This window comes from Haliotis rubra, unplaced genomic scaffold, assembly GCF_003918875.1.
Source record: "Haliotis rubra isolate DU_JTF1 unplaced genomic scaffold, ASM391887v1 Scf303, whole genome shotgun sequence".
NCBI lineage: Eukaryota > Metazoa > Mollusca > Gastropoda > Lepetellida > Haliotidae > Haliotis > Haliotis rubra.
Genome location: NW_025766973.1, coordinates 268567 through 533513, shown reverse-complemented (window position 1 = coordinate 533513; position 264947 = coordinate 268567). Strand labels below are relative to the sequence as shown.

The following is a 264947-nucleotide window of genomic DNA, read 5'->3' as shown; positions in this document are numbered from 1 at the left end:
CCCGGATCACAATGACATTTGGCAACATTCAAACTGTTAGGTTAAGTCACCTGTTTTGACTGTAACTGTAAAATGTATTCTTTAATCATTACGATCTTGGATAATTCCCTCAGATGAATTCAGAATTGCGTTTGGAATCTCTGAGCTGTTAGATGTTATCCAGATTTCAACAAGGACTTCATCCAAAAGACAATACAGTTAAGTGATTACTAATCTATGATTAAACATTGAGAGAGTTGACCAAACAAAAATATTAATCATTGCAAAGATTGTGTAGTAAATGTAGGTACACTCCCAATACCACCAACCACACAGGTTTAAATGTTTGAGTCATCAGAATAAATTTCAGAACAAAGAATTACATACAGAGCATTTATTACATGTTAAATGAAGCGGAAATTCTTTAGCCAAAATACTCTGGGATAATAATAATTACAATTAAAATAATCTACAACAGAAGATTTTAAGGACCCTTCCGTTAATTCCAAAGATCAGAATAATGAGCAGTTATCTCAGATTTCCCAAGACAATGAATCCAGCAATGAGGTATTAGATTAAAATCAGAAGTGCAATCTGTAAGATGGAAACTGTAAGATGTCTCTGTCGTGGACTGGCAATTTTCAGTCCCGCTAGCAAAAACCCAACTTCTTTTCTCTTTCCAACCACCAATAACTGTCAACACAGTGCCATCATACAGGAAGTTGCCTTCTGGCACAAGGATACAGTCGGTTGAATTTTAGTATTACATTTCGCCTGTGCAAAATAATAATAATAATGTACAATGCATCTATATATCCTAAATGCAATATTTGTAGCTCTACAAAGTGGATTTAAGCCATAATGCTACAATAAATAGTTTACTGAAACATCTACTGAAGAATGAAATTAACTGAACATATTCACAGTTCATATATAGGTTTATAACACATAGTCCTTCAGCCACACAGGTACTCTTCTCATTCTTCCCCCTCTCCCTGTTGAATTGGATGCAGGCTGGCTGTCAGACCGGTCAATCCCCAACTCATCTTCAAGAAAGACAGTAAACCCATGATGATTTTCTTGGTTATTATCCACTAAAGCCTCATATGTAGTGCTGCTTGCAATCTGTTCTTCTTCAACGTTAGATGTACACTAGTGGGTTCAGCTGACATACTTGATGGAATGGTGGATGGAATGGCTTTGTGTTATAAACCTATATATGAACTGTGAATATGTTCAGTTAATTTCATTCTTCAGTAGATGTTTTTAAGAGACTGTTTCTTGATGTGATGTGAACATTGTGAACTATGCTACATATTATTCAATCACAAACATGTTCCTTATTACAGGTATATTATACAATTATAGACTGGTAAATTATTCCATTGACGTATAAGTCTTTTAGTAGGATCTTTGAAGTGCTTTGAAGATCTTGCAAAATTAAGAATTTGCAAAAATATATAATTCAAGTGAAAATTATTCTTTAATAGCAGCAGTATGTTTCCTCTTTGAAATCTTTTGGCTTGTGCTCTATTTTATTTTTCTTGAAGACAAATGGCCTCTACCCCTTGGGCAAACCAATGTTTTCTCTTTGCAGGAGGAATGAAGATGAAGAATATATATCTTTGGGACTGAACATCCCTTCATAAAACCTTTCTGCCTCCATTAAATGTTCCCAGTCTCTGCCTCCTATGTGCATAGGTGTTCATATTAATAATTAGTCTTTACTGGACCATTCCAGTCATTTTCTACCTCTTGAAGGTGAATGGCCTTTCCAGTCTAGGGCAAACCAAAGTTCCCTCTTTCCTAGAAGAGAACAAAAAAGAATACATATCTATAGGGATTAACGCTCCCTCATCAAGTCTCTTTGCATCTGCAAGACCTTCCAAAAGAATGTGCCTCAAATGTGGGGATTAATTCAAGTGTGAATTGATATGCCTAGTCTTTATATTTTTACAACCTTTGACCTAAAAAACAGATCTCTTGATTATCTGGAGTAACACCATTTTGTTGCATGTGTTGAGATCTGATCGATATCACTTTGAGTAGTTGTTTGTTTATTATTAACAGAATCTTTTTTAATTATTTTATTTAAAATAAAATATTAATTGGTAAAAAATAGTAATAATTCATTTTTACCACAGATTCTTCACTAAATATATGCAAAATGTTGATGTGAGTTCTTTTGGGGTTTCACCTTATCCTACATTTGGTATGGACCTGCATTCTGTCCATTAAGTTTTCCCAGTGTAGTCTTCATGATACCTGCAATGGGTTGGGGGTGGGAAACGTGGTTGTCAGGATGTTTGCTGTCCCATCCCAACCGTATATACATAAAACAGATTTAAAAGAAAATTCAAACAAACAATAAAAGTCAATGGAAATCATTACTTATTATTTTTTAAGTTACAATGGCAAATTATGGGTGAGCAAACTGCAAGACGTAAACTTTGCTAATTTAAAGGTTTGTCAGTTATGATAGTTTAGAAATCTATATTACTTCTATTATTTCTAGATTTTAATTAATCCAAAAGAATAATTACTGTGTGCAAAGGCAGAGTCAATAATGATGCACGATAATTATTATATAAAAACTCTAATAAACGTCTATGGAATCGTAAAATTTCCTAATATCTCTCGGCCAAAATCTACAACTTAAGTTCAGTCTGTTATGTCTTCAACTGATTTTGAATGAGATCATGATATGTGACGTCATTCTACGAGTATATGTATAGCAGAAGATTCTAAATATTAGAGCGAGAAGAATGTAATTAAACACCAAATAAGACATGACATTAAATTACACGGATGTAGACTACCAAATACCATGTCCAGGAACATGCCTGCATAAGTATTTTGGTATATTTAATGCATAAAACAATTTCAGAATTGACAGCACATTTCCTGATGACATAATTGCCTGTAGATTGAGGGACAATTCGAGCCGATCTCTGGAGCGAACTAAAACTGTTAAATCTTACGATAATAAATTAAATTGATCTTATAACTACAATATACATTGATTTTTACATACTATTACTAATGATGATAGTGAAAATATATATAGCACTAAATCCAACCACTAAGTGGGTGCTCAAAGTGCTGCAAAATATAAATGTTTGAGTAGAGTCAAAATAGACACCACTTTTTTACCCGGGGTGAGAAATCTATAACAGGGTTACCTATCACAAGTTTTAAGTTCTTGTCAGTTGACATCTGAAGCTGTTGCTTAGACCCTACCAACATAGCCTGAGGTTTTTCATCATTAAGTTTCAATTTGCTACATGTCATCCATGATACTAGATCTAGAAGTGTATGTAATAATAAATAATCATGTCTTGAATAGTTAAAAAAGACATGAAAATGATCTCGGGAACGTGCGCAAAAAACAAAGCTCTCGACCGTTTATGTCTGAGGCTGACTATTACAATACCCCTATTAAAAAATGAAGGGTAGACTGCACTTTACGGGTCCCTGGAAGTATATGCTACAGACATGCGCAGAAGCCATTTGTACATGGAAGCGAGCACTAACGCTCACATCATTTTTTGTATACTCTAGCGATTGACAAGATCGCTGTTTGGGCCTATTCAATAGGCCTTGGATACTAATCGATAATATTTTCTAGCCCTTTGTTCCCGTTCAACACTGTTTTAGGGTTAGTATTATTTTCTGCGTTTGTCAATTGCAATTTTGATTCATATTTTTGAGAAAGACGCTGACATAAAAATACCCCAGTAATGTATTGTTACATGTTAGCCCTTGAAATTCCATGATTTTTAATATTATATATTTTGACAATGATATATTTTATCCCTTAGATGCATCAATGTATCATTCTTTTTCCATTTTCATCTACAATAAACAAAAAGGCAAGTTTACGTCTCCAGCGTTAGGACAACAAATATCAAAATGCTTCACTTACCTCACAGGAACAAATCTGCGGATGCATTGAACTCATCGGTCGGTTGGATGTTTTCATTTTCATATTTAGTTTCTTTAGTTTCATTTTTATTATTTGTAGGAAAGGTTTTAAAATAATCATGCAGGTTTTTGGGGGTCAAAGACATGGTAGATAAAAGTAAGAAATGTAACAAAAGGATCATCAGAACAACGTAAATATTTCTTCCTCACAATGTACTCAACAAAATAACTGTCATACAATCCTTTTGTAGTTCCATACCTGGACAGGGACGCTTTCACCGCTCTCCACATACTCTCAATTTTATTAGTACACGCACCATTCTCTGCATTCACAAATTCCTTACTATGATTCACTGTCACATGCTCATATCCCATCTCATTCAGCCTAGCATACGCCTTCCAACAATCAGAATGAATTATTGATCCCGGTCGCACCCACTTTCTCAACACACTCAAAAGGGTATCTGCATCATGCTTCTCTTCAACTTCCAAAAACATCCTGTTACCTTCCTTCTCGATACCCCCAGACACCCACACACCATCCACTCGCCTTACTCGGTGAAACTTGCTCTTCCCAAACTTACTCTCATCAATCTCCACTTCAATCCCTGGCCCACCTATCATCTCATTCTCCTCTTCCACCAAAAACAAACACACATCTCTGCAATAATTAAACCAGTCAACTAAAGTATGACCCGACCCCAGACGCAACTGCACTGTCACAAAATTCTCTCTCACTTGATAAACCCAATAAAATGTCAATTTCATAATTTCACTAACGGACAAATGAGACTTAATGCTTAGATGCAACCAACAAAATAAACATAATTGAAACACAATTATCATTTATTCATGACATATAATATACATTGCTGATTATGAAAAAAACCCAAATAAACATAATTATAAGCGTACAATCACAAATCAAAAGTGCAATATTTTGTACTTGAGTTTACTACCCTCGAAATGAAGCACCCGGGATACCGAACCCAGTCTGAGCGGGTGGGTGTGCACTTAAGTGTAACAAAGGCTTTCATTGGCTGGTTCATTTGCAGATACTCTCAGGGCTCTTTGTGTGTGTATTAGGGCTGCAATGAATACACTCTGTGGCGAATATGATGCGTACCATGAATATTGGATAACGAATACGAATAATTATTCACGAATACAATATTGTAGTTAAGTGATTGATGTACAGTATGGAACGGACATGTTGACAGTGTTAATTTGTCACAGCAATAACCAGTGATCTGATGACACTCAAATTTGGTATGTAATAGTTATGTCGACAGTACCATGTGCAGTCTTGGCTAACTAAAATGACTTTCACTACTGCAATGCTAGTACATGTTCCATTCTTGCATATCTCACTTTGGAAAGGACAAAAGGGTTCAAGTAAAACATGCTCCCTTAAAAAAATCGAAAATATTCGTTAATATTCGGTTCTGGTGACCACGAATAACGAATTGAATTCATGAAGGGCTACGGTTCGATTCACCGAATAAGCGAGTGAATCGTTACAGCCTTAGTGTGTATAGGCATCCCGGTTCAAGCTGCTTGTGAATCTATTAAGCTGTGCATGTGCCTATGTGCTTTAATGACGAACGACTTTTCACCCCAGCTGGGTTCTTTGTTGAATCGTTTGAACACTAGATTTCGTGAGGGGGTTTTCATCGCATTATTTTTCAACTTAATAAGTTGAATTTGCATTTTTGATAATTTGTTATTGTAAGCCCGTATCGAAAGGTATCAGAATCAGCAAAGTTGTGTTTTGCATTGCATGTAAACTTTAAAAAACCAAGAATAACGAAAAACGCCACACATAACCCTCACTCCAATTCGAATCCTTTCGCTTTCCTATACTCCCACTGTCACACTTCCCACACTTCCCACACTTCCCACTGAAATCTCCAATCAAACCAAACGCTTCCAACCAATCCATCAACATTCTCTCATCTCTACACAACTCATACAAATCATCATACACCATTCTCCTTACAGCCATAGCTAAGCAAGTAAAATAAACAAGATTGAAATCAAGCGACAAGCAAAAATACAACTCACCGACCGTGGGCGTTAAAGTTGTGGCAGTTGTAGTAACCCACTACCTTATGTGGAACATTTGACACGTGCGTCCAGAATTGAGCCTGTCCTGATCGGTGAGGAAAAGTCCTATGAAGATGAGTCTCTGAGAAGGCTCCAAATGTGACTTCTCCCAATTTATCAGCCACCCAGTTGAAGGAACAACTGGAGAGTGTACTCCTGTCTGACAAGCCTTTGACGATCCCAGTGATTCATGAGACAGTCTATGTAAAGACTGAATTCTATCCCCTACAGATGAAGGAATTGAGTAATTGGAGCCGTGATGCGTGTGAACAGCCACAGGGCCGAAGAAATTCCAAGTGGGAGTACCAGCCATTGGAAATGCTGGCCGTTGAAGTAAAATCGGAGGTATTTCCTGTGTGGCTCGAAAATTGGTACGTGCAGGTACGCATCCTGTATATCTAGCCTGACAAGTCAATCTCCCGGTGAGATCTTGGAACGAAGCTGGTCCAATGAAATCATTCAAAAATGAGGAGGATCCAAAAGGTAAAGATCGTTGAACACGACCATATTGTTGATCATTCTTGGTGTTATTCTTGGGGATCAGGAAGATTGGTGAGTAAACCCTGGGTTGTTGTTGGGTTCCTGCACGTTCGATGGCGGTTGAGCAAAACCTGGATGCTTTCTATTTTGCTGAAGTTGGGCCATCGAGTACAAAGAAGCTTGACCCGAGGCAGGTTGGTCATAGGCAGCTGTATGCTTAAGCCCCTAGTTTCACCAGTATGTGACAGGGATCCTACAGGAATGAGGTAGAGTCCCCTAGTCTCCTTACAGGCTGGGGATGGATCTGAACTGGGGGCGGGAAGTCCAGTCCTATGTCTGACCTTGCCATATGTAGGAGTTAGCCTTGGGCACCTCTTGCCATTTCACCAGAGGTAGGTTTTGGCTTGCCTGGTCTCCAGCCCTATGGACGACCAATGTAGGAGTGCCATGGGCACCTGATTTGTTGTACAGATGGCTAGAAAAGTTCCTGGTTGTAGCGATCCCCCCTAATAGCATCGTTGGACAGGCATCTAGCAGAAAAGGGCTGACGAAGCAACTTTCTTGTAAACTCAGGTTCCCAAGCACATGCCGAGAGAAAGTCAGACCGTCTCACTGCGGTGGTATTAGCCAACGCCACTCGTACATGACCAACAATGTCATCCAGAGTGCGAGATTGCCATCTCATCATCGACGTGAGATGGTCGATCCTGGAAACATTATCCTCTTCCAAATCCTTAGAAATAGCCTCAGTAGCAGAGGCCAAGGCAGACAAGGGACGTAACATTCTTTTCAACTCAGTGTCAATAGCGGCCAACTTGTCGTCAGGAACCCGATATGGGGAGATAGGAGTAGAGGAGAGACGATCCAACTCCTCATCGTCAACCGTGGCCTGGTCTGAGAAGTCCCAAGTAGTGAATAGGATAATCACCTTTGTGCGCTTTAGCTTCCCTAAAGGTGTGATTCAGAGATAACTTGGCAAACTCCTCTTCAAGAGAATCAACCAAATCCCGGACAATAAGGTGAGGGGCGGAAGACGAAGATCTGGTGAGTCCCAAATAGTAAGCTCCTTTCCACTCCCGCGGCTGGAGAAGGGCAAGAAGTCTGAAGTCTATCTGTGATCCAAGCAAAAACAGCCTCCATGCCTAAGTGCGTCTCAGTTTGAGATTGGTCTGTTATCTCCAGATCGTCCATAGTTACCTCATAATCTGGCCGGAAATCTTTCTTGGAGCAAGGCGAGCCTAAAGGAGACCTACTTCTGTCAGCACACCTGGAACCCTTATTGTCCCCTTTTAGACGACCACGAAGACCGATCAGAGGTAGTTGAAGGAGGCGGAGGAAGAGGAGTAGACTGAACGACCACATCAGGCGTTAAGGGACGAGAAGGTTGAGGGGGATGATGGAGACAAAACATCTGCCCCAGGAGGGGCTGGAGGTCTCATCTGGGTGTGTTGATGCGACTGGTTAAACATCGAGTTCATAAAATGATATATGACACTCTGGTCAAAACCTTGAATTGGAGGCGCACCAGTTAATTTTGCGGTATACCAAAATTCTGGAACACAGGTGGGTAACTACCCACTTGTTGAGTCCCACCTGGCTGATAAAAACCCATCTGGTTCGGTAAGCCACTTTCCGGCTGAGTAGACAACTGCTGCGATATGCCAGTCCGAAGTTGTAAGCTGCCCTGTTGTTGTGCGCCAGCATGAAGAGGTCACTGCCGGTAGATACGCTGCGGGAATAGAGTGCGCTCTGTCCAACATTTCGCCCGTTGAGAGAGCCCGGGTCCAACAGCCTCTGGTCCATAATCCTGTAGGTAATGCTGTGAAACCGGTTGACATGAAGAGTTCGCGCACTAAAGTACTGTCTGAGGAAATGCTTTCGAAAAATGCTTTGACTTATATTTAAAATTCAGAGGAGTATTACAGTTACTTAAATAACAAATATCACTTCAGAAACATCTACCTAATGTAGGCCGTGGGAATAAATTTTTGAGAGGTGCTCTAAAAATCTGTTTTTACTGATGAAAATACCAAAAACTTAGAAAAATAAGGGGTAGTTGGGCGTTATTTGAAACAAACATTAACTTCGCCCTGTGTTCGTCATCAGCATGCAACGGTATCGACAGGTGAAATTGACACCTGAGCACAACGCATTCGGAGGGGTCATCTCAATAGATGTTTCTGCAAAATGTTGAATATGTGCGTGATAGCATAATGATCAGTTATGTAAGGGATAATTTATGTATGTGTGTTTGTTTTGAAATAAACATCACGAATTTCTGTACATTGAAAGAATCCTATCACTTGTGTTATCTTATCGATTGATTGTAGAAATGTGCAGCGTTTTAATAAATGTTTTGCATGTCAACAGTATATTTCATTGAAAAAATATGGATGTAATTAGGTCAGTTTAATCTAGTTGTGAACATTGGCCAAAGATTTACTTGAAGTCACTGGTGTAGCTTCTTTAGAATATATGTATTTTTCTTCTCATAAAGTTTGTAGACCGCCCGTCTTAGCACTCCCTTGTCAAAGTTGTCAAGGATGGTTTTACGTCCCGGTTTTGCATTTGAGCCGGTCCCTGTCTTGTCTGATTTGTTTACAATATTGTAAACTTGTTGGTAAGACATGCCAACAGCTCTACAAAGTCTGTAATAAACCCTTTCTAAACTAATGAAAGGTTTACCTCTGTCAGTTTTAATAGTTGGCCATAGTGGACGCTGTGATAAAGATGTGCATGCATGACGGGAAACTTATTTATCAAGACTTAACATTTATATTAATATTTCTTCAATAAAGAAAACGATAATTAAGTAAAGTAACACAAACATTCAACATTTATTTGTTTAGGAAAAACGTTAATTCATATTTTTACACCACCTGTATTATTAGCATAAATGTAAAGACTATTTCAGATTTCTGTTGTTGAACTCTGAAAAAATCTTAAGCTGCTGTTTTGGTACCAAATTCTCTCCTGTAAACTGCCCTTTAAATGCATGGGAATGTTAAATCGATTGAAATAAAAATTAGGTACACAATAGGCGAGTTGATATATTGACAACATAGTACATTTATCACCTTTATAAAGATATTAAGGCTAAAAAGCATTTTTCTAGCATTCCCGACAGTACTTTAGTACGTACGCCAGACAATCCCAGGGTAGACGAGGGAATAGGCTGCCCCTCCAAGTCCTCCACAGGTTGATGAGTAGACGACATTCTCTTGTGTAGTCTCTGTTGCATAAGTCTCTTCTTAGCGGCACATAGGTAAGCCTTGAAGAAGTCAATCTTAGAAGTCAGTCAATTGCCCTAATCCACTTGCACAAAGCCAACCTCAGTACGATTGTAGTACATGGATTTAAGATCGCGATCTTAACTAAGATCGAACTCTTCAACAGTGGAGGTACGATTTTCTTCAACTCGACTCCTGTCTACAGTTGTCTGCAAGTGCGCATAGCATGCTGCACAAATAAAAAGTGGAACTGGTTACTGCACACAACACATACCTCCCTCAATCTCACCTTGCGTTAAAAGATCCCCAAAATCTATAAAGGAAACGATTACTTGGAAGATGACATATATAATTTAATTATAACGTAAACTTTCCCTCTGGATTATGGTAGCCTTATTCCTGTGGATTCACAGAATACATACAGAAAATCAAAAGAAATTTAACCTTAAGTCATAGCTATTCCTAGTGGTATACCTAATCTACCCCTGAGTTATCTCCCTTGATCCTGACGTCACTGTATTGTTCTCCTAGAACCCTTCATAATTGTTCTGTATGGTCCACACGCATGACGTGCAGAGAATCGAGTGAAATGTTCATTTCAAATCAAGTCTCCTATTCTTCATATATAGGTTAGTTACAAATCGCATTCCCTTTAATATTCAATCGCATTGCTGTTTTGCATTTATATTATATATATTTCCAACGTATTTAGGATCTGAAGTTTCCCCGCCCTTTTTGATTGACAAGTATGGCGCAGAGCAAATGTTTACAATGGCCGAAATTCATGGCGGATGTTGATCCCCACTCTCTGTATGCTTCCTGTTATAAAGGCTTACCTTGCTCAATATCGGATCGATGCTTATTGTGTCAGGAAATATCGGAAGAAGATTGGTTGTTGATGGACAAATCTCGTTCCTTAGTTAGGAAGCGTAAACATTCATCGTCATCAGAATGCTCTAAGTCGAAGAAAGTTCAGGGATCTCCGCCTTTATCTATAAAATCTGAACCAAAGTCTCGTTCTAGATCTAAATAAAAAAAACTCTCCCCAGTTGGATATAGCTGCATTCTCTGAACTTTTGGCGGGATTTAAATCCGATATCCAGGCGGCCATGGATAAATCTGTACGGGATATGGAGATGAGGAATGACGAAAAATTTGATCGCCTGTCAAAACATTTGGAAGATCCTGTATTACCCGGCAAGACAGCAGACAGCCGTGGGGGCTTGGTGGTCAATGGCAAGAGCCGGGAGCCAAAGTCCCTTCCTACGGAAACCAGGGGTGCAATGACTGGGAAGCCGGTTATCACGCCCTGGCGTACGTAGGAGGCCGGTCCCCTCAGGGGGAGGAGCCTAGGGCTTCAAGCGACGGGGATGGAGTCGGCTCCGGATCCGGGGTGACCGTGTCTCAGGCCACACACCCCGCGTCCTTTGTCCCCGGAAGCCAGTCATCCGTGGCTGCTCCCTGTCGCATACAGCCTGCTACCTTCTCCCACGGGGAGACCAGGCGGCTAGAGTTTCACGGGTCTGACTCGGCTCAGACGGCACCTGATTCCCTCCCCGGCTCAAGCCAGGCCACTGGGTCGGCTGCTATGGATAACGGTGTATCAACCCAGCAGTCTGATTTGCACAGGCCTAGCGGTTCAGAGGACAAGGTTATTTTGACACGGACAATCCGCCGCTAATTCTGTTAGTGTCTGATGTGACGGATCAGGAAGATTCATCGGAGTATCCTTTTTGACAACCGGAGTTTTCCATGAAAGAAGGCTTGTTGACGGTACAACCTATGGACATGTCAGCACAGGATCTTAAGCCGGGCTGGTCATTTAAAGAAAAGCTGGAACTTTTGCATGGACTTTATCCTAACACTCTACCACCACCATCGGACGAACAGCAGATAGATATTCCCTTGGAACTCGGATTATCAGGTTGCCTTCCCCCGGAACGGATGCCCAGGCTGTCATTACCACATTCATCATCACTTAAGAAAGTGGTGGAGAATTACAACTTAGGCCTTTCTAAGGCTACGAACTTGAATTCTTTGCCTAGGGTTTCTCATAAACCCATTTATTCCATTCATGATCTTGTTATTCCAGGACAATTCAATGAGGAAGATTACAAATGTAAGGAGGCAGTTGGACTTACGCTGACATAAGATGTTTAGTAGCATGAGTCAGAAACTTGTACGATTTGACAGTGGCACTGGATGTCATATTTGTGAAAAACATGTTCATTAGGGCATTTCTACATAAGGGCAGAGCAGATTTGATAGTTGTCAGACGATGTCATTTATAAGTCCTCAGCAGTAAACCCTTCAAATTCCATGTGGCTGTCCACACCATCTAGTGTCTGTCATGCCAATTCATTGGTCTCATCATCATAGTTGTCCTGAAGATTCTCACAGGCAAGGACATCTTCTTCTTCATTTCTTGATTCATTTGTAATGAATTCCTCGTACAAAGCCTCATGCTGCGAGCCTTGCGTTAGAGATGCCACACTTGAGAAATGAGTTCACGACCATGATTCCTTGACCCATCTTGCCATTTAGATGAAGTGGAGCTCTCCTCATATTGTTTGATTTAGTGAAGGTGTGTTCACCATCCACCATCCATTCTGACCACTTTTTCCGTAAAAATAAAAATCACCAGTCAAAGTAATATTCCTTTTAAATACTAAAAGTATTTTATTTGGGCAATTTATGAAGTGTATATGTGGCAAAAGACAATCAAACAAAAGTTTTTTTGTAAGTTTACATATTTGGCCAATAAAAACTTGAGGATTTTACTTTTGAGTGGGGAAATGTTTTTCTTTTTTTTTTCTTATTCTTGAAAAAATACGACCGGCGGATCCGTAAAACAAGAAATAAAATTGGTCTGGCCTAATTAACAAATGTCAAGGGATTGTGATCAGTTTGTTGAAGGATGAAGGTAAAACTAATCTATATAATCAGATCTGATGGTTAAACAACAATATGCAGTGATGCTCAAAACAGTATCTGATCTTTTGTTAGGATCCTTTGATAGATTTCATACCAAAACAGATATCAAAACCCTGAATTACATGAAAACAAGGTTGACAATGTATTATTCTGGTATAAACCTGCAAAACTAATTACAGTATAATTATAATAATTATTTGTGCACTGTCATAAACCATTAAAATACATAAAGAAATACTTAGGAGATTTCATAATTTAAAATATTTTGCAATTAATATCCATGAATAATCCTGGAATCTTCATGATGGCCATCACATCAACTTTGCTTCAGTCATGTCCCTTATTTATTACAAAATAATGCCATCAGCACTACAGGTATTGACATCATCTTTTTTCAAATTTAGAACAGTTATAACAGACAAATTAAACTTTAAAGAGACGTCTTTTCATCATGACATAAACAGTAAGAGGTTTTGTCACCTTGCGTGTACTATTTTTCTGATGTTCTTTGCATAGCAATGATGCACCATGTTCTTTTAAGGGGTTCAAAGATTACACTGGCTATTGATTTTTACCACATTGGTGCATCGGCAGATGATCCTTTGAAGTGCATGTACCTCCTACACTAGGGGTGAATCGGTATACCGCGGTATTAGTAGAACCTCAGTATTTTGCCTTCGGTTCGGTATGCCGTAATGCAATCCAAAAATCGGTATTTTTGGTTTTTGTACCGTCATTTTATTAACCTTTTTAAAACTTTTCTAAAATGTCTAGAAATCGAATCATTTTGTCAAAATCTGGGCGTTTCTTTTCTTTTCTGCATTATGATCATATCTCATATACCGAACCGAAACGGACCGAACCGAAGACCTTGTACCGCAATACGTATCGTACCATGGTAGGAGCGTACCATTTCACCCCTATCCTACATAATGCATTTTTTCACATTAGGAACTTCCTCACGGATTATCTTCAAATACACCAAAGAGACCTTTCAATAACTATAACAACTTTGACAAAATCTTCAGGACATTGATAACATAGAGTCAATGTCCCAGAAGACCAGTTGTAAGACCTGACTGTATTGTCTCAGAGAACAATGCTATTTGTATATTGTTTTTCATTTGCATTAGGCCCACTAGTCTGTAGAGCTCTGTTGTTGTTTTTGTTTATTTAGAAACTGCACAAATTAGTTCTCATCCATTACTACACAGTGTGCTATGTAGGGTTTCTCTAATTTTATAAATGTCTTTATCATGAATTATGTGGATAGTGAATAACTGTTTCCATCCTCATGCTATGATTGCTACTGTTAAGAATTATGTTTGAATGATAGCAATGAGTTACAGCTAATGGCTTCACAGTGTTTAGATGTTGGATGGGACACCTTGTAAATACTTACTGTGTCTGTTTATCATATTATGTATTATCATGTTACGCATTTGCACATGCATTCATATCTCTGTGTTCTGATATTTATTTTCATTAATATGTGATAAATGAAAAAAAAAAATCAAATAAAAATTCTATGAATCCAACAATATTGTGTTGGGGTTTTTTTGTCATCAAAATGACTTCTGCTTTACATTCATGACAAAGGTTTGTGGGTCTTTGGGGGCAGTCCAGTATGATGAGTGCTGATAAGGGCTGGTTCTTGTCTTTCCATCACATTTGACATTCTGGACATGTATGAAGAAACAGCTGCTTCAACCTATGGTCTCCTTCTGAAAATGTGTTTGTGAAACTGACCTCATTTTCGGAGCATAGATGCTTCAACCTATGGTCTCCTGAAGTGAATGTGTTTGTGGAAATCCTGACCTCATTTTCGGATTAGCAGCCATATTTACATTTCAAGGAAAACTCTTGTGTCTGGTATATTTACTGAGACTATGCTAAATCTGTATGAGATAATCTGTGCTAAGTCACTTCCAAAAGGAATCAGTGGTTGTGATTATCATAACAGAATGTGCATATAACACACAAGATGCTGAGTACTTAGGGCAGATACCATAGTCTCTGCTAAGGGATACCAGTTGCTACAGAGATTCATTACTATCCGTATCAACATTTTTAACTAGCCTTGTCTCAATTATACTGATGGAGTCTAACTCGGCCATGTAACCAGATTCAAGACTCTGTCCAATGACATCCATATTTGCAGTTCTTAGGATGCAGCTCCAGTATGTAGACAGTTGTAATCACTTCCACTTCAAAGCACTGATTTGAAACAGAACACACAGGCCAAACACATTCAGTGCAGGGAAAACAAACGTGGTCCATAGAGAAGTATGGATTTTTTGGATGGTGTTAATTGGTAGTCATCAGCCCAGTGGGAGAGCATCCCGTACAGGAGAAGCTTCTACACAGCAAATACTGTCACATCAAGTCACCATGACATTACAGTGGGAAGTCTGGGTGAGAATAGACTCCCAGAATTAATGTTTATTGTACAGATGACTAAATGGATTGGGTGGTCAGGCTCTGACCTGACTGCATGTCATCCCACAGAAGGCATTGAACAGTGTTAATAAAGCCACTGGTTTGTCTAGTCAAACAGTAAACATGCAATCAGCAAAGTCTGCTAAAATCACAGATTGACAACCAGTTACCTGATATGTTCTCTGTTAAGACCAAGAAGGAGAGGTTTGGGACATATTCTAACTCAGGTCACAAACGTTTGGAAAATGACTCCAGAGTAAGTGCAGGATCAAAAGATGAGGATGGTACACTTAAATTATTAGATCAGTGTGCGTCCAAGCACAACCACAGAACACAAGCCTGCCTTTGTAGCCAGTTTTGTTTCAGCTGGTGCACACAGATTTAATAAACATTACAAATGTGATTTAATCATCTCTGGTCAATGACCAGATGAAGAATCACATGGCTTTTCTATTGTTGCTTGTAGATCTCTAAAGGAGAAGCTGACCCAAAGTAAACCAAGTTTATCTCATTAGCAACACTTCAGATAAATGCTTGACTGCTGCTGAGAATAGGACGACACATTTCATTTCTATCCTGTTTAATGAGTGTTCAAGAATACTGTAGTCATGATTCCCACTTTGCATCACTTGTCCTGGATTGGATTATCTTGAAGCTTCTCACGTAATGACACTATGAGGTCTAGATTTTGTATATCTTGAAAACGATTTTTCTTGCTGCTACCTAATATCAAAGAAACTGATCATTGCTGGTACACAAAACCCCATCCATTTCAATGGTAACTCTAAAGGCATCAAGTACTCAAGACCCATCGCGAATATGAAAGCATGTTTACCTTTTTTCGGACAGCACAAAAACTGTGTTCAGTACAGGCGAGTTTGTTCTGCCTTATAGTGGTCAAGAATATTTAGATGAAACACACTTATTATTACGAATTTTGGAATACTTTCCCCAGAGGTCGGAAGAAACGCAATGAACTCATCCACAAAACGAGTTTAGTGCAAGGACTTGTAGCGATGACTGTGTCACTATGCTGCTCCCTTTAAACGATTTTGAGTAAGTGAAGATCCGGGTTAGAATTGCTCTTCAGCAAAACATGCTTGTCGTGAGAGTCGACTAACCGGATCAGGTGGTCAGGCTTACTGGCTGGTTGAAGCATATCATCGTATCCCAATTGCGTAGATCGATGTTCATACTATTGATCACTGGATTGTCTGGTCTAGACTCAATTATTTACAGACCACCGCCATTTAGCTGGAATATTTCTGAGTGCGGCGTTAAACAACGAAAAACATTAAACGATTTTGATATTCGCTTCACGGAGCTTAGCTATAATTTGTTTCCAAACGAAATCCCTGTCCAAATCTGCGTCGCATTTTCTGTACTAAGTGCATGTGTTATTGATATAACATCACAATCAGCATGATTCACTTCTAAGACACTTCAAATAGAGTACATATATTTAAGATTGTGCAGCAATATATTTACTGATCAACATAGAAACTGTTTCAGGAATCGAAGCGTATTGTATTCGTGGGATTATGATTCATGTACAGTATGTTCGGAATCGGGAATCTGTTAAGATAATACCATGGAACAAGGAACTCTTTATAGCAACACGTCAAAAGGTTCATAGGGAGTAGAGATCCTGTAAGCTGGTTTGGCGCTATGCGAAGACCGATAGTCGACTGAAAGGTTGATCGAATAGTCTCAGTGCGCAACCTTGCTTATTATGTGACTGTCTACACCTACAGCCTTGATCCATGATCAAACTCTGATTCTCTGGTCCTGACTGAATCGATGGTTGCAATATTGCTGTTTTCGGTGTTCTAGGAGGAAATCTCTCTTGGGAATGGATAAAAATCGGCGTTTCAGCGCATTTAAGAAAGTGAGTGAGTTTTGTTTTACGCCGCTTTTTAGCAATATTCCAGCAATATCACGGCGGGGGACACCAGAAATGGGCTTCTCACATTGTACCCATGTGGGGAATCGAACCCGGGTCTTCGGCGTGACGAGCGAACGCTTTAACCACTAGGCTACCCCACCGCCCCTATTTAAGAAAGAATATTTAAACAATACGTTGGCAATTACACAATACCAGCTCGGCAGGACTAGCTCATCTAGGACGAGATGTTATTGTGCTGTTTTTCGGTCCACTTCTACTAACCAATATTTTGAACTGGGGCAAACGTTTAGAAATGGCTGCAAAATTGCTCTTACAGTTTCATCTACTTTTCACTTATTTGACTGATACAAAATGAAGAATCAACGTTATGGCAAGGTTAGTTTTCTAAAATTTGAACCAATATAACAGAAAGCCTCAATAGTTGTATACACGTTTCAACGTTATAACGTTTTGAAAACAAATTTTAAAAAACTTCGAGCCCATTGGTCTGTGGGAACCAACAAAGACTATCTCTTAACGTATTTTGGTGTGACACATCCGGGGACCGAACCACCGACCTTCCGCTCTTCTGACAGCCGCTCTAATAACTAGCCCACGAAGGCGGTGCTAAAGTATCGAAAGATCCTCAAATTTCAAGCAATTTACCCATACATCTGTACTTTATCATGTGGTACGTTAAAAAAAGTAAATAAATAGGAACATTCTTGTTTTCGGTACTATTTGTATGTCTCAAATCTTTGGGAACCTTTTCAGATTTGTTGTTCGAAACGGAAACACTTGACTATATCACGTTTCTGTGAGTACCTTTGAGCATTGAAGAACGTGAACCTTATTCTACATTAACGGCGTGCAACAAGGTTCTCCTGGGAATAGTTCACGAAGCTCTCAGACAACACTATATAGGGCTGTTTAGAGTGACCTTTCTTGATCTACTCAGGCCTCCAAGTATCAGTACCTGGCCCTTTCATCACTACCAACATATACTGAGTCAAAAAAAGAAACTTCACATTCTTTCTTCAGGGCACTATAAAAGAACAAGAGGTGGTAAGATGGTTAAATTGTTATTATTTCATTGCTGAGATCTGTGTGATGTACTCGATACACTGACAGTGCCATAATCAGTTCCATTAGGCTACACCGCCGTTCCAAAACATGGGTATACAGAATGTCAAGTCACAAGAATAAAAATGCGAAATTTCTCAGTTCAATATCGTGTATGGCCGCCCCGCGCATTCACCACTGCCAAACACCGTCTCCTCATCGACTGCCTGATGCTTGTGAACACGTGGTTGGGGATTCTGCGCCATTGCTCTTGCAAGGCAGCGCCAAGTTCCTGCAAATTCTGAGGTTGGTTCCTAAGACCACGAAGCCTTCTCCCAAGTGCATCCCAAACGTGCTCTATTGGATTAAGGTCAGGGGACCTCGATGGCCAGTCCATGACGTTGATTCCAGCGTTTTGAAGGAAATTTCGTGTCAACATCGCGGTATGCGGCCGAGCATTATCATGCTGGAACTGTAGACCTGGGCCATGAGCCGCCATGAAAGGAACGAGTTCAGGGGTGAGCACCTGGTCGCGGTAAGCAGCAGCTGTGAGGTTTCCACGGATGACCAGAAGTCGGGAACGGTTGTTCCCACAGAAAGCACCCCACACCATGCAACTTCCGCCCCCGAATCTGTCGACTTCCTGTACACAACATTGGGCATACCGTTCACGACGTCGTCTCCAGACTCTATGCCTGCCGTCCGCGAATCTGAGGGTAAACCTGATCATCGCTAAAGACGACTCGATTCCAGTCTCTCTGGGTCCATCGGAGGTGACGTTGGGCCCACAGCAGACGTTGACGTTGATGAAACAGCGTCAATATTGGCCCACGATATGGACGTCGAGAATGGAGATTGGCAGCCCGCAACCGATTTCGAATGGTCTGTGAGGACAGTCGACCTCTAAACATCTCAGCCCTGGTTCGTGTAGCCGGCAGAAATCTGTCACGTAGGTGACGTAGGACGATTTGACGGTCTTCTGCTCGTGACGTCACACGTGGACGACCCAACCTTGGGCGATCAGAAGTGGTGCCAGTTTGTTGTAGACGACCTCGCAAGTCATACACTGTACGACGGCTGCATCCCATTGCTCTTCCGACGTCAATAACAGATCTTCCCGCCTGCAACATGCCAACGGCACGTTCACGTTGCACATTTGACAATCGTGGCATTTCAAGTACCGTTAGAACTGTGGTTTAAAAGTGTTTTTTCAATTCTTGAGGCCAATGCAAACACGTGCATATGAAGAAAACTTCGATGCGAAGATCACGTGATCGACTGCACGTGCAAAACCTGATTTGGCACTAACGTCATTTGCACGACGAATAGATGGGTTTGAGTGGGTTTTGCTAACGTTTTTCTAGAGTCGAAAGATAGGGATCCCATTTCGGATACATAGATGTATCATCAGAGAACAATTATTCATTATTTTTCAAATTACATTTTGTGAAGTTTCTTTTTTTGACTCAGTATATATCTGATACATCATACGAGCAAATAAAACTGTTTTCAATGCACTTTTATTTTTCAAAGCCTTGTGAATATTAATAATTTTTCAAACTCCTGGGCAAAAGAAAGCATACGCTTGAAAACTGGATATAATCCTCCTGGTAGCTCCAGAGAGATATGACACATTTAGGACATCAGTGTTTGGTGCGAATTCAATGTAAATTCTGTTGCTTTTCGCAACAGTTAAAATTTCAAAATGATCGTATCAAGGAAATTGAACACTATCTAATCAGTGGGATTTTGCTTGAAGGAGTGATGAACATGCCATATTTACTGCCATGTAACGAAAAGCTTAGGTGTATATAATATTGTACTCTTGGCCAAGAGGCCCAAATTACGACATAAAACAAGAAACTTAACTCTAAGGAATTGAAAAACAAACACATTCAACTGTTAAATATAATGTAATGTCCTCGTTTGAGGTAGCAAATGCATCTGCCCGTATTACATCAAAACCAGCGCATTCCATCATGGATCAACATATCACCCTAGGGAATAAATTAACTTCAAATTATCCACGCGCATGACGGCGTCGTGAACACGATACATTCACTTCCAGCCTAAACAATCCACCAGTTTGTAGCTACTATAAACTATACTGTCAGATGTAATGACACAAAAATACATATGTGATGAGAACATGATAAAGCATGTAAAACAAACCACGCGTCTTCCTAGGAAAGTCAGAGAGAGGAGAGAGCAATTAGCCAAGCAGTTAGCGTAGAGACGGAAGGATTTATGATCCTGGGTGTAATCAATATCAGGCCACGTGCGAGTAACCCATTGCTGTCTATCAAGTGACCGACACAGCTGATGAGGGCACATATGTTTAACGGCTGACCGCTTCCGATATCTTTGCTACAAATAGACCAGGGAACATTGCATGTAAATGAGATAAGAGTTTTGTTTGTTGGGTGTATGTTACAAGTATCCATCATTCGGTTCTGTTGAGTTAAATAGGAACCGGTTTGATCAAATTGTAACCTATGTCGACAGTGATTTGTTCAAAGCTTACTCCAATTCCACCTTTCCTTGCTTCATGTTGGTTACCTCCAACGTGGTCAGAGGGAATGAGTGAGTGAGTATGGTTTCACGCCGCTTTTAACAATATTCCAGCAATATCGGATCAGGGACACCAGAAACGGGCTTCACACATTGTACCCATGTGGGGAATCGAACCCAGGTCTTCAGCGTGACGAGCGGACGCTTTAACCAGTACGCTACCCACCGCCAGTTCACTAATAACAAGTGTATACATACTCACAACAATTAACAATCGATACAGGCAGCTGTTCAATTTCAGGTAGAAGTTGTTGTCTCGTTTTGTTTTGTTTTTTGCCTCCATAGTGTTACCTTGCAGTAAGTAAACAGTAACATTTAGCAATAACTAAAGGTGGGATATTCATGGTCAGTTTTAATAGCGATGCTTTTATACTGACTGACTGACTGAGTTTGGTTTTACGCCGCTTTTAGCAATATTCCAGCAACATCACGGCGGGGGACACCAGAAATGGGCTTCACACATTGTGCCCATGTGGGGATTCGAACCCGGGTCTTCGGCGTGACGAGCCAACGCTTTAACCATTAGGCTACCCCACCGCCCCGATGCTTTTATATAGCCTTTTTGTTATATAACAAAACCAGTTACTTGTGTGCATAGTTTATACAAATTGTACTTATTAAGCTGACGTGTGAATGTCTATCTTTCCCCACATGGGCACAATGTTTGAAGCCCATTTCTGGTGTCCCCCGCCGTGATATTGCTGGAATATTGCTAAAAGCGGCGTAAAACTAAACTCAGTCAGTCAGTGAATGTCTATCTCATGTATAAAGATCAGGGTTACAACTGGTCTTAGACACTCCCTGCTTGTCGAATATAACCTCACTGACTTGGTTCATACATGTCATCCATGGCAAAGATAACAATCACAGGATTGTCCGGTCCAGACTCAGACTGCTGTCATAGTTATAGTGTATAGTTTAGTACGGCGTTAAACCAATAGATCTAAAAGAATAAACCATCTACGTATAGAGCTTGTGATCATGTATACGAATTGTTTATTTGAGTTGTGTTGGCAACTATTCATCTCTTATCTCTGAACACATGTTATATGACGTCCCAGATATCTTAACTACCTACTGCAGCATTAACCAGAAAACGAGATCTCAGGTTTGCTTGTTTACTTATAACGCCACACACAGCAATAAGGCGGCAGTCTGTAAATAATCTAGTCTGAGCCAGCCAAACCAGTGGTCAACAGCATGAGCATCGATCTACTCAACTGGGATACGATGACATGTGCCTGACCACCCGATCCGGTTAGTAGGCTCTTACGACAAGCATGGGTGTATTGAAGACCAATTCTAACCAGGATCTTCACGGGTAGATGACTATGTGAGTCACGGCGGGGCACACCAGAAATCTGTCTGTCATACAGACCCTGAAGCAAATATACCCATGAAAACCCACGCAAGTCTAGAAAATGTGGCAGGTCTATATTTCCACAGCTTCAGGATCTCTGAAAATGAAGAAAGTCTCTGTGCTCCTTTATGTTGCATTTATGATTTGAATTAAAAACTTTTATTTTGTGTAAAATATGTTCATTTCAGATACTAGCTCTTAGTCTAACCAAAAAATGGTCTTCATACATTGTACCCATGTGGGAAATCGAACCCGGGTCTTCTCCGTAATAAGCGAACGCTTTAACTACTCTACCCCACAGCCCGTGACTATGTAATTATATGGATACCAGATGAAAATTAATTACAACTAGTGTGTTTTGCACTGTTGTTTGTTTGTTTTTGTTACGCATTAAACTACGGTTATAACGAATTTATGCTGATCACCACTTTAATTCGTAACAACCGTAGTTCGTTATATACATATACTGGGCGGTGGGGTAGCCTAATGGTTAAACGTGGGCTCGTCACGCCGAAGACCCGGGTTCGAATCCCCACATGGGCACAATGTGTGAAGCCCATTTCTGGTGTCCCCCGCCGTGATGTGCTGGAATATTGCTAAAAGCGGCGTAAAACCAAACTCAGTCAGTCAGTCAGTTTATACATATACTAGTGTCCGGGACCGAAAAAAAACAGTTCGTCATATTCGCAAGTTCGTTATAAGCTTTAATTGTTATAAACGTGATATACTGTATATGGAAACATAGGGTGACACTTCTGGTCGAAAGACCAACTCGAGTCGTCCATTAAAAGTCCCAACCAAAACACTCTAACTTTATGCAGTTGCATTCATAAGCCACAACTTGCAGCAGGTGCAGCATTCAGTATATACTCATTCTACAATATCAACATAATTTAACATTCCATATGGCGCGTTGCCAATATTTGCACTATAACGGAGGGAACCCACGCAATCGATATTCCTCACTATACAGTAATATTGGTAGAGTCGGCTGCTGGTTTAGCACTCACAGCGAGGCTGGTAGCAGACACGAAAACTCATTGCTGCCATGTTATCGCACGGATATGCTGGAACCACAATTTGGTAAGTTTTCTTTAATTTGGAGTAATTGTGATAGCTGTAAAACGCTATGACAGACGAACGATGACTTTGGCACCATGGTCGCGGGTATATGCCATATCAGACGGAGGAGTTTTGCAGGATGATGTCCGTTCTTTCGTTTAGAAACTACAAGGATTCATGCTGATTTGTGGATTTTTACGCATAACATTACACATGGTTGTGGTTATTGATGTTCGGGGGCTGTAATTAACGCATAAACTGATCACCCTAAATCAAACCAGGGCTATGGCCCCAGCGTTTGGTTTAAACTGACATTTAGCCACGATCAATTACTGAGTTATTATGGTATCGTGTAGGACATGTTTATAAATAGCTGTGTCAGTGTGTTTTAAGCTGCAAACCCCCTGTTTGAATCGTTGCCCGTGTGTATGTAACACATCTGACCCAGAATGTGTGTTTGGACACAGGCAGATGTCTCGATCAATATTCGCTACAACACCGCTAGTTTTAGACTGTTACGTATGGGCAGTCTTAAGCACTGGAGAAGTGATCACTGCACTGTCAAAATACGTTATCTACGCTTGTCGTAATGTAATGGAATATGTAGTACACACTTGTTGCATTGGAAACGCAAAATGGATGTCTACTCGTATTTTATTGTTGACATGTACAAGTCTATAAGGTAATAATTAATAGTTTAAATAGAATAGAATAGAATAGAATAGAATAATACTTTAATGCCTTTTCAGGAATTTGTGTTACATCAGCAGAGCTACTGACACATTAGAGAGATACCAAACATATTTACATAAATTCTTTGATTTAGGTATCTTCACATTTGTTTAAGAGAGATATGGTACTTGGAATAAAGGATGTACAGGCTCTCTTAGTTTTCACAATTGGAACTTTGTAGCGGCGGCCTAAAGGGAGGAGGTTGTATTCCGAATTTAAGTAGTGAGTATGGTCAGATATAATTTTGACAGCTTGATTCACGATTTGCCGCTCATATATTGATGATAAACATTCAAATCTGACTCCAGCGATTTTACTTGCAGTGTTATGAATGATAATTTATAGAAACATATAAATACAAAGAACACATTGTCCCTCTAATATTAGTAATAGTTTTTGTTTGTTTGTTGTTTGGTGCCCTGCTCAGCAATATTCCAGCAATATGGTGGTGGTATGTAAATAATCGAGTCTGGACCAGACAATCCAGTGATCAACATCTTGAGCATTGACCTACACAACTGGGATATGATGATGCGGATAATGCTTCCTTACTGTCCACTTATTCTCGACTTATTTGCCTCTGTAAAGGATAAAATACTATACATCCATTGGCTTAGCATTCAGTACAGCCTAGGAGCAAGGCTAGTTTTTATGTTGCAAAGAGTGTAATTATATGTTTGTGTCATGTCAGAGGGATAAGCATAAATGCCTTAATATTATATTTCAGTTTGTGTTTAGATACATTAATACCATTTGATTAAAGAGGTAGTTATATTTTGTCATCAACAGGTTGAAGAATTCACATGATGGATCTTTGTGATTCCATCGCTGATACTTGTGTCTAAGGGTTTAGAATTTACATTTGTATTTTAAGTTTTACTGCAATAAGACAAAAATCTTCATTTAAGATGTAATTCTATATAATGGAAGATGAAATGTATGTTACAGATTTTTAGAAAAACAACAACAATGTACAAGGATTATGTAATTGCCTTGTAACTGTCGTATCAACCAAGTACCTTGTGTACCAGTTCTTCTCCAAGAAGGAATTTAACTAGTTGTGTTCAGATTAAATAACCACATCCACTTTGTCAATTTTCTAAGCACACATTGTGCTTATTACATTACAGAGAATATTATAGTACATTATTTTATCGTGTTAACAATCCAAAGACCTGTGAATATTTGGGTTAGAACTGGTCTTCTGTGCTTATATTTAGAGGATCTGGATCGATGTTCAGGATCACTTACTTTTGTATGTATGTCATCATACCCCAATTGCTTAGATAGATGCTCATAGTGTCAATCACTGGATTATGTGGTCTAGACTTGATTATTACAGTCTACCATCATAGCTGGAATATTGCTGAGAGTGGAGTTACACAACAGACAAACAAAATATTCCATATAATTTAAAGAATAAGTGTTGTTATTTGTTTGCGAGATGTCAGGAATTCATGTATACTTATTGGACAAGTAGTACAAGAAGATTTATGTAGGACACTGTTTCCATTCAATGCATAGTTTTCAAGAGTTGTAGTTTAAGCAGTGAGCATGGGTGTTTTTCCAAAGTGAAACTCGTGTTGTAGGCAATATCATAAATAGGAAATGATCAGCTGTTAAACTATTCAATACAGTTGTGTAAAGTTTATACAACTCACCGTTTTGAGTAGAGCATAATCATAAGACTTGAGTTTCAGATTTCTATGTACATTGCCATCGTTACATGCTGCTGCTTTCTATCATTGCTATGTAAAAGTGCTTGCTTTTGTCAGTATGATTCTTCACTGTGTCTTTCAAAACAACATTGATTTTGAAAATTACATTAACTCTCTTTGGGTAGAAAAACTTTCATATACATATACAACTTTTGGTACATCAAGTGAGTGAGTGAGTGAGTATGGTATGCCACGTTTAGCAATATTCCAGCTATATGACAACTGGGGACACCAGAAATGGGCTTCACACATTGTACCCATGTGGGGAATCGAACCCGGATCTTCGGCGTGTGATGAGCGAACACTTTAACCGCTAGTACTGAAAATGAAAAGAAAACATGCTACAGTTCAATCATGTCTCAGTGTTCACTGGTTACAAATTGAAAGATATGTATCAGTAATAGATCTGCATTGTAACAAATTGCTTTGCTGTTGAACATGTTCAAAGTGCACTTAGGTTTAAATAATAACTGATTCTTAAAAATAACTAAACACACACACACAAAATTGACTCTAAGTGAGCATCTGTTCAAGGGACTGAACTAAAGTTCTTATCTAATTCAGGTGATTCCAAATTTGCAAAAAATACATGATTGCATTGATATATAGCACAGATGTCATGATAAGGGCAGATGTATCTTTGGGGTTGAAAGCTTTTTCTCAATGGAAATCCTCCTCTTTAGCAAAGCCATGGAGAATAATAGAGAACAAACAAATATGTTAAAACAGGGTAGTATTTTTCAACACTGAAAGGATTTATCAGTAAGAAGGGATAAATATTCTGCATTGTGAAGGCTTTTGTTCCTATTTGTGGGTTATATGGAATTTATGCCTGACATATTATATTTCTGTGTGCCTTTGCTGCAAGGGCAAGCTCCAGATCCATCACTGCCCGAAAATTCCAAAATCCAGGTCAGTTAGTTAAAAAAAAGCATGAAAATAACAAACATCCTGTTTGAAACATATTTTTTATCATCTCAAAATGTTGAGTAGATCAGAGTGGGAAAAATTGGGATTCATAAACATTCATTATGTTTTGAAGGTTTATGATGCATTTTCAGTAGGTTTTTGTTCTAGTTTTTTCATATTGTATTTATCATGTTTGTATTGAGAGTGATAGTAAATAAGATTTATTAACACTTCTGTTGTTGGAATAAAAACACACCCAGCTTTTAATTTCAATGTCATTTTTGGGGTGTTGCCAGATTTTTAAGTCGAGTTTAAAAAAGGCCAGACAAAGTTGCAACCAGCGACCTATCATCTGGTGCAAGATTGACTCTATTTATGCAGGTTCTTGTCAAGTTGAATGATTCAAATGAAACATGACAAAAGAAATGTATATAGTAAATGTGACCAGCTGGTATATTATACACTCATTGACTTGACTGCCGACATTCACACAGAGTGACTCACTGTGCATGCTCTGTAGGGTTCTTCCCTTAATAAAGAATTAATCCATTATGAGGGCAATGAGAACTGTGTACATTACTAGGGTGGCTCTAATGGAAGCAGGTCCTGTAATGGTTATGGTTGGTACATCTGGTCTTATATTCAACGTGTGCTGTAAACCTCTGGCATTCTGTACATACTGGAGTGAGTGGGGCCCAAGGGTTTCATGTTTCATGTTTCCAGTCAAAGTGGGGACACCAGAAAAGGGATTTACACATTGTACCCTTCGGGAAATCAAACCTGAATCTTTGGCATGAGGAACGATTGTTTCAACCAACCAGGCTTATGAGCTTGAATGTGTACATGTTGGAGTGAGTGAGGTAGCAATGTTTTACCCCATGTTTAGCAATAGTCCATGATGGTGGGGACAGAAATGGGCTTCACATGTTGTACCCATTGGGAAATTAAACCCAGGTCCAGGGGTGGAAATAACTTTTAAAATGCTAGTGTACTCCGCTACAGTGGCACATGTAAAGTCACTTTCCCTGATAAGTTTTCCACTATACCGGCCATCTTCTGGTTGATTTTTTAAATAAACAACATAATTAACATTGGAAAGTCAAGTGGACACCGGTACAGTGTGATATACAAATTTGCTTGCCCGACAGAAAGAAACACTGGACTCGGACGTCGGGCAATGGGTTATTTCCACCCCTGAGGTCGTTGGCATGATTAGCGAACCACTAGGCTACCTCATGTGTACATGTTGGAGGTTTAAGTACTAACAGAATTTAAAACATAATATGCTTTCCTTGAAGAAGTATACTGAGGGAAACAAATAAGGGAACACCACTTCATGGCAGTGTTCCTTTATTCATTCTCAGATTTCCTCTCAGCCCTAGTCAAAGTGGGTGATGAAAACTGAAAAATATTAAAGGAACGCTTGAATTTTCCTGTGTTCCTTTATTTGTTTCTGTCAGTATAGATTGTATTTTCATAACTAAAATGTTCCAATATAAAGTCCTATCCAGTATTCATACAGTAGCTTGGTTTTGAACAATAGACAGTATCACTTAGTGGCAAAACATATCCTGTTCCTAAACTCATCTATTACAATTTATGGCATCACTTTTTGGATATAGATTATACTTGTTGTGACGGATGTGAGTAATCATTGGTAATGTCCATGATCACATAACCATTATAACACAGGATGTTGACAGCTGACTGGAGCATGATCTATTCTTGTGCTGAGTCAGTGGAGTGAGTGAGTGAGTATGGTTTTACGCTGCGTTTAGCGATATGCCAGCAATATCACAGCGGGGACACCTGTTAAGATATTTAAAATATCCAGTATAAGGAATAAACAAGATATTTAATGAGACTTTGTAAGATATGTAGATGGTGTTTATTAGTAATTGCTTAATTTATTCATGCAGGATGTTTACCTTGTTTACCATAAAAAAACATAAAAGTATGATCACTTCTTTATCATTTGATGCCAATCTTAATGTGTATCAGGGGCGGTGGGGTAGCCTAATGGTTAAAGCTTTGGCTCGTCACGCCAAAGACCCGGGTTCGAATCCCCACATGGGTACAATGTGTGAAGCCCATTTCTGGTGTCCCCCGCCGTGATGTTGCTGGAATATTGCTAAAAGCGGCATAAAACCAAACTCAGTCAGTCAGTAATGTGTATCATTTAAATGTTGCCATTACAAGAGTGAGTGATGAGGTTTTACACCGCTTTTAGCAACATTCCAGCAATATCACAGAAGGGGACACCAGAAATGGGCTTCACAGATTGTACCCATGTGGGGAATCGAACCCAGGTCTTCAACGCTTTAACCACTAGGCTACTCCACTGCCCCTTGTGGAGTAAATGAACATGTGCTAGAAAGAATGTGGAACACATGGTGTAGTCACAGTGCAGGAAACAGCATTCATCATACAACAACCTGTCGCAAATTAACTGTTTCATGTATGTAAAGCTTGACTCATTGATGTTGTAATATTGTGTGTGTTATAGTGGTGGACCGATTAATTGAAATAATCGAAGATTGGTCGCAGTGACTAAACGACCAAGCAATCGATCATGTTTTCTCATAATCGAACACAGACAATTCTGGAACACTTTTTGCATTAACAATATTTTTCACAAGGTTGGTTTTGTAAGTTACATTTCATAACCACTACAAGCTTGTTCCAAGTCATTATTGAATTTATCTTAAAGACTCAAGGAATTTTATGTTCCTAACATACTAGTTAAGTAGTAATCCTTTCAAGATGTGAAATTTGCCACCGAAAAAACCCCAAAGAACTACATGGTTTTTCATAATGTTTTTGTTTTCATTAAAAAAAAAAAAAAAAAAAACAAATAGGAAAATTTCATAATTGACGCTAACCAATTATTATCGATGATTGATCGGTTGTAATGAAGCAATCATCAATTATGAGGTTTTAACCAATTCCCAACACAAGTGTGTTAACTAATGATTTGAGAGAATTTAATGAATTTTGTTTTTATCTCACAGAATGTACTTGAATGGCCAATGTGACCTGTTTTCCTTGATGTGAGCTACACAGCTGTGTCATACCAAAGTTGTTGTAGTATGGTGTTTGTTGTTACTCTGCCTGGTGCTTACATTTAGGGGAATTAAACAAGGACTGGTCAGCTTGGAGTCAGTATACTGTGTCTCAGTGGGGTATCCATACCCCTCTCAGTAGGCTACAGCAACAAAACCTGCATTAGTTTGGACTAATGTGAGTAGCCATATGCACACACACATGCATCCGGGGCGGTGGGGTAGCCTAGTGGTTAAAGGGTTAGCTCGTCATGCCAAAACTCGGGTTCAATACCCCATATGGACACAATGTGTGAAGCCCGTTTCTGGTGTCCCCTGCCGTGATCTTGCTGGAATATTTCAAAAAATGGCGTAAAACCCAACTCAATCACTCACTCACTCACATGCATTCATGCATGCACATTGCTATAGAAGTTCATTTTATCTCAAGTCCTGTTTGTCAAGTTTGTAATATGCTACATTTTCCTTAAAAGAATCTTTGTAAAGAAATGAATTAAAGACTTCTCTAAACAATATTCTTGCAAGGTTCTCTTTGTCTCCAAAGAAGCTATGTTAAGAATTTAGGAGCCAAACAATTGTGCCTGGATTGTCAGGTCCTGGGTGCCTATCCTCATAGTTTGTACCGTTACGACATATCGTAGTTCAGTAGTTTATCATAGACTTACGAATGTCGTAGTTCAGTAGTTTATCATAGACTTACGAATGTCGTAGTTCAGTAGTTTATCATAGACTTACGAATGTCGTAGTTCAGTAGTTTATCATAGACTTACGACATGTCGTAGTTCAGTAGTTTATCATAGACTTACGAATGTTGTAGCTCTACAAACGCTTTGTGGATTGGGATCCAGATGCAATTGTTTAGAGAGTGCTGTTATATAGAACAAACAAACAAATGTGTTGACGCATGACATATGAATATCATGACTCCTGTGATCTGTCATAAAATCAATAGGGTCTTTATCACAATATAACATACTCATTAGATGCAGTCTCGTAGCAAGTACAGTCCATTTAAACCAGAGGGCGCTTGCACAAATTGATCTTAGTGCTACAACAGTCATAAGTCCCATTCTTTATCATAGACTTACGAGGGTTGCAGTACTATGGTCACTTTATGCATGTGGCCCCTGATCTGTTACTGCAGGTCAGTACTACTCTCTGGCATGAAAGAAGGGACTAATGAATAAGAGTAAAGGTTTTAATATGATTGGCTAATATACTCATGCCAATAATGGTTGTCACCCCCTTCAATTTTTTTTATTGGAGAGGGTGGGTGGGGTGTGGGGGTTGGGGTGGGGAGTGGGGTGACAACCATTATTGGCATGAGTATATGATTGTCAAAAACACAATAAAGAAAAATAATTTTTTAGAACAACTCTCTTTACATTATTAAAAATCATTGTTTGATTGGTAGCTGAAAATGTTGAGCAAGTTTGTTTTTGAGAATTATCTTTAAATGTTTGCAGTCATGATGATTTTTAATATGTGCTTTTGGTTCATTTCCCAGCTACATGGATATTATCTTGAAAAGTCCATGAAAAATTACTAGATTACTCAAATGCCAGATTCGCTCATGGCTGAACAATCAAAATTACAAAAAAGACCTTCTTATAAAGAAAGATCATGAGCAAGATGAATTATTAAGACTGTTTGCCAATTCCTACCACTGCTTGACAGCGACATAATAAGACATTAAAATTTCACGTTCAAATTTTTCCTCAGGCTCTCTGTGTTAGCAGTGAACACAGCGTGAAGGTAGGCCTAGCCTGTGATGTAAAGGTATTGATTTGATCTTGCAGGTGACAGTTTGCAGATGAAGTAAAGGCAACAGTAGCAGACAATTTCCTGGTCTTCCAACCTATTTTTTCAGCAAGATGAAGTCAGCTCTGATATTGCTTTTAAGTTTTCTCTTGGGTTCGGCATCAGCCGTGCGAACAATCACCATCGGCGCTGCGTTGAGTTCTGAAAGGAACCAGGAAGTGTTTAAAAATGCAGTGGACCATTTAAATGATTTGCGGCTTGGAGGTGATGTCTATTTCAATTCCACGTCTATAGCAATGGATGTTAATCCTATTCGGTCAGCTCTGGATGTGTGTGACCGTTTGTTACCTCAGACAGTATACACTGTGATTGCCAGTCATCCAAACGCCAGTGACCAGTCACCAATATCGGTGTCCTACACCTGTGGCTTCTACAACATACCTGTGATTGGAATTGCAGCAAGGGACAGCGCTTTCTCAGACACGGTCAGACTTGTATAACTTTCCAAATCCTGAGTGTTAAAGTTTATACACATTTAGAAATATGATAATTTCATTGGGTACTTGATACTTTCATGTCTTAATAATTTCTAGTCTTTTCCTGGAAAGTCTGATGAATCTCTTTTAGTTTAAGTCTTGCATCTGTTATTTAAAAAGAAGCAAGAAGCTCCTGTAGGACATTTTGTAAATACTATGTTCATATGTTTCCTCCTGTACACAGACAATCGTGTTTTTACATATAGTCTGTTTGCAGTGAAAACGTACCGGTGAATTGCACTTTAAACAAAAATGTAAATCGAATAAAGTGAAATTAAGATTGCGAATCCTCATAAGTCTACCTTGCCAATTGAACATTTAAATCTTACATTTTTATTGAACTTATGAAAAAAGTTGTTTAACAAACGATCATAGTTTCAAATTGCTTATATTGGTTTGCATTAAATAAACAACTTAAACAACTTTCACCCCAAGTTGAATAAAATTCTGAGATTTAAATTTTCAAATGGCAAGGTAAAATTATGAGGATTCGCAATCTTAATTTCACTTTATTTGATTTTTTTGTTTAAAGTGAAATTCATCGGTACGTTTTCACCGCAAACAGACTATAATTGTATTCAATTTCTAAATGCCACATATTTGTTACTTTTCAATTACATGTTTTCCTAAGTTCTGGAATTTGTTGACAAGATTTGTAATGAACCCGTTGTTGAGATATCTTCCTACCTGTACAGAATGTCCACGGGACATTCCTGCGCACCGTGCCCCCCTACTCTGCCCAGGCTGATGTGTGGATTGCCTTGCTGCAGTACTTTGAGTGGTCACAGGTCATCTTCATCCACAGCTCAGACGAAGAAGGGCGGGCCATTCTCAGCCAGTTCCAGACACTAGCCGAACCTCTTAAAATCAAGGTAGGAGGTGCTACCATGAAGTGTATTCAAAGATACAATGTAATATTTTTAGAAGGCAGAGAAGAATGATTGACTAGAATTATTGTGCATTCTGTCAACACATGGAAGTGTGTTCCATTTATCTTGTGCCAACAGTGAGCCTGTATAAACGTCTTAAGGCCAGACCAATTTTACTTCTTGTTTTACGGATCCGCCTGCCATATTATTTCAAGAATAAGAAAAAAAATATAAATCAATTTTCCCTGCTCAAAAAAATAAATCCTAATGACTTTATTGGCCAAAAATATAAATACATGTATACAAGACATTTTGTTTTTAGATTGTTTTTTTCCCCATATACACTTCATAAATTGCCAAAAGTAACATACTTTGAGTATTTAGAAGGAAGATTAATTTCATTGGTGATTTTATTTTTGTTTTTTTTCCCTCCTGCCTTTAGGTTTTCTAAGGACAAAAATCCGTAAAACAAGAAATAAAATTGGTCTGGCCTAAAATACCTCTTTGTCTACTCCTCAAGGAGCTATAGACTGAGTGCACACAATAGACAGAGGAATATTATTTAGCGGTTTTAGCATGCATCAGTGATGGAATGTTGCACGATACATATATCCATTTAATATGATTATACTGGATATTTGGGATATCTGTCTGTTCATCCATCTGTCCCTCTGTCTTTCAGTCTGGTCGTCTTCTCAGTGGGGACAATTTTTGATGATTATTAATATCCGTAGTAGTTGTAGTAGCAGAAGGAGTAGCATTCATAGTAGCAGTAGTAGTGGCAGTAGCAGTCATACTAGCAGCAGTAGTAGTAGTGGTAGTAGTAGCAGCAGCAGCAGCAGCAGTAGCAGTAGTAGTAACAGCAGCAGCAGTGGCAGTGGTAGTAGTAGTAGTAGCAGTAGCAGTAGCAGTAGCAGTAGTAGTAACAGCAGCAGCAGTGGCAGTGGTAGTAGTAGCAGTAGTATTATTAGAGCTGAGAATGATATGATAATTTTGTCAGTAGTGTGCTTGAATGAAAGTAACTGCTGTGTATGTCATTGTGTGTATTGTCTATGAAACTTCTTAAATTGTCTTCAGTTGAAATGATTTACTGTAACTCTATATCCAGCTTGAGATGACTGTCAAGTATATCCCCGGCCAGACTAATTACACCAACGACTTGTTTAGGACTGTGCAGGCCCAGTCCAGAGTGGTGCTTCTGTCTGCATCGTAAGTATTTCATTACATCGTGCGGAGCATGACCAGGTGTTGGCCAGTCTGGTCGCTCTGTAACACTCATCCACATAGGCACTTTGTAGGGTGTAGCCGTAGTTTCATCAATCTGTTGTTGACGCAATTCAGCATTGAGTTACAGATTGTGTGATCTTGGATCTCTTTTACAAAGTAATTTCTTGTTTGTTTTTGGCATTGCACTCAACAATCTTCCAGCTATATGGCAGTATGTAATCGAGTCTGGACCAGACTCAAGAAATACAGGTTGCTCTGCTCACATGTATAGTGTAATAAAGTACAGTTCTGCCCTGAACTATTATAGTTAAAGCATGAGGTGGTAAAAGTCTGAAATTTGCACTTAAAGCATGCCTCCCATATCAAACTGACATGCTGTAATATTAAACAGGGGTGGAAATAACTTGATAATTTTTCCACTATACCGGCCGTTTTCTTGTTGATTTTTTTAATAAACAACATAATTAATATTGGAAAGTCAACTGGACACCGGTACAGAGTGATATACAAATTTGCTTGCCCAACAGAAAAAAACACTGGACTCGGGCATCGGGCAATGGGTTATTTCCACCCCTTTTAGAGGTTGTTACATGATAGAATTCCTTTCGCCAGTCATATCAGCCCGAGACTACCATGTGAGCCTGGGGTCCTTTTGAACCTTTTTATCATATACCACATCAAGGGGCGTAACTCTGAAATATACTCGGCACCGTCTATTGAAGTTTCAAGCGTTTGTGTGTATTCATTCCGTACCAGTTTAGTAGCAGAGCAATATAGGTATATGATAACACTGGAATATTGTTCAAAGTGGCATTAAATCCATCCCACTTTGTCTGACAGGACTGATGATGCAGAGGTGATATTCCAAGATGCCGAGAACCTGGGACTGACTGGGGAGGACTATGCCTGGTTCGCCACAGAGCTAGCCTTCAAAGCCTACAATGCCCCTGTTGGTACGTACAACAAATGTTTTATACAGCAAAAAGGTTTCAATGTTTGTAACATGTTCTATTTGACATTCTAAGATGCTTCGGTGAAAGATCAAAGGCGCCGACAATACTTTATCAGACGATAATGTGCACTTTTTGCATTACGTCACAATGTATTGGCGTCACTGCGCCATTCTAGTCTGCCACCTCGTAATCGAACAATTTTGCATTACGTCACAATGTAAGCGACGACACGATGCATGTAAGTTGTCATCACCTCATACGGCCTCCTACAGTAAACTACTCTGTTGCATCCCATTTCTTGGTTTGCAGTTGCTTCACGCAGCTAACCCCACTGGTGGAAACATTATGTTTATGTTTTCCGACGGTTAAAATGTGTCAATTCGACTCACAAGTTTTCAGCGACACGGTAACGTTCGCAATGTTTACATTCCCACAATGCAATCGTGGAATGTCGCTTGACTACTCAGCTTCATCTGGATGTACTGATCTAAACTTAGGTTGGTAGTAGAAATGCGACGTTCATATTGTCCCATATGGTTTACGTTAATCACAGACTGAATTAAAATAATTTAGAGAAGATATTTAATCCGAACGTAAACCATCATCAAACTGTTTATCATTTGTATTTTCTGGTAACGTTCGTGTTAACGTAGGGGGCCAGACACATCAACAGAACTCTTAACTTAGGTCACCGACACCGTCGTTTGTTTTCTGCCTTAGATTAATCGTAATTATACTTAGAAAGTAGTAAATTTGGCATCTTAGAAAAGAAATACAGTTCGCTCTACCACCATTTATAGTGTAATAAAGCACACTTTCGCCCTGAACTATTATAGTTAAAGCATATCATCATTTATAAAGTAAGTGCTGCATGTATGTGAATTGGGATAAATTCATTGTTTTTCAAAATTTGGGATTTTAAGATAAAATGTTTTTTCTGAAATTTAGAATTATATTTTCATTAATAAAATTACGTTCTGTGTAATAATGTTAAGTAAAGTAGAAATATCCTTTACCTTTACTGGTCTTTATATCATTGAAGTACAAGTCAAAATGGAATATCATGAGTTCGCAAATTCCAGGTTGGAAATACTTACCTACATCTGTTGCCAAATTAGGGCCAAATATCACTTTATGAGCAAGTTTTTAAGCCCCTGGGGCCCAATCCACAAAATCTTCGTAGCCCTATGCCAATCGTAAGCCTATGATAAAGAAAACAGTTGTAATAGGCCGTAATGTTATGAACGCTTTGTGGATTGGTTCATTTTTTCTACTGGCTGTGACAAAGTATCATGTATTAAACAGATGGTTCCTAGTATAAGAGAGATCTCAGTGTTTTGTATACATCATGAAGTTTTCACACTGCTGAGAAAGACATCTGTATTAAAGATTTCATTCCATCAGGTGACATTGGTTCAGTTTTCCTTAAAATATTAGAACTAGTTACGAATATGTGGTTTTATGGATAAAAAAAGTATTAAAAAAATTCATTGTAACAAGAAAGTATCAGACTCTGCTGAAAAAAGTACCTTTAAAGATTAGTGTGATTTGCAATTACAATATTTACCATTCTTTTCTAGTTTCATGTGTAACATGTTTTGTATGCTATCAGATGATTGTTGAAAACATAATATAAACAATTTTGTCCCCCCCGATGATATGCCAGAAGAATATAGTCTAAAACTGTGCACAAATAGAAACCAGGGTGTCAACTGCTGCCTTTTTGCTGTTAGGGATTTGTAAAATTTGTATGTTTTCCTTTGACTTTGATATTGGTGTGTAATCGACATTCGATTCGATGAAGTACAAAGTTATTTTCTTTAAAAATCATATTTTAATAGCAATCATAACCGTCAATTCCATTTTAAGTTATTGTTTTGACAGCATCAATTACTACTATATTATCTTGTATACACAATTTAGACAGAAATTATCTCTATCAAGTTGGACTTTATCTTAGTTGGACTTTAAGTAACTGTCAGATGATTTGTTGTTTCAAATTTGTGGGGGCCCAGGGGATTTGTCATCTCCTGATGACTCTTGTTTGTGTGTTGGATGTAACTGAATACATGTGATTCCAGGCCTGCTTGGCGTGTATCTTAACAATGGAACCGATGAAGAGGCCCACATCAAGGATAGCGTCACTGTTGTTGGACTTGCATTCTCAGAAATACTCCGAACAGGAAATATCACAGCGCCACCTACTGCTTGCAAAGACATGAGGACTTGGGGGGATGGAACTACCATCATGAGGTATGTGGCAATAATGGTTGTCTTAGGGGGATATGGTGATAATAATAATTTAATGATAATAATTGATTTCTAAAGCGCCTAGTATTTATCGACAGGTGCTCACTGGCTCTAATAACGCTATGACAAAGTTAAAACCAAATCCATGCACATATTTACCCACATTCCTGAAAGAGTAGTGGAATGCTGGACGGAAGTGGTGGGTTTTAAGGAGAGACTTGAAAAGGTCTTTGGATTTGATGTTTCTTAGTTCAGATGGCAGAGAGTTCCATAACTGGGACTGCAAACTGTGAAGGCCTGGTCAGACATTGTAGAAGTAGACAGAGGCTAAGATTTGCATCTTTTCGATATTTTAATGAACTGCTATGTGAACCTTACATTTTACAGTAAAGGTAAATATGTCATTAAGATAATCTCCCGGAAAAATTCACAAGAAATGATTTGTTGTATTCTGGAAATTATTTAGGAAACTGCGAGACACAAAGCTGACCCACGGTCAGACAGGTTTGGTGACCTTTGATGAGCATGGTGACAGACAGAACCCTTCGTACGAGATACGTAACATCAACCAGGATGGCAAAGCATTTGCTGTGGGACTGTACGGAGATATTAAGGTGTGTAGGCATTTATAAATGTGTTGTATAGTCCGTTTGACTTGATTTTGGACTGATGAATTGCTCACTAACACAAAATCTAATAATTGCAACAAAACCAAATTTTGCACAGTCACATGAAATCGACAGACCAACTCTGATGATTTATCTCATAATTTTGGACACCCGAATAAAAAAGTTGTTTAACAAACGATCATTATTTTGTTGTTACTTTTCGCTATTTATTACGAGGGAGGACCAATTGCTGGTAGGACAGCCAGGTAATCAACAAGGGTGTGCAGTGCAATTTCAATTTCACACATACAACTCGCACACCTGGCTGTTCTACTAGCAAGTGGTTCTCCCTCTTTATTTTGTTTAACCTCAGTGATAGTGCTCATTGCCTTACTACATATGCAGTTACAATGTAGTAAATGATAAGAGCTGGATATATTTTGTGCTAGGGTGATTCTTGTGTTGAGAGAGGAATCTATTTTCAGCCAATCGAGGAGCCCCTGAGGATGATGCATGAGATCACATGGCCAGGAGCGGTCAAGGTCAGACCAAAGGGTCAGAAGATATCTCGTAATTTGACGGTTGGTACCAATATTCAAGCGTTGTTCAATATTAAATGTTCTCATGAAGTTAAATATGTATGCAGTTTTGATATTAAGCATGAATGTATTATGATTCTTACTATAACAAAGCTAAAACTTAACTCACTCACTCTCTCAATTAGCCATGGCCATTATGTTGCAACTGTTATGTTCTTGGCAAATATTATCACACACGGTCATAAGAGTGACTTCCCCTTGAAAACAACAGTACAACGCTTGGCAACAGTACATGAGTTTCCAAGCACCATTTTCTCACTTGTATTGATTTGTGTTTTGAATACTGCAAAGTTTTCTCTTCAAGTTACTACAGTACCCATGTGTGTTGACAGATTGTAACAATCCCCGAGATGCCGTTTGTTGAGGTGGAGGACCCCCTGCCAAATGGCGTCTGCCCATCGTATGATGACAAGCAAGTCTTCCCCTGCACACAACAGAATAAAACCACTGGTAACAATCTTTGATCTGTATGTCATTGGAATGGTCAATACAAGAGGGTTCATGTAAAAGGCATCAAATTTAAAAGATTGGCATGTCCATAATGACTTGACCCTCACATTAAACTTCATACAATATTTCTTCACCAAAACCTAATGCTGCATTGCATACCTAATGCTGAATTGTCTAACACAACTGAGTGAGTGAGTGAGTTTAGTTTTACGCCACACTCAGCAATATTCCAGCTATATGGCAGCGGTCTGTAAATAATCAAGTCTGGACCAGACAATCCGGTGATCAACAACATGAGCATCGATCTAACACAACTGAGACTTTCTCTGTTGTTTTAATAATTTTAGTATTTTTCTGGAATATGAGTATCAATCTACGTCTTAATGATGCACAAGGCAAACATGGCCATGGTAACTTGAGGGATACTATAATTCATAGATGTATTGAGAAGTGAAGAATATTGTCAAATGATACAACATCTGGTGCTACTGGTCACAGTTTTGGAATTCTGAATAAAATATTTTTGTTTCCATTGCATTCATTATTAATTTGGTGGACTCATTTTTGAATTTTCTAAAACCGGAGTTTCTTCATTTGATTTTGGTGGTGTACTGGTGCATATATTTTGGAATTCTGAATAAAATGTTTTTGTTTTCCATGATACAAGTTTGACTAAAACAGAAATCATTGGTTTGCATTTCATCAGAACTTTAAAACCGCTGCTTGTTTCTTCACCAAACTTCTAGGATCTTATCTGAAATATAGTAATATTTGCAATAAGATCTTTCCTTTTGAAATACAACACCAGATATTCAAGTGGCTTCAAGCATTATTAGTAGTGTTTATTCCGATAAAATAATGAAGTAATGGCGATATGTATCGTATCATCCCAATCACCTGTTGTGTATGTCAGGGGAGAACGAGCTCCAGTGCTGCACAGGCTACTGTATGGACATGCTGCAGGAGATTGCCAAGCAGGTCAACTTCACCTTTACCATACACCTCAGTCACGATGGACTCTACGGATCATTTGAAAGGGTGAGTCCGCTACCTTGGTAAGTGTGATCTGTATGTCCTGTGTTTTGTACCTCATTCAGATGCCGTAATCTGTGTATGTCCTTCGTTTGATGTTGTTCCTTGATCCTAGTTTAACAAGGTTGTGATCTCTGTGTTCTGTGTTTCATCATGTCTCAGTTTGACAAGGTCCTGGGTTCCTTTCTACAAAACAACCATAGAGCTACAACTGTCATAAGTCAGGAGTTACGATCAACTTAACACTAAGATCTGTTTGTGCACCCTGACCTGTATAACATGTTTTTCGATGAGGTTCATCATCCACTTAAGTCAGGAGTTACGATCAGCGTAAGATCTGTTTGTACAATGGCATCCTGACCTGTATAAATTGGGATTTTGATGAGGTTAATCGTACCTCTGATAGACAATGTCTTGATCTCTGTAGCTTGTGTTTCAGCACAATGGTTCGAAGGTGAAGCGATGGAACGGGATGGTGGGAGAGTTGTTGGACAACGAGGCAGACATGATTGTTGCTCCACTAACCATCAACCCAGAGAGGGCCAAGTTCATAGACTTCACAAAACCCTTCAAGTACCAGGGCCTAACTATACTGGTCAAAAAGGTCAGTTGAGAAATTAACTTGTCATGAATCAAAATCTCATCATTTATATAAAGGTGGTCCTACACAGGTCCTATACGGTCATTAGGTACATATTTGTTATTTTTCGCACACCTTACCAATATCCAGTTTCTTTAGCCCATCCACTTCAAACATGCATACAAGTTTATAACAAACATGCTTATAAACAGATATATTTTGTTTTCTTGTCCTGCTGTATATTTCAGTAGAAATACGAAAAACAGACTGTGGTTTTAAAAACTCAGTCCCTTGAGTTTATTATAACCCAGTGTACTGTATCAAGAAAGTCATTTATGGATGTTGTTCTCTCCTTGAGTCTACCCAAATGAATTCATGTTTTCATTTGTGTAAACTCATCCGTTCTCTACAGTCTTTCTTGCCCACAACCAAGAACTGGTCCAGGGAGTGGTGTGAGAATTTGATAGCCAGTAACTAGCTTTATTATATACCTTCAGTTGAAAGTGAACCTATGTCTCCTATGTTCTGTTCCAGACCCAGAAGGACTCGAGCCTGGCCTCCTTCCTCCAGCCCTTCCAAGACACTCTGTGGATCCTGGTCGGTCTGTCTGTCCATGTGGTGGCGCTGGTCTTGTATCTGCTGGACAGGTTCAGTCCGTTCGGCCGCTTCAAGCTGGCCAAGAGTGATGACACGGAGGAGGACGCCCTAAATCTGTCCAGCGCCATGTGGTTTGCCTGGGGAGTGCTGCTTAACTCTGGTATTGGGGAAGGCAAGTGGATTCAACTCCAGCATATAATGTAGTAGTCGTAGAGTCATCATATCATGTAGTGGTCGTAGAGTCATCGTATCTCCTATAGAGTGGATTCATCTACAGCATATCATGTAGTGGTTGTAGAGTCATCGTATCTCCTATAGAGTGGATTCATCTACAGCATATCATGTAGTGGTCGTAGAGTCATTGTAATGCCTACAGAGTGGATTCAATTTGGTTTGACATTTCATTCAAGATTATTGAATTTGCACATGTGTATGTGTGGCTGTCTGGATTTTTCTGATGTTATACTGATAATGTGCTCTCATTTTTTCAACCGATAATAAAAAAAACTTCATAAAGACCAATTGCAGTAAATATAAACATAATAATCCTACCGTTTACATGTATTGTTAGTAACCATATCGTATGTTTCACAGGTACACCCCGAAGTTTCAGTGCCCGTGTGCTGGGCATGGTGTGGGCAGGTTTTGCTATGATCATCGTGGCCTCATACACTGCCAACCTGGCTGCCTTCCTGGTGTTGGACAGACCAGAAGCCTCCATCTCCGGCATCGACGACCCCAGGGTACGTTACCTCGATACACCCATGATGACCAGATGTAGGCACAGAGTGTAGGCAGTGTGTACGCCATGCAAAATTTTGTGTCATCATCTTTGTGGAAAATTGGCTAAAAATTACGATAAGCTGTATTTGAGTGAGTCGTTTTGTTACTGTTTCCCTGGTCTTTGACCAATAACAAACCTACATGGTACTATTTTCTAATGGTCACAGCTCAGTGCACACATCGCAAAACAATTAAGCGTGGATAAAAATCATTTTTTAAATAGATTGTACTTTTGGCATTGTCCAGCTTTTCATTGTGTTTGAGGAAATGTATTTGCATCCTATGTGAGAACAATAATAGGATGAAATATTCCTGCTCATCAGAAAATACTGTACTGCTGAATCCGGTGATAATTGTCTTTATTTCATTTCAGTTGAGAAATCCCAATGAGAATTTCCGGTATGCGACCGTGAAGGGCAGTGCTGTGGAGATGTATTTCAAGCGTCAGGTAGAGCTGTCCACGATGTACCGCACCATGGAGAACATCAACTATGCCACTGCCAAAGAGGCCATTGATGATGTCAGAGATGGGTGAGGATAGTCACAGGGGATAATAGTATTTCGTGTGTGTGTCTAAGGTGTGTAAGAAATGTTTTTCTTATTTACATGTTTTTGTAAATCCAGAAATTGAAACCTGTTCCATATCATGTTAGTTTCTATTGTATTGCCTGTGTTTCCTGATGGTGATTGCCCATGTTGACTGAATGAATGTGCCTGTGTTTCCTGTTGTCCTGATGATGCCTGTGTTTCCTGATGGTGATTGCCCATGTTGACTGAATGAATGTGCCTGTGTTTGCCTGTTGACTGAATGAATGCCTGTGTTTCCTGATGCTGAATTGCCTGTGTTGATGGAAATGTTGACCTGAATGAATGTGCCTGTGTTTCCTGTTGTTGAATGCCTGTGTTTCCTGATTGTGTGATGAATGCCTGTGTTTCCTGAATGGTGATTGAATGCCCATGTTGACTGAATGAATGTGCCTGTGTTTCCTGTTGCTATAATGCCCCTGTGTTTCCTGATGGTGATTGCCCATGTTGACTGAATGAATGTGCCTGTGTTTCCTGATACTGTTGTATAATGCCTGTGTTTCCTGTTGCTGAATGCCTGTGTTTCCTGATGGTGATTGCCCATGTTGACTGAATGAATGTGCCTGTGTTTCCTGTTGTGAATGAATGCCTGTGTTTCCTGATGTTGCCCCTGTTGATGGAATGAATGTGCCTGATGTGTTTCCTGTTGTATGAATGTGCCTGTGTTTCCTGATGGTGATTGCCCATGTTGATGCTGAATGAATGTACCTGATGTGATTGCCCATGTTGACTGAATGTGCCTGTGTTTCCTGATGCTGAATGCCCTGTGTTTCCTGATGGTGATTGCCCATGTTGACTGAATGAATGTGCCTGTGTTTCCTGTTGTTGAATGCCTGTGTTTCCTGATGGTGATTGCCCATGTTGACTGAATGAATGTGCCTGTGTTTCCTGATGCTGAATGCCTGTGTTTCCTGATGGTGATTGCCCATGTTGACTGAATGAATGTGCCCTGTGTGTTTCCTGTTGTTGAATGCCTGTGTTTCCTGATGATGTGATTGCCCATGTTGACTGAATGAATGTGCCTGTGTTTCCTGTTGTTGAATGCCTGTGTTTCCTGATGGTGATTGCCCATTGTTGACTGAATGAATGTGCCTGTGTTTCCTGTTGTTGAATGCCATGCCTGTGTTTCCTGATGGTGATTGCCCATGTTGACTGAATGAGTGTGCTTGTGTTGACTCATTAAGTGTGCCTGTGTTGACAGAGACCTCCAGGCCTTCATCTGGGACTCACCACGCCTGGAGTATGAGGCAGCCCGAGACTGCGACCTCGTCACAGCAGGGGAACTGTTTGGACGTTCCGGTCTTGGCATTGGGCTCCGCAAAAATAGTCCATGGACACATGAAGTCTCACTTGCTATCCTTACTTTGCATGAACGTAAGTAACTAAATTAACAGGACAGCCTTCTGCCACTGGAACATGTTCATTTTCTGTTGACTCTAGCAATCAACAAGGTCTTATTCAGTTTAAGTGTTTGGTTAAACAGTTGAATGCTAACACTTTTCATCCAGTGGAGACAAGATAAATTGTTTCTTTTTAGCTTTGAATACATTCTTGCATGCATGCTTCTTTAGCATAAAGTAGCATATTGTCATCCATTATGTGAAATGCAAGTAGGCATGTTGCATGTGTCGCCTGTATCAATATGCATCTAGAGTTGAGAGGGGTCCTGTCTGTATACAGGTGGTTTTATGGAGGAGCTGGACAATGAGTGGATCCTGGCGGAGAGTACTTCAGCCTGTCCCCAGAGAGACTCTGCCCCAGCCACCCTCGGACTCACCAACATGGCCGGTAGGTGTCTGGGAGGAGACTGGGGGATAATGAGGATGGTATTGGGGATGATGAGTTAAGAATTAGGTATCAATGAAGATATGATGATGATATTGAGGGTGGCAATGATGATGAGGAGTATGAAGAGGAGGCGATGATGATGATGATGATGATGTTGATGATGATTGTGACATTGAGAGTGGTGATGAGGATGATGATGATGATGATGATGATGGTGATGATGATGATGATGATGATGATGATGACTATGAAGAGGAGGCGTGACATTGAGATGTGGTGATGAGGATGGTGGCGATGATGTTGATGATGATGATGATGATGATGATGATGATGATGATGATGATGATGATTGTGACATTGAGAGTGGTGATGAGGATGGTGGCGATGATGTTGATGATGATGATGATGATGATGATGATGATGATTGTGACATTGAGAGTGGTGATGAGGATGGTGGCGATGATGTTGATGATGATGGTGATGGTGACATTGAGGATGGTGATGATGAGGGTGGCAATGATGATGATTTTGAGGGTAGTGATGCTGCTGCTGATATGGAGGATGGTGGTGATGATGATGATGATGATGATGATGGTGATGATGATGATGATGATGCTGATACTGATGGTGGTGATGATAATATTGATGATCATCATTGTAGTCAAGAATGCACAGGACATGGTATGTTCAATTCCTCATTTAATTCCAGGTGTGTTCATGATGGTAGCTGGTGGCATTGTTGCGGGTGTGCTGTTAATATTTGTGGAGATTGCATACAAGCGACACCGTGGGTTGAAGGACAAGGAGCTGGAGCTGGCCCGTAATGCAGCCGACAGGTGGCGTGGCAACATAGAGGTGAGTAGGACCAGGCATTGTGCTGGTGTGCCTGTGGCAGGTGCTTGTGGTGTTGTGTAAGTGTTCAGTGTCTGCAGGCTCAAGCAGTAAACCAGTAGAGCAGATTGTCAGAACTCTCGTAAGGGAATATAAATGTGTGTGTAGAGAGTGTTTGGGATCATTTATGTTGTTTGGTATAAATCTTTAAAAATGTGTGAAAGGTATCAATGTATTGTGTGCATGATGTTGCAATATTGGAGACATATTTACCTATTTAAGAGTATATTATGCTTGTATTAGACTGGAAGTAGTCAATGTTTCCAATATGAATTAGAAAAATAATACACAGAGTCTGCTGGTGTGTGCTGTAGTTGTCCTTGTCGTGATTTCGAATACATTGAAAACCACGATTTTTACTTTATGAGTTTTTCAAACTCATCTTATTCTGTTGTCTTTCTGCTGGTTTACTGTTTGGGGTTATGTCTGAAATTCTCTTTAATTGTAATAAAATGGAAACTGTTCCTGTCTGAGGCCTTTGTGTGGTGGGCTAACTTGCTTCACTGTTAAGGATGGTAATTGTGACTACACATCAAAACAAAGAGACAAGGGTAATTATTGAAGTAAATGAAATTATTATAATGTATATTTGGTAATATAAAATAAGAATTACTTATTATCTTTTGGCTTATCAAGTATTTGACCTAGGTTCCTGGAAATAGTGCCAATGTCTATGAGTCTGCAGTGTGAATGTGTTTTGTTGTTTGTATGTCGTTCTGTTGAGTGTCATGTCAGTGTCAAGTCTTTCTACTTAAATGAACTGTCATGAATGTGCACTCTTTCGATTCTTTGTTATATTGTTTAATATCATAATATATGACCTATTGAGTGGCATATACACAACATATTCCTTGTGTTGTGGAAATTACTAAAGTTGGATTATTTATCTGATGCTGTTGAACATAATGTGTATTGACGTAACATTGAAATACATCATACTGTTTATACGAAGCTTCTGATTACTGCCACATACAGCATGCTCTACTTGCCTAACATGTTGCATGGGTTTGGGGAATGTTTCTTCATATGTTTGTGGATAGCAGACTATGGTCCATACATTATTTAGTGCATGAGGTGAAAAGTCCATGCTGAGGATTTCAGTGTAATTCATATTTTTTCAGACATGAGATCATTTTGACTTAACGTTTAAAAAGCATTGCTATTAAGAATTTAAGACAAAATTTGCTGATTTGACATCTTTTGTCTGTTGTAACAAGTACATAAACTGACGACATTCTCCATCAAGATGGGTGACAGTTTCATTGTCATTACCCGAGTAACCATGATTCATATCTTATGTAAGAACAACATGGTGTTAATACTCGTGCTGGTTTAAAGTTCATTGCTCTGGACATATATTTACAATTATTTGTATATCTACTAACACAGAGCATTGCTGGAGAAGCATGGAGACACTGATTATCACCATGGGGAGAAGTCCTTGTTTTATCACAATAGTTTATGTAAGATGTCATCAATGACACAGTTTGCATATTGATCATTTATAATGATCCCTCCCATTACAATATTTCAGATTATAATTATGTTTAGTCAGCCCTATTGGGGTGTCTCCAAAATGACATTTGTAAAATCTTTGGATAACTGCATCAAGCTTTGATGTTAATCTTCAGAGTTATCTTCCCTTCCCAAAGCAGTCATTTGATTAGATAGTTATTGTAAGATATGAAGCAAGATATGAAGCAAGGTTAGTCTGCAAATGACTATGAAACGTTCCAGTGATCATGACTATGTCACCCTGAATGATCGAGGTTGATGTTAGGACAATGTATTTGTAATACTCTGAAAATTCTGTATCTGAACATTTTTATAATAATGTAATATGATATAATTCATGAATGAACTACGACATAGTCTGTTATCAAATTAAATAGTTTTTAATTTGTTTGACACATTTGTTTCATTTATATACACTTACTGCCTGTTGATAGTGAATGCAAAACAGACTCATATCAAGTTGCCATTCATAAACATAGCGTCTGTAGCCAAGATCAGTGATGCCAATTTTGGAATTTAAAAATGTAACCAAATTTAACCTCTTTCAAATTGGTCATGTGATCTTAAGAACAAGTGTTTGTTCAGTCGATGCATGGAGAAAAAGAATAATTATTCGAGTCGTGCTGATCCTTTGATTCTGCTCAGCCATATTTCTTCTTATATTTTCAGCTACTAATACATATATCAGACCTGATCTATGGTTAAGCTTGACATAGCATATGTAGTTATAGGTTTGTTACAGTTACATACCAGTAGACCCAGTTTGAAACAGTTCATCTTTGATGAGAAGTTGGATATATACTCACAAAATATGTTAATTTCATTTGCTTGTCCATTTGTAGAACACTCATAGCAATATTTTTCATATTTCATATCCAAATCCATATTTTATATCCAAATCTGCATTTTATATCCAACTCCAAATCTGAGTTTCTTATCCAAATCCATCAACTGCATCTTTTATCCTGTTCCACAATATATATTCAAATTTATATTTCAGTTCCAAATCCATATTTTACATCCATCTCCCAGAGATCAGTTGTTTTGACAGCGGTAGCTTCCACCTCTGATACAGTTCCAAATGATTGATTTGACAGTACCTGTTTTCTGAAGGATTAAGTTATAGGCCTAATAGACAAATATTTTGTTGGTTAAACTTTTAATAGATCTAGTATCCCCAGATTGTGAAACCTTTCTACCAACAGGAACCCTCAACTGCCATTGAGGAAGGCGCCTGTCCACAGGCAAACTAGACTTATCTGTAGGATGTTCTGCCAAGGTTTCGGTAGGGATTCCATCTCCCAGCATGAGTTGGCTTGTCCTGAAAACAATAACTGCCCAAGGCTAGAGAAATAATCCTGCAACCTCATCTTTCCATGCTGCAAAGACTGATTACGTTCACAACTTGCCATTGTTGGTTTGCATTTAGGGGCTTTGGCATAATCAGGTTTGTCAACAAACGGACTCTGTTGTTATGTTTAGGACTATGCTTTCTTGAAACATTTGTTACATTTGAATACTTTTTAAAAGTTTCTACTGTATTCAAAACTGATTTTAGCCTTAATGGTGAAACTTGATTTTGACTGATAACTAATCATGAAACATAAACTCAGGGTATGAAACTCCCAAAACTTTCAGCCGGACCACAGGGCTGGTTAGATGTAAAACTTGCCAGCCCTGACCAAAACTTACTTGCCCACAAAATATCTTCATATACATGTGTAAATTTTTACCCAACCACCGGGCAGGTAAATTTGAGAATCTGGCAGTCGATGTTGAAAATAACCCGTCCTGGGCAGTCGGGCAGGCAGGTATTTCGAACGCTGATAAACTCAGATGATAATTCACATGTTTTCTGTAAGAATCATCTGGATAATAAGTCTCATACTGTGTTGTGGTTAATGTGGATTTTCTTCATGTCACTAATGTCAAACAAGGGCCATGCTGTAAGACTGATATAGACAAAGTGATAAACACAGTGTTAAATCTCAATGTATATGAAAATGATTTCATATTTGTTTGTTGTTTAACGCCACACTCAGCAATTTTCCAGCAGCAGTCTGTATATAATGGAGTCTGGACTAGACAATCCAGTAAATGACATTATGAGCCAGGATCGAATGGCCTTGACATCAGTGGGTGTATTTATCACTTATAACAGAATGAAAGCAAGTTTTGGTTGGACAGGGGAGCCAAGATGTTACACATTGAAAATGTTCAGAGCCCTTATATTCTCACCTAGAATGGCAGGCATTAAGTCGATTTTTGTTGGAAGTAACAGTTTTGGGAAGATGTGTGGATTTTTGGGAGTGGCTTATTCTAGGCTTAATCAAATTTTAAGGCTTTTAAAGGCAGATTTTTTGTTTGCAGCATGACATTTTCAGGATGAATTGAACCATGATGCTGTAGAGTATCAATTAACACAGGAAATGTAACAATAGTGTCTCTCACAATCCATGACAATGTTGTCCATGTTGTGAGACATACGTAAGATATGTATATGACCCTACTTGCCCTTCATTATCCAAACACATGGGTAGAGATCACAGGTCATATGAAACGAGTCCACTTCAGAAACAGGGGCTTGTAACACGAACAATTGGCTTCAAGGTATATCTTGCCACTGAGAGGGTCTTAGCACTATATAGATGAATTATAGACTCCATTAGAACATTTTCATAAATGGATGAAAAGTTTCTGGAAGAAATGTAAGCCTAGACATTTAATGAAGGAAATTGAGTAAAATCAACTAGTCCATTATTATATAACAGCATTCAAGAACCATTGTTAGTTTTGCAGATTTAAATTTACCAAAAAAATTTTAAAAAATTAAACTTCCTTTGATGATGTAATAGGTGTACATGAAATACTGAAATTCAGTATATCAATCTCAAACTACTTTCAACATACATGTGTCATGAATAACTGTAAGCTACAGTCAAAACTATTGGTTAATGAGGGCATTGAAAGGTCATTTTAGGTAAACACTGTCAGGAGATATCTATTTTAATAGAAAAGATTGGACAGTTGTCAGTTAGGAGGTCATTTTGATTGCTGCATGTCTACAAAGTCAGACAGGCTAGAGTTGCCTTGGTAAAGGATTCCTCTACTATTGAACAAGTTTACTGTTTTGCCTGTGGCCGTTTGCCTTCAATTCACCACTTACAGAATAGTCTGTATTCTCCCCACTTGTTCACTGAATAAAGATTGATATTGGTCACTGGAAAATGTCTAATATATGATTTCAATTTTTTTGTTGAAATATTGCAAAAAGATAGATTTTTAAATATTTTTCTTTTTTTAATGCAAATTTCAATGTGTTTGTAAACATATTGGTTTATTTTTCACTTCTTCTGTTTCTAACTGAATTATGAACAATATAGATACTAACATGAACAATTAACATTGCTCGAAACACTAGTAGAATTTGACCTGCTCACCTGAGTAGGTAGTTTTTCCATGGAATATATACTGCTCAAAAGAAGTTAAGGAACATCCATATTTTTCTTATGACTAAAGTTATTCTGTCATAGAAGTGTGTACCTTGTATACATGTTTGTGATCTATTTCATTAATTTCGTTCGGAATTTCATTCAGTTTGGTTAATATTAATTTTGGCAAAATAGTGTTAGAACTGACTGTCAACTCACTGTAAAAAATATTGACAATGAACGTTATTGATGCTTTGGGAAAAAAATGTGTTAACAGGGAATTGATGCACATATCATTAATGGCATACATCGGCTTGCTGAAAGCTGAATTTGTTGTAGTTTGACTGTCATATGTCAGAATATAGCTTTTGTGATCCTTATATTGTCAAAGGATTTCTTCACTCAATCACAGGTAAATTTTGGAGAAAATGCGTGAACTGCCGATTCTTTGTTGATGTAGTTTTATTTACTGTGCTTAATCCTTAAAACATCTGGATGGATGATGGACGGACAGACAGACACATAAATAATTAAAACACTTAACTATGGTCACATGAAAATCAGTTGTTCTTTAGTTTCTTTTGAATAGTATATGACTACTTTACTCAAACCTGATTGTCAGCGTACAAATTCCAGGTGACAGGTCTGTAGATATGTCTTGACAACCAATAATGCTACTCTTTATTTCAGTCCTCTCACCCTCTACCTTCCTCCTTTCTTCCTTCCTTCCCCGCCTCCCTCCACCTGGGCTGTATAGAGTTGATGCTCTTTAACACGGGACACGGACTGGGGCATGCTGCTTGGAGCAGGGCTAATTCACTGCATGGTCTCACTGGCTGGGGTTAACACTTGCACAAAGAGCACCTGTTGAATAAATTGATGACTAAGTGGTGGTCAGGAATCAGTATCAATAATAAGTTTTTCTATTGATATCCAAATATAATCAGAAAGTTATGTTGCATTTTATCATTCAATTAGTTTGAAGATGATTAAAAACAAATTTATTGAGAAATAGTTTATGTGTACATGTATTTAAATTTTCATTCTTTTTACGAAAATCATTCTAATTTATCTTATTGTTTTGAGAGATAAAATATAATCTTTTGGAGACATTGGCGAAATCAGGAAGAGATCAGTTCAAGATGCATCAATTTTTTCAAATGGGCTCTTTGTAAGTAGAAATAGTAGCTGTGTTGGCTTTTATACTAAATAGTTGGCCATTTTTATCCACTTGCAGAAAAAAAAGAAATTGCGGGAGACTTGGGCGTATCTTCATGAGCTGACGGAGCCTGGCAAAAATGACAACGGCGTTGTTTACTTGTGATCTTCACTGCTTGTACGGATATTGCAATATGAACACACTTAGCGGTATTAAATGCACTGGCTTGAACAGTAAATATTTACCTAGTAAATATTGAGGTAACTTTGTTTATTGTTGCAAGATATTGATGCATAATGTCACATGTCACAAGATGTTGCTGCACATTAGCTACGTGTTGAATTTGCTTTTTATGGAGTTGTTTTCATGCTAAATTTAATGAAAATTTTGTGATATTTGAATGTTGAAATGGACAATTATTCCTTGCAATTTTTTATATTGTGAGTACATATAGGTTATATTTTGTGTCTTGAAGGCTGGAATGGATATTGTGGTAATTATTGGTTCATTTTCACTTAATCTTATTTCAAGTCGATATCTTTCTTTCCTCATGAATACCTTAGTGTTTTATTTGCAGAAGCTATTTCTATTTTTGTGTAAGTGTTGTGAAGTGAAAATCAATGATTACTGTGTGGAATTTATGATACTCTTTGTAAGTCCCGCATATTCATTATATATTTTATATTTTCCTCCAGAAACGTAGAACTCTTCGTCAGACACTTCAGAAGCAACGTGAGGAGCAGATGCGTGCAAACTCGCTCATGAAACAGCAGACGTCTATGGATAGTAATAGTACTCCAGTCTTCCGCCGTCAGTCATTTGCCGAGGCCACTGGCAGTCGTGTGTATGCGGCCACCCCACCCCCGCCCAACTACACCCCCACCCACAGCTGTTCCAGCCAAGGTCGGAGTGTCACATGGGGACGACCTCCTCAGAACTCAGAATATAACATTATATAGGTCTTGGGTTTGATACTCATTTTTCATATTCTCTGTCTTTCGAGAATAAGTATCGTTTCAATGTTTCGGAATGAGACATTTTAGCAGAGAACATGACATCAAGTTGATGTTTGTTTTTCTTACAGAATTTGTCCTTGCTTGGAATTGTTTTTTAATTTCATGGATAAAATTTACCTCGATTCAGAGAAACGCATGCAAATTTGTGCACATGCTTGAAAGGGATCAAAGAAAGAAAATGTTGTATTTCATATCTTGGCTTATCTTGATAGACTGTTCCTTTCATAGCTTTCATGACCACTTTACTGTTCCTCCATGCTTTTAAGGCAGGAGATGTTGAAGATCTTGTTTATACAGATTGTATTTAATGTAAGTTGACTACTGTGTAATTGTTATCTTGGCAAAGTTTTCATTTACAAGTGTGTTGATTACATTGAAATTTTGTCTTTCATGGAAGCCAGTGACATCAAGTTCTAAGTTCTCTGTTGATGAAGAAGAACGGTTGTTGAAAGATATTCATTTTGATTCCCCTTTTGGAATCTGAAAATTGTAATGGAAATACTCATCTTGAAATATTTTGTTTTGTCTATTCAACATACTTCTTTGTTTGAAACACTACACAAAATGTCTTCAAATGTTTCATATATCCACTAGAAAGTAATTTTCAGATTTTCTGTATCAAACTGTCACAATTATCCAGATATACACTCTGTAATTATTATCTTCAGATTATGTTTTGGGATTCACACATTTTTGGAAGGCAGTGTTTGTTGTCCCTATACGAGATGGCTTGTGCCACACAGACATAGTAAATGGATTGTGTTTAACATAAAGTTGTCTTTAATAAGTTAGTATGTTTTACAATTATTCATGCAATGATAAAAAAAACCAAAGGTTAAACGTATGAAAACCCATAACAAGAAGATTCATTTGAGCTTTCATTATGGAGGTCAGGCTTAGTGAAGTCTTACCCTAAAATTTATACTGCGCAAGAAAGTGTTCCTGTTGAAGTAGTCATAATAGTCAGTTTTATTATATGTTGAGTGTTGTCTTCAACTGTGGAAGTGTGGGGAGTTACTTGTATATATTGTCGAGTGTCTGACGTGTTTATACCAATGAAGATCTGAATCTGCTTGTATAAAATAAATGTTATCGATCTTTTCATGAAATAATGACAAATCACACAGGATGAATCTTTGTACATGTTAATATAAATAGCCAGATATTAGTGTTTCTTGTAAGAAATTATCATCCACTAGAGACAATCATCCATTTTCATTGTTTATCATGGTGTTATGTAGTCCACTAACATGTGTCAACACGATCCAATTAATTAAGCCAAAATTAATGTAGCAATAACTTGTATAATTATGTGAACAATATATTTTAGGATAGATTTCATAAGTTTTTCTGCAAAATTCTGTCTTCAGTCCATGTTTGTCATTCCAAATCACCTTTGTACTGTTGTGAACGCCATACTATGACTGTAATGCTTCAACCCTGTCTGAGGAGCGGTGGGGTAGCATAGTGGTTAAAGTGTTCGCTTGTCACGCCGAAGACCCGGGTTCAATTCCCAACATGGGTACAATGTGTGAAGCCCATTTCTGGTGTGTGTCCCCCGGCGTGATATTGCTGGAATATTGCTAAAAGCACTCACTCAACCCTGTCTGAAGTAAGCCTTGATTTTCCACAGGTTCTCAATCTTCAATCTCAATGGGGCTCCCATTCAATTTAAACTGAGTTGTTTGTTTCTAAAAAAGTAATTACTGGTATGTTCTCACAGATTTGTCTATTGCTGGCATAAAATCAACTTTTCAACTTTACACATATGCATATACTGGATTCAAAGTCATTCGTCCTGGGCCCAGTTTTCCTGCAGGTCAGTAGTCACGGTATTGACATACAATATATTTGGCCAGGTGTAGATTTATTACAGGCATTGACTCAAGGGAACAGCAGGACTGCATTTTAAGGACAGGTCTTAAGCTCTTTCAAATTACCTTGATAACACCTGGAGACCTTAGTAAGCGACATCTGAACTTTGAGAGAGAGTTGCTCAAAATTGCCAGTACTTTAATATATGATTTAACAGATTATTCACAGTATTGTTTACACTTTGCAACAATTGAAATAATTATTGGCTATATTGTTTATAGTTCGTGACAAATATATTGATTGTTGGCTACATTGTTTATACTTTGAGACATTTTAACTGATTATTGGCTATATCGTTTATACTTTGTTATTCTGGACACAAATAACTGTCTAAACTTTCTTTTTTCTGTGAAGTCATGTGATATACATGTTTATTATATATTTGATACTTTTATTCAGTTGATATTCTGTTGATATTGAACTGCTCAAAGACTTAAACTCAGCATAATGTGCAATGTGTTTGAGCCTTCAGTTTATTTTATTCTATAGCACAACAGGGAAAGTTCTATGGATATATCAAGAAAGTGTGTTAGCATCTATACCGAAACGTCGTTTACATTAATAATAAAGAAGTTGTATATCCATAGAAAGTTCCCTTTTGTTCATCAAACAAACTTCTAAATGCAACTCAAAGAAGTCATTCTATAGCAGTATTCAGTTCAAATGTTTTCACTGAAGTTATTTCTTTTATTGTTATTTTGAGATTGTGCTACTCTCTTCTTTGAGGTTTCATTCATCTCATGAGAGACACATACTTCGCTAATGTAAACTGTATTGCGAGTTTACCCCAAGTGTGCAATAAAGTTCTTCCATTGTCAAGTCATTGTCGATGCAGGCATTATAACTTGTCTACTTCAGTTCAATAAAATGAAAGTCTGATGAATGTGTTTGTCCCATGTGATGATCCATACGGGGAACTTTAAGCTGTCAGGGAGTATATCTTCTTTATATCATGGAGGGGCATTAGGGTAGCATAATGGTTACAGCTTTTACATGTCTATGCGGAAGACCCGGGTTCGATTCGCCTCATTTGTACAATGTGTGAAGCTCATTTCTAGTGTCCCCCACTGTGATGTTGCTGGAATATTGCTAAAAGTGGCATGAAACTATGCTCACTCATTCACTCACTTTATACCATGGCCATCATTTGTTTTGTCTTAACAGTAAATGTATTATTAGTAGTTGATTTTTTGTTACCCGCTGGAAATGCCGAACTGTGGGAATTTGTTTGCTACTTCATGTTGGTAGTGTTCGAAGAGGGTTCAGGGAATATAAACAAACATAGAGGGTACATCAACCCATGTCCCCACGTGACCAGCGAACAACTTATAATATGCCACCATTAACCATAGCTCAGGAACTTATCCAAACCTTACTTACTTTCTGGATAAACCGACCCTCAAGGAATAATTAGATGGCAAATCTAGAAGCAGTAGCACACAAAATGTAGTTTATTCAGAGATGCAAATGTGACAAAACACTAGCTTATCTTGTAGTGCTGATAACTGTGGTCGTATGACTTTAACAAGTGTGGTCATATTAATATTCGGACATACAATCCTCAAGATATCACAAAAGTTTCAATAACCAAGCACAATGTCAATATCTGGTGTAACCTATGCCAACTGCAATAACACCCCTGACCCTCCCATAGTTACTTATCAACAACAAAATCAGTTGATTTATCAAGCTCTAAGAACATTTTACGGAATCTTGATACTTGCTTAACGACAGGTACACCTATTGCACATGATACTCATCTTTGATCGCGGTCACGTTCATATCTGATATCAGTGTATGGTGCACCCAAATGGTAAACATAATCATACAAACATACTTATGAATATGAATGGCAATATGGGGGTTAAATATCATAGGTATTACGATACTATGTTTCCCTGTGTACATATAGCACTGATCAAGATGAGACACATACAAATTTGTATGCATGGATAGGGTAGGTTGGGAGCAGTCATTACTTCAAGTATTGAACTGTTGTTAGTGAATGAGTGAGTGAGTTTAGTTTTACGCTGCATTCAGCAATATTCCAGCTATATGGCGACAGTCTGTAAATAATCGAGTCTGGACCAGACAATCCAGTGATCAACAGCATGAGCATCGATCTGTGCAATTGAGAACCGATGACGTTAACCAAGTCAGCTCTGACCACTTGATCCCGCAATATTCCAGCATGGGTTACTGAAGATCAATATTCTAACAGACCTTCAAATAATGTACTGTTATCAAGAGTTATTACCTTTATCATGGCAGACACAGGTGTTGTCTGGTCTGGAGAACCAAATTATGACCAGAAAACATTACTTTCAATATTTTATTCATTTTTAGATTATTGATTGTCTCTTCACAATCCCTGACAATAAAAGATCCAAGGATCTTGATGTTTCTTCAGTGATTCATGTTGTACATATTGTTATTGTTTATTATATTTTTACAAGTACTTTGAATATTGCAGCATGATAAATATAGATAATACCATTAATACAGAAGACTGAAGAATGCTGTTAACCTGTTTATTTAATCCCTATATTCCTGAGTTGTGAGAGGCAAATGGTAGGAATATACTCATACAATATTGTCAACTTTCTTATAGTCATTTGTATAATGAACACAAACATTCTAAAATCTAAATTGATGTGGTTTCTGATTTGAAGCAGAACAGATGTACTAGAATTCACACACTGACATTCCAATATTACAAATATTCTTGCAAGGAATTCACTCGTCATTCATACCACTGTCACAATGCAACTGAGCCAAACTAAGGCCTTTTTTTTTATTACTTGGTTTACAGATAAAACAAATTTGGTTGGTAAGGAGGAAAAAAGAAAAGAAGGGAATATGGAGATGTTATTAGCACACTTGAGTGTTATTAGCATATCCTATATGCCAGGTGCAGCATGCCAGCTGAGCAGCCTGTGGCATTACCTTTCTCTCTGTTCAACTCTGTTTCAAGGAATATTTGAAAGGTATAATTTGCTATTTTTTCTTCTTTTTTTTCACTTTCTTTATTTTTTATCAGGTTGGTGGCATATAATGGCAAAATTAAAATCTAAAAACAATATTTATTTTTTCCCCGCTTTCTTCACATTTCGGGTTGGCGGATCTGTAAACAGTGTAATAAAAAAGAAACGGCCTAATGGATGCAATACTCAATGTAATCATATATAGTCATGAGTACAGATAATACATAGAATTCTGGAATACAATGATGTATTAATTAATGTTGGAAGTAAATAATTACTAATAAGGCCATATGTACCAATTACGTTGGTAGAGATCCTGGCACTTTTAGCCATTTCTAGCTTCCCCCTCAAATATAAACATCTGTGTTCAGAAAACATTAATCTCAGTATGTACAGTTGGAGAATTCCAATAACATTTTGAATGTTCCCTCCAGTTCACGCCTGCAAAGGTTAGTTGGTTGGTTGTTGTTTAACGCCACACTCAGCAATATTCCAGCTATGACGGCAGTCTGTAAATAATCAAGTCTGGACCAGACAATCCAGTGATCAACAGCATGAACATCGATCTACGCATTTGGGATACGATGGCATGTGTCAACCAAGTCAGCGAGCATGACCACCCATCGCCTCTTACGACAAGCATGGGTTGCTGAAAATCAATTCTAACCCGGATCTTCACTGGTCTGCAAGGATTTCACCTGAAGATAATACCTTTTCAGGTATTTTGTTAACATAACAAAGTCTTGTTCTGTTCCCCTTGTTGTTAGGAACTCCATCAAGCTAAAAACTAAACTCATCTGGCCTTAGTTGATTTTCGCAAATCAAAAACACAACATTACACCAATCAAAAATAATTAAATGCATATAACAACTTTGATGTCTGTCATCAAAAAGTCAATATAAACCTGTAGAATTGAAAAAAGTTACATAAATACCATCCCCATTAGATAAACATTAAATACTAGAGAATAATCAATCTCGATTATCAGATAAAAAATAATCCATTGGGTATAAAAGTCAAAATATGGCAGGAAATTCTATAAATAGATCACTGAGTAATGATTCCTGGGATCCACAGAAAGGTAAAAAACATGTCCTGCCTGCCAGTAGTACCCATCACTCACACCGCTTGCATAAAAAAATAGGTGTTTCTTGCCTGATGCCAAACAGAAGTATTTATTGTAAAATGTATTTCATAAAAGGAGGGGTGGTGGGGTAGCCTAGTGCCTAAAGTGTTCGCTCATCACGCTGAAGATCAGGGTTTGATTCCCCACATGGGTACAATGTGTGAAGCCCATTTCTGGTGTGCCCTGCCCTGATATTGCTGGAATATTGCTAAAAGCGGTGTAAAACTAAACTCACTCACTCATAAAAGGTAATGTACTATTTCATGACAGCTGAATCACAACACCCTGAATAACGCTGATGACTACTTGTCAGTCCTACACCACCATGCATTGGGAAGCAGAAGCACACCTTTCGTCAGTGAGAGATGCCTACAGGGGTCCACAGACAGGAAAAGAATGTCCTGCTCTATTAGTAGTACCCATCAATCACACAAGTTGTATAGAATTAAGTGTCTGATGCTGAACAACAGTACTGCAAGATCTAATCGCATCTAAAACACATTTCATAAAGAGTATGGTACTATTTGATGACAGCTGAATCACAACGCCCTGAATATTCTGATGATTATTTGTCAATCCTACAGCACCATGTATCAAAAATTTATAAGAAATATTGATGGAGATAGATCAGAAGTGCACCTTTTATCACTGAGTGAATGGATCTGCGTAAAGGAAAAGCATGTCCTGGGCCCAGTTCCTCAGAGCGATCGTAGCGCTACGATAGTCATAAGTCTATGTTAAAGTATGGGAGTTACGATCATCTTAGCACTATGATCCTTTGAAGAACGGGGCCCTGCTCTTCTAGTAGAACCTGTCACAAACAATTTGCATAAAATTAGGTGTTTGTTGCCTGATGCAGCAGGATTTACTCCTGTATAATGTGTTTCATAAAAGTTAAGGTACTATTTCATGACAGCCGAATCACAACACGCTGAATAATTCCCATCCTACACCTCCATGCATTGATAAAATACAAGAAGTATTGACAGAGGTTGATCAGAAGCACACCTTTTATCACTGCCTAAATAAGTCTTTGTTAATAAAATTCACACCCTCCTCAAGGTTAACTGGAACCCAGAACAGCCAGTGACTGGAGAAGGAAGTCAGGCTCCAGACCAGGATTGTCCTGAACTGATGCCAAGCTGGATCCTCCTGACAGCACAAGAGCGGAATCCACACCAATCTCCTTGGCAAACCCAATATCTGCCTTCACGCTGTCCCCAACCATGAGTGTTCTCGACTTATCAATGTTAGGATACATGGCCTGTATACACTGGTACATGTGTGTATCAGGTTTGCCTACAAGTGTTGGCTCCCTCTTGGCAGCAACCGATACCGCTTGAACCATCGCTGCTGTGATTGGCTGTCTCCTATTGGGGCCAATCATAACGCCACCTTCGAGCTTATTAGTTGCAACATAAAGACAGGACTCTTTCGTGAGGTAGCTTGCTGCTTTGTACATCTTGATATAGTCAAAGTATTCATCAAATCCAACAAGCACTGCATCAACGTCATCGTGAAACGTCATGGCGAGAAGCTCATCATTGTCACGTGTTGGCTTATCGGTCTCTTGTCCAAAGCCGTGGTACTTCAGACCTAATTCCTTCAGCTCCATCTCCATGCCAGGTGTGCCCATGGCATAGACGGATCCCTGAATTTTTGCAACGTTTTTCAAGTATACTGCAGCTGCGTAAGACACTGTGAAGATTTCTTCAAAAGAACCCTTGAAACCATACCTCTGAAATTTGTCAACAAGGAAGTTTCTCCCTGGAATACTGTTGTTTGTAACGAACAGAACCTGCTTTCCTGTTTCTCGGAGGACGCTCATAGCCTGGGGTATTCCTGGAATCGGGGTGACATGGTCCGTCTCCCACAACACGCCATCACAGTCGAGCATGACAGTGTCGTACTTGGACAAGAATTCTCGAGTGTCGTCTGCTTTCACTTCATGTATGGTTTTACTGTTGACAGTTAAAGTGGAAAATGTTCTTCCATTAAAATCATAAGATCCTTCAGCAGATTTCCTTTAGTGTTTGGGTGAGCTATAACTGGTATTACATTCTTATACAACACGCTATTGAGCGATCTGCTCTGTACAAAACATCGTCTGCTAGCGTGGCGGATGCTGTTAAATGCCATTTCGACACCGTTGTTATACTGCTGCAGTTCAAATAACACAGGAAATCTCATTCATTATCGCTTATACACATTAATGAGTTGTTAATTTCAACCTACATTAATCAGCGTCGAAATGTGTAGTCTTATCTGAACTTTAAACTGTGAGAAGTCATGTGAAATCAGTAGCTCTCGGCTATGAAATCAGGTGCTTGTGAATTACGTAACACGCAAAGCAGTTAAACCCAACATATTACAAAAGCATATACATAACATTGCTTTTCATTGATTGAAATTGTTTTACGTTAAAAGGCCATGTGTATATGAGCAGTTTATGAAGCAATGCATTTACGAAAAGTGATTACACAGGAAAATAGCAACCGTAAAACTAATATTGACATTCAAATTGACCAATTGTAAGTAGTCGTACTGAGAGTAGTAGAAAATAATGGCATGCCTACTTCGTCATCAGTTTCTGTGTCGGCCGCGAAAGTCGAAGTTTTGAACGTATGAAATACTCAATCGATGATACAGAAGGGGATTACTTGTAACATTGAACAAGATGTTCAGGTAAAACAAGTAGAAACATAACCATGCGTAAAAAAGTGGAGTGCGGTCAATAACGCTTAGATGAGATCTCACGTCATTTGCAATCTTGTCCGTTATACCACAGCAACTGAACTAGGGAATGTTTACAAACGTTGTTTCACATGCGTGCACATTGTAGTGACTATCATTTGTCGCAATCACGTTATAGACTGACACAGTCGATGGATAAAATGTAATTGTCAGTGTGTTACAATGTTAACATGTCTTCTCCACGTGTGGAAATGTGAATCACATGATCAATGATATGACTAAGATCTAAGCTCTACACATCTGGAAATAATGCAGAATGACTTTGAAAGTAACCACTTAGACTCCACAAGACAATGAATTGAAAAATGTATGCACGATTAGAAAATGTCACTTTACGTAATTTTAGTCAGGTAGGCAGACACTAGTACATTATGGCTTTTATACCAAGGTCACATGTTCTTTGTACAGATTTTCTTCTCATATTATGTATTTACATTGCCTAAGATTTTGGTATGTGATGCTGATAATTACTGCTGAAGCTTTGTATTGTAACATACTCAGACTGACAAAAACATTTTAAAAACCAGGTCTCCAACTTGATTGAATTACTTGTATGGTGTTTGTAGACCTTTTAAAGTGAAAGTTCAATTCTAAGTGATTATCTTTCACCCAAACTGAGAATGTGTGTGTTTCATTGATACTAGTAGTAGATCTATGGAAGTACATCATGAATGTATCAACCATGCAGAGACCGAACGGTATATGGTCTCTGTCAAATGATTTCCAATCCTGATAGGTTGTCACAGTCATAGGTTTCTTGCATGTCCAGGGGCAGTGGGGTAGCCTAGTGGTTAATAGCATTCGCTCGTCACGCTTGAGACCCGGGTTCGATTCCCCACATGGGTACAAAGTGTGAAGCCCATTTCTGGTGTCCCCAGATGTGATATTGCTGGAATATTGCTAAAAGCTGTAAAAAACTCACTCACTCACTCATCCAGGTGATGCAATTCTGCACAACACGACTTGGAATCGTTGTGGATTTGCTTTGCTCTGCAATGGTCTATGGTCTATGTGTGTGAGCATGCTGAGTGTAAAGGTCGACTGTTGCAGGTTCCTGCGTCGTGAGAACCTGGCCAAGCAGTCCCAGCAGAGCATTTCCTGCCCTGCCATCAACTCCCCACAGAAGGATGGGGACTCTCCATCAGAGTCCAGCTCAGAGTCAGGTACTTCCCACAGTTAGAAAATTAAGCAAATTTATAGAAAAAAAAATCCTATAACCACTGATAACAATGATAAGGGACTGTTCATTATTTATGGCTGGGTGTGTGTGTGTGATGCTTTTAAAGGGTCGGGGTGGGGGGTGTGTGTCACCCATTTTGTTCTGGGGAGGCAGGAGGGGTACAGCAGTTTTGTACATAAAAATATTAAACACACACACCTAGCCATAAAGTTTAGAACAGTCCCTAACATGAATGGTAAAACCTGGTACATTTGCCAACAGCCAGAATAAATGAGTAAGAAAATTAAAAAGGTTAATGTTTCCATCCCCTAACTACAGAATGGAAATAAACAAATTAATGCCTCCCATCCTGTAACATGTATGATATAACCTAGTAATTTTGCCATTCGGCATTGTGTTTGAAGGCAACAGCCAGAAAAAAATTCCAGATATTTCCAAACTATTTCTTGCTTTTCCATCCTGATTACCTAAAACAAGATTCATATTGCAAATATTCAAGCATATTAAGCAAGTCTCTCACATAACTGTCATTGTAATGTTTTATGATAAATCATTTGAATGATACAATTTCTAAAAATGTTTCAAGGACACTTATTGCCGATAGTAAAAATATTTACTTTAAGGCTGTTTTATAAGGGAAAACATATCAGTAGCTACCTCAAAAACAAACTGTTCTCTGTCAAGTTCTGTAAAGTTCTGTGCTGTCAAGACAGGCCCACCAAGACAGGCCCACCAAGACAGGCCCATCAAGACAGTCTTTAAGGAGCCCATAATTCCCGCTTAACAGATTTTATAGTGCTCATCCCAAATACATGTTACCAGTGTGGTAAAACACATAACTTCATCAAGCAGTACAATACCCGTGTAATAAACCAATTTAATTACCCAGGAGCAATTAACTTTGTTGTTATATTGCCCTAGATTAGCTTGTTAATATCCCACTAACAGCACAATGGAGTCTGAGCTTATGCAGATCCCTTTGTTGAAACAATGGGCTTATGTAATTAACAAGCTTTGATGTGGATGGGTGACAACTGAGAAGAGAAGGTGTCAAGTGGGAGTGGCATGTTGTCTCAAGGGGTGGCATATATACCACAACCAACAGGGAATACGCTATTGTATTCACTAAGTTTACATGTACTGCAAACTGGTGGAGTAAGCTTGATTTAGGTAAGGAGATTGCAGGGCTCTGCTTTTTCTATGATTTTACTGTTATACTGTTGAGTTGATAACACAGGGTTTATATAGGCCTATAAATATGGACATGGCAGGCAAATGGGATAATAAAAGTGTTATTTTGTTCCAAATTAGTTTTTTTAATTTAAATTGACCTTTCCGAAACTCTGATGTAAATTTACATTGTGTTAGTGCAGTGAAGTAAAGTTTTTCTTCATTTATGTTGGTCCTTTATATACAGGTAAGGTCTACAGAGCCATAACATTTGGTAGGACTATACTGAAATGAATAGGTACATATTTAATTATAATTTGGAACTTCTGACTCACATTTGAGACAATCTCTGAGCATGTCCTGGTAACCCTTGATAAATACATGGTACATGCTTTCAGAGATATTTATTACTTAAATGAAATAATTTGGATTTCCTTTCAAACTTGAGTAAAATCCTACTTAATTAAGCTGTAGACTTTCAGTACTAGTAATGCAGCAATTTGTGTTGTGCTTTTCATTTGAAACGTAGCTTGATTTTAGATTTGTGTATTTGTATTGCAATATATTATGGGCATCATGCTGCAACTTTATCATAGTAGTATAAAATTTAACTGAATTACCATTTCTTTTAATTAACCAGGAATTTCAGACAAAAACTAAACAGAAAATAGATCAGTAGTGTAAATATGGACCATGGTGATGAATATATCATGACCGTTCACTGTGTGTTGTTGCCAGATGGTGAGATTGCCGAGGTGAGTCGCAAACAGAGAATGTTCGCCCGCAGGTCAATCAGACGAGACCGCAAGAAACAGAAGGAACAGCAGAAGAAGATAGAGAACAGTAAGTACCGTTACCTAGCAGCCATGGTAGCAATACATTCCTGAAATTACCTGTGAAGATCTGAGTAAGAATTGGTCTTTAGCATCCCATGTTTATCCTAAGAGAGGCGTAACAGGATCGGGTAGTCAGACTTTGTCGTCACATGTCATGGTATTCCAATTGCTCACTGGATTATCTGGTCCAGTCTCAATTGTTCATGCTGCCATATAGCTGGAATATTGCTCAGTGGGCGTTAAACAACAAACAAATACAAAACGCTCCTGCAACAATTGTCTTTCAATAAGTGTCATTTTCTATTTATTTCGTATATTTTTTTATTAAAACATTGTCACAACTGTCACAGGACATTTTCTGCAGCAGAAAATGCACCGATATGTACCCAATGAAAGACTGTTCAAAGACATGAAAACTTACTAAATTGGCTAAATTTGACTTGTAAAGGCTTGCTATGGAGGGTTCATTATTTGTCTATAAATTTACATAATAACTTTGAGACATTGGTGAGTGAGTGAGTGAGTTTGGTTTTACGCCGCTTTTAGCAATATTTCAGCAATATCACAGCGGGGGACTCCAGAAATGGACTTCACATATTGTGTCCATGTGGGGAATCAAACCCGGGTCTTCAGTGTGACGAGTGAACGCCTTAACCACTAGGCTATCCACCGCCCCGACATTGTTGATACATTGTATTGCTGATGTGTAAAATATGCATTACCTGTTGTGTTTCAGACATGATATCCATGGATGACTATCTCAGCAAGCAAGCAGAGTTCAAACTGTGGTTGAAAGAAGAGGTAAAGGGATTCTCTCAACACTGACAATGAATAGAACTGTAATAGGAAACATTTAAGAATTTGACAAACTTCCTTTGTGGAAAATATTATGCTAACCTATCACATGTTCTTAGAGTTAACCGACCGCCTCCGTGGTGTAGTGGTTAGAGCGTCCGCCCGGAGAGCGGAAGGTCACGGGTTCGATCCCCAACCACGTCATACCAAAAGACATTAAAATATGGTACTTGTTGGTCCCTGCCTGGCTTTCAACATTAATGGGTACAACAAGGACTGGTTGGCTCGGAGTCAGTATACTGTGTCTGAGTGGGATATTCATGCTTCACTGCGGCATGGTATCTCAGTGGGCTAGCACTATAAAACCAGCTTCAGTCTGGGCTAGTACAAGCAGCCGCACATACACATACACATGCATGCACGTCGTCATATGAGCGAAATATTCTCAAGCATGACGTTAAACCCAATTTCACCTCACCTCTTAGAGTTAACCCGTTAGTTTTTGTGTGTGCGTGTATCTGAAATAGAAAAGATTTAAGTAATGCTTTCAGAATAGGTCATTTGCTGTATTGGTTTTATATAAAGTTATCCCAAGTTTAATTGACTATGAAAGATATGATATAGAGTCATGGTTTTGTTTAACTTGCACTTTGAAATGTTCTTCTTTCATCAGAAACAAAAGACAGCAGCTGACTTGAAATCCCCAAAGTTGAAGACCTACTTCAAAGATTTCATGAAACTCTGGAACAAGAAAAGCTGCCACAGGTATGAAAGTACCTAACGATTCCTCAGTTAGAGATGACAGCAGGAAGTCATAACTAGTGCTGGTAATAAAATGTTATCCTCGTCTTGCCACATACAACCAACTTTGGCAGCAATGTGTTAGGGACAATTTGACACAACCAGCAACATGAGGTTTAAAGTAAATTGAACCTGTTTTCAAACAGCATTTATTGTAGGATTTATCATTTGAACTGTGACATTATTTGATTATTAATTTTTATTTTTGTGGAAAAAAAATGTTGTATGTTTTTAAAAACAAAACATGGATAAACATCAACAAATGGTCAAATAGAATGATGCTATGGATTCTATTAGTGTAAGGGATGGTTGTCTTCATATCAGCTCGCCATATTTCTACTATATCTCATTTGACATAATTTTGTCTTCCACAGAAATACTACCGTGGCTCCACCGGTACAGACACACCTCCCCCATCTCGCAGTCACCAGAGGTTCAGCTTTGTGGAAGGGTCGCCCTTCTCTGACATCCCTGGCTTCCATCACCCCATCGACCTGAGTCTAGAGGGCGGTGTGCTGCTTGACTCTCCGTTCTCCACGTTTGGCAAGTCTCCAGGGGAGCCCCTCACAGCTCAGTCGACACCACGGATCATCAAACTGCCAGACATTGTGAGTACACACAGTAACCCCTAATGTCAGCACTATGGCTGAAATATTACTGATATGATCTCGCTCACTCACTCGTGTCAGAGTTATTCACCTTGAACAGTCATACAGGATAATAAGACTACAATTTGATAAACGTCCTGACACTGATATTAAGGATATAAAACAAGGACCATTTTGCTCTCAGTCAGTACACCATGTCTACATGAGGTTTGAGGTTAAAACTGGATCACAATATCTCATTTGGCTATCACTATGATGCCTAGTAGAAGAAGCGACACGCACAGACACGTGTTCATGCTCGTTGTTTGAGTGAAAATCAACTTGATTGATATGAATATAATACAGCTGGATATGGTAGATAGTGTCGGGATATATAGAAACACAAAGCTTGTTTTATATCCTTATGTGCCTTATATCCTTATATGCCTCAGAAAAAGATGCTTGAAGATTCTACACTAAGGCAGATGATTCTGGAATAAGCTTCTTGTACCGTAGTACTTCCCAGAGTGTTCTGTCTAAATGCAGCACACCACTACTCTTCACTGAATATCACTTGCACAATGTAAAATACTTGGAACAATACAACATAACAATATGAAGATGTTTCGGAAGTAACTAGGAAGATTGCAGAGGCACAGATTATAATTTGGATTAGCGTAGCAATCATTGTTATCTGTCAGTGGACATATATTGATCATGTGATCAGCGACACTGATACATTGTTGTTGGTATTTTCCAGAAGAACTCGGATGCTGTGGACAAAGAGAACAGTTGTACAGATGGCAACATCCAGAAGGTAATGATCGCCTACATCTACCTGACAAACACATGCAGTAACTTCAAGCTATCTGAGTGTTGAACATGAGCAGAACTTGGACAGAGACTGACAACACCTGGCTCCAACACCATGTTATTTTAATGCAGTAATAATGCATGTTGTGTCTCAAACCTGCTTATGTCTCTGAGCCATTTTTGCTAAGTGATGGTAGCACTAAGATGATTGTGGCACCTATACATTAACACAGATTAAACTATTGGTTTGTCTAATGGTCTAGCACTAAGATGATTGTGGCACCTATACATTAACACAGACTTACTACAGACAGCACTACAATTGCTTTGGGGAACAGGGGACTGATCAGAGCGCTGAGACAATTGTTACACCTATACTTTAACAAAAGTAATAGCATTATGATTGCTCTGTGGAACAAGGCCCTGGTGTGATCATAGCACTATTACAAGTAAGGCACCTATTCTTTAACATAAACATCCTGGAGTCATGGAACTGTGATCGTTTTGCAGAACATTGGGCCGACTAGTGCTAAGACAACACTTAACATAGCCTTGCTACAGTCACAGTGCTACAGTGGCCTTGTGGAACAGGGCTTTAGGCAGAAAGTGTATATTTGACACCATCACAAGTTATCCCATCTATATGCGACTGAAAGATATTTGTCTTCAGGCATCAAAGTAATCAGTCAGGATGCCGTTGTACAAAGCGGTCTTAGCGCTAAGGTGACTGTAACTCCCATACTTTAACATAGACTTAAGGTAGTCTTAGCACTAAGGTGACTGTAACTCCCATACTTTAACATAGACTTAAGGTAGTCTTAGCACTAAGGTGACTGTAACTCCCATACTTTAACATAGACTTAAGGTAGTCTTAGCACTAAGGTGACCGTAACTCCCATACTTTAACATAGACTTAAGGTAGTCTTAGCACTAAGGTGACTGAACTCCCATACTTTAACATAGACTTAAGGTAGTCTTAGCGTCCCATAGCGCTAAGGTGACTGTGACTGAACTCCCATACTTTAACATAGACTTAAGGTAGTCTTAGCGCTAAGGTTGTTTTGGACAACAGCACCCAGGACAACATCTGAGACAAGCATACAACCTCTCTTTGTGGCCTCATGGATGGAGCATCCTCCTGGAAACCTGGAGGTCAGGGGTTTCATCCTTGGTCATACCAAAAGGTGGTTGGCTTGGCATCTGAATACTGTATCTGAGTGGGGTGTAGTGTACAACTGTGGTGTGGTGTATCTCTAGCACTGTAAAACATTACTCAGACTGGGAAGTTGTTAATGTGTAATTGTCTGTCTTGCAGGACAAACCTGAACCTGTGTCTGAGAAAAAGAAGAAGAAAAGTAAGAATACAACTCCAAAGAAATCAAAGTGAGTTGCATGATTATTTGTGATAAACCTTTTATATGTAACTGGACCTGTTTAAGAAACTATGTGAAGTAAGCATATTGAATAAGACACATGATATACAATATAGTATAAACAATAGCATGAGAAGTCTGGATAAAGTATTTAATAAATATTTAATGAATGCAAACTATCTTTTAGACTTGCATGAAATAGTAGTTTAATTTCCTTGTTTCATCCTTACAGACTGAAGAAGGACAATCCCTACAAGGTTACTGTTTTGTCATGGACTTCTAAAGGAGAACTCAACGTATGCCCGAGCAGCCCAGCAGAGGAAAAAGAGGGCAAAAAGAAATCCTTGAAACCTGTGCCCCCAAAGCGAACCAGCCAGTCAACCAAGGTGAAGCTGGACACCTCCGTCCCCTATGAGGAGGTGAAGGATGCTAACCCTTTGGAGGTCTCTGACTACGACCCTCTGTATGCAGACCCAGACCCATTCTTCAGTGGGAGTCTGTCAGTGTCAAGGTCAAAGAGTCTGGACTCCGGGCTTCATATCGACAGCCCTCGTCCAGTAACTGATGGCTGTAAAAGTGTGGAGGAGATATATGCTGTGCCAGTGAAGAAGAAGCGGATCTCTGCTGAGAAGGATAAGGTTGTTGAAGTGGTAACATCCCCACCTCCTCCTCTGCCTCCAAAACGGAAGTCTCCTCTGGAGTCCTGGCCATACCAGGTGATTAAAGGTGATGAAGAAGCTTCTGTATTCTCGATGAAGAAAGATGGCCCTGAGTTTGCATCTCCAGCAAAAATTAGCAACGGATCTAAATCAGTGTTCAGCCCTCAAAAGACAGAAAGTCCCATGAGAATGGCGGTGTCCATGCCTGATCTGTGTGATCCTAAACTAGATCCAGAAGAAGAGGTAGACTCTTCCTCCTCCTCGTCCTCCTCCTCGTCCTCCTCCTCATCTCATGAAGAATCTGAGACTGAGACTTTTGAGGTGAAGGTGAAGATAACAGACCCAGAAATCCAAGCGTTTCTTGATGAAGATCCATCCACCCTACCCCCACCTCCTGATCTGGTGTCAGACATCTATCCCCCAGTCAGACTTTCCCTCCTACCACCCCCACCACCAGAACTCCTGATGGATACGCCACCAATGGAGAATGAATACAGACCATCTATTGAAGCTTTTGGTTCTCAGTCGTCGTTGATAGCTGAATGTGGCACTCCAAGGTCATCTAAGGTGTTAGAGGAGGGCATGCCCCAGTACTGTCACACTACACCTAAGTCACTCCTGTCCCTGGACTGTACTGCTACAGAAACTCCTCCTCCAACCCTTGTTCCAATCACACCATTTGCACTCTCAAGCCTGGAAGCTGTTGATGAATCCGAGGAGAGATCACAAGACATGGAACCAAATCCCCAGTCAAAAGCTCCCCAAGCCTCAGTTTTAGCAGTTCCAGTTCAGGTTGCTGAAGTCAAAGAAATGTCCACAAGTTCTCGAAGGGTCTCCGTAGGGCCTGTGATGATCCCACCACCAATGAAGTCAAAGCTTCACAAACCTGATGTGTGCCAACTGTCTGGTGAGAGTGAAGCCAGCATGAATCAGAAACCCTCATCTACTGGTGACACACGCAGTCAGAAACCTTCATTTACTGGTGACACACCCAATCAAAAACCCTTATCTACTGGTGACACACCCAATCAGAAACCCTCATCTACTGGTGACACACCCAATCACAACTACTTGAAAGATGCACTCACAGACCTGGATACAAGTGCTGAGAAGGATGATGTGTTCACCTACCGTCAAGCATTGTCTGGTGCAATGAAGTCACTGAAGTCTGCTTATGCCTCATCTGTGGAAGACATCACAGCAGATGTCCCGAGACGACATCGGAATCTCGGCAGAGGCCTGAACACAAACTTGTATACTGAAGATGTTATTGACCAGAGGACCACACCAAAACATGATACAAGGAACCGACATCATTCTGAAAACAGTGCTAAACATCTGAAGAGGAACATTCAAGAAATGAAAGAATCTGGTGGTAGTTCCAGTTCTACATCAAGCAGTGTGTCGGAGAACTCAGGAGTAAAGAAGATCATGAAAAAGCCCCCAGCATTGAAACCGAAGCCAAACAAAGGCAAAGTTGCTGAAGCAGTTGAAAAGGCGAGACAGAGACAATCGTCGAGTGACCGGAGCTCTGTGTCCAGTTCGGCAAGTGACAGCAGCTCTGTGTCCAGTGACAGATCTTCCAGGTCCAACAGCGAGGTGTCTAGTGAAGAGAACGTGCAGAGAAAGTCCCCAAGCTCCTCTGGATCAGTTTCACGAGTGCTTGGATCATTGAACCAGAACTGTGTCAGTCATTCAACACCATCGCCAAGGAAACCACCCAGAACGTTCAGTGCTAAGAGAACCAATGGCAACAATCCACAAAGTCCCAGAACCCCTCTGACACCTACAGGGCAGGTGAGAAGCATCTTGAAGACAACTCCAGTTTCTGGGACCTGTGATAGAGGTCAAGGTAAAAACTCAGACAAGAAGGCATCCTGTTCAAGGTCACTCACAGAGAAGGTCATGGAGCAAACAAGGCCCTCTATGAGTACTGGTGTGTTTGAGACAGATATTGATAGTGTGCTTGACGATGACTGTGAAAACAGAGACCCAAACTGTGCTTCACGAGGAGTCCGGGAAACAGATCTAGACAGGATCCTCGAGGAGATGCAGTCCAATTACCCACTGTCTCCACTCCTCAGTGTTGATACAGCCTCAGAGATGAACATATAGACTATTGGGTGTAACATTAGAACTGGCGAACCCTTCCAGTAAACAAGTGGTACTGTAGCCAGTCATTACTGCCGCTGTAGAGTTTACACTCAAACAACCTTACAGTTTGGGTTTGTTTTCTGCCAGCAGATCCAGATTTGTAGGTGTTTGTATCATGTTCTTGTTTTGCAGTTTGATCAGTTATATGAAGGTGGTAGACTGAGGGCAAACTACACTTCCGTGATTGCTGTGCTACATTTAGTTCTGTAGTTGTTGCTTTGAGAGTGTGTGTCACAGTGTCAAGCCAATACCAGACGATGAATGTTGTATATTGTGTATATTTGTACATTACCTTTCTGCTAGAACTGGAAGTCACGCTCTGTTTACCATTGAAAAACTGTCTTCCATGAAAGTGCCTTTCAAAAAAGTAAGAAATAATAGAATTGTTGCATCGAAATTGTTCACAGATTGGAATGAAAAAATATATTGTTATAGTTGAGGATTCATGTAAGTAAGATTAATTGTTGTTTAATGCTGCACTCAGCAATATTCCAGCTATATGGCGGATCTTCAAGAAGTACAGATAATTTACAGTAGTGTTCTTGATCTCATCTTGGTGTGTATGCACTTGCGTGTTCGTCACCTCAACCAATATAAATAGATTGTTTGCCACTCATTGCAATACATTTTGAAAACTTAAAGTCATACTTCTGTGATCTTTTTCTTTCCAACAGTTCATTTTGCATTATTTTCCAGCATTGTGTTATTTCTTTCGGTAAAAGTGCTAAATTTTGTTATTGGTCATATCTTCAAATGATCATAGCGACAACTGAAATTTGAATTCTGTTTCAAATTTGGGTAATAACTGAGTGACATGCAAAAGAAAGAATTTGATTTGATGGAATGGGTATCTTTATGTGGATTAAAACTGGCAGTGGGGAGAGTCCTCCATTTCCTTGTCTCTTGTCAAAGTTTTATTTGTAAAATGTTAATGGAAATCAAGGATAGATAATTTGAGACTGCAAATGGGAATGTATCCAGGGTTTTATGAAGGTGTACCAAAATGAAATATAAGAATGCCATCTGTACAAATTCAAGCAATCTTAGATCATTAGGTCAATCAGCACGCAATTTGACCTATAATTTGATGCATGATGCCAGCGAGCTGTAAGTAGGATGTTTGTTTAGCTGGAGACTGACACGTGCCTCTCATGTCGGATTATGTGGTAATCACTAATTTAGTAATCCAGTCTCTTTTGTTAAGTAATTTCCTTCCAGGGACCGTGAGAAGACGTTTAGTTAAGCAGTATTGTTTACTTATCCGACTTTAGTTAACCAAACTCTAATAGTGATAATTAATGAAGAAATTTGCCAGGACGAAAGAATAGTGTTTACTTATCAGGTCTGTTTAGTTCAGCGGTCTTTACTTAGGCGGTTTCCACTGTATGTCAGTTTCATAGAACCCGAAGATACGCTACCCGTGTACAATGGAGGATTGATTACCAACTCAGAATAATATAGCACATCAGTATTACATCTGTTCCCTTTGAGTCTCAGCTGAATGGCATGGAATAAACATTATAATCACCCTTTCGAGGGAGCACATTAGTATTTCTTATTTGAATACTTAGTGTTTATTACCGTAGTAGTAATCATGTATCTTTATTCCTCATCATGAGAACACCATATTCAACGTAGATAGTGCATGTATCTGTAACCATTTCATCTGACCTGAGGGAACTCTTGAAATGGTTTTATAGTGTACATTTGTGTAAGTTTCTCTGTGTCATTTCTTCGATACTTGTATACTTTACAGACATCCTTTTCCTGATACTTAAGTATTTAGCTGTGCTCCAAGTCTTCACCTTGACCCTTTTTCTTGCCTTTGTACCGTCACTCAACCTCTGAACTTCATTTCCTCGACAATACATCTAAATCAATGTCATCATACTATGAATTTCTGTGGAATTCTGTCTCTTGTAGATGCTGTTGTAGTTCTACATGTACAGAAATATGCAAATAAATGCCTGATATACATATGTTGTATTTGTTTTCTCTGTGCAAAGTCATTAAGTCTTGGTCTGAGTATGGGTTTCTGCCACTTGTAATATATCTGACAGTGATATCAATCACCAGAAAAAGTCTTCAGACATCATAACCATGTTGGGGAGTTAAACCCAGACTATAGGGAATATGAATTAATCTGAATCTTTAACCACGGTGAGTGAGTATGGTTTTATGCCGCTTTTAGCAATATTCCAGTATTATCATGGCGTGAGACACCAGAAATGGACTTCACCCATGTGGGGAATCTTCAGCGTGGGTGAAGTAAATAGACAATGAACAATAGATAATCGAAAGGCATTATAAACACTGACCACTGGATCTGCCATAAATTGAGTATTTACACCAACCAATCAATGTGTCATGTGTTTGCCATGGTCTACCAATGCTAGTCCTGATCTATAAAATCAGCATTTAGTATCGTGATCTGTTTGTCACACTGCAGCCAGGTCAAGTGGTTAATTAACACTAGAATTTGTGGATTTATGCTACTTTGCTTATTGATGAGATACCATAATGAAAAGTGATACAATCCAATTCCTACAGGGCAACCCATGTTCTATCGCTTCTTGGAGACAGGCACTTAGGAATCCAAAGATTTTGGAAACCTCTTGTAATATTTTGTTTGTTTTACGTCACACTCAGCAATATTCCAAAATTCAGCAATATATGGTGTCAGTCTTTAAAAAAACCCAGTCTGGATCAGATAAATCCAGTGATCAACACCATGAGCACCCGGCTAGCCTGATCTTCACTGCCATATATACTATAGAGCACTTTCAAAATGGAGCCTCGTGTATCTGTACCCAGGATTCGAACAGACAAGAACACACCTTATATTGGAATTGTAAACCAAAAGTCACTGTGTTCTTTAATCTGATTGGTTGAAAAACGTGATCAAATGGTATTCGATTCCCGGAAATTCGCTGCATATTAATACATACAAACATCGCTCACGCCATTGTATTGTTACGTCGTCAGCAGTAATGACGTCATTCAAATCATATTGTGACGTAAAGTCCAAATGATGTCACAAATGAGCAGCTCCAGATGCTACCATGGGAGACAGCCGAAACGGCCGGTTGATGACATTTCACTGCTGTACCCATACACGATGTCAATGAGTGCAGACACAAAAACGTGTGTGGACCTTTTGGTTTACTTTTGTGTTTACAATGTCGATAAACATCATGTGTTCCATGACGCCAGTTCCAAATGAATTCCCGTGCTTCAAATACTCAATAACATCCGGAAATTGGCCAACACATGATGTTATCTCCTAATTCATTCTTTGCCCACTTGCACAAAGTGGTCTTGACAACTGTAAGCCAATATTTAAGAATGTTTAGTGCTTTTCTGTTTAACGCCGCACTCAGCAATATTCCACCTATATGGTGGCGGTCTGTTTCAGAATGGGCATTGCGGTCACCTTAAGATTGCTTTGTGCAACAGGGCCCATACCTTCCCAACAAATAACTTTCTATTCTTCATAATAAAACAATTTATTTCAACAATATACAATGTCATGTTTTGATCGCAAGTATGACTTTCTTTTTCTTCTTCCTTTTCTTCTCTCGAAGTCTGTCTGTTGCATCCTTGAAGAACACGACTTCGTCTGACCTCTCAATTTGACTCTGTAGGAACTGAAGCCCAGCCAAGTTGAACCCGATCTGATCCTGAAACAAACCGAGGTTTAATACTGATATGGCAGTTTGTGTGCTTACACTGACCAGAGTCTAGAGTTGTCTGAAGGTGTGTAGAGGTCGGGGTGGAGACATACCTTGCTGTGTATGTCTGGTGGCCAATTGTGTGAGTCTGATCTGTGTGACCCATGAAAGAAAGTTTACACCCAGCCATTAGACAGCTGTGTGACCTGTGAGAGTTCTTACCCTGAGCTGTGTGACCTGAGAGAAAGCTTACCCTGAGCTGTGAGAGTGCTTACCCTGGGATGTGAGAGTGCTTACCTGAGCTGTGTGACCTGTGAGAGTGCTTACCCTGAGCTGTATGATATGTGAGAGAGTGCTTACCCTGAGCTGTGAGAGAGTGCTTACCTAGAGCAGAGTGACCTGTGAGAAAGTGCTTACCCTGAGCTGTGTGACTTGTGAGAGTGCTTACCCTGAGCTGTGTGACTTGTGAGAGTGCTTACCCTGAGCTGTGTGACTTGTGAGAGTGATTACCCTGAGCTGTGTGACCAGTGAGAGAATGCTTACACCGAGCTGTGTGACCTGTGACAGTGCTTACCCTGAGCTGTGTGACACATGAGAACTCTTACCCTGAGCTGTGTGACACATGAGAACTCTTACCCTGAGCTGTGTGACCTGTGAGAATGCTTACCCTGAACTGTGTGATAAGTGAGAGTGTGCTTACCCTTAGCTGTGTGACCTGGGATGCTTACCCTGATGTGAGTGCTTACCCTGATCTGTGTGACCAGTGAGAGAATGCTTACCCTGAACCATGTGATATGTGAGACAGTGCTTACCCTTAGCTGTGTAACCTGTGAGAGGGTGCTTGATCTCAGTCTGTCTATAACAGGAAGCAGTGTCTGGCTTGAGGTAATCTGACCATGGTGCACTCTGAAATGAAACATGACTTAAATCAATCATGAACACTTCCATGTGAAACACCCTTGTCTCCCTAATTCACCCATATAACTACAGGAATCATTTTTGGATTCTCAACACATTTAGGAATCATTTCACTACCAGTCTATTGCGCAACCCAAATGCTTCCTACCTGAGGAGGAAGAGAAGGCATCGACAGGAGAGCTCAGGCTCCCATCCGGCCTGGAGGAAGATGTCCAGCACCTTCAGCAGGTCCATTACATAGTTGAACGGCAACACCAACAATGCCTCCTCCAGCTCACTGCAACATCAATGATAACATAGGTAACACATTCCTTAGAGAAATCTCCCAGATGGAAATACCTACATCTGTATCACCCCTACAGTACTGCCAGACTTATACGAGAGCGTCGGCTATAGTCAAGCCACTCACGTTAACCTATAATTAAAATCTAGTCCATGACGGGAGTATTTCACCTGTAAATAGGTACTTTTGGAGAGCAATGTGAACAAATAACAATTGTTAGGAACTTATTGTTTTTGTCATTTCTTGATCTGTATGGATTAATATTAATGTTAACGCCTGACAAGCCAAAGCAACTACCTGACATAACCAGTGTCTCCAGCCCTATGGTAACAGTAAGCCAGGTCAGCCTACGTCACGAAGCAAAAGCTGCAGTTTCTGTCCCAGGTATTTAATGCAGCCATGTCGACACACAACACGACCGCTAGTCCATGGACCTGGTTTCTCATTGATCCAGTAAATTGTCACTATTATTCAGTTAGTTAATGATTCCTGCCTTAGAATATTGTCATCACTAGCAAATCGACCAGGGTGTTGTTGTACAAAACAATCTTCATGCTACAACTGTCTTTAGCTTCTTGAACATCGCAAGTATGACAGATTTTTTCAAATTGTTTGTTATCTGTAATAAAGGACTGATAATTTAAAATGATAATTCCCTCAATAAACAATTAGTCTCTAAATAATGCTTAAATTTATAGATTTTAAAAAATATGTACAACTGCCTCAAATTTGCATACACCATATAGTAGTGATAAATTTCCACAATTTCATCTGTCAGACCCCCAATCACGCTGAAATGGTTAGATCATGTATTCCTTCCTTGTACCAACCTGGACTTGATTCTCTTGATGACCTCCAGCAGGTAGCGTGTAGGGGAGGTAACTCCATATGCCATGATGAGTGGGTTCAGTTGGGGAGGAGCCAGCTATGAGTGAAAAAGCGATATATACCACTCCACTTTTTAAAGGGATATTTCTTATCTTTTCTTGGTTCAAACAGTACCTATTCTTGTAATATGTCAAGTGTATATTCACGATATAATCTGTTGAGCAGTATATCATGGTATATCATGCAATGCAATGTTTCTGAATACCTTATCCCAAATTAGAAAAAATTGTTCTTTCATATTAGTTTATCTGTCTTCTGTTCAGCGATAGGGTGAAATATTCAATGAATCAGTCATGTAAATGATTCTACTTAAGGTTTCCACTCCAATGTCTGACCTCCTTCCCAGTCTTCCGACACTCGTCCTTGTGTAGCTGTATGTTGGCACTCTCCTCCTTGTACACCTCAATGGCCTCCATCAGCCGCTCGGCCTGCGCAGACATACGTTAAACTGCAGTCACAAGGCTATAATATAATGCATTTGTAGAGTACTTAATATCCACCTCAAAGAGGCTCAGTGGCATCAAGGGCAAATCATACGTAAATAGCAGACATTATATTACCCCAGTTACCCTAACTGTCAGCGAGGTGGTAGAAGGTTAATAGTCACAAGACCATCTTATCCCACCAGGTACCCATTCACTGCTGACTGACTGACTGAGTTTTGGTTTTACGCCACTTTTAGCAATATTCCAGCAACATCACGGCGGGGGACACCGGAAATGGGCTTCACACATTGTACCCATGTGGTGATTCAAACCCGGGTCTTTCGGCGTGACGAGCCAACGCTTTAACCATTAGGCTAGCCCACCGCCCCCATTCACTGCTGCATAAACAGTTTATTTGTAGTCACTATACTAGATTAGTCACCAGAAAGAGTCGGCATGATTGCAGAAGTGTCAACTACTACAGATCCTTTCTGTGAGAGTAATAACTTGATGATTTTATGCAAACATAAACACTGTGTGCCACTCACTGCTTTAACAGTTTCCGCTGTTTTCTTCCCAGCGAGAGCGACCTCAGTAGTTGTCTCCCCTGGTACCTGGAACACATACCAGCTCATGATCAATATATTGACTGTTACTCATTTAATGCCATATTCAACAATATTCCAACTATACAATGACTGTCTGTAAATAATCAAATACATACCAAACAATCTGGTAATTAACAGTATCTTCACATTTCGGTTACAGGACATGAATGAACCAAGTCAGAAAGTGCCTTTCCCATTCGTTGTGAACAAGCATGGACTTGTGAAGGCCAAATCTAATCCTCAACTTAACAGGGGTACAGTCCATGACAGGTCACTTTGTACAAAACATTATCTTCTTACATGGACTGGCCTTTACAACATAGATCACTACAGAGTCAGTGCAGTTGACAATCTTGCTTATCAATCTGTATCAGACTGTACTCACCACTGCTTCCATTTCATTGGATATCGCCTCCTCAAACTCCTGCTCAAGTTCCTGGAACACAAAAATGCAATGTACACATAATAAATATATGCCCCTTCAACAGCATTAGGGGACTTCATTCTTGTTTGGTGTTTTTCTTCAATAGAAATTCTTTTAGGGTCTGATGACATTTAATCATCCATGTGATAGATTGCCAAAATTATCTTCACAGCAAGAGCGAGGTACAAGGTATTACGCTGCCTAGGACTCCTTGTCAAGTTGAAGGAGTCTACATTGACAAGTTGGTTGGGTTCACACTAAAATACTCATGTTATGCCTACAAGCTTCTCCCAGGGCATAACATATAACAGAGGACATATAACAGATCTTATAAAGTTTCTGACACCTGCCATGAGTGCAAGACTGAAAATATCGATCGTTGCAACAGTGTTGAAATTTGAGCAACCAAATTAAAGTGGTCCCCATTCAATGAATACTGTCAATCTTCTGGTGGATACTTACCATCTCTCGCTCATCCTCCAGCACCAACACCTCCTGGGTCTTCTCCCACAGACGGAGGGACCGGTCCTGGGAACCGGACACCACGAAGTTGGCACTGGAGCTGATGCTGAGACTGAACACCTCTCCATGGTGACCCTGCAAACAGGAACTTATCTTGGAAACACTATTGCTTATTATAAGCCACCCATCAAGAAGAATGAATACCCAATGCCTATCAGAAACGAGTCAAAAGTAACCTTTGGCATATTTCTATGGCCCTATGGCCTATTACTCTTTCTCAGTAAAGTAAAGATTCTAGTACTTTTGGGTAAAACAATTATGAAAACGCAATACCATTTAGAAAGTGATAAAATGTAACGATGCTACATTTAGAATTAATATCAAATTATGTAAGTAAACAGAAAAGAACTGATTCTAGTACATTTTAGAGTTGAGTCCCATGCAGGATTCGAACCCACACTCTCAGAGTAAGGCACCAACATGCACACACACAAAGTCAGCAATGTAACTCACTCAGCTGCAAAGGTTTTAACAAAAATGGAACTCTGACAGTCTTTTAGTTAATGTGCTTTGTCTACCCCTCTGACAAGTGAAACTTGTTGAAAAGAAGTAACCCTTAAATGTGCTGGTCTCGATCGTGGAGCAGAACAACTTCCTACCTGGAGTGTCGAGACGAGTTCGAAGTTGTCAGCATCCCACTGTTTGAGCTTCCTGTCCTTGCCTCCAGTGAAGAACAGGTGAGTCCGGGGCACGAACTGTATGCACATGATGCTGAAACATGGTGCTATGTGCTTAAAGAGTTTTTTAAAGAGAAATCGGAGAGCAGATTTTGTATTTGAAACTCGGAGTAACTCCGCCAAAATCGGAGTGGTTGGCATTTCTGGGTTAATATTGATGTTGAAGCCTGACAAGCTATATAGACAAAGCATCTACTTGACCTAGCCAGTGTCTCCAGCCCTATGGTAACAGTAAGCCAGGTCGGCCTACGCCACGAAGCAAAAGCTGCAGTTTCTCTCCCAGGTATTAAATGGCAGCCATGTTACAGTAACATTACCACTGGTACAACCTGGTCTCATTCATCATGTGACAGCAGCCATATTGACAGACCACTGGTAAATGACATCAGAATGATGGCATCTGATACCTCATGCAATACATGATTGATAACAGCTTTTTTCATCTAAGAATATCCATCTACCAACATAGGATGTGAGTGAGCCAGTGAGTATGATTTTTACGCCGCTTTTAGCAATAGTCCAGCAATATCAGGGCGGGGGGACACCAAAAATGGGCTTCACACATTGTCCCCATGTGGGGAATCAAACCTGTGTCTTGGGCCTGACGAGCAAAAGCTTTAACCACCTGCCTAGCCTGCCATCCTAAGTGTTCATGTGAAATAAACTTACAAAATATGTTCTGTCCGCATTATCAAACTTACTGCAATAACAGAATTGAAAGAAATAAAACAAGAAGACAAAGTCATGAATATCCCCGAATGACAAAATACTCTTCATGAATAAGTCTACTGGTTATGGTTATGTCACATATTTTGGTGTGTATATGGCAAAGTGGAAGGAGAGTATTGAAAGGTTTTTAAGTTCTGCTCCAGAAAGGAGCACTACCACAACATTCAGTTGAAGTCAAACTTGTTGGCATGGAAACACAAAAAATATTATTATCAGAAATCAAAACTACTAAAAGGCACCAGTTCATCACCAGATCTATCTATGTGAGAAGTTTGGTAAAGAAATATTGAACGGTTTTCAAGTTCTGCTCCAGAAAAAGAGCACCATCACCAATTTCACTCAAAGTCAACTTTGTTGCCATGGAAACGCAAAAAATATTATAATCAGAAATCCAAAACTACCAAAAGGCACCAGTTCATTACCAGACCTATCTATGTGAGAAGTTTGGTAAAGAAATATTGAACGGTTTTAAAGTTCTGCTCCGGAAAAGAGCACCAACTCCAATTTCAGTCAAAGTCAACGTTGTTGCCATGGAAATGCCAAAAATATTTCATTCAGAATTCCAAAACTACCAAAAGGCACCAGTACACCACCAGATATATGTATGTGCCAAGTTTGGTAAAGAAATATTGAACGGTTTAAAAGTTCTGCTCCGGAAAAGACAAATGTGCACGGTGGCACGCATGGACGGAGTGCATTTTAATACCCACCCACCCCCACCCCCAAAACGCGTTGCGGGGGATAAAAAGAAAAAGAATATCACAGTAGTTCCATCATTACACCCTCAGACTTGGCACTACTCCAAAATCTTTATCACATTTTTGTTGGGTTTATCCTGTCAGAAATCACTTATTTAAAGCATGTTTTTATAATTTTACATTTATTTTCAATTTGACCCAGACACCATGTGCACCACATGCTAATGATAAAGGGTCTCATGTCCTAGCCTCTTGTTCCAGCCGACACTTCAATAGTGAAGCTAGCACGAACAAGATGCAGCTGTTGTTATCCCAGGCGTTTATTACACCCAGGTCACCGGGACCACAGATGTCAGTACTTATACCTGGGGTGACTGGGCAATAGTTAACATTCAACAAACGACCGGGGAATACCCATGTTAGAACTGGTCTTCAGCAACCCATACTTGTCGAAGAGGCAACTAACAGGATCGACTGCTCAGGCACTCTACGTTGCTTGACCCATGTCGTCATATTCCAATTGCATAGATTGATGCTCATTCTGTTGATCACTGGATTGCCTGGTCAAGACTCGATTATTTACTGACAGCTGTTATATAATGGAATATTGCTGAGTGTGGCATTGAACAACAAACATGACCATAATGTTCCTAATTCATGCACCTTCTAAATCCCCAAGTAAGACCGAACCCTGTTCCGTTTCTCTAGCCCTATGGTAACAGTAAGCCAGATCAGTCTATTCTTCATAATAAAACAATTTATTTCAACAATATACAATGTCATGTTTTGATTGCAAGTATGACTTTCTTTTTCTTCTTCCTTTTCTTCTCTCGAAGTCTGTCTGTTGCATCCTTGAAGAACACGACTTCGTCTGACCTCTCAATTTGACTCTGTAGGAACTGAAGCCCAGCCAAGTTGAACCCGATCTGATCCTGAAACAAACCGAGGTTTAATACTGATATGGCAGTTTGTGTGCTTACACTGACCAGAGTCTAGAGTTGTCTGAAGGTGTGTAGAGGTCGGGGTGGAGACATACCTTGCTGTGTATGTCTGGTGGCCAATTGTGTGAGTCTGATCTGTGTGACCCATGAAAGAAAGTTTACACCCAGCCATTAGACAGCTGTGTGACCTGTGAGAGTTCTTACCCTGAGCTGTGTGACCTGAGAGAATGCTTACCCTGAGCTGTGAGAGTGCTTACCCTGGGATGTGAGAGTGCTTACCCTGGGCTGTGCTTACCCTGAGCTGTGAGAGAGTGCTTACCTAGAGCAGAGTGACCTGTGAGAAAGTGCTTACCCTGAGCTGTGTGACTTGTGAGAGTGCTTACCCTGAGCTGTGTGACTTGTGAGAGTGATTACCCTGAGCTGTGTGACCAGTGAGAGAATGCTTACACCGAGCTGTGTGACCTGTGACAGTGCTTACCCTGAGCTGTGTGACACATGAGAACTCTTACCCTGAACTGTGTGATAAGTGAGAGTGTGCTTACCCTTAGCTGTGTGACCTGTGAGAGTGCTTACCCTGGGATGTGAGAGTGCTTACCCTGATCTGTGTGACCAGTGAGAGAATGCTTACCCTGAACCGTGTGATATGTGAGACAGTGCTTACCCTTAGCTGTGTAACCTGTGAGAGGGTGCTTGATCTCAGTCTGTCTATAACAGGAAGCAGTGTCTGGCTTGAGGTAATCTGACCATGGTGCACTCTGAAATGAAACATGACTTAAATCAATCATGAACACTTCCATGTGAAACACCCTTGTCTCCCTAATTCACCCATATAACTACAGGAATCATTTTTGGATTCTCAACACATTTAGGAATCATTTCACTACCAGTCTATTGCGCAACCCAAATGCTTCCTACCTGAGGAGGAAGAGAAGGCATCGACAGGAGAGCTCAGGCTCCCATCCGCCTGGAGGAAGATGTCCAGCACCTTCAGCAGGTCCATTACATAGTTGAACGGCAACACCAACAATGCCTCCTCCAGCTCACTGCAACATCAATGATAACATAGGTAACACATTCCTAGAGAAATCTCCCAGATGGAAATACCTACATCTGTATCACCCCTACAGTACTGCCAGACTTATCACGAGCGCCGGGTTAGTAGTCAAGCCTCCCACGTTAACCTATAATTAAAATCTAGTCCATGACGGAGTATTTCACCTGTAAATAGGTACTTTTTGGAGACCAATGTGAACAAATAACAATTGTTAGAACTTATTGTTTTGTCATTTCTTGATCTGTATGGATTAATATTAATGTTAACGCCTGACAAGCCAAAGCAACTACCTGACATAACCAGTGTCTCCAGCCCTATGGTAACAGTAAGCCAGGTCAGCCCTCGCCAATGAAGCAAAAGCTGCAGTTTCTCTCCCAGGTATTTAATGCAGCCATGTCGACACACAACCACGACGCATCTAGTCCATGGACCTGGTTTCTCATTGATCCAGTAAATTGTCACTACTATTCAGTTAGTTAATGATTCCTGCCTTAGAATATTGTCATCACTAGCAAATCGACCAGGGTGTTGTTGTACAAAACAATCTTCATGCTACAACTGTCTTTAGCTTCTTGAACATCGCTTGAGTATGACAGATTTTTCAAATTGTTTGTTATCTGTAATAAAGGACTGATAATTTAAAATGATAATTCCCTCAATAAACAATTAGTCTCTAAATAATGCTTAAATTTATAGATTTTAAAAAAAATATGTACAACTGCCTCAAATTTGCATACACCATATAGTAGTGATAAATTTCCACAATTTCAGCTGTCAGACCCCCAATCACGCTGAAATGGTTAGATCATGTATTCCTTCCTTGTACCAACCTTGACTTGATTCTCTTGATGACCTCCAGCAGGTAGCGTGTAGGGGAGGTAACTCCATATGCCATGATGAGTGGGTTCACTTGGGGAGGAGCCAGCTACGAGTGAAAAAGCGATATATGCCAATCCACTTGTTATCGGGATATTTCTCATCTTTTCTTGGTTCAAACAGAACCTATTCTTGTAATATGTCAAATGTATATTCATGATATAATCTGTTGAGCAGTATATCATGGTATATCATGCAATGCAATGTTTCTGAATACCGGTACCTTATCCCAAATTAGAAAAAATTGTTCTTTCATATTAGTTTATCTGTCTTCTGTTCAGCGATAGGGTGAAATATTCAATGAATCAGTCATATACATGATTCTACTTAAGGTTTCCACTCCAATGTCTGACCTCCTTCCCAGTCTTCCGACACTCGTCCTTGTGTAGCTGTATGTTGGCACTCTCCTCCTTGTACACCTCAATGGCCTCCATCAGCCGCTCGGCCTGCGCAGACATACGTTAAACTGCAGTCACAAGGCTATAATATAAATGCATTTGTAGAGTACTTAATATCCACCTCAAAGAGGCTCAGTGGCATCAAGGGCAAATCATAATGAAATAGCAGACATTATATTACCCCAGTTACCCTAACTGTCGGCGACGTGGTAGAAAGTTAATAGTCACAAGACCATCTTATCTCACCAGGTACCCATTCACTGCTGACTGACTGACTGAGTTTTGCTCTTACGCCACTTTTAGCAATATTCCAGCAACATCACGGCGGGGGACACCGAAATGGCTTCACACATTGTACCCATGTGGTGATTCAAACCGGGTCTTTCTCGCTGACGAGCCAAACGCTTTAATCATTAGGGCTAGCCCACCGCCCCATTCACTGCTGCATAAACAGTTTATTTGTAGTCACTATACTAGATTAGTCACCAGAAAGAGTCGGCATGATTGCAGAAGTGTCAACTACTACAGATCCTTTCTGTGAGAGTAATAACTTGATGATTTTATGCAAACATAAACACTGTGTGCCACTCACTGCTTTAACAGTTTCCGCTGTTTTCTTCCCAGCGAGAGCGACCTCAGTAGTTGTCTCCCCTGGTACCTGGAACACATACCAGCTCATGATCAATATATTGACTGTTACTCATTTAATGCCATATTCAACAATATTCCAACTATACAATGACTGTCTGTAAATAATCAAATACATACCAAACAATCTGGTAATTAACAGTATCTTCACATTTCGGTTACAGGACATGAATGAACCAAGTCAGAAAGTGCCTTTCCCATTCGTTGTGAACAAGCATGGACTTGTGAAGGCCAAATCTAACCCTCAACTTCACAGGGGTACAGTCCATGACAGGTCACTTTGTACAAAACATTATCTTCTTACATGGACAAGATAGATCACTACAGAGTCAGTGCAGTTGACAACCTTGCTTATCAAACTGTCTCAGACTGTACTCACCACTGCTTCCATTTCATTGGATATCGCCTCCTCAAACTCCTGCTCACGTTCCTGGAACACAAAAATGCAATGTACGCATAATAAATATATGCCCCTTCAACAGCATTAGGGGACTTCTTTCTGGTTGGGTGTTTTTCTTCAATAGAAATTCTTTTAGGGTCTGATGACATTTAATCATCCATGTGATAGATTGCCAAAATTATCTTCACAGCAAGAGCGAGGTACAAGGTATTACGCTGCCTAGGACTCCTTGTCAAGTTGAAGGAGTCTACATTGACAAGTTGGTTGGGTTCGCACTAAAATACTCATGTTATGCCTACAAGCTTCTCCCAGGGCATAACATATAACAGAGGACATATAACAGATCTTATAAAGTTTCTGACACCTGCCATGAGTGCAAGACTGAAAATATCGATCGTTGCAACAGTGTTGAAATTTGAGCAACCAAATTAAAGTGGTCCCCATTCAATGAATACTGTCAATCTTCTGGTGGATACTTACCATCTCTCGCTCATCCTCCAGCACCAACACCTCCTGGGTCTTCTCCCACAGACGGAGGGACCGGTCCTGGGAACCGGACACCTCGAAGTTGGCACTGGAGCTGATACTGAGACTGAACACCTCTCCATGGTGACCCTGCAAACAGGACCCCATCTTAGAAACACTATTACTTATTATAAGCTACCCATCAAGAAGAATGAATACCCAATGCCTATCAGAAACGAGTCAAAAGTAACCTTTGGCATATTTCTATGGCCCTATGGCCTATTACTCTTTCTCAGTAAAGTAAAGATTCTAGTACTTTTGGGTAAAACAATTATAAAACGCAATAACATTTAGAAAGTGGTAAAATGTAATGATGCTACATTTAGAATTAATATCAAATTATGCTTTCCAAGTAAACAGAAAAGAACTGATTCTAGTACTTTTTAGAGTTGAGTCCCATCCAGGATTCGAACCCACACTCTCAGAGTAAGGCACCAACATGCACACACACAAAGTCAGCAATGTAACCCACTCAGCTGCAAAGGTTTCAACAAAAATGGAAGTCTGACAGTCGTTTAGATAATGTGCTTTGTCTACCCCTCTGACAAGTGAAAATTGTTGAAAAGAAGTAACCCTTAAATGTGCTGGTCTCGATCGTGGAGCAGAACAACTTCCTACCTGGAGTGTCGAGACGAGTTCGAAGTTGTCAGCATCCCACTGTTTGAGCTTCCTGTCCTTGCCTCCAGTGAAGAACAGGTGAGTCCGGGGCACGAACTGTATGCACATGATGCTGAAACATGGTGCTATGTGCTTAAAGAGTTTTTTAAAGAGAAATCGGAGAGCAGATTTTGTATTTGAAACTCGGAGTAACTCCGCCAAAATCGGAGTGGTTGGCATTTCTGGGTTAATATTGATGTTGAAGCCTGACAAGCTATATAGACAAAGCATCTACTTGACCTAGCCAGTGTCTCCAGCCCTATGGTAACAGTAAGCCAGGTCGGCCTACGCCACGAAGCAAAAGCTGCAGTTTCTCTCCCAGGTATTAAATGGCAGCCATGTTACAGTAACATTACCACTGGTACAACCTGGTCTCATTCATCGTGTGACAGCAGCCATATTGACAGACCACTGGTAAATGACATCAGAATGATGGCATCTGATACCTCATGCAATACATGATTGATAACAGCTTTTTTCATCTAAGAATATCCATCTACCAACATAGGATGTGAGTGAGCGAGTGAGTATGATTTTTACGCCGCTTTTAGCAATAGTCCAGCAATATCAGGGCGGGGGGACACCAAAAATGGGCTTCACACATTGTCCCCATGTGGGGAATCAAACCTGTGTCTTGGGCCTGACGAGCAAAAGCTTTAACCACCTGCCTAGCCCGCCATCCTAAGTGTTCATGTGAAATAAACTTACAAAATATGTTCTGTCCGCATTATCAAACTTACTGCAATAACAGAATTGAAAGAAATAAAACAAGAAGGCAAAGTCATGAATATCCCCCGCAATGACAAAATACTCTTCATGAATAAGTCTACTGGTTATGGTTATGTCACATATTTTGGTGTGTATATGGCAAAGTGGAAGGAGAGTATTGAAAGGTTTTTAAGTTCTGCTCCAGAAAGGAGCACTACCACAACATTCAGTTGAAGTCAAACTTGTTGGCATGGAAACACAAAAAATATTATTATCAGAAATCAAAACTACTAAAAGGCACCAGTTCATCACCAGATCTATCTATGTGAGAAGTTTGGTAAAGAAATATTGAATGGTTTTCAAGTTCTGCTCCAGAAAAAGACCACCATCACCAATTTCACTCAAAGTCAACTTTGTTGCCATGGAAACGCAAAAAATATTATAATCAGAAATCCAAAACTACCAAAAGGCACCAGTTCATTACCAGACCTATCTATGTGAGAAGTTTGGTAAAGAAATATTGAACGGTTTTAAAGTTCTGCTCCGGAAAAGAGCACCAACTCAATTTCAGTCAAAGTCAACGTTGTTGCTATGGAAATGCCAAAATATTTCATTCAGAATTCCAAAACTACCAAAAGGCACCAGTACACCACCAGATATATGTATGTGCCAAGTTTGGTAAAGAAATATTGAACGGTTTAAAAGTTCTGCTCCGGAAAAGACAAATGTGCACGGTGGCACGCATGGACGGAGTGCATTTTAATACCCACCCACCCCCACCCCCAAAACGCGTTGCGGGGGATAAAAAGAAAAAGAATATCACAGTAGTTCCATCATTACACCCTCAGACTTGGCACTACTCCAAAATCTTTATCACATTTTTGTTGGGTTTATCCTGTCAGAAATCACTTATTTAAAGCATGTTTTTATAATTTTACATTTATTTTTCAATTTGACCCAGACACCATGTGCACCACATGCTAATGATAAAGGGTCTCATGTCCTAGCCTCTTGTTCCAGCCGACACTTCAATAGTGAAGCTAGCACGTGACAAGATGCAGCTGTTGTTATCCCAGGCGTTTATTACACCCAGGTCACCGGGACCACAGATGTCAGTACTGATACCTGGGGGTGACTGGGCAATAGTTAACATTCAACAAACGATCCGGGAATACCCATGTTAGAACTGGTCTTCAGCAACCCATACTTGTCGAAGAGGCAACTAACAGGATCGACTGCTCAGGCACTCTACGTTGCTTGACCCATGTCGTCATATTCCAATTGCATAGATTGATGCTCATTCTGTTGATCACTGGATTGCCTGGTCAAGACTCGATTATTTACTGACAGCTGTTATATAATGGAATATTGCTGAGTGTGGCATTGAACAACAAACATGACCATAATGTTCCTAATTCATGCACCTTCTAAATCCCCAAGTAAGACCGAACCCTGTTCCGTGTCTCTAGCCCTATGGTAACAGTAAGCCAGATCAGTCTAAATGTGTTTTCATTAATTCCCACATCACTTCCCCAATTTCATCTGAAGAGTTTCCCCTTCTTTTGTGTATCCTGTATCCTAGCAACACATTACATGTCTCCAGCCCTATGGTAACAGTAAGCCAGGTCGGCCTATGTCACGAAGCAAAAGCTGCAGTTTCTGTCCCAGGTTGTTTAAGTCAGCCATGATGATACACAAGACCACTAGTCCATGGACCTGGTTTTCATAATATCTTGTACAATTCATCAATGTTCAACACCTTTTGGGTCAAGTAAAAATAATTTACGTGGGACAAAAACATGAAATAGAAGGCTTGTTTAATTTATTATATTTTGGAACATTCCAGCATTATCACAGTGGGGGAGGCTTCTTCTAAATATTCTCATGTGAATTCAAAGCTGTCCTCAGCCCCGCCTCCATCTACATGACAGACACGGGTCCCTAGGTTGTCGGCACACTAACAACGTTAACAGGAACATCGCCAGCACTGAGTGCGCAAGGATGATGTCATCACTGGACAGAGAATAACACAGCGGGAAGGGGAGGTTTGACTTGCAGTAAATTAATCTTGTACTACAATCAATGATTGAGTATAGTTTTAGGCTGCCTTTAGCAATATTCCATCAATATCATGGTGGGGGACACCAGAAATTGGCTTCACATATTGTAACCCATTTGGGGAATTGATCCCGGGCATTCGGCTTGGCGAGTGAACACTTCTCTGGGCTACCCACTATCCACTGAACAGCAACCAATACCTCAAATTCAAAGAGCTATTAGTTAACAATTATAAATAATCCACACACCTATATATATATTACCAATGTCTCTAAGCCTGTGAGATAAGGAAGCTACAAAAACTCCTTCACATCATCAAAGGCCAGGTTTGCTGTTCCAGGTTTTTATTGCACCTGTGTCAATAATGGACACAGATGTCAGTACAGATGCCTGGGTTTCCTGACAATAACATTAGAAGTGGTCTTCAGTAACCCATGCTTGTCGTAGAGGCGACTAACGGGATCGGGTTGTCAGGCTTGCTGACTTGGTTGACATATATCATCATATCCATATTGTGTAGATCATGATGTTGATCACTGGATTGTCTGTTCCAGACTTGATCATTTACAGACCGCCGTCATATAGCTGGAATATTGCTGAGTACTGCCTTTAACACACACACCCAGAGACTATAACACTTTGTTGCTGCATAAAGCATAGATCCACTTGACAAGTATGCTGCAAAATCAGAATACATTCCGCATATTACTACATGCATGTTGAAGTATTTAATACTATATACTGGCATGCTGACTCTGAACTTCAAGGCGAGTCAGGAAGTGAAGGTTGTTTTTCTTTTTGCTTAAGATTCTGGACCATCCAAACAATGATCCTTGACACAAAGGCGTAAGATCTCATTCAGTTTCAAAACCCATATGAATAACATTAACAATGAGGAACTGGGGTCATGAGTTTCATTTGGTCATTTCTAGGTCCGTATTGGTCAACATTAATGCTGACACCTTATAAACTATATAGTTATAGAAACTACCTGACATAACCAGTGTCTCCAGCCCTATGGTAACAGTAAGCCAGGTCGGCCTACGTCACGAAGCAAAAGCTGCAGTTTCTGTCCCAGGTATTTAATGCAGCCATGTCGACACACAACATGACCGCTAGTCCATGGACCTGGTTTCTCATGTATTCAGTAAATCGTCACTATTATTCAGTTAGTTAATGATTCCTGCCTTAGAATATTGTCATCACTAGTAAATCCACCAGGGTGCTGTTGTATAAAGCAATCTTCATGCTATGACTGTCATAAGTCAATGTTAGCACAAAGATCACTTAGTACATCATCCAAATTTAGTACAAATCACAACTGAGAACGTAACATAACCAACAAGTCAAATACAACTGTATCCTGAACATTATCAATATTGTTCCTGCTGTTTTCTAACTTAGAATAGTCATCAATGGACCTAGCTTAAATATAATGCAGATCTAAAATTCAGTCACTTCTATGAAATGTCCAACCGACATGTGAAATACAACTTGTATTATGCCCTTCAAGTGTTCACAATCAAACAATTGGGCATGTGGTAAGACTATGAATCTACAAGTGAGTCGGCACAGACTTCAAAGGTAATTTTTTAAATGGATAGCAGAGGTTCTACATACCTAGTAAAATCAACCATAATGACCTGATGAATCTGCACATAATTATTAAAAATGTCTCTGCTTCCTGCTTCCAAATCCTCTAAGCAGCTTCATAGGTAATGTCATATAATGGTGTCACAAGCACAAATATGAATAAATTAGAAGTAAATGACAGAACACAATTCATTTGAAATGTATGCAAACCAATTCATTATCGATATATACCCAATGAAACATGACTGTCTCTGACCTCGGACATTAAGTGGCCAGTAAAGCTCTTACACATCATCAAAGGCCAGGTTTGCTGTTCCAGGTTTTTATTGCACCTGTGCCAGTAATGGACACAGATGTCAGTACAGATGCCTGGGTTTCCTGACAATAACATTAGAAGTGGTCTTCAGTAACCCATGCTTGCTGTTCCAGGTTTTATTGCACCTGTGCCAGTAATGGACAGAGGCGACTAACGGGATCGAGGTTGTCAGGCTTGCTGACTTGGTTGGCATATATCATCATATCCATATTGTGTAGATCATGATGTTGATCACTGGATTGTCTGTTCCAGACTTGATCATTTACAGACCGGCCCATAGCTGGAATATTGCTGCTGGAATATTGCTGAGTACTGCCTTTAACCACTTGACAAGTATGCTGCAAAATCACACCCAGAGACTATAACACTTTGTTGCTGCATAAAGCATAGATCCATCTTGACAAGTATGATCTGCAAAATCAGAATACATTCCCCAGCAATATTACTACATGCATGTTGAAGTATTTAATACTATATACTGGCATGCTGACTCTGAACTTCAAAGGCACCAGTACACCACCAGATCTATCTCTAGGAAGTAAAGGTTTTAGAGTTTGCTTAAGATTCTGGACCATCCAAACAATGATCCTTCAGACACAAAGGCACCAGTACACCACCACCAAGATCTCAAGTTCAGTTTCAAAACCCATATGAATAACATTACCGTTGTGGGGATGAGGAGCTGGGGTCATGAGTTTCATTTGGTCATTTCTAGGTCCGTATTGGTCAACATTAATGCTGACACCTTATAAACTATATAGTTATAGAAACTACCTGACATAACCAGTGTCTCCAGCCCTATGGTAACAGTAAGCCAGGTCGGCCTACGTCACGAAGCAAAAGCTGCAGTTTCTCTCCCAGGTATTTAATGCAGCCATGTCGACACACAACACGACCGCTAGTCCATGGACCTGGTTTCTCATTGATCCAGTAAATTGTCACTATCATTCAGTTAGTTAATGATTCCTGCCTTAGAATATTGTCATCACTAGCAAATCGACCAGGGTGCTGTTGTACAAAGCAACCTTCATGCTATGATTGTCATAAGTCAATGTTAGCTCTATGACTGTCATAAGTCAATGTTAGCTCTAAGATCACTTAGTACATCATCCAAATTTAGTACAAATCACAACTGAGAACGTAACATAACCAAAAAGTCAAATACAACTGTATCCTGAAGATTATCAATATTGTTCCTCCTGTTTCCTAACTTAGAATAGTCATCAATGGACCTAGCTTAAATATAATGCAGATCTAAAATTCAGTCACTTCTATGAAATGTCCAACCGACATGTGAAATACAACTTGTATTATGCCCTTCAAGTGTTCACAATCAAACAATTGGGCATGTGGTAAGACTATGAATCTACAAGTGAGTCGGCACAGACTTGAAAGGTAATTTTTTAAATGGATAGCAGAGGTTCTACATACCTAGTAAAATCAACCATAATGACCTGATGAATCTGGACATAATTATTAAAATGTCTCTGCTTCCTGCTTCCAAATCCTCTAAGCAGCTTCATAGGTAATGTCATATAATGGTGTCACAAGCACAAATATGAATAAATTAGAAGTAAATGACAGAACACAATTCATTTGAAATGTATGCAAACCAATTCATTATCGATATATACCCAATGAAACATGACTGTCTCTGACCTCGGACATTAAGTGGCCAGTAAAGCTCTTACACATCATCAAAGGCCAGGTTTTCTGTTCCAGGTTTTTATTGCACCTGTGCCAGCAATGGACACAGATGTCAGTACAGATGCCTGGGTTTCCTGACGATTACAGAATTATTATCCGTTAGTTGCTATGGCAACGGTACCTCAAAATACATACATCAGGGCGACATAACATATTTCATTATTGTTTAACACTATATTCAGCAATATTTCTGTTACATGACAGTAGTCTATAAATAATCGAGTCTGTACCAGACAATCCAGTGTTCAACAGCATGTGTATCAATCTATGCAATTGGGTGAAATAACGTGTGCAGGGCTGAATAGTAAATACATGTAGGTCAGTTCAGAACTAAGTAAATGAACACACATGTTCCTACACACTGCGGGTCCCCCATATTCTACTGCACATCATGTTCATGAGGCAGCATCAAGGAATTACAAATTAAAGTGAGGTTCAAAGAGCTGTTCTAATCAGTATTATTCTTTCTTTACCAAATACTTTTGGTGATAATGTTCCCATTAATTCTCACATCACTTAGCCAATTTTATCAGAAAGTTTCCCTTTGTTTTGTGTATCCTGTATCCTACCAATACATTACATGTCTGGTGTTAGGTCGTCCTACCTCACGAAGCAAAAGCTGCAGTTTCTGTCCCAGGTTGTTTAATGGACACACAACATGACTGCTAGTCCATGGACCTGGTTTTTCATAATATCTTTTACAATTCATCAAGATTTGTATACTTAACAGTGTTGAGTTAAACCACTAAAGAGGTATGGCAATGCATGTTTGGCCCTTCTAACCTCCATATATAAACATGATTCTACATGTTAATCACATCCACAGTCGGTGGTACAAGATCTGTCAGCTGTACACAATTGTTCAGTTCACATGATCTGATGCCATGATGATTATTACCTGTGAATGTGGCCAAAATATGATTCAGATTAAAGGCTGAAGCTTTTGTTCATTTGATTGAGTGACTGTTTGTTGTTTAACGCTACACTCAGCAATATTCCAGCTATATTGCAGCAGTCTGTAAATAACCTAGTCTGGACCAGACAATCCAGTGATCAACATCATGAGCATCGTACTACACAAATTGGATACATTGACATGTGTCAACTAAGTCAGCTAGCCTGACCACCCGATCCAGTTAGTTACCTCTTACGACAAGCATGGGTTACTGAAGATCAATTCTAACTCAGATCTTCACGGGTACTTTGTTCATTAGAACAAGAAGACAAAGTCATCAATATCCCCCCGCAATGGCAAAATACTCTTCATGAATATGTCTACGAGTTATGATTATGTCAAATGTTTTGGTGTGTATATAGAAAAGTGGAAGGAGAGTATTGAAAGGCTTTAAAAGGAAGGAGCACTACCACCAGTTTCAGTTTAAGTCAAACTTGTTGGCATGGAAATGCAAAGATATTTTATTCAGAAATCCAAAACTACCAAAAGGCACCAGTACACCACCAGACCGATCTATGTGCCAAGTTTGGTGAAGAAATGGTGAACGGTTTTAGAGTTCTGCTCCGGAAAAGAGCACAACCACAAATTTCAGTCTAAGTCAAACTTGTTGCCATGGAAACAAAAAATATTTTATTCAGAATTCCAAAACAATCAAAAGGCACCAGTACCCCACCACACCTATCTATGTGGAAAGTCTGGAGAAGAAATAGTGATCGGTTTTAAAGCTCTGCTCCGGAAAAGAGCACAACCACCAATTTCAGTCAAAATAAAACTTGTTGCCATGGACACGCAAAAAATATTTTATTTATAAATCCAAAACTACCAAAAGGCACCAGTTCACCACCAGACCTATGTGCCAAGTTTGGTGAAGAAATATTGAACGGTTTAAAAGTTCTGCTCCAGAAAAGACAAATGTGCATGGACGCACTGACTGAGTGCATTTTAATACTCCCTGCAAAACGTGTTGTGGGGGATAAAAAGCAATTGTCCACCATATTAGAATCATTGTGGACCAAAGTCGAGTCTAGTAGAATCCTCATCTGGATAGCCCAGCTGACATCAAACATTCTACTTAAATACTCTCATAACTCTTCAGATCTTTGAAGATCTGGCTTAGATTTGGTCTTTAGCAACCCATGCTTGTCGTAAGAGGAGACTAACAGGATCGGGTGTTCAGACTCACTGACAGGGTTGACACACGTCAATTGCGTAGATCGCTATTCATGATGTCCATCACTGGATTGTCTGGTCCACAGCGTTAAACAACAACCCGACCAACGATCATAACTCATCACTGATTTATGACTGTAACGCTTCACTGGTTTATCAAGAACACTACGTCGTCATATACATGTTGAACATGGAACCATCAGACATGATGTACTCACCTGTCATCATGGGCAAATATAGACCGGTGACAGTCCCCAAAGTCCATCCCCCAGATCTTGACGTTCCTGTCAGCGGATCCTGTCACCAGCAACGTGCTGTCGGATGATATGTCCATACACAACACAGGGAGCTTGTGACCATACATCGACAGGAAGAACTGAAACAGTGCAGATGTCACAGATACCGTGTTTGTAGGGTTAAGGACTGTGCTCCAACTTCAAGACCACATTATGTAATTTGAATACACGTCATGGAGTATGATATACATGTGCTTATGGCATAACCTTATGTCACAGATAAATGCATTGGTTAAATGTATAGTGTTATAAATAAAAACACAGTTGTATATACTTTGCATCAGTTGTGTACAATTAATTACCTCAACACTTTATGTGCGAGTGAGTGAGTATGGTTTTATGCCGCTTTAAGCAATATCATGGCAGGGGACACCAGAAATGGGCTTCACACATTGTACCAATCTGGGGAAATGAACCCAGGTCTTCGGTGTGATGAGCAAACGCTTTAACCACTAGGCTAACCGCCCCCTTTATGTTTGAACAGAGTTTGTTTATGACAGCCCAATAAGAAAAGTTTAAGCAATGTATTGTTTTAATTAATGTCTCCAAAAGGTTTTAAAAAGCCATGTCAATGATTTTTTTCACAGATAACAAAAGGCTAATCACTGAGGGCAGTTAAATTCCAACTAAACCTGAAGCTCTCCTGTTTCATGTGGCCACCAATGAAAAGATGGTATGTTAATCAACAGATAGCAACAAAAAGCGCTTGTGATTTCAAGGCTCGACTACTGCAACAGCTTGTTGTTTGGGATCAGGCAGAGGCTATTGGATAAGTTACAGAAGGTGCAGAACACGGCCGCATGTATTATCAGTCGGATTCCCAAACATGGCCACATCACACCTGTTCTTAAACAGTTGCACTGGCTCCCCATCAAGGCAAGAATCGATTACAAAATCCTCTACTTGACCTACATGGCCCGTCACGGACTTGCTCCCCCATATCTCTCTGACCTGCTTACTCCTTACTCAAACAAACGCTGCCTTTGATCATCCAATCAAGAGCTTCTGTTTGTGCCAAACCTTGTGGAAATCACTCCCATACAATCTCAAACCATACAATCTCAAAGTTTCTGATAGTATTGCCACATTCAAGTCAGGACTCAAAACATACCTGTTTTCAATGTATTATTAGGAACTCTATTTGGACGGGTACATATTGCTGTATAAATGTGGGAGACTCTTTTAATCTGTCATTGTTGCCTTGTTACGCCTTGTTGCGCCTTGAGCATATCTGCTGACGTGTGGAAAAGGCGCATGAAGAAATCTGATATATATATATATATAAAATAATAATAAATAAATAAATAAATAAATAAATCAGACATTCAGGTCAGCCCACCTTGAGTGTGTCGGAAAAGAAAACCTTCACTGTGTTGTCCATCAATGAGGCAGCAACTAACTTCTGGTCAGGACTGGAACAGACAGACACTGATTAACACAACCATCTTCCACTGATCTCTGTCTGGTGGGGTTTAGCAACAATGTCCCAGCACCGAGAACACCCCACTACCAGTCTGCAGTGTGGTGGCATCTCAGTTCTGATGTTTCTATCCCAGACTTTCATTTCATCAGCAGCATGGAGTGGCTGCCTCTGTACTCAACAGTCTGGATCAACTTCCACAACTGATCAATAGCAATATTTTCTTCCAAAGCACAGAAGTGAGTGAGTATGTTTATTCTGCCACAGCAATAGTACGGCAGGGGACACCAGAAATGGACTTCACACATTGTGCCCATGTGGGGAATCGAACCTGGTTCTTCGGCATGGCGAGTGAACACTTTAACCACTTGACTAACCTACCACCCTTGACAGTATAGAAGCATTTTCAGCTAGTCTGCTGGAGACGGAACAAGGGACCATGCTGCTTTGGACAGTATTTGAGTTGTTCTATTATGGTGGTTTGACGCTGTCCTGCTCTGTAGAAACCAACGATGAAAGGTGCTCCCAGCCCTAAGATCATTTTTGGGGAAGTCGGGTACTTGCGTTTATACCACTGCATACTAGTATGTACGTTTATTTAATGCCACACTCAGCAATATTCCAGGTATATGGCCGCGGTCTGTAAATATTCGAGTCTGGACCAGACAATCCAGTGATCAGCAGCATGAGTATTGATCTGCGCAATTAGGAAATGATGACATATGTCAACAGCGTTTAAAATTCCGCCTTCCGACCGTCCGGAACGTTTTATTTTTATCTCGGACGGTCAAATTTCAAAAGTAGCCTGTCCGGTGATCTGGTAGATATTTTTACCCCTAACAGTAAATATTTCATATTATCAGACAGGTTCTCTTGTCGTCAGTTCAAGGTGTTAAGGGTATCATGAAAATTATATTGAACTACTTACGATTGGACAGTTCAAGCTACGATAACCAATCACAACACGTGTAATTTCAGTTTATTGTTGAAAACCGGACAGGCAAGTTTGTATCTGGACTGGTTATTTTTTAAAGTTACCAGTCAGGCTGTTTGGCTTGGAATTTTGGGAGTTTTAAACACTGGTGTCAACCAAGTCAGTGAGCCTGACCACCCGATCCTGTTAGTGAGCAAGTGAGTTTAGTTTTACGCTGCACTCGGCAATATTTCAGCTATATGGCGGCCTGTTAGTCATCCTGGCAGGTATGGCCTCAACTCTGCTGAACAAGTTACAATAGCAGCACTGAGTAATATTGCAGCATCATGGATCAGGCTATCTTGATAAACAACAAGCAACGGAACATGCATTCTGGGTACAACTCATAATCAAGTCACCGAGCCTGACCACCCAATACACATTCCCTCTTTACATCAACATAGGATGCTGGGGGCTTGTTCTAATCCTGCTGGTCATAGTTTAATTATGAAATAAAATATATAAAAATATTATTAAGACATAATAACCCGTAAAACCATGCATCAAACCAATTCATGGCCGACAACTCACCTGTACTTGACACACAGCACATCCTCATCCATCTTCAGTGTCTTCTTGTGGTCCAGAGTCAGACGTTTGCTGGCGAAAAAACCCCAATACATTTGTAGTGGATGGCATATACATGAACATCTTCCTCAATATTTTTGTCTATATAGAACTAACTTAGTACCTGCTTATAATCTGGGTCAGAGTCTGAGGACTATTCCTGCAATATCTGGGTGGAGAACACCAGAAATGGGCCTCACCATGTACCAGTGTGGGGAATAAAAACCGGGTCTTCAGTGGTAACAGAAAACATTTTAACCCCATAGTTACCTTGATGAAGTGCATGAGTACCAAACAATACCACAGTGACCATAGGAATAAACTCAAGCCACTTTCAATGCATTCTCAGCAGCAATCTTGTGTATCCAGTATCCCAGCAACACATTACATGTCTCCAGCCCTATGGTAACAGTAAGCCAGGTCGGCCTACGTCACGAAGCAAAAGCTGCAGTTTCTCTCCCAGGCATTAAAAGGTAGCCATGTTACCAAACATTACCTCTGGTACAACCTGGTCTGGTTCACAAGACAAGACCACCAGTAAATGGACCTCCGAATGAGAGCATGGGTACTCGGTGAAATAAGTAATCAGACTCATTTCTAACTACTTGTCCCTTTCCGTAACCAGAAAGAAGACTCGTACCCCTCTCGTAGCCATGTCCGGTCTAATATTTCCCCAGCCAATCAGAATGTGCATAATAATGTAGAGAAGAAATAGGGTCAAAATAGTTTGTTGGAATAATTTTCATTTCGGCTTGCATAATCTTTTCCCTGACACTTCCAGTATATTTTAATTATTGCATAGTCCTCCTGGGTTTCCTGAATTTTTATAACCAAGATATATTAACATTATGGCGTAGGAAAGTATTCACTGTTCACTCGGAAAAATTTCCTTGGCGTGAATGCCATGTTTGTTTTCCAAGTAAAGTAGAGTTACATGCCCTTGAAAATAGTTTGGAGGCTAGACTAATTCTTTCTCTCTGCGCTTTTGCGCTCAAACAGACCCACATTCAATAAAATGGCTACAAGAGGGGTACGAAGTATTCTTTCTGTTTACGGAAAGGGACGAGTAGTTACGAATGTCATGAGACTATTAAACTTCTAGCGCCTCACAAGCAGCTTGGACTATCCGGGGTAATAACGATCAGATTGTATATTACCGCTTTGAGCGTGTCCCTCGGTGGTGCGAAATTCAGTGCATTACAAATGTCCTTACTATTACCCTTATCAAACTTTCCAGTAAAGCATAGAATACATTACTGAACATGGTGGATAAATTTGCTTTTTAACCTCTCATTTCTAAACCACAGATTTCAAGGTCATTGTCTGGTCCCTATTTCCTCTACTAGCCTTCAGGTGATGTAGAAACTTAAAAGCGATGGCTACGATTGCCTGTATTTCACTACCATCCATCTAACATGCCAGCCTTTGTGTCAAACCCTGGTTTCAGAATTGGAGCGGGGTTAGAACTCTGGATAACATATATTCTGAATCTGAAAAAATATCCTTCAACTTGAAATGCACAGCAACTTATAGAATTCCGTTTTCCTCGCAGATTTAAAGTTAGCAATTTAACCTTAACTGGATCGCCACTAACTTGGCATACATTTTCAATGAGCTAGAAGCTTCAGATTACACGATATAACCTGTACAAAACTATGACTAGCAATTACATATTCAATTGAATTGTTACCTTGTTGAATCTTCGTCCGTAATGAGCTCGAAGTTCCAGAATTTGACGTTGTGATCAGCGCGCTGCCACTCATTATGCCTCTCTGTAGATTGGAGCAAGAGTGAGTGAGTGAGTGAGTGAGGTGAGACAACCCAGACTTTGATATTTATGAGCAACAATCAACACAATCAGGATACGATATGCTCCCAGAACCAGACAACCTGCATGACTGACTTACCTCTCATAAATCAAGAACCTACCAGGTGGATTTCATGACAAAATCCATGAGGGATTCAATGTCACACAGACACCAGGAATCGCAACAACCGCCATGATCAGCTCCAGATCACACAATACACACCGACTACACAATCAACACAAATGCTTTCTTGAAATATTAACCAGCAATTCCAACAAAAACTTGCACCAACCTGTAAAGTGAGTGAGTGAGTGAGTGAGTGAGTGAGTGAGTTTAATTTTACGCAGCAATATTCCAGCTATACGGGGGCGGTCTGTAAATGATCAAGTCTAGACCAGACAATCAAGTGATCAACAGCATGAGCATCGATCTGCGCCATTGGGAACCGATGACATGTGTCAACCAAGTCAGCGAGCCTGACCACCCAAACCCGTTAGTTGCCTCTTATGAGAAGCACAGGTTACTGAAGATCAATATTCCAACCTGCACCTTCACTGGTCCCAACCTGTAGAGGTTGCTGATTCTTTGAAGAGAGTCCTCCTTGGGGTACTAATGGACATAATTGACATAAAAATGCTCATAAGAATGGTTGATCAATATGACTTCTCAGCCAGGTCTCTCAAGAGCAAATTCACAAAGAATGGTGAACATTAAATGTTTCAAAACATTACACATCATCACCAAGTATCACAATATCGATACAGGTAGAACCAACATGTTGTGCCAGTCGGCAAGTCTCACCTTATCCGGGGCCATGGAGATGGACCACAGGGGACCAGAGTGAGCATCTATGTTTTCCAGCAAGGATCCCGATGACACATCAAATATCTGCAGCCTCCCACTCTGTAGTGAAGGAGAGACATGCGTTCATCAAAGTTCAAACGTTATGCCTAGTTTTGTATCAATTACATCAATGTGTCAAACTTTTGTTTCCTAATTTGAAACAAGAATCATCAGAGACCGATATATCCCCACAGCCTCAACAAATTCAAAAGAACAAACTGATCACTCAAGCATGTCCTAAAGGCCAGTTACATATAACTGTCATTGGCTCCAAGCCAAGAGAATGATCACTCTGGAGGTAGTCAAGTAAAATTGGGTAGACAGGGGACTCATGATGTTGCACGCCTTTCCCCTGGGACTAGGGATTCTCTCATGAAGCTTTTCACCACACATCCTATAAGGAGAGAGGGCAAAGACAAGAGAGGCCTGTAGGAAAAAGTTCTCATTTCTGGGATTCTGCCAAGTTCTGTTAAAAGATAAGCTGAACGCTTTTAAAATTGTGAAAAATCAGCAAAGGCCTGAGTTGTGCTCTTCAGAAGAATACCAAGCCCACCCCTCCCTTTTGGGACTGGAAGACAATCTAACTGTCCAAATCATCAAAGATGTCACCGAAATCGTTTCCATGGAAACCGGAAAAAAAAATAAAAATGCCAAAACCACTCTGCAAGTAGCAAATACCTTTAGGTATGGAACCAAATCATCAAAATGCAAATTCAAGGTTCTGTTTGATATAACTTCACCAAGTTTTGTTGAAAAAATATTCTGGTGAATACGGTTCTTGAGCTATTTTCATATGTCTCACGAGGCGAGAGCTTTTATATGAAACGAAGCCCCACCCTTACCGAGTCCCTTTGGGACTAAGTCCAAATCGTGTTCCATGGAAACCGGTGTCTGCCTGCCTGCCTGTCTGCTACAAAAATAAAAATGACAAAAAACTCTGCAAATAGCAAAAGGCACCACCTTGTCAGGATCTGTTTGATATATCTACCAAGTTTTGTTGAAAATATGGAAAGGCGCATTTTTACACTTGAGTTATGCTCTGGAAACAAAATGATTACAGGCGGATATTATATGTCATGAAGAAGTGATAGTGTTTTAATTATGTTTGATTTTTGGTTGCATGTGACCTTTAAGGTTCTGTTTAATAAATATCTACCAAGACTATAAAAAAAGGCAAACTGAGCCCCGAATGTCAATGGGAGTTATGATCATCTCCAGGTTAAGCTAGCCAGGGGACAATGAATGACTCGACTCACCTTGGTGCCAATGATCGCATGTCTATCACCAGGGGCAAACATGGAGGCAAGGGCGTAGTCACACGCCATGGTGCGGATTGGCTGCAGGGAGTCCCTGGACATGAAGACAGACATGACACAGTAAGCAGTTGGACTCATGTACCTTTGGTCAGAATTTCAGCTATGTAACATCACATTATAGTTTGTTTGCAGTGAAACCGTACCAATGAATTTCACTTTAAACAAAAACGTAAATCGAACAAGCATTGTCACTAAGGTGACATAATCCCCAGCCGCAAATTATCAAATCAAACTAATGTCTGTAGTGCAAAAGTAATGGAAGGTTAAGTTAAATGTCAACAAAAACATGACCAGTCAACCTTTCTTGGTATCTTGCTCTTTAGGTGTTCAAACACACACATATTTTCAAGACTGACTTTGACCTTGACATGAATGTCATAGTGTATGAAATATGCAAAAATAGTACTAAAGAAATTGCTTATTGAAAAACATTTAAGGGAAGTCTTGAAAGTCTGAAGAAAATCCAGTGAACCGTTCTTGAAATATCTTGCTGACAATTCAGGTTAACATGCTGAAATCTTCAAAGTGTCTCTGTGACCTTGAAAATTAAGTGAAGGTCACCAAAATCGACTGGGCCCTGCGCCTTCCCTAGATAAAGCTTGGTGTCAAATATGAAGAAACTCCAGTGAATGGTTCTTGAGGTATCGCTGACAAGCATAACATGCAGGTTAATATGCTGAAATCTTCAAAGTGTCTCTGTGACCTTGAAAATTAAGTGAAGGTCACCAAAATTGACTGGGCCCTGCACCTTCCCTAGATAAAGCTTGGTTTCAAATATGAAGACAATCCAGTGAACGGTTCTTGAGATAGCTTAACATGTAGGTTTACATGCTGAAATCTTCAAAGTGTGGCCATGAGCTTGAAAATTATGTGAAGGTCACCAAAATCGACTGGGCCCTGCGCCTTCCCTAGATAAAGCTTTGCATTGAATATGAAGAAAATCCAGTTAACGTTTCTTGAGATAGCTTAACATGCAGGTAAAACGTGAAAGTCCCCTTGTGACCTTGAAATGAAGGTCAAGGTCACCAAACCAACTTGGACCTTTCTTATACTGTGATGAACCTAGGTACCAAATATGAAAAGAATCTAGAAAACGGTTCTTAAGATATTCCAATTACAAGGGGTATGCACATTAAATGAAACACCGAGAACAAGTAGGGTTGGTTAAGTTCATCACATTGCACTGCAATCTGCATTTGTATCACTGTTCCAATTACTCGTTTACTCCCTTGTAATACAAACCAATAATAGCGATTTGAATCTATGATCGCCTGTTAAACAACTTTTATCCTAAGTTGAAAAAACCAATCTATGAATTCTGAAATTTATATGTTTAATTTTATTAAGGTAAAATTCTGAGGATTCGCAATCTTAATTTCACTTTATTTGATTTACTTTTCTGTTTAAAGTGAAATTCATCGGTAGCTTAAGGTGTTTACTACTATGGAGAAACTTGAGCATGGGGCTGAGAAATATAATCAGGGCGAGGACAATTTGTTCTTTTTGTTAAATGCAGCAGTGTGTAAATAATCAAGTCTGGACCAGACAATCCAGTGATTGACATGAGAACTGATCTATACATCTGGGATACAATGACTCCACATCACAGCAAGTCAGTGAGCCTGACCACCCATTCTGTTAGTCGCCTCTTACGACAAGCATGGGTTACTAAAGACCAATTCTAACCCGGATCTTCACTGGAAAGCGAATACTAGATTTGAAAACAATTATAGCGATATGAACCATTAAACAAAGAAGTAAATCGGTCACAATGGTAATGAGATTCTCTGAGCTTGGTTACAAAAGATCTTTTTGTCATAAATGCGTCTACTGGTCAACATAACCGGCTATGTGAAGGCAGGTTCACTGACCTGTTCCAGATCTTGATGGACTCGCTGCTGGCTGACAATATGGCCAGGTTGTCGGAGCTGAAGCATGTCGTCCTCGGTGTGGTTCGGTGAGCTGGGAGGCCAAGGGTTTTGACATCAGACAACTCAGCCTTCTTGTTGTCTATGTGTATGGTCGATGTTTGGATGGAGTTGTTGTTGAGCAGGCACATGCACTACAGACAATGACAGTTCTCATTAAACTGGGTTGAAGACGAATAGGTAACTTTGTGGTCACCAAGGCTCCAGATAATTTTTCAACATCAGAAGTATGTACTCCTTATTTGTTCTATATAGGAGTACTGGAAAATCTTCAGTGTACATTTAGAGTACTGAATGGAAATTAATTGAGTATCAGTAATCTTGTGTTTTGTTTCATATATGCACCACAACATTGCTAATCTTGTGTAAACAGGTCAATAAACAATAAAACAATACTTTTTCAGATAAATACGTCTGTAAATGATTCTAAGACTGTACACCATTGCTGTGGTGCGTATCTGCTATGTTTTCTAAATTATTTTCTACCCTATCGTGGATATTTTTTATCTGTACATACACCGATACAGCCCTTATCTGGAGCCCTGGGTCACTATCAGTCTTTTCCTTGTGTATATATTACTCACCTCAAAAAAGCTTGGATAAGAAAAGGTTTGCAGCATGCATTCAAAGGGATATCATATGGGAACAGGGTATATATATATGTCGACGTTAACCCACAAAACCAGCATCAGACTTTGGATAAATGTAAACGATAGGTATATATTAGCAAGCAATAGATGTCTGTAAAAGTGGAGCAGTAAACTACTTATCAGAGGTTGCTAAAACTACCAAACGAGTTGATCATGCATGTCCCCTTTTAATCCCATTTAATTCTCATCTTTATCAGTGAGTGAGTGAGTGAGTTTAGTTTTATGCTGCTCTTAGCAATATTCAAGCAATATTCAAGCAATACCACGGCGGGGGACCCCAGAAATGGCGTGGCGAATCGAACCTGGGTCTTTGGAGTAATGAGTGAACAGTTTAACCACCAGGCCACCCCACCTCCCCCTTCGTATTCAAACTGGAGTTTGCAGATAAGTAGGATTTAATCAAACTTTCTTGATTTCTAATTTTCAATTGTCTAATCCAAATTACAGAGAAGATCCACAACTTGGAATTTCCTCACCTTCAGAGAATTGCCTTCTTCCCCAAGAATATCAAGTGCCCTCACTTTGGCAGCCATCTTGACTGCAGTCATTCTCTTGATCTCGTCCATCAGCTTGATCTCCACGGTAACCTCCCTACCTCATCCTGCTCCCTGTGAGAGCAGATATGCATAAGACATGAAGCATTGTGTTCTCCTTGCCACGGATGACATTTCCAAATTAGGATCACTATTATGATCATCAACTCAGGACACAAAAGCCTGAAAATGTTCTTTAAGTTTCTATTTTGGCTTACACATCCTATAGTAACTTGAGTCGACTAGACTGATGCAACACTTCATACTACCAGATAAACAAGATGCCCTATGTTCATACCACACTATATAAGCTAAACAATAACCTCTTTAATACCATATCAATGAAAATTTAGTCCTTGTGATTTTCTTTTCATAGATTGGCATGACATATGAATTGAGGAAGAAATCATATTTCAGTTTAGATTCATCAAAATCTGACTATGTCAGAGCTAAATGTTTTCTTTTAAACTTCATTACTAATTTTGATGACATTTTGCTAAAATTCCCCCAAATTATGAAAGAGATGTAATTACTGCTGTGTTGCATTACAGATGGTACACTAGTTGGTTGATTCACAACAGATGAGGGTAAAAAGTGTAAAATGTTGACAGCTTCTCATGTCACCACCATTTGTCATCATTGTATCATGTTGAACATCATGCCTTCAATAAATCATATCATTATCATTTCATGTTGTGTCAATGGATTATCCCATTGTCAGCTTAGTAAATGGTCCAATCAAGTGATCCTCATTACTAAGAAGAATGTACAGTACATGTTCAGCACAAAGCATAATTTAATAGACAGTACCACTCCGGACACTGTGTCAGTAGCATTGTCGTGAACACTCCACACAGAGAGACACTAAAACCTGCATACTGAGTCTCTTTCCCAGGATTTTATTTCAGGATCAGCATATGTTGGCTGAGCCCGTACTCAACATCCTGGTACTGTGGCTACCATAATGTATGGTCCAATGGATGAAAAGGGACTTACTTTAATTTTCTTTTGGCTTTCTTTTCCCTCTTGGCGAGGTGTTTCTTGAGCTTCTCCTGAGATGGGAGGGTAAACACATCCACATTTGCATCATTGCCCTACAACACAAGAAAACATCCCCCTGAAGTCAATCTAATACATAAACGATATGTCATCACATTTAATATCTGTGTGAAAGCACATTTGTCTGCACGTCTTTTGTTTGTTGTTTAACCCCGACTGGCTGCCCAACACAAAGGTGGGAGCAGTTCAAGTCACTGGTGACTGAGTCAGCAAAAACCACTACTGGCCCCAGGAAACCAGTGCACCAGGGTGCCGTTGTACTAAGCAATCTTAGTGCTAAGGTAACCATAACTCCCATACCTTAACATAGACTGAAGGTAGTCTTAGTGCTAAGGTGACCTTAACTCCCATACCTTAACATAGACTTAAGGTAGTCTTAAGCTAAGGTGACCGTAACTCCCAACTCCCATACCTTAAGGTAGTCTTAAGGTAGGTAACTTAACTCCCATACCTTAACATAGACTTATGGTGAACTCCGTAACTCCCATACCTTAACATAGACTTAAGGTAGTCTTAGCTAAGGTGGTAATCATAACTCCCATACCTTTAACATAGACTTAAGGTAGTCTTAGCTAAGGTGACAGTAACTCCCATACCTTACATAGACTTAACATAGACTTAAGGTAGTCTTAACATAGCTTTTAGTCTTAACTAAGGTGGCGTACCTCCCATAAACATAGACTTAAGGTAGTCTTAGCACTAAGGTTGTTTTGTACAACAGCACAGGGGTGGAAATAACTTTAAAATTGCTAGTGTACTCCGGAACAGTGGTACATGTAAAATCACTTGCCCTGATAATTTCCACTATACCAGCCGTTTTCTTGTTGAATTTTAAAAATAAACAACATAATTAACATTGGAAAGTCAACTGGACACCGGTACAGTGTGATATACAAATTTGCTTGCCCGACAGAAAATAACACTGGACTGGGACATCGGGCAATTGGTTATTTCCACCCCTTCAGCACCCAGCACTGTTTTGAAACGAGTAAAACAAAGACATTCGTAAAATGCAGGATGAATTTGTGGGAGAAGAAGGCAGAAGAGGTCCAGAGATGCGCCTACACGCAGAACTCCAAGATGTTCTTCAGAGCCATCAAGGAAGTCTATGGACCTTCCAAGCCATGTACTACCCAACTCCTGTCGGCAGACGGCTCGACACTGTTGAAGGAGAAGAGCAGCATCAATGTGCGATGGAGAGATCACTTCAGCAACCTACTCAAAAGGCCCTCCACTGTAGACCCCTATGCCCTTGACCTGATCCCACAAAACCCACTGTCCACTGCCTCGACCTCCCCCTACAATGGACGAAATCTCGAAGGCAATTAAGCAGACCAGCTCTGGCAAAGCACCTGGGATGGATGGAATTCCGGCGAAGATATTCAAATCTGCCGGTCCTGTGGCCCTTGAAACTTTCAAATCCAGAACTGCCAAAAGACTTCAGGGATGCCACTGTTGTCTCCCTGTTCAAGAATAAGGGCAGCAAGAATAAGGGCAGCAAGACTGACGGCGGCAATTGTCAGGGCATCTCCCTCTCTGTTGCTGGGAAAGTAATGGCCCGGGTCCTCAACCGACTGATCGAGAACATCTCCAAAGGGAACCTGCCAGAAACAGCATGGATTCTGCCCAAACCGCAGCACAGTGGACATGATCTTCTCCGTCCACCAAGTACTGGGGAAATGTTTAGAGCAAAACATGGACTTGTATGCGGTATTTATCGACTTGACAAAGGCCTTCCATACGGTAAAAAGGGAAGCCCTCTGGATCATCCTATCCCAGTTCGGATGCACAGACAAGTTTATAAAACTTATATGCCAGTTTCAAAACATAACTGGGCAGGTTCTTTCAGGTGGAGAGGTATCAGAACCATTCAACATCAGCAATGGCTTCAAGCAGTCCTGGCCCCAATCCTCTTCAACCTCTTTTTTACCTGTGTCCTCAGCCACCAGGGACTTGGACCTTGGGTTATATCTGCGATACAGACTCGACAGCTCTCTGTTCGACCTCCGCCGACTGAATGTCAAGACCAAGGTCATGGAGAAGATTGTCCTGGAAGCGCTTTTCGCTGATGACTGTGCCCTAATGGCCCACAAGAAGTCTGACCTCCAGCTCATCATGAGTAAGTTCGCAGACGCATCCAGCCTGGGTAAGACAGAAGTACTGTTCCAACCAGCGAGAGCCTCCACCGCCTCTCCCCCCGCCAGCTCTATCGAGGGCACCCAGCTGAAGACAGTGAACGACTTTAAGTACCTCGGCAGCACCATCAGCAACGACGGGAGACTCGATAAGGACCTCAACGCCAGGATCTGCAAAGCCAGCCAAGCTCGCGGTCATCTCCGAGTGTCCTGAACCAGCGCAACATCCAGCTGTCAACGAAGCTCAAGTGAACATGGCTGTCATTCTCACTAGCCTTCTCTGTGGATGTAAGACATGGACCATGTACAAAAGACACTCGAAGCAGTTGGAGAAGTTCCACATGAAAAGCCTGTGGTCGATCATGAACATTCATTGGCAAGACCGGGTCACAAACCTTGGGCTCCTGGACAGAGCCAAGATGATCAGCATCGAGTGATCCGGATGGATAACCACAGGCTGCCCAAGCAGCCCATGTGCAGCAAACTCTGCTCTGGGAATAGGAACCAAGGCAGACCACACAAGAGATTCAAAGACTGTATTAAATCCAACATAAGACACTCTGGCATCCCTCCCAAACAGAGCTGCATGCTATGGACAGGCCAGGCTGGCGCCCTCATTACCCAGGCATGAGACAACTTTGAGGAGAAGAGGTGAGCTGATGTAGCTGAAGCACAAAGCTTGTACACGAAGAAAGGCATCAATTGCTAACCCTGACTAGTGTTCCCCTAGGATTCAGAAAGGGCAGGGTAAATTAAACAAAAAGGGCACTTCATAATCTAAAAGGGCACTTTGGTGAGGATTATTGAAAAATAACAATAACAAAATGTATATGAAGTCAAATGCTCTTATAATTTTATTTCTAAAGTTCATTTATTACTCTTCTCATTTTGTATTTTAAGATCAAAATTTGGAAAAAGCATTTCCAGACATTAACCTGTTGTCACATTTGTTTACAATTTCACAAAACACGCAAAACAACAATTTACAGTCTTCTTTTCTTTCTTGCCAAGCATCTGTTAACAACTTTTTTCAAGTCAATGTCTGAAACTGACGATGCATTCAGGCTAATCATGAGAAGTCCATTGCAATTTTGAACACTGAGTCTGTTTCTATAATCTGTCACAATCAGTTTCACTTTTGAGAACACTCTCTCAACTTCAGAAGTGGACAATCACAGTTGCATGAATGGACAGTAATTGAACAATGTTTGGATTCAAGTTTCCAAGTTGAGGCTTGAGTCTTCAAAATGGTGGAGGGTGAACTGGTGTCAAGCTCCTTTACTTGACTCCACTCAATCTGTGTTTGGTCGACATTAAGTCCATTTCTGCCCTTGGTGTTCCACTTAGAACATAATGAACAAAACATCATTCCCTTCTTTTTGTCATCTTCTGAGTTCCCCCGACCAGGGACGGTTTTGTTGCCACTTTGTGTCAAATGCAGTCTTGTGACCACCATCTTTCTTCTGTGTTGGAATAACTGACTCTGTCTCGTGCCCTTGAATTTTCATAGGAAACTACCTCTGACTCCCGTCCGGTCTGAAAAAAAAAAAAATTACAAAGTTCATATACCATATTCAAAATATTCTTAGATATTAAATTTGCAATCATAATTATTAAAACAAAAATATCACACAATAATACACCTGAACGTAAGTATCTACTGTGGAGAGCCTCGACAAGGGTGTGGCTTCCCATTGTTTGAAATCGTAAAATAGTTTTACGCCTTCAAGACTTACATTTTTATGAAATCGACAGTAAACACTAAAAACAAGGCTACCAAGTGAAGCTGTTATGCAAGCTGTATTAACTATTTCATTTCCCAGGACAAACAACAAAATAATTCAAGATCAATTTCAAATTGCCGATGGATTCAAAATGGCGGATATTTTCGAGTTTCAGATTTCACCTAAACAGCACAGTCACATGAATATCGGTCCCCAAACGCATGCAAAATACATTCCATGTAGTTCACACATCGTTGTCTTTAATAAATGAAGGTCTTATTTGAAAGGCATGTGAAATTGAAAGGGAAATCAACGGCCTAAAAAATCACGAACTTAGAGGCACATACCTGTTAGGAGCGAAGAAATCTATTAGTCGGCGACACTTCCTTGCTTCAACCTTCACCTTCTTCTCTTTTCCATTTGATTCTTTCCTTGGTAGGCATTGTGATTAAGAAAAGCGAACTAAACACATTTGACTTCGCATGGTTTAAATGCCAATTTCCTAATCATTATCAAAACAATTTGGCGTCTCCTTGAAAGGGAGAGAACTCCGTCCTTAATAAAATCGAAAAATACACACGGGTTGTTGTAAAATCAAGCACAGCTGGAAAAAACTGGGATTGAGGCGAAAAGGGCAGGGCAAAACAAAAAGGGCCGCGACAGTTTCCTATGCCCACTACTGACAACCCCGTGTCCCCACTGCACCTGTGTCTGCCGATCAGGGATCGTCCTGAACTGCCATCTCTGCGCCCACACAAGAAAAGGACTTAACACATGAGGTCAGTCCTCATCGGATCGATGGACGACCAAGTATGCTGCACTCAGAATAAGCTAGCTAGGAATATGCTGTCCAAAATTAATTTAATCTGGATAATTTGGCGAATCATCTGGGAATCAAACCCATTATCAGCAGATCCTGGGTCTCCCAGGGGACACAATTCAGGGAATCATGGCACTTTAGACAACTGAATCAGTCAGAGGCTTAGTAACCATTTTTGTTTCTGGTTGGCACAATGCACGGATCATGCTTTATGTCATCAAATGTGCTAAAACTGCACATTCATCAATCAAGAACTGGATAAAGTAAGTTACTCACATGACAGACCAGTACACTTTCTGATTCATCAGTTACCATGGATACCACTCTGTCTCTGCCCGATCGCATCACCGATCCAACTTTAGTGCACTTGAGGATGCTCTGTCAAACCAAAAGTAACCATGGTAACCATGTCATGATACACTCAAACATTCTGCTCTTTACATACAAAGAATGTCTTCTTGTAATTCAAAACAACATTCCAGCTTCAAGTAGGCGGACTTGAAGCAGTCAAGTCTGATGACACACTTATTTGCCCCCAAACCTTCACTACTTCCTATTTCTGGATGGTTCTTAGGTTTCATTCCGACATCGTGCCCTATGAATTGGGCTCAGAATGGAGCCATGTTGGAGAACATGTCTAGGGTATTTAGCTGACAGAATGGATACAATACCAGGGTTAAAGGAGGATGGGTTAAAGGTTTACACGGTAGTCAGCTGTTAAAGGGGAACTTGGTGCAAATCATATTCAATATATCCCTAACCCATTTTAGTTTGCTTAATCAATTTTCCAAAACAAATCAACCTATCAGCTACTTGGGACCCTAATCATTTGGACACATGTGACAACAAAATAAAAAATGTGACAATGTAGCAGTTTAACATACAACACTAGGTGCAATACTTAGTTAGATCTAGACAGGGCATTGGCCTGGAAATTGTGGAGTGCGAGTGAGTGAGTGAGTGACTGAGTAAGTGAGGTGGCGGTATGTCAATAATCGAGTCTGGACCAGACAATCCAGTGATCAACAGCATGAGCATCAATCTATGCAATTGGGATACAATGACATGTGTCAACAATGTCAGTGAGGCTGACCACCCGATCCTGTTAATCGCCTCTTACGACAAGCATGAGTTACTGAAGATCAATTCTAACCCAGACTTTACAGGTTGTGGAGCAGGAATTGGCCATTGTGACCACACAATCACCATCGTATCCTTGCTGTCCACGCACTTGGAGAGTTAACACTATGAACATTGCGATCCACGACCCATTAACAGAGTAGCCAACAGCAACACAACCATGAATGGAACCGAACTCGACACACACCTCGTTGCCATACATCATTTATCGGAATAAGCTGCTTACCAGTTCATTTTCTTCCTCCTCCTCTCCTCATCTTCTTCATCTTCACTTGTGTCCAGCTTCAACTTCTTCCCTGGACTCTCAGCAGCATCTGCAGCATCCTGTAAAATAGACATATCGACCATTTCACCACATTTCTCATGCAGGGGTTGAAATAACCCATTGCCCGATGTCCCAGTCCAGTGTTTATTTCTGTCGGGCAAGCAAATTTGTATATCACGCTGTAGCCGTGTCCTGTTGACTTTCCAATGTTAATTATGTTGTTTATTTAAAAATGAACAAGAAAAATCGGCCGGTATAGTGGGAAAATTATCAGGGCAAGTGATTTTACATGTGCCACTCTACCGGAGTACACTAGCAATTTTAAAAATATTTCCACCCCTGTCATGACCACGTAATCCTATTCTTAAATCTGAAAATCTTTTTTTAAATTGACAAAATATTCTTAACGCTGCAGGATACTTCCTTTCTCATTATTTACACTAAGATAAAGGATCTTTGTCAATAAAGTTTGGAGTCTGATGAAAAATTATTTACATTCAATAAAGATTTCATCTATATTTCCCTATTATTTCATGACCACCCACCTGCTCTTTAAAGGTGATGTCCCACACCCTTAGCTCGCTGTCAGAAGAGCCTGTCACCAGACGATGGTCATTTTTCAACAGAACAAAGTCGTACACCTGGAAACCACATAAACAGGTCAATTTAATATTTCATGACAGTCTGTAAATGATCAAGTCTGAACCAGACAATCCTGTGACTGTTATCTCGAGCATTAATCTACACAATTTGGAGACAATGACATGCATCAACCCAATCAGCAAGCCTGACCAATCAATCATATCAGTCAACTCTTACAACAAGCATGGGTTGCTGAAGGCCAATTCTAACCTGGACCTAAACATGTTGGGATTTGTCAGTACTTTCAACAATAATTCAGAGATATCACAACAATATTCCAGAAATGGGCTTCACACAGTGTACCCATGTAGGGAACCGAAAGCGGGGCCTTGGCGAGTAGATCGAACGCTTTGACCACTAGGTTACCCCACCGCCCCTTACACAACATGAAAGTTTACTTTGGCAGAAAAGCCAAACACAACACAAGTCTTAGATGTTCAATGAAACCTACATACTTGGGTACACAATCAGTTCTGAAGGATACGACACAGCTAAAAGCTCTGATCCAATTGGATAATGTCATCTGGGTCAGTGTAGTACATCCATATCCCAATAATGTACTTCAAATGAGCTTTACATGTCAGTACAGCTTGACCTACGTACATGCTTATGTAAAATAACAGATGCCAAGACTTCAAGTGGAAAGCAAAAAGAGACATTAGCATGACCTGTTGACCACACGCTGATATGCCATTAGTGAATGTTTAGCATTTGGACATCTCAGGTAAGGATTCATCACAGTACTTCATCCAATGACTAACCACTATCAGACTGATCTGGTAAAGTCTGTTAATACAACAGACCCACTCTTACCTCACTGCGGTGTCCAACCAGCGTCTTGAAGCAATGCTGGGTGTCAAGGTCCCAAAACTTGATAAATGTATCCTTGGAACTGGATGATAAAAGTGTCCACAAATTAATAGATATAGAGGATAGGATGTATCTCAATATTTTTACAAGCATATAATTAATGTGAGGATTATTGACGTCAAACCACAAGACTGGGTTATTACGAAGAAGTGAGTGAGTGAGTGTCCAGTGAGTGAGTGAGTGAGTGAGTGATGAGTGAAGTAGTGGTGAGTCAGCAATGAGTGAGTGAGTGAGTGAATGAGTGAGTGACACAGTGTCCCTGTGTCCAGTTTTAATCAATAGCAATATTTCAGCAATATAACACCAGAAATGTGCTCCACACATTAAACCCTGTGTGGGGAATCAAACCGGTGTTCAGCATGTGTTGTGCGAAGAACCACTGACCGTCCATAGAAATGTGGTGGTGTTGCGAATCTGAACGTACTGAATATATATACTGAATCAGCAAATGTGCACAATGCCTACCTTGTGACCAGCACATTAGTTTCCTTCAGGAAGCAAACTTGGGTTATCTGCCCTTTATGACCTTTCAACCTGAACAAGCCAGACTCATTGACGATGTCCCACACAATCACATCAGTATCCTGGAAACAAAACAAAGTTCCTTGAACTTCAACAGCTCATTATTCATAAAATTTAAAAAACAACAAAAATACAACAACTTACAAATTTCAATGACAAACTGCAAACCGGCCTTAAAACTTTTTAAGATTGCTAATTATATCAGAGCTCCAGATAAGATTTAGCTCATGTGAGGGCTGTACCCACTGTATTTTTTTGGAGTGGGTATTATGAATGTTGAGTGGGTATTTCATTTTCCGTTACCCACTGCTTTCAAATATGTGCATATTTCAGTCATTTTACTCACCTAAGTATTATGTCATTGAGTAAGTTTACTAAGCAGGTATGTCCTGCCTTATGTCATACCTAATCAAAACCAACTTAAATATAATGGAAATTATTTCATAAAAAAACACTCATCCTATACTACAGTACAACACTAGTCCTATATTAACAGTACAACTTGATAGCAATCGATGTCTTTTTCATTACGCAAGCGATTTATATAAATATATTCCGTACGCATTTGTTGTAAACTTTTTGTGTATCTAACATTTTAAATGCGTAATTGGTACGCAACAATTATTTTTCAATGCAAAATTGGAAATTTTCACTCAAATTTTACCTGGATACGCAGCTTATCTGGGCCTCTGTTATATAGAAAACATTTTAAGCAAAAGTTGATAAAATAACCATGAAAATATCTCCATGAAATTTGTTCTTGCAAAATCATTACATTTCATTAGAATTGGTCTTCAGTAACCCATGCATGTAGGAAGAGGCAACTAAGAGGATCAGGTGGTCAGGCTCACCGACTTGGTTGACACATATCACTGTATCCGATTATTTACAGACCACTGCCATATAAAGAATGAGGACTAGTTTTAAGGACATACAACTTCTATATTCTATATAGGCGACGTTTAGACATAGATTCTAATGTCGTTGTCAAGCAAAGATATAGCTGGAATATTGCCGAGTGATGTGTAAAACTAAACACACTCACTCATATAAACATAAAGCATCTGATTTCATTGTACAGCGAGTCCTCAAAATACTGCTGTTATCAGTGTCCAAGGTCCCGGCCCTACATTCTTGGTAAAGAGTGTCATGCAGATTTGCATGAACTTCTACATTCCTGACACTGAGGTTCAACATAATTTTAACCAGTATTAAAGTTATTTTGGCTGAACATGCTTAATGTGAGAGAAAAGCCTCAAGTGACACAGGTTATCATTGTCACATCCTGACACTCTTAAGGGACACAACTCTGCACAGTGATTTGTTGCATCTCATGCCACCCATGCCCCTTACATCTGCTATTGAACTTGTCTTTTTGGGCACATTTCATATTACAGTACATGTTATTCAGGGCTGCATGACACCTACCCTGGCTCCTGATACAAGTCGCAGACCCTGCCGGTCATATCGTAGAGCTGTAACAGCCGACTTGTGTCCACTGAACGTTATGAGTAGGTCACCAGACGTAGGGTCGAATACGTGAATCGTTCCGTCATCGTACCCCACAGCCAGATGACGCTTATCCGGACAGCGACATATAATCGATACTTCGTGTTTGTCGCCTTTCAGAATGCTAAACTGGAAACAGAATTAATTGTTATGAGTGAGTTAATTGAGTTCCATGCCACTCTGAAATGTATTCCAGTTATATCAAAGATATCATGGCATCAGCTACATGTGGGAATTTTAAGTGAGTGAGCATGATTTTACACCGCTTTTAGCAATATTCCATCAATATCACAATGAAGGCCAGAAATGGGCCCCACACACTGTAACGACATGGTGAATTGAACCCAGATATTCAGAGAGGTGACAAACGGATGCTTCAAACCACAAGGCCCCCATTGATGAAGGTGTCAGACATTTACAACTTTAATGAAACCCTCTGGTATGGTACTGACAAACCCCAAAAACTGATTCTGGTGAAGAGAGACTCACACAAACAATTAGTGTTGGGAATCGGAAACCAAATCCACTATCGATTATCGGAGGATTGTGGTGAAAGATTATCGATTATAATCGAAATATATACATTTTTAATGTAATCACCAATTCTAAGGGTTTTACCCCAGTTTTTTTCTAATTAATGATTTTTATAACTAATACTGTCATGCAATGAAATGCACGCATCAAAGAAAGACACTGAACTGTAATTGAACAATAAAAGTGGTTAAAATTTTAAAATGCGCACAGCTTAACGCTGTTGAGCATGTTTGTTCATGAATATTTGTCAAATTTAATTGTTTGTTTACTTCATTCAGGTGTGTTATACTAAAACGACAAAATTCTGATTAACTGAAAATGTCATTTACAATTGATAATATTTTTAATCCTTCTTTCGATTGATTTTAGATCATTAGAACACCACTACAAACAATCATAGGGACACACCCATGTTTGAGGCAAGTACATTTCTAACATCATGATAATGGGGGAATTTTGACCCATCCAAAAGAAACTGTTTAGGCAAACTATTTGGCTAAACCCCAACAGCTTCAGTCTAAGTAAACTTAGGCTCAGTATTATTTGTTACACTGCTATACCGAATATAACAAACCTTTGTAGAAGTAGAAGAACCCTAACCCTGACTGCAACAGCTTCAACATAAAGGAATACTTGTGCAATGACCATGTGACCTGATCTTCAACTGGTCTTGGAAGTTATTCCAGGTCGGAATACCTCCCTAGTTTCTCATTACTGTTGTAAAAGGATTAAAATCAGGATTGGATGATCAGAGAGTGAGTTGGTATATTGTGCATGATTGTACCCTGAAGTGAATTGTTGCTGACACTTTGGTTTGCATGGTCCATTTTTAATAACTATACTGACTGCAGTAGTGGAGCTGGTATATTAGGGCTGAACACGGGTCCATACCGACTGCAGTGGTATAGGGCTGAAAGCAGCTAGACCGTTTGTTATTTTGTTTTCGGTTTGGTACACCAATATTCACTTTGAAAATATGGTATGTTTGGTTTTGGTACCGAAAATATCAGTTACTCACCTTATGCACATTACTTTCGGAATGTCATCACAAATATTCTGTGTAATTTAATTCTAGATGACGTCTTCATGTTCATGTAGCTACCGTTTCTAACATTTCTGTGCCAAAGTGCTATTGTCAACAACTCATGCTAATTCGATTGGATGAACGAGTTCGTGTACAGGCACTTTAGTTTGGGCCCCAATTCCATGAAGATTTCTTATCGGAACTTAATTTTCATTGCTAATGAACCAAACTGAAATGTTCCGAACAGAGAGCTGTGTACCGCAATACGTACTGTTGCACCCCTATGGAATATTGTTAACTGTTGCATAAAAAATTCCCTAACCCATTACTAAATACAGCTCACTATGACAGAGAGAGCTTCAACATTTGGTAATTGGCTCTCATTAAATCCAATTCCATTCACAATGGTGACAGTGGGGTTGCCTTGTGGTTAAAGCTTTGGCTCGTCCCGTCGAAGACCTGAATTCGATTCCCGAAATGGGTACAATTTGTGAAGCCCATTTCTGGTGATTCCCCGTGAATATATACCTGGAATATTGCTAAAAGAGGTGTACTAAACCTCACTCTTTCACTCACAATCCCACCATTTTATGTCATTGTGACCACTAAATCTGTGATAAAGTCAACTTAAAGGAAGCTTTATACAAACCGAAGGTCAAAGATACTTTGTCTGCTACATAACAAATGTCAGTTTATTCCACTTTTGTTTAACACTTTGAATCAAGCAGAATAATGGGATACCTTCTCTCCTGTGCGTAGATCCCAAATAAGGACATTCTCACAGGCTCCAACTGCACAATACTTTCCTCTAGTTCCTCGGATGTCAAGAAATACAAGGTTAGATTTCTGACTTCCTACAATACCAAACACAGCACTAGGTTGATATCGCAGATACTGCTTGGTCAAACCCATGATCGACTTATCTGAAAAAGACAACAATTATTTGAATGTAAATAAACACCTATTCTGGCATGTTTACTAGCCGACTGCATGTTCACAACTGAAAATGTTTCTAAAGATATGTGGGCTAGTTGTCTAATATGGGTCATCTGAAAAACATTTTATCTTGACAACAATTATTTGAATGTAAATAACACCTATTCTGGCATGTTTACTAGCCGACTGCATGTTCACAACTGAAAATGTTTCTAAAGATATGTGGGCAAGTTGTCTAATATGGGTCAAACAATATTAACATGATTCAAACTTGGGAGTGATTATTTACATAAACACTGCAACGTCATCAAAAGACAACATGTTTTAAACTTCAGGAAACAGCTGTGAACATCAAAACATAAATACTTATGTAAAAACAAAGTATCTATGCTTCACATAAACTAATTCAGCCAGCTAAATGTCTTGTTCCTACAAGACGTTAAGCTGGCTGAACTGCACATGAACATGATAAAATGAGTTAAATGTTATGTTATTGAAAATGTTAAACATGCATGTATATATGCATCATATAAATGATGACATATTCTGAAAGTGACTTTTTATCTTGAAGTGTTACTAGTGTATCGATAAGGGAAAAGGGGAAAAAGAGCGTGTAGTTTACAAGTTGGTAGAGTCCAGGGAAAAAAGAGCGTGTAGTTTACAAGTTGGTAGAGTCCGTAAAGTGCGCCCGGTAAAGTGCAGTACTCCCCAGGCTAGCGTCTATGTAGCTTGGTTGTCTTATAATAATAATATAAGCAATAATAGTCACCTGTTAGCAGTTAGGTCGTTTTCCATGGTGCCTTACTGAATGTGGATGATTACAGCGGAAGCACGTGTTTTCTTGCGCATGGCTTGCCAGGCTCCTTGCCACGATGTGTGAGGCAACGGCCCCGCGCAGAGTTAAATCTGGGAACATTATTTTTCCCACATCACTTTCGAAAGAGAATTCCTTTCTCCTCAAAATGGAACTAAAGATCTTCGCAGTATATTTGTACTAAAAAAAATCATTACTTAATTTGACACTAAAAGTTATTTAAAACAAAAGAAATGACAGATATGTTCGGATTTTTGTTTTATTTTATTTTGTTTTTCTAAATAAAAACGAATTTTACTGTGTGTGGCTTAAAAGATATTCAGTAATAAATGACTCGGAGGTAAATAAGAATCGGGCTGTTTTACGATCATTTGAACCATATTAAAATTCTTCTCGACATGACGAAGATGTAGCCTATAGCGACGATGTAGCAGATCGCTCTCCTTATATACCCATCGATATTTATTGAAAGGTGAAGAGCTCTTGGCTTGACTGTAGAAGTTTCTCTCAAAAGGGATACTTATTACCAAGTTTCAAATTTAAGGATTTTTGAGTCAGTGTCAATTAATTATCATTTCTTTCAATGAAGTAGGATTGATCAACAGTTTTCGAATGTATAGTATTCCCAGAAATTATTGAGAAAGTTGTTTCGGCAAATATCTAATACATTTGTATATACATGTATAGAAACTATAGAAGTGTTACTTAAATGAATATATTCAGATATGATTCTCTTACAGTCTATAAGTGTCAATTCAGTACTTTGTGAGACCTCCTTGCCCTACAATACACGACTGAATACGCCTAGGTACATTACCGTTCAAAGTTTGTAGGAAATGTATCCCTATGTTCGACCACTTCTTTCTTCATATCCCCAATATTTCTAAGTTCTTTTTGGTTTATTCTGTCCTTAATTAGTCCCCATACATTCTCAATAGGGTTAAGATCTGAGCTGTAGCTGGGCCAGTCTAAAACTCGAACAGTTTCGTCTGACAACCACTGTTTTGTGTAGTCCGCAGTGTGGTTTTGGTTGTTATCATACTGGAAAATCCTATTATCGTCATACAGTTTTCGGGCCGTTGGAAGGAGGTGACTCCTTCGTCTTGTTTTTTCAATTTCCAGTGAAAATAAACAACGGCGTCACTCCCACCCTACACGTAGTGTGCGAAATAGCCACTGTCCCGCTAGCCCGTGGCTTGTTAAAAATCCAGTCGGGCCAGTAAATCTCCAAGTCACTGGCCCGACTGGCTAGTGAACTTTCGTGGGGTCATTTTTGTAATATATCACTCTCTCCGACTTGTTAAGTTATAATGCACTTTTAAATCATGGAAGATTATGACCTGATAAATGATGGTATTTTAACCATTTTGTAATCTTTTGCTTAGTTTCTACATTCAAATATCGGGTTAGTGAATTATTTTGTGGGCTAGTATAAGGGTAATGCTATTTTTGAGGGCATTATCATTTGCAGAAGCCCGAGGTCTTCCATTAACTGCCCGACGAAGGAGGGCAGTTGATAAAGACCGAGGGCTTCTGCAAATGATAATGCCCTTAGAAATAGCATTACCGTTATTATTGCTAAAATACATGGAATTTGTGTTGAAAAGAAAAAGGAAACAATGAAGGAATTTGACTGTAAGTTTACCCAAATCAACTTCTGACGGGCTTGACTGCCCGAATGCAATTACGTCATCGAACAATTCAAGTGACGTCACAACAGAAAGTGACGATATTCGACCTTGGCCTTTGACAAGACCATAGCCTGCAACATGTCAAGCTATGACAGTGTTCGGTTTTGGTCCATCAACAGTCTTGATAGTGCAATTGTTAAGGTTAGCACCAACAAGAAAGCCAATATGACCGCTATTTAAAGCGGGAATTTGGGTTGCTTTGACTTGTTTGACCCAGAATATCTGCCAGTCGAAAGCCACTAATGTCGAACTATGACGTCACTTGACAACAGAACTGATAGTGGCCCGTCGTTAAGGTTGAGCGGTCCAATATCATTTGCAGCGGACCGCAAATTTCTGATAACAGGAGGGCCGTTTCATGATAATTCCATTTATCATCCAAAACTGTGTTCCACAGGAGATATCGCTTGTGTGAGATCAAACGATATCTCCTAGGAGATATCGTTTTGACAGTAGATTTTGTACAATGCCCTGACAATGCTATGACGTCATGTACTTGATGACGTCACAATGCTATGACATCGCTGCACTGCAAGTCTAATGGCAGTACCATGTTCAGAGATGTACATTTTTCATTGAAAATTAATGAAGAGTGATTTTGGATGATAAATAGAATCTCACCCTCGTGTCTTCTGATATCAAATATATCAACACTCGTTGATAAAGTAAAAATATCCTCGGCAAGCCTCGGATATTTGTAACTTTATCAACTCGTGTTGATATAATTGATATCAGAAGACACTTGGGTGAGATTCTCTATGTATTTTAGCTATAATAACTAGTAACTTGCAGGCATAGCTATAGCCCGACTGGCATACTAAATTTGTAAACTATTTCGCACACTGACCCCACATGTGAAATTTCGGGCTATGTTTTGGGCGTTGGTAGATAGGTTTCATGGTATCTTTTGTCCACATTTTCAAATATTTCGGAAAAAGCCAGACAGAACTTTCATCAGAAAAGAAACATTATCCCAATCTTGATTTCGTGATCCCTACACCAGTTTAAACGTCTTTCTTTTTGTGCATCTTTCATCAATGGTGAGGGAATTCCGCGCTTTTTCACCCAGTCAAGTCTTTGTAATTCTTGTCTATGGGTTTCATTACGTAGCTGAGGACTTCCTCTATTAATCATCTCATTTCTGATATTCTCAACGCTTTTCAATGTATTCCCTACTCACAATCTGACCAAGTCGCTGAACTTCCTTGGCCTCTCTGCCCCTGTCTTATTCTCAGTCCCAACTCCTGACTGAATATTCTTCAAAGTTCTGTATACTTTAGACAGAGGAATGTCATGTCTACCAGCTAACTCTTTTGCCTTAGTCACACCCCTTTCAAAATCATCTAGAACCAGCTTTCGTTTCTCCTCTGCTGTCAAATCTGCCATGTCAACAAAGGAAGCTGTCTGCTTCACCAGGGGAGATAACTCTTGATGTAGTAAGGTACATTCTAAAGCCTACAAGAGTTACCTCCCATATTGAGTACCTAACTACATATGTACTAGTACATTGTACATTGCGGACAACCGGATTTCCATAGCTTTCTTTCCCCACATGCATGGGTACAATGTGTGAAGCCCATTTCTGATATCTCCCATTGTGATATTGCTGGAATATTGCTAAAAGCAATGTAAAACCATACTCACTCATCTGCTCATACGATGTAATGAGAACGATCTCTGTTGATCTATGTTTTGGGACAGATTTCTGCAGCTTTTGAGTTTTTCTGTGAAGAAGTTGGGATATTTGGTTAAGAAGATTTATACTTCACCAAACAATATTTAATGAGGAATTGGTGGTCTCAGAGGTATGAGTGGTAATAACCTGTTTCAAGCTGATAGTCAAGGTATATGATGATGATTTTTATGGCGAAGCATGTACAACGGTAATGACCCCTAAAATTGATGTACAAAGTTAGTGATCCCCCTGCATGTCATGTACAAAATCAATTACATCCCCACCCTCATATCCCAAAGCATAATTTTAAAATATTTTTTGTACAAAATTGCTGACCCCCTAGAACATGTGTACAAATTGATGACCCCCACCTCTCCAGAACAAAATGGGTCCCCCAATAAAATCATCATCACCCCGCCCCCATCACCCAGCCTTAAATTATGAACGGTCTCTTATTATTTCGTTCGCAATTATGCACGGTGAATATTATCATGTGTGTATCATTCGTACTTCATTATTATCTGAGGGTCAGAAGCAATAACTGAAAACCTTAATTAATAACTGAAATAAAAAGTTATTTAAACTTTGTTACAGGAGACTTACTCGATCGTCGTGTCTAAGGTTTGCACAAACACTCCGTGTTCGTTTCATGATTTCGTCAATTTTAATATTGGGAATATTTCGTTTCGTTTTATATCTCCCGTTCTAGATAAAATATTTTCTAAACACAAAAATCAGTAATATGCTTCCTTTTTCAGGACGCATTTTTCGAAAGGTCATTTAAATATATATTTTATGACTGATGTTATTTAACTGGTAGTTTTATTTGTTTGGGAGGACAAGTTGTCTTTGAGTGCGAACCTAATGTTTTTGACTGCGTGAGTATGGTTCGATTTTCACTCGTGGCTATGCGTCAAATATGACTTGTTTACGATATTTAGATCAAGGAATCTTAAACCCTTTCTCACGCGATTTGGTAAGAATGGAACCTACCAGATGTGTTGCTCACTAGTGTAGAACTATCCATCTCGTGGAAGAAGAATGAGCAAGATATTCCAATTCAACGGAGCTCTGTAATCAGGTAATGTCAGTGAAATAATGAAATATGCAAATCAAAACATATGATTGATATTTGCAACGTGATTTCAAGTATGGCGTGATATTTACAGGTGTTGTGTGATTCGTAATACGTGATGTATGTATATATATTTAATCAAAGTATGGAGTTAATCGAACTGAAACTGCATGTTTATATAATTAGTTAAAGGGACATGCTCCATGTTTATTCATAGCAACATCGTCACTCTGTTATTACAGAAGGCGTACATAGATTAAACTTTGATTATCGTATGATTTATTTCATGCTGTATTTGCTGAAATGTTAAAGCAAATTAAAGCACCATTTAGTGGCTCCTGACAAACTTCTGAACTAATCTGTTAGTAATCTCTCAAACACCCCCTATAAAAACCACAATTTTATGTGACTTTTCTTGTGTGTATTATTGTCATATCTTGGCTTTTCAAAGGCTCAGGAAAATCTGTTGTTTCTCTGCTAATCACTCAAACAACTATACTACAAGTCAATAACTTATGAAAGACTATATCTTTTAACACAAGTCATCATCTGAGTATGTGCAATGTCTGTTTCATGAACACATTTCATTATACATGTACCATGAACATGATGAATATACACTACTGTCAAAAAGCGTATGACCTTCAAAAACATATTATAATCCAACAACATTGTATTGGGTTTGGGAGTACTGCACTTTACTTAGCTTACAATATATAGTTTTATGGATATAAAATATTGAAGGCAGGTTTTAGAGAGGTGCTTGAGTGGAAAGTTGGTTGTTGGTTCATTTGTTGCTCTCAGCAATATTCCAGCTATATGGCACCTAGCCCAGCAATGTTCAAATATGGCACTCAAATAATCGAGTCTGGGCCAGACAATCCGGTGATTAACATCATGAGCATCGTTCTACGCAATTGGGATACGATGACAAGCATGTGGTAAGGGATGGGATCAGGATTACACAATGTGTAAGGCCCATTTCTTGTGCCCCCGCCGTGATATTGCTGGAATATAGCTTAAAGCGTCGTAATACTAAACTCACTCACCAGATTATTTCATCCATATCACAAAATAGTGTTCAATTTGCGTCATGGTATGGTAAATATTGAAAGGGCATGAATGAAATATTTTCAGTGTGCCCTGGTTGCATGACTAAAATTATAAAAATCATACTCACCATGATTCATTTAAAAAGAAAATACAATACATTTGACCAACTCAGATGATTCAAAACCTATTGTTGCACCCATGAAAATGTTGATCAATGGCACTCTCAATCTCACAAATTAACGTGATTAACATGGGCCATTATGAATGCAGTGTGCCTATCAGGAAAACATGTTTTGGATGATAACATAGTTTGTGGGTTAGTTTATGGTTCCAGTGAAATGGAACTAATCCTGCAGTCATGATACTGATAGTGTTCAGAAAATCCAGCTCTCATGTTTACCGGTTTACAGGATGTTTACTGATTACAAATTGAGATGACATAGTTGTTGTGATGTTCTAAGTTTGATTGGATCATCAAAAGGTATGGGCACAATTATTATCACAAAGACACACCCAAAATTAACTGTCTGGTGCCCTATGGCACCCTTTGAAAAGGATGCATTTCTATTTATATTATAAGCATGATAAACAAAAGAAAAACATAATAAAATGTGACCCATATCAACACAATCGATGCAAGGGGATATATACTGTGTGGTGTTGAAGTCAACTGTATTTTTAACTCTCAGTTTGGAACAAGTGGTTAGAATAAAGGAAATCCTTATCATGTTTATGTACTTCCCAGTTCTTTCGATGGTAATCATAATCATGAGAGTCTATCAGAGGCCCAGATAAGCTGCGTATCCGGGTAAAATACGCATAGAAAATTTCCAATTACGCATTGAAAATAATTGTTGTGTACCAATTACGCATTTAAAATTTTAGATACGCAAAATGTTTAAAACAAATGCGTACAGAATATATTTATAAAAATCGCTTGCGTTATGAAAAAAACATCGATTGCTATCAAGTTGTACTGTTAGTATAGGACTAGTGTTGTACTGTCAGTAAATGATAAGGGATTTTTTTATGAAATCATTTCCATTATATTTAAGTTGGTTTTGATTAGGTATGACATAAGGCAGAACATACCTGCTTAGTAAACTTTCTCAATGACATATAGTTAGGTGAGTAAAATGACTGAAATACGCACATATTTGAAAGCAGTGGGTAATAGAAAATGAAATACCCACTCAACATTTATAATACCCACTCCAAAAAAGTACAGTTGGTACAGTACCCACGAGCTCTGAGCTATATATCTAGGTTGATTTTGTCTAAGTCAGGCCCTTAAAGACCTAAAGATCTGGGGCCATATGCACAAAGTAATTTTAGCGCTATGACCATCTGACTATGTGTTACTTTATATACTCATATGGGACTTAACATCTTGTGCTAGGATAGTTTTTAGCAAATGTACCATTGGTTGTGTTCAACAAAGTGATTATCACACTGAGGTGATCAGAACTTCAATTCTTTAACATTGGCTTACAATTGCCGTAGCGCTAATAACGCTTTGTTGGACGGGGCCCAAGGGCTCTTCTCCACAAAATCAACTTAGGACAGTGACTATCATACATGTATGCTAAGAATGAGAGTTAGACAAGTCATAGGTCAGCGAAACAAAGTGGAATAAGACCCAGATAATCATCATTGAATTGTCTCGTCATCAGGATCACATGACCAGAATGTGTGTGGAGAAATGGTTTGTTTGTTGTTCACCATCACACTCTGCAATATTCCAGCTGTGTAACACCAATCGTAAGCAAAGTATAGTGTTACATTATGGATGCTTTGTGGTAATCCTATGGATGCTTTGTGGATAGCACTACGCCAATCGTAAGCATAGTATAGTGTTACATTAGGTCGTAATCCTACGGATGCTTTGTGGATAGCACTACGCCAATCGTAAGCATAGTATAGTGTTACATTAGGTCGTAATCCTACGGATGCTTTGTGGATAGCACTACGCCAATCGTAAGCATAGTATAGTGTTACATTAGGTCGTAATCCTACGGATGCTTTGTGAATAGCACTATGCCAATCGTAAGCATAGTATAGAGTTACATTAGGTCATAATCATACGGGTGCCTTGTGGATAGCACTATGCCATCCGTAAGCATAGTATAGAGTAACATTAACTTATATAGTGGTAACCCTACAGATGCTTTGTGGATAGCAGTGATTGGCATGATGAGCAGTGGTCCTCCAAATGTAAACATAGTTATAGTGACAACATGCATAGTCAACCAATCGTAACCAACGCATCAACCTGATCAAATCCAAGTCTTTGTGGAAGAACTTCATGCATTTGACCACCTGAACTATTTGATTACTTCTTTCGACAGCTGTGTGTTGCTGGGTACCTATATTCTCACCAAGAATCTGTACTTAAGGGTCTATATTACCTTTTTTCCCATGTTTAGTTCAGTTATTAGTGTGAAAAGTCAATGTAATTCTTCCTCATACTTAGCCTAAATGTGTGAGTTAGTGAGTATGGTTTTGTTCCGCTTTTAGCAATATTCCAGCAATATCACAGTGGGGGACACCAGAAATGGGCTTCACACATTGTACCTATGTGGCAAATCGAACCCGGGTCTTTGACGTGACGAGCGGATGCTTCAACCATTAGGCTACGCCAACACTTCCCCCTAAATGAAAAAATGGTCTGCTATAGTTTTGCTCACAGTATATCCTAATCATGTGTTAATATTAACTGGTAATTGAAGGTTATTTTGACACCAAAATGAAACTGAAAACCTACTGAAGTTTTCTTTTACAATGCATTTTAGCATTAGCATTTCAACTGCGAGTAAACAATCTGTTACCATGGCAACGTTAATCAGATCACAGCAGTCACCAGATGTCATATTCTTCTCCTGGGTTATAACAGTGATGCAGCCACATTACTGGAAGTGGTGTAAGTTACAGGAGACAGCTAGTCATGAGTTCACTGCTTTCAGTAGCACCAGGCAGGCAACAGGTGGCAGTATTTCTCATCATTTTCTGGTGTCGAGGATAACACACATGCTCAACCAACAACATGATGGGTAGGAGATTTACGTAACTTGTGCTTTTAGTGGAAATGACATGTAAGCGTGTTGTGCAGAATAGATACCCAATACCCATTGTTAGTTTTGTAGGTGATAAATGGTTATTTGGTGGTCACAATGGCGCCTGAACTGGATTAGTTTAGAAGTGGAGAAATCGTGACAATCTGTTGATTCTACTTCCCGAATCAACATGTTTGAGTGATTGCTTGACAAACACCATGATATCTGTACCTATTGTTAGTTTTGTATAGTTGATAAATGGTTATTTGGTGGTCACAATGGAGTCTAATGTTGATTAGTTTCGAGAAGTGGAGACATTGTGACAATCTGTTGATTCTACTTCCAGAATCAACATGTTTGGAAGTGATTGCTTGACAAACACCATGATATCTGTTGACGAATGATATACAATTTGTCTCTGATTATGTGTAATGACTGCTGTTCTATCGAGAATCTGTTGCCTTTACTTCAAGAAGCAACATATTTGAGTGTTTACTCTGAGTAACTCTGTGGCATCTTGATATGGTTGCAGGGGTGGAAATAACTTTAAAATTGCTAGTGTACTCCGGTACAGTGGCACATGTAAAATCACTTGCCCTGATAATTTTTCCACTATATCGGCCCTGATAATTTTTCCACTATACCGGCCGTTTTCTTGTTGATTTTTTATTTAAACAACATAATTACCATTGGAAAGTCAACTGGACACCGGTACAGTGTGATATACAAATTTGCTTGCCCGACAGAAAAAAACACTGGACTCGGGCGTCGGGCAATGGGTTATTTCCACCCCCGGGTTAATATATAATTTTGCTCTAATTTTGCATAATGCATTATCTGTAATTTCGTCTTTCTTTACTTGTTTACATTTTCAGTGAATTCCAGACTCAGAATTAATTGCAACAGCATTAGAGTGATATAATGGTGTAATGTTTGTCGTCATGGTGATTGAAATCGGATAATACTTAATCATGCTTTTCTGTCAGCTCATTCTGCTTTAACGGGTCCAGTGACACTCTGGGCTGATGAAAAGTAAATCAGTATGATCATTATTAGTTATTTTGTGTGTGTTGGGTGATGGCCACTGATGGGTCATTTGGTTTGGGCTCATTCATGTAATCTTGTGATGTATACCAACTGTGAAACATTTTGAATCTTGGCACAATGATAAAGCAGGTTAATCTGAAACTACCTCTGCGGTCTACTGGATAGAGTGTTTTTGTTAGAGCAGGCAGTTGTGGTTTTATCCCAGCTGGTATCATGGCAAAAGACGTTATTAGATGGTGCTTGTTGGTATCTTGCCTGGTGCTCTTCGTTAAGGACTTAAAACCATGACCATCTGCTTGGACTAGTTGGAGTCAGTTTCTGTGTCTGAGTCCATGTCTAGTTGTGGTTTGGTATCTCAGTGGCTAGCACTATATAATGGCACTTGTCCAGATTACCATATATTACCGTAGATTTAGAGAACACTGCTGGCATATATCTATGACAACACATTGTCATAATGGTATTTTTAACCTACCTTGTAACTAACAGTAGCTAAGAGCTTATTGCCATGGATTTGTCTTTGCATGTGTGGATGTGGTTTTGTTGCACTGAAAACAAGTAGTAAGCTCAAAAGAATGATGAAGCAGAGTTATATGTGTATGTTGCAGGAATTCTGCTAGCCTTGCTCCAAAGTGCACTCAAGTACAAACCAATATAATTCTAGCTACTGTGTGTTGATAAGCAAATCTAGAGAGACTGACAGTACAAAATATCTTTTGCAATAATAAAACGTTTATGAAATACTTATAACTTTTAATTTTAGTGTTAAATAATAATTACTTTACACACTTTTTAAAGTCTAGAATTTTGTGTAATTAGCATTGTATGACACGTGGACTCTTTGGATTAAACTCTTTATGTCTATTCTTTTATCATGTTTATAGGAAAAACATGTTTTCAGAAATGTTTTGTTTTACAATGGCTCAGCAGTTTAAAAGCAAATCATATGCAAGAATCCGTGTACCATATGGATGAATTATCATATGAAATACAAATATCACCATGCCTACTTGTTGATCGATCATATATAAGCATAATGAACAATGATGTCCATGTACCACATTTTGTGGCACCCACTTTCAGTAAATAATATTAAGTAAAATGTTGTTTTACTTTATTAGAAGAAAATGGAGCAGTTGCAGACTGGGAAGTCCAGGGTCCCGTTCCTCAAAGCGATCGTAGCGCTACGACAGTCGTAAGTCTATGTTAAAGTATGGGAGTTACGATCACCTTAGCGCTACGATCGCTTTCAGGAACGGGGCCCAGAGCTCCAGATAAGATTTAGCTCATGTGGGTACTGTACCCACTGTATTTTTTGGGAGTGGGTATTATGAATGTTGAGTGGGTATTTCATTTTCCGTTACCCACTGCTTTCAAATATGTGCGTATTTCAGTCATTTTACTCACCTAAGTATTATGTCATTGAGAAAGTTTACTAAGCAGGTATGTCCTGCCTTATATCATACCTAATCAAAACCAACTTAAATATAATGGAAATGATTTCATAAAAAAATCCCTTATCCTATACTGACAGTACAACACTAGTCCTATACTAACAGTACAACTTGATAGCAATCGATGTCTTTTTCATAAAGCGAGCGATTTTTATAAATATATTCCGTACCCATTTGTTTTAAACTTTTTGTGTATCTAACATTTTAAAAGCGTAATTGGTACGCAACAATTATTTTTCAATGCGTGATCGGAAATTTTCTATGCGTATTTTACCCGGATACGCAGCTTATCTGGGCCTCAGGAAGTCTTGTCTTCCAATCGCCCTCGATGCCCTCTACGAATCTTGCTCACTGCCACATTGATAATGGAATTATTATTTGGAACAGTGATTGGTCAGAGGTTACAGTTTTAGTCTTTTGTTTAGAAATTTTCCATCAACCAATCAATGATATTAATTTATTGGAACATTCGCCATTATCACTCAGTTCTAGAAGCAGAGGAAACCTATGTCTGTCGTAAGACGCGGCTAACTGGGTCAGGAATTCAGGCTCGCTGACTTTGTTGGCACATGTCATCGTATATCAATTGCGTATGTTGATGCTCGTGACGTCAATCACTGGACCAGACTTGATTATTTTCAGACCGCCCGTCATAAGGCTGGAATTTTGCTGAATGGGGCATAAAAACAGTAAACAAACAATGAAGGTGTGGCAAATGTATGTTTGGTGTAAAGGACAAATTGGTTACTAAATCATGTCATATGATCATGTTACGACATTTGTTTTTAATATTTCCTTTAAACAATTGTGTCGGGTAATGCAGATACCAGTCCTAGCATCGGTTTCATTGTATTTTATTGTTATTATAACAAGACGGTTTTCTCGTATTTAGAATTAGTACTACTGTAGTGTTGCCTGTTGTTCTTGTGGTGCAGTGTTTTAGGTTTTGATCAAGATTGTTTGTTCAGTAATTCACTTTGTCTAGTGTGTCTGTTTTATAATGTTGATTAGAATTTTTGTTTTAAAAGACATAATAAGTTGTCAAGTGAACATGATAAACATTAAAATAAAATTGCAAACAGTGGTTGGTAAGGTAAAATGAAATACCTTATTTTTAAACTTATCGTATCTCACGACTTGCACCTCTCTCTCTCTTGCTTCCACTTTTAGTGGAATGACTGTAAACTTTTTTCCATAGGCCTCCTAGTCACGTGGGTAATTAGTAGGGCATGCTGCAAGCTTTATTAGGAACTAGGAAGCTAATTAAGGAGAGCAGCATGGAGTGCATGGGCGAATGGACAAGGAGGCCTATGGAAAAAAGTTTACAGTCGTTCCACTAAAAGTCGAAGCAAGAGAGAGAGGTGCAAGTCGTAAGATAGGATAAGTATATAAATATACAATTTATATTAAAATTTCCAATTGTTACAACAAAAACACTCTTGAACCGATATGGAAAAGTAAGACTTAGGACTGACACACCCCGGGGTGGTGGGGTAGCCTAGTGGTTCGCTTGTCACGCCGAAGACCCAAATTCGATTCCCCACATGGGTACAATGTGTGAAGCCCATTTCTGGTGTCCCCCGCCGTGATATTGCTGGAATCTTGCTAAAAGCAGCATAAATCACTCTCACTCACTCACTCACTCATCAATAATGTAAAATCCTATGATGGGGGCGCTATTATTGTGTTCAAGAAAAGCAAGATTTATGGATGTCAACTGCTTTATTGTGAATAACTCCGAAACGTCGTGTTATTCACAATACAGAAGTTGAACCATCCATGAATCTTGCTTTTCTTATGCATTCCACTTCTAAATGCGCTTCAAATATTAATATGTTCGTTCAATGAAATATATTAAAAGTTAAATCTAAGGATGGCGGATCTTTGAACCATGTTATGACAAAATCAAACATGTTAGTTGCTGTAGAATGTGACTTGTGTGTATATCAACAGGAAGTGTTGGAGTGGTCATGGTGATGTTCAAGGACTGTGATGAAACAAGCGTTTCCTTCATAGTGGTCATTTCAGTCCAGTCTCAGTGAGTGTGTGAGTTCTGGTATATCTAGAAGATTTGGAAAACTATACTGGATGAAAACAGTATTTAACATGCTAAACAATTTGATTTTGGTATCTGATGAAAATACTTGACAGTTGATTGTGTAGCATTCTGATGATCTATGGAGAATAATCTAGTGTACTGTCATTTGTAATCAAGATGGTGAGTAAATTATACTAGGCACTGGCAGTATCATTTTCCCTGATTGTTAGATTTTATTGTTTGATTTGCTGAATAATACATGATGTTGCTGCTGATGTTCATCATGGGCTGGAATCCATTAGTGTTGAAACAGATGCTTCATTGTTAATCTGATCATTGGATCACTGTGCTCCTGAAGCCGAGTTTGTCAGACACCCATACAGCTACTCCGTTTCCCAGGATTATTACAGAGCTACAGATAACTTTTTGGGTCAGTGAGTTATGTACTCGCTTGTCTTCATCTCAGGGTATCCTAATTTTCCTTTGAGTAACCAAACAAATTGTACTCACCTCACTCAAACTCAATTGGGTATTTTGCCATTTTCCATTAATTTTAAAAATATAATAAAGTTTAATTGTTAGTGTTTGTGATTTATGTTTGATCTGTAATATGAGAAAAGATAAGAAAGACTGCAAGTTGTCAAGTTCATGTCCTGAAATAGAACCTTTCAATATACTTGAGTTATTTTATCTATTCACCAGGACGCAAGCCACGATTTGACATTTTTGTGTGTACGCATGTAAGATCACATTTATGAGTATTTACAAAACTTCAAGCGTACTTGTATGCATTAGACTTAATAGGAATTGAGTTTTCACATAAATATTTGCGTAATATACGCAGATACGCAGCTTCTCTGTACCTCTGTTATTAACTTCACCTGTTCCTCTCCTGGTGAGGTGGGGTAATGTACGGGTTAAAGATTTCACTTGTCATCCAAAAGCCCTGATTTGAATCACCCGACATGGGTTCAATGTGTGACGTCCATTTCTGGGGTCTCCTGACCTTATATTGCTGGAATATTGCTAAAAGCCATTTTAAACCTCACTGTCATTTTTACCTGTGCCAGGTATTCGACGCCCACATTGTCAAAATGTAGTTTTTTAACCCACCTGGTAACTAGAAGATTATTATCATAGTGTTGATATGTGTCTGTTTGTTTGTCTGTCTGTCTGTGTGTTACACTGAAAAGCCAGCAGTAACATAAAAGATATATGCTATTTTAGGATATGTAAATTTGGTGGAAGTGGTCAATACTAATCCCCAGCATGTCACATTATGTATTGGGAGAAAGTTATTTGAGATTCAGTGTGGTAATAGAGGCCCTAATTCTATTGTTTCACATAATGTATGACCTGCTGTTGATTATAGGCCATCATGTGTTGGTAATCTGGCATATACAGGAACTACTCAACATTTAGTATTATCTCATGTCATGTGTATCATGCATTTGATGTATACATTACATAGGAATATGTTGTACCAAATACTCCATGCATATGTCATGTATATGGTAATAACTTGTGCCATGTATGCTGACAGATGGAAGTTGATGCTCTGTACATATTCAGATGTCAAAGTTACCTGCACTTGTCCAGACAGGTGTTATATATAGTATGACCAGAAATTATTGAGAATTTTAGGAATATGTTTAATTGGATTTCTAGTATAAACAACCTTGACCAGCTATCAAGTGCTTGGTTTCTTTCAAGAGAGACAACTCCGTTAATCCTTTTTCATTAGTTTGTGAAGAGTTATCCCCCTTTGTTTACTTGCTAGCAGACGACATTTTCAGTGATCCTCAGTATGGATGATTTAGAGAAGAGGAAATTGATTTGAGAGTATTTATAACAAGGAATGCTGTTTGTTGAATGCTGTCTGCTGATGGCTGACTGCTGAATGATGTTTGATGAATGCTGTCTGCTGATGGATGACTGTTGAATGCTGTATGTTGAATGCTGAGTGCTGATGGCTGACTGTTGAATGCTGTTTGTTGAATTCTGACTTGTGATGGCTGACTGTTGAATGCTGTTTGTTGAATGCTGTCTGCTGATGGATGACCGTTGAATGCTGTTTGTTGAATGCTGTCTGCTGATGGATGACTGTTGAATGCTGTATGTTGAATGCTGAGTGCTGATGGCTGACTGTTGAATGCTGTTGAATGCTGATTTGTTGAATGCTGTTTGTTGAATGCTGTCTGCTGATGGCTGACTGTTGAATGCTGTTTGTTGAATGCTGTGCTGATGGATGACTGCTGCTGATGGCTGATGGATGACCGACTGTTGAATGCTGTTTGTTGAATGCTGTCTGCTGATGGATGACCGTTGAATGCTGTTTGTTGAATGCTGTCTGCTGATGGATGACTGTTGAATGCTGTTTGTTGAATTCTGACTGCTGATGGATGACTGTTGAATGCTGTCTGCTGATGGCTGACTGTTGAATGCTGTCTGTTGATGGATGACTGTTGAATGCTGTTTGTTGAATTCTGACTGCTGATGGATGACTGTTGAATGCTGTCTGCTGATGGATGACTGTTGAATGCTGTTTGTTGAATGCTGAGTGCTGATGGATGACTGTTGAATGCTTTTTGTTGAATGCTGTCTGCTGATGGCTGACTGTTGAATGTTGTTTGTTGAATTCTGACTGCTGATTGCTGACTGTTGAAAGCTGTATGTTGAATTCTGTCTGCTGATGGCTGACTGCTGAATGATGTTTGATGAATGCTGTCTGCTGATGGCTGACTGTTGAATGCTGTATGTTGAATGCTGAGTGCTGATGGCTGACTGTTGAATACTGTTTGTTAAATGCTGAGTGCTGATGGCTGACTGTTGAATACTGCTTGTTGATTGCTGAGTGCTGATGGCTGACTGTTGAATTATCCTGTTCTGTCTAAAAGGTAGCCTAGCCAATGTATAGGACAAGTGTTGTCTGAATGAACATTTAATTTCAAGGGCTTATTACCAAGCTGCCATGACATGTCTCTACCAAAGATCTGCAACTATGTTAATGATGCTTATTCTATTGTAAATCCCCATTGTGATGTAAATTGACTGCCTGCCATTATGAATAAGCTGCACAGCCACATCACTCGTCATGCCCATTAAAAACGATTAATTACTGCTGTATATATTTATTTCTGACCAGTAATCCATGTCCACAGCGCTTGGCTATGTGTGTTAATTGCTGACTGTTGATTGTTTTTAGGTCAATGCTAACTATTCTGTTTGACTGGGACTATCTCTGAATTCTGTATGTTGAATACTGAGAGTTTGTTTTTTGAGTGCTGAGTGTGTGTTTAAAAACTTTAATTCTGTTTGCTGAATGCTGAGTGTGTGTTGAATTCTGTTTGTTGAATGAAGAGTGCGTGTTGAATTCTGTTTGTTGAATGCCGAGTGCGTGTTGAATTCTGCTTGCTGAATGCTGAGTGTGTGTTGAAATTTGTTTGTTGAATGCTGAGTGTGTGTTGAATTGTTTGTTGAATGCTGAATGTGTGTTGAATTCTGCTGGTTTAATGCTGAGTGTGTGTTGAATTCTGCTTGTTGAATGCAGAGTGTGTGTTGATTCTGTTTGTTGAATGCTGAGTGTGTGTTGAATTCTGCTTGTTGAATGTTGAGTGTTTTTTAATTCTGTTTTTTGAATGCTGAGTGTTTGTGGAATTCTGTTTGTTGATTACTGCGTGTTTTTTGAAGGCTGAGTGCATGTTGAATTCTGCTTTTTGAATGCTGGGTGTTTGTTGAATGCCAAGTGTTTGTTGAATTCTGTTTGTTGAAGGCTGTGTCTTTGTTATATGGCCACTGATCTCTTAATGCAACCTGTTGTTGAACTCCATCTTTTTGTTTCAGTGCTAGAGAGGAAAGAGAGCATCAAGATGAGTATGCTGACGATCGAGGAGTGCGACTTACTGTCGGACTCCAAGTATCGCAACTATATCAGCCAGGTGGAGAAGGCTCTGCGCAGCTTCGAGAACACCAGCGAGTGGGCCGACCTCATCTCCGCACTCGCAAAACTGAACAAGGTCAGTAATAATCATCAAAGGCTGGTAAAAACATGGAACTGTTTGTTTTTCAGAATTTCATATGTGGTGGTTGTTAGTGCAAGATATTGAACAGTATGTTCAGTAACTTCATGGCGTTGAATTATGAAATGAATGTAAGTTTCGTCTGTAAACATGGCTGCATCACCTAGTCAGTGATCTTGGGAGAGACTAATAATGGACTTTAATGCTGATCAATTTTGTCACAAAATGGTATGGAATATCATTCTCTCTGAATGTCTTTCTGTAGTTATATCATTGTATGAGTCACATCAAGTTAAAATTTGACACTTTACTCCGGTTCAGCAGCCTGTTTAATCAAGTGGTTTATGCTTCTTTAAGCGATATTCCAGCATAATCATGGCTGGGACACCAAAATGGGCCCCAAACACTTCTGGGGAATCGGACTCAAGTCTTCAGCACGATTTGTGATTGCTTTAAACCAAACGCTTCCCCAGCAAGATCACTGGCATGATATTGCTGGACGTTTGCTAAAGTGGTGTAAACCCTTACTCGCTCACTAACTTAAGATGTGTAAAATCATCCATAGAATCTCAAATTATGTGAACTTCCTGTGTAGCCAGATAGCATGGTGGCTGTGGCTGCAGGATGTAGTATTCATCTGTGTGTTGTTTTCATTACTTTTAACAGTAACATAATTGGGAGACCGTCAACATGGCCAAACCCTTAGACATTCTCAGCATTATCAGACATAATGTTTGGGTTGAAGACATTTAGATCATGAGATAGCTGGTACAGACAGCTAGAATAGGACTTGCTTCACGGAAGACACAACAGTATGACTTTTCACACGCTGCCTGACCACATGCAAAACGATACTAGTACCTTCATGGACTCGTTAGATTTGAAGGAGATTTGGTTGATATCTCATCACAATAGGACGTACAGTAGAACGTGTTTGCTTGATAGCTTTTCCAGGTAGGTCTTGATAGATTGTCGCAATCAGACGCACTAAATACATAGCTACAATAGAGCTCTGTAGAGCTACAATAGAGCTCTATAGAACTTTGCATTAGAGCTCTACAATAGAGCAAGCTACAATAGATACAGACAGTTAATATATATGTATTTAGATCCTCATATTTATTACCTGAATTAATTCATCAATTTGCTGAGAGATTTCCATTCAGAACCCTGAATACTGCAGTATAGAAATTTCACATTTATTAATTAAGTATGTATAGTTTTCTTGGGGTGTAAGGGTGCAGATGTTACAGGCTGGAATGTTTCCAGATAAATGATTGATTATTATCCATAATTGTCATGATCATGATAATATCGACCATACAATTTCATTTGATATGATACAATTTTAGGGGACATAATTGTGATGCATTGATATGACATTACAGTCCAGGGTGCCGTTCCACTAACCGATCTTAGCCCTATGCCAATCGTAACCCCCTAAAATCCCAATCTTAGCATGACGTTACGATCGGCATACCGTTCCACTAACCGATCTTACCCATGTCAATCGTAAAGTTAAGATTCAAAGTCTAAGTTGCTCATGACCAACTTAGGATAGCTAAAATCAATCGTAGAGAAACCAAAATGGTGGCTTTCCTATTCTATGTGAAAAATAAGAGCGAGCATTTCACCGTGAGCGCCCCCTAAAATCCCCCATGAAATGAATTTGTATATTTCTGTGATCATGAGAAACAAACACTGCACTGAAGCCTTACAGATGTCAGGCCAGTCTGACCACTGTCGTCATGGGAACACAACCGAGCCAGTCGGTGTAACACATTTGTGCAACAATATTGCAACGTCATAGTTAAGAATAGGGACAGCCTTGAAGTGAACAATGTTCTGAAACAAAAGATACAAATATGTTTGATTTCACCTGCCTTATTTGGTGGGGGATTCTAAAGGCAGGCCGCGTTTTATTCAAGACCACTGACAGATTCTAGATACATTATAGAGGATGCCTCGTCACGCCTTGTTTATTCTGATTGACAAGGTTCAGGCACATAATAAAAGCTCTGACACAATTGACATTTTTTAAGTCCAGACTTAAAACCTGTTCTCAGTATATTATTTATAATCTCGTCTGTAAATACTCTCGTGTAAATTATCTGTACATAGCGCTTTGAGCATGCCCCAGGATGTGGAATAGGCGCACTATACATATGCATATATTATTATTATATTAAGCCTGATACCCAGCGTTCACACACACTTGCACCTGAAACCAAAGTGCTCACTACCCTAATATTTTGCTCTAGGTTTTTTCTCCACGTTTACGCTTGGTTGGAAAAATACCCATGAAGGCCCGGATTAGAATATTGAACTTCAATAACCCATGCTTGTCGTAAGAGGCCACTAACGGGATTGGGTGGTCAGGCTCGCTGACTTGGTTGACACATGTCATCGGTTCCCAACTGCGCAGATCGATCCTCATGCTGTTGATCACTGGATTGTCTAGTCCAGACTCGATTATTTATAGCTAAGATACATAGCGTTCACTAACATGAACGCTTATGTTAGTGAACGCTATGCAACTTAATTAGCTAGATTATTTACAGACCTCCGAAATATAGCTTGACTATTGCTGAGTGCGGCGTAAATCTAAACTCACTCACTCACTCAGTTGGTTCGTAAACTACTTCCATCATTTGCTAGACTATGCAAAGGGAAATAACTCGTGCCTCGCATTCCTCTATCTCTCTAACGAAAGAGTCTCGATCTAAGCTTGGATCGGATTGTAAGATCGGGACCAGCTACGATCGGCCTAAGATCCGTTAGTGGAACGGGTGTAACTTTTAGCTAAGACGATTGTAAAATTGGCGTAACTTGCTAAGATTGATCTTAGATAAGATCGGTTAGTGGAACGGCACCCTGATTGTCATATGGCTGGATTATAATGGGTGTTCAATATCGACCATACAATTTCATTTGATATGATACAATTTTAGGGGACATAATTGTGATGCATTGATATGACATTACAGTCCTGATTGTCATATAACTGGAATATAATGGGTGTTCAACCCTAGATTTGCATAGATTATAATCCTTGGTTTATACTCAGTCACAACCAGCTGACTCAAGTCTGTCATCAGCATCACATGAGGCTTCCCAGGAAAATCTGACTCAGCTAATAAACCCTAAACAGTGTTCACAGTTTCATTACCCTTCAGGGGCGGTGGGGTAGCCTAGTGGTTAAAGCATTTCGCTCATCATGCCAATCAGGCTGCCCACATGGGTACATCCAGGCTTCATTTTTTACTCAAATTTCAAACTGAGTTTGACAATTTGACAATGTGTGAACCCAAAAAGTTCTGGTGCATTTGCTCCATTTGAGTAAAAACTCTAACTCCATGAAACTCATACTCACTCACCAACCATTTGGTTCTTTTCCTGAGTTTCCTATCCCTTCATGTCATTGTTTGAACAGGTGGCATTTCCAGATGGCAGATATGGACAGTAGAAATCTCATTAGTCTACTCTTGCCGATCTGTTAATGGAATAATGACTTGTCAGGAGATAAAAAGCCTCTTTCTGGTGTCTCTGCCATGATATTGCTAAAAGCAGCATGACACTAAACTCCTTTATTCATTATCCCTCACCGCATGTTTAGCGTGAAGCGGGGATATAGTATTAGGCTCCGTACCGTCCAGTCCGTCCGTCCGTTCGTACGAATTGGAATATCTTAAGAACCTTTGACTAGATTCTTTTCATATTTGGTACCTAGGTTCATGACAGTATGCAAAAGGTCCCAGTCGAGTTTGGTGATCTTGACCTTCATTTCAAGGTCACAAGGCGACTTTAACGTTTTACCCTTGTCAACAAGATATCTCAAGAACCGTTCACTGAATTTTCTTCATCTTGGGAAGATGCAGGGCCCAGTCGATTTTGGTGACCTTCACTTAATTGTCAAGGTCACAGCGACACTTTGAAGATTTGAGCATGTTAACCTGCATGTTAAGCTTGTCAGCGAGATACCTCAGGACCCATTCACTGGATTTTCTTCATGTTTGACACTAACCTTCATCTAGGGAAGGTGCAGGTTGACTGGTCAAGCTTTTGTTGACATTTAGCTTCATCTTAAACTACAACCTTTACTTTCATTACTTTTTAAGTTGGTTTTGATAATTTGCGGCAGGGGATTATGGTACCTTAGTGATAATGCTAGTTACCCTTTAACTCACTGTCCCTTTGATACTTTCAGGTCTTGTTGGCACACATGAAGTACCCAGTTGTACCCAAGAAAGTGACAATTGGTAAACGCCACGCTCAGTGCTTACACCCTGCCCTGCCAAGCGGTGTTCATCTCAAGGCCCTGGAGACATATGACATCATCTTCAAATGTATAGGAACACAACGTCTGGCAGTGGACCTGTTCATCTACAGTGCTGGCATGTTCCCGCTGCTCAGCCATGCTGCCATGAGCGTAAAGCCAGTGTTGCTGACTGTGTATGAGAAACACTTCGTGCCGCTCGGCAAGCACATCAAGCCTGGACTCAATGGCCTTCTACTGGGACTGTTGCCTGGCCTTGAGGAAGGGGCAGAGAACTATGAACGGTAGGTAGGGGAGGGACTTCAAACAGGCCAACTTCAAGTATGACTAATATTTGCTTCCACTTGTGGTGTTACTATGGCAGAGGCTGCTATATATATATAAATTTTTCGAGCAGTTTAAGTAAACCTTATTCTGAATTTAAGTGGGAGAGATGGAGACTATATATATATCTCTGACATATATTTTAATTTTTTAAAGAAAATCAGCTTTTCAAAATTGGTAACTTACAAAAGTTTCTTCAACCAATAACTTAAAAACTATTGTTTTTTATTTGAACTTAGAAACGTCAAAATATTTTCAAATTTAAAAAACAGCTTCTTTGTCTAAAGTAGAGGGGCAGTGCAAATATTGGTTCAGATTTTCAAGTTTTGAAAGAGGGATTTTTGTTCAACCATTAACTTGAACACATTTGAACTTAGTGTTTCATATGATTTGGTGATCACCCTCCATATCTATAGGAGAAGTGGAAATATTAACTTTACTAATAATAATGGGTAACCCTAAATATAACATGATGAATTTGACAGCTTCCTAGATGGCATTGTGTATTCAGATCAGGTAATAATTTGATAGGTAAGTAAAATAGTTTTCATAATGATAAATCCTTGTGTAGTGTTCTAGTCTATAAAAAGGGTGGTGGGGTAGCCTAGTGGTTAAAGCGTTGGCTCATCACGCCGAAGACCCGGGTTCGAATCCCCACATGGGTACAATGTGTGAAGCCCATTTCTGGTGTCCCCCGCCGTGATGTTGCTGGAATATTGCTAAAAGCGGCGTAAAACCAAACTCAGTCAGTCAGTCTAGTCTATAAGGCTGTGTTCTGTTCAGGACTAATGTGCTGTTGGAGGACTTCCGTGATGCCGCAGTCCCCAGCTTCTTCTACACCTGTCTGTGGGAGTGCGTCCTGTCCTGCCCCAGTGTCAGACTCCCGGCCATCACGTTCCTGGTGTCCCACTTCAACAAGAAGCAGACCATGGAGGACCAGCTGGAAATGATGGGGCTGGAGATAGACCTGATGGTGGGTAGACAGGTTGACCTGATGTGGGTAGATGGGTGGACCTGGTGGTTTGTAGCTTTGGTTGATGGGGAGAAGTAATGATGGATTGACCTGATGGTGGGTAGATGGGTAGACTTGGTGGGTGGATGGGTGGACCTGATGGTGGGTAGATGGGTAGACCTGATGGTGGGTAGATGGGTAGACCTGATGGTGGGTAGATGGTGTAAACTTGATGGTGGGTAGACCTGATGGTGAGTAGACAGGTTGACCTGATGTGTGTAGATGGGTAGACCTGATGGTGGGTAGATGGGGTAGACCTGATGATGGGTAGATGGTGTAGACCTGATGGTGGGTAGAGGGGTAGACCTGATGGTGGGTAGATGGGTAGACCTGATGGTGGGTAGACAGGTTGACCTGATGTGTGTAGATGGGTAGACCTGATGGTGGGTAGACAGGTTGACCTGATGTGTGTAGATGGGTAGATCTGATGGTGGGTAGATGGGTAGACCTGATGTTGGTAGATGGGTGGACTTGCTGTTGGGTAGACCTGATGATGGGTAGATGGGTGGACCTGATGGTGGATAGACCTGATGATGGATAGATGGGTGGACCTGATGGTGGGTAGATGGATGGACCTGATGGTGGGTAGACCTGGTGATGGGTAGATGGGTAGACCTGATGGTGGGTAGATGAGTGGACCTGATGGTGGGTAGACCTGATGATGGATAGATGGGTGGACCTGATGGTGGGTAGATGGGTCGACCTGATGTAGGGTAGACCTGATTTTGGGTAGATAGGTAGACATGATGGTGGGTAGACCTGATGGTGGGTAGACCTGATGATGGATAGATGGGTAGACCTGATGATGGATAGATGGGTGGACCTGATGGTGGGTAGATGGGTGGACCTGATGGTGGGTAGACCTGATGGTGGGTAGATTGATAGACCTGATGATGGGTAGGCTCGTTGACCTTATGGTGGATAGATAGGTTGACCTGATGGTGGGTAGCTGGGTAGACATGATGAATAGCTGTGTAGATATGATGGTGGATAGATTGGTTGACCTGATAGTGGGTAGCTGGGTAGACCTGATGATGAATAGCTGTGTAGACCTGATGGTTGGTAGATGGATAGAACTGATAGTGGGTAGATTGGTAGACCTGATAATGGGTAGGCTGGGTGACCTTATGGTGGATAGATGGGTTGACCTGATAATGGGTAGGCTGGGTGACCTTATGGTGGATAGATGGGTTGACCCAATAGTGGGTAGCTGGTAGACATGATGAGTAGCTGGGTAGACCTGATGGTGGGTGGATGGGTAGACCTGATGGTGGGTAGATGGGTTGACCCAATAATGGGTAGCTGGGTAGACCCGATGATGTGGAGCTGGGTAGACCTGATGGTGGGTGGATGGGTAGACCTGATGGTCTGTAGCTGGGTAGACCTTGTGGTGTGTAGACGGTAGGCCCTGATGGTGGTTAGATGGGTAGATCTGATTGTGGGTAGATGGGAAGAACCTGATGGTCAGTAGGCCTGATGGTGGAGCCAGATGGGTAGACCTGATTGTGGGGTGGCTGGGTAGATCTGATGTTGGGTAGATGGGTAGATCTGATTGTGGGTGGGTGGCATATGGGTAGAGCGTACCCATATGGGTAGACATGATTGTTGAAGTTGCTGAAGACTGCATTTCATCAATCATTTCTAACACTGTTGTCTTCCTCTCTGCTGCTAGGTGAAGGCAATCTGCGGTTCCCTGCAGGACACGAGTGTTCTGGTGCAGCGTATCCTCCTGGACTTTCTGCTTCTAGCGTTCCCCATGCACAACGCCCAGCTCACCAAGGAAGACATGAGCAAGTTAGTCAAGTCAGCCATCAACGTCGTTCTCCGACGCGACATGTCACTCAACCGTCGACTGTATGGGTGGTTATTAGGAACTACCACCACCGGCACTACGGTGACAGTAACAGAGACCAACCGAATACATCGGTCAGACAGCACTTCTACATCCAGTGAAATGGATCTAGGATACTTTCACCAGTACTCAAAAGACCTGTTAGTGAAGGCTCTGAAGGGCAAGCTGACCAACACAAATGGGTTTGACTTTCACACAGGCACAAGGACATCTGTGTTGAAGCCATTCAGGATACTCATCAGCTTGCTGGACAAACCAGAGATCGGCCCAGTCATCCTGGAAAGTGTTCTGTTGTCAGTGTTCCGATGTCTACTCCGGGAGTGTAAAGGTGTTCCTGACACCAGCGCTCAGAGCGATACTTCACGACCTCGGAAGAATGGCAAAAGCAGCAATGAAAGCACAGACAAAGATGATCAACTCAGCAGTGAAATGATCAAAACTGCTAACTTGCTGTTCGGATCGTTTGAGCCCTACTTCATATGGGACTTTGTGTCCCGGTTGTTCACAAGTGCATGTGATACCACAAAGACAGCCCAGCGGGCCAGTGTATCGTCTAGTCATGAGGCAAATGACTCTCCATCTCTACTAGAACTGTGCAGCATTGTGGAATTTCTGCTGGATATTGTCTCTCTGGTAAGTCTGGCAGTTCCCGTGGGGATTCTGTGTGTCCCCAGCAACTGATTTTATAAAATGTCTATACTTTTCAAAACATCTCTCAATATCTCTGATATGTAAACATGATGACCAGTTCAAGTTGCCTAATGTTATGTTTATGGATCTGTGTTAAGGCTGTGTAGTGGCCAAAAACGTGTGTCATGATATTTGTGATAGAGATTTCTTTATTATGATACCTGTTGTGTCATAGTGAGAGGGGGCGGTGGTGTAGCCTAGTGGTTAAAGCGTTGGCTCGTCACGCCGAAGACCCGAGTTCGAATCCCCACATGGGTACAATGTGTGAAGCCCATTTCTGGTGTCCCCTGCCGTGATGTTGCTGGAATATTGCTAAAAGCGGCGTAAAACCAAACTCAGTCAGTCAGTCAGTCATAGTGAGAAGTAAAGTCATGTCAGAGACTAACACTGATTGTTTATGTAGATTTTGTTATCTACTTACTTAAGTGAATATTACTCAGCGTAGTCAGTTGCCGCCATTTTGTTGTCAAGGATACAGGGGAGATAACCATTGTAACTATGTGAAAGAAATACTCATCGATCTTGCTGCCATTTTGTCAATAAGTTTCCAAGAGAATCATCAGGGAATAAATATCTGTGTAGATTTTAGGTTAGACGATACAATAACCATGATATCAATGAAACTTGCTATATCTTCTTTTTACACAATATAGAAGAACAAAAAGATATCATTTGAGAAATATTATTATACAGGTGGTATTTTGCAGTCTGCTTAATCATGAATGGAGATGATTTAAATGAACATTTATTTAATCAGGAGATGTATCTGGAGACGCAGACCGAATACCTCCCTGAGCTGTTGCATCACATCATCGCGTCTGTGACTGGCCATGTGAACCACATCACCGAGGCCGAGGTTACCGCCACCCTCAAACTCTGCACCAAGATTCTGGAGAAGGTTCAGCCCTCCATGACAACAGGTCTGGAAACTGCTGAAGGTGAAGACCCTGAGGTCATGGTCGGGTCAGAGGTCACAAGAGAAGAAATTGACCTTGCTGTTAGGAAGAGGCTTGAAGAGAAGGAACGAACTGAAAACAGTAAAACTGTCAGTAGTAAAGTGTCTGGTGAGAAAGACGGTACGAAAAAGGTAAAGAAAGGTGATGAAAGTGTAAAAGAAGAGAAAGTAAATAAATTGGAAGACGAGAAGGAGGATGAGAGTTATTTCAGTGCCCTCAGTGACGTAGATGGTGCTAACAGTCCACTGAAGACACCAGTAGATCAAACTTGCTCCAAAACAAAATCTCATGCTGAGACTAATGGGACGTCTAACAAAACTGACTCAAAACCAGACGGAACTGAAACAAAAAGCCAAGGCCAGGCCAAACCCACGATGCCCGAGCTGAGGCGACAAGGAAGTGTAGCAAACCCCGTGACCTTGATGCAGGCCTGCGTTCACAGCTTCCAGGATTTCTTCCATGTTTATACCAGCAAGCGTGTGCTGAAGAGCTCAGCTGTGTCCTCAAAATGTGTTGACATCATCACTTTGTCCCCAGAACTTGTCCGGTCCAGTGACAAGGACTCGGTGCTGGATGGGAACTCTACGTGTAGTGGAGATGACCGCCCCTATGCTGATGTGTCAGGGTTGAAGGTGTCTGCGGAGGGGTTGATGGAGAAGAGTTTTGAGGCATTTGGTCAGGCTTGTCGACTGTTGGTGGACTTCTCCAGCTTCCCAATGTTCTGTACAGACTATCAAAAGGTCATGGACCAGACTTGTCACTCAGGTAAACTTAGTTAGTAACATATTCTTTTCGTTATTACATGTGTAACAGTCTCTGATGAAAATTGTTATTCAATGAATTCATGAAACATTTATTCATAAAATGGTGTTGAAAATAAATATAGACAGACAGACACATTGTGAAAGGCAAAATTGGGAAGACAAAATGGAATGAGAATGTGTATGCATGTTTGGACAAACATGTTTGTGTGTCATCTTTGAATGATGGAAAAAGATTTAATTCCCTTACTACTTAATTACCAATTAATCTTCCAGGGTTCTGTTGTACAAAACAATCTTATAGCTATGACTGTCCTAAGCCTATGTAAAGGTATTGGGGTTTGTTCAGCTCAGTGCTGGGATTGCTTTGCACAGTGACACTTGGTCTCTTTTTATCTCTGAAAGTTCATAAGCTTAATGCTTTTGTGGAACCATGTCAACACTTTATCTTTAACAGAAACATACTCTTTCTAGGTTTGCAATTTTATTTGACATATTTCAGAGGACAGCAGTGCTCTTCCGGAATGGCTACAGGACCTGATCACATGTGCTTGTTTTGTGGACTGCTTCGAGATACAGAGTGCTGCCATAGCAACCATCTTGGAGCTCATCACTCTCACCCAGTCTGTCCAATCAGTGACGGAGAACAAGGGACAGGAGACACGTCAGCGGATGTCTACCAGTGAGCGAGGGACAGTGTCCGTGGTGATTCTGCCTTCACTTCTTCCAAGGCATCTACAATACATCAATAATAATATGGTGTTCTACCAGGTAGGTTGGTGTGTTGATGTGTCGGTGTGTATTGTACACATTGTATCGTATGTATTGTACCTTGTGTTCTGAGAATCTGTGTGATGCAGGTTTTTCAGACACAAAATATTACATCCAGTATTCTTGCAAATTGAGATTGGACACCAATAGTTTATGTTGTTCAGTTTGTCTTTTGCATGAAATTGTGGCTTTTGAAATCGTTAACTGTATGAAAATGATAAATTGAATGTTACATATAGCTGGTAAGACATGCCTTTAAGGTTCACGTTGCCAGTGGCTGATTTTCCTCGATCTTACATCGAAATCCTCTTCTGGGATAGACTTAATGCTTCTGATTATGTGAAAGGGTACAACTTCAAATACTTTTGCCAAGTGCATTACCGAGCTTGAGCTTATATAGTTCTAGCCCAAACCCCAGAAGAAAATTTTAACTAAATTGTAAACTGTCTAAATACAAGAAATACCTGAACATAAAGAACACTGGGTTACCTGATAGAGAAGGAGCACAGATCTTTGGTGATGTAACGTGGTAACACTATTGTTGTGAAAAGTCTTCAAAATGTTAATGAACATCAAAGGCCATTGGAAAGACTCAGGAATGCCCTGAACAGTATGATAACGAGGCAGACGACAAATGAAATTTGTGATGTGTCCAGCAGACCATGGAAAACTCCTGAGGTACTGTCCACCCTACCTGCCCTTACCTATGTTTAAATGCTGATGTTTTGTTTTGCAGACGGTTGCCCGTGAACTGTGGTCCTTCCTGAGCTCCAAATTCAGCATGCACCATCTCCAGTGTGTGGAGCTGTTTCATCAGCTGCACCAAGTGACCCCAAGCAGCTGGGTGTGTGAAGATGTGATCGGGACCGCACTCGTCTCCGACAATGAGGTCAGCAGATATCACACTTACTTTGTGCTTAGAAATTAATACAGAATGTAATACATGACTGGAGTTTTTGATTTAAGGAAATATGTAATAACTGAATGAATGAGTGGTCATTTTGTTTATATATGGAACTTTTGTGTGTGTTTTTTTGAGGAAAAATCTATATCATGCTTACATTCATCAGTTTTTTCACAAAAGTTAAAATATCATTTATATCATGAAGAATGATGATACAGCCCTTGAATACCAATCATATTGGCATGTTATCATGGTAACAAATTATAAGGGAAAATATGCTTCCATCCACATTCATTCTAAAAGACTTTTAGTTCCTTAAATATTATGGATGATTTGAAACAATAACCTGGCAGTAAACTGAGAGGATGAAGATGGTATCCATGATGTTACTTCTTTTATTGGTATTATCTGCGTTTGTGATTTTTGTTCATGGTTTGTGGGATGTTTGTCCAGATTGAGCGTATTGAGGCCCTTGAAGAAGTTCACAGTCCTCTGGCATCTTACCCGGGACTTAAAGATTGATCACAACCCTGGGCACCCAGTCCGGACATTTGACAGGTGCTCTCATTATAGTCATTATTTGGTGGAAAGACTGTCTGTTTTAACATATGCCAGTTTCATGTTATTTCTATGGATATGTACCTGTGAAGTTCCGGGTTGGAATTGGTCTTCAGCAACCCATGCTTGTCATAAGAGGTGACTATCGTGATTGGGTGGTCAGGCTTGCTGACTTTAAAATACATCCCAGTTGCCTTGATCACTGGATTGTCTTCGCCATATGAGCGAAATATTCTCAAGCACGACGTTAAACCCAATTTCACCTCACCTCACCTGGATTGTTTGGTCCAGACTCGATTATTTCTGACCTCCGTCATATAGCTGGAATATTGCTGAGTGCGCCATTAAACAGCAAACAAATATATGGATATGTTGGGTCAAAGATTTATTTCAGTATATATGTACAAAGTTAGTGCAGATTAACTTACTGGTATGTTTCTACCAGATGTTCATTTCCCATGAAATAAATTGCAAAAAATAACACTAGGTTGACAACCATTTTAATCTTGCCATTGGTCCGTGTCTATTATCAGTCTATAAGCCATGACTTAACCTTAAAGATCAGAAACAGAACTTGTATTATAGGAGATTTTAGCTTGTAAACCAAAACACATGTTTGCTCGACATTCATGCTGGTTTTGATCACCACCCTGAATGTTCTTTGGATAAATGCAGCTCTTAAATTGATTTTTAAGCAATATCAAGACTGATTGAATAATTTGAGTAGTTCAATTCACTCACCACTATTAGACATGGATCTGGGACTTGAGTGTAAAGTTTGCATGTGTTATTTTCCAGATCTATGTTTGTGGTGCTTGATTACTTGAAGGAAGAGTCGAACGCTACAAAGACTCTGGCAGCAACATGGTTGACACACGTGGTGCAGCGTGGCGATATCAACAGGGTGCTGCAGCCGCTTCTGCTCATGTTGCTGCACCCAGACACAGCCAGGTCAGTTGTAGCCGCGATTGTGAAGTTAGTATTGTGAAGCCATTATAGCACATGGGAGGAACTATTGTGAAGTTAGTATTGTGTAGCCATTATAGCACATGGGAGGAACTTCAATTTGTCTCCAAGAGGGATTGGTTTGTGGATAGGGACAGCCCAAATTTGGTTGCGTCAAGACATGACGTTTTAACATTTAAGTATTAAGTATAGAAAATTTAGTTTGAGGCTTACACTGTACTTATAGCTGCTCCTATTTGGATTCCCTAAGGAATGAATTTGCTAAATAAATGTAAATATCTGACGATTTCAACATACATTAGGTATGGCTACTGTTTCAGTGTAATATTATACCAGATTACATTTTATGTCCCCAAGATATTAACTTGTTTAATGACTAAAAAGATCCCAAATATTGGAATATGGAGAAAGTTTTAACCTGCAACTATGCCAGATTGTGAAGTCTGCCGTTTCTTTCAGGATCTCAATCCAGCATGTTAATGTTCATAAACCAAAGAAAGTCCAGCTGTCAGAATCTGGTGATGAAGATGATGTTAATGCAAAAATCTATGCCATCAGCAGCGAAGGCGGTAACGTCATCTTCCATGTGAGTCAGGAAGGGAACAGATTCTCACAGAAGACGACTGAAGATTTGAAATCTGTAGCCCTCACCGTGATGAGCGAGAAAGGGTCTGCCACAACAGCTCGAAGCAAGAACGTAGAGGTGGATAATGCATTCGACCGAGTCAACCCAGATGATCTCAATCTGAGGATTAATCCATTTGGTTCCCAGAACTCGCTGGACAAGCTGATATTTGATGGGTTCGAGATGCCCCACTCAGCTTCCATGCCCAATCTGACATCTGCCCGGAGGCTGGACAAGGAGACATGCAAGAAGGAAGGAATATTTTTTTGATGCTGCAGAAGACTTGACCACTGAATCAACAGATGATGAGGCCTTTGAGGATGAGATGACAAATGAGGACTTTGTGAGGGAAATACTTGAAGAAATCATCCTCAAGGCTGTTTCCACTGCTCAGTCGGATGGTTTCTTGAAGCCTGAAGCTGAACGTACTATCAGCTTAACTTCCAAAGATGGTAGTATTTTAGGGGACCATGACTTGCTGAATGCCATCGGCAAAAGAGGTCTTGAGATCGACTCGCTTTCCAGCAGTGAAAATGACCTCCGACCTGTTCAGGAAGATGAGGATGAACGGTCCACAGACATACACACACTCCACATGCATATTCTGCTCTATACACAGAAATATGACTACAAGAGGGCGCGCTGTATGCCCTCTCCACAATCAAAGCCATGTTGACAATGTGTCCGCGACTTGTGGTAACAGCTATGTCCACCACGAGCATCAGTGCCATCCGAGCTCCTCACATGGCTAAGATACAGACTTTACTCGCCCGACACAGGAAGTCAGTGTTTGGGAAGAATTTCTTCGGGGAGCTTCCTCCTGAAGTTCTATCTGGTTACCGTAGCAACATGTTTATCGAGATAGTTATCTCTCTGTGTCTGTATTATGTGAGAAGTTATTATCCAAACCTTATGATCAGTAAACCGTCATCAGAAGAGTTGCTAGGCAACAAAGAGGTGCATATTATGGCGACGGAGATTTTAACATTGTTGATGTCCGAACTTGTCAGTATTATGAGAGATAGTGGGAAGAGTTTCCGTTCCTACATTGGAGACTTGCTGTCCAAGTGCAAACTTCAGAAAGCTTTGCTTCATTGTCTGCTAGCCAGTGTGTACAACAACAGGAAAAAGAATCCTGAAAACAAGACCAAAATCACCGAGGCGATCATCGCGTTCAACGAAGAAGCCCTTGACCCATGTGCTAACGAAACATTCCAGATTAAATTGCTCAACCTGATTCTCGTCATGATCATGCTGGAGGAACAGATTTATGGAACATATTCCGACCCTGAAGTATCCAATCAGAATGCAGCATCTGACTGGGACCGAACAAGAGTGAACTTTCATGCATCCCTCCTGAAGGTCCATTACTTAGCATCCTCACCAGTAGTGCAACAGACAATGTTTTTATCTGGTGTTCTGAGCACGCTTAAACAGCATCATATGTGCCATATGCATCGACACTGGGTTGCCATGGTAACATCAGCACTACCATATATGGGGAAAGCATTGTCCAGAGTGGTTCTGTGTATTGTGTCTCAACTCTGTCGGAACCTTGAAGTCATTGCTGGAGAATATGTCATGAACAGTAAGAAAAGGTGAGAAAATCTTAAACACATATTTACACATATCTGCTTTGGAAATGATTTTTAATTAGATGTTATTACCAATGATCTTTTGGAGATAGGAACGGTTTCACCATGTCAAGTCCAATAATGACGAGGCTCTTTGATAAACACGATAATGGGACAGTAGTAATGTCAGCTATATTTACATTCCTTAGAATGTTTAGTGTAAGAATCTGTGAATCTAGCTGTTTGTTCAGAGCCTAGAGTAAAATTCAGTATAGTACGCTCAGCTTTTGATGATCCAAATAATATTAAAATGTGAAATATGAAGTTTGTGCTTGTGGACTCAAGACATGGCACAGACTGTGACAGTGATTTAATCAAGGCATTAGGACATGCATTTTGATATGATTCTTATCTTCTGTGGCTGGAGCATGTGCACGGATGATAAGATAATGTAACTTATCAATATATCAAGCTGGCCATGACAGTATGTTGATTGTAATACAAAATTAGTTTCACTGCAAATTTCCTTCCGGCTGTGTTATTCTCTGTCCAGTGATGACATCATCCTTGCGCACTCAGTGCTGGCGATGTTCCTGTGAACGTTGTTAGTGTGCTGACAACCTAGGGACCCGTGTCTGTCATGTAGATGGAGGCGGGGCTGAGGACAGCTTTGAATTCACATAAAAATAGTTACCAAAATAGTAATAGAAATAACCCCAGTAAAACATGTCTGAGGAAACTATGCCTTGAAAGATTTTTTCCAAGATGCTACTGTTTCGAGTGAGATTAGAAAATGTCCATATACACAATGGGTACATAGTAATCCTCTTTTATTTGTATATAACTATAAGCATGTCCAACAGTAATCTTCAGGGCTTCTTTGCACAAAGCAATTGTATCACTAAGATAAGGCCAGACCAATTTTATTTCTTGTTTTACGGATCCGCCTGTCGTATTTTTTCAAGAATAATAATAAAAAAAATAATTAATTTTCCCCACTCAAAATATAAATTCCTAATGTGTTTATTGGCCAAAAATGTAAACTTACAAGAAAAATGTTTTTTAGATTGTTTTTTGCCTCATATGCACTTCATAAAGTGCCAAAAGTAAAATACTTCGAGTATTTAGAAGGAATATTACTTTGACTGGTGATTTTATTTTTATTTTTTTTCCCTCCTGCCCTTAGGTTTTCTGAGGACAAACATCCGTAAAACAAGAAATAAAATTGGTCTGGCCTAATTGTAATTCCCATACTTTGACATAGAATTTGACTCTTACAGTGCTACAATCTCTTTGGGATTCCACACTACAAACATAGTGCTAAGGTGATCATAACTCTGATACTTTAACATAGACTTGAAACAGCTGTAGTGAGTCAATCACTGTGTGGAACTGAGTGTTGTGCAATCATAGCACTAAGATGATTGTAACTGACGATACATATCCATAAGCTTACCACACCTGATCTTGTTCTGGCTGCAGCTCGGCCCTGCTTCAGCTGGCCCCTCCTGACCACACAGTGACCATGTTGGAGGGACTGACCACCCTGTGTCACTACTGTCTGCTAGACAATGTTTCCCCGATGTCCATCGGCCAGCCCGCACCCACAGCTAGCCTCATCAGCACAGAGACGGCCAGTGCTGGACATATACTCACCAACCTCATCCACGTTTTCAACCCCATCAATAGCAGTAGGGTAGGCATGGTAGGAACACCTATCAAGTATGTCTTGGTGTGGTGGGATATGGTAGGAACACCTGTCAAGTATGTCTTGGTGTGGTGGGATATGGTAGGAACACCTGTCAAGTATGTCTTGGTGTGGTGGGATATGGTAGGAACACCTGTCAAGTATGTCTTGGTGTGGTGGGATATGGTGTTGTAACTTTAGTAACCTCTGAGTAGTAACTGTTTTATTAAGCTTTTGTTTGTTTGTTTGTCTGTGTGTTGATAAATGCCACCCTCAGCAACATTCCAGCTTATCAGCATGATCAGTAAATAATCAAGTCTGGACCAGACAATCCAGTGATTGAGATTTCTGAGCATCAAACTATGCAGTTGGGATGCGATGACATGTGTCAACCAAGGCAGTGAGCCTGACATCCGATTCTGTTAGTCGCCTCTTACAACAAGCATGGATCCAGGTTAGTATTGGTCTCCACCAACCCATGCTTGTCGTAGGAGGCGACTAACAGGATCAAGTGGTCAGACTTGCCGACTGGGTTGATGAATGCCATCGTATCCCTGTTGCATGGATCGATGCTCATGATGTCAAGACTTGCTTATCTACAGATCGCCGTCATGTAGCTTGAACATTGCTGAGTAAAATGTTAAAAACCAGCCAATCAAAATTATGTTTACCAAGTAAAGACTATGTGGGATCCACAAAAGTCTTAGTAGAAGATGCAAGTGAATTTCTGCTCTATATTTGACATTTCCTACTGTTTGTGTATGTATGTGTTGTATGTAAGCTGACAACATAATGATATACCTCAAGATTGTTGTTGAACATGATGAATGGGCAGCTTGTTTTATAGACCAAGTTATAAAATATTCTGAATAATACTTCATTACTACAAATTGGTTATTTTAGATATGGTAAACCGAGTTTAAGGTGTTTTGGCCTTATAATGATGTGAGTGCCTCGTGTGTCCAGGAGACGAGTCCGCAGCGAGATGACTCTCCCAGCAACCCTGTGCTGGAGGCACGGAGGACCCTGCTGAGCATCCTCCCCCGCATCATGGCCTGCATGTCCACCCTGTGGAGGGCCATCAACACGGTCAAGGTGCCAGAGGCCAAGGCTCTCACCAAGGAAGGCTTCCTCGCTCTCGGTTTCCCCAAGGTGAGTGGCTGGTTATGGGTTGTGTCTCCCAGTTAGAGGGTTGTGTCTCCCCAGGTGAGTGAGTGGCTGGTATGTCATGCTGGTTAGAGGGTTGTCTCCCCAGGTGAGAGTGAGTGGCTGGTATGTCATGCTGGTTAGAGGGTTGTGTCTCCCCAGGTGAGTGAGTGGCTGGTATGTCATGCTGGTTAGAGGGTTGTGTCTCCCCAGGTGAGTGAGTGGCTGGTATGTCATGCTGGTTAGAGGGTTGTGTCTCCCCAGGTGAGTGAGTGGCTGGTATGTCATGCTGGTTAGAGGGTTGGGTCTCACAAATTGAGTCAGTGGCTGGAATGTCACTTTGGGGGGAGTGTTGTGGTCTCCGAATGTGAGTCAACATCAGGTAAATCATGTATATGGAGTTTTGGCCTTTCAGAGTAGGTTAGTGGCTGGTTTATCAACTAATCATTCCGCTTTAGCACTAAATTCATGATACGAGGCCCCAGCTTAGGACTAATGGCTAAATAAATGTCCTGATGTGTTCTGTTCCTATGGATTTAGATTGCTTCTGATGCCAGCATGGTGTTGTTCTGTTGCAGGTGATTCGGCAGCAGGTGCTTGAGTTCCTCAGCCCCATCTCTGTCCCCCATGGCACCAACCTCCTGGGGGCGTTCGCTGTGGCCTGGAACGACAGGAGGAAGAAGACAACTGGCGTTGCAAAGAGGGTGAGAATTGAACATCCGTTCTGCATCACTACAACTTGAAACGTTACTATCATTTCAGATAGTGCATGTTTACAATTGTTCACACTGTTGTGTTAGAGTTACATGTGGCAATAATGGATGGACATTGTTCTCTGTATTGTAGGTGATCCCCCAGCCATGTGAAGACCAGTTGTTGCTGGTGGAGCTTGTTGCAGCTATCAAAGTCCTCCCTACAGACACACTCATCCAGACCGTGAAGCAGGTGCTCAAACAGCCCCCTCCTGCCGAAGCTGGGACAGGGCAAGGTAAGTCACACATGTAGCTTATATATCTTGACTTTCATACTTTGTTGTTTGGTTACTATGTATTTTATAGATTAGACCTGGATTCCTTAAAGGAACAAATGACATTTTCATTTGTGCTTCCTTCTTGTTTGATCTTTTGTGAATAATTGTATGGTGCTGCCAGATGTGTTGATAAAGTAGAGAAGAGGATACCCATCAGCTCAATGTCCTACTGGCAAACAAGGATAAGTTGGCCTGGCGCAGAGAACGCATTTACGCGAAGAAGTAAGCGGTGCACGATGACAATGAGCAAACCATTTGGTTTGTGAAAGGTAGAACAGATGTAGGCTAGTGCACGTGCATTGCATGACGATGAAATTGATTTCACGCATAGCTGCACACTCCTTGCTCATAAGACTCTCACGTCTGTGTAGCAAGTCGCACTATACATGATCGCGGACAACCTGGGGCCCCTTCGCTAACAATGGCAATCGCCAGTGGACGGCACTCATACATGCTAATATGGGTCATTTGTCAGGCCGGTGCTCAACTTATCCTTGTTTGCCAGTAGTAGCTGGGCCACTTGTAACGTGTCAGTGTGTGTGTGTGTTGCAGAAGGTGGTTCCCCTGGAGGTGAACATGCTGCAGTTCTTTTATGCCTACATCCAGCAAACTGGTCCAACACAGCTTCTGGACTCCTGGCCCTCCCTACTGGGGCTGTTCAGAGAGGGGCTACAGCTTAACCTGGTTCCTCCGGGGCAGTTCCTGCTGCTTGAGTAAGACATCATTTTATAGTGTCAACATCTCGGGGTTTTATTCGAAAATTGAAAATTCATTACAATAATTACTTTACAATGCCAAAAGTTTTTCCATCTGACGATGTTTGGATATCTTACTTTTGTTTATTGTTTAAAGCTGCCCTCAGCAACATTCCAGCTATATGGCAGTGATCTGTTAATAATCGAGTCAATCCAGTGATCAACATCATGAACATCTAAACAATTGGGATATCTTTGTGATAAGCCTTTCTTGAGTACACATGGTATGACTATCACATTATGGACATGCTTTAGGACAAATAGCTGAAATATTCACTCAGTGTCTTTGTGTTCCATTTGTTTTATCAGTGTGATGTTTAGACTATTTTTGTAAAAGATTCAGTCAAACAGTCTTTTATTTGTTTATTTGTGAAGTTGCTACCCACATTCCTGCAGTGGTTGTGATGCTGATGTGTTTTTGTGTAGGATCCTGAATGAGTTTGTACAGAAGACCCCGACGATGGAGGAGAAGAAGAACCAGAAGGATCTGCAGGTACACAGGATAAGTCACCTATGACCATGTCCAGTACACTGCTTGTTGCTTACACTTACAACAGTAGTTACTGGCTAGTACAGTGGCATAAAACGCCCCAATCAGCTAAAACCCATTCTCCTGTTTTCCTGTTTTGTGTTGGAATCCCAGATTCATCCGAACTGTGATCTTTTCTCCACTATATTTGTATGTGGGTTCATGTAAATGTGTGCCCATGTTTAATGTGTTCTAAATTCAACTCATTTAATAGCATGGCTGCTGGTGTCATTGTTTCTATTTGTCATTCGATTATACTGTCAGCCACTGTTTTGTCATGCCTGGACATTAGGGATTTAGCAATGCAGCTGTACTGAAGACTGAGCTAAAGCCACATTCATGCTTGTCATCAATGCTTGTGTACAGCTGTATGACTTTCTTGGTTAAGTGTGATACATGTATGATGATTGTGACTCTAGGAGATCACACAGAAGGTTCTGGAAGCCGTGGGAACAATTGCTGGGTCATCACTGGAGCAGACGACATGGTTGAGGCGGAATCTGGCTGTGAAGCCAGGACCTCAGGCAGACATTACAGAGGCTGAGGACGGGGAAGTGACTGAGGAGAGTGGTAGGTGTGACAGGGGAGAGTGGTGGGTGTGACAGGATAGTGATGGGTGTGACAGGAGAGTGGTGGGTGTGACAGGAGAGAGTGGTGGGTGTGACAAAGGAGAGTGGTGGGTGTGACAGGGGAGAGTGGTGGGTGTGACAGGGGAGAGTGGTGGGTGTGACAGGAGAGTGGTGTGTGACAAAGGAGAGTGGTGGGTGTGACAGGAGAGTGGTGGGTGTGACAGGAGAGTGGTGGGTGTGACAGGGGGAGAGGTGGGTGTGACAGGGGGAGAGTGGTGGGTGTGACAGGGGAGAGTGGTGGGTGTGACAGGGGAGAGTGGTGGGTGTGACAGGAGAGTGGTGGGTGTGACAAGGGAGAGTGGTGGGTGTGACAGGAGAGTGGTAGGTGTGACAAGGGAGAGTGGTGGGTGTGACAGGAGAGTGGTGGGTGTGACAGGAGAGTGGTGGGTGTGACAGGGGAGAGTGGTGGGTGTGACAAAGGAGAGTGGTGGGTGTGACAGGAGAGTGGTAGGTGTGACAAGGGAGAGTGGTGGGTGTGACAGGAGAGGTGTGGTGTGACAGGAGAGTGGGTGTGACAGGAGAGTGGTGGGTGTGACAGGAGAGTGGTAGGTGTGACAGAGGAGAGTGACAGGAGAGTGGTGGGTGTGACAGTGGAGAGCGGTGGACGTGACAGGAGAGAGTGATTTGACAGGAGAATGGTGGGCGTGACAGGAGAGTGAGTGATGTGACAGGAGAGTGGTGGGTGTGATAGAGGAGAGAGGTAGATGTGACAGAGGAAAGCAGTAGGTGTGACAGAGGAAAGCACTTGGTTGTCACAGAGGAAAGCACTGGGTGTGACAGGGGAACATAGTATGTAGAGACAGATGGACTTCAGCGTAGGGGGGCAGGGTTGTTAAAAGTCTAGAAGTGTAATGGTTGTTATGGTTCTGTGGTAGATGTGGAGGCAATTGTAGCAGAGCGGAAGGTCGTGGAGAGCCAGCTGAACCAGGACCGAGATGCCAAGTACAGCGTGCAGGCTCTCTCAATCTTGGCTGAGGTGAGGAGGCAAATACATAACACAGTTGCGCTCATGTGGGTAATACTGTAAATCTAGGAAGTTTAGCTTCAACTGCTTCTAGAAAGTTTTGCCTCACACTGTTTATGAAATTACAAGATTTAAAGCACTTTTAAGCACAATGGTTAACAGTCTCATTTCTCTATTCACCTAGGGTGTTCTAGAAGTAAATTTGGGCATTTTCACATCATGCTTGAAGACAAGGGTTTGATTCCCCACATGGGTAAATATGTGTAGTCTGTAATGTTCCTGGAATGTTCCTGCTACAAGTGTTTTATATGTTTTCTTGATCCATATGTTTTAAGGCTACTGTTTATGTTCTAAACTGTAAGATCCTGATCTACTCCAGCTGACTGCTGCACTGTTGGATGTCGTGTATGGCAGTGACGAGAAGGACAAGGTGGCCCCCTTCCTCATCACGACACTCACCAACGTGTTCCCCTACCTCCGTAACCACAGGTAATACAGATGGGATTGGAGAATATTTAGGCTGCCTTGTAGAATGTCTCAGGAAATTGTCGTCTTTATGCTTTCTCTTCATTAAATAAATCGGGGTGGTGGGGTAACCTAGTGGTTAAAGCATTTGCTCATCACCCCAGAGACCCGGGTTCGATTCCCCACATGGGTACAATGTGTGAAGCCCATTTCTGGTGTCCCCACTTTGATATTGCTGGAAAAGCGGCATAAAACCATACTCACTCACTCATTAAATACATCAGGCTGCCCTGATTTGTTTGTATGTTTGTCTGCACCACACCATCCTGGTGGGTTTCACCGAAGTGGCAAATTGCAGAGACCTGCTTTGCCATGATTTAACTGGAATACTATTCAAAGCAGCCTTATGGATTAGATATCATGCCACTTGCAAAGTGATGCGAACCATGTGTTGTATATGTTGAGTAATTTGTGATGTAGAATTGTGTCCCTAAAGCTGCAAGTCCCCACAACTGGTGGCTGTCTTTCTCTTCTTAATGATCACCTCATGCTCTCATGTCAGCTTTCATATCGCATAGAGATGCAATATTGCTGATGAGATGTAAAATCTTAACTTACTTATTTACTGATGGCTCTCATAAATGGGAAGTCAGTTTGGGATTTGGGATTGATATGATAACTGAAATAGCCACTAAACAGTAATAACACACAACTTATATCTGTACAGGACACATGTAGATACAGGCTTTCAACAGTTCATGCTTGTTATAACAGGTGACTATCAGGATAGGGTGGTCAGACTCACTGACTCGGTTGACACATGTCATCATGTCCTAATTACGGTAGATCGATGCTCATGATGTTAATGACTGGATTGTGTTGTCCGGACTAAATTATTGACAAACTGCTGTCATATAGCTGGAATATTGCTGACTGCAGTGTTACACAGAAAAAAACCCCAAGCAAACAAAATAGTTCCGAGCTTTTGACTTGGTTGTGGGCAAGTGATTGTACCCTGTGACATTATTTGTGTACAGACAAGTAAAAGATCCCTTTATTGGCAGCTGCCACAACCTGCCGAGCTTCCGAGCGTGTTCGCAGATCCTGGCCAACATCAGCGGCTACCAGTACACCCGCAAGGCCTGGAGGAAGGAAGCCTTGGAGCTGTTGCTGGATCTCAGCTTCTTCCAGATGGACGTCAAGTGTATTGGCTTCTGGAGGACTGTCATCGACAACCTCATGACGCATGACAAAACCACGTTTAAAGATCTCATGGGTCAGTAGGAAATGGGTTACAAACATAGGAACGATGAATTCTGGTTCACCCTGATTATGTTTCAAGGTCACATCTGTTGCATTAAAGAAGTTGTCTGTCAATTATAATGTATCTTCTTCAGTTGATACTGGTTTAAGACTAGTGGCTAAACTCACAGACTGTGGATATATTGATGTGTTTTTGTTTTGCTAAGTTGTTTTGTATGGATCTTCAGGACGTGTGGCGATGACCCAGAGTGGATCTCTGAACCTGTTCAGCAGCAAGGAACAGGAGTATGAGCAGCGAGCTCAGATGTTGAAGCGGTTGTCATTTGCCATCTTCTGTAGCGATGCCGACCAGTACCAGAGAAATATGCCAGACATACAGGGTGAGTTGGGAGGAGGATGGGAAGAGGACGAGAGAGCTGGTCTGGCTGGGGCTGGGGCTGGGCTGCTGGGGCTGGGGCTGGGGCTGGGGCTGGGGCTGGGGCTGGGGCTGGGGCTGGGGCTGGGCTGGGGCTGGGGCTGGGGGTGCTGGTGCTGCTGGGGCTGGGGCTGGGGCTGGAGAAGAATGGGGAGGTATAGTGGGGGTAGTTGACCCTCTTGATGGCTTGTGGGAGATGTTGAGGGTGATGCTGATCACATCAATAGAATAAGAGGGCATGGTTTAACGCCATTTTTAGCAACATCACAACAGAAATGTAGTTATAAAAGGAACAGTGTTTAACTTCTACCAGTTCTTTCTACTGTCAACTCTCTACTCTTTTGTTTCCCAGAACGTCTAGCAGAGAGTCTGCGACTGACCCAGGTGCCGACCGTGATGACCCAGGTCTTCCTGTGTTTCCGGGTCCTCATCCTCAGGATGTCACACCAGCATCTGACGTCTCTCTGGCCGACAATCATCACAGAAATGGTAGGAAATGTCCCACTTGATCTCTTGTTGCCTTATGCCTGATTCATTGTGAGCAGATCTGTGAGCGAAATAGCCGCCTGCCTGCTAGTCCATGACAAACAAAATTTCATTTGGGCTCTTTTGAAATTTTAACGAGGAATTTCTTTGTATGCACCTCTTCGTTGATTGAAATAAAGAAAAGTTCCACCATTTCTGTATATTAAAAAAAAATATCCAGGAACCGCTACACTTACAGATGCCACTCATCCCAATTGGCTCTGGACAACCATGTTTGTATATTTTGTATTTTTTCTCAAGGAAATAATACAAGATCCAAAGGGACATTACAGTTGTGTTACAGTCTGTCATTGTTTCACTGTATGATAATAACACTGACAGCCTTGACTGACGGTGTCTGTTGCCATGGTTACAGGTGCACGTGTTCCTCCAGATAGAGCAGGAACTGTCCACAGATTCGGATGAATTCAAGTAAGTATTCCGCTGTGATGCTGCATCGCTACTGGTTGTGGGGTGTGTTTGCTGCACTGTTACTGGATTCCACATGTTGAGTAGTAGGCTTGGGCCAAGGGGCAAGAAATTGTAGTTGTTGGATACTGATCAATGTATATATGGCAGAGAGGCCAAGGGGCAAGATCAGAGGTTTTCAAGGTAATTCATGTAGATATTTGATACTAATAGAGGTATACATGGCAAACAGACCCTGGTGCAAGATCAGATGTTTTGTAGGAAATTCATGTGGATACTTGATCCTAATAGGTGTATATATGGGAAAAAGGCATTGGGGCAAGATCAGATGATTTTGAAATAAATAAGTTAAGATGTCTTTGATACTATGTGGCAAAGAGGCATGTTCGAGATAAAGGGAGTTTTCTGAATCAGCATGATCATGGTGTCTTTCAAATTGATTTCTCAGCTCCCTGAGAGGTATACAAAATAATTTCGCTCATCACACTGAAGACCTGGGTTCGATTCCCCACATGGGTACAATATGTGAAGCCCATTTCTGGTGTCCCCTGTTGTGATATTGCTGGAATATTGCTAAAAGTGGCGTAAACTAAAAGTCACTCACTCAATTGTGTTTATTGTAGTCAGCAACAAAAGGAAGAGAAACATTATCAAAACCTGTATGCAAAAATACAAAGTCAAGGTATTTGTGTTTGTCAGTATTTGGATATAAGCTGTTTTGTGTTATGGCATCATTATTTCAAAGAGTTAGCAATTGGTTGAAATATTGATAAGCAAATTCACAAACAAGTAGAATATTGAAAAAAATTGAATGCAGATCTGATCTTGTTCCATGACAGGTGATAGGATATGAAGTTTGAGACATTACTCTAACACATATAGCTAATTGGTGCTTAGTCGTTGAATGAATTTACTACATAACTATACTGAATAAAAACATCAGTGACATATGTTTTGGGGTAATTTGTCTGTAATGATGACCACAATTTCATGAAAATATCCCCCAAGATATTCATGATTCTGACCTTGTTTTGTTCAGTATGGTCAAATAGTTATTAACTGGATTGTACTGCTTTGCATACTTTATAAATTGATTGGAATGATTATTTTAGACTCCTTTTAAATATCTTTTTGATAAATTGTCAAAAACATTGTGTTCATTTGGGCCAGTTTGGAGTCTTATCTATTGTTCAAGTTATTTTTCAATATTTTTGTTTTCACTAAGTACTGATATCCCTGTCTCTTTGTTTTTCTGTGAATAATATTATCTTTATGAGCACAGTTTTGACATGGACATTTTGAGTTGTTAAATTGTTTTACTGACATGTTTTGTTACACAGGGGTGTGGAAACTTTGTTCATAACAAACACAAACCAAAAACCTACTTCAACATGGAGGTTTGTTTTGAAAGGATATTTTTGTACAGGACTTTCAGCAGTGCATTAACGGATATCAATATATTTAGTACGTTCATTTGGAATCTGAGTGGAAACATTTGATGTTCACAAATTTCCAGTGTTCCACGAAAACTGACCAGTAAAGAAAAAAAAGCTAACCTGAATGTTATTTTATTTGAACCAGTTTAAATCAAAATTTAAAATAAAATTTAATTTAATAAAAATGATGAAAATAATGTATTACTTTTTCAAGTAATATATTGAAAATGTATGAACGTTAATGCACAACTTGTATTCCTGAGAGATCTGTTTCCCTAGACACTTCCACCTCTAAGGCTAATACTAGACAATGCTTGTAGCCATGACTCTTGTACTACTAACAGCACACTTCTATAGAGAAAGACCATTAACATGGGATCAACTTCTTGTCTTGGACTGTCATGTACAGATATTTGTGTCTTTTGCAGACATTTCAAAAACAACTAACATGGTTTTCTGATATCCGGGGTTCTAACAACATTTAACCTGCAGATAAAGATAGTCTAATCTTTGAATAATATTCTTTTGTCACCGTCGTTTCATAACTTTGATGTCTTATCTTAGAATATTTGTTTTTGGCTTGTTGCCTATTGTAGGAAGAATGGATTCAATAAGTGGATCCATTTACCTTCTTTGAATTGATCCATGTTTGGGAAGTGTGTCTGTATAATGAGTATGATATAGCATCTGCAACTTTGTGTATGTGGCTAAGTCAGACTTCCTTGATTTGCAGTGAGAAATGGCTTGGCAGAATGCTTTCAGCTTTGTGTTATATAGAACATGGCCGTGAACATTAGACTCATAGTTTGTTATTAGATTTTGTGTTTACTACAAGTTGAACCCTGATCAGACAACAGTATGTGCCATTATGTGCCAGTTTGTGCCAGTCTGTGCCAGTTCGAGTGTATGTTCGAGTTTGTGCCAGTATATTCCAGTATGTGCCAGTATATGTGCTAGTATGTTCGAGTTTGTGCCAGTATATTCCAGTATGTGCCAGTATATGCCAGTTTGTTCCAGTATATGCCAGTTAGTGCCAGTTTGTGCCAGTATGTGTATGTAAAAGCCAGTATGTGCCAGTGTGTGCTAGTATGTGCCAGTGTGTGCCAGTTTGTGCAAGTGTGTGGCAGTAAGGAAGAGGGTGTAGCTGGGTCACAAGATATGTGTCTAAGTACTTCTTTCCTAAGAAAGAGTTGTCCTGGCTCACTATGTGCGGGTGATTAGGTGCCTTCCTCTGAGAGTGTGGATTCAAATCCTGGATGGGACTGTACCAGAATTTGTGTCTATTTGTTATAAGGTGTATGTAATGGACCACAATAGTCTCAGGCACAGTGTGGATGTAACTTGGACTCATTGTAAAGTACTGGAGTATGTGAAACACAGATTGTACAAAGTGGGTAGGTAGGAGTGATTGTTGTGAAAGTTGTTAAAGCGTCACACCAAGGGCTGTGTGTAGACTCTCCACATCAGTACAAATTGTGGAAGAACTCTTTGTGGTTGTTGGTGCCCTTGCCTTATGCATGGCCTATGCTGTCTGGAATAGGTGTAATGTCTGGATGATGAGGTCTGGGTGACATTACTGTACCGGTCTGGGTGATATTGCTGTACAGGTCTGGGTGATATTGCTGTACCGGTCTGGGTGATTACTGTGCTGTACTGTACCGGTCTGGGTGATATTGCTGTACAGGTCTGGGTGATATTGCTGTACAGGTCTGGGTGATATTGCTGTACCGGTCTGGGTGATATTGCTGTACAGGTCTGGGTGATATTGCTGTACCGGTCTGGGTGATATTGCTGTACCGGTCTGGGTGATATTGCTGTACAGGTCTGGGTGATGATATTGCTGTACCTGGGTGTCTGGGTGATATTGCTGTATCTGGGTGATATTGCTGTACCGGTCTGGGTGATATTGCTGTACAGGTCTGGTCTGGTCTGTACAGGTCTGGGTGATATTGCTGTACCGGTCTGGGTGATATTGCTGTACAGGTCTGGGTGATATTGCTGTACAGGTCTGGGTGATATTACTGTACCGGTCTGGGTGATATTGCTGTACCGGTCTGGGTGATATTACTGTTCAGGTCTGGGTGATATTGCTGTACCGGTCTGGGTGATATTGCTGTACAGGTCTGGTTGATATTACTGTACAGGTCTGGGTGATATTACTGTACAGGTCTGGATGACATTACTGTACAGGTCTGGGTGATATTGCTGTACATGTCTGGGTGATATTGCTGAACATACCTGGGTGGTATTGCTGTACAGGTCTGGGTGATATTGCTGAACATACCTGGGAGATATTGCTGAACATACCTGGGTGATGTTGCTGAACATACCTGGGTAATGTTGCTGAACATACCTGTGTGATGTTGCTGAACATACCTGTGTGATGGTGATGTTGCTGAACATACCTGGGTGACATTGCTGAACATACCTGTTCTTCAGGTGCAGGAGTGTATGTGTTGTACTCATTATATATACTTACATGTTTGTTGTTTAACACAATACTCCAGTGGTAGTGGTCTGTAGAGAATAAAATATGGACCAAACAATCATGTGATTGACATCAAGATCATTGTTTACGCATTTAAACATGATGATGTGCATCAACCAAGTCAGCAATCACATTCTGCTAGTTGCCTCTACAGGTTGTTTATGTGTGTAGTTATAAAGTTGTGTAGAAGAAAATAATCCCAGATTTTCTTTAAAAATCATTTTAGATGGATTAGCTGAAATGACAACAAATAAGCCTGAATCTATTTCCCCTTGTTCATTAGCTCTGACAAGACAAGGCAAGTAGACATGTATGTACTTGAATTTGATCTCATGACAAAGGATTAACTTTCACTCTGTCTACCGGAAACTGACCTGATCTGGTCAGAACCACAGTCCCTCAAGTTGCTTGTGTGATGGGCTGGCAGATGGTGACTCGGTTTCATTCAAGTCACATTATGTACCATAATTCGATACCTCTCTCCATCAATGCCTGAAAAATCCTGTTCGAAGTGGCATTAGGGGAAGTTTGTAATCCAAAACTCTCTCTTTAAGGTAACTTTTAGGTAACTTTGTAATCAGATTAAGGCTTCCTAATTTTGATGTGTATGAGTCTGATTTTGGAGCAGTGTACCAAATTTTCAGTATTGAATCAACATGATCAGGCAGTCACAAATCGAAAATTAAATGGCTATATTGTTGATACTGTTGTCTTTGAGTGCTGTGGCATGTAGATCCAAACATTGTCAAATTGGCTTTGGAGTGAGGTATTGAACTCAGGGTAAAAGGTGTGATTGTGATGAGATTGGCTGGGTTAGAAATGAACAATGGAGACAGAAAATTCCCTATTTTCAAAACAAGGTTTGTACTTGGGAACAGGAACCACTGTAGCAATGCTTTTGATGTGAACAGCCGTTGGTTCAAGTGGTAACCAATACCTGTTTATGGTACATTCCCTGGGGATTTATTTCTGACCCCCTAGGCCAAACAATTGTTCAGAAAGGTTGATGTTAGGTTTCTTAATTCTCTTGAAACAGCAGTTTAACAAATAAAACAAAAGATTTCCAAGAAAGTAAGTCCTTTTCTCACAGCTTATTTCTATTTTTGAGCACAGGTTGGTCAGTACAATTTGCTGAAACAATCTGTTTGCTCTCATAGGAATACAGTTACCCAACGTAATATGAACTGCAAATTTTGAAAATTTGAATTTGCCTGAGTAATTTAGATAGTTGTGTTATCCAAGCTTTGGAAGACTGGGTACATGGCTTCAGCCAGGGTGATGTTTTGTCTCAAGGTCTGTTTCTACATTTCACGGATTTTTGTTTTGAGGACTCATAGATGAACTAACAGGCGTACTACAAACAATGTTTGTTATGCATGGAATTTGAATTTGAATGTGTGTCACATGTAAGAATCTGCCGATGATGACGTGTGTTCTCATCTTTCAACAGTAACTATATTCGGGCCTGCTCCAGGTATAGTCTGAGATTCTACAGACCTTTCTTCATCTTAACTCTGTTATTGTCAACATTGAGTCTAGTGGTAGAAAAAGACATATTTCTTCTGTTGTGCATCATTTTTAGTGTTTTTATTTTCGTTTTTTGGTTCTGTTTTGCTGTTTTCTGTCTTGTGAACTGTGGATGACCTTTTGAGTTGCAATTCATGAATTTATTTTATGACATGTCATCATTCATAGATCAGTTTTTAATATATTTTAAAAGATTTAAAAAGCTGAGTAATATCTAAAATAGTAAGTTAATGACATGATGTTATAGCAGAGTAATTGTTGTCTTAACAATAAGACAATTTTTGTAAGGATACTACTGTGGATGAACTGGAAATAATCTTACTGAATTGTGTACTTACATTATAAACTTTAAGTAACATTTTGAATGATTGTGTGTCATATTCTGGCCCCAGATAGTCACTAACAATATCCTTATCAAAAGCTAGGTAGTATATATGTGTAGTCATTTGGAGTCTACCTTTGTGTAGTGACATAATGCCTTTTATAAATCTTTGCTCAGAAGTGAACCAAATTTATTATTGTTTGTGATAAATGAGATTCAGTGCTATTTTCATGTCTACCACTTCAGAATATTCAGTGTTTAGATAAATGTAAGTAAGGTTTATATCACATAAATTTTGCTCAAAAAGAACTGATAAACTTTTCATGTTTATGAATAAAAAGCATAAGCTCTCTGTCATGTTACTGATATTTGTTTTCAAATGCTGACTAAGGTGTTTGAAAATTTTTTTTAAGACAACAAACATTTCAAGGCTAAAATATTATTTAATAAATTTGTGTGACATTTGCTTGCAGTGAAATGTTTAATTCATCACAAGAAAAATACATAAACGTTTACATTTTTAACTTACCTTACCATAGGTCTTATGCATATTACCTCAAGCTCCGCTTAAAAGAGATCAGACAGTCGTTGATTCCGCATTCTCTAGAATTGGGACCTTAACATCATTCTCCGGCATCTGAGAGGTCCACCTTCGAGCCTTTGGACACTGCTTCATTCGAGAACCTCTCCAGGAAGACAGCGTTTCTCTTGGCCTTGGCCACGGCGGCTAGAGTCAGCGAGATCCACGCTTTGGATGTCACCAGGGTGCGTTTTGAGCAGTCACGGCATGGGCTTGTTCATTTGGGACTGCTTTGGGATTTCGTGGCTAAGAACCAGCTGCCAGGACAACCGGACAGAATGTTCTCCATTCCTCCATTGGCTTCCATTTTAAGACCCCACGACACTGAGGAACAGCTGCTTTGTCCTGTGAGGGCTCTTAAGAAGTATATTGCCAAATCATCATCCAGGAGGCAGTCTCATAAGAGATTGTTCATCCTGATTTCCTCTGCGGCAAAAGGTGAAGTTAATAGGAATACTATTGAGCTCTGGCTATGTACGACCATCCTGGCTAACTACGATGCACTAGATCTGCCTCATCCTACAGCCAATAACCTGCACGAGATTAGGGCCCTGGTGTCCACCATGGCTCTCCATAGGAACTGCACCGTTCCAGCTATCATGGAGGGATGCTTCTGGAAGTCCTCTACTGTCTTCGCTAGCCACTACCTGCGGGATTTGGCTGTTGAGGATGTTGAAGGTCTGCAATCTTTTGGTCCGCTGGTTGTTGCCCAGCAACTCACCCGACCTACCGCCCATTAGGTAACTACTTCTCCTTACCTTCTGGTCTTTAGGATAACTTGGGTGTATTGTTTTCCTTAGGGTTTCCTTGGGTCACTATCTGTTTCTTGGTCCAGGCTCTTCCTGCGACAGTCTGCCGATTCAGTTAGTTTTCCTTGGTTTCCCTTGGCATGTGGTCTTGTATTTCTTCATGGGACGGTCCTCTGGAGCCCAATACCGCCGTCCTACTGTCGAATCCATATGCATAAGACCTATGGTAAGGTATGGTAAACATTTATTAAAATCTAAATATTTTAGATATTTAAATACTTACCTTACCATAGGGCGGTAACTCCCTCCCAATGCTGGATGCTCCTCCCATCTCTGGGCTCTTCAGTAAAAGTGATTTTTGGATAGACTGCGCTTGCGCAGAGAGGGGAGATCACGTCACTTCCGTTCCTGTACACTCGTCGATACTTGAGGCAGCCATTCTAGAGAATGGCGAATCAACGACTGTCTGATCTCTTTTAAGCGGAGCTTGAGGTAATATGCATAAGACCTATGGTAAGGTAAGTACTTAAATATCTAAAATATTTAGATTTGAATAAAATTATTATAATATTTACAAGTATTCAGCAGCGAAATCTTCAAACTGTCACTCTTTTCACATGATCATGTACATGTTGTTTGGGAATGTTGTTTTGGGAATGTTGTTGATTTATTTGATGGGAATGCCAATGACCTGTGAATGCTCTTGTTATTTCTCCAGTTTTGTTAAGTCCAGGTATGTTGCAAGCTTCCTCTAATACCTCCGTGATGTGTGTTGTCGTTAATGGCTGTCAACTCATTAAGTGTGCATGTCATGCCTGCAGAGATTGCGTGATGTGTTTCAATCAATCACATAGACTTGCCCATGCACCAATCAGATTGCCTTCATGACATAGATAAACGTTATAACCAATAACCATTACACTGAATCTGGTAACTAGTTAATGCCTATATTACCAACCCTTTAACCTATAATGCATGTAAGACTAAAATCTGTGTTTCAGCACATGCCTTTTTCTACCATTTATTTGTAATTTTGAAATATTTTAATGACACAATTCTGTTTAAATTTTGTGAAATGTTTGATAGAATATATATATGTATCATTTAGTATGGTTCAACTTGATTATGTTTATCATATTTATCACATACTTATCACAACACATTGGTAACGGTAATTCTTTTCATGTGCATCATTATCATCTGTCAAACATTTCAGCGTCAGTGTCACATGTTTTCTCTGTGATGAGCATTTCCCCATAGATGTGTTGTCATAGAAACGTAGGATCCAGTAGCAATGATCCTCCACACTGACTGGCTTCTACCACAGCAGCTGCAATAATCATCCCTCACATTCTTCTTCACACCTTGACCTTTGAACTGCAGTTTAGTACTGTTATGTTAACTTGGTGTCAAGATTAACCACTTAACCTATAGTAAGGCAACAAGGAAAAAAAATGCTGTCAGTTTCTCGTTTTTCCTAGTCACAGACTTTATAACTCTTTATAAATTCATGGTCAATATTAAATGTATCAATGAAAACTAAGTACTGGGTTACTTTTTCTTGTACTATATGTGAAAGAACACTAAAAGAAGATTTTGAACTGAATAATTATGTAATGTTCTTTCACTTGATTTTTAACAATATTTTGATAAGGATGGAAAACAGTTCCTTTTAAGTTTATTTGCAATACATACAAAATTATGTATGAAAATATAAAAATGTTATAAAATGACATTAAAATGTTATCATTTATCAATTATGATGTGCCCAGTGACAGGATATCATCTTCAAATGTGGCTCACAGAAAGTAGATATCACTTGATTAGAATCTCCTCAGGGGCAGTTGGGTAGCTTAGTGGTTATGGTTTTGGCTTCTCCCACCATAGACCTGGGTTCAATTTCCCCACATAGGTGCAATGTGTCAAGCCTATTTATAGTGTCCCCTGCCATGGAATTACAATATTGCTAAAAGTAGAATAAAACCATACACAGTGACTTACTGGAATCTCATTATGTGTATTAGTTGAAAGGATCCAGTTGTTCAGAAGACTGGTGTGTTGACTGTGATGCTATCATACTGACAACCCTCGTTTCTCTAGGACCCAGCTCCAGCGTATTGCAGCTCTGGACTCCAGTTGGGCACATCTCGGCAACGGCCTGAACGCCCACAACAACCCTGCCTGGTTACAACTGTACCTCAGTGTCTGCAAGCTCCTCGACCTGTGTCTGGCCCTGCCTGCAGACACTGTGCCGCAGTTCCAGTTGTGAGTAGTCATCAATAGTGACACTGCTAGAAGCATAGCTTTCCCAGTACAGCGATGTAGTTAAGAGTTATTTCCCCCTGATGGTCAGTCCCAGATTTGACCAACCTTGTGTTTATTCAACTACATATGTGTTTCTGTAGCTCCTTAAGATTGTTGTTTGGGCCTTGAAAAGCTCCTAAATAGGCCTTAAATTTGATGGCTGATAATCTCTACGAACCCTTAGATTTTGAATGCTATATATTAGCTCAAAGGAATCATCGTTAAGTCACTGCTGCTTTTTAGTTTTGATGGTTTTGCATGATCAGAATGACTAAAAAGTGCCGCATTTCTTTGTCTCATCCTCTGTGAGGTAATACTGGTATGAAGATTGACCAGTGGTCAATGATGAGTGATGACGTTGCAGGTACCGATGGGCGTTTATTGGAGCAGCTGGAGGTGAAGAGAAGGAGGTGATCAAGGACAAGCGTGTACAACGTCCTTGCTTTGTGCCACATATTGTCCGGCTCTCCAAACTTCTCAACACCAGGGTAAGCAGCCTTTGCACAGTTCCCCGAGGAGTGAGTTGGGTTTGATGTTGCTTTTAGCAATATCCCAGCAATATCATGGTAGCTGACTTTGGAGTTGGGTTTCATGCATTGTTCCTGTGTTGGGAATGAAACCTGCCCCTTTGGGATGATGAGCAAATGCCTCAACTACTGGGCTACCTCGTCGCCCGTCCTCATAAGAGGGGTGGTGGGGTAGCCTAGTGGTTAGAGTGTTCGCTCACCACGCCAAAAACCTGGGTTCGATTCCCAACACGGGTACAGTGTGTGAAACCCATTTCTGGTGTCCTCGCTGTGATATTGCTGGAATATTGCTAAAAGTGGTGTGAAGTAAAACTCACTCACTCACACCTCATAAGAGGGATATCCACAATAGCTTGAAGCACTCTTAAAATCACATACCATGTTGCATGCAAAGGTTGATTAATATGCAATGTGTATTGATAAAATACCCTCCATATATATATATAGGGTTTGAATGTGTACCATTGACTTTTTCATTGCCTGCCTGTTATTAATGCCTATTGATAATCGAGTCTGGACCAGACAAACTGGTGATGAACGTTATGAACAAAGTCACCACTGTTCAAGATGTATTGGCATATCCGTCAAGTCATCCAACCTGAATCCATTTAGTGCTTAGGTAACTATTTTTTATTAAGAATTCAACAGCATCACACACAATTGTTAGAAACTCTGTATCAAAATAAGTTCCCCTCTTGGGAGTCGGGGCTATATGTAGCTTGTGTTTGTTGTAAGAGTCGATTAATAAAGGGATCAGGCTGGTAGTGTATAGGTCTATATAAACCAGAAATGTTCATGTTATCAACCATTAGTTTGCTTGTCCTGGTGTTGTCAGAAGATCAGGCTGGTAGTGTATAGGTCTTTATAAACCAGAAATGTTCATGTTATCAACCATTAGTTTGCTTGTCCTGGTGTTGACAGGGGATCAGGCTGGTAGTGTAAAGGTCTTTATAAACCAGAAATGTTCATGTTATCAACCATTAGTTTGCTTGTCCTGGTGTTGACAGGGGATCAGGCTGGTAGTGTATAGGTCTTTATAAACCAGAAATGTTCATGTTATCAACCATTAGTTTGCTTGTCCTGGTGTTGACAGGGGATCAGGCTGGTAGTGTAAAGGTCTTTATAAACCAGAAATGTTCATGTTATCAACCATTAGTTTGCTTGTCCTGGTGTTGACAGGTGGTTGTGACAAAGCTGAAATATTGCTAACTGATGTTATATTTGGGATTACACTTTCTTAGTAAAGTGGAAGATTTCCATTTTGTGGAAGCCGCGGTGGCTGAGTGGTCTAGGTGTCTGACTTTGTTTGCTGGCGATAAGATGCCTGACCTTGAGGGTGTGGGTATGAGTCCCGGATGGGACCCAACCCCAAAATAGTACTAGAATCTGTACTTTACTAAGAAAGTGTAATCCCAAATATAACAATGTTACATTTGACCACTTTCTAAAATAGCATTGTGTGTTTCACAGCTTTCGGACGTTGGTGCCGTGCCAGTTAACACTTATCAGAGGGGTACATAAAGTCCGCAGTCTAGACTACCAGTTGTCCGATTTCCATTTTGTGGAAGCCGCGGTGGCTGAGTGGTCTAGGCAGCTGACTTTGTGTGCTGGCGATAAGGTGCCTGACTATGAAGGTGTGGGTTCGAATCCTGGATGGGGGACAAAAACACAGCCCCCCCTCCCCCCCAAAAAAGTAGTAGAATCTGTACTTAGTAGGAAAGTGTACTCCCAAATATAACATATGTTACATTTGACCACTTTCTAAAATGGCATTGTGTATTTCATTGAAATACTGCTGCCAACAAACAAAGCAAGTTACATGTACTTACATTAATTATATGTTTTGTCAGATTATGTATTTTTCCCCCTCTGTTTCAGCTTTCTGGGAACAATCCCATACTGAAGCAGGTACCAGGTCGACCTCTCTTGACCTTCACTGTCCTGCGCTCATTGGTTGAACTCCAACCATTCTTCAACACACTCTGCAACATCAACAATTCAGGAGCAGACCATTCAAGAAGCAGCCAGTCACGTAGCAGGACGCTGCCGAAGTCAAAATCTGCTCCAGTCAGTGTTTTGGAGGACTCTACAGGTCTACCCATCCCAGAACTGCCTTCCACAGTTCATCCCAAATCAAACAAACAGTTCATTGAGGAGCTGGTTGAAAGGGACTTCTTGGAATTTTTATCTCAGTGATTACGTGTACCAAGATTTTCAGAGAATCTTCGAATTTGATCACTACTGACATAGCACCAAGGTATTCAGACAATCTTTTCCTTTGACACAGACTGAGACCCATGTGGATAAAGTTCCCTGTTAGCTAAATTTGGTCTTGTGTTCTGCATAACAAAGACAAGTTACGCTTGTATTCTAAATGGTTTTGGGCACAGACAAATGTTCATCATTTGGTTTGGAAAATACACATGATCATAATGTGTTACAGCTACACCAAACTGATACGGTTAATACTTAGAAATTATATTCATATTTGTATAAGTTTTATGTTTTCCATCTTGCCATAAGGACATGGACTGAGTTGATGTATTGTCCATGGTGGTCACCTGTACTTTCTGTGTGAACAATCAGTGATATACAGAAGAATGATTGTCACTCAAATAATATTCTATAAACTTTAGGGTTTATTTTTAATCAGAAATTTCTGGTGTATTGCCATGTACATTAATCATGTTGCCAATAACAAGTATTAAATTGGTCAATCTTGTCAAATAGAATTCAGAATATACAAATATTTTTATACCTAGTCGTGGATCTATCATATAAAGAACCACTCAAAGACAAACGCTCTGTTCAATATTCCTATTGATATGTAAGACTGAGTCGGTGTAAGGATATATTTTATCAGGGCACTATCATGCCTGTCACCTCTCATGGACTTGGTACAAAAATCACATCATGCTTTCACAATCAGAAGTTTCAGCCTTCATATCTACTTCTTGGCTTCAGGTGATGTTACTGGTTGGATAATGACTTGGTATATCATCCCATGACCTTACTTTACTGTGGAAAGTCAAGGCGACCTTAATGTCCAAAGTCAAGGCGACCTTACTGTGCAAAGTCAAAGTGACCTTTCTGTGCAAAGTCAAGGCGGCCTTTCTGTGCAAAGTCCCACTTTGCCATGTTCTAGTGTTGAAATCCAAATCACCCTTGATTTGGTTGCTGGTGTATACACAAACTGTCATCGACATCCATACATATAAATATCGATGACTTTGACACAAGCTACAATTTGGTGCAAGTATTACAGTGGATGTGTACATGATAATTCATTCCCCCTTTAAACGTTTCTGGGTTGGAAAAATGTATACTAGGTGTACAATATCCCCTGCCAGGTGTGGTATAGCTGATGTTGGTTACATCTCACAGAAGGAACCAATAGGTGTACTGTTCCAGCGGAAGATTTACCAAGATGATGAATCTTCTGTTACACCCATGCTGCTTGAAACTCCCTTATCTGATCAAATATCACATGTGCATTTTGCCTGACATCAAACTGATGATGGGGTCAGTCAGTTTTCTTAGCTCCTGCTTGAGATCTCTTCAGTTTTATACCTTCATACCAAATCTAAACATTTGGGGGATGATATATACAGCTCAAAAGATGTTAAGAAACTCCTGATGCTTTTTCTTGTATATCTGAAAGAATTGGATGTTTGTTAACTTCTATGGAGTAGAATGTATGTGGTTAAAGAACACCTTCTTTCATATGTGAGGACATTGAGGTGATCAACCTTTCATATTTTCTCATTGAGATTGACCTTTCCCATTTTCTCTTTGAGTGTACATCAACTATCAGAGAGGGATGGACATGTATATAGTGGGTTTGTGTTAGAGCACAGTTTAAAGTCCACAAAATCTTGAAATCCTGTTAGTAACAATATTTCCCATATACCATATGTATATCAAGTATTCCTGTTGGTTGTGCAATGTAGATGGAAGAAGGTATTTGTATGTATTGTAAATAGCAGATGTTGCCATGTCTTCCTCACACCAATCACTCGGAGTGTACTTCAGTGTATGTTTAGGAAATGACAGATTTTGATGCCGACGTGAGCTCATCTTCAATATGTTTATAAAATATTGTTCCTTCCGTGTTTTCGGGTTATAATGTCAGTCAGATAGTACAACTTCAAGAATGAAGATGATGTGTGATTTGAATCATTGAATTATTTTCCGTGTTTTCAGCCATAGGACTTGTGTGTTTATTATGTCAGTGATTTGTCTCGGTGCAGCTAGTGTTTTGTGTCTAGTCTCAATCATGACATGATCGTCAGCATCTACAGAAACCATTACCTTCCAGGAGACTGGTTGTGATTTGAATCTACTGGGTGCTCAAGCCTGGAAGCCTTATATTAACTTTAAATGTTCACTTTTGAATACACATACCCGGTACTCCCAATATATAAAGTAACTGTTTCTGGAAGTAAAGTGTAAATCAGTTGTAATTAAGCAGTAGAACAACATGGTTTTCAAGCATCCAAACTGTATGAATATTGTAATTATTGGCATTTGCATTATGCTCTCGTAAGTAATTAACATATTAATAATGAATAAAAGAAAATGACTTCAGTCATGTTCCACAAAGTGAATGTAGTTCTATGGTGATCTTAACTCCAATACATTAACATGGACTTATGACAGTCGTATCGCTAAGGTGATCTTAACTCCCATACATTAATGTGGACTTACGACAGTCGTAGCATTAAGGTCATCGTAACTCCCATACATGAACATTGTCTTATGACAGTCGTAGCGCTAAGGTGATCTTAACTCCCATACATTAACATGGACTTACTACAGTCGTAGCACTAAGGTCATCGTAACTCCCATCCATTAACATGGACTTACGACAGTTGTAGCACTAAGGTCATCTTAACTCCCATACATTAACAACGACTTACGGCAGTCATGGCACTAAGATACTTTTGTGGAATGGGGCCAAGGATATTACCATTTTGATTTTCTATGTGGGAAAAACAGGAAGCTTGTAATATGTTTTGAGTGTGTGCATGTTGGGATGGGTGTAGTAGTACATTTTATGTCTGCACTGTCGGGAGAAATCATGGAATATTGCACTCCACTCATGGACACCATTCCATTAACAACCTTGGCATCCTTGGTCAGCTTGGTTTATTGATTTAAGAATGTCTTTCAACCTGTTTGAAAACACTTTGATGCTGTAAAATTGCCTGAAATTTGGTGGCTCATATTTTGTGAGTTTCATTATCCATATTGTCAACAACATTGAGCTGTTTTTCTTTCCCATTGTACAGAGATAGTCTGTGATAGCATGCATGTGGCATTGTAGAATGTATACCACTCAACGTGTGATTGGGATACTTCCTATTTTTCCATCAAGCACCACATGTATAACTGTTAATATGTAAATATAAAATGGCTCAGCATCCCTGACAAATGTTGAGCTGTATAGCTTCATGAGTGCTTGATTCTAATCCCATTGAGAATTATTTCAGATACTATTGAGAAGTCTGGAGGTGACTATAATGTTATGTGAATCAAATGATACCAATTGTTGTTATAAAGTGTTGCCATGGTGATAGTTTCAGGTAAACCGTGGAATTTTATTCCATGTCATTAATGCTTCAGAATCATGTCATCGGAAATCATGATGTTGTTTGATTGGTAGATTTATAGACACACTGGAAGCTGTTATTTATGGTGGCCCCTTGCCGTGATATTGCTGGAATATCGCTAAAGAAGGCATAAAACCAAACCCACTCCCTTTGGGTGGCTGGCAGACAGCCGATGTAATGAGTATGGTTTCAAGTGGCAGCAAACGTAAATGCTGTTCTACCTACTGTATATGAATGAATACTGAGTTTGCATGCTATCTGCCAGTTGAAGAAGAGATAGTATGCTTCTCAAAAGAAGTTAGAAAAACCCAATTCTTTTTCATTGTGTTAAACTACAGTCACGAGTGTTCTCTGACATCTTTTGGGTGGTATATTTGATAAGCCACCATTTACATGTTGAGTGATGGTTAGTTAGTGACACATTACACTTTAACTGGTTTCTGTTAGGTTGTTTTATTCAGTTTGGGTGTTTATTATCAGTACAGTATGCTTGTTAACTGTTGAGAATGTATATTTATTGTGTGAGATTTCATCAAAGGTTGTATTGCCTTCATACCTGTACATGGTTCATTCTGTTAAATTAAGATTTCGTTAAGTGAATATGGGCATGGAGTGGTGCATGTTTTAGGGGATCTGTTCTTCCTTGAAGTTCCAACTCAGATTATTTTTATTTTGTCATATAAATAATCAGTTTGAAAGAGGGGAGAGATGTTATTATCTGCACAACTGTTTGATGCTTTCTCTTTGCTCATTTAAAATCTTGAAAGAAAATCAACCAATTTACAATTTTTGAAATTCTTTAACATATTTCAGTTTTCAACAAATTTAGTTACATGGGTATATATAATTTGATTTCACTCATTATAAACACTAATAAAGTTCTTTCCAAACGGAAAATTGAAAGTTGTGAGTATGGCGTGAAAACTATCAGGACTTGAATTCTAACCATGTCTGGTCTTTTCATATTTAACGCAATAAAATCTTGTGTTCATTTTTTTAAAATTTAATATATATATTTACAAAATATGCTACTGAGAGAAAGTGAGGGAACTGTAAACATTAGACAGATTGTGTCTGGTTTGGTGTTATTTGTGACCAATTGCATCATACGTTACACCTTGTTGTATAGGTGTAAGCTATGATAGTGTCAAAGTGTATATCAGCATTACTGGAAGTTTATGATGTAAATTTATGGCAAAATGTTAATCTTGGAAAAAATAGCATTGCAATTGGAAGTTTAATATGTTACATTATGTCAAAATGTTATTCTAGGTAAAAAAGAAGGTCAGCATAGCTGAATTCATCAGAATTGTTCGAATTTCAGTATAACAATTCCCTTACTTTCTGTGAGCAGTGTAGATATTGAGTTTACAAAGGTTTATTTTACATATTAGTTATTTATGCATGCTAAGTATAATCTAAGTGAAGCATATGCTTTACATGTGGTATATGTTGCAAATAGCTATTTAGAATCAATATTGGGATTGATGAATAAATATTTTTGACTTCAATTAAATTTATATTCTTGGCTATCTGTAACTTTGTTCTTCAGATTTGAAGATGTCGCTTATACCACTCCACTTTTGTTAGGAATATTTTTAATATTTCCAGGATTCACAAAAAATGATTCATTTGTTACATGTAAAGTTAAACAGAATATCATATCTGATTATCCATATCAAAAGTTAAAGTATATTTCAAAATATCTATTCATGAAATGAAACTGACAGGGATGTGAGTTGATTATTTTTGTTCTGTTAAAACCAATCAGAAATAAAACGGGACACTGGTGTGATATAGGAGAACTGTTTGACTTAGTGGGTCAAGACACAACTTATAAGTTAACAATAAGTCCCTCTGAACATTAGCAAATGCATTCTCAGTCAGTCTTATTAAAACCAGATCTTAGTACCCACAGCAACTGTACAAAGTAATTTCGTAACATGCGTTGGGTAGTCTAATTGTTATAGCATTTGCTTGTCATGCTGAAGGCCAGGTTCGAATCCCCACATGGATACAATGTGTGAAGCTCATTTCTGGTGTCCCCCGCCATGATATTGCTGGAATATTGCTTAAAGCGGCATAAAGCATACTTAGTTTTTGTTTGTGGTGAGTAGTAAGATCTGATGTTAATGAGATTGCATTGTATGTAATATATTTGTATTTTTAAAGATTCAAAGATTATAATCAAAGTGACAAAGCATAGACCTCCCAAACCACAAATTACTGGTTTATTGTCCACCTGCCTCCTACACTCTGTGAGAGAAAGATGAATCCAACCTTGCTGTTATATATGTACCTATGCTTTTGTTCTGTTTGCCTCAATAAACAGTCCTCTGTATGCATACCTATTTGTTATTTATTGTGCATGGTTCAAAGTGCAATCTCTAGTGATGTTGATCTATGCATAATGTAGCTAACTGGTCAAAGTAATTACATTTATCAGTAATCACTGCAACAGTGCTGTATATTATTCAGTTGTATTTTGTAGTATAAAAATCCAAGATGGCCAAAATGACATGATTTTGTTTTAGAAATTTGTATGTTTTGTTGTTCTTGATTTTGATATTATTCGTTCAGCCAGTTTCATTTTAGATTAGAACAATAACTATTTAGCTTTTACTGAATGATTTAGCTTTTAGTACTTCTAAATGTTTTCACATTTTATAACTCCAGTATTACATGGCACTCCAATTGGCTTGCCGAACATGCGACCCAAAACCTCAGAGATATTATGCAAAGCACATATTTTGCATGTTCATTCCAGTATGCTAGGGTATAATCGCCTGTTTGGACCAGAATTTAAAAAAAAAGAGTGACCTCAAAACGACCTCATAAGGACCTCTACGACCTTAGTTCGATTTTAGTTTGACTTTAGTTGACCTATCTCGACTCAGGTCGGCCAAGTTGAGAAGATCTATACTCGACCAGCTAGACCTGTATATTGAGTTAATTTCGAATTAATTTCGTCTTAAGTCGATCGGCCCGACCTCTACGCAACGTAAGTTCAACCGGAGCAAATGGTTCTTGACAGAAATTCCATTTTTCTGCCGAGTAGACCCTTGGTTTCGAAATTGTACAATTACAGGGTGCATTTTCACCAGGTACCCATTCAATTAGAGGACTGCAAAGTAGTAACATTACCATCAGGAACCTTGACGTAAACCTTATGAGCCCCGAGAAGCGAAGACTGCTTACCATTTGGGTGCAGATAGCCTGGCACCTGCTTGAACTGGTGGATGACCTGGAGAATGCCAACCCTCCTCCAAAGCCAAAGCCTCAGCTGTAAGCTCATCAATCCCATCCTTGACGTCTTCAAAGCCGAGTATCGGTCAGATGAGTGGGATCAGAGCAGATAGAATACTGTAGCCCGTGCTTTCAAGGAAAGGTGGTAATTTTCATATTGCACCGGTGCGTTTGATGGCAAGCACATACGCATCAAGAAGCCTCCCAAAAGCGGGTCCCTCTTCTACTACTACAAGAACTTCTTCTCTATCATCTTGCTGGCACTCGCGGATGCTGACTACAAGTTCCCGTGGGTTAACGTCAGGGCCAAGGGATCAGTTTCAGACGCTGATGGTCTTCAACCATTCACGAGATTGGATGGAGGGCGATGACCTTGTATTCCCCGTATGGTGTGCCGTACTTCATCATCGGCGACGATGCCTTTCCACTCCGCTCCTGGATGATGAAGTCCTTTTCCATGCGTCAGATGGACCCCGATCAGCAGATCTTCAACTGCAGGTAATTATTCTTTTCCATAAATACCTAAATCAAATTATATGTTGGGTGTATGCAATATTATATCAGAGGTTTTGAATTTTGAATGCATTTGACTTAGAAATGTTTAATGTGTGACTTTTGCAGACTGTCTAGGGCCAGACGAGTGGTGGAGAATACCTTCGGGATTCTGGCTATGAGGTTCCAGGCTGCCTAAGTAGCACTGCAGACAGAGAGCTGAACAGATAACCCTGACCTGCGTCACTTTACACAACATGCTGAGAACGAGGAACCGGAACAGTCAGATGAACCTCATACACCGGGGAATGAGGACTGTTCACTCACCCCAGGCAAGTGGCGCTCCTGCACACAGCTACTTGATGGGGATAACCGGGTGGAGGAACGTTACCCCACTGGATGGCGCCAACCAAAGAAACTATTATTACAATCGCAATGTATTTAGGTTTACACTTACATTGGATGGAAAATACAAAACAATATCAGATGAAAAAAAGCTTTTAAAAAATTGGAAACTCATTTAGATAATATGAAGGTAACATTTCACATCAGTATTAAGTGCTCATGACAATATATGAGTATCAAGTTCTGCTTCTCAGTTTCACTGTCCTTGCTGAGAGTCCTGAACATGTGACTGATCCTCTGAGGTGTGTGTAGGGTCCAAGAGACTGCTTGGCAGGTACAGAGATATACCTGCTGCAGCACTGGAGTCAAAGCTGGGGAAGATACCAGCCTGTTCTGCTTTGCGGCTGTTGGAGAGGGTGGTGTGCTCAGGGTGGACCTCTCGGTGGCAGCAGGTTGGTGTGGAGATGATGTGCTACCAGTGGCTGCCGTTTGGCTTTTATGAAGCAATTGGGAAGATGGTGACCATTTATGCGGTTGATGTGGACTCGATTAGGTCGAGTTGAGGTCTAGATAGGTTGACTTCAGGTCGAGTCGGTCGACCTCAGGTTGAGTCAAAGTCGAGTCAAGTTCGAGTTGGTTGACTCAAGGCCGAGTACAGATCGATTCTAAGACGAACACAGATCGGTATGTCAGGCCAGCTCGACCTTCAACTCGACCTAAACTCGACATTTTTTCGACCTACCTCGACCTATTCTTGACCTGGTCTCGATCTTGGACCGAAGGTCGAGGTGGAAGTGGGGAAAGTTTTTGAGGTGTCAAAATTGTTTTTTAAAAACTTGCTAGACCTGATTCGATCTGACTCGACCTAACTCGTTCTGAAACTCGACCAACTCGACGTTCAGGTCGAGAAGGTCGAGTAGCGTAAGGTCGGTACTGGGACGGCGCCATTAACAAATTTGAATTACATGCACCAAATACTGGATTTGACCAGATACTTATGACATTGTGAGAATCGACAGACATCATGAGTGGTTTCAGCCATCTTGGATTTTCTACCACCAGAGGGCGTTGCTGGGCTGGAACCATATCAAGAAATGTTCGGAATGGTTCGGTATATAAGTGTGCCAATTTTGGTGTTTTTAACCCAAAGTGCAAAATGTATGCCTCGACCAATATTTGGGATGAACTGGGACGACAGCGGATGAATCAACCCAAGACTTTGCAAGAACTTGGGCATGCACATGTTTGACCAATACACAAGTTCTGGTTAGAGTGTTCCTATGGGTTCTTCTGTCCATGGGGAACTGTTGTGTTGTCGTTACGGCCACTCGAGGAGGTCACACTCATTACTGACATCTTCTGTTCTAATAGTCGCATCAGTGTGAAGTTCGCGTTGGGGGTTCATGGAACATCATGGATTATGTTCCTAAGACAGTGATGGCGCAATCCACTTTACATCGTCTGCATATTACCTGAGATTCCATTTAACTTGTATTTCTCAAATTCAAATGTTTTTTGTATGAAAGGCCAAAGTTTCCATATACACGAAGTGCATATAACACAGTAAAGGATAATTTTAACAGAAGATTCACATTTAATTTCAATCCCTATGCTTTTGAAGGCGTATTTGAAGTATAACGCAACAAATTTTAAATCTTGATAGTTTGTTGTTGCCATAAGGCAATGATATTGTTGTAATGAAGGTAATTAAGTACTTATTTGGTATGTATTGCTTTCGAATGTTCTTTTAGGATGGACATACAAGTTCTGGTACAAATCTTTGATATTGTTTAAGTTACAATACGTACATACTCTTTCAGACAGACAGAAAAAACACACATACAGCCACACACCGCTGAATAGGGATATTTATAAACGTATTCACATTTTATTCACGAACGTGCTACAGATACGTTTTTGCATATCTGTCCAAAAAGGCCAATAGTACACAGGAAAGTTCCACATGTAAGGCACTGAAAGGCAATTTATTTGCATAATTATGTTGCCCAACGGCTCATAGTACATCATATATACAAATATCATGTTCGTAGCAGATTCACTGAGGGTTAAAAAAAGAGGTGGCTGTTTTTTGTTTTGTTTTTATCGATAAATGATAAAGAACTTTGTTCATGAACCTCAAGGCTGATCTGAAAGGAGCCCGTACTCTTTCATTCACATGTGATTGCGATACAGTGATTGTTTTCACTAACGATTTCCATTTTCACATTATGAAGACTCGCTGACAAGGGTAGCCCCAATTATGTTCACAAGCTAAAGAAACAATAATGTCAAGTGAAAGAAACTTTGAACAGAACGTGTTCCCCACAAAGAGTGCTTAGAGTATGCTCAAACATCTTCCAGAAAACAATGATAAAATGGGACTGAATACACGTAAGATTAAAAAAGGTAACACACGTGTATACAAAAACCCTCGGTTGGTGTTTCTTATAACCAAATCAGTGGTTAAAATATTTGGTATCGTCATTCAACTCCCTGTTGATAATCAACTGCCTCGATATGAATATTTACAGAAGTCATATTGCTCTATCTGAATCTCAGTCTTCCTAGTTTTTGTTCACATGGGTGTGGTGACCAACACAATGGCCACTTTGGAGCATGGAGGGTAAGGGCAATATGACACATCCTTGTGGAACACTACTGTTCACTTGAACAAACTTGGTCAGAACAAATTATAATCTATACAAAAATTTGCAACTAATCTTCATTCGCTCTGCTGCTGATATGTTCAGCTGGCATTCATTCATTAGATGTTTTCAATTTCACTAAATGAAATGAACAAGCTACTGGTACGATTTTAAAACACGAAAACATTTGCGGAGTTTTTATATGATTTCTCCTTTCTTCTGCAGGGATTTGCCAATAGTTGGTTCGCCTTGAAACACACGAAGGGGTTTCCAGAGCAACATCAAAGCGCGCCCAGAACCCGAAGGACTCTGTTGATGGTTCTCTTTTCACTTATCTGACCGGACTTTGACCTTGAGCATGATTGGCTTCTTGGTGTGTAATGTGCCTGTGTGTACAGTGATGTCGTCCATTCCGAGTGAAGTCTGTAATAACCCCCAAACAGTTTAATAGCCTACAGTATGATGTTAAAAAGGAAACATTACAATTACTGATTGATCAAAGTACAAAGTTTAGTGGTAAATGTATTCAGAAAGTAATTTGTGTGGACCATAAACACGTTTTCACAAAGAATGCAGAACACAATAACTGATCAGGTAACAAGAGCTCATAAAAGACAAACACACAAAAACAAATATAAAAATCCCCAACAAAAACAAACGTAAAGGATACTTTTGTTTAACCATAAATAGTTTATACTTTATCGTAAATAGCCCCTTTTTGCTAAACTCAACGCCTATGTGCCTTGGGAATGCTGCAGACAGGAATGGCTCGGCATGAAGCTGCCAGTCATTTCAATGTTGATTGAAACACACATCAATATAATGAAAGATGTCATGTTTGCTCAAATGCAGGGACGTTGCGTCACGTTGCAGCAGGAAATGTCCGCCCACGTGATGCACATACATGCTGTGACAGACCTGTTAAGGCACTATGTACTGTGATTGCTGGCTGTTTCTCCAGACCTCTCCTCTATCCAGAACATGCCTGGAATAGATGGACTGACGCCTACGACAGGACAAGAACCAGTAGGTTACGATAGCTCTTTGGTTAATCTTTGGTTGACAATGCACTGCTCATCACCCCGATATTGACACATTACTCCACCCATGTCACCTAGTATGCATTTTGTCAGAGATTTAATTATGATAAAACGTTGATATGATTACAAGATGTGGTTGCAAACAGAAAACTAATAGCTTCAGTCCCTTAAGAAAGTAGTCTTATAGAAAATGACAAATTTTGTTAAGGTCAGTTCTTGTTGCAGAATTTAATATTGCCAAAATGTCCGTAAATAAAGTCCGATCTATATGGCTGGATTGGCGCCATCTACTGGTGATCCTCAGGGGGTTTAAACCACCATCATCTTAAACGATGACACGGGGAAAGCATAATATCTATCCTATATAATGAGCTCACCAAAGTGTCATCCGCTGGCACAAACTGAATCTTCTGGAGACTCCGGGCAAGCGCCATCTTCATCTCCAATTGTGCAAGCCTCATTCCCACACACTGACGGGGGCCATGACCGAAGGGGAGATAACTTATGGGATCCATTTCGGATTTCCGCTCCCATCTAAATTGAAAGAATAGTGCATTGTGATGAACATTTGTAAGGTCAGATCAGAACATGTCACCAGAAGGTGACATACACGCGCGATTCCTGCATATATTCAGACTGCAGCAAAAGTTTAGGTCCACAACAGCAACCCTGAAAGGAAGAACTATGACCTCTTTTTTTATGTCCTGTAGTCATTATTCCATATGAGACCTGCATGTATGAATTCAACATATTCCTACTGTATGTGTCTACCATTTAAAAATGTCATTCAAAACCCGAATGAACTTCATGAATTTTCGAGCCCTGGAAACGAACCAGATGGACGAACAGAAGTAAATCCTGGGAGCACAGGAACCGGTTACTTGTCAGTAAACAAAAATGTATGTAAGAAGAAAGAGGGAGCGAGCGTCAGTAGCCGTCTGTCGCTTTGACTGATGTCCAGGTCGCTTTTTAATGCTTTTCGAGACGACATATAAGAGTCGAAATACAAATTCTTCGTCGTCTTCTTCTGCTGCTCCTCCTCCTCCTCCTCCTACTACTACTACTACTACTACCCGTGAGTATTCGGGTTAGAATTGATCTTCACTAATCCATGCTTGTCGTAAGAGGCGACTAATGGTTGGCACACGTCATCGTATCCCAATTGCGTAGATTGATGCTCATGCTGTCGATCACTGGATTGTCTGGTACAGACTCGATTATTTACAGACCGGCGCCATATAGCTGGAATATTGCTGAGTGCGGCATTAAACCAAACTCACTCACTCACTACTCTATTCTACTACTACTACTACTACTACTACTACTACTACTACTATTACTACTACTACTAACTTACAGCATACAAACATAAGAGACATTAACATGATTCTTGACTCGTATCGAACTTCATGCTGCATGAAAAAGAAGCATGACAAAAAAATAAGTGCTTCATGTCATGTCAATATCTTGCCAGGAGTGCCACCTACCTGTCAGGCTTTAAACTTGTGGGGTCTGGGTATACATCAGGGTCATAGTGTATCCCAATAATGGGAATGTGGATACTAGAGCCCTTGGGGAATGTGTAACCCTTGATGGCGACAGTCTCCGCTACCTTACGGGTTAATCTGTAACAGTGGACATGGAGCGTTTGAGTCATGTTTCCCATTGAAAACAGGGTTATCCCCTCAACTATTAAAGAATATGGCAGCGAAGAGGATGTCTGTTGAAAAAATGTAATTACATTTACAGTGTGATTGACAATTAGACGGGAATTTGCGGCTGTGATGTCACAGAGGTTTTGTATTCCAAGGCATTATTGGGTAGTTAGAGTTTGCATTGACAAGGAGTTTCACACGTCAACAAACCGGTCGAATTTGTGGCTGTGATGCTATAGAGGGATTGTTGGATGTTAGAGCTTGAATTGACACGGGGTTTCACCTTTCACACATAAACGGATCATCCTCGACAGTCAGGGATATTATTGTGTCAACACCTGTCCTATGTAGCATTTAGCTTACAGGTATAAAACAAAGATCAAGAGATTCAGGGTCAGCATTACCTTTGTGAAGCATGCATCTAAAACATTGGTCCTACCTATACATAAACTGGTAAAACTAAGGTTTTGGAGTGTTCAGTCACATTATTAATAAAAAAAAATTATTATTGGATATTTATATAGCGCACATATCCACGCACTAGTGCATGTTCAAGGCGCTGGTAGTTTTCCCCTCGATCATTAGAAGTCAATCTCAACGGCACATCTTATTATCAATCTCAACTCCCTGGGGATCATACAACTCTTGCAGCCACTTGGCGCACCGAGTTATTGCGGCTTTCCCATCCTAACAAGGTACATCAGTACATTAATGAATTAATTAATTTGGATCTGTATTGGCTCTGATTTCTACTCAATTACTGAGCAAACAAACATTTTGGGTGTTGTTTTTAACCGCTGACTTAAAAAAGAACCGGTATATGGTATCAGATGAATAATTGCTTACATAGTTGAAGGAGGATACATTCTGAGAGTCTCCATGATCACGTGATCCATGTATTTCAGGCCGCCAATATTATCATAGTCTGGAGTTTTCTGAAAGACAAATGTCTCATGTCAGGACACGGGTGAATATTTAAATACTTTTGTTTAAAAACTGCTTTAGGAGCAGCGGGGTAGCCTAGTGTTTAAAGCGTTCCCTCGTCACACCGAAGACCCGGGGTTCGATTCCCCAATGTGGGAAGTATATTTCCGGTATCCACTTGTGTTCCTGGTGATTATCAGAACGTTTTCAGCTAGCCCATTGAGGATAAATTAAGACAATGAGTAAACTAGTATAATCGTGCTGTGCAAAAAGATAAAATCTAGCTTTAAGATTGTGAGTATTTAAGACATCCGGTCGTTTCTGAGCGCTATGCCATCTAAGTGTACATTCTAAAGGAGTACCAGCGAGAATATTTTTTTTCTGTTTTCATTCAATCGAGAGGGTTCGGACTTGGAATCGAAACATTGAAGAACGTTCATAATTGATTGGTTCGTCCATCCTTCTCTCACATTGTGAGATAAAGTTCACCCGATGCGATCTCCTAAAGGATCATCATCATCATCATCATCATCATCTATATATTAGGATTCCCCGTCAGATCCCAACGCAGCTAGGTATGGTGTCTGTTATTAATGTGACATCGATACTTTTCTCCCCATTCGTCACCACTCGCCCCTTTCGTAAACTCCAAGAATCGGCTTGTGCCGGAATAACACGAGTTGGTCACGAATGTTTTCTCCCAACTCGCGCAGTCGTAACTACTCGCCTCTTTCCGTGACCTACGCCATCCGGCTTGCCGGAATGACACGAGTAGTTTCGAATGCCAACTCGCTGTGCAAAGTTATGCCCCTTAGTCGTCAAGATCCCACTGTGCTAGTTTCCGATCTCAGAATCTCATCATGTAAAACCATTGTCAGGATCTAGAGCGATCAGAAACAGTACCTGACATGAGTTTCCTGCGCTGTTTCTTGGGGACATAAATTCATCTTGGCGTGGCGTAATAGTCGTCGCTGCATATGTGCGTGAGTGCGCGCGTGTGTGTGTGCGTGTGTGTTCCTATAGAAACAAGTTTTGGAATTTCGAAAAAATACATACGTCTCCCAGAACCAAGTCGACTTCTTCCGTGAGCCGCTGTTGTACATTTGGTTGTGTTGCCAGAGAGTAGGCAACAAAATGGAGTGTTTTGGCCGTTCCTGCATATCCAGCAATGAAGAATAACAAAGCCTGGCCTATTATTTCGTCGTTGGTCATTTCTGAAATGCATAAAAGTAGTGTCCTGGTACTGTAGTTCACCTGGGTATGTTGGCAACACAAAGTTCAAAATATTGCTAATGAACGGAACATGTTTAGGGCTCAACAAATGGCTGGACGAATATAAGTACAGTTGGCTGTAGTTATAAGTTATTGAAAACTGCTGAATAGAGAGTGAGCTAGTGAGTGAGGTTAGTTAGACGCGGCTTTCAGCAATATTCCAGCAATATCACGAAGGGGAATCATGGAATTGGCTTCACACATTGTACTCATGTAAGTGAGTGAGTTTAGTTTCACGCCGCTTTTAGCAATATTCCAGCAATATCACGGCGGGGAATCCAGAAATGGGCTTCACACGTTGTACCCAGTAGGGAATCTCAAAATGAACCAGGGCCTTCGGTATCATGGTAAGAACGTATTCTTCCAGAAAGTAGTTAAGCATGTTGTCTTGAGTTGTACGGCATATTTATTTCCCCGAACTCTTATCCACTACAGATATCCTGGATCTGCCATCTCAACATTGTGAAGACTCGTTTTATACACACAGGTAGTGTGACAACCGAAACACTCTTTTGCTTTCAGATCCACTCTGACTGCCCCTTCTTTAAAATACACAAGCCATCTCAGCACTGTAGGACTTTCACGACAAGGAGCAAAGGAAACAAATTTTTGCTTTGAGATCCACTCTGACTGTCCTTTCTTTAAAATATACAAGCCAACTCAGCACTGTAGGACTTTCAGGACAAGGAGCAAAGGAAACAAACTTTTGCTTTGAGATCCACTCTGACTGCCCCTTCTTTAAAATATACAAGCCATCTCAGCACTGTAGGACTTTCACGACAAGGAGCAGAGGAAACAAACTTTTGCTTTGATATCCACTCTGACTGACCCTTCTTTAAAATATACAAGCCAACCTCAGCACTGTAGGACTTTCGACACAGGAGCAAAGGAAACAAACTTTTGCTTTGAGATCCACTCTGACTGTCCCTTCTTTAAAATATACACGCCAACTCAGCACTGTAGGACTTTCACGACAAGGAGCAGAGGAAACAAACTTTTGCTTTGAGATCCACTTTGACTGGGGTTATCATCAGTCCCGTCATCCTCTGCGTCCATCAGAAGTTGGAAGAAGTCTTGTCTTTTCGGCTACAACAGAATCAGGGATCTTAATGATCTCACATCCATCAGAACCATTGTGTGTCTTACATGTGTGTCTTAATCCCAGTTTCAAATATTATGAATAACGATTAAACAAAATGATAGTTTTATGGTAGATGCAATTTCTGAAAACGCAGAAGAAATCTTTATCACATCACATTTACATTGAAGTGACACTGTCGTTATAAATATACAGTTCTTTTCAGATGTGACATACATTTTCAGCAGTGGGTGAGTTCGGTTCGAATATTATTTCAGCCAAGTGACGACACATCGGTTTCACATCGAAAGGAAAGTCGTTATGGAGGTTCCAGAAGCATTCCATTGTGTTTAACCCCAAATGGCACAAACCAAGAATTATAGATCCTGGTCGAAAGTTGGGTTCGATTTCATAGGTTACGTACGCGCCTGGAGCAGAGGGGTAGCCTAGTGGTTAAAGCGTTCGCTCGTAACGCTGAAGACCCGGGTTGATTCCCACATGGGTACAATGTGTTGAAGCCCATTTCTGGTGTCCCCGTCCTGATATTGCTTCAATATTGCTAAAAGCGGCGTAAAACAAAACTCGCTTACATACACGTCTCATGGACGCAATATTTACTGTAGGCCACTGGAGCACCCGTCAACCAAATTTTCCATAGCCTGTGACTGGTTGTTTCAGTTGTAGACAGCGGGTAGAGCTCTAGACATAAGGCGTTGTGAGCTCATCCGGTAAATGCACAGTGAGAACACAGTATACGAACACATTTCTGAATCCACCTTTCGTGTGCCTACCTTTCCATCCCTTAAATCAGCCTTGCGTTGTTCAATCATTTCCTTCAATACCCTCGTGAAGAACTTTAGAGAGCTCTTTGGAAAATAGCTAACACCAAGAGCTTTGAACAAGGGAGTGAGTTCGGGAAACAAAACTGGAAATAAAAGTGAAATCTAACAGCAATTGTTCAATAATTGTTCAACAATAATTGTCCAGCTGCCAACTCTACTGAAGTTGATCGTGCAGTACCATTAATGGAATCGGTATAAAACAGAAATACTTGTCATTTGTTGTTCAGACACTACTCAAATATTTATTCAGACTGGTTTTGATATATACTTTGCAATTTTCAAATATTTTATGAAGAGAAAAGGATTTGAGAAAATCCTTCAAATAACATGTCGGGAGATGTGTCATAACTTAAAATCATTATAATAAATTAATAACGTTTGTGAACTTTGGGTTTTGGATTTCACTCCCTAAACACGCTGCCTGTGTTCATAAACATCACATGATCAAACCTCCGCTGCCTGTGTTTATAAACAACACATGATCAAACCTCCGCTGCCTGTGTTCACAAACAACACATGATGAAACGTCCGCTGCCTGTATTCATAAACAACACATGATCAAACCTCCGCTGCCTGTGTTTATAAACAACACATGATCAAACCTCCGCTGCCTGTGTTCACAAACAACACATGATGAAACGTCCGCTGCCTGTATTCATAAACAACACATGATCAAACGTCCGCTGCCAGTGTTCATAAACAACACATGATCAAACGTCCGCTGCCTGTGTTCATAAACAACACATGATCAAACGTCCGCTGCCAGGGTTCACAAACAACACATGATCAAACGTCCGCTGCCAGGGTTCATAAACAACACATGATCAAACGACCGTTGCCAGGGTTCATAAACAACACATGATCAAACGTCCGCTGCCTGTGTTCACAAACAACACATGATCAAACGTCCGCTGCCAGGGTTCACAAACAACACATGATCAAACATCCGCTGCCAGGGTTCACAGACAACATAAGATGAAACGTCCGCTGCCTGTGTTCATAAACAACACATGATCAAACGTCTGCTGTCTGTGGACATGCTAAAGAAATGACAAACGCAATTTCTAACAAGGGTTGGTAATGTCTACAGCGTTCTCGTTTGTTTGTTCTTTAACGCCGCACCAGCTATGTGCCGGCGGTGGGCATATGATCGAATCTGAACCAAACAATCCGTGATCAACATCCTGAGCATCGATATTCACCGTGTATACACGATCACATGTGTTAACCAAGTCAGCGAGCCTGACAACCCGATCCCATCTTTGCCCCTTACGATAAGCGTGGGTTGCTGAAGACCAATTCCAACCCAGATCTTCACGGGCGTCTACAACTTTCTATTCACTTAACTTACAAGTAATCATGATGATAGGGCTTTGCGTTCCTTCCTGTAATAACTTCTGGGCCTGCTCAACGAACACATTTCTGAAGTCACTTTGGGAATCCACTTCGATCCCTAACGCTGTGCTTGCTATGGCGTCCATTGTGAATGCACCAAAGTATCTGTAATGAAGTCCACATATTTTCATTATTGAACAACTAAACAAAACATTCGTGCGGTCCATACGCCATGTAATCTTAAAAAGACGCAAAAAGTGACCGCAGTTCAGTCACATTTGTTCTACATAGACAGGGATATGTTTGTATGTATGTTGTATGTATGTATGTATGTTACAAAAGGCCAAATATACTCTTAAAAAGTAGGGGAACTTAATTCACGATTGAAAAAATGGGAGTCAATCGATGTTTATATGATAACAATGAAAATTTTGGGAGTGCATCACCACTTGCACTTGCGTAAGGCCATAGTTGTTTGCACAGCTATCGCTCTTGAAAGATGATTGGTGTAATACGTGAAATTTGCATGTGTACGATTTTCATCTTCAAACAAAAAAACGACAAGAAACAAACACTAACAACTGTGTGATGCAAGATGATTGTCAAAATTAATGGTCTACGGTGATTTATCGACCTTCTTGAAAACCGTCAAAATCAAGAATGACACCCCATGCACGTGTTTGGGGCTACTGCGGTTTGTACGTGCATCCCATGCGTTGTGTTTAGGGGTGGTGATAAAGAGAAATGGTGGTGCGTTCATAAGATGTCTGTCTTTGAAACGTTTATACTTTCTATCCAAATTGAAACTCCAGGTTCCCCTATTTTTAGAAAATATATATGTCCAATACGAGGAATGCTTTGCGATACCGTGACATTAGAACTTTCATGGTCACATAGTTTTCATAGAAGGTTTAAACGTGACTCAGATGTTGTGTCGATAATAGTGTTGTATCAGATGTGAGTGTTAATGTAAAACTAGATGTGACTCGTGATAAATAGAAGTAAACACTTACCGTTTCACATCAATACTTTGGGTTGATTCTGCCGCCTTACCAAAGTTATTTGTAAGTATATCGGCACATTTGTTTATTTGGTCGCACATCTGAAATACATATTAAACATAACATATTAAAAGAATACTCACCCATGCATCGTTTCCACATCATACATTTGTATATTTACTTAAATGCCTGCAGGTTGATCATCAATGCTGAGAATAACATGACTACTGGAGTGAGTGAGTGAGTGAGTGACTACTGGAGTGAGTGAGTGAGTGAGTGAGGTGAAATCACTATCACAAACAGGGCAAATCTAGGATGTAATTTGCTTGAATTGTTCACTCCTTTCAAATACACCAGTCAGCAATACATTGCTATTATATGATGAGTGAGTGAGTTCAGTTTTACGCCAGATTCAGCAATATTCCAGCTATATGGCGGCGGTCTGTAAACAAGCGAGTCTGGACCAGACAATCCAGTGATCCACAGCATGAGCATCGATACGATGGGATACGATGATATGTGTCAACCAAGTCAGCAAGCCTAACCACCCGATACCGTTAGTCGCCTCTTACGACAAGCATGGGCTACTGAAGATCAATTCTAACCCGGATCTTCTCGGGATATTATCTGATGAAGATCTGTTGGCAGTCTTGATGAGTGTGTGAACCAACACCAGCAAACATACACCCGCGGCTTTAATGACTAGCAAATGGTAAATGTTTAACGGGATGTAGATCTACGTTCATGTCATCATGTTCAAGGGAAACAACTCTGTGTACAGAACTGCTATTAGCTCTCTGAGCAGTATTGCCAGTCCTATCAACTACACATGTTGATGTCCGACGTCTGAGCAAGTGGTAAAATTGTAAATTCCATAAAATAATGTGTCTATACTGTAGAAGAATCCACTCAAAGTAAAACATATTACGCTTGAATCCCCATCAAATCCTTCAGGACCAGATAATACTAATGGAAAAAAGGCGGATTGTCACTCCCCAGGCACTCCCATGACCCAAGGTTCCTCATACGTGAAAAGAGAGAAGAGTTTCTATTCTTGGACTGAAATAATGTACTGAATAAATATATAAACGAAAAATGTTCTTACCAGGCGAAGTTTGGATCCACTGAATGTAGGGCTTACAATGTTTCTAAGCCGTTTCCAATTGGCGCCTTTCTCCAAGAAAATACTTTTGTTAATTGGGTAGTTGTTCAAGTCTATGTTCTACAACATTACCAAACATATAGTATGTATTCACTATAACATTACCAAACATATAGTATGTATTCACTACAACATTACCAAACATATAGTATGTATTCACTACAACATTACCAAACATATAGTATGTATTCACTACAACATTACCAAACATATAGTATGTATTCACTACAACATTACCAAACATATAGTATGTATTCACTATAACATTATCAAATATATAGTATGTATTCACTATAACATTACCAAACATATAGTATGTATTCACTGTAACATTATCAAATATATAGTATGTATTCACTATAACATTACCAAACATATAGTATGTATTCACTGTTACATTACCAAACATAGAGTATGTATTCACTGTTACATTACCAAACATATAGTATGTATTCACTATAACATTATCAAACATATAGTATGTATTCACTGTAAGATTATCAAATATATAGTATGTATTCACTATAACATTACCAAACATATAGTATGTATACACTATAACATTACCAAACATATAGTATGTATTCACTATAACATTACCAAACATATAGTATGTATTCACTATAACATTACCAAACATATAGTATGTATTCACTGTTACATTACCAAACATATAGTATGTATTCACTGTTACGTTACCAAACATATAGTATGTTTTCACTATAACATTACCAAACATATAGTATGTATTCCCTACAACATTACCAAACATATAGTATGTATTCACTGTAACATTATCAAACATATAGTATGTATTCACTGTAACATTATCAAATATATAGTATGTATTCACTATAACATTACCAAACATATAGTATGTATTCACTGTAACATTACCAAACATATAGTATGTATTCACTATAACATTACCAAACATATAGTATGTATTCACTGTAACATTACCAAACATATAGTATGTATTCACTGTTACATTACCAAACATATAGTATGTATTCACTATAACATTACCAAACATACAGTATGTATTCACTGTTACATTACCAAACATATAGTTTGTATTCACTATAACATTACCAAACATACAGTATGTATTCACTGTTACATTACCAAACATATAGTGTGTATGATAGTCCATGTGTTGTGATACATGATGTATCTCTCTTCGAATGACGTTGAAAATGCTTTATTTTCAAGAGAGGCGGAGCATTAATATCTCATCCTATCGGGTACCCGTGTACTACTTTGCATGCGGAGCAACTTGCTCAAGGAGTCTCCACATGTACCATGTAGTTTAGTGTGGGGGAGGACCAAATACTTCAGCAGTCTTGCTTACAGAGCACTGCCACTTAGCCCTACTATTCACGGCCATCGGTGATAAACTTCATTCACCTGGGGCGGTGGGGTGGCCTAGTCGTTAAAGCGTTCGCTCGTCACGCCGAAGACTCGGGTTCGATTCCCCATATGGGTACAATGTGTGAAGCCCATTTCTGGTGTCCCCCACCGTGATATTGCTCCCTCGCTTGATTCGCTTAAATCAACAGTGAGAACATTTAGGGTATTTGCTGGGGAGAAGAGAATTATAGTATGACCAGAAATTATTGAGAATTTTAGGAATATGTTTAATTGGATTTCTAGTATAAACAACCTTGACCAGCTATCAAGTGCTTGGTTTCATTCAAGAGAGACAACTCCGTTAATCCTTTTTCATTAGTTTGTGAAGAGTTATCCCCCTTTGTTTACTTGCTAGCAGACGACATTTTCAGTGATCCTCAGTATGGATGATTTAGAGAAGAGGAAGTTGATTTTAGAGTATTATAACAAGGACATCAGATCAGGTAAAGTGATTTCAAGTAGAACAGGCATCCCTTTGTCCACTGTTTATCGTGTTTTGAAAAATATTGCAAATGGATATGGCACTGAGCACCAGGGAGGCGCAGGTAGGCCCAGAAAATTGACTGTCGGTGACAGGAGGCGGCTTGGTATTCTTGTTTCTAAAAACAAATGAAGGAGTTTAGAAAAGCTTAAGGCTGGATATGATTGATAGAGGAACTGTGGCTGTCTGTAAGGAGACAATTAGAACTGAGCTGCATGCAATGGGTTGGCAGAAAAGTCGAGGAATTCCATCACCGATCATGAAAACCTGAACAAAAGGAGCGAAGGTTGAACTGGTGCTTACAGCATAACTGGGACAATGTGATTTTCTCAGATGAAAGTTCTGTATGGCTGTTTCCTAATACACTGAAATTCTGGACCAAGCAAACTGAAAAACCTTTGTATCAGCGCCCGAAGTACAGTCCGAAATTTAACGTGTGGGGTGGCATATCTGTGTTAGGGGCAACGCCCCTCTGTGTATTTGAAGGGAATATGAACAGTGAGCGGTACACAGATATTCTCGAGGGATATTTACTTCCATCTGCTCACGTGTTCCATGGAATGTTTTGGATTTTCCAGCAGGACAACGACCCAAAACATCATTTAAAGCATTCACAGGCCTGGTTTCGGACCCAAAATATGATATTATTAGTTTGGCCAAGCTATAGCCCTGACCTAAATCCAAAAGAAAATGCTTGGGGACTTATGAAGGAAAGTGTCAATAAGAAAAATCTGACAATTATTGCTGAAATAAAAGAAGTGGTCCGATATTGGGACAGGGTGGACCATGACTTTCTAACTTCTTTGATGAGTAGTATGCCCCGCCGCATTGAAACCTGCATTGCTGCCCATGGTGATTTGACAAATTACTAACTGTTCACCTGTCTTTGAATCTGGAGTTATGTTCTACTAATATTCACATTTAATACGTGAGTAATGAGTGAATTTTTAAAACAATGACAATCTTAAATTCTCAATAATTTCTGGTTGTACTGTATGAGAGTATACAGTGCTACTGACGACTCAGCCGGTTCACTTCAACCTGTTAGGTCATCCTTGGTTAGCATCGGGACAGCTCTATATTTATCCAACAGCATTACCTTTATTCAATAGGCAACCGATAGTATTTCGTCTTATGGCTTGAATATTGCTGTGTGCGGCGTTAAACAACAAACCAACCAACATATAGCGTTCACGTACCAAGCGGGAGTAATAATTCATCTGATTCATCAGCAATATTCCAGCAATATCACAACCGGGGGCACTAGAAATCGGTTTCACGCATTGCACTTATGTGGGTAATCCTTCCCAAGGGAAACTTAGGCCAAACTCTCTCTTTCTCCCCCCGGCTGAATCCTCCCCAGGCAAGGTTTGTCTTAGTCCAAACTTTCCCCACCCTTGATTCAACTTTAAAGACTACTTGTTTCAAACCCTTGTTCTTAAATCAAAAGAGGGCGATTCTGGCTATTTCTTCCCAAACCTTGTTTTCATGTTTATGTCTGTCTTGAAGAAATCAGAAACAAAAACAAGACATAGCTATTCACGTGAACACATTGATAAGATATTCATGTTGATGTCAAGTTCCATTAACAATTTACAGGTCATCTTCATCTTCATATATAACATGTACATGGTTTACATTTTGTTTCAATACCCTTATATAAGGTGAGATTAAAAAGAAAAGCAAGCAAAAAAGCAAAGATAGTATCTTACTCCAAATTGGCTTTGTTCGAAACTTTAACTAAATACCCAGTTTTTACTTGGATGTCCATATCCATTCACAATTTGGTTCCCTCACCCATGGCTTTAAATATGGCATCCACGTCGGCGACATCAACTTGACAGTTGGAAGCAGACGTAAACATCAACACAACAACAACAACAACAACAACAACCCAACACAATACAACAACTATTAGATAATAAACAGCATGATAAGATAAGCAACCTGTGTATATTACATCTTATCTACCTATTAAATGTGAGATTGAATGTTTACATCTTATGGTGACATGATTTGGACAGGTGAAGAACGAATGCAATGTGTCTTCATAAAAATGGCACTTGATATAAGCAAGGGTGGGGAAGAAGTGGCCTAGCTAGGACAGAATCTCCCTCTTTTGATATAAAAACAAGGGCGGGGAAGAAGTAACCTAGGTAGGCCAAAATCATCCCCCCTTTGATATAAAAACAGAACAAATATCCTAGTTTCAACAGGGGGAATAGTTTGGCCTGGTGTGGGTGTGCGTGCGTGCGTGCGTGCGTGTGTGTGTGTGTGTAAGAATATCCTAGGACAAAACCTCACCGCGGAAAGTTTAGCCAAGGCCAGATTCTACCCGGGGAAAGTTTAGACCGGGGATGAAATGGCCTGCTACACCGGGTCTTCGGCGTGACGAACAAACGCTTTGATCACTAGGCTAACCGAACGTTCCTCATCTAAAACGAATAATTTGACACGAAAAAGTACGACTAAAGGAAATGTAAGCATGTACTGAAGTATCATAGCAATTCAAAGCGAAGCAAAGGGTCAGATTTATATATACTGAGAGAAACAAATAAAGGAACACAGGAAATTTCAAGCGTTCCTTTAATATTTTCCAGTTTTCATCACCAGCTTTGAATAGCACTGTTGGAGGAAATCTGAAAATAAATAAAGAAACACTGCCATAAAGTGTGTTCCCTTATTTGTTTCCCTCAGTATATATACAAGGCGATACACCAACCACAGGGTCGTGTCACGCTTAGAAACAGCGTTAGAAAGACATATAGGTATATAGACCTTACCCTAGTACTATATAAAAGGAAAGGGATGTAACGTCGGAACCACCCCCTCTTCAATCTAAGTTAGATTTCACCACGTACACTATTTTTAAGGCCCCGTCGAGGCCTGCGGATCAAAAGCAAGGTGATTTCCCTACAAAACGAGCTATAAATGGTCACAATCGGATCATTATTTCAAAAGTTATACGCCACGACTAACCGAAAACAGCTACCTCTGCAATTCCCAGGCCAAAATCATGGATCACCCAAGACAGCGAAAACTCACCTTTTAAATTCGTTTATTAATTCGAGCCACGTTGACAGCACCTATGTAGGGCTAGATTTGATCGGCAGCGGCATTCCACAGGTCTAAAAACTTATTGCAACATCTACAAATCATTTCCTCGACAGTAAGTAGGCATTTTCTCCAAAACCATCGGCAATCATACTCACTTGTCGGCCATAGATGGCCTTGACATTTAAGTGACCTGAGCAGTAAATTTGTAAGAATAATTTTAGAGGTTAAATAGTTATAAATATAATTTCCTAAAAATGAATAAATATCGCATGCATTTTTACAACCTCTAAAACTATTCTTAACAATTTACTGTTCCGTACATAATCCAAAATAAAGGATTATTGCAAAGTTCATATTTTGCGCCCATTAGCAAACAGTCAAAATCTTACGGTATATTATATTTTCAACAAATCGGATGGCCCAATTTCGTTTCTGCGGATCTGCTCAGGTCGCTTGAATGTCAAGGCCATCTATGGCCGACAAGTGAGTGTGATTGCCGATGGTTTGGGAGAAAATGTCTGTTTACTGTCGAGGAAATGATTTGTAGATGTTGTAATAGGTTTTTAGACCCGTGAATGCCGCTGCCGATCGAATCTAACCCTACCATAGGTGCTCAACGTAGCTCGAATTAATAAACGGGCAAAGATATTTTTTTCGCTTGTCTAAGTGATCCATGATTTCTGGCTTGGGAATCGCAGAGGTACTATTTTCGAGAAGTCATGGCGATAACTTTGAAATAATGACCGATATGACTTCATTTATAGCTCTACATTGCTGAAATCATCTCGCTTTGATCCGCAGTATCGACGGGGCCTCTTAAAAATAGTGTACGTGGTGAAATCTAACTTTAGATTGAAGAGGGGTGGTTCCTGTCGTTACATCCCTTTCCTTTATATAGTACTAGGGTGTAAGGTCTATACTCTATATGTCTTTCTTAACGCTGAATTTCTAAGCGGACACGATTCTGTATATTAACGAGATACTAACTAGTCTCTCTGGGAAGTGATGGAACTCCTTTATCAAGATATCTCTGGCAATGTTGGGGTCCATCACAATGATCATCGGAAGGCGACCAATAAATATCCTTGAAGACAACAGAAATTCATTTGGTACTTCATAGTGAGTGAGTGAGTGAGTGAGTGAGAGAACGAGTAGAATTTACGACCGTTTTGAATTATTTTTTCATCTCTAATTAAGGGCATTATGCAACTTGATTCTTGTGGAAATAGACAGACTGGTAGTCGTAAATGCACAAATAGAGGAATAATTAAACGGAATAAATGGCATTTTCAACAGGGCTGCATAGTCCGATTCAGTTAGAATTTAAACCTAAAGATATAAGACCGAAAGAGCGACATACCCGAATACTTTACCATACTTTTCCCACTCGTTGTTGGTCGGACGCTGTAACGAGAAATTATTTTGATCTTTGATACTTTATATTTTAAAACACAATATAATCATTTCCACGACATTTACCACCTCGTCACCACTTGCTTAGTTTCGTAACCTTCATTTGGCTTGTCCCGGAAATGACACGAGCTTATCACGGTGGCGAACGGATCAGCAACCACTTATAGCAAATAGTATTTAAAAGTGTAAACTGTTTGAGGGTATATTTATTTGCTCAATACGAAGCATCATGCTGAAACATTCAGGAAAAACTTTACTTTATATTCAGTTTTTGACAATGTTAAGGTGAGCTACGAACCTCTTTAGTGAGTGAGTTTTATTTTATGCCGCCTTTAGCAATATTTCACCAATATCAAGGCGGGGGACACCAGAAATGGGCTTCACACATTGTACCCATATGGGGAATCGAACCCGGGTCTTCGGCGTGACGAGAGAACGCTTTAACCACTAGGCAACCCCACCGCCCTTACTGTTCTTTAGGGCAGACAATAATGACAAAGATTACTTTTCAAAGACGGTCTAGTTGAGATTAAACTATGATCTCACCCTCAGAACAAACTGATGGAGGTTCCCGATATAAATCACAGGCTCCGGACCAGGAATACCAGCATCCTTGAACAAACGGTTCCTCTTCTTTCCATATCTGAACATAATGTAAGACACATGCAGATAACATGGTTAGGTATTGCCAAGTCAGTTGCAATATCATACTTCATTTTCGCAAAATGATTAGGACTTTTGAAATGAATATCCATGGAATATTAGCAACAGACTTGTTTTTCCATAAAAAAAATTAAAAATTATGATCTCTCTACTATTCTCTTTTTTCTTGAATCAAATGATATCACGGAATGAAATTGTGTTACAATAGAATAATTAGAAACTAGATCAGAAAAAATTGTTAAACTTTAAACAAGAAATTAGGTACATTCGATCCTTTATACTTGGAGGCCCTGAGGATAGAAATTTAGAGAACTATCGCCCCTAATTATAACACAATGCATTTATATTTCCAGATATATTTGTACTGACTTCCCCGTGACGCATACTACACTAAATAACACTAATCAAGCATTCACAACAACCCCTCCCGTCGTAGTAAGGACTTCCAACTGTCCAAATCATGTCTCCTCCTTATTTCTTCCGTATCTTTCATATCATACCCGTGAATTTCTGGGTTAGAATGAACCTTCAGTTACCAATGCTTGTCGTAAGAGGCGACTAACGGGATCGGGTGGTCAAGCTCGCTGGCTTGGTTGACACGTCATCGGTTCCCAAGATCGATGCTCATGCTGTTGATCACTGGATTGTCTGGTCCAGACTCGATTATTTACAGACCGCCGCCATATAGCTGGAATATTGCTGAGTGCGGCGTAAAAACTAAACTCACTCACTCACTCACTTTTTTATACAATAAAACGTGATTTTCATTTTTCTTTATTACAATGTTGCAAAAATATGAACACGACAAAAGAACGATAATGATTCTGTGCTGATCATACTCAAACAATCATGACCCGACAATTGACCCCGGGTATCTGCATAATCCATCAACATAATCCGTCAACAGATCCGTCAACAGATCCCAAAAGGTGTGGGATCTGTTTCAGTTAGTATCCAGCTGAGATCAAATGGCCAATTAAGCAAGGGGTAATTAAATATGTTTGTTTGTTTTGTAATTTTGATAACTGTATTAAAAATTCCTTCTTATTGATCATTAGAGAATTTGAGATTGAGAGCAACAATGCATCAATACCAAGCTGAGACGCCTCCTTCAGACCAGCGAGCACCAGATGCGGCGGCACCAGTTACTGCAGCTGTTCCAGATCCCCCAGTAGTTCACTCAGTTAAAATTCAATTTGTAGCAAAGGGTATGAATATAGTTCACTCAGATCAAATATAATTGTTAGCAAGTGGTATGATTATCAGTTTATCATGTGAAATATGTTCACCGGTGGTCATGAGATTGCTCTGATTGGCCCTGATTGGAGTGCTGGGTTAAGTTATGTCACAGCCAAAGCTGGGGTAAGCTCTGTGTCACTATATGTGATTTTTTAGAATAAAATTTCGGTTCTATTCTGTTCTGTTCAGTAAAAGGATTAGTAATATGTTTTGAGAAGATCACAGGAGATAGGAGTGTGTTGTTACTTTATGTACCCTGGAGTGACTCTGGGTCAGCTCAGTAATTGAATAGGGGTGGACAGCATGGCTCAGCTAATTAGTGTACTCATTGAGTCTGTCTTATGGGAGTTCTGTCTTTTGGGAGGTCTGTCTTTTGGGAGTGAACCACAAATTCACACTGACCCGTAATTGATAATCTCTTTTAATCCCCCTAGTAAGTTGGGTAAGTGGGAATTTATTCTGACAATTGTCAGTAAATCTTATTAAGTATTTATTCTGGCAATTGTATCAATCTCATTGTATTTACAGTGATATCAATAATGTACTTACATAAATCAGAAACAAAACCAATATCCACAGAATCCATGTTGGAGAGATGTCAACAAAGCCGAGTATCTCCATCAGGAAGTGTCTCCAGGAAACCAATCGGCTACTTAAACAACCCCGAGGAGACGGGTTGACGTACAGCGATGATTCACGAAGCCAAAACTGCAGCAGTGAACATTTGGCTGCGCCCTGTCGGGGTGGATTCCTGACCTACTGGTTTAACCTGGTTTATGTACCGAATGTTATCTGAGCGATAATATGGCTCGCAAGGTCGGGTCTGTGGGATTGTATCAAAAGGTTTTTAAGTATAGGTTAGATCAACTATACGTGATTAGACACTACAGTGTTTGTCTGTGGGAAACACCAAAAACCCCCAACAAAATACAACACCATGCTATCCGAGCAGCAATTGCTCGCCTAATCGGGACAAGGGGGGTGTTTCAAAACGTTTTACGTGTATTTAAGTTGTGCTATGGGCCCGTCAGAGTTCAGCCTGGTTTCCTGCCCTGGCGCTTCACTCACCCGGCTAGAACAGCTCGGTGTCGTGCCGGGAAGGCTAATATTTATTGTTCAGATATCCCGGGAAGGCTAAAATGTATATTTCGGATTTCCCGGGAGAGGTAATTTCCAAGGGAGTATGTTGATCTTTGCTTTATTTAGCGTCGCACGCACAACTAAGGTATTTCGGGAGACAAGGACAACAAGGAGAACGACAACAACGAAAAAATAGAAAGTTTGAAAGAGCGGTGTTACTACCCAAAAAACCCCAAGAAAAACACTGAGTATTAAGGGAAATTTGAATGGGAGGCCGAACTAAAAAGGTAAAAAATATGAAGTAGGTAAGGAGTAATAGAGATTTGGAATTTTAATATAGATATAGTGTAATATGTGGTTTAATATAGATATATATGTAATACAACCAAACCATATTTTAAAGCATATTTATTAAGTGAATAATATATGATAAACATATAAGGGAGAAGGGAGGACCGCCAAAGCTGAAGATACGGTGCCGGGAGGCATAATCCATGTCGGCAGTAGGTAGATTTCTTTTCAAATCATTGTTATAGTAGATTGTTTATCTTCTTCGCTTTTTTAAAACTTTAAGATGAAAGTAATTACAGGGGAATCACCATAAACGGCCGCTTGTCAAAACTCTTTACCTCGGTATTGACAGCGAGACTTGTGTCATGGTCTGGACCCGTGAAGATCCGGGGTAGAAAAGGTCTTCAGCAACCCATGCTTGCCACAAGAGGCGACTATGCTTGTCGTAAGAGGCGACTAACGGGAACGGGTGGTCTTGCTCCCTGACTTGGTTGACACATGTCATCGGTTCCCAATTGCGCAGATCGATGCTTATGCTGTTGATCACTGGATTGTCTGGTCCAGACTCGATTATTTACAGACCGCCACCATATAGCTGGAATATTGCTAAGTGCGGCGTAAAACTAAACTCACTCACTCACTGTTTCATGGTCTGAAAATAACAATATCATCCCTGATGCTCAGTTTGCTTTCAAAGCTGATTGTTCTACTGTGGACGCTGCATTTATACTACAAAACCTGATTTCTATGTACACCCAGGAAAAGAAGAAATTGTATTGTTGCTTTGTTGTTTTAGACAAAGCGTTTGACTCTGTTAATCATGACAGTCTATTTCTAAAGTTAAATCTGGTGGGCATCAGAAGTAGACTATGGAAAATTATCGTGTCTATGCATGACACTGTGAAATAATGTGTTAAAACAATGGTGAGTTACCTGGCTTCTTTCTATGCTCCCTGAGTATTAAACAAGGGGGAGTAATGTCTTTCTTATGATAGAAATTGGTAGATACAGTAATATTCCAAGACCGTATTTGTGATTATTGCAATCGCCAGGGTAATAAAATCTTTGTTGAAGATGAGTATCATTTTATCTTGATTTGTCCTAAATATTTACAGTTAAGAAAGTTATATATTAAAAGCTTCTATTGGGTTAGACCAAGTGATTATATGTTTATGCCACTGTTTAGATATTCCAATAAATCAAATCGAAACATGAGTCTCATTAACCAATTCAGACAATGAGCTACTTTTCAGCCGAATGTTCTCGTGTGAAAGTGAAAAGAGACACTACAAACAACTATGGTTACACTGAATTCAAATTCCTTGTTTCATAAGAAAATGGTATTTACAAATGAATGTTAATTTAAAACTTTAATAAAATCGTATTTCTATATTTTATGTCGAGGTTTAGGCAGAATGTCCTTAACAAAGACGTCACAGACTGCCCCTGTTTGATGAGGTCGTACAATGATTCACAATTCATCTGGCTCACTGGTTACAACTGTTATGTGTTTTTCGCGCGTATTCAATGTATTTCTGTAACGTACAATGTGATTGATATTCCGACCGAGCCTCGTTTTGAGATTTCCACGATTTCCGTTTGTCAGAGCACATTGTGCGACAGAGCACCCTGCACGACGTGTTTGCAAGGATTAGAAGGGGCGTAGTGTTGCATTATACAAGTGCTTAGATGTATCAAATAATACTGATTAATATTTATATATCCTGTTGAATGAATTGATCTCAAAATTCTGGACTGGTCATTGTACTAAGTTGCGCAATAGGACGGAACCCAGTCAGCAGGAAACGAGACTGTTGTGTAGTCAGTGTTTTGACTTGTGCCTTGCGAAACCTAGCTAAATACGTTAAACTCTCTAATGATTATTTTAAGAACTCAAACACAATGCGTATACATGGTTTACTCTCATAAGACCTACATCCCAAATTAACTACAGGGACTAATTAGGGATTAATTATCTGAGTAGAGGCACCTCCATGGCATGTAATGAGCACAGCCCAGAAGAAATACATGCTTAAAATCCTATTGACCAGTAATTATGTTGTTGTAAAGGTCATCTAATAACCAGAAAATAAAGGACAAGAGCGAAGGGTATGCTGTAGTCAGTGAATGTTTTTGTATTCATGTGATAGAAAAATACAAAACAAAACAAAAAACCAGCCAAGCTTAGTAAAGGCAAAGGTATATTGGAGTAAAGGCAAAGGTATATTGGAGTAAAGGCAAAGGTATATTGGAGTAAAGGCGAAATATAAACGAATGAGTTTTTAAGTTAAAATAGTATTGTTATAGACTGCAACCCAGGACCTCGATGCAGTTGGCTACTTATTGAAGCTGGGCTAAACTAGTTCTACATGGATCAGATTGATAGGTAATATGAAATAGATATATAAGACAAAATTTACATTTTGTGAAGGCAAACTATTTACTGATAAAACCAACATGAACTGCCGCAGCAAAAATGTTATATATGTTTTATTTGTTTTGTGTTGGGCAAATCCATTCAGCAGACGCAGGTGACAGCATGTAGTTAATCTGTGCACTGGACCATAACATGTGTTGTTTTAAGCTGTAGTTCTTATGGGAGGACACTGTGTGGGTTTTGAATCTCTCACAATTCATGGCATTACCCTTATTAAGTGCCATAAGCAATTTAAGTACTCGGGATTATTTATACCCAGGCACCGCAATCATTACGCTTTTTCAGATTGGCTTGTCGAAATTTTCGCGCATAACAAGCATAGGGACGGGGACGAGTTTTCCTTTATTAATGCATTAAACTTACTTGTGATTTGTGATGGCGGTGCTTTGGTTTGCTAACGCACTGACGAATGGAGATTTTCTTAATTTTCCTTTTAAATCATCCTCTACTACTTTAGACATTGATTCAAGTATATCGTTTGCCGTACTTGGTGAATCAAAATGAATTTCCCCCACCCTGCAATAGTTCCATGTCTAGTGTGCCATGTTCATGAATGAAAGTCACAAGACTTTTGGATTTTGACAGGGGAATGTTTTCACTTGAAAGTGGATGCACAGATTTCATTACAGCAACAGCTGCCCTGTCTTGTTTCTCTGACAAACACGATGGTGTCGTAGCCATGGCAGCGCGAACTTGGGGCCCAAACTAACATCTTGTTATCTTTTAGTTCCAAGTGTAGTTAGCGGGGTATTTTGAAAGTTTCTGCATTGGGAATTTCTTGTCATTCCATTTTGTTTGTCGTTTTCAGACACAACATGCAATTGGTGAAATCATCGTCTTTCACAATAACCAAGAACGGTACAAAGTATTCCACGTAGAATTGAACTTAAGAGGTTTATGTTTCTCACTGATTTTCTCCGATTCATTGCAACTCGCAGATGCAGTGACAGAATCTGACGATTTGTTATCAGCTGTTGGGCTAAAATCCCCACTGCCCGTGCTAAACATACAGGAAATCGTTTTTCTTTACATTTTGACAGCTTCAATGTTTTTGTCGGAGCCATGACGAAGCAATGATATGGACCAATCTGAGAGAGGCGAGTAGTTACGAATGAAATGAACGATTTGCAACGATTCCGTAGCTGCCGTTGGTTGACTGGAATACACTAAGCCAATCATATGTCAGAATGTATTTTCAGACCCAAGCAGGGTTTTCCACTTGCTTGTCAGTGAACTTCATTTACCAATGTCGGGATTTCGTTGTTAAAAAAGAAAAGGCTTTATACAATTTTACAGGATATGTGTTTGTGTGTGTCTTGTGTGTGTGTGTGTCCCTGTGTCTACCTGCCTCTGTGTGTGTGCCTGTGTGTGACTAATGTTTACTCCATCTAATGAACATAACCAAAGATTATGTGTGTGCGTGCGTGCGTGCGTGCGTGTGTGTAGGCCTATGTGTCTCAGTGTCTCAGTGTATATTGTGGCTACAACTAGGCCACTCCACCGCCCGTCTCTCTCTCTCTCTCTCTCTCTCTCTCTCTCTCTCTCTCTCTCTCTCTCTCTCTCTCTCTCTCTCTCTCATAATAATCTTAATAACTTCATAGGCCTCTCTTACTTTATTTACGGTATTGTCTTCTATTCTGCGGTCCTTTAGCTGGTGAATTGTCACTTTAAGTCGAACGCGTTGGCTAGTTCGAATACACTTGTATTGAGTCCCCTGTAATGTGTAAAATGTGTAGTTTTGTAGAGGTGAGGTGAAATTGGGTTTAACGTCGTGCTTGAGAATATTTCGCTCATATGACGACGTGCATGCGTGTGTATTTGTATGTGCGGCTGCTTGTACTAGCCCAGACTTAAGCTGGTTTTATAGTGCTAGCCCACTGAGATACCATGCCGCAGTGAAGCATGAATACCCCACTCAAACACATTATACTGACTCCGAGCCGAGCAGTCCTTGTTGTACCCATTAATGCCGAGCGCCAGGCAGGGACCGACATGTACCATATTTTAACGTCTTTTGGTATGACGCGGTCGGGGATCGAAGCCGCGACCTTCCGCTCTCCGGGCGGAGTTTTGTAGAGACTCTATGCATGTGTTCACAACGTAATAGGCAGCATGGTCTTTAACAACGATGATTTCAAACCTCTCTCAAATAATAATCAAAATAACTTCATGCATATGATTTTATTTACGATAACATTTAGAATTTAATTTGTCTAATAGTGTGTAATTAGCATTTAATGAGCAATAATAACACCCAATCCGTTTGTCTAGTTCAAGATGGTTGGAAAAAATAGTTGTAATGCCTTTCACTATATAGTATACAATTGAGAATAAAAGATCTTAATGTTTGCACATAATCCAAAATATAATCCCTCTATTGTGCACGGCGTACCGCCGTTGTTCTTATGCATCAATTACTTATCTTGACCCAACAGTTCACAGGTACATGAGACATTTCCTGATTATCTTCAAATTACAAAATGGATTTAGTTTACTGATCTGGACAGAAAGAGAAGCAGGATAAGGAGAGGGCTGCAGACGAAAAGTTTTCCGGCTGAACCTGTAAAAAAATATATTACGATAATTAGTCGAACAAGTTCATAAAAATAATCCTGGACTTTGACATATTATATGATAAAGAATATATTTGTTAGTATTAACCTCTTTGCTATTAATATATTTAATACAAAATTATCGTTATCTTCATTCAGAATTATACATGGATGATCAGGAAATATATCAGATATACCCTCGCAAGAGTGAGTGAGTGAGTGTGGTTTTACGCCGCGTTAAGAATATTTCAGTAATATCACAGCGGGGGATATCAGAAATGGGATTTACACATGTGGGGAATCGAACTTGGGCCTTTGGTGAGACGGGCGAACGCTTTAACCAATAGGCTACCCTCCACACACCCTGTCTCCATTCTGCTTTCCTCTCTCTTTCCTCTTCCTTTCGGCTAGTGAGTCAGAAGGAAGCTAGTTAAGACAGGGCAGTTATATAATGTACCAAAGTTACTCACCACAGCCTTGGGCATTCATTAACTTCTGTGCAGTGTCGAGTTTACTAGTAGCATAGGAATCTTCTCCACAGTCTTTGATCAATTTCTTAGCACAGTCAAGATATGCGTTGGCAGACCTAAGACAATACACTAATTGTTGACAAAATATAATTTTTAAGCGTTTGTTGTATTTTGTTATTTTGTGAAAACTGAAATTTTCAATAAAAGATCAACAATTTTAATCATTATTTGGTTACCTATGTATACTACCCTACCCCCAGTTGCAATTTGCAAAAGGTGACAGCTCTGTTCAAATTCCTCTTTGGTGTAAAACTGCATACAATTAAAACAATGGTACTTTTCAAGAAAGTAAACAATGTGATGAAATACGTACTGGCATAGTTCCTGGAGGTTTGAAAGGTTTTCCGCATTACTGAGAAACCTCTGCTGTTCTGAGTCACAGGCTGTTCCGTCGCATACCCCACCCACATTGATGCTGAGGGCTGTGATGAAAAAGACATATGCATACAGGTAACATTATGTAAAGACAAGATGTCGTCAGGCTATAGAGAACATCAAGCAGCTCCCAACGTCGTAAGACAATACAGAACGTCAAGCAGTTCCCAACGTCGTCACGCAATACACAAGATCAAGCAGTTCCCAACGTTGTCACGCAATACACAACGTCATGTAGTTCCCAACGTCGTCACGCAATACAGAACGTCAAACAGTTCCCAACGTCGTCACGCAATACACAACGTCATGTAGTTCCCAGTTCCCACACGTTAAGCGGTTCAACGTCGTCACGCAATACACAACGTCATGTAGTTCCCATCGTCGTCATGCAATACACAACGTCATGTAGTTCCCATCGTCGTCACGCAATACACAACGTCATGTAGTTCCCATCGTCGTCATGCAATACAGAACGTCAAACAGTTCCCAACGTCGTCACGCAATACACAACGTCATGTAGTTCCCATCGTCGTCATGCAATACAGAACGTCAAACAGTTCAGTTCCGCAATACACAACGTCAACGTCGTCATGCAATACACAACGTCATGTAGTTCCCATCGTCGTCATGCAATACACAACGTCATGTAGTTCCCAGTTCCCAACGTCAAACAGTCAACGCAATACAATACAAACGTCATGTAGTTCCCATCGTCGTCATGCAATACAGAACGTCAAACAGTTCCCAACGTCGTCACGCAATACACAACGTCATGTAGTTCCCATCGTCGTCATGCAATACAGAACGTCAAACAGTTCCCAACGTCGTCACGCAATACACAACGTCATGTAGTTCCCATCGTCGTCATGCAATACAGAACGTCAAACAGTTCCCAACGTCGTCACGCAATACATGTAACGTCAAACAGTTCCCAACGTCGTCACAACGCAATACAGAACGTCAAACACAACGTCAGTTCCCAACGTCGTCACGCAATACAAACGTCAGTTCCCAACGTCAGTCATGTAGTTCCCAGTTTACCATCGTCGTCATCGCAATACACAACGTCATGTAGTTCCCATCGTCGTCATGCAATACAGAACGTCAAACAGTTCCCAACGTCGTCACGCAATACACAACGTCATGTAGTTCCCATCGTCGTCATGCAATACAGAACGTCAAACAGTTCCCAACGTCGTCACGCAATACACAACGTCATGTAGTTCCCATCGTCGTCATGCAATACAGAACGTCAAACAGTTCCCAACGTCGTCACGCAATACACAACGTCATGTAGTTCCCATCGTCGTCATGCAATACACAACGTCATGTAGTTCCCAACGTCGTCATGCAATACACAACGTCATGTAGTTCCCATCGTCGTCATGCAATACAGAACGTCAAACAGTTCCCAACGTCGTCACGCAATACACAACGTCATGTAGTTCCCATCGTCGTCATGCAATACACAACGTCATGTAGTTCCCATCGTCGTCATGCAATACACAACGTTCCCAACGTCGTCATGCAATACACAACGTCATGTAGTTCCCATCGTCGTCATGCAATACACAACGTCATGTAGTTCCCAACGTCGTCATGCAATACACAACGTCATGTAGTTCCCATCGTCGTCATGCAATACACAACGTCAAACAGTTCCCAACGTCGTCACGCAATACACAACGTCATGTAGTTCCCATCGTCGTCATGCAATACAGAACATCAAGCAGTTCCAAACGTCGTCACGCAATACAGAACGTCACGTAGCATTGTAGATAGGGTTTCACCGAATACAATCTGCTTGTGAAGTTTTTAAATATCGTTTATCAAGAAATACTCTTAAAATCATGTATACATCTTTCATATTACTTTGGTTACTGCAGCCACATATGGAACAATTGTTCAATGAATCATCAAAAATAAAAATATGCTTTGAGAACTATAAGTGGGACAACATGCGTTACAATCCATAAACAATTGTTTAAAGAAACTGATTTCCTACCTCTAGCTGAAAGAAGGCGAGTACAACATTTTCCATTAAATGATACACAATAAAGCACCTAGCTATTTATTTAATATGCTTCCAGAATCTGTATCTCCGAATATTTCCTATGATTTGAGAAATTCAACAAATTTACAAAACGTTCTTTCAATAACAAACGTCTACAGTAACTCATTCCTACCAAGCACTGTAGAACTTTGGAACATTTTACTTAATTGAGATGATATTAAACAAATACAGTCTTCTAAATGTTTCACAGATAAAATCTCATACATCCCAGGTATTACATTTGCACATGATACAACTTTTGCAAGCAGATTCTGTCAAATTATGCACTGTAGACTTCGATTAGGATGTAGTGATCTGAACTCGCACAAAGTTAATCCTTTTATATCTAATGACCAATCTTGTTCTTGTGGTGCTGTTTGTGAAGATAATTTACATTATTTCTTTCAGTGTCCAAATTATGATAATTTAAAATGATATGCATTTTTATAGAAATGGATACAACCTCAAATCAGTCCTACATGGAAATATTGAAGCATCAGAAATTGAAAATTTGTAGATTGTTAAATGTGTTCATTGTTTTAGTGAAAAGTCTTTAAGAAGTAATGTACTGAAATAAAAATTAATGTAATACATAACTGTAAACCTATGAATTTGTTTCATTTGACCAAATTCAATATCATTTAATTATTTCTCAGTGTTACTGTTGATATGCCATATATATATACTTCTCTTCAAAGGTTTAGACTCACTATAGAAAGAGTATGAAAGTAGTTGAGCCATGTTATCTTAACGGAATATGTCATGATGTTCCCATCTTTTGCTGATTATGCTTGCAAATGGTCAAAGGTATTGTAGACCAAGCAGTCAAATTGAAAACATCACTGGCATGAGGTTACGCAACGAATAAACGCAATGGCTTTTTGTTCATTTTTTGGAACATTTCACCCCAAAACGTAGCTCAACTTGCATGAACAATGCCGGAATTTCCTTTATTTTCTGGATGCTAGATCCATGTAGATACAATTCAAGTTCATTTTGTTATGATGTGTTTCAAAGTATTGTTAAAAATCCATCTTTGTCACATTTACTATTAACCTTTGAGATATAGTGAACGATACATGTGAGTCTAAACTTTGAAGAGAAGTGTATGTATATAAAAAATGCCTTTGTATTGGAGCGGCTTTAAAATAAGCCTTTGGCATGTTTGCCAGTCCTGTTCATTATTTATATGAATATAATTTGTTTAAACCGAGCAGCAGGCAGCACCACGCTTAAACGTGTTAAACACGAGGAGGAGAGGAAATCGGCCCAATAACCTCTCCGTCAGACGCTCCAGCCTCTATATCAAGGAGGCAGCTACGTTTAAAACAAAGAGTTGCCTGCTATAGCAGAAAAGTTAATTAATTAGAAACTGGCGAAACTCAAAATTGTGTAAATGCCTCACAGGCTGGTTTTAAACATTAAAATCACATAAACCTCTAAAGCTGCACACAGGTCAATACGTACCCAACACCAATAGGGCAACTATCACCAGTTTAGGAAACATGCTGCTCTTCCAAAGGACAGACAGAATCTTGTGATAGAGCTTGAGCAACAGACGCTTTATGTTACGTTCAGGTTTGCGAAATTGTGTCCATTTGTACTGACCTGAACTATGATCTACAGAGCTCGTCGGTGCTAAAGTTCAGCCATCGACGTATATGCTTGTAATCTGATAATGATGTCATCTGGGATCAACCCGCATCAACCCGGTGGGCGTTTCTACACTCCTTGCGTTATTGAAACTGACGTTATTCATACGATAGATACCTTTTGCAAATTTATATTTTTTCAATGTTCCAAGACATGATTTACATGCCTCCATCAAGTTTGATTTGTCTATGACTTCATTTAATATTGGATTGTGATTGGATAATTAAAGTCACTCAGAGGTTTATAATCATGTTATATACCTCTGATTTTCCAAGACAGTATGTACTTAATAACGCTGTTATGGTAGAATGGAAATAAACATACTGTGTTGGAAAATCAGAGTTACATAACGAAATTATACTAGCTCTAAATTTGATTTAAAACCGAACGATTTGGACTATGACATACATCACTAAATATGTCAGACAACATGTTTAGCCAAATTAAATATATACTGGGCAAAAAAAGAAACGCATAGCTAAAATCTTTTTACAAAGTAATAGTTTTAAGATGAAGGCTTGAAATCAATATAAATGTCATTGCTAACTGTGAATATAGCCCTTACAATAATTAATTGCACACGAACACATCATTTGGTGAATTGTCGCCAAAATACAGCACCTTGAATTAAAACTGGGTGAAAAAGCTGTAAGCGTCTGTAGCAGCGCTACAGACTCCACAACTCTACGAGAGATCAACCGTGAACTAGTAGTCCAAGGGTCACAACTCCGGCGCAGCACCGCTTCATCAGCGCAACCTGCATCATACAGCAACACTGTTCCTGGGCCTCGTATACGACCAGTGCGACCATATACAGCGCCTGTTACAGCATGGGATACGACCAGTGCGACCATATACAGCACCTGTTACAGCATGGGATACGACCAGTGCGACCATATACAGCACCTGTTACAGCATGACCAATGCGACCATATACAGCACCTGTTACATATACGACCAATGCGACCATATACAGCACCTGTTACAGCATGGGATACGACCAATGCGACCATATACAGCACCTGTTACAGCATGGGATACGACCATATACAGCACCTGCAGACCATATACAGCACCTGTTACAGCATGGGATACGACCAATGCGACCATATACAGCACCTGTTACAGCATGGGATACGACCAATGCGACCATATACAGCACCTGTTACAGCATGGGATACGACCAATACGACCATATACAGCACCTGTTACAGCATGGGATACGACCAATGCGACCATATACAGCACCTGTTACAGCATGGGATACGACCAATGCGACCATATACAGCACCTGTTACAGCATGGGATACGACCAATGCGACCATATACAGCAGCACCTGTTACAGCATGGCATGGGATACGACCAGTGCGACCATATACAGCACCTGTTACAGCATGGGATACGACCAATGCGACCATATACAGCACCTGTTACAGCATGGGATACGACCAATGCGACCATATACAGCACCTGTTACAGCATGGGATACGACCAATGCGACCATATACAGCACCTGTTACAGCATGGGATACGACCAATGCGACCATATACAGCACCTGTTACAGCATGGGATACGACCAATGCGACCATATACAGCACCTGTTACAGCATGGGATACGACCATATACAGCACCGACCATATACAGCACCTGTTACAGCATGGGATACGACCAATGCGACCATATACAGCACCTGTTACAGCATGGGATACGACCAATGCGACCATATACAGCACCTGTTACAGCATGGGATACGACCAATGCGACCATATACAGCACCTGTTACAGCATGGGATACGACCAATGCGACCATATACAGCACCTGTTACAGCATGGGATACGACCAATGCGACCATATACAGCACCTGTTACAGCATGGGATACGACCAATGCGACCATATACAGCACCTGTTACAGCATGGGATACGACCAACAGCATGGGATACGACCATATACAGCACCTGTTACAGCATGGGATACGACCAGTGCGACCATATACAGCACCTGTTACAGCATGGGATACGACCAGTGAGAGACCATATACAGCACCTGTTACAGCATGGGATACGACCAATGCGACCATATACAGCACCTGTTACAGCATGAAATACGACCAAGCATGGAATACGACCAATATATACAGCACCTGTTACAGCATGGGATACGACCAGCATGCAGACCATCATCGTCGTGCACAGGAGCAGAACCGTGTTACCCTAGTGCATGGAGGAGGATCTGGTTTACGCAATGGTAGGATGCGTGTTTACAGACAATACACTTAGTGTGAAGTCGATAGATACGGCGGTGAAAGTGTCATGGCCATCCAAATCGCCGGATCTGCAACCCCATTGAACATTTGTGGGATCTGCTAGAGAGACGTGTACGACGCCAACACCCTCAGCCGTGAATGTGCATGTGAACAGCTGCGTCCTGGTGTAAAGTTTTGTTAAGAATTCTCCAATTTTCTCTGATGTTCATCATTTATTGAACTCATGAGAATAATCTTTTCAACGTTACGAATTTGTTTTACAATACATCAATTCGTGTGTAAACAGTACCTTTAAACAATATGAAATATTTTGCAAAATCTAGTTAAGAACAGTTGACTGAAGTACGTGGCTACATTTACACTAGTGAGTCTAAACTTTTGATGGGTAATATATATTGTACACGGACCGATGACCGACAAATGTGAAACATGCTTGGCTGATCTACAACTAACTGTTATACCCGTGATCCGGGTTACATCCGTAGTAAGAGGTTCAGGTGGTCAGACCTTGTTGACACATGTCACCGTATCCCAATTGGTGCTCAGATAAATGTTCATGATGTTAATCACTGGATTGTCTGGACCGTACCCGATTATTTTACAGATCGCAGCCATAAACAAACAAGCAAAAACTAACTGTTACGGTGGTCCATACGTGCATGAAACACCCACGTACAAGATACGCAAGTGTAAAGGTTCAAACAGAAGAGATTGCCATCTCCCATTGAGATATCGTTCGGTTTATCTTGTGATAGTGAGTGAGTGAATGTGTTGAAATTTAGTATTAACTGTATTTCGTAAGTTTGATATATCATCTGATCATGACTACCACAAAGTAAACCTATAGTGATATCTCGATAGGACTTGTCAATCTCGTTCGTTTGAGCCTTAACGTGGGCTCATTGTCACTCAGTGGGGGAATTATCATTTAAAGCCGAACGCGTTGGCTAGTTCGAATACACTTGTAGTGTCAGTTTGTATATAGTATGGAATCCTGGAAGGGATTATTGTTGTCGCATTGTCGCGTTGTCGCCCTCTCAAATACAAGCAAAGAGAGGCAAAATTAACCAAAACGCGACACGCGACATCGCGACATTTGGGCGAAATGTCGCGTTGTCGCGTTTTGGTTATTTTTGCCTCATTTTACTTGTTTTTCAGGGGGCGACAATGCGACAACGCGACAATGTCTCGGATTCCATAATATAGTATATAATTGAATATATAATATCTTTATGTTTGCACATAATCCAAAATATAAACCCTGTATGCAGAGACTCTATGCATGTGTTCACAACATAACAGGGAGCATGGTCTTTAACAACGATGATTTCAAAAAGAGGGATTGTTTGAGTAGCCACATAAACGTATGGAGGAAACACGTACACACGTTCATTGAAACATGCTACGGGATGAAGATCCCTTGATTGTGAAGGTACAATGTGGTCTTGCTGGAAAAGAAGGGGGAGGATGATGTTCAGCTTGTATAACAATATCCACAAGATAATGAAACATGACGAGTTTGCCTCCTACGCGATACAACTTTATCTCCAGGGAGCGATGACAGTTACAGATAATCTGTAATCGGAAGATAAAGATGAAACGCGTAAGAGGCAAGTTCGGGCCGTGTCAATATTTACATTATTGCAGAAATATAAATTATATTACATTAAATTTTCTCTGTTTTCTGCAAGACAATTATTTACAAAAACATCCTACCGCTGGTAATGACGCCGTAGTGTATGCTCCCAGTATGCTTATCGTGGGAGTGGGGTAGACCGTGATGATCATGGCTGCAGCAGTTGGTCATCGTTCCGCGTCAGGGTGGGTTTGATGTTTGTTTTGATTGTTTTGTTCTTTAACGCCACACTCAGCAATATTCCAGCTGTATAGTAATTATTATAAGCATATATAAATAGGTACACTAACAAGACAAGACAGTCCAGTGATCAACAACATGAGCATCGATCTATACAATTGGGATTCGATGACGTGTCAACCACGTCAGCGAGCATTTGCGCATGTATTAGCTCTAGAATTGCCACAGTTATCCAAGTAGGATTGTATCGTCTAAGGAACCATAACTGATCTAATGAGCCATTCGCAGTTTCACTGTGCTAGAGTTGGTACTTAGACATTCATGTGTGTGTGTGTGTGTGTGTGTGTACTAGGCACATAAAGAAACTGCATACAAAAATTAAAATAGAGATTTATCAAACCTGTGTAGACACATAAGGATGTAAACTCAGAGATTAGTGACATGTATCCAACATGCATGCCCGTGCCACGTTCCGTGACGTCAGTGGGTTCGTCCTTGAGACGTGCAATACGTTGTTGCACGTGCATTCCGGGAACGAGAAACAGAGCAAATGAATGCCACACAATACTGTCACTTTGGAAAGCTCAACCCCTGCGGTTGAAACGCATAGCATGCCAAGGCTAACGTCTGCACAACGTCATGAGGCCATTGGGATGGTCCGTGGGGGAATGTCTCAACGACACGTAGCTGCACATTTCCACTGCCACCGAAACACCATTTCTGCATTGGTGAGACGCTACCAGAACACAAATGACGTCATCGATCGGCCACGTTCTGGACGTCCACGTGTAACAACGCCAAGACAGGACAGATGGATAAGGGTGACCCATCTTCGCCACAGGTTTCAGACTGCAGTGATGACTGCCCGAACCATCCCAGGACTTCGCCGTATCCACCCCAACACAGTTCGACAACGTTTACGTCATCACGGGATTAGACCACGACGTCCCTCCATACGGCCTATCCTGACACAACGTCATCGACAAGCTCGCCGAATGTGGTGCCGAAATCATGTCCGCAGACCCTTGTTTTGATGGAGAAATGTTGTTTTTGCAGATGAGTCCAGGTTTAACATTTCCCATAGTGATGGACGTCAACGTGCCTATAGACGCGTGGGAGAACGTTATGCACAGGCCTGTGTCTTGGAGGGGAATCGCTTTGGTGGTGGTTCCGTGATGATTTGGGTGGAATAACAGCACGCAGAAGAACACCTTTGGTGATTGTTCAGGGTAACTTAACTGGTGTGGGCTACAGGGATCAGATTCTTCGACCTGTGCAAATTCCTTTTCTGCAACGTCATGGCCCTGGGTCAACATTCCAACAGGACAATGCCCGCCCTCATACGGCAAGGGTTGCTCTGGATTTCTTGCAACACCACAACGTTGACTTACTGCCCCGATAGAGCATGTTTGGGACGAGATGGATGGACGTCTACGCCGTCTTCCTCATCCGCCAGATAACGTCATTGACCTTGCAACAGAACTTGAAAGAATCTGGCGTGACATCCCACAAGCCTTCCTTGCACGTTTGATAGGCTCTATGCGTCGTCGATGCACTGCTGTTCTCAATGCCGATGGTGGACTTACCCGTTATTGAGCTTGTGACATGCTCGTTTGACCCCTGTCCCGCTTGTCGCGACTCGTGACGTCATTGTGATTGACTTTTCAATTGAAATTCTCCCGACTTGTTATGGTCTCATGATCCCTCCATTAAAGTTTATATGTACCTTTGACATTGTTATCGTACTTATCAACTGGGATCATATTTTGACAATGCACAGTTTCTTTATGTGGCTAGTATATATATGTATGCATAATGTATATATGTATAATGTATAATAATAATAATATGTTTCTTTCTTTTAACATTGTATGTCTTGAACATAGTGAATAATAATATGTGACAGTGTTCATGATTCTATATATAATACATTAATATGGCTCTTACGTATTGGATAAAATGTGTACCGTGCTTCTATATACTTTCATATGTTGGGTACAAATGAATGTACAAGAATTGATATCCCACAACTTGAATGTAACCTGACAAAATATCATTTGCGCACATTGCTTTGTTACCAAATTTAGAATAAAATGTTAACCGGAAATCAGACTTTAGAAGGAAACCAGCAAACAAGCAAACCGTGTTCTAAAATATATTAACTTAAAAATCAATACAAATCACGACACAGGTATCTTTATGGCAGTACAAAAAAGAAGGGCAGGACAAATTCAAAGGTAAGACAATACAAGTGCCGAGATAATAGCAATAAAGGAAGAGGAGGTAAGATCTCAGCGACAGTCATCCAGCTTGCAAATAGGCCAAGGCAGGGTATATGACCATCACACAGAATATTATGCTGCTCCTCCGGTAGACTAACAACTAGCCTCTGAAATGAACATATTTTACTGAAAAAAGTTCATAGTAAAAAAAATATATATATATAATGAAAAGGAGCCCTGAGACTTTCTTCATTTTCAGACTGAAGCTGAGGAAATCTAGACTTGCCACATTTTCTAGACTTGTGTGGGCTTTCTTGGATATATTTGCTTCAGGGTCTGTACGAGAGACTACTCCTCCGGTAACTCGAGATGTCATGTGAGATGAGAGGCAATAGCCAGCTGCAGCTCCGCCTTTATACACAAGAAGAAGTCGAGAAATTCTGTACAATACTCTTTTAGGTGGCAGACCCTTTCACGAGCACCCTGAAGTACTTTCCAGATCATTCTTCCCAGTCTAGTACGTCTAAATATAGCACACTACTGCCCCTTACAGAATCTACGTGAACAATGTACTACACTTGGAACATTGTTCCACACTGAATAACACTGCCAACTAACAACATGCTTCCTTATTCTGTCAATCAAAAGTATGCAACAAGGAAACAATTTGGTAACTGATTGGTATCACGTCCGTTGTGTCGTAGCAGGATGATGATGATGATGGTGATGATGCATTATTTGCCATCAGTGACATTCTGATATCCTTCATTTAAACTGCAATATAGACGACGTCTGAAAACATTTCATTGATATATGTATGTATGTATGTATGTATGTATGTATGTATGTATGTATGTATGTATGTATGTATGTATGTATGTATGTATGTATGTATGTATGTATGTATGTATGTATGTATGTGTGTGTGTGCGTGCGTGCGTGCGTGCGTGCGTGTGTGTGTGTGTGCGTATGTATGTATGTGCTTGCGTGCGTGCGTATGTATGTAGAGACCCGTGCCAGTTATATTCGGACACTTGACGTAATTTCCGGTGACTTAACTTGTTAATTTAGTGTACCATAAATAATTTTCATGAATTTAATGATCGTAAGATCCAAGTCAAATTTTGCACATTGGTCAGGAATCATCTTACCTACAATCACATAATTTCTCTTTAATTTTCCGTTGCTTATTTATCGAATGGCAACAATTTAATCAAGATGTGTACAGTGCCGTGAACTCCTTTACATGGTGGCCTATGGGATTGTGCATTGTGGAACCATACGTAAGTTGATAAATGGGATGTCATTAGTGGTCGGAAAATTGAACTGAAATTATGTACGCAGAGCAGAGATGATTTCAAATTTGCCTGTCAAATATTACAAAGATCCATCCTTAACTCACTTCATGAAAATTGTTTATGCTACAATGAAATGACATGGAAATTACGTCAAGTGATAGGTATAGGTAGCTAGGTTGGGTGGTTCTTTTTTAACATAAGGATTAGGTTGTGGCCGTTTAAATATTTTTTCCCTGACTGTTTTGACGTTTAACCGTTTTGGATAAAATCATTGAAAAAGTCCACCGGCAATGGTGTTTCTCGGTTTTGTTGACCATTCGTCACCACTCGCCCCTTTCCGTAAATTCGCTAATCGGCTTGTCCAGGAATAACACGAGTTGGTCACGAATGGGGCATGTATATTTGGACACTGGGGCGTGATATATCACGGGCATGTATGTCTGGACACTGGCGTGATATATCACAGGGGCATGTATATATGGACACTGTGGCGTGATATATCACAGGGACATGTATGTCTGGACACTGTGGCATGATATATCACATGGGCATGTATATCTGGACACTGGGGCGTGATATATCACAGGGGCATGTTTATCTGGACACTGTGGCGTGATATATCACAGGGGGGCATGTATGTCTGGACACTGTGGCATGATATATCACAGGGGCATGTATATCTGGACACTGGGGCGTGAAATGTCACAGGGGGGCATGTATGTCTGGACACTGTTGCATGATATATCACAGGAGCATGTATTTCTGGACACTGTGGCATTATATATCACAGGAGCATGTATGTCTGGACACTGTTGCATGATATATCACAGCGGCATGTGTATCTGGACACTGGCATTATATATCACAGGAGCATGTATATCTGAACACTGTGGCATGATATATGACAGGGGCATGTATATCAGGACACTGGGGCGTGATATATCACAGGGGCATGTATATCTGGACACTGGCGTGATATGTCACAGGGGGTCATGTATGTCTGCACACTGTGGCGTGATATATCACAGGGGCATGTATATCTGGACACTGGGGTGTGATATATCACAGGGGCATGTATATCTGGACACTGGGCGTGATATATCACAGGGGCATGTATATCTGGACACTGGGGTGTGATATATCACGGGCATGTATGCCTGGACACTGTGGCATGATATATCACAGGGGCATGTATATCAGGACACTGGGGCGTGAAATGTCACAGCGGCATGTATATCTGGACACTGTGGCATGATATATCACAGGGGCATGTATATCTGGACACTGTGGCATGATATATCACAGGGGCATGTATATCTGGACACTGGGGCGTGATATATCAGAGGGGCGTGTATATCTGGACACTGTGGCGTGATATATCACAGGGGCATGTATATCTTGACACTGGCGTGATATGTCACACGGGCATGTATGTCTGCACACTGCGGCGAGATATATGACAGGGGCATGTATATCTGGACACTGTGGCATGATATATCCCAGGGCATGTATATCTGGACACTGTAGCGTGATATATCACAGGGGCATGTATATCTGGACACTGGGGCGTGATATATCACAGGGCATGTATATCTGGACACTGTGGCATGATATATCACAGGGCATGTATATCTGGACACTGTGGCATGATATATCACAGGGGCATGTATATCAGGACACTGGGGCGTGATATATCAGAGGGCATGTATATCTGGACACTGTGGCGTGATATATCACAGGGGCATGTATATCTGACACTGATATATGTCACAGGGGCATGTATGTCTGCACACTGGGGCGAGATATATGACAGGGGCATGTATATCTAGACACTGTGGCATGATATATCCCAGGGCATGTATATCTGAACACTGATGCGTGATATATCACAGGGGCATGTATATCTGGACACTGGGGCATGATATATCACGGGCATGTATGCCTGGACACTGTGGCATGATATATGACAGGGGCATGTATATCTGGACACTGTGGCGTGATATATCATAGGGGGGCATGTATATCTGGACCCTGGGGCGTGATATATCATAGGGGCATGTATATCAGGACACTGTTGCGTTATATATCACAGGGGCATTTATATCTGGACACTATGGCGTGATAAATCACAGGGGGGCATGTATATCTGGACACTGGGGCGTGATATATCACAGGGGCATGTATATCAGGACACTGTTGCGAGATATATCACAGGGGCATGTATATCTGGACACTGTGGCGTGATATATCACAGGGGCATGTATATCTGGACACTGGGGCATGATATATCACAGGGGCATGTATATCTGGACACCGGGGCATGAACCCTGGTTAGAATTGATCTGAATTGTTGTAAGGTATTTTCAGGCACATAGATGCTATTTGAAGTTTTTCATCCTAAGCTTACTGAAAACATACTGCATGACTTCCCAAGAGAGTAATTGAACTGGGGCATAATACCAAATATCACACATATGGGCTTTTATAATACAATATAATGTTCAAGTAGGATCATGACAAGTAATACAAGGACACGGGGAGGATCTTATAAACACATGACAAACTATAAGGGCGGATCAATATTTTTAATAAGTGGTATTCCTCGCCACTCCGCGATTAAGAGGTTTCAGTTTGTTCAAGTGAACAGTGGTGCACCACAGGGTTGCCTCATATTGGCCTTACTCTTCATACTGGGGCGATGGGGTAGCCTAGTGGTTAAAGTCGTCACACCGAAGACCCAGGTTCGAATTCACCGCATGTGTAAAGACAATTTCTGGTATCCCCTACCATGCTATTGCTGGAATATTGCCAAAGGGGCGTGAAACTAAACTCACTCACTCACTCGTCACCCCTGCCGATATTCTTGACCTGCTCCGGAATGACACGGGTCGGAGGAAAATATGTAAATCAGTAGGGCTGTGTATTGTCAAATAAATTGTATTGCAATATATTGCTATTCATGTACAAGTATTGCCATATATTGGGAACTGTGTGGCATTGAGTGAGACCAATTGTGCATGTCTATCCTATTTTCTACATTACTATCATCCCTAAGTCCCTAAACATGTATGACCGCCTCCGTGGTGTAGTGGTTAGAGCGTCCGCCCGGAGAGCGGAAGGTTGCGGGTTCGATCCCCAACCGCGTCATACCAAAAGACGTTATAATATGGTACTTGTTGGTCCCTGCCTGGCGCTCGGCATTAATGGGTACATCAAGGACTGGTCGGCTCGGAGTCAGTATAATGTGTCTGAGTGGGGTATTCATGCTTCACTGCGGAATGATATCGCAGTGGGCTAGCACTATAAAACCAGCTTCAGTCTGGACTAGTACAAGCAGCCGCACATACACATACACACGCATGCACGTCGTCATATGAGCGAAATATTCTCAAGCACGACGTAAAACCCAATTTCACCTCACCTCACCTAAACATGTATGTCAGGGTTCTGATAACAGGCAGGCAGTCTAAAAACAGGTTGCATGTTCAAGGATTCTATTTTCCTTTTCATACAATTTATAGTATTACACTACGCCGTTTTCTTATTGAATAATGAAGGAAAACATTTGTTGTGAATGAAAGACTGTGTAGGTGTAGAGTTTAATTTAAAACATAAAGATAATCACAAAAAACCTTCATATATGTTCTTTACCTAATATCCCGGTTCTCAGAAAAAATATTGCAGTACATATCGTTTGAAAATCGTCTTGTGATATACCGGTATACATGTACCGGTAATACCGTGCAGTCCTATAAATCAGTGTACCAATACCCAAGCAAATTTAGGAATCTAAGACTGGAACGTGTTAATTTGCAACATATGTTCCCAAGGACACAGAAACGTAAACTTCGTTTCTGGAGTTCATGTTCACACGCCTTCTCTCCCGAAGAACCAGACGGGCGACGAGGGATCGCGTGTTTGTAGGCACGTACAACACGTGCTGTGCAGGGGGAAACACATCGCTTCAACAGGCAGTCTCTGGTTTTGAAAAGGAATTAGGAAATTAGGAAATGGTTACTTTACAGTTAATGATTTGGATGAAACACTCCAGTTTGAAGTCGTGTTGCATCTTATACATATTGGTATAGGTAAACGTACATTGTGTGCATGTACGCAACATGTATTTAACATGCTAGAGTGAGTTGGGTTTTACACCGCTTTTTAGCAATATTCCATGATTATCACGGCGGGGGACACCAGAAATGGGCTTCAGACATTGTGCTCATATGGGGAATCGAACCCGGGTCTTCAGCATGACGAGCGAACGCATTAACCACTAGGCTACCCAACCGCCCCTCATTTAATACAGAGACCATATACCGGTATATGGTCTCTGTTTAATAGAAAGGGATATGTGTTCATCTACGCTTGTGCACAATACCTACGCATGCTCTATTCTTGTATTTGTAATAAGCCTGGGGCCTGTCACAACAAATAGAAGGACTGATAATAGGATACAGGCTATTTTTGCCCAAGAGATCTGCAAAATGATACTCACTGAAACATACATAGAAGATGGGAACTTTGTCATCCCTTAACGTGACCCACACCATGTTACTGATGGGACGTCTTAATACATGGGGAGTATTGCTGACTGCGGCGACACACACCATTCACTCACTCGACAAGGGGCGGTCGGGTGCGTAGCTTAGTGGGTACAGCGTTTGGTCGTCACGCCGAAGTCCCGGGTTCAGTTTTCCAATGGGTACAATGCGTGAAGCCCACATCTTATGTCACCCGCCGTACGTGATATTACTGGAATGTTGATAAAAGCGGCGTAAAACCAGTCTCACTCTCTCACCCACTCACCCGACACTGTGGGGTGGCATGGATATTCACGTCGAGATCAATTTTCAAAGCTCTTATATTAGCGACGTACGCGTGCATGCGTGCGCGCGTGTTTGTGTGTGTGTGCGCGGACGCATGTGTCAGTAGCTACTTGTGCTACTCCGGTTAAGTTTGAATTGGTTTCCAACAACCCATGCTTGTCATGAGAGGCGACTAACGGGATCTAGACGTCTGGTTGGCTGACTTGGTAGATGAAACAAAATTAACATAAGAAAGAAATCAACACCCGCAGGTAAATCGTGGTCCCAACTAGCTGCCATTTAAACGCACATAAAAATAAACAGGCACCGGTTATGTTTCACAAAGAAATATCAAACAGTTTATACTCTACAAACCTGAAACGAAATCTGACAGACCCATTTCCTATTCCCCGCATAACTGTGGATGGAGGTTTAATGCATCTAAGACGTTTTGAGACACTCCCCATTTCGCTATCTTTGCAAGCGAATCTCCCAGGGAAAAACTAACTCCTGCCTTCGGCGCGGAACCCGAAGTCCAACTGACATGACATTGAATGTACGTCACTGAGTGGCTCCCATTAACGTCAGTATATTATTTGTGAATCACCAAGAGCAGACTGATCTCGGTGTTGTTTTGGAAGCCCATTGTTTTCCTGGAGACACTTCCTGATGGAGATACTCGGCTGTGTTGACATCTCTCCAACATGGATTCTGTGGATATCGGTTTTGTTTCTGATTTATGCGTAAGTAAAATTATTGGATATATGATGTACTGTTGAGATTAGTTGACTATTGTCAGGTTAACACACCGTCGTAAATAAACACGACCGAAACCAGAGTGACGACCGATACGGCTGCATTAAATGTCAGAAGGTGAAGGCCGTTTTCCTGTAATCAAATTTTTCAAAGGGGGCATCTCATAAGCACCTACTTAAGTTTGCTTCAAACTGTTGACGTCACTTTTAGATTTGTTTGGTTGTTGTTTAACGCTGTACCCAGCAATTTTCCAGCTACATGGCGGCGGTCTATAAATAACCGAATTTGGATTAAACGATCAAGTGATCTACATCATGAACATCGATCTACGCAATTGGGTACGATGACATGTGTCAACCAAGTCAGCGAGCCTGACCACCCTATATATTTGTATATCCTATTTGTCGCATCTTACGAAACTCACTGATTGATGAAGATCACTAAGCTTCTTACCTGGATCTTTAGGACAGATTTCCGCCCGTAACCCCCTGTTTTTATTATTCTTTGAGTATAAAGAATTATAGATGATTTTTTACCCTAACCCTAAGATTACTTACCTTTTAATTTTTATTTTCACTACAACTCTAACCAGTCTACATTTTGACGTTGCTCTTCTCTTTATTTTGTTCAGATATGGAAAGAGGAGGAACCGTCTGTTCAAGGATGCTGGTATTCCTGGTCCGGAGCCTGTGATTTATATCGGGAACTTCCATCAGATGATTAAGCACGTGAGCTCATCGTTTAATTTCAAATAAACCTTCTTTGAAAAGAACAATGAAGTTCCTAGTTCACCTTGACTTAAAAATATCCAGATTATATCAAATTCAATATCTCTTCCGGATATATAAGTATGATATTCCTGCTCTGAACATAAGCTAGAGAACATGAATAAATTTGAGGAATTTGGGGAAGAGATTGTATGCCCAGTCGTCAATACAAAAGTTATCCCCAAAATGTCCGTGACACCAAACTACTTTTGTTCGGGATGTAATATGTGATACATGTCCCGACAAAATACAGTACAGTGCCATTTTGACATGAACAACAACAAAACCGCAATTTTCGAAAAATGACATCTCATAAAGTAAGCGTTCATGTTTATGTCTTCTATTTAAAAACTTGACAAAAGCCAGAGTTGCGTTTCTTTGCTGTTCAGTATATCTGCTGGTTGATGATTGTGATTTTTTCATTTGAAACATACATCAAAGATGGCATCTTGTTACAGGGTCTGGACTTTGACAACAAGCACTTCAAACAGTATGGTAAAGTATACGGGTATGTAGATCCGTCGAGCTTATCTCCCCTTGGTTTAAATCATACATAAACGGCAGTATGACAGAGACTTGGAGAATGTCATATGTTCCAAGTAACCACCATTTGTGCATGCATGATTGTTATTCTCAACTTGTCTGTTTGGTTCTCTCTCTTAACACCCGGCAATACTCCAGCCATATGGCGGCAGCATGGATTTAATCCAGTCTGGGGGGCCGTGGGGTAGCCCAGTGGTTAAAGCGTTCGCTCGTCACTTTGAAGACCGGGGTTCATTTCCCAACATGGGTACAATGTGTGAAGCCTATTTATTGGATCCCCTGTATTATTGCTGGAATATTGCTATTTTAAAGCGACGTATTACCACACTCACTGTTACTGTAATCCAGTATGGATCAGGCAATCCAGTGATCGATAGTATGAGCAATTATCCTATTCGTCGAGATATTCATCATCATCAATTACGTATGCAGCCAACAGACCTATTTACATATTAACATACATATTCAAAACAGGTAAGAAAGCGTGAACGAACAAAGGAAACGATTTCTCGAAATGCATGCCTTACCTGTCTACCTGCATTGATTATCTTACACCGCCAGTAAAATACATGTATATAAGTAGCATATAAACGTATAGGTGGACTGAAATGTTTAGATTTGTTGTACTTATTTTCTATTTTTTTACTAATTTAATCAACTAATGAGCCCGATCACCAGATCTATACTTTGGTTTTCCTCTTTTGAATTTGAGTAATATGGGTAAGGTTTGTTTTGAAAGTGATGACATCGTTATCATTTACCAAGAATGCTGATGTTTATACGTTGTCAGCTGACAGTGCAGAGTTATCTCCCTTAAGGGACGTGATCATCAGTTCAAATCCAGAATCTTCCTGGTTATGGTTCTTCGGCTCCATACACGTGCGCCTGAGTAATGTCTATAAATTCTTTATTCGGACCTCCTCCCCATGAAGCAGTCTCTACTCCCTCACTCAATCATTACTTCCTGCTAAACAAGCCTGCTGTCGTTTCAGGGTTTTGTGGGTGGCCTTCCGATGGTCAATGTACTGGATCCCGACATTGCCAGAGAGATCCTGATCAGGGATTTCCAGCATTTCACGGACAGAGTAGTAAGTATTTAGTTGTTGGAATCTGAATATATATGTTTTCTATATTTTTATACATGTACTTTAGTCTTTTTAGGTCCCATTGATATGTGGCAATGTCCTTAGATGTGGTCAAACGGTATTTCTTTCATAAAAATTATTCTGCCTAATTAGATCTTGCCCATTGGAAGTTTATCTGCAAATAAGATTTGTTACATGTCTGTTTAAGATATCGCTGTTTTAGAGAATGAATATGTATAATATGTTTGGAAATGTTACTGTGATACATACGGTACGTTTTAAACTGTAACTGGGAGTATTTACAAAATGTTTGACTATGTTATAAGTAAATGAATACAGCATCTTTCAGAATGTGCAGTAAATATATACAAACCGTTTCATAATGAAAATTTCCGGGATTATACATAATCCCTGGTTTTATATATACTCATGCCAATAATGGTTGTCACCCCCCTAATTTTTTTTAATTGGAGAGGGTGTGTAGGGTGGGGTTGTGAGGTGTGTGTGGGGGTTGGGGTGGGGAGGGGGTGACAACCATTAGAGCATGAGTATATATACATACAGTGAATACATATAGTGTGTTTCAGAATGTTACAGTGAGTTAGGGGTGACTATTGAGGGGAAACAACATTTGCCTACCCAGTCAGCTACTCCACCACCCCACAAGGTACTCCACTACCTAACCAGTTATTCCACTACCCAGCCAGCTACTACACTATTCCGCCAGCGACTCCACTACCTACATGTAGCCAGCTAGTCCACCACTCTGCCACCTACTCAACCACTCTGCCATCTACTCCACTACCCAGCCCGCTACTCCACTACCCCTCAAGGTACTCCACTACCTAACCAGTTATTCCACTACCCAGCCAGCTACTACACTACCCCGCCAGCTACTCCACTACTCAGTCAACTACTCCACCACCCCGCAAGGTGCTCTGCTACTCAGTCAACTACTCTACCACCCTGCAAGGTGCTCTGCTACCCACTCAGCTACTCCACCACCCTGCAAGATGCACTGCTACCCAGTCAGCTACTCCACCACCCTGCAAGATGCACTGCTACCCAGTCAGCTACTCCACCACGCTGCAAGGTGCTCTGCTACCCAGCCAGCTACTCCACAACCCTGCAAGGTGCTCTGCTACCCAGTCAGCTACTCCACCACCCTGCAAGGTGCTCTGCTACCCAGTCAGCTACTCCACCACCCTGCAAGGTGCTCTGCTACCCAGTCAGCTACTCCACCACCCTGCAAGGTGCTCTGCTACCCAGTCAGCTACTCCACCACCCTGCAAGGTGCTCTGCTTCCCAGTCAGCTACTCTATCACCCTGCAAGGTGCTCTGCTACCCAGTCAGCTACTCCACTACCCTGCAAGGTGCTCTGCTACCCAGTCAGCTACTCCACCACCCTGCAAGGTGCTCTGCTACCCAGTCAGCTACTCCATCACCCTGCAAGGTGCTCTGCTACCCAGTCAGCTACTCCACCACCCCACAAGGTGCTCTGCTACTCAGTCAACTACTCTGCCACCCTACAAGGTGCTATGCTACCCAGTCAGCTACTCCGACACCCTGCAAGGTGCACTGCTACCCACTCAGCTACTCCACCACCCTGTAAGATGCACTGCTATCCAGTCAGCTACTCCACCACCCTGCAAGATGCACTGCTACCCAGTCAGCTACTCCACCACGCTGCAAGGTGCTCTGCTACCCAGCCAACTACTCCACCGCCCTGCAAGGTGCTCTGGTACCCAGTCAGCTACTCCACCACCCTGCAAGGTGCTCTGCTACCCAGTCAGCTACTCCACTACCCCGCAAGGTGCTCTGCTACTCAGTCAACTACTCTACCACGCTGCAAGGTGCTCTGCTACCCAGTCAGCTACTCCACTACCCTGCAAGGTGCTCTGTTACCCAGTCAGCTACTCCACTACCCCGCAAGGTGCTCTGCTACCCAGCCAGCTACTCCACCACCCCGCAAGTTGCTCTGCTACCCAGCCAACAACTCTTCCACCCTGCAAGGTGCTCTACTACCCAGCCAACTACTCTTCCACCCTGCAATCTGCTCTGCTACCCAGCCATCTACTCCACCTCAAACCCAGCTGCTCCAGCACCGAGCTACTCCCGTACACAGCCAGCTACACAACTACCCCGGCAAGTTGTCCTATTACCATTCCACTAAAATGAGGATAAGATTTTGTGTAGTCATGCTATCGACCACTAGCTTGCATACTCGATTATTTACAGGTCTCCATTGTATAGCTGAGATATTCTTTAACTTCTTTGGCAACAGTCAAACTAAATGTATGCAAACTATCTGCCTGTACATGTTCACTTAATATCTAAACCAATCTCGAATAAATCCGGTAATGTATTTAAACACAACAAAGTTATATATATATATATATTTATTTCGGTACTGACAAGGCCACAGGCCTTTAGTACATTGTGTTCAATGCATTTATCAAAACAACTCGTTGGCTGAATTCAATATTTACACGCACGGATAATATACATGAAGAAGTATGGGAAAATAATCAACTTTAGTAACGTCACAACTCAGGTGTACTGGGTCACGTCACAACTCAGGTGTACTGGGTCACGTCACAACTCAGGTGTACTTGGTCACGTCACAACTCAGGTGTGGGTCACGTTGGGTCACGTCACAACGTCAGGTGTACTAGGTCACGTCACAACTCAGGTGTACAAGGTCACGTCACAACTCAGGTGTACAAGGTCACGTCACAACTCAGGTGTACTGGGTCGTCACGTCACAACTCAGGGTGTACTGGGTCACGTCACAACTCAGGTGTACTCTGGTCACGTCACAACTCAGGTGTACAAGGTCACGTCACAACTCAGGTGTACTCGGCTCACGTCACAACTCAGGTGTACAAGGTCACGTCACAACTCAGGTGTACAAGGTCACGTCACAACTCAGGTGTACTCAGGTCACGTCACAACTCAGGTGTACTGGGTCACGTCACAACTCAGGTGTACTGGGTCACGTCACAACTCAGGTGTAAGGTCACGTCACAACCCAGGTGTACTGGGTCACGTCACAACTCAGGTGTACTCAGGTCACGTCACAACCCAGGTGTACTGGGTCACGTCACAACTCAGGTGTACTGGGTCACGTCACAACTCAGGTGTACTGGGTCACGTCACAACTCAGGTGTACTGGGTCACGTCACAACTCAGGTGTACTGGGTCACGTCACAACTCAGGTGTACTGGGTCACGTCACAACTCAGGTGTACTAGGTCACGTCACAACTCAGGTGTACTCGGGTCACGTCACAACTCAGGTGTACAAGGTCACGTCACAACTCAGGTGTACTGGGTCACGTCACAACTCAGGTGTACTGGGTCACGTCACAACTCAGGTGTACTGGGTCACGTCACAACTCAGGTGTACTGGGTCACGTCACAACTCAGGTGTACAAGGTCACGTCACAACTCAGGTGTACTGGGTCACGTCACAACTCAGGTGTACTGGGTCACGTCACAACTCAGGTGTACTGGGTCACGTCACAACTCAGGTGTGGTAGGTCACGTCACAACTCAGGTGTACTGGGTCACGTCACAACTCAGGTGTACTCAGGTCACGTCACAACTCAGGTGTACTGGGTCACGTCACAACTCAGGTGTACTGGGTCACGTCACAACTCAGGTGTACAGGTCACGTCACAACTCAGGTGTACTCACGTCACAACTCAGGTGTACTCAGGTGTACGTCACAACTCAGGTGTACAAGGTCACGTCACAACTCAGGTGTACTCGGTCACGTCACAACTCAGGTGTACTGGGTCACGTCACAACTCAGGTGTACAAGGTCACGTCACAACTCAGGTGTACAAGGTCACGTCACAACTCAGGTGTACAACTCAGGGTCACGTCACAACCTCAGGTGTACTGGGTCACGTCACAACTCAGGTGTACTAGGTCACGTCACAACTCAGGTGTACTCGGGTCACGTCACAACTCAGGTGTGTGTACTCACGGCTCACGTCACAACCCAGGTGTACTGGGTCACGTCACAACTCAGGTGGTACTAGCTTGGTCACGTCACAACTCAGGTGTACTGGGTCACGTCACAACTCAGGTCACGTGGTTACGTCACAACTCAGGTGTACACGGTCACGTCACAACTCAGGTGTACTGGGTCAGGTGTACAAGTGGGTCAACAGGTGTACTCAGAATGTCACTGGGTCACGTCACAACTCAGGTGTACTGGGTCACGTCACAACTCAGGTGTACAAGGTCACGTCACAACTCAGGTGTACAAGGCCACGTCACAACTCAGGTGAACAAGGTCACGTAACAACTCAGATGTACTGGGTCACGTCACAATTCAGGTGTACAAGGTCACGTCACAACTCATTCGGACAAGTGGTAGTCTAGCTATAGGCTGCGGACTTTGTGTACCTCACTGCCGAAAGCTATGTTCACCACGTGGATATTGACAATCAGTATCAAGATATGCTCACTTTTCACGAACACCCGGTGTCATAAACAGTATTTACAATGGACAATGTTTTTGGCAGATAATTATTCAATAATTATGGACAGTGTTTTGTGGCTTATTCGGAAGTGTTCTCGCATTCTCAAAAGTAGGGGTTTGTCTGTAAATAATCGAGTCTGGCCAGACAATCCGATCTACAATCGATCTACGTAATTGGGAACCGATGACATGTGCAAGTCAGCGAGCCTGACCACCCGATCCCATCAGACGCGTTAACTGTATGGCCACAGTCCCACCATGACATCCACACCTTCACAGTACGCAGTGATAGGCCCATCAGTTACATCCATCTTCCATTCACTGCCTCCATGTGCCAGGGATACAACACATGTCTCAGTTTCAGTCGACCTGTGTATAGACTCTTCATAGTCTTTAACATGCCCGGATGGCAGAGTAGCCATGATCTAATGGTCGCTCGAATCCTAGATTCACCAAAATGTCTGAATGCTCTTGAAAGAAGGCTACGGTTCCGACGATGTAACATAGAGCTCACTAGGCAGGTTAAATATTTCAAGCTACAGTCAACTAACGAGTGACGGGGAAAGATAATCTGTCATTCCCCGTCAGGAGTTGGTTATTGTTTTATTACCCATATCAGTTTTCGATCTAAGAAAACGCTAAAATGAAAACACAGTTTCTCTCTAAGGATGGGGAATCTCCATATCCCTACGCGTGTGATGCGGATTCATTTCCAAGCATCGCATTACCTCTATCTTAAACGGGTGTATTACGCGAGACTAAATAGTCTCATAGACAAATGTGGTTTTCTCAAATAACGTAACTGTAGAGTTTGTTAAATAGTAATACATATGTGTTTTCTGTTCTTGAATGCTTGAATTTTGTACTAATAATTGCAAACAAAAACGTATTTCATCATAATTTGTGTGTTTGAAGCCGAGACGTTATGTGTCATTCGCATGGCATGGCGAACTCATCCGGACAGAAACGTAGGGCTGGACAACGTGATCATGCAGGCATAATCTACTTCAAAGTTTCCAAGTCAACTCAGAAATTGGTTTTATTGGATTGTCAAATTTTTTATCGTCAGTAAAAGAAATGACAAGTTTGAAGAAACCGCGAGCATTTGAATTTCAAGTTAAGTCAAATCGACAGGAAATAGCATAAATGTAAATATGAAGAGAAGTTGACAATGTCAAACTAGTTTGTGATATTGAAGACACCGCCATATATTAGCCCAGCGAAAATTGTCTGAATCACACTTGTGTCAATGTCGTGCTTTTGGGAAGACAGGGTGTTTGATGCCAGTTAAGGACGCATACTTTCATTTGAAGGACGGAGAAACATATACACTAACGCCAAAAGATACGTTACCCTCCTACCTTTATGAATTACTTAAAAACTATCAAAGATATGTTAGAAGGTATTAGTTTACAAGAAAAATTAACAACACAGCTTTATGCAGTTCACGAAAAACAATTCTCAAATACATTCATATTTAGGTGAAACGCATATCTTTCTAAAGAGTTAAATTGTCCTATTTTCGACCATGCCGAAATAAACCAACAACAATGATTTAGATGTCCAAAAGCAACTTTGAAATACAATTCTGCTGTGAGACAAAGATAAGCCATTTAAAGTCGCCATTTTTCAACCATTACAGCAAGAAACAACTGTTGTAGAGTGTGTAAAATTGTAAAAGAATCATTCCTATGATTTCAGGCTTTTAAAACATTTTCTGCTGATGTGCATTCGTAAAAACAAGTAAAACATGTCTTTGATATTCCGAAAAAAGTGTTTAGGAACACCTAAAATGATCTTTGTTAATTTTGATCGTCAGTAAAAGAAATGACAAGTTTGAAGAAACCGCGAACATTTGAATTTCAAGTTAAGTCAAATCGACAGGAAATAGCATAAATGTAAACATGAGGAGAAGTTGACAATGTCAGACTGTTTGTGGTATTGAAGACACCGCCATATATTAGCCACGCGAAAATTGTCTGAATCACACTTGTGTCAATGTCGTGCTTTTGGGAAGACGGGGTGTTTGATGACAGTTAAGGACGCATACTTTCATTTGAAGGACGGAGAAACCTATACGCTAACGCCAAAAGATACGTTACCCTCTTACCTCTATGAATTACTTCAAAGATATGTTAGAAGGTATTAGTTTACAAGAAAACTTAACAACACAGCTTTATGCAGTTCACGAAAAACAATTCTCAAATACATTCATATTTAGGTGAAATGCATCTCTTTCTAAAGCGTTAAATTGTCCTATTTTCGACCATGCCGAAATAAACAAATAACAGTGATTTAGATGTCCAAAAGCAACTTTGAAATACAATTCTGCTGTGAGACAAAGATAAGCCATTTAAAGTCGCCATTTTTCAACCATTACAACAAGAAACAACTGTTGTAGAGTGTGTAAAATTGTAAACGAATCATTCCTATGATTTCAGGCTTTTAAAACATTTTCTGCTGATGTGCATTCGTAAAAACAAGTAAAACATGTCTTTGATATTGCGAAAAAAGTGTTTAGGAACACCTAAAATGATCTTTGTTAACAATTTTGCTTGCCAAGTAACATTTTCCCATTTTCTGTTTACACATAGCAATATCAATCACCAAAACGTAGCAATATTCAAACAGTATTTGCATCAATTTCACTTGTAGAATGATTCCATAAGGTATAAAGAGAGCCTAGAATGCATGATATGATACAAAAGTACGAGAAATATGCCACGATTAACAGCTGAAGAGAGAGAAAGAGCAGATCGGGTCAACATACAGTGCTGTTGGCAACGCCCTCGGATGCCTCAGTATCACGGTTATGAGACTTATTCAGCGCTACAGACAAACTGGGGTCACCGTAGCAGCCCAATAAGTGGACGTCCACGCATCACAATGCTGTACGACGTTTCAGTTTCATTAACTGTGTTGTTTTATTATGCAAGCATCATGTAATTTACATAGCGTACTAACTAACGTATAATCGGCCACGTTAATGGAAATAGTTCAAACACCCCATTGTGTTCTGAAATAATTCTGATTTTCGTCGTAATAAGCTATGTAACTATGAAAACAGGTAGAAGGGACATCTATTTTGTACACAAAAACTAGGGGAGGTATGTGTGTGTGTGTGAGAGAGAGAGAGAGAGAGAGAGAGAGAGAGAGAGAGAGAGAGAGAGAGAGAGAGAGAGAGAGAGAGAGAGAGAGAGAGAGAGAGAGAGAGAGAGAGAGAGAGAGAGAGAGAGAGAGAGAGAGAGAGAGAGAGAGAGATTTTGTACGTGACAAAATTTAAAAGCGGTGCTTAAACATTATGGGAATAATGAGGGCCGGAGAGGGCGGTCATTGATTTTGTACTTTAAATGCTGCATGGGGGGTGTCACATACTTTGTACATAAGTTGTAAGGGGAGTGGGTCATTCACGTTGCACATGCTTCTCCATAAAGATCAGCATCACACCCCATCAGTTATGAACTATCCCGTAGATAAAAGTGTTGAAAACCACAGAATGAAAGACAGGAACGGTATATCGGTTAAAAAACTAAGCCACACAGAATGAACGACGGGAAGGGTATATCGGATATATAACTTACACCTCACAGAATAAAAGGAGGGAAGGGTATATCAGATACATAACTTACACCATACAGAATGAAAAGCGGGAAGGGTATATTGGATATAAAACTTACAACTCACAGAATAAATAGCGGGAAGGGTATATCGGATATATAACTTGCACCTCACAGAATGAAAGGCGGGAAGGGTATATCGGATATATAACTTACACCACACAGAATGAAAGGCGGGAAAGGTATATCGGATATATAACTTACACCACACAGAATGAAAGACGAGAAGGGTATATCGGTTATACAACTAACCCACACAGAATGGAAGACGGGAACGGTATATCGGAGATAAAACTAACCCACACAGAATGAAAGACGGGAGAGGTTGTACACCGGCTATGTTCTATTCATTCAGACTGTAGGTGAGGGAGGGTGTGCATAGCATGTTTATATATATGTATACTCATGCCAATAATGGTTGTCACCCCCCCTCCCCACCCCAACCCCCAACACACCTCACAGCCACACCCCACACCCTCTCTCCAATTAAACAATCTGAAGGGGGTGACAACCATTATTGGCATGAGTATATTACAAGTCAGTGTGCGAACTGGTTTCCAAATTTTGTTACCCAGTCGGGCTACCTATGCCTGAAAGTTACTAGCCCACAAAATAATTCACTAGCCCGAAATTTGAATGTAGAAACTGAGCAAAAGATTGCAAAAATAGATGAGAATAAGATAATGTCGGCATGGCATGGGTTTATTATAACTTAACAAGTCGGAGAGAGTGAAATATTTACAAAATGACCCCGTGAATTGGGTGTGGAATGGGAGGGAGCGGGGAAGAGAATGGTTTCTTTTGTTGTATTGGATAAGCTGCATTATGCATGCAGATGCAAGTCACATATATCTTCATAGCTGCTTAAAAACCTGTAACATTTATTGGTGTTTGACACAACCTACCTACTGTGTGTGTGTGTGTGTGTGTGTGCGTGCGTGCGTGCGTGCGTGTGTGTGTGCGTGCATGTGTGTGGTTATAACTATAACTCTTATTCACTTTTATATTATATTTGTACCATCAAGTAATTAGTGTCTGGTAGGCCAACTGGCTGGGTGCTCTTTTTAATGTATCATACTATGTCTATACAATTTGTACCACAGCATGTGACACTTTGAGAAAATAATTTCTTCTTCTTCTGGCGAGGTGGTGTATCCTAGTGGTTAAGGCTCCGAAGACCCAAGACCCGGGTTCGCTGTGATATTGCTGGAATATTGCTAAAAGTAACATAAAACCATACTCACTCACTCACTCGCTCTTCTTCTTAAGTGCCTTAATCATAAGCGCATGCTCACACACCATTTCACTTTAGACATATATACGTGCTGGTATTTCTATGACCGAACCCATATATAGGCATTTTTCTACCGTCTATTACTGAACATTCCTATGGTTGATGATTTGCGCTGGATATAAGCTGGATATCCCATATATTTTCACATACCTGCACCTCATCTGCATAACAAATATTTTATTGAAGAATACCAAGCAGTCCAAACTACTCATTATCACTATTCTTTCACAATTTATAGATTTCTATATTGTAAGAGAAAAATTTAAAATCACATCCAGGACCTACACTTTTACCGAATATCTTAAGATATTCAATATCAGTAACATATGTGCCACTATGCTGCTTCATGTCATACCCAAATATATTTAGCCTTAAAGGGTATCTGACAAACAAAAAATCTTAAATAGAGTAAGCAATAAATACACAAATGCTGGTCTACTAATGTTTCATTAATTAGTATGTGCATTATATACGAAAACATGCCATATCTTAAAAGCTATACATTTTCACTGCATTAAGATGGAATAACATTTGTCCCACCTGTCCCTGTGCACATGGGTGATCCAATGCTTTGTACTCTTGGCCATGTGACCTCTGATACTGAATAAATTTCTTGTTCTTGTTCTAAATTTATTGTTCTTTAATACATAAGTTTTGAAGAAATCATAAAATATTGTATAGAATGAAATTTCCACAGAAAACATCCAGAATTTTGCTTAATTGTTGTGATTGAGCACACAGTACATGACATTGTTGTTCATTTTAACAATGAAATACTACTCAAAAGTGTTTTTGTTTTGGAAGCTGCATCATAGGTATGTCATACCATTAGCCACGAGGAAGTTAATGGTCATGATAGTCATGGAATATAAGAAACTTTAGACTTGTGCTGCAATCTAAGAGCTCAATACTTCAAGCATATTCCTATAACCTATTAAGACTGTTATATAGGTTAGGAAATGGCCAGCATTACTTTTCATAATCACCTTTCCCATCTTCAGTTATAACTGTACACTTATAACTACATGTATATTAATCATGTTTTTTCTTCAATGCTTTGTTCTTGACAAACAAGTGATAAAACCCCACATATATAATATATTTTAATTCTTTTGATCAAATTTAACAACCAAAATCACTGTCAGTCTATCAAACAAAACTTTCCAAGGTAAGAGCCTACTCCACAGTCCTTCTTAAATGTACTTGTCCAATAGTATACATATTAATCCAAATTCACACTTAATACCTTAATGGGTCACACTTTTCAACCTATTGTAAACATGGGTCAAAATCAAGACAACATTTTCTGTTTACAGGCATTGCAAAAATTAAGAAATTACCTAACCATATACATCCCCATCCAAATTCATTCACAGATTTACAAATTATTTCACAAATATTATTATTTCTCCCACAAAATGTCCTATATGAGATAACCACCTTGCTCAAATAAACAGTAGGTTCTCACACCTTTCATAGAGTCAGTTCCTCCTTGGAATTCTTGTTTCAACAATCTGGTGAGCAGCAGCAGATCTGAACAGACAGCTACTCAGTAGCAATTAGGGAAGCATCTGGTGACATGTTTGCACAGTCAGCGCTAACTCAAGCTGGTCTCTATTCAGTTGATTCAGCCATTAACAGACAGTTTTAACCAATTCCACTTTCACCAATTCAGTTCAAGCAAGTCTTAAAAAGAGACAAAAACTCATATCCAAAGATGATGGCAATTCATTGATTATAATCAACCTTTGATATACTAGTATAGTACATAATACCATCTGTCAAATACTGGAGTTTGTTTTCTGCAATACATATTACAATGTTTGCAGCAAAAGTGAGAAATACAACCCAGATATGACACTGTATAATTGTATACCTGGACTCAAATGAAAACAATAGATGTGACTGTTTTTTATCTTACATCTACATAACATAGCATTCAAGTGTAAGGAAAGCATCTTCTTTATTGGGGGAGGTAACATGTAAAAGGTGTGCATGTGTTTGGTGTAACAGATATGCTTTGTTATATACCAAAACTGTACTGTGCATGGTTGGCGGTATTAACATACTAGTAGGTAACATGTAATATATTCATCTCACCTTGATGTTATCAGAGACCATATAATATATCATATGGTCTCTGATGTTATGTAGCAAAACACTCTTAAATATTTCTATTTCAAGATTATATTAACAAAGTATTAAAGTGATGTAAAAGAATTCCATACATACACACGACTTTAGTAGTTAATTAAACTCCTATATATACATGAGACACCTAAACCAAACTGATCACCCAATGGGAGCAACATTTGTGTTGGCTCTTAATTCTTGCACAGTTACTGTAATGTCACAGTTACTGTCTCTGGGTTTATAACCAAAGGTTTCAGAATACCTTTATCAGATAGTACAATGTTTCCTTCATGAACAGTTGTCAGAGTAGAGGCACTGATATAGAAAGAACTTCAAAGAAGAAGAAAAAGAAGAATGGCCATCTTCACCTGAATGCTAACACAAATAGGTGAGTTAATATTTGATATAAATTCTACCCGATTTATGACTACTGACTGAACTGTTCTGTAATATCAGCCTGCAATGATAAAAATACTGTAATTTACCATTTCTCGCATTGTTCCACACTGTTATACATTCCTTGTGATGGAAGTCTTATTGGTATACTTATTATTATAATTCTATGTATCATTGTTGTTATTCGTAATTATATATATGGATGGAATTTCAATGATATTTGTATGAGACATTTTGTCAAGTCTATTTATCCTTAGCATTATCCAGTTAAAAAGGACAAAGGTGGGAAATGAAGATCTATTGAAGGTTTGAGATTATCTCTTACAAATGTATACATATTTTCAAAAGGATGACCCTATGTGTTTTCAAGAATTTGATAATAGTAGTAACATGGGGCTTGAAATTTAGTTTTTGACCCCTCAACTGATTTAGGAAATTACCACACTGTATAAATATTCCAGAAGCTAAATGAAATGGAATCTTATGACCCAAACTATGCTTGAAGTGAAATGAAACATTAAATGTTACACTTGAAATATAAAGAAAAACACATGTAAATTTATCAAGGAATTATGTGTTCCCAAACCTGATATGAGTGATATGGAAAATGACCTTTCAGATACATTGATGATTTATTGAGCGATTTAAAGAAAACTCTCATTGAGCAAGAAATAATCATTACAGAATTTCAAAACAGTATTAGAGAAAACTTTAGAAGTGTCAATGAAGGCATGTTATCAAGTCTTTAAAAATATATACTATATCTTGGAGAAACAACACAGAAGATGAGATACACAGAAAACTGATATGACATAGAATGCAATAGTAGAATGAGAAAAAAATATCAAAGAACATCTCACAACAAAAGAAACTCAATTAGGAATGATACACTACACAATATTTAGAAGCAATCCTAGTGAAAACTAATAAGGTTCCTGGGGTGAGAACAATATCCAACGATTCATAAATTCTATGAACATATCCTAAGAAACTGAAGTACAGTCCTCGACTTTACCCACCAGTCTAATAGCTAGGTCTGGTAAAATTTGTTCTTGTCAAGTAAGAGCACACAAACTTCCAGTCCATAAAGTGAGACAAAAAATGCTGAAAATAGTACTAATTTACATTTTCAGTCCAGCAAACTTGAGAGACTTTAGCACAGACTGCAAGTACAGTAACCAAAGTTAAAGGGTGCCAGAAACAGATATATCACTCATCTAGCATAACATTTAAAGAGCTATTTTCTGTGTACTGTAGACTGAATAATGTTATCCACCTTGACATGAAAAATATTCTATGTATTTGGTGAAATTGAATCTACTAAAAAGAAAGTTTTGATTCAAGTATAGAAAATAGCAGTGTTCAACTTCAGAAACGATGCAAGTTCCAAGAGCATTCTTTGAGAACAAGGTAAGTACGCAAGATGAATAACAATATAGATATTGTTTACTGTTTTAGCATTATACAGTGTCATAATGTCACAAGTTTATAGGAGTTGTTTCTACACAGTGTTCACTGTTCTTTCTCTATGAGGTGAATCTTGTCATGTATCGACAGAACTTAATACAGGGAAACTTCTGGTAAGAAAATGTAACATGTCTAGCCTCTTCCCATATCCTTGTTCCATGTGAATTCTGCATTGATGTGTAGTTATGTAACAGACTAAACCCAAGAAGTTCTCAACAGCCACATCTACTTTACTCATATTAATCTTCCTTTGCTCGACTTTACCTTTCTACCTACCTAATTTACCATCTACTTTATACATCCTTTTCCTTGCTTCGACTTTAATTTTGCCCAGTTACTTAACCCAGACCATAAGCATTTTACTTTCACTTTTCGCTTCAACTTCCATCTTGCTCCACCTACACTCATTTCCTTTACTTTACATCTTTATCTCGTTTCCGACTCCACGACCAGTCACTAACCCTTACATCATTTCACTTCCATCTCTTCCCTTCACTAACCTTTACTTTGCTTCACCTGACCTTAATCTAATTTACATCTATTTCTTTACTTTAATCTTCGTTCGACTTTAATTTGCCCCAATCGACCACCATTTTACTCCTTTATCTTGCTCTGACTTTAATCGACCTAGTCAATTAATCCGAGACATCTACTTCATTAATCTTCATACCTTTAACTCCATCTGCCTTAATCTTTAATCGACGACCATTTTACCATCTTCCTCGTTTGACTGATTCAGTCACTAACCTAATTATCTACTTTACGACTTCATGACCCCATCTATCTAATCGACGACGACGACGACCATTTTACTTAATCTTTGCACGATCTAATTTCCAGTTAATTAACCGACGAGACCATTTTACTTCATCTTCGCGACGATTTAATCGACCATATCCATTTTGTCGGCATTCTTGTTTTGACTTCCACGACCCAGTCAATTAACCGACCAGACCATTTCCACTTTTATCTTCATCGACGACTTTACTTAACGACGACCTACCATTAACGATTCCTTTACTTTACATCTTTCGCTGACGACTCATCTAATTCATCGACGACGAGACGATTTACGCTTCGCTGACTTTAATTTTCCTAATCGACGGGTCCATTTCATTCATTTTAATTTACCTTTGCCCAGCATCGACCCATAACATCTATTTCCTTTACTTAATCTCTTTGTTCGACGACGAGTTTAGTTAATTTTAATGACTTACGCATTTACTTCACCTTCCTTCCTTTGATCGACGAACTGGCCTGTTATCGACGACATAAGCATTCTTTACTACGACCTTTGTCGACGACTCCACGAATATCGACGACGAGGCATTTCCTTTACTTACACCTTTTCTTTGCTCGATTGATTTTCTAATTTTAACGACGAGACGACGACTTTGCCGACTTTACTTTAGTTCCGTTAATTTTATCCATACGATTTTACATCTTTGTTTTGACTTTAATCTGCTTCCACGACGAGACGATGACACTTTTGACTTAATTTGTTCCAATCGACCATATCTACTTTACTTAATTTTCGGCGACCCTTAATTCATTTCCACGACGACCTACCATACTTTACTTGACCTCGCTGACTTACTTTGCTAGTTACTTTAATTTTGCGACTTTCCCTACATTAATCTTCCTTTAGTTTTGACTTCCTTTCTCTAATTTTAATCGCACGACCATTCATTTCATAATAACTTTTGCTTCGTTTGACTTTACTTTGTTTCCAGTTAATTAACTTTACTATACCATTTTACTTCTACCTTTACTTAACTTACTCGCCTAGGGACCCCAATCGACACCATTTACTGGCACTTTTCGTTTGACTGACTTTGTTTATTACTCAACCTTAATTACCATTTTACTTTACCTTTGTTTCTGACTTTAATTTGCTTCCACCTTAATTTGTAATCACGGCATTCCATTTCATTTTTGCGACTTTTCCTCGACGACTCTACTTCCTTGCTCCAGCCATTTTAACCTACCATATCTACTTTACTTCTACCCTTTTCTCACTTCAATCTCTACCTTTCGCTTCACCTTACCTACCTTACTATACCTACTTTACACCTTTCCTCGCTAAGCGACTCCACTCCGTCGGCATCACCTAATCTACCATACTCACTTCACCACCCTCGCTTCGACTTCACTCCGCTTCCACCTACTCCACCTGCATCTACATCTACTTCACTTTTTTTCAGCACCTCTTTCCTCGCATCGACGCATTTCCTGCTCCAGTCACTTCAACCTTACCATACTCATATTTCCTTTACTTCTACCTTTCACTAACTCACTCGCTTCCACCCACTACACTCATTTCATTTTACACTTTCTTATCTTCGCTTCGACTTCACTTCCTACCTTGCAGTCACTCAACCCTATACACTACTTCACTTCAATTCTCTTTTCCTCACTTCAACTCTACCTGCTTCACCTTACTCCACCTACTACACTATTCTTTACCATACTTCCCTTTTCCTTTCGCTTCGACTCACTCCCGCTTCCACCTACTCCACCTTACTCATACTCATTTCACCATACCTCTCCTCGCCGGACTTCACTTTCCACCTTACCTTAAATCACTACACTCATTTTCACCTTACCATTTCTCGCCCAGTTATCGCACCTTACAAATAATTACTCACTAAGCACCTCTTTTCCTTTGTTCGATTTTACTCACTTAGTCATCGCACCCACTACGCTGCTTCACTGCTACCTTTCCTCGACGGGATTTTAGTCTGCCTGTCACTCCACCTTACCATAAAGCGGCTTCATTTCATAATTCTTTCTCTTTGTTCTTACTCTTACTCCGCTTCCAGTTACTTCCACCTAATTATGCTATTTTACTACACTTTCTCGTTTTACTTACTCTTTTCTTAATTTTAATGAACTACTTTTACTATTATTTCATTTACTATTTCGCTTCACTTGATTTTGCTCAATAGCTCTAATTACCATGCTAATTTATATCTTCTTGCTTCGATTTCATTTTATTTCTTTAGTTACTTCCAATTTTACTATGCATTTCATTTAATTCTTTTCTCGTTGGATTTTATTTACTTAGTTACTCTAATTTACTTTACATTTTATTTCATTTTAGACCTTTTCTCATTTCGACTTACTTCCGCTTCCTAGTTACTAACCGACGACGCATTTACATCTTTAATTTTCACTTTGACTTTAATTTGCCTTCACCCTACTCCAGCATTTCTACTGACCCGATGAGATTTGCATTTTTGATTTATTTATTTTATCGATGATGATGATGATGAGCGATTTTGCTGATGAGCCGATTGATTGATGATGATGATGATGAGATTTTGTTTGATGATTACTGATGACTGATGACGATGATGATGAGATTTTTTTGACGATTTGATGATGAGCCGACCGATGATGATGATGAGATGATTGATGATTTTGATGATGAGATGATGATGAGATGATGATGATGAGAGCGATGATGATGATGATGATGATGATGATGATGATGGATGATGATATTTGAACGACTTTGATGATGACGATCGACGATCGACCGACTTAGATGAGACGACTGATGACGACGACTTTGACGATCGACGATGAGACCGACGACGACGACGACGGATGACGACGACGACGACTTTGACGACGACGATCGACGACGACGACGAGTTCGATTTGATGATTGACACGACGACGATCGACGACGACGACGACATTATCGACGACGACGACGATCGATTGATTCGATCGACGACGACGATCGACGATCGATGACGACGACGACGACGACGACGATGATGACGATGACGACGACGACGACGACGACGACGACGACGATCGACGACGACGATTCGACGACGACGACGATGATTTCGACGACGACGACGATCGACGACGACGACGACTTTGACGATCGATCGACGACGACGACGACGACGACGACGACGATGATCGACGACGACGATCGATGACGACGACGACGACGATGACGACGACGACCGACGACGACGACGACGACGACGACGATGACGACGATCGACGACGACGACGACGACGACGACGACGACGACGATTTATCGACGACGACGACGACGACGATGACGACGATTTCGACGACGAGATCGACGACGACGATCGACGACGATTCGACGATCGACGACGATTTCGACGATCGACGACGATGACGACGATTTCGACGACGACGACGACGACGACGACGACGACGACGACGACGACGACGACGATCGATTTCGATTGACGACGACGACGATCGACGACGACGACGACGACGACGACGACGACGACGACGACGATCGACGACGATCGACGACGACGACGACGACGACGACGACGACGACGACGACGACGACGATGACGACGACGACGACGATCGATTTATCGACGATTCGACGACGACGACGACGACGACCGACGACGACGACGACGACGATATCGACGATCGACGACGATCGACGACGACGACGATTGACGATTTCGACGACCGATCGACGACGACGACGACGACGATGACGACGACGACGACGACGAGATCGATCGACGACGACGACGACGACGACGACGACGACGATCGACGACGACCGACGACGACGACGACGACGACGACTTTGCCGACGACGACGACGACGATGACGACGACGACGATCGACGACGATCTTCGACGACGACGATCGACGATGACGACGACGACGACGACCTTTGATCGATGATCGACGACGATGACGACGACGATGACGACGACGATTTATTTCGATTTGACGACGAAACGACGACGATTTCGACGACGATGACGATTTTGACGACGACGACGACGACGACGACGATTTGACGACGACGATTTTGACGACGACGACGACCGACGATCGATGACGACGATTGACGACGATGACGACGACGACTTTGACAGCCGACGACGACGACGACGACGACGATTTGACTTGACGAGCCGAGACGACGAATTTTGACTTCTGACGACGACGACGATTTTGACCGACGTGACGATATCGACGAGCGATTACGGATGACTTTTCTTTTTCGACGGATCGACGACGATGACGATGATGATTTGACGACGACTTTTGATTTCAATTTCGAAGCTTCGACGACGATTTACGACGACTTTATTTATTTACGATTTACGATGATTTTTTCGCTTTGATTACGAATGATTCGACGAGACTTATTTATTTCGACTTTTCTTTTTCGACTGCATTGAGCCGTTACGCTTTCGTTTGATTTTCGCCGACACGACGACGATGACGACGATTTAACGATGAGATTTATTTTTACGACGACTTTTGATTTCATTTAATGAGATTTACGATGAGACTTTGATTTCATTGACGACAGATTTTGATGATTTCTTTGCGATGATTTCATACGACATTTTACGGATGATTTATTTCGTATCGATGACGATGATGATTTGACGATTGATTTATTTACTGATGACGCTTGATGACGACGACGACGAGATTTACGCTTTGTTGATGAGCCGATGATGATGAGATTTTTGTTTGATTTATTTATTTTTGCTGATTTATTGATCACTACGACTTTGCTTTTGACGACGACGATGACGATTTTATTTTATTCCGACGATCGACGAGGACGATTTTATTTTATCGACGACGATGATTTCATTTCACGACGACGACGACCGACGATCGATTTATTTTTATTTATTTTGCTTTCGATTTCTATTTGCCGACGATCGATGACGATCGACGATCAGCCGACGAGCCGACGATCGACGACCGACGATTTTTGACTTTACCGACGATTGACGACGACGAATCTATCGATATTACGACGATTTATCGACGACGACGACGATCGACGACGATTAATTTGATCGATTTCCACCGACTTCGATTTTACTTGAGACGACTTTATTTATGACTTTTGTCGAACGACTTTCTGTCAATGATATCAATTTATTTTGATGACGATCTTTCTTTGAAATTTGACGATTACTCGACGCACTTCCATCGGATGACGATTTTATGACTTTTTCCTTTTGATTTTATTTCCATCGAAGCATTTAACTGATGAGATGATGACATGATTTTCTTTGTTTGATCGATTTATTTTACTTAATTTACCGATGAGATTTTATTTTGTTTGATTTACTTTATTTTAGTTATCGACGACGATATATTTCTTTATTTAATTTCTGTTTGATTGACTAGTCTGTTTGTTATTTACCACGACAGTATTTTATTTATAATTTTTCTTTGTTTTACTTCCATTTGCCTAGTTAATTTTACCATTTATTTATTTATTCTTTTTTACTTGATTTATCTCTGTTTTAGTTACTTAACTTACTTATACTTATTTACACTTATACTCTTTTCCTTTTTATTTGATTGCATTTGCTTTATTACTTCCTCATTTATATTTCATTTAGACCTTTCTTTCATACTCACTTACTTCCTTTTACTTCCATTTTACTTAATTTATTCTTGAACCTATCTTACGATTTCTTTATTTCTATTTTACATTCACGACTTTTCTATTCCGCTTTCTGAAATTAATCTAATTTGAGCAGGACCAAGTTATTCCAATGATCTAAAGAACTTTTCTTATCGGTGAGAAAGTAGGTTATTTTTAATTTGTTTTTGATGTACACTCCTCACTCACCCTCTTCCCCTCGCTACACTCACCCGGCCCACCCACTATGCAACTCCTCACTCACACCCCTTTCCCTCAGCTGACTCAATCTCACCCACCCACTCCACCACTTCCTCACCACACCCTCTCCCCTCGCCTCCACCCACTCCACCAAGTATGCTACTTCCCACTACACCCTTCCCTCAGGGACTCACTCTGCTCCAGTCACTCAACCCACTACACTACTCAAACTACACCCTTCCTCGCTCCACCCACCTCCAGTCACTCCACCCACTACACTACTCGACGATTCATTTTGATTTATCTATCGAAGTTACTTTAACCGACGAGACGATTTTAGACGAGATCTTTCGGTTTTCCACGACGATCGATTTCATGAAGACGATCGACATATTTACGACTTTGATTAATTTAGTCCGTTTCGACGATCTAATCGACCGATTAATGACGACGAGAACTTCGATCGACGACTTCATCGATTAATTTACGGCCGACCGATGACGTATTTTGACTTTGTTTGACTTTGATCGACCAGGACGACTTTAACTTTCGGTTTGACTTATCGACGATTAACCGACGACGATTTTATGTTCATCGATCCGATTCGATCGAAGTGATGACCGACCATTTGTTTGACGACGATTTGTTCGATCGACGACGACGATTTTACGAGACGCCTGCGATGACTTTACCTATCGATCGACGATAGAATCCAGACGACCTTTGTTCACGACGAGCCGACCGACGACGACGATGACGACTTTATGGACCGATTTATCGACGACGACGACGAGACGATGATGACCTTTGTTTGACGACGAAGACGACGACGACGACGAAAGACTTCGAGTTTGACGACTTTAATCGACTTAATCGACGAGACGATGACGACGCTTTACTTTGATTCGACATTTAACCGACGATGACGATGACTTTTGCGGACGACTTATCGACCGACCGACCGACGACGATGACGACTTTGATTGACGACGAGCGATCGACGATCGACGACGATGCGACGACTTTGTTTATTCGATTCCACGACGACGACGATGATGACTTTCGGATCTTTGTTTGACTTTGTGACGACGAAGACGACCCGAGGAGACGACGACTTTAATTTTCGACGACCTATCGACGAATTTAACCGACGACGATGATGACGCTTCGACGACCCATTTGCTTTATCGACGACGACGACGACGACGACTTTGTTGACTTTAATTCCATCGATCGATTTAATTTATTTAATACTTTATTTATCTTGCCGACTTTATCTATCGACCGACCGACCGACGACGATGATGACGACGCCTTCAGATTGACTTTACGACGAAATCGGTTAACTTAATCGACGACGACGAGACGACGACGACTTTATCAGAACGACGAGCCGACCGACGACGATTTTGATGATGACGGATCTGCTGATTTATCGACGACATTTGACGAGACGCATTTACGACGCGACGACCGACGGTCTTAGAATTTAACGACGACGACGACGACGCTTTTGCTGATTGATTTCGAGCGAAGCATTTAACCGACGATGACGATTTAATTTTGCGACTTCGACGGTTTTAATTTCTAATTTACGACGATGATGACTTTTGATTGATCGATGTCGAGCATTAACCGACGACGACGATGATGATGACGCGGATTGTTGATTTATTTATCGGTTACTTAATTCCCGAGACGCATTTTATTTTATTTTGTTTGATTTATTTGTCGACCGACGACGATGAGGACGATGACGACTTTTGTTTGATTTTATTTTAATGATTTAACGACGATGAGATGACGATTTATTTTGTTTATTTACCGATAATATTTATTTTACGACGCTTCGATTTGATCGACGAGCTTTAATATTTAATCCATTTTGCTGACGACGAGACGCATTTATGAGATTTCGATCTTTGTTGATGACATTTAGTTATTTAACTTCGAGGAGACGATGATGACGCTTTGCGGATGATGACACGATGATTTATTAATATTTACGATGATTTTGATTGATGATGACGATATTTAATCGAGAGATGATGATGCATTTTATTTTATTTATCTGGATGAGCACGATGAACGATGATGATGACGACTCTTTGTTTGATTTCTATTTTTCGACGATGAACGATGAGATTTATGATTTATTTATTTTTGCCGAAAGACACGATAATATTTATTTTATTTAATTTTGATTGATGATGAGCGGTTATCGATGATGATAAGATGGATTTAATTTTTCTTTGATTGATTTGTCTGTTTGTTATTGACGATGACAGGATGATGAGACGCTGAGCCGATGATGAGCCGAAGCATTTAATGACGGTATTTTACTTAATTTTTCTTTGCTTGATTTGCATTTTTCGACGACGACGACGAGACGATGATGACATTTTTGCCGACGATTAGTTTGTTATCACTACTCTCACTGACCCTCTCTTCCCTCACTCGACTCACTCCGCTCCAGTCACTCAACCCACTACACTACTCACACCACACCCTCTTCCCTCACTAGACTCACTCCGCTCTAGTCACTCCCCCACTATGCTACTCTCACTAGACCCTCTTCCCTCACACCACCCACTCCTCTCACTCACTCACTCACTCATTCCCGAACCCATCCACGCACTCTCTCATTTCACTTGCACCACCCACTTCTCTCCACTCCGCTCTTGTTCAATCCACTCAGTTGGCAACTGCCATTCCAAATTATTCAAAGAACTTTCCTTTGTCTTAAGTATGTTGGTGGCCATTTTCTTGAATGTTTTTGATGTAGTTAGTTAATGCAAACATGGTACATTGATTATGTCTTTCTGTTTTCTTCACAGTACATCACCACACCAAACTTTGTACGAAGCAGTGAAAGAAGCATGTCATTTCCTGATTGAGAAATTCAAGAACTTGAATTACAAGCATCTCAGCAATGAAAGTTCAGAAATGGAGTCCATCCCAAGTGTTTGTGACTGTATTGAGTTTTGATACAGAGGGGCAGAAGGGCAAGAAGGCTTATGTTAATATCTAACTCTGTAACTGGAAAAGTGTAAATGGAGGAATGACTGAAAAAATGACTTTTTAAAGCTTTGCAGATGCCATATCTTCATTATATTTACCATGTGAAGATTTACATGTAAGAAATGGAAATACACTAAGCTGAAATTCTTTATTTTTAACTATTATTATTAATCACATGCATTTAACCAGAAATGGGATAATGCCTTTAAAACCTACAGTTTATGGAATTTCAAAAACCTTTTATGGCTGATGATAGGAAATAGCATTCCAAACCTACAAGTAAATTATTAATGTACTGGGTCAATAGTTCAGATTTTCAGAGATTTTTAACTATTATTATTAACCACGTGCCTTTGACCAGAAGTGGGATAATGCCTTTAAAACCTACAGTTTATGCAATTTCCAGAAGCTTTCTTGGCTGGATGATATAGATTAGCATTACAAACCTCTGAGCAAATTATGAATGTACTAGGTCAATAATTCTATTTTACATAGATTTTTAACTATTATTATTAATCACGTGCCTTTGACCAGAAGTAGGATAATGCCTTTAAAACTTACAGTTTATGGAATTTCCAGAAGCTGTCTTGGCTGATGATAGGAAATAGCATTCTAAACCTACAAGTAAATTATTAATGTACTAGGTCAATAATTCAAAATGTCAGAGATTTTTAACTATTATTAGTTATCATATGCATTTGACCAGAAGTGGGATAATGCCTTTAAAACCTACAGTTTATGGAGTTTCAAAAAGTTTTTATGGCTGATGATAGGAAATAGCATTTCAAACCTACAAGTAAGTTATGAATGAACTGGGTCAATAATTCAAATTTTCAGAGATATTTAACTATTATTAGTTATCATATGCATTTGACCAGAAGTGGGATAATGCCTTTAAAACCTACAGTTTATGGAATTTCCAGAAGCTGTCTTGGCTGATGATATAGATTAGCATTACAAACCTCTGAGCAAATTATGAATGTACTAGGTTTATAATTCTATTTTACAGAGATTTTTAACTATTATTATTAATCACGTGCCTTTGACCAGAAGTGTGATAATGCCTTTGAAGCCTACAGTTTATGGAATTTCAAGAAGTTATCTTGGCTGATGATAGTAAATAGCATTCCAAACCTACAAAAAAATTATTAGTGTACTGGGTCAATAATTCAAATTTTCAGAGATTTTTAACTATTATTAGTTATCATGTGCATTTCACCAGAAGTGGGATAATGCCTTTAAAACCTACAGTTTATGGAATTTCAGAAGCTGTCATGGCTGATGATGAAGATTAGCATTTCAAACCTCTGAGCAAATAATGAATGTACTAGGTCAATAATTCTATTCTATTTTACAGAGATTTTAACTATTATTATTAATCACGCGCCTTTGACCAGAAGTTGGATATTGCCTTTAACACTTACAGTTTATGGAATTTCAAGAAGTTTTCTTGTCTGATGATAGTAAATAGCATTCTAAACCTACAAGTAAACTATTAATGTACTAGGTCAATAATTCAAATTTTCAGAGATTTTAACTATTATTATTAATCACGTGCCTTTGAGCAGAAGTAGGATAATGTCTTTAAACCTACAGTTTATGGAATTTCAAAAAAAATTTTATGGCTGATGATAGGAAATAGCATTTCAAACCATGTGAGCAAATTATGAATGTACTGGGTCAATAGTTCTTATTTTCAGAGACTTTTAACTGTTATCATGAATGACATGCCCTTTGCCCGAAGTGGGATAAAGCCTTTAAAACTTACAGTTTATGGAAGATTTCCTCTGAGCTTATAGTGGTAAATAACAATTCCAACTCGTCAGCAAATTCTGAATGAAATAATAGTATAGCATTAATAATGAAATAGTAATAATGATACTCCACATGTCCTTAACCAAGTGTGGGGCCTAAAAATCTACAGTTGGATGTATTGTATGAGAAGGGTTGACTGTTAGCACACTATTAATGTATTAGTGATTTGCATGTAGTAACCTTTAGTATTTTGAGGGAAACAGTGGTTGTGCAATGTTTGATTAGTGTCTAAACTGTGCTGTGCGTGATGCCCTTGAAGGGTGATAGTTATTTTACTCAAGCTGAATGGGTGTGAGTGTGTAAACTGTTAGGTTCATGTTATATCTATCTGGTAAAGTTATTATGGCGTTCTTATTCCTTGTTGTGACAATACCTGCTTGAGTAAAGTTGACTAAAAAATTACAGTTATCGAATCTAAAGATTCCTCATGGCTGTTGATAGTATTTAGTCATATGTGAAACTTGTGAAACAGAGTCTACATGCAACAGGTCAATATTGCCAATGTTTAGAGATTTTAAAACTATTTTATACTATTCATATGCCCTTTATTAGATAAAGGAAAACAACTTAAAATCTGATGATAGTAGATCATATTTCAGACATGTAGAAAGCAGACTATGAAGCAAATAGGCCATTAATTAGTACAACTTTAAGAGAGTTAACTTGATTTAATCCTGTTTGCCTTTGACCAGGAGAGGGATAATGTCTCCTAAGTTTAATACTAACAGAATAATCAGACATTTAAAAAATTGTGGGCTGAATCTTGAACACGACAATATCCTGTACAATATTAGTATAATACATACAGATTCAACCAGAAGAGGGATAACACCATAAAATTACAATCAATGGAATCTTCTGATTTCATTTTGCCTGCTCATAGCAAATCACACTTCATATTTAAAAGCACACTGGGCTGATCTTACAGTACTAATTTTAAGAGATTTGTTTAATAGTATTACTTATATTCCCTCAACCAAATGTGTTTGAAGTGGAACAAGTTTAAAATCTATATTTTAATGGAATTTATTATTTTCTTTTGGTTCTTATACTTCATACTTATGGGCAAAATCTAAAAGCAGTGGGGCAATATTGCATGTTTTAATTTCCTTTGACTACATTTATCATACAAATTTCTAATCCAAAGCTGGCATAAATTGTTTTGCTTGTTTGTTGTTTGTTCCTACACAATATTCTAGCTACATGATATCTGTAAATAACTGAGTTTGTACCAGACAATCCAGTTATTTAGATAATAAGCATCCACACATGCAATCATTCAGACTTTGATTCTAAACAATGACTAAGTCATTGAGCCTGGACAACCATATCCACATCAGGTAGCATTGGTTGCTGGGGAAAATTACACACAAAAAGTAAATATGAAGGCATCATTTACCTTGACAGTGTCATCTCAGTCCCAATATGTTATCAAAGAAGCTTCAGCTGCTTGGCCTTCTAACAAAAGGAGCAGATGACCTTTCAAGCAAATTGTGAAGGGGGGACAACTCTAACCGCTAATCTGTTCAGCAAATATAATGTTATTGATGACAATGCATGGAATAACAAGTTGAAGCTGCTGTGAAGGGCTCCAGTGAATTTCCCATTTATATCAAGGTGACCAGGAAGGATTTTCAAAGGAACATTAAAGAAATGTTTTGGATAATTTCTACACCATAATTTTTCTTCAAAGTTATAACTATAGCCTTCTGAGATGGGGCACAAAGTCTCCCATTTTTTTCATTCTGAAGTAATTATGCCTTGTATGTCTGGTGTCTGTTACAAACAGCTTCCATGTACAACAATAATGATGAAAGCTATAAATGATCATTACTGGCAAATCGTATATGCTAATAGCAGTAATATTAACACAACATTACTTGGAGGCTAAACATGTTATAAACATAGGGAGCCACTAACTGCTTAGGGGGCCATGTGAACTTTTAGGGATGAGAACTTTAACTGGACCTTTCACTCAGCATTATCAGAATAGTATTACCGGTATGTCTGATGGTGTGTTACTGAATACACCCTACCATTATAAATAATAGATCACCACTCTTTTTACAGTGTCATGAATGTGTACATGAACCTGTATATTTTTCGAGTATTTCATAAGAAATATTCTCTGAAAAGTATGACCACGCAACATACCAATCTCTTATATACTCTCACAAATGGCATAACACAAATGTTAGTCTTAAATCCCCAAAACAAACTTGAATTGTTATACATACATACCCATAAAGAATGGATGTAACATCATTAAAAAAATAATTATGACATAATTTAATTTTCTTTTATTCCCCGTTCTTACTTTAAAAGAAACTATTTACTGTATTATTACATAAAACGCTGTGCAAAAATGGCCAGGCTTGCCGATATTTAGATACAACTTACTATATTTTTACACATATTAGCATAATTATTAAACTATAAAATCAAAGTCCAATACCATTCACATCATATATTTTCTGGTTCTATTTGTGGGCATACACGTATATTGTTAAAAGGAATAATTAGCTATATTTTAAAATATCATTAGATATTGCATGAAAGTCATATTTCAAGTTGAGCAGTAACCATTTCTGGGAATGAATGAATCATTATGAATAAAAAATGAATGAAAAACACCTGACATCTAAATTCAGCATCCACAACCAGGAACATTAATTGGTCGCTCACTTATTTTAAGCTAGTAGAGTAATTACAGTAAAGCGTTTGAAAATGAATTCTATTTCGTTTCAGTTTCACGTTTCTACATTTTCTGCGCTGCTATATTTAGCTATTATGGCGGACATCGACTATGGAGCGCTGCCATTGGCATTTTTTGCAATCAGTAGTTAAAATAAAGGACACGAGTTGTGCAGCTGATTTTGATCTTAATAATTGTTTGTCGATTAAATACATAGTTGACAGTAAGACGTATAATTCTCCATATTAGTTATCCCAGTTCTGGTCGTATCCCAGTTCTGGTCGCAACACATTGTGCTCATATGGGGAATCGAACCCGGTCTTCAGAGTGACGAGCGAACGCATTAACCACTAGGCTACCCAACCGCCCCTCATTTGATACAGAGACCATATACCGGTATATGGTCTCTGTTTAATAGAAAGGGATATGTGTTCATCTACGCTTGTGCACAATACCTACGCATGCTCTATTCTTGTATTTGTAATAAGCCTGGGGCCTGTCACAACAAATAGAAGGACTGTTAATAGGATACAGGCTATTTTTGCCCAAGAGATCTGCAAAATCATACTCCCTGAAACATACATAGAAGATGGGAACTTTGTCATCCCTTAACGTGCCCCACACCATGTTACTGATGGGACGTCTTAATACATGGGGAGTATTGCTGACTGCGGCGACACACACCATTCACTCACTCGACAAGGGGCGGTCGGGTGCGTAGCTTAGTGGGTACAGCGTTTGGTCGTCACGCCGAAGTCCCGGGTTCAGTTTTCCAATGGGTACAATGCGTGAAGCCCACATCTTATGTCACCCGCCGTACGTGATATTACTGGAATGTTGATAAAAGCGGCGTAAAACCATTCTCACTCTCTCACCCATTCACCTGACACTGTGGGGTGTCATGGATATTCACTTCGAGATCAATTTTCAAAGCTCTTATATTAGCGACGTACGCGTGCGTGCGTGCGCGCGTGTTTGTGTGTGTGCATGCGCGGACGCATGTGTCAGTAGCTACTTGTGCTACTCCGGTTAAGTTTGAATTGGTTTCCAACAACCCATGCTTGTCATGAGAGGCGACTAACGGGATCTAGACGTCTGGTTGGCTGACTTGGTTGATGAAACAAAATTAACATAACAAAGAAATCAACACCCGCAGGTAAATCGTAGTCCCAACTAGTTTCCCTTTAAACGTACATAAAAATAAACAGGCACAGGTTATGTTTCACAAAGAAATATCAAACAGTTTATACTTTACAAACCTGAAACGAAATCTGACAGACCCATTTCCTATTCCCCGCATAACTGTGGATGGAGGTTTAATGCATCTAAGACGTTTTGAGACACTCCCCATTTCGCTATCTTTGCGAGCGATTCTCCCTGGGAATAACTAATTGCTGCCTACGGCGCGGAACCCGACGTCCAGCTGACATGACACTGAATGTACGTCACTGAGTGGAACCCATTAACGTCAGTATATTATTTGTGAATCACCAAGAGCAGACTGATCTCGGTGTTGTTTTGGAAGCCCATTGTTTTCCTGGAGACACTTCTGATGGAGATACTCGGCTGTGTTGACATCTCTCCAACATGGATTCTGTGGATATCGGTTTTGTTTCTGATTTATGCGTAAGTAAAATTATTGGATATATGATGTACTGTTGAGATTTGTTGACTATTGTCAGGTTAACACACCGTCGTAAATGAACACGACCGAAACCAGAGTGACGACCGATAAGGCTGTATTAAATGTCAGAAGGTGAAGGCCGTTTTCGTGTAATCAAATTTTTCAAAGGGGACATCTCATAAGCACCTACTTAAGTTTGCTTCAAACTGTTGACGTCACTTTTAGATTTGTTTGGTTGTTGTTTAACGCTGTACCAAGCAATTTTCCAGCTACATGGCGGCGGTCTATAAATAACCGAATCTGGATCAAACGATCCAGTGATCAACATCATGAACATCGATCTACGCAATTGGGTACGATGACATGTGTCAACCAAGTCAGCGAGCCTGACCACCCTATATATTTGTATGTCCTATTTGTCGCATCTTACGAAACTCACTGATTGATGAAGATCACTTCTTACCTGGATCTTTAGAACAGATTTCCGCCCGTAACCCCCTGTTTTTATCATTCTTTGAGTATAAAGAATTATAGATTATTTTTAACCCTTAGATTACTTACTTTTTTATTTTTACTACAACTCTCACCAGTCTACATTTTGACGTTGCTCTTCTCTTTATTTTGTTCAGATATGGAAAGAAGAGGAACCGTCTGTTCAAGGATGCTGGTATTCCTGGTCCGGAGCCTGTGATTTATATCGGGAACTTCCATCAGATGATTAAGCACGTGAGCTCATCGTTTAATTTCAAATAAACCTTCTTTGAAAAGAACAATGAAGTTCCTAGTTCACCTTGACTTAAAAATATCCAGATTATATCAAATTCAATATCTCTTCCGGATATATAAGTATGATATTCCTGCTCTGAACATAAGTTAGAGAACATGAATAAATTTGAGGAATTTGGGGAAGAGATTGTATGCCCAGTCGTCAATACAAAAATTATCCCCCAAAATGTCCGTGACACCAAACTACTTTTGTTCGGGATGTAATATGTGATACATGTCCCGACAAAATACAGTACAGGCCATTTTGACATGTGTATACTGAACAACAAAAGAAACGCAATTTTCGAAAAAAAGACATCTCATAACCGTAAGCGTTCATGTTTATGTCTTCTATTTAAAAACTTGACAAAAGCCAGAGTTGCGTTTCTTTTGCTGTTCAGTATATCTGCTGGTTGATGATTGTGATTTTTTCATTTGAAACATACATCAAAGATGGCATCTTGTTACAGGGTCTGGACTTTGACAACAAGCACTTCAAACAGTATGGTAAAGTATACGGGTATGTAGATCCGTCGAGCTTATCTCCCCTTGGTTTAAATCATACATAAACGGCAGTATGACAGAGACTTGGAAAATGTCATATGTTCCAAGTAACCACCATTTGTGCTTGCATGATTGTTATTCTCAACTTGTCTGTTTGGTTCTCTCTCTTAACACCAGCCATATGGCGGCAGCATGGATTTTATCCAGTCTGGGGGGCCGTGGGGTAGCCCAGTGGTTAAAGCGTTCGCTCGTCACTTTGAAGACCGGGGTTCATTTCCCAACATGGGTACAATGTGTGAAGCCTATTTATTGGATCACCTGTATTATTGCTGGAATATTGCTATTTTAAAGCGACGTATTGTCATACTCACTGTCACTGTAATCCAGTCTGGATCAGGCAATCCAGTGATCGATAGTATGAGCAATTATCTTATTCGTCGAGGTATTCATCATCATCAATTACGTATGCAGCCAACAGACCTATTTACATATTAACATACATATTCCAAACAGGTTAGAAAGTGTGAACGAACAAAGGAAACGATTTCTCAAAATGCATGCCTTACCTGTCTACCTGGATTGATTATCTTACACCGCCAGTAAAATACATGTATATAAGTAGCGTATAAACGTATAGCTGGACTGAAATGTTTAGATTTGTTGTACTTATTTTCTATTTTTTTACTAATTTAATCAACCAATGAGCCCAATCACCAGATCTATACTTTTGTTTTCCTCTTTTGAATTTGATTAATATGGGTAAGGTTTGTTTTGAAAGTGATGACATCGTTATCATTTACTAAGAATGCTGATGTTCATACGTTGTCAGCTGACAGTGCAGAGTTATCTCCCTTAGAGGAGAGTTATCTCCCTTCCTGGTTATGGTTCTTCAGCTCCATACACGTGCGCCTGAGTAATGTCTATAAATTCTTTATTCGGACCTCCTCCCCATGAATCAGTCTCTACTCCCTCACTCAATCATTACTTCCTGCTAAACAAGCCTGCTGTCGTTTCAGGGTTTTTGTGGGTGGCCTTCCGATGGTCAATGTACTGGATCCCGACATTGCCAGAGAGATCCTGATCAGGGATTTCCAGCATTTCACGGACAGAGTAGTAAGTATTTAGTTGTTGGAATCTGAATATATATGTTTTCTATATGTTTATACATGTCCTTTAGTCTTTTAGGTCCCATTGAATGTGGTAATATGCTTAGATGTGGTCAAACGGTATATTTCTTTCATAAAATTATTCTGCCTAATTAGATCTTGCCCATTGGAAGTCTATGTGCAAATAAGATTTGTTACATGTCTGTTTAAGATATCGCTGTTTTAGAGAATGAATATGTATAATATGTTTGGAAATGTTACTGTGATACATACGGTACGTTTTAAACTGTAACTGGGAGTATTTACAAAATGTTTGACTATGTTAAAAGTAAATGAATACAGCATCTTTCAGAATGTGCAGTAAATATATACAAACCGTTTCATAATGAAAATTTAAGGATTATACATAATCCCTGGTTTTACATATATACTCATGCCAATAATGGTTGTCACCCCCCTAATTTTTTTTAATTGGAGAGGGTGTGTGGGGTGGGGTTGTGAGGTGTGTGTGGGGTTGGGGTGGGGAGGGGGGTGACAACCATTATTGGCATGCGTATATATACATACAGTGAATACATATAGTGTGTTTCAGAATGTTACAGTGAGTTAGGGGTGACTATTGAGGGGGAAACAACATTTGCGATAGCGATAGTCCATTGCAACATACTACTGTGATAGCGATAGTCCATTGCAACATACTACTGTGATAGCGATAGTCCATTGCAACATACTACTGTGATAGCGATAGTCCATTGCAACATACTACTGTGATAGCGATAGTCCATTGCAACATACTACTGTGATAGCGATAGTCCATTGCAACATACTACTGTGATGATAGCGATAGTCCATTGCAACATACTACTGTGATAGCGATAGTCCATTGCAACATACTACTGTGATAGCGATAGTCCATTGCAACATACTACTGTGATAGCGATAGTCCATTGCCACATACTACTGTGATAGCGATAGTCTATTGCAACATACTACTGTGATAGCGATAGTCCATTGCAACATACTACTGTGATAGCGATAGTCCATTGCAACATACTACTGTGATAGCGATAGTCCATTGCAACATACTACTGTGATAGCGATAGTCCATTGCAACATACTACTGTGATAGCGATAGTCCATTGCAACATACTACTGTGATAGCGATAGTCCATTGCAACATACTACTGTGATAGCGATAGTCTATTGCAACATACTACTGTGATAGCGATAGTCCATTGCAACATACTACTGTGATAGCGATAGTCCATTGCAACATACTACTGTGATAGCGATAGTCCATTGCCACATACTACTGTGATAGCGATAGTCCATTGCAACATACTACTGTGATAGCGATAGTCCATTGCAACATACTACTGTGATAGCGATAGTCCATTGCAACATACTACTGTGATAGCGATAGTCTATTGCCACATACTACTGTGATAGTGATAGTCCATTGCAACATACTACTGTGATAGCGATAGTCCATTGCCACATACTACTGTGATAGCGATAGTCTATTGCAACATACTACTGTGATAGCGATAGTCCATTGCAACATACTACTGTGATAGCGATAGTCCATTGCAACATACTACTGTGATAGCGATAGTCTATTGCAACATACTACTGTGATAGCGATAGTCCATTGCAACATACTACTGTGATAGCGATAGTCCATTGCAACATACTACTGTGATAGCGATAGTCCATTGCAACATACTACTGTGATAGCGATAGTCCATTGCAACATACTACTGTGATAGCGATAGTCCTATTGCAACATACTACTGTGATAGCGATAGTCCATTGCAACATACTACTGTGATAGCGATAGTCCATTGCAACATACTACTGTGATAGCGATAGTCCATTGCAACATACTACTGTGATAGCGATAGTCCATTGCAACATACTACTGTGATAGCGATAGTCCATTGCAACATACTACTGTGATAGCGATAGTCCATTGCAACATACTACTGTGATAGCGATAGTCCATTGCAACATACTACTGTGATAGCGATAGTCCATTGCAAACATACTACTGTGATAGCGATAGTCCATTGCAACATACTACTGTGATAGCGATAGTCCATTGCAACATACTACTGTGATAGCGATAGTCCATTGCAACATACTACTGTGATAGCGATAGTCCATTGCAACATACTACTGTGATAGCGATAGTCCATTGCAACATACTACTGTGATAGCGATAGTCCATTGCAACATACTATCTGTGATAGCGATAGTCCATTGCAACATACTACTGTGATAGCGATAGTCCATTGCAACATACTACTGTGATAGCGATAGTCCATTGCAACATACTACTGTGATAGCGATAGTCCATTGCAACATACCACTGTGATAGCGATAGTCCATTGCAACATACTACTGTGATAGCGATAGTCCATTGCAACATACTACTGTGATAGCGATAGTCCATTGCAACATACTACTGTGATAGCGATAGTCCATTGCAACATACTACTGTGATAGCGATAGTCCATTGCAACATACTACTGTGATAGCGATAGTCCATTGCAACATACTACTGTGATAGCGATAGTCCATTGCAACATACTACTGTGATAGCGATAGTCCATTGCAACATACTACTGTGATAGCGATAGTCCATTGCAACATACTACTGTGATAGCGATAGTCCATTGCAACATACTACTGTGATAGCGATAGTCCATTGCAACATACTACTGTGATAGCGATAGTCCATTGCAACATACTACTGTGATAGCGATAGTCCATTACCACTGTGATAGCGATACATACTACTGTGATAGCGATAGTCCATTGCAACATACTACTGTGATAGCGATAGTCCATTGCAACATAGTACTGTGATAGCGATAGTCCATTGCAACATACTACTGTGATAGCGATAGTCCATTGCAACATACTACTGTGATAGCGATAGTCCATTGCAACATACTACTGTGATAGCGATAGTCCATTGCAACATACCACTGTGATAGCGATAGTCCATTGCAACATACCACTGTGATAGCGATAGTCCATTGCAACATACTACTGTGATAGCGATAGTCCATTGCAACATACCACTGTGATAGCGATAGTCCATTGCAACATACTACTGTGATAGCGATAGTCCATTGCAACATACTACTGTGATAGCGATAGTCCATTGCAACATACTACTGTGATAGCGATAGTCCATTGCAACATACTACTGTGATAGCGATAGTCCATTGCAACATACTACTGTGATAGCGATAGTCCATTGCAACATACCACTGTGATAGCGATAGTCCATTGCAACATACCACTGTGATAGCGATAGTCCATTGCCACATACTACTGTGATAGCGATAGTCCATTGCAACATACTACTGTGATAGCGATAGTCCATTGCAACATAGTCTACTGTGATAGCGATAGTCCATTGCCACATACCGTGATAGCTCCATTGATACCGCGATAGTCCATTGCAACATACCACTGTGATAGCGATATAGTCCATTGCTGTGATACACCACTCACTGTGATAGCGATAGTCCATTGCCACATACCACTGTGATAGCGATAGTCCATTGCAACATACTACTGTGATAGCGATAGTCCATTGCAACATACTACTGTGATAGCGATAGTCCATTGCAACATTATACTACTGTGATAGCGATAGTCCATTGCAACATACTACTGTGATAGCGATAGTCCATTGCAACATACTACTGTGATAGCGATAGTCTATTGCAACATACTACTGTGATAGCGATAGTCCATTGCAACATACCACTGTGATAGCGATAGTCCATTGCAACATACCACTGTGATAGCGATAGTCCATTGCAACATACTACTGTGATAGCGATAGTCCATTGCAACATACCACTGTGATAGCGATAGTCCATTGCAACATACTACTGTGATAGCGATAGTCTATTGCAACATACTACTGTGATAGCGATAGTCCATTGCAACATACTACTGTGATAGCGATAGTCCATTGCAACATACTACTGTGATAGCGATAGTCCATTGCAACATACTACTGTGATAGCGATAGTCCATTGCAACATACTACTGTGATAGCGATAGTCCATTGCAACATACTACTGTGATAGCGATAGTCCATTGCAACATACTACTGTGATAGCGATAGTCCATTGCAACATACTACTGTGATAGCGATAGTCCATTGCAACATACTACTGTGATAGCGATAGTCTATTGCAACATACTACTGTGATAGCGATAGTCCATTGCAACATACTACTGTGATAGCGATAGTCTATTGCAACATACTACTGTGATAGCGATAGTCCATTGCAACATACTACTGTGATAGCGATAGTCTATTGCAACATACTACTGTGATAGCGATAGTCCATTGCAACATACTACTGTGATAGCGATAGTCCA

At 40.0% G+C, this 264947-nt stretch overlaps 8 protein-coding genes and 1 long non-coding RNA gene across 19 annotated transcripts in view; 5 read left to right on the top strand and 4 right to left on the bottom strand.

Annotated features, from left to right (window-relative positions):
• Positions 1–22958: 22958 nt before the first annotated feature.
• LOC124282789 (glutamate [NMDA] receptor subunit 1-like) lies at positions 22959–54837 on the top strand. Of its 9 annotated transcripts, XR_006900242.1 has the most exons (20): positions 22959–23053; positions 31253–31699; positions 32446–32622; positions 33728–33828; positions 34687–34799; positions 36881–37052; positions 37516–37663; positions 38143–38238; positions 38589–38706; positions 39620–39744; positions 40178–40342; positions 40853–41087; positions 41510–41658; positions 42072–42229; positions 43485–43657; positions 43964–44071; positions 44781–44926; positions 46398–46399; positions 51146–51244; positions 51763–51897. XR_006900242.1 is itself a non-coding variant. In XM_046718818.1 (19 exons), exons 2-18 carry the CDS (start codon positions 31328–31330, stop codon positions 51230–51232), a joined length of 2643 nt encoding a protein of 880 aa, XP_046574774.1. In that variant the 5' UTR covers positions 22959–23053; positions 31253–31327; the 3' UTR covers positions 51233–51244; positions 51763–51897. The 9 variants fall into 9 exon arrangements, 6 of the variants coding, with proteins under 6 accessions (XP_046574774.1, XP_046574775.1, XP_046574777.1 ...); XR_006900243.1 differs by lacking the exon at positions 46398–46399 and having other exon boundaries at positions 44781–44930; XR_006900241.1 differs by lacking the exon at positions 46398–46399 and having other exon boundaries at positions 51146–51300; positions 51763–51818.
• Positions 54838–57534: 2697 nt separating this feature from the next.
• Positions 57535–60831, bottom strand: LOC124282772 (glycerol-3-phosphate phosphatase-like). Its single transcript, XM_046718799.1, has 2 exons — positions 60827–60831; positions 57535–60093 (listed from the first exon to the last, which is right to left on the bottom strand). The coding sequence occupies exons 1-2, from the start codon at positions 60829–60831 to the stop codon at positions 59133–59135; spliced, it is 966 nt and encodes a 321-aa protein (XP_046574755.1). The 3' UTR covers positions 57535–59132.
• Positions 60832–61147: 316 nt separating this feature from the next.
• Positions 61148–72404, top strand: LOC124282771 (nucleolar and coiled-body phosphoprotein 1-like). Its single transcript, XM_046718798.1, has 8 exons — positions 61148–61173; positions 61874–61986; positions 63912–64016; positions 64746–64810; positions 65980–66213; positions 66953–67009; positions 68321–68388; positions 68611–72404. Exons 1-8 carry the CDS (start codon positions 61148–61150, stop codon positions 71150–71152), a joined length of 3210 nt encoding a protein of 1069 aa, XP_046574754.1. The 3' UTR covers positions 71153–72404.
• A 2277-nt stretch (positions 72405–74681) lies between these two features.
• On the bottom strand, positions 74682–119441 carry LOC124282770 (WD repeat-containing protein 3-like). Its single transcript, XM_046718797.1, is given in 28 exon segments — positions 74682–74871; positions 75675–75768; positions 75929–76057; positions 76894–76988; positions 84259–84351; positions 84896–84961; positions 85331–85381; positions 85832–85966; positions 86495–86606; positions 95259–95416; positions 96676–96748; positions 98261–98329; positions 99987–100045; positions 100048–100068; positions 100906–101007; positions 102204–102297; positions 104135–104325; positions 105318–105379; positions 105412–105449; positions 106371–106468; positions 111389–111488; positions 112479–112576; positions 113063–113158; positions 113973–114051; positions 114495–114613; positions 115980–116189; positions 118360–118541; positions 119324–119441. Coding segments are annotated over 27 exon segments (2766 nt in total). The 5' UTR covers positions 118531–118541; positions 119324–119441; the 3' UTR covers positions 74682–74718.
• An 8380-nt stretch (positions 119442–127821) lies between these two features.
• LOC124282784 (protein dopey-1-like) lies at positions 127822–175620 on the top strand. The gene is given in 31 exon segments (XM_046718815.1): positions 127822–127912; positions 136298–136470; positions 140681–141033; positions 141857–142046; positions 143758–144570; positions 145385–146348; positions 146847–147115; positions 147852–148028; positions 148498–148577; positions 149376–149528; positions 150003–150434; positions 150436–150805; positions 150808–151766; positions 153225–153438; positions 154396–154581; positions 155154–155279; positions 155422–155547; positions 155549–155563; positions 156158–156318; positions 156787–156853; positions 157309–157459; positions 158394–158494; positions 158862–158971; positions 160012–160223; positions 160438–160590; positions 160978–161114; positions 161527–161582; positions 166954–166977; positions 170782–170946; positions 171350–171473; positions 173391–175620. Coding segments are annotated over 31 exon segments (7386 nt in total). The 5' UTR covers positions 127822–127905; the 3' UTR covers positions 173709–175620.
• A 7558-nt stretch (positions 175621–183178) lies between these two features.
• Positions 183179–264947, bottom strand: part of LOC124282777 (cytochrome P450 3A24-like) — a 113012-nt gene continuing 31243 nt past the window's right edge. The window contains exons 4-14 of one of the 2 annotated variants that reach the window (XM_046718805.1): positions 200100–200196; positions 194105–194221; positions 193012–193100; positions 192015–192163; positions 190613–190746; positions 189739–189829; positions 188528–188685; positions 187394–187482; positions 186380–186517; positions 185270–185426; positions 183179–184304 (exon numbers count right to left, since the gene is read on the bottom strand). In XM_046718805.1, the coding sequence (XP_046574761.1) occupies positions 184134–184304; positions 185270–185426; positions 186380–186517; positions 187394–187482; positions 188528–188685; positions 189739–189829; positions 190613–190746; positions 192015–192163; positions 193012–193100; positions 194105–194221; positions 200100–200196 (1390 nt within the window). In that variant the 3' untranslated portion in view covers positions 183179–184133. The remainder of the gene's footprint in view (positions 184305–185269; positions 185427–186379; positions 186518–187393; positions 187483–188527; positions 188686–189738; positions 189830–190612; positions 190747–192014; positions 192164–193011; positions 193101–194104; positions 194222–200099; positions 200197–264947) is intronic. The other variant, XM_046718806.1, reaches the window with a different exon arrangement.
• On the top strand, positions 205426–217794 carry LOC124282787. 2 transcript variants are annotated; one of them, XR_006900239.1, is made up of 4 exons: positions 205426–205436; positions 209700–209707; positions 212050–212052; positions 217695–217794. It is a non-coding gene; the product is annotated as an uncharacterized LOC124282787 (long non-coding RNA). The 2 variants fall into 2 exon arrangements; XR_006900238.1 differs by lacking the exon at positions 212050–212052 and adding an exon at positions 211783–211787 and having other exon boundaries at positions 217677–217794.
• LOC124282782 lies at positions 208402–213354 on the bottom strand. Its single transcript, XM_046718813.1, has 4 exons — positions 213213–213354; positions 209631–209739; positions 209258–209373; positions 208402–208795 (listed from the first exon to the last, which is right to left on the bottom strand). Exons 1-4 carry the CDS (start codon positions 213250–213252, stop codon positions 208722–208724), a joined length of 339 nt encoding a protein of 112 aa, XP_046574769.1. The 5' UTR covers positions 213253–213354; the 3' UTR covers positions 208402–208721.
• Positions 226300–228962, top strand: LOC124282783 (cytochrome P450 3A29-like). Its single transcript, XM_046718814.1, has 4 exons — positions 226300–226554; positions 227199–227295; positions 227793–227842; positions 228870–228962. The coding sequence occupies exons 1-4, from the start codon at positions 226481–226483 to the stop codon at positions 228931–228933; spliced, it is 285 nt and encodes a 94-aa protein (XP_046574770.1). The 5' UTR covers positions 226300–226480; the 3' UTR covers positions 228934–228962.

Bases quoted from the DNA above. Each gene is read 5' to 3' on its own strand.
- LOC124282789 (XM_046718817.1), top strand. From the start codon at position 31,328: ATGAAGTCAGCTCTGATATTGCTTTTAAGTTTTCTCTTGGGTTCGGCA. The intron at 43,658-43,963 runs GTAAGTAACTAA...GTCTGTATACAG, and splicing joins TATCCTTACTTTGCATGAAC to GTGGTTTTATGGAGGAGCTG. The intron at 44,072-44,780 runs GTAGGTGTCTGG...ATTTAATTCCAG, and splicing joins CGGACTCACCAACATGGCCG to GTGTGTTCATGATGGTAGCT.
- LOC124282771 (XM_046718798.1), top strand. From the start codon at position 61,148: ATGTCACTTTACGTAATTTTAGTCAG. The intron at 64,811-65,979 runs GTAAAGGGATTC...TGTCTTCCACAG, and splicing joins AACTGTGGTTGAAAGAAGAG to AAATACTACCGTGGCTCCAC. The intron at 67,010-68,320 runs GTAATGATCGCC...TCTGTCTTGCAG, and splicing joins CAGATGGCAACATCCAGAAG to GACAAACCTGAACCTGTGTC.
- LOC124282782 (XM_046718813.1), bottom strand. From the start codon at position 213,252: ATGTTTCCTAAACTGGTGATAGTTGCCCTATTGGTGTTGG. The intron at 209,740-213,212 runs GTACGTATTGAC...TTTTCATCACAG, and splicing joins AGTTGCCCTATTGGTGTTGG to CCCTCAGCATCAATGTGGGT. The intron at 209,374-209,630 runs GTACGTATTTCA...GTATTGTCTTAG, and splicing joins AACCTCCAGGAACTATGCCA to GTCTGCCAACGCATATCTTG.
- LOC124282783 (XM_046718814.1), top strand. From the start codon at position 226,481: ATGGAGATACTCGGCTGTGTTGACATCTCTCCAACATGGATTCTGTGG. The intron at 227,296-227,792 runs GTGAGCTCATCG...ATCTTGTTACAG, and splicing joins TCCATCAGATGATTAAGCAC to GGTCTGGACTTTGACAACAA. The intron at 227,843-228,869 runs GTATGTAGATCC...CTGTCGTTTCAG, and splicing joins CAGTATGGTAAAGTATACGG to GGTTTTGTGGGTGGCCTTCC.